At 60.7% G+C, this 225867-nt stretch overlaps 12 protein-coding genes and 1 pseudogene across 28 annotated transcripts; 8 read left to right on the top strand and 5 right to left on the bottom strand.

Annotated features, from left to right (window-relative positions):
• The first annotated feature begins 3393 nt into the window (after positions 1 to 3393).
• On the top strand, positions 3394 to 7596 carry LOC138806062 (GDP-L-fucose synthase). 3 transcript variants are annotated; one of them, XM_069991550.1, is made up of 11 exons: positions 3394 to 3490; positions 3977 to 4127; positions 4419 to 4533; positions 5505 to 5633; positions 5735 to 5808; positions 5996 to 6129; positions 6231 to 6295; positions 6498 to 6564; positions 6768 to 6847; positions 7047 to 7146; positions 7320 to 7596. In XM_069991550.1, the coding sequence occupies exons 2-11, from the start codon at positions 3982 to 3984 to the stop codon at positions 7373 to 7375; spliced, it is 966 nt and encodes a 321-aa protein (XP_069847651.1). In that variant the 5' UTR covers positions 3394 to 3490; positions 3977 to 3981; the 3' UTR covers positions 7376 to 7596. The 3 variants fall into 3 exon arrangements, with proteins under 3 accessions (XP_069847651.1, XP_069847654.1, XP_069847652.1); XM_069991553.1 differs by having other exon boundaries at positions 7298 to 7596; XM_069991551.1 differs by having other exon boundaries at positions 3482 to 3499.
• A 3848-nt stretch (positions 7597 to 11444) lies between these two features.
• On the top strand, positions 11445 to 16876 carry LOC138806061 (pyrroline-5-carboxylate reductase 3). 2 transcript variants are annotated; one of them, XM_069991548.1, is made up of 6 exons: positions 11445 to 11575; positions 12825 to 12889; positions 14573 to 14752; positions 14983 to 15195; positions 15443 to 15535; positions 15651 to 16876. In XM_069991548.1, exons 1-6 carry the CDS (start codon positions 11485 to 11487, stop codon positions 15831 to 15833), a joined length of 825 nt encoding a protein of 274 aa, XP_069847649.1. In that variant the 5' UTR covers positions 11445 to 11484; the 3' UTR covers positions 15834 to 16876. The 2 variants fall into 2 exon arrangements, with proteins under 2 accessions (XP_069847649.1, XP_069847650.1); XM_069991549.1 differs by having other exon boundaries at positions 15426 to 15535.
• A 2653-nt stretch (positions 16877 to 19529) lies between these two features.
• Positions 19530 to 21962, bottom strand: LOC138806060 (tigger transposable element derived 5-like). The gene has a single exon (XM_069991547.1). The coding sequence runs from the start codon at positions 21906 to 21908 to the stop codon at positions 19956 to 19958; it is 1953 nt and encodes a 650-aa protein (XP_069847648.1). The 5' UTR covers positions 21909 to 21962; the 3' UTR covers positions 19530 to 19955.
• Positions 21963 to 22090: 128 nt separating this feature from the next.
• LOC138806057 (elongation factor 1-delta-like) lies at positions 22091 to 35822 on the top strand. Of its 7 annotated transcripts, none has more exons than XM_069991537.1 (10): positions 26091 to 26154; positions 27333 to 28408; positions 30143 to 30263; positions 30598 to 30669; positions 34270 to 34326; positions 34587 to 34686; positions 34765 to 34865; positions 35057 to 35278; positions 35438 to 35632; positions 35724 to 35822. In XM_069991537.1, the coding sequence occupies exons 2-10, from the start codon at positions 27333 to 27335 to the stop codon at positions 35760 to 35762; spliced, it is 1983 nt and encodes a 660-aa protein (XP_069847638.1). In that variant the 5' UTR covers positions 26091 to 26154; the 3' UTR covers positions 35763 to 35822. The 7 variants fall into 7 exon arrangements, with proteins under 7 accessions (XP_069847643.1, XP_069847642.1, XP_069847641.1 ...); XM_069991536.1 differs by having other exon boundaries at positions 30140 to 30263; XM_069991542.1 differs by lacking the exons at positions 26091 to 26154; positions 27333 to 28408 and adding an exon at positions 22091 to 22184 and having other exon boundaries at positions 30140 to 30263.
• Positions 35823 to 36612: 790 nt separating this feature from the next.
• Positions 36613 to 40081, top strand: LOC138806059 (nicotinate phosphoribosyltransferase-like). 3 transcript variants are annotated; one of them, XM_069991546.1, is made up of 13 exons: positions 36613 to 37062; positions 37330 to 37457; positions 37531 to 37613; positions 37750 to 37880; positions 37977 to 38092; positions 38327 to 38523; positions 38593 to 38733; positions 38964 to 39048; positions 39191 to 39274; positions 39358 to 39460; positions 39537 to 39604; positions 39778 to 39885; positions 39970 to 40081. In XM_069991546.1, the coding sequence occupies exons 1-13, from the start codon at positions 36657 to 36659 to the stop codon at positions 40030 to 40032; spliced, it is 1713 nt and encodes a 570-aa protein (XP_069847647.1). In that variant the 5' UTR covers positions 36613 to 36656; the 3' UTR covers positions 40033 to 40081. The 3 variants fall into 3 exon arrangements, with proteins under 3 accessions (XP_069847647.1, XP_069847645.1, XP_069847646.1); XM_069991544.1 differs by having other exon boundaries at positions 36615 to 37062; positions 39537 to 39691; XM_069991545.1 differs by having other exon boundaries at positions 36617 to 37062; positions 39194 to 39274; positions 39537 to 39691.
• Positions 40082 to 41664: 1583 nt separating this feature from the next.
• On the top strand, positions 41665 to 48326 carry LOC138806365 (maestro heat-like repeat-containing protein family member 6). Its single transcript, XM_069991855.1, has 14 exons — positions 41665 to 41958; positions 42520 to 42672; positions 42783 to 42937; positions 43917 to 44034; positions 44288 to 44457; positions 44530 to 44667; positions 44753 to 44867; positions 44972 to 45115; positions 45444 to 45617; positions 46026 to 46193; positions 47224 to 47343; positions 47519 to 47621; positions 47748 to 47813; positions 47948 to 48326. Exons 1-14 carry the CDS (start codon positions 41665 to 41667, stop codon positions 48175 to 48177), a joined length of 2148 nt encoding a protein of 715 aa, XP_069847956.1. The 3' UTR covers positions 48178 to 48326.
• A 2912-nt stretch (positions 48327 to 51238) lies between these two features.
• On the bottom strand, positions 51239 to 55891 carry LOC138806056 (gasdermin-D-like). Of its 2 annotated transcripts, XM_069991535.1 has the most exons (11): positions 55760 to 55891; positions 54961 to 55181; positions 54264 to 54456; positions 53674 to 53842; positions 53365 to 53467; positions 53022 to 53075; positions 52725 to 52793; positions 52451 to 52623; positions 51837 to 51981; positions 51681 to 51754; positions 51239 to 51599 (listed from the first exon to the last, which is right to left on the bottom strand). In XM_069991535.1, exons 2-11 carry the CDS (start codon positions 55175 to 55177, stop codon positions 51357 to 51359), a joined length of 1440 nt encoding a protein of 479 aa, XP_069847636.1. In that variant the 5' UTR covers positions 55178 to 55181; positions 55760 to 55891; the 3' UTR covers positions 51239 to 51356. The 2 variants fall into 2 exon arrangements, with proteins under 2 accessions (XP_069847636.1, XP_069847635.1); XM_069991534.1 differs by lacking the exons at positions 54961 to 55181; positions 55760 to 55891 and adding an exon at positions 54564 to 54932.
• A 9328-nt stretch (positions 55892 to 65219) lies between these two features.
• LOC138806055 (zinc finger CCCH domain-containing protein 3-like) lies at positions 65220 to 143364 on the top strand. The gene is made up of 12 exons (XM_069991533.1): positions 65220 to 65299; positions 66690 to 67977; positions 69258 to 69454; positions 98781 to 98931; positions 123849 to 124033; positions 128722 to 128764; positions 128838 to 128993; positions 129087 to 129156; positions 130705 to 130836; positions 139598 to 139782; positions 140581 to 140888; positions 142908 to 143364. Exons 1-12 carry the CDS (start codon positions 65254 to 65256, stop codon positions 142937 to 142939), a joined length of 2793 nt encoding a protein of 930 aa, XP_069847634.1. The 5' UTR covers positions 65220 to 65253; the 3' UTR covers positions 142940 to 143364.
• LOC138805533 (heme oxygenase 1 pseudogene) lies at positions 82475 to 83225 on the bottom strand (annotated as a pseudogene).
• A 5849-nt stretch (positions 143365 to 149213) lies between the features above and the next one.
• On the top strand, positions 149214 to 150260 carry LOC138806364 (transcription factor MafA-like). The gene has a single exon (XM_069991854.1). The coding sequence runs from the start codon at positions 149214 to 149216 to the stop codon at positions 150258 to 150260; it is 1047 nt and encodes a 348-aa protein (XP_069847955.1).
• A 25661-nt stretch (positions 150261 to 175921) lies between these two features.
• LOC138806054 (rhophilin-1-like) lies at positions 175922 to 185834 on the bottom strand. 3 transcript variants are annotated; one of them, XM_069991531.1, is made up of 15 exons: positions 185780 to 185834; positions 182132 to 182226; positions 181435 to 181563; positions 181240 to 181315; positions 180872 to 180949; positions 180586 to 180710; positions 180344 to 180510; positions 180061 to 180254; positions 179585 to 179741; positions 179406 to 179513; positions 178579 to 178773; positions 178114 to 178190; positions 177787 to 177933; positions 177546 to 177707; positions 175922 to 177226 (listed from the first exon to the last, which is right to left on the bottom strand). In XM_069991531.1, exons 1-15 carry the CDS (start codon positions 185831 to 185833, stop codon positions 177053 to 177055), a joined length of 1938 nt encoding a protein of 645 aa, XP_069847632.1. In that variant the 5' UTR covers position 185834; the 3' UTR covers positions 175922 to 177052. The 3 variants fall into 3 exon arrangements, with proteins under 3 accessions (XP_069847632.1, XP_069847631.1, XP_069847633.1); XM_069991530.1 differs by lacking the exon at positions 185780 to 185834 and adding an exon at positions 184606 to 184754; XM_069991532.1 differs by lacking the exon at positions 185780 to 185834 and adding an exon at positions 184606 to 184754 and having other exon boundaries at positions 179406 to 179510.
• Positions 185835 to 196404: 10570 nt separating this feature from the next.
• On the top strand, positions 196405 to 207122 carry LOC138806053 (DNA topoisomerase I, mitochondrial-like). Of its 2 annotated transcripts, none has more exons than XM_069991527.1 (14): positions 196405 to 196545; positions 197241 to 197353; positions 197439 to 197560; positions 198858 to 198980; positions 199378 to 199565; positions 200713 to 200854; positions 201119 to 201262; positions 201494 to 201676; positions 202219 to 202287; positions 202722 to 202836; positions 203915 to 204042; positions 204351 to 204445; positions 205439 to 205588; positions 205904 to 207122. In XM_069991527.1, exons 1-14 carry the CDS (start codon positions 196439 to 196441, stop codon positions 206025 to 206027), a joined length of 1803 nt encoding a protein of 600 aa, XP_069847628.1. In that variant the 5' UTR covers positions 196405 to 196438; the 3' UTR covers positions 206028 to 207122. The 2 variants fall into 2 exon arrangements, with proteins under 2 accessions (XP_069847628.1, XP_069847629.1); XM_069991528.1 differs by having other exon boundaries at positions 196407 to 196545; positions 205925 to 207122.
• Positions 207123 to 210142: 3020 nt separating this feature from the next.
• On the bottom strand, positions 210143 to 223116 carry LOC138806119 (zinc finger protein 41). 2 transcript variants are annotated; one of them, XM_069991695.1, is made up of 5 exons: positions 222952 to 223116; positions 219083 to 220444; positions 218000 to 218092; positions 215821 to 215901; positions 210143 to 211607 (listed from the first exon to the last, which is right to left on the bottom strand). In XM_069991695.1, the coding sequence occupies exon 2, from the start codon at positions 220245 to 220247 to the stop codon at positions 219654 to 219656; it is 594 nt and encodes a 197-aa protein (XP_069847796.1). In that variant the 5' UTR covers positions 220248 to 220444; positions 222952 to 223116; the 3' UTR covers positions 210143 to 211607; positions 215821 to 215901; positions 218000 to 218092; positions 219083 to 219653. The 2 variants fall into 2 exon arrangements, with proteins under 2 accessions (XP_069847796.1, XP_069847797.1); XM_069991696.1 differs by lacking the exon at positions 222952 to 223116 and adding an exon at positions 221275 to 222462.
• Between the last annotated feature and the right edge of the window lie 2751 nt (positions 223117 to 225867).

The raw sequence follows: 225867 nt of genomic DNA, 5'->3' as shown, positions 1-225867 counted from the left end.
GCTGAGGTCTGAGGATCATGGTTCACAGCCAGCCTGGGCAGGAAAGTCCGTGAGACTCTGATCTCCAATGAACCACCAGAAAACTGGAAGTGGTGCTGTGGCTCAAGTGGTAGAGCGCTAGCCTTGAGCTGAAGAGCTGAGGGACAGCGCCCAGGCTCAGTTCAAACCCTAGGACCAGGAAGTACATATGTCTGTGGTGCTGAGGAATGGAACCCAGGGCCTCATGCATGCAAGGCAAGCACTCCACCACTGAGCCACCTTCCCAGCCCCCATTATTTTTCTTTGCAAATATATTTTGTACCTAGTGTAAGGTTAATTAAATAGGTAGCTGGTGAAGACACCATGTGGTATTCAGGCAGGAGACAGAACTTTGTTTTCCAAACTGCCCAGCCCCAGCCCAGGTGGGAGATTGCCTGTGGCCTAAGTGGAAAGCAGACATCTCTACCTGGTTGTAAGGGGGGGGGGGGGGGGGCGGAGAGAAGGCCTGGCCAGGTGTGGCCACTCTGGCTGCTGATGAGACCTCAGGGCCTGGGACACCAGACAACCAGAGGTGGTCCAGGATGTGACCTCAGAGAAGGGGGAGGGACCTGCTCCAGGTGTGCCAGTTACCTTGGTTAGCACAGGTACTAGGTGGAGACTACCAAGAAGAAGGGAGAGGCTGGCTCACCGGGCTGCCTGCTCTTCCGGGCAGACCTTAGACCTGAGAGTCACTTTTTCAAGTGCTTTTCCCCCTGGATGTATTGTAGCATTGTAATCATCAGGGAAAGTGGACAAATGAGAAAGCTATTTGCTCTTTTTTCTTCTTTTCATGAAATGTTGCAGCTTATGAGGGAATATAAAGCTTAAAGCAAAGAACATAGTATCTATGTTTTTAATCAAGTGATTCATATAGTGTTTGTCTGAATTCCTGTCTGTTGTTTCCCATGTCTCATTTTCTCAGTCCTAATTCACTCCTGCCAATGAACTGGGTACATGGACTCATACCTGCTATGCTAATTAATTAGAAGGCTTAATGAGGGGATTGCAGTTTGAGGCCCGTTTTATGCGTAGGCATAAAGTTATGAGACTTCTGTTTCAATAAAAGTTAGGCATGGTGGTACCTGCCTGTTTGCCTTGCTATGATGGGAATTTTAAACAGGAGAGCCCCAGTCTGGATCAGCCTGGGCAAACAGTGATAGCTATCTCAGAAACCACAGCAAAAACAACTGGCTGAGGGGCTGGGAAGGTGGCTCAGTGGTAGAGCACTTGCCTTGCAGGCATGAGGCCCTGGGTTCAATACTTCAGCACCACATAAGCAGAAAAAACTGTAAGTGGCATTGTAGCTCAAGTGGTAGAGCGCTAGCCTTGAGCTGAAGAGCTGAGGGACAATGCCCAGGCCCAGAGTAAAGGCCCCATGACCAACTCCCCGCCCCCCCCCCCCCAATAAAAGAACTGGCTGAGAGCTAATTAACCAGAAAAATGCTGGTCTGGCTAAAATGCAACTATGAGAAAACAAGCTGAGAGAGGCCCTGAATTCAAATGCCAATACTTTCACAAAAAAGAGGAAGGAGAAGCAAAAATGAACTGGAGTCATGGTTTAAAAGGTAGACCAGCTGCGCACCAGTGGCTCACACCTGTAATCCCAGGTACTCAGGAGGCTGAGATCTGAGGATCTCACTTCAAAGCCAGCCTGGGCAGGAAAGTCCTTGAGACTCTGATTTCCAATAAACCGATAGAAAACTGGAAGTGGCACTGTGGCTCAAGTGGTAGAGCGCTAGCCTTGAGCTGAAGAGCTGAGGGACTGCACCCAGGCCCAGAGTTCAGGCCCTATGACTGGACTCCCCAAAAAAAATTTAAAAAAAAATTCTTGCCTGCCTGCCTTTCTCTCTCTGTAGGTTATGGGGCTTGAACTCAGAGTCAGGGCACTGTCCCTGAGCCTTTTTGCTCAAGGCTACAAGCCACAGCTCTACTCCCAGTTTTGAGTGGTTAATTGGAGACAAGAATCTCCTAGAAGCCGAGCACTGGTGACTCAAGCCTGTAATCCTAGCTACTTAGGAGGCTGAGATCCGAGGATTGCGGTTCAAAGCCAGCCTGGGCAGAAAAGTCCGTGAGACTCTTATCTCCAATAAACCACTAGAAAACTGGAAGTGTTACTGTTGCTCAAGTGATAGAGCACTCATTTTGACCTGGAGAGTGCAGGGACAGTGTCCAAGCCCAGAATGCAAGCCCTACAACTGACCAAAAAAAAAAAAAAAAAAAAAAATCTCATGGAGACTCTTCTGCCGGGACTGGCTTTGAACCATGATCCTGAGATCTCAGCCTCCTGAGTAGCTATAGGCCTGAGCCATGGGCCCCCAGCTTGAATAATCATTATTATTAAGTATGTCCTTAGGTCTAGCTTTCAACTGATACTTTGTGTTGATCTTTTATCCTGAACTTTGTAGTTCTCAAGCTGACATGCCCTACTGGACAGCAAAATGTAACAGATTTAGCAAATAAAACACTTAGATGTAAACAATGTAGACAATAAAATAAGAGACTAGCAAAGTCTAGGAGCAGTTGTGTGGGAGGAGTATATTACAGGATAGGAGGAATAACTTTTTATTGGTTGATTGATTGGTTGTAAGGCTTGAACTCAGGGCCTGGGTACTGTCCCTGAGCTTTTTCCACTCAAGGCTAGCGCTCCACAACTTTGAGCCACACCTCCACTTCCGGTTTTCTGGTGGTTCATTGGAGATAAATCTCACAGACTTTCCTGCCTGGGCTGGCACCCAACTGCAATCCTCTGATCTCAGCCTTCTGAATAGCTGGGATTACAGGCGTGAGCCACATCGCCTGGCAAGAATAACGTCTAGTATCCTATGTTATAGGAGGACATGGGCAAAGTAAATCGTGTATCTTCAAAATAGCTAATAGAGAAGATTCTGAGTATTCTCAATACAAAGAAATACCTTAAGTGACACAAATGTGGTGTCCTGATCTGATCGTTGTACACTGCCCGCCACGTCCACGTGCGGTACTGAATCCCACGTACAATTGCCGTGTGGCAGTTAAAATTAATTGTAACCGTATAATCAGTAATGTGCTGAAGACAAGAAAGCTAGCCTCCTCCCACCAAGGAGGAGGGCGAAGCAAGGTCCTGAGCCTCGAGCGGCGCACCGGGGGGGGGGGGGGGGGGGGGGGCCTCGCCAGGCCTGGGGCGTTGGGCCCGGCCTCATAACTAGTCTTAGCCGCCAGCCCGGTGCTCAGCTAGCGCAGCGCGGACAAGACCACGTTTCCCAGAAGCACCCGCGCCGTGCCATTTCAGGCCAAAGACTTAGTTTTTCCCAGAGTGCTCCGGGTCGGAGGGACTCCGTTTACCAGAGTGCCCTGGGTGGGTGGGACTCCATTTCCCAGAATGCCCCCGGTGCGAGGGACTCCGCTTCCCAGAGTGCCCGGGAGGAAGGGCTCCGCCCCCTCCACCTGGCCCGTGTTGGCTGAAGGCACTCCGCGCCAGCCGCGATCCCCGCAGGTAGCGCAGGTGGGGCCGCCGCGGTCAGCGACGAAACCTGGGGATCCCGAGCGGCGAGCCCGGAGGCCCCGGGCCCCGGGGAGGGCGCCTCGCCTCGGGGATCTCGCGGCTCTCGTGGCCAGGCCACCGCCCGGGTGGGTGGCCGTGGAGGGCGTGGCGGCCCGGCCTCCGTGGGCCCGCGCTCGCTGGTCTGTGGAGCGAGAGCTGGCCGGGAGCAGCGCCCGCAGCCAGCCTGTGTCCGCCCGTCCTGGTCGCCGGGGTAGGGGAGGGAGGTCGAGGGTTGGTACCCCTGCTGTTCCGGACTGCGGCCTCCAGGCGCCGGGTGGAGCCCCAGGCAGAGTCCCTCCGGAGAGCCGCGCCGGGAGGGGCTGTGCCTGCGTCCCGACGCTCACTGCACGCTCGGCACCCCTTCCTGAGGGCCTGGCCACGGGAGCGCGAGGACGGGGCGCGGGGCCCCGCCTCACGCCGTGTGGTCCTCCCGGTCAGCTGACATGGGTGAGCCCCGGGCGCCCACGCGGATCTTGGTGACGGGAGGCTCGGGGCTGGTGGGCAGAGCCGTCCAGAAGGTGGTAGCCGACGGGGCCCGACTACCAGGAGAGGAGTGGGTGTTCGTCTCCTCCAAAGATGCGGATCTCACGTGAGTCGTCCTCCCCAGGGCACCCCACTTTCCCGTGCTCTCTCCAGACCCAAGTGCTGTGGGCTGGGTCTGCTCCTGACTCCGCCAGGTGCCTGGCGCCTGGTGCACTGGCTGTAATGCCAACAGACATCTTCCTGTTCCTTCTGGAAGGCCACGCCCTAACACCTGCTAGGCACTGAATGGGGCTACGTGTCCCTTCCGCCAGCCCTCCTACCGCGGCCCCAGCCCTCCTGCCCCCAGTGCCCCCACTCCTGAGGCCTTTGTGCGCCCCTGACATCCAGCTCCCCCCAGGGATGCAGCGCAGACCCAAGCCCTGTTCCAGAAGGTCCAGCCCACCCACGTCATCCACCTTGCTGCAATGGTGGGAGGCCTGTTCCGGAACATCAAATACAATTTGGACTTCTGGGTAAGTCGGGGCAGCAAGCCCTTGGAGCCGGGAGCTCAGGTCTGGGAACTTCCTGAAGGCTTCTCATGCGCACAGGGTCATGTTCCCACTCCAGGAGGCCCCTGTGGACTAGGCCTCTGGGGGGCAGCCCGTGAGGGCCCCATACCCCACTCTCAGTGTTAGGGGCAGAGGCCCCACAAAGAGGCCTGGAGGTATTTACCCTAGTAGAAGAGCCGTAGAGCTGGCCTGCAGGATTGGGAAGCTGGAAGAAGCCAGTGCTGCGGGGTGGCTAAGGGCCGAGTCCTGCTTTCTAAGACCTCCGAGCTGCCAGGTTCTCGGGCCCCCACTCTGATGCTCACACAGCTCCCCAGCACCAGGCCCACCATGCCCACCAGGGTGTGTAAGGGGCTATGGTGTGTGCTCCGGGCAGAAGGGGCACAAGGTAAGGCCTCTGCCTGTGCTTCCTGTGCCCCTGAGAGTTGGTCTGCCTTCCTCGAGGTAGCCTTGGCCTGGCTTCCCTGTACCAGGTACCAGGCTCCGAGGCTCCCACTAGATCCTGCCCAGGAGTTCTGTCATCTAGACTCCTGAACTGTCCCAGCCTTCCCAGCTCAGCTTCCCACCTCTCCCTTGCCCTGGGGCCAGTTTGAATACCTTGCCCGTTCAAGTCAGTTTAGGGAAGGAAACTGAGCCTGGAGGGGGCCTGCAGGCCACGGGGAAGTAGAGTTGGGCCCAAGTCCTCTGGTGAGTGCTGGGGGGACCCCAGCTCTTCCCCCCGCCCCACCCCGTCTTCTACCACCTGCCTTGTACCTGCGGCCCTGGTCAGGCAGTGGCTTCTGTAAAGGTCAGTACTGAGAGATTCTGCCATTAGGACACACAGCTCCTGCCCATGCCTGAGTGGCCAAGGTATGTCCCCACCACTGTACCTGGAGAGTCAGGAAAGGCCTTGGCTTCTGCCCGGGCCTCCTGACCCCCGTCCCACCCTGCCTCCGCAGAGGAAGAACATGCACATCAATGACAACGTCCTGCACTCGGCCTACGAGGTGGGCGTGCGCAAGGTGGTCTCCTGCCTGTCCACCTGCATCTTCCCCGACAAGACCTCCTACCCCATCGATGAGACTATGGTAAGGGTGCAGGGCATTCTGGGAGGAGGGACCTGACTATACGGGCAGAGCTGGGAACTGGGGGAGGCGGGGGGTGCTCAGTGTACCTCCTTCTCCCCTAGATCCACAGTGGGCCTCCTCACAGCAGCAACTTTGGTTACTCCTACGCCAAGAGGATGATTGACGTGCAGAACAGGTCCGCCCCATGCTCTCCCCCAGGCCCACTGGGAAGGGGCAGAGGGCTCAAGTGCCCTTGGGTAGATGGGGCTGGCCAGGGAAACAGGCTGGCCTGGCTGCTTGGCTTCTGCATCTGGAGGAGGCGGGCAGCGGTGGGGGCAGGCACGTGTCCTGGCATGCGGGCAGGAGACACTGTGCCTCCGCAGGGCCTATTTCCAGCAGCATGGCTGCACCTTCACCGCCGTCATCCCCACCAATGTCTTTGGGCCCCACGACAACTTCAACATCGAGGATGGCCACGTGCTGCCCGGCCTCATCCACAAGGTGCACCTGGCCAAGAGTGAGTGCGGCTGCCCGGCACACCCTGGCCAGGGTCCCGCGCCTAGGGGGAGCTGGCAGCGGCCGGGGTGCTCTGACGCCCACCCCTGCATCTGCCCGCAGACAGCGGCTCGGCACTGACGGTGTGGGGCACGGGGAAGCCGCGGAGGCAGTTCATTTACTCACTGGTGAGAGTGGCTGGGCGGGGCGGCAGGCCAGTCCCTGGTCCTCCAGTGTCTGGGTGAGCGCCTGTCCCGAGAGTCCCCGGGCGCACCTCAGCATGGCAGGGCGCGGGGCTGCCATCCAAGACGCGGGCCCTGGTGCGCCCCGTGGCCTCAAAGGGGCGTTGGGCCATCGCTTGGGGAGTTAACCTGCCCTTCTGCCCTCCAGGACCTGGCCAAGCTCTTCCTCTGGGTCCTGCGGGAATACAATGAAGTGGAGCCCATCATCCTCTCAGGTGGGCCTGCAGTCCCCACCCTGTCCCCACCTCGGGGAGCACCCCTGCAGTACTCACCCCCACCACAGGGAGCACCCCTGCAGTACTCACCCCAACCATGGGGAGCACCCCTGAAGTCCCCACCCTGCCCCACTGTGGGGAGGGAGCAGGAAGACCCTGAGGGTCTCGGTGGAGGCTGACTGGCCGCTGGCTTCTCCTGGCAGTGGGTGAGGAGGATGAAGTCTCCATCAGGGAGGCCGCAGAGGCTGTGGTGGAGGCCATGGACTTCCATGGGGAGGTCACGGTATCCTTTGGCTCTGGGAGGGCGCCGTGGTCTCCTGCTGCCTGAACAAGCATTGCCCAGCTCTCTGGTGGAGCCTGGCCTGGCAGCAGCAGGGTGGGCTGCCGTCCCTCCCGGCCTCAGTGGGCAGAGGGCAGAGGGCCGGGGTGGGGCAGAGGTAGGGTGGTTGTCCTTCTGCAGTGGCCCTGACTAGTGTGCCCAGTTTGATACCACCAAGTCAGATGGGCAGTTTAAGAAGACAGCCAGCAATGGCAAGCTCCGGGCCTACCTGCCAGACTTCCGCTTCACACCCTTCAAGCAGGGTGAGTCCTCACTCCCGCCTTCTGGCCTCACCCCCATGTGGACTCCTTGCTACGGCCTCAGCGTCCCTGCGGGGACCTGGAGAAGTGGCCCTGTGGTGTCATCAGAACACAGAGCAGACGGGAGATTTCCTCATCCCCACCCCCTCACCAGCCCCCCGTGTCTGCCTCCCCAGCCGTGAAGGAGACCTGTGCTTGGTTCACTGAACACTATGAGCAGGCCCGGAAGTGAGGCGCCCGGCAGGAACAGGCAGCCGCCATTCTCAGACCTCACCAGGAGATGAGGGCAGGGCTCAGCGGCCCAGGCCATGCCGGGCCCCTCGGCGGGGGTGCCCCTCGGCGGGGTGCCATGTACGTCTGTCCTCAGGGAACATAAGGCCTGGGCTGGCCCGCACCTCACTCCACTCTGGTCCCACTGTCCCGTCTGGGAACTAATAAAATACATTTCCACCAGCCTGCTCTCCTCAGCTGTCAGCCCCACACCAGCACTGTCTGGCCGCCTGGCTGGGTCCCAGGCACACTGTCCTGCGGGCTGCCCAGAGCCAGCGACCCTGGAAGGAGGCCTAGTGCCGGAAATGTGGGCCCAGGACGTAGGGAGTGAGACCCGGAGTGGACTGTCAGTGGGCTGAGGTGGGGGCAGGTTCCTCCCCACGAATCTGACCCTGGCTGGTCCCAGCCTCTCCACATGTGGCCACATTCAGACTTTGGTGGTGGGAGCTGGTCTGGGCCTCCCTGCCTCCACCCTCACTACCTTGGGCAATCAGGCTGGATCTGAATTTGGACACTCACTGGACACATTAGACCTGCAGGGAACTGGTGCCTGGGTGACCCACACTTCCCTGGGTCTCTAAGAGAGTTGGGCCTGATCTGGGCTGTGCTCTCCTGAGCCCTCAGGACTCTGGCCTGGCCTGTGATAGGTCAGTTCTGGCCACCAGCAAGGTGAGCATCATTGGCCTCCCTATTCTCAGTGGGGAGAAAGCAAAGCCCAGGCCAGGCGTGGTAGCGCAGGGATGCAGACCAGGAATGGTAGGTCTGGGTGTCAGAGGTGCACTGGCCCCCTTGCCTGGTCTCACTGCAGCCCTGGGGCATTGGATTATGGCCCCAACAACGGGTTCTATCACCCCAGATAGCTAGGTGGATGACACAGGGCATCCTTCCACTTGCTACCCCAGTCTGAGGACTGAGCCACTGCTGTCCCTGGAGGCTGAGGAAGAGCACGGAGACGTGATCCCAAGTCTGGAGGGGCTGGAGCACCTGTGGGTGCAGCAGAAACGGCTGCAGGCAGGCAGCGGTGATAGCTGGCCCCTGTGCAAAAGGTTAAGACCCTGGTTCTCCAGGTGCTTTGTTCACAACCTGTAGCCCCACAGCCTAAACTCACATCCAGAAGGGTGCCCCCCAACTGTCCTGTCCCCCAGAAAACCAAGCCCATTAACTTGCATCTTCCTGGATGCTCAGAAGTGTCAACTTCTCAACTCAGCCCTACCTTCCCAGATACTCTTCCTCTCAACCCCAGCAACGTCAAACATGTCCAACTTCTTTCTCAACCCCGACTCAACCTCCTGGACTGGTGGCTGCAGTTGGTAGCCTGATGTCCCCGTCCAGGGGCCTCAGAACAGTCCCCGGCCTCTGCCCTCCATCCGCTGGCATGTCCAGTCTGTGTGGCTCCTCTGGCTCACAGCTCCCACACCCAGACTTCCTGTACACAAATCCTCTGACCAGTCCACCAACCAGAGAGAAATAGGCCTAGGCTTGGAGAACCTTCACTGCCTACCCCCCCCCCCCAAACCTCCCCAGACCTTGGAGAGATTGGCCTGAGCCAGTGGGGCCTCTTCTAGTGATTGTCCGTCCATGATCCCACATTAGGGTCTAAACCTGCCTGAACTGCCCTCCTGTCCTGGAAAATGCTCTGCTGCCTAGCAACCACCAATGCGTTACCTCTTATTGTCATGACAAGGTGGGCACTGACATCTAGGGTCAGAAGTCAGTGTTCCCACCGTCTGCCTCCTAACTGATAATCACTGCCTTGACTCTCCTCTGATCATCAGCTGCCAGTATCTGAACCCAAACCCAGCCTCTAACACGTCCAGGCATTGATGAAAGCACCTGGAAGAAACGCCCAAGTTCCTTGAGCTTCACTCTACCCCAAGCTCTTGCTTGGACATCTCATACCTGTCTGCAGTGAGCTTCTGCAGCTCATTCTGCAACACGATGTTGGTCACTTTGTCACAAAAGTAACAAATACCTAAGAAAATCAACTTCTTATAAACAGGGTGCTGGGGGCTCACGCCTCTAATCCAAGCAACTCTGGAGGCTGAGATTTGAGGATTGCCGCTCGAAGCCAGTCTGGGCGTGAAAAGTCCCTGAGAGACTTTTATCTCCAATAAGCTACTCAAAAAAGCCAGAAATGGCATTGTGCTCCAGCGGTAGAGCGGCAGCCATGAGCACAGGGCTCAGGGCAGCGCCCAGGCCCAAGTTCAAGGTCCAGATTGGGAAAAGGAAGAAAATGAAGAGAGGCTGGTGTGCTTCTGCTCCTGGCCTCCTTCGTGGTGGGAGGCAGCGGTCCCCCGGGAAGGCTGGGCGGGAGGGGGAGGTTGGGGGTCCACGCAGAGGGTTGGGCGGGGAGGCTGGGGGGGGTCCACGCGGAGGGCTGGGGGTCCACGCAGAGGGCTGGGCGGGGCAGGGGGTCCACGCGGAGGGCTGGGGGGGAGGCTGGGGGTTCACGCGGAGGGCTGGCGGGGAGGCTGGGGGCCCACACGGAGGGCTGGGCGGGGAGGCTGGGGGGGTCCACGCGGAGGGCTGGGGGGAGGCTGGGGGTCCACGCGGAGGGCTGGGGGGAAGGCTGGGGGGGTCCACGCGGAGGGCTGGGCGGGGAGGCTGGGGGGGTCCACGCGGAGGGCTGGGCGGGGAGGCTGGGGGGGTCCACGCGGAGGGCTGGGCGGGGAGGCTGGGGGGGTCCACGCGGAGGGCTGGGCGGGGAGGCTGGGGGGGTCCACGCGGAGGGCTGGGCGGGGAGGCTGGGGGGGTCCACGCGGAGGGCTGGGCGGGGAGGCTGGGGGTCCACGCGGAGGCTGGGCGGGGAGGCTGGGGGTCCACGCGGAAGGCTGGGGGGGAGGCTGGGGGTCCACGCGGAGGGCTGGGGGGAGGCTGGGGGTCCACGCGGAGGGCTGGGCGAGGAGGCTGGGGGAGTCCACGCGGAGGGCTGGGCGGGGCAGGGGGTCCACGCGGAGGGCTGGGGGGGAGGCTGGGGGTCCACGCGGAGGGCTGGGGGGAGGCTGGGGGTCCACGCGGAGGCTGGGCGGGGAGGCTGGGGGGGTCCATGCGGAGGGCTGGGCGGGGCAGGGGGTCCATGCGGAGGCTGGGCGGGGAGGCTGGGGGCCCACGCGGAGGGCTGGGCGGGGTCCACGCGGAGGGCTGGGGGGAAGGCTGGGGGGGTCCACGCGGAGGGCTGGGCTGGAAGGCTGGGGGTTCCACGCGGAGGGCTGGGGGGAAGGCTGGGGGGGTCCACGCGGAGGGCTGGGAGGAAGGCTGGGGGTCCACGCGGAGGCTGGGCGGGGAGGCTGGGGGGGTCCACGCGGAGGGCTGGGCGGGGCAGGGGGTCCACGCGGAGGGCTGGGCGGGGAGGCTGGGGGTACACGCGGAGGGCTGGGGGGAGGCTGGGGGTCCACGCGGAGGCTGGGCGGGGAGGCTGGGGGGGTCCATGCGGAGGGCTGGGCGGGGAGGCTGGGGGGGTCCACGCGGAGGGCTGGGCGGGGCAGGGGGTCCACGCGGAGGGCTGGGGGGAAGGCTGGGGGGGTCCACGCGGAGGGCTGGGAGGAAGGCTGGGGGTCCACGCGGAGGCTGGGCGGGGAGGCTGGGGGGGTCCACGCGGAGGGCTGGGCGGCGCGCAGGCGCTCCCTGGGCCGGCTGGGCCGCTCCCGTTGGGCCCCGGTCTAGCGCTGACCGGGGTGGGGCGGCGTTCAACTCGCGGCTCGGCCCCGCGCGTGGGACTCCGGGGCTGCGGCTGTGAGCACCTCCCTGCGGGGGTCCCCTTGCGCCGCTTTGGGGACGACGTTAACCTCGAGTTTCCCGGGGCGAAACAGACGGCGTTCGCAGGACACCTCGCCCGACGCCCGTCCTCCAGAAGATGACGGCCCGGGAACACAGCGGCGCCCGGCGCCCCCGAGCGCGGCGGCACCTCCGGCGCCCGCGGGCTCCGCCCCGCCCCCAGGGGCCACGCCTCCTCCCTTCCGCCAATGGGAGGCGAGGGGTCCTGTGGCTCTTTGTGCCAATGAGCGGCGAGGGGCGGGGCCCAGTGCCTCCGGGGCGCCGGCGGGCGGGCGGGTGCGGCGTGTGGCGCACGCCATGGCGTCCGCGGAATCCCGGTCGCAGCGCGTGGGCTTCGTGGGCGCGGGTCGCATGGCGGAGGCCATCGCGCAGGGCCTCATCCGAGCAGGTGGGGCGGCGGAGCTTGGCCGGGGGGCGGCGGGCTTTCCTGGGCGGGAGGATGCGCGTGTCGGGGCGGCTCGGGCGAGCCCTCGGGGCCCGCTGCGGGGTCCCGGGACCCCCGGCCCGCGTGCAGCCCGCGCGGCCCTAGCCAGAGCCGCTGCTCCCGCTGGCCTCGAGCCGGTCGGAAGCTGCGTGCTTCCCGAGTGTAGGATCGGGGCCTGGCTGTTCGGGGCCCCGGCCTCCGGACCGCCCGCGCGGGACAGGAGCCCCTTTGGACGCACCTTGGCCTGCGCTTCACGCCTCCTTAGTGACCTCCGGAAAGCTCACGGTTCCATCTGCGGCGCCATCGCATTCTCTTGGAAGCGGCGCCTTAGTGCTGTCAGCAGCCAACTTCTTGGCTTCGTGGACTTGGCCAGGTTGACCTTTGGGAGTTTCCGTGTGTGCCCCACACCACCCGTGGAGGTGGACAGCTCTGTGGGACCAGATCATTCACCCTGTGTGTGTAAGAATGGATCTCTACCTGTCCTCTAGGCGCCAAGTGGTAGCCTGCAGTGTTTCTCCAGACACTGCCAGATGTTTCCTGTGTCAGGGTAAGGAGAGGGACAAACGTATCCTGGCCACGGATCATAAGTAAATAGGAGGGGATATTACTGCTGTCCTAACGCCTTTAACGTAGATCGCACATAGAGAGAGCTGGTGACCTTTGGCTCTCTGCTTTCAGCCCTACTTCAAAGTCCAGAGGACTTGCAATCAATCAGAAAATACTTTATTGCAAGTCTCAGGTGTGTAATACTGCAGTTCATCTGAGACTTAGATGCTGAGTGTTGCGTTACTGCCAAGGCGTGTGGCTGACATTGATGTTAACTGTGTTCAGGTGGTGGTGTGCTTCTTTTTACCTTACAGAAGTCAAGCCCAATCTCCTCACCATGTGCTCCATGGAGGCAGATGCTTTCTCCTAAATGGCACTAGCACACAGGCCTCATCCACCATCCCTCCTTAGACCCTTGGGGGTCTGTGTCTTCACTGGACCAGACAAGCCCCTGGCCCCAGCAGCTGGCATAACTGCCAAGTAGACTTTAATGGAACTGATTGCTGGGCCCTGAGTTCCCCAGCATGGCTGCTTTGAGTTCCTGCAGAGCCTCAGGCCAGCCAGCAGGGAGCTAGGAATGGGACGAGCTTTGCCCAGGAAGGGCCAGGCAGGCTCTTCCCTGTCTTCCCACCCCTCACCAATCTTCTGCCTTTGCCTTTCTCTTCAGGCAAAGTAGAAGCTAAGCAAGTGCTGGCTAGTGCACCCACAGACAGGAATCTCTGCCACTTCCGGGTGAGTGAGACTCAGGGCCTTGTCCGAGACAGCTGTCAGGGCCAGGGAAGTGTGGCTCATTAGCTGAAGATCTGAGACTGGGCTAGGTTAGGGGAAGGGAAGCCAGAGGCCAGGTAGAATGTCACGGTTGTGGAAGGCCAGAGCAGACACAGGTATATACCTGTGTGTTCACACAAGGGCTGGGCTGGGGTGGGCACGGATGGGTGTGGGAGAGTAGCATTGGTGGGGTCTCGGGGGGTGTGAGGAGCAGTGTTGGGGGGGTCTCGGGGGTGTGGGGAGCAGTGTTGGTGGGGGTCTCAGGTGTGAGGAGCAGTGTTGGGGGTCTCAGGGTGTGAGGAGCAGTGTTGGGGGTCTCGGGTGTGAGGAGCAGTGTTGGGGGTCTCGGGTGTGAGGAGCAGTGTTGGGGGTCTCGGGTGTGAGGAGCAGTGTTGGGGGTCTCGGGGGTGTGAGGAGCAGTGTTGGGGGTCTTGGGGTGTGAGGAGCAGTGTTGGGGGTCTCAGGGTATGGGGAGCAGTGTTGGGGGTCTCGGGGTGTGAGGCAGTGTTGGGGGTCTCAGGGTGTGAGGAGCAGTGTTGGGGGTCTCAGGGTGTGAGGAGCAGTGTTGGGGGTCTCGGGGGTGTGAGGAGCAGTGTTGGGGGTCTCGGGGTGTGAGGAGCAGTGTTGGGGGTCTCAGGGTATGGGGAGCAGTGTTGGGGGTCTCGGGTGTGAGGAGCAGTGTTGGGGGTCTCGGGGGTGTGAGGAGCAGTGTTGGGGGTCTTGGGGTGTGAGGAGCAGTGTTGGGGGTCTCAGGGTATGGGGAGCAGTGTTGGGGGTCTCGGGGTGTGAGGAGCAGTGTTGGGGGTCTCAGGGTGTGAGGAGCAGTGTTGGGGGTCTCAGGGTGTGAGGAGCAGTGTTGGGGGTCTCGGGGGTGTGAGGAGCAGTGTTGGGGGTCTCGGGGTGTGAGGAGCAGTGTTGGGGGTCTCAGGGTATGGGGAGCAGTGTTGGGGGTCTCGGGGTGTGAGGCAGTGTTGGGGGTCTCAGGGTGTGAGGAGCAGTGTTGGGGGTCTCGGGGGTGTGAGGAGCAGTGTTGGGGGTCTCGGGGGTGTGAGGAGCAGTGTTGGGGGTCTTGGGGGTGTGAGGAGCAGTGTTGGGGGGTCTCGGGGGTATGGGGAGCAGTGTTGGGGGTCTCGGGGTGTGTGGAGCAGTGTTGGGGGTCTTGGGGTGTGTGGAGCAGTGTTGGGGGTCTCGGGGTGTGTGGAGCATTGTTGGGGGGTCTCGGGGGTATGGGGAGCAGTGTTGGGGGTCTCGGGGTGTGTGGAGCAGTGTTGGGGGTCTCAGGGTGTGAGGAGCAGTGTTGGGGGTCTCGGGGGTGTGAGGAGCAGTGTTGGGGGTCTCGGGGGTGTGAGGAGCAGTGTTGGGGGTCTCGGGGGTGTGAGGAGCAGTGTTGGGGGGTCTCGGGGGTATGGGGAGCAGTGTTGGGGGTCTCGGGGTGTGTGGAGCAGTGTTGGGGGTCTCGGGGTGTGTGGAGCATTGTTGGGGGTCTCGGGGTGTGAGGAGCGCGGTGGCGGGGTCTCGAGTGTTTGGAGTGGAGCTAGTGTAGACTGAGGCGGAGGAGGTCAGGGCCATGGGACTCAGGTAACCGTGTATAAAGGCTGTGATGTGGAGCCGCCCCTGCTGTGGCCCCGGTCCTGGTTTCCCTTGCAGGCTCTGGGCTGCCAGACGACCCACTCCAATCAGGAGGTGCTGCAGAGCTGCTCGCTTGTCATCTTTGCCACCAAGCCGCACATCCTGCCCGCTGTCCTGGCAGAGGTGGCCCCCGTAGTCACTCTTGAGCACATCTTGGTGTCTGTGGCTGCTGGGGTCTCTCTGAGCACCATAGAAAAGGTGAGTGGCTGTGAGCTGCAGCGGGGCTAAGGCCTGGACCCTGGCACAGGCCCTCTGACCAGGCTCAGGCAGCAGACGGCCTCCTGGCCAGCTGCCCAGGTGATGGTGTGGTTGCTCTGGGCCAGGCCTCCAGACTCGCTATGCCTGGCCAGCCGGGACAGAGGACGCAGCTGGCTGAGGGCTGCCCGCCGGCCCGTCCCCCGGGCGCCTGACCCCTGTCTCCTGAACAGCTGCTGCCTGCAGGCACGTCAGTGTTCCGCGTCTCACCCAATCTGCCCTGCGTAGTTCAAGAAGGGGCCATGGTGCTAGCCCGGGGCTGCCATGCAAGCAGCGAGGAGGCCAGCCTGCTGCAGAACCTGCTGGAGGCCTGTGGGCAGTGCGAGGAGGTGCCGGAGGCCTACGTGGACATCCACACCGGCCTTAGTGGTAGTGGTGTGGCTTTTGTAAGTATTGTCTTGCCCGCACCCTGACGGGCCAGCCCTCCTCAGCGAGCGGCCCTTCTGCATCCCCAGGCTGGCCGCTTCCTCAGCCCGGTGTGCTGGACCTCAGCCCAGTGCCCCTGCTTTGGTGAGGTTTAAGGACGGCCCCTTGTGAGCCCGGGTTCCAGTCCAGGCACTGGGCATCGGGGCCACGCCCTGAGCTTGGTTCCCAGTGTCCTGCCCGTCTGCTTTAGCCCTCCCTCTGCTGCAGGTGTGTGTATTCGCTGAGGCCCTGGCTGAAGGCGCCATCAAGATGGGCATGCCCAGTGGCCTGGCCCACCGCATTGCTGCCCAGACGCTGCTGGTGAGTGAGCATTCCCCCAGGAGTGTCTGGGCGACTCAGGCCTGCGCTGCTTCCCGCAGGCCGACAGCGTGGCTGTGGGCATCCCCCTGGTCACCATCTAATGCCTTTTCCCCAGGGGACAGCCAAGATGCTACAGCAGGAAGGGAGACACCCGGCCCAGCTGCGGACGGATGTGCTCACACCGGCTGGTACCACCATCTATGGGCTCCACGCCCTGGAGCAGGGTGGCTTGAGAGCGGCTACTATGAGCGCGGTGGAGGCTGCCACCCAACGGGCCAAAGAACTCAGCAGGAAGTAGAGCCGGGCTCCTGATGAGAACACCAGCTGCTTACCTAGCCACAGCTGCCTGGGGCCCCAGGACTCCTCCTTGCTTGCCCCAGCCACCCAAGTCCTCCTTTGCCCTTCCCATAAGGATCATACTCCTCTCTCCATCCCTCATGGGTGTCTCCCCTCGCCCTACACAAGGAAATGCAGCCCCCACCTCTGCAGACCCCCCTTGATAATAGTTCTGCCCCCAGTGAGCCTACCATAATGCAGGTAGTGTTAGTTCTCAGGTCCTGAAAGCTGGTGTCTTGGTCCCGTGCCTACATCTGAGGATGGTTGGAGACCATGAGCAGAGCCACTGGGCCTGGGGCCCTGACCCTTCCCTGGAACTGCAGCCCAGCCCGTTCTTACCCAGCCGGGCACATGGGGTCCGGGATGCCCTCTCACTAAAGCTAGAGGCCTCGCAGTACTGCAGGGCCTCCCCAGGGAGGATGGGAGAGCCCAGGGTCCCCCAGCCTGAGCAGCTAGCAGGTGGTCTGTTCTTCCCCGAGCTGAAGAGGAGCGATACCCAGGAATCTCATGCAACAGAGCCACGCTGGCTGGGTCTCCCACAGCCCTCAGGCAGCAGCACCTGGTGGAGAGACTACCGAGGTCCAGAGGGTGGGCTCTGGTCAGATGGGGATGCCCTTCCCTCCATCCTCCTGTCCCACAGCTCCTGGCAGGCGGGTGGAACCCATGTCCTTCGGTGGGAGTTCACCAGGCGAGGGCGCTGTGCCTCTGGTTCCGCCTCACTGGCCTCTGCAGGTCACCCTCCCAGGCTTTCCCGGGCCTTCTTGCTCCTACCCAGCAGCTTCCTGAGATGGAAAGGGCACCCACTCATCAGTGAGGTTTGGGACAGGGTCGCCTTCTAGCTGGGCAGTAACCAGACTATCCCTCCATCTAGGGCTAGTGGCATATGTGACAGGGACAGATATCCCATACCTTGTCTCCCCTACCTACTGCGTATCCCTTAGCTGTCCACCATGACCGGCTCCGTTTTTCTTGTTTGTGGGATAGGAATAAAGGTGCCATCTTGGAGCACTGAATGTGCTGGCGGGTCAGGCCGGGACCAGGGATGGTGTGGGTGGCAACGGGTTCCATTCACTCAGTACCCACAAGACCACCAGGGCTTCCGTGCACTGGCCTCCCTCCCAGCCATGCTGAGCCTGGGCAGGGTGGGTCCCAGGTCCGGTGCTGTAACCCCTTGTAACCTACGTGAGTGACTGGAAAGTGAGCCATCACCAGCCTCCACAGGGACCAGGCTGGGCTCAGCTTGGGGCGTAGACGACAGTCCTCCGTCACCTTCTGGCCTTCCGTGACTGTCCCAGCCCACTCATGGTGGCTGGGTCAGGGCTGACTGCTGCCAGCCACTTCATGCCACCAGACTAAAGCCACTGCCTTCCAAGATACATGGAGGATATGCCCACGGCACCTTTAAATCAACGCCAGCCCATTTTACACCCCACCCCTAGAACACAGGGTGCTCCAGACTTGTCTTAGGTTGAGTTGCAGAAGTACAACTAAAACAGAGGCATGTTCACCTTTATTACACACATGCTACTGCACTGCCCGGCAGGGCAAGCTCCCTGTCAGCAGGGTGGCACGCTGGGCCCTCCGACAGCACAGCCTGCGGTTCTCTTAAGGAGTGGCCATTGAAGGCTCACCCTTGGGACAGTGCCTGCCAGGCCTCACTCACCAATCTTTCCACGCTGTTTTCTTGTGCCTAGCCCAGGGGCTCTGGCTGGCCCCAGCGTTAAGGGTCACTAGCTGCAGGGACAGCAGTCTGTCACAGGGCCAGTGTGAAGCAGTCGGAACCTCCCGGCTGTAGGGATCCCACACTGGGGATCAAGAATCCCCAGAACGAGAGATCCAGGATTCTGACAATTCCTGGCAGCTATACAGCAGGTGAAAATGGCAGCCCTAAGGAACTGCAGCACTGATTCTGTTCTCCCACACTACCAAGGGTGGCCAGGTAGATATGCAGCCAGGAGCACTCAGCGAGGCCCACATTACTTTACAATGTGCTGAGTGGAGAGGTGGGTGGTTTCAAGCCAGCTGTAGGCGCGAGGTCACGGGACCTTGGCTGGGGCTGCACAGAGCCAGCAGCAAGCCCATCAGCAGGGTGCCGGTGCCTGGCCCTCTGCCTAGGCTATTACTGCATCTCACTCTGCAGAGAAAACTTTTCTGAGGTGCTGGGTATCAAACCCAGGGCCTTCACATGCTAGGCAAAGCACTACCCTGAGCTATACCCCTAGCCCAAGACAATACTAGAGCCAGCATGGGGCTCCCCAGTCCTTCAAATGCCAGTACACAGACTTCTACTTGTCTTGTTTATATGGAAGTTGCGCCTAGGCCTTGTGGGGCCAGAAAGGGCAGCACAGCGATTGTGACCAATGACTCTGCTGACTCCAGCTCCTTTGGGCCCAGGCCCCCAGAATGATGGCACACTCACAGCAGGAGCAGCTGAGAAGCCAAACCGAAGGGCAGCTCCCAGGGTGGCCTAGGTGGACGGGCTTAGGCCTACAGCTCTGCCACAGCCTTTGAGATGGGGCTGTCCTTTGGATCCCTGTAGACATGCCTGCCAGAATTGGGGGGGCAGCTCCTAGAGTGGGTGCCTGGGCCCAAGTGGAGGCTGATGGTGTAAATGCATTATACTTGCTGAAGCCCAGCCCCAGCTGCTTGGGCTTTGTGCTCTCAGCCACCTAGGTGTGCAAGCGTGGAGGGGCTATCCACGGAGGTGGCCGGCTGGGGCGCAGCACACACAGATGGAGGCTGCAGACTGACCTGGCCAGGCAGGCCTTACTCTTCTTGCTCCCAAATCCTCCATACCTCCTCTCAGCTGAGACTGGAAACACACGTTTCTGTAGGGATAGGAAGCAGTTCCAGGGAGCTATGAATGGAAACCACTTTGGGGAAGTGCTTCCTTCAGCTGCCCTGTCACGCCAGTGCATGGCCGTCCCTTCAGTGTGCACACCACCTGCATGCAGGTCCCGAGCACCCTCCCACCCGCTCTTGTGCCCAGGGCTCTGACTTCAGACGTGTGATCTGAGGGAAGAGCAGAGACCCGGGCCCCAGCCCCTTAGGAGGGCCGGGGCAGCAGCATCTCGCCAAAAGCGGTGACCCAACCCCTGCCTAAGGGGCCGCATCTCCGGTACCCGGAGTGGCGGCAGGAACCTGGGTGGAACGTCAGGGTGGAGTGAAATTTAGACAGCCCCCTCTCAGATCGGGCCGCCAGGGCAGCTCTGAAACCACATCCTTGGCAGTGTCAAAAGGTAGGAAAATTGGGGTGGGGGAGTAGGCTGGGAAGAACCCACATGGGGGTGACACTAAGGCACTAAGACCACTAAGGCCAGCAGTGAATGGGCCTGACAAGGTGGTCAGTAGCTGATGGAGCATCAGGAGAGCTTGTCCTGCCGTTGGTCACACCACCAGGGGCCAAACTCAAATACTTGCCAACCCATGGAATACCATCCCAGAATGGAGTTTTGTTCAGGACAAAAGTCTACCTGCTGCTGCAGGGAGAGGTATTTCAGAACTTCATGAAGTACCAGCCTTCATCCTCACACACTGTGACAGATCAGCCTGGGCCAGGGTGATGGCCTAGAACCAAGCCAGAAGCTTCCAGAACAAGGGCAGAAGCAGCTCAGAGGCCACGGCACTCTGCCCAGGTCTCATGGCATCTTCTGAGGAATGTCTTTAAGAGCAGATTTAATGTGCTTAAAAAACAAAAAACAAAAGCCAAGTGGTGTGTCTCCCACTGGGAGGACGGTGGGCACCGGTGGCGGGGTGTAGAAGGGAGCAGCCACCGCCAGTGCACACGGCAGGCCAGGGAGGGATTGGGGGAGCCCCATAGGGGCCAGAACTGCTGACAGGAGCTGTGCCCGTGTGCCCCACCAGCTGTGCAAGGGAACCCCGCTGTGTGCACCTGGGGGGGGGGGGCTATCCCAGGAGCTGAGAAGCAGAGTGACACCTTCCTCCAACAGCTCTCCCTCACCCAGGTTGGGCTTGGACCATGGCAATCTCCTGGGTGAGTGGGCCACCCCAGAGGGAGAGATGACAGAGCAGGTGTCCTTTCCCTCCCAGTGCAGCGGGGAAAACGGGCACTGGGCTGGGATGGTCACACTCCGTTGCTGGGAACCGCGGGGGAGGGCCTGACGCCCCCCAGCCGCCGGGCCATGGTGATGAGCGAGCGCAGCTGCACCAGCCTCAGAGGCCCCACCTCCCTGGGGTCCTGGCTCTCCAGCCACCGCAGAGCTGTTTCCAGCCCCCAGACAGCTTCCCCAGCAGTGGGTACCACCAACGCCCCTCCATGCTCACTGGCAGCTTCCTCCTCCTCCTCCTCCTCTTCCTCCCCCTCTCCACCCCCAATGCTAGAGGGCAGGCTGGCTGGGGATGGGGGGGCAGCGGGAGGCAGCGAAGGAGGCCAGACGGGGCCCCCCTCAGCCACACAGCCCTCAGGGAGGCCCCCGTCATCGTCCAGGTGCAACCACTCTACCACCTCTTCGGGTGCCATACGCTTGTAAGCCAGGGCGGCCAGATGGGTGAGGTCAGCCAGCACCCTGCTGTGCTCAGCCGCCTCCTCAGCCTGGTGGACGGGCTGCTGCCCAGGTTCAAAGGCTGCTCGGAGACTCAACAGCCAGCAGCGCTCTATGCTGCCGGCCTGTACCAGGTCCCAGGAGAGCCCAGCCAGGTACAGCATGTCCTTGAGCATGAAGCTACGCATAAAGTCCAGCGGGGAGCCACCGGCACAGGACACGGCCAGCCGCAGCAGCTCCCTTTTGTAGAGATGCTTGAAGGCCGCTACCACCCCCTGCTCCAGGGGTGCAGGGATGTGCGGCCGGCTGTTTCCCTTGGACAGGAAGAGTACCCTGACGGTGCCGTCGGGGGTCTGTAGCTCCTCCGGGGACCCGAAGGGCTCGGGCCTGCAGGGCCTAGGAGTTTCCGTGCTCTCTTCCCAGGTGGGCATCCCCGGGGCCCACCTTGGACAGGGCGGGTGGGCGACCAGCAGCACGGCCTTCTGCTGCAGGCAGCTCCGACGCAGGTAACGTTTGACGCCGGGAACAAACTCCTCGAAGAACCAGCCGCGAAGCAGCGGGCGGCTCAGCCAGGCGCCGGGGCTGTAGCGGTAGGAGGCGGGGAGCCTGTCCTGACTGTGGCGGCGCAGGCTGGGTGGGTCGGGCATGTGCCCGACGATCAGAGGCTTCAGCTTGTGGCTCCCGGTCAGGTTGGCGGCCAGCAGCACGGTCACCCGGTCGCCAGGCCAGCGCCGGCCGCAGCCCCCCGGCGGGGGCGCGGCCTGCTCGGGGAGCAGCCTCCAGTAGAGGCCGGTGACGTTGGCGTTGTAGATCTGCTCGTCGCCGTAGCCGGCCTCGGAGGGGGGCGGCGCGGCCGGGGCCCGGGCGGGCGGCGGCGGGGCGCCCGGGGGCCGCGCGGGCTCCTCCTTGACCGGCGGGCGGGGCGCGGGGCCCGCGGCCGGGGGCTCGGCCTCGCCGTAGAGGCGCTGGCTGGAGATGCCGTGGCGCTTCTGCCAGCGCCAGAACCAGCCGTGGCTGGCCTTGAAGGTGCAGGCGGGCCCGTGGATCTGGCGCGCGAAGGCCTCGGCCTGCGCCTGGATGGCGGGCCCCGACAGCGGCACGCCGTGCCGGCGCAGCGCGAGGAACCACGCGTACACGGCGCGGTCGATCTCCTCCTCGTTGGCCAGCCGCATCTTCTTGCGCTGCGTGCCCACCTCGCCGCCCAGCTGCTCCAGGAACCAGCGCAGCTTGGGCTCGTCCTTGAGCCAGCCGCGCAGCGTGCCGCCGGGCACGCCGAAGTCCCGGCACACGCTGGCCTGCCGCTCCCCGCCCTTGACGCGCTCGATGGCCTGCAGCTTGTCCTTGATGGAGTAGGCCTTGCGGAAGGCCATCTTCACTGCCACGCGGGCCCGCGGGCCCGGCGCGGGCGTCGGCGGGCGCGCCGCGGCGGGGCCCGGCACGGCGGCGGGGGACCGCGGCGCCTCGATCGGAAGTCCGGACGGGGAAAGGCGGCCGCGGTGCAGGGCAGAGCCAGCCGGGGAGCTCACGGGGTACATGGTGGCGGCGGCGACGGGGACCGCCGGGCGCGCGAGCCCTGCTCCGGCCCGCGCCGGCCTTCGGGGGCGGGGCCAGGGGCGGGACCGCCGGGGTCCCTCCCTTTTGTCCCGCTAGCCGGGCCGGCGCATGCGCGCTGGGCCCGCCCGTCCGCCGCGCCTGCGCAGGGGTCGCAGTTGGTCGGTTTCGCCGTCAGCCCCGCCCCGACTCATCCGGACGGCTCCACTCGGCGGCCGGCGAGGGGGCGGCGGGTGGGCCACGGCCCCGTCCCAAGCTCGGTGAGTCGACCGCTCCAAGGTGGAGCGACCTCCGACGTCTCTGTGACCAGTTCGCCACCTGGGCGCTCACGGCGCGCGAGGCGCCGCGGGGTCCGAGGAGGAGACGGCGCTTGCGCGGAGCCGCGCCTCCCCCCCCCGCGGCTGACGTGGTACGCCCCGCTCCACTTCCGGTGTGCGGGCCCGGCGCACGCCCGTCCTCGGCAGGCCCGCGCTCGCAGTGCCGCGCTCGCTCGTCTCCCCCTCGGCTGGCGTGAGTACCGCGGCCCCCGCCGCTGGGCGCGCACGCGCCCGGGAGGCTCGCGGGCCGCACCCCGGTCGTTAGGGCTGGCGCCGGCGGGGCGGCGCGGGTTCGGGCGGACGGCGGGGCCGCGCGGGGGGCGGGCCGGCTCCCACGTGGGCCGGGGCGCGGGCCGCTTCCCGAGCGAGCGCCGGTCCCCTCGGGGCCGTGGCGGCCGAGGGAGGCCCGGCGTCCTCGCGTTCGTCCCGCACGCGTTTGTTGGGGCTGGGCACGGAGGCGCAGGGCTTGGGAGGAGCGGGGGGACCCGCCGGGAGAAGCGGCGCCCGGGGGCCTCGCGGGCCCCGCCCAGCCCGGCTTCTAGCCGGGATTTCAGGCAGGAGCCCCTGGGCCCCCTTTCCGCCAAGGCTGCTGCTCCTCGGGTGGCGTCCTCCACCCTCTCGAGCCCGGCCTGGCGTTTGCGTGGTGAAGCAGAGATGTTTCCGCACGTGGCAAAGGACAGATGTGACCCCCCACCCCCGTGTCCCTTGAGGACAGACTTGCTCATCACATGCCCGGCGCACAGACTCAGGTCCCGCCATGCTCCTAGCACTGCTAACGCAGGGCTTCCCGGCCCGAAGCGGCAGGCCAGCAGAGACGAGAATCCACCTGGAAGGCAGAGGAAGGAAGGAGCTCCCTTGCCGGGCTGTGTGGTGGCCGACTCCACACGGGCCTCTGGATTCTTTACCTCCGAGTCAGGGGCCAGCAGCGTCTCCTAATGAGCTGGGAAATTTCAGGCAGAGCCCATCTGGCTGGCTGGCTTCCTGTCCCTTGGAGGGCCGGCCCTCCAGTGTTGGCTTTGGGGGAGCTGAAGGCTGGACAAGGTGGCTAGTGTGCTTGACAGCGTTTGGATCCAGAGTAGCTCTGGGTTGGTGTGTGCTAGTGTCAGCCTCTTAGGGGCTGCGGGCAGGGGGTGCTGGCATTGTTCATTGGTCTGCGCTAGCCTCCTAAGGTGAGCTGTGTACGTTGGAAGAGGCAGTGAGACGTTTAGTATTATTTATGGGGCTTTTCCACTTATTTACTTACTTATTTGGTGGTTGTGTATGTGTGTGTTGGCAGGTACCGGGGCTTGAACTTGGCCTGACGCTCTAGCTTGATTTTCTCTGTTGAAGCAGGGGCCCTCCACTTGAGCCACACCACCACTCACTGCTTTTTGCCGTTTAATCGGAGATTAGATTTTTCTACACAGGCTGGAAAAAGCTAGGATGACAGGCCTGAGCCACCAACAGCTCCTACAGTGACACACTTATGTGGACTACCTAAGTGTGTGAAGGAAGAGCAGGCTGTGGGTTTCAGCCCTCCTGGCTTGGTGGCTTTCGGTGGCTCCGACATTTGGAGTCCTGTGAGTGTGAAATGCTCTATTCCGGTCCCCAAGTAGTTGCAAGGTCCAGCACAGGTAAGGAGAAGGGCTGCAGGGGCTTAGGTCGTCAAGCAGGCCAGGCCACCACGGGCCATAACAAAAATAGAATTGATGAGATAGCATTTGAGGTGAGGAGGCTGTTGGGGCTGGCTAGGCCTGCGCCAGAGTGGTTTGGCTAGCCGCAGTGTCCCTTCAGGCCTAGGGCATGTAGACCTGTTCTGCCTAAGACAAGTCCGTAGTTCTGCATAGGGCTGAGGTGTGCGGGAGTCAGGCAGAGCAGCATTGAGTGGGATCTTGAGGCTGTGCAATTTAACCCCTAAAAAGGGTGAAAGCCAGGCACCAGTGGCTCGTGCCTGTAATCTTAGCTACTCGAGGTGAGACTTATCTCCAGTTAGCCATCAGAAACCCAGAAGTGGAGCTGTGGCTCAAGTGCTAACCTTGAGCAAACAATCTCAGAGACTGCACTCAGGCCCTGAGTTCAAGGCCCAGGACTGACACAACAAAACAAAAAGGGTGAAGGATTGGGTGCTGGTTGCTTCCTGACTGTAATCCTAAGAGGAGGGGGATGGGTTTGAAGCCAGTCAGTGCAGAAACATCTGAAATCCTTCGAAACTGTGCATGCCTATTGTCCCAACTGACACCAGAAGCCAAGATTAGGAGGATCAAGATGCTAGGCAGAAAAGTCCAGAAGGCACCTGTCTCTGTGAAAGGGGAGCTGTGCCCTGTGGAACAACCAAAAACCTATAAAACGTAGGTGCCGTGGCTCAGGCGTGTGCCCTGGTGGAGGGTGGGGGCACCGTCAGAGGTAGGTGCCAGCCTAGCCGGCCAAGGAAAGGCAAAAGCATCACACAGCAGCACCGGACAGTGTGGCCGTCCTGAGAAAGCACTTCCTCCGGCATCCTCGGCATTTCAAGTGCCAACATCTGCCCTTTTGGACACCAGACAGAGAGTGTTCTATTGGGTAGCACTGGTTCACAGACTCGGGCGAACACAGAAAGGGGCTGCTGGGTGGGGGTGCATGGAAGCTGAGTTTGCTGGCAGACTGACCCAGTCTCCTGTCCCCCTCACTATTCTACTCCTGTGGGCACAGGCTGCTTGAGGATGTCCAGAGGACAGGTGTCACAGGTAGGGCCTAGGAAGCTGATCATGAAAGCCTTCACCATCTGTCCTGGTGCATGGAGATAACTGGGTTCTAACCACCATGGCCGGCACCTCTGGGGCCCATCACATCTTAGTCTTCCTCAGGACTCAGTCCTCCAGCCAAGCGTGTCCTTGGCAGAGCTTGTGGTTGACAGACCGCAAGAGGTCCTGCCCTTATTTAGGAGGCTGTAGCCAGTCCACAAGCCCCTTCAGCTGGTTCCTCTGAGTGCTACTGGTGCTGTCTCCGGGCTGACCTGGTCAGCACCCCGCCCCCCCTCGCCCTCGGCTCATTTTCTCCCAGAGGGATAAGGGGCCTCCAGAAAGCTCTGTGGCAACTGGCTTTCTTCATTGTACTCCATTCTCTGTTCAAGCTCCTGCCCCTGCCTGGAGAAGCCTGAGGCCAGCTTCACCCCACTGTGCAGGGCTGCGGTAGCCAGGTTGCCCTGCCGGCGTCCCCAGGCTGTTTTGGGAGGCGCTGGGCTTGTACTGGAGTGCCTTCCAGGAGTCCGTGCAGACAGCTTGAAAGCTTTATGGTGCCTTGGACGGGGGCCTGTCACGACTTACCTTGTCCCAGGACAGTTGGGAGAGGGTGGCTCCTGATGGGAACCCAGAGAGCTACATTGCAAGGGGTGAATCTGGTGTGGGGTCCGGACAGCCACCTGAGGTCTGGTAGTGTGGCTCAGCCTCGCACCTGCCTCAGCGATCCCTTCAGTAGATCCCCAAAGGCCCAGCCTGCTCGGGCTGCCTGAGCTGCTTGCTGTCTGGGGAGGCCGACCTTTCCCACCAGTCTAACCTTGGTACTTTCCCTTCATGCTGTCCTAGGAGGCCAAAGCAAAAGTAAGTACACCTTCCTGTTGCCTTGTGGCCCAAGGCAGTTCTGTCCCTTACTGGCCAGCACCTTAGAGGTGGCTTCCTCTCCTTGAGCCCTGGCTCCGGGAGCCTGGGCAGGGGTCACTTAGGCAGTAAAGCACTAGTCCCCGGGGTCATACAAAACCTGGTCTGCTCTGAAAGAGTCGGACCGTTGATGAGCGTCCTAGACCATTGCTCGTGAGCTCGGTGGTCCGTCAAGCCGGCTGTGCTGGGAGCTGCGCCAGGCCAGGCCTCCTGTCCCCTTGGTAACCCTGGGTGATGTCACAGTGCCTTGCCTCCAGGTCTCTTGCCCCTGTCCCTGCCAGTGCCCCTGAAATCTGCCCTTGGTAAGTGAGGGGTGCCCCCTCCCCCATCTTTCCTGGGCCTTAGCAGCCCCTGGCCCTAGGTCCTGGCAGCAGAAGGGGCCTGGCACTTCCCTCTAGGTCCTTAGGGTGGGCTTCAAGCCAGGACCACTTTCCAAATCCTCCTGGTGGGTGGGACTTAGATTTTGTTAGGGGTCGGTGTTAGGAGGGAGCCCTAGACAGAGAGGTAACGGTTTTTCTTCAGCCAAAGACTGCCCTTCAGGTAGGAAGCAGCGGGTGGCCTGTCCGCTTTGCCTTAGGCTGCTCCCTAACACCCTATATGCACCGTGGGGCACAGCACCCCTCGCTCCCAGTCAGCTCTGGGCCTGGTTAGTTGAGTCCCAACAGCTTTTCCTTGGGGGCACACAGGTGCTAACGTAGGTCCTAGGAGAGCTCAGCCTGGGGCCTCTGCTCTGGTGCTGTCGCCGCGGCAGGGGCCGGGCCTCCAGCCTCCTCCCTAGGTCTCCAGTGACTTGACCCTTCAGGTGCGGGCAGTCGGCCTCTGCTCCTGGTCTCCCTCTGCAAGACCAAGCCCACAGTGAGGCAGACCAAGGGCGCCGCTTCAGTGGGCCAGTCGTGTGCTGGTGATGGGCTTGCGGTGGGTGGGCATTCTCAGGTGGCCTCAGATCCCTTCCTGTGGACTAGAAGCACCAGCTGGCTGGCTCCCTGGGAGGTGTCAGGCGCTCAGTACATGGCTACATTTGTTCAGATAAGCTAGGAGTGGTGTCTTAGTGGAAGTAAATCTGGGGTATTTCATTAGATACACTTACCCCAGGAAACTGCTGATTATACTAGCCAGTTCCAGCTGGGCACAAGCTGTGCTTTCTGGAAGCCCCATGCGAGGAGGCTTCTGTGGCACATTTAGAGGTGGTATCTAGTAGGTCCCTTTGCAATCAACTTTTGCGGTAAAAATACATAAACATGTGAAGGCATGTGCCTCCGTTTCAGTTACAGAAGTTCCCGTGTGACTGACTCTGGGCCCTTGCATGTCATCTCATTGCCCACCCTTCCCGGCCCCCTGCTAGCCCCTCCCCGGCCCCCCTCTCCCCGCCTCCCTGCTAGCCCCTCCGGTCAGGCTGAGGCTGAGGAGGTGGTGGGAGGCAGGTGCCTCTGCTATGTTGCAACTGCCTTCTTGTGCTTGCTTTTTAACGCTGTGTCCGAAGATGAGGAGCGGGAAGGCCTCTTGTGCCCTGGAGACCGTCTGGGAGGACAAGCACAAGTATGAGGAAGCTGAGCGGCGCTTCCATGAGCACAGGGCCATGCAGGCTGCCACCTCTGCTCAGCAGCTCCTGGCCAAGGTGCCAGCTGTGAACGGGCCTGGACAGGAGGACACCGAGGACGCCGAGGAGGCCAAGGCCCCCAACACCAGCAGGAGCGATCCCGGGAAGAGCCATGACAGCAAGAAGCCGCTACAGAAGAAGAGGAAGCGCTCCCCCAAGAGCTGGCTTGGCCAGGAGGACCTGGCCCTGGTGGGCCTCTCAGCCGACCACGGGTGGCTGGACAAGCCACTCTTTGACCAGGCAGAAAGCTCCTACCGCCAGAGGCTGGCCGACGCAGCAGCCCAGCAGGCCCCGCAGGGCCCCTGCACACACGGGAGCCAGGTGGCCTGCCACCACGTGACATGGGGGATCTGGGTCAACAAATCCTGCTTTGACCAGGCCGAGTGCGCATTTGTGGAGTGGTCTCAAGCTCTGCTGCTGGCTGCAGAGCAGAGCCAGACGCAGGGGGCTCCCGACACAGGCCAGCAGGTGGCCACCACTGACCCGGCCCTAGCCTCCCAGCCTACCCTGCCGGCCAATGGCCAGCCCCCTCTAGGGAACCTGCAGGCCCTGGTTGGGGAGGTATGGCTGGAGAAGCCTCGGTACGACGCGGCCGAGAGGGTCTTCTATGAGGCCCTGTTTGACGGCCACCCCCCTGGGAAAGTGCGCCTGCAGGAGCGAGCCGGCCAGGCGGAGGGCGCCCGGAGGGGCCGCAGAGACCGGCGGGGCCGCAACGCCATAGGAAGCAAGCGGGCTGGGCCGCGTCGCACTGACGGGGAGGTCCCCTCCGCCTTGCCCTACTGGTACTTCCTGCACAAGGACGCCGAGGCTCCCTGGCTCAGCAAGCCTAGCTACGACAGCGCTGAGTGCCGCCATCATGCTGCTGAAGCCCTGCGCATGGCCTGGCGCCTGGAAGCTGCCTCCCTGGCTCACCGCCCTGGGCCCCGGTCTGGCCCATCCATGTCCGGCCTGAGACCCAAGTAGGAGAAGTGGCAGAGGGTGCCTGGCCTGGCTAGGATTGCAAACACAGGGACAGCTGTCCCCAGGCGGGGCCCCTCTTCCCCGTCCTGTCCCGTCCTGTCCCGTGTAGGGGCTCCCCATACCTGGGCCCTGGCAAGGGGAGTGTTACCCCTTGCGGGGAGTCCTCTGAACTATTGGGATTGGTGGGCGCAGGACAGGGCAAATGAGAAGCCTTTCGGCTGGTCCCTGGGGTGCTCAGGTGAGATGGGGAGCTGTGCAGGGCACCCCAAGCTAGCCTTGTAATGTGTGCCTGCCTCGAGGTGCGGTGGGCGGCAGACCCAGGAGCACATGGTTAGCACGGCCTCTGTTGGAACTTGGTCTGGGGCGAGAGACAATCCCCTTGGGGCCATGCTCCAGGACCCTGGGGAGGGGGCACTGCCCCATCCCCTGCTGCCAGCTAGGCTTCGAAAACATAGGCAGCGTGATTGGGCAGGGAAGGGCCTGGACATGCCGGTGTCCCGCTTGCTCTCCCTGCCTTCCTGCCCTGTGCTCACAGTGGCCTGGCTCCCCAGCAAGTCAGCCATGCGTGGGAGCAGAGTCTCGCTGGACTCTGTCACATGTCACAGGGCAGCAGGAGGTGAGGCTGTGAGTGGTGAGCGGTGCAGGTTGGGGTTGGAACCTGACCCCTGAGAGGTGAGGCCCACGGGCCACATCCCATCTGCTGGACCTGGTCTAGAACAGCAGTTCTCAAACATCTCCATCTTGGTTTGCTCAAGAATTTACTTATAGGGCTGGGAAGGTGGCTCAGTGGCAGAGTGCCTGCCTAGTAAGCCTGAACCCTGGGTTCCTCAGTACCACATACACAGAAAAAGCCAGAGGTGGTGCTGTGTCTCAAGTGGTAGAGTGCTAGCCTTGAGCAAAAGCAGCTCAGGGACAGTGTCCTGGCCCTGAGTTCAAGCAGGACTGGCAAAAAAAAAAAAAATATCTATTGACGTTTGCCAGATTGCAGCTGAGAACTAAGCACTAACTATGTTTCCAGCCTGGGCACCAGCACTCACGCCTGTCATCCCAGCTACTCAGGAGGCTGAGATCTGAGGATCATGGGTCAAAGCCAGCCTGGGCAGGAAAGTCCATGAGACTTATCTCCATTTAGTAACACCTCCCCCCCAAAAAAAAAACAAACAAACCTAGAAGTAGAGCTGTGTGGCTCAAGTGGATTTGAGCTGAAAAAGCTTAAGGATGGTACCCAGCCCCACGACCACCCCGCCTCACTCCATCCCCCCCCCCCCCCAAAGAAAGTAGTGCTTTGAAGGAGAATTAGTTTGTTGGTGTCCATAGCATGTTTTTGTGAAAAATGTCTTTCTGGTGGCAAAAAAAAAAAAAAAATGCAGTGGGCCTAGTAGTAGCCTAATAGTCATATGACGTTGTTGCAAACTTTGTGTCTGGTTTGGTTGATGGCTGGATTCTCCTTTCTGTGCTCAAACAGTTTTTGTGTGGTTCATGTGGTTGGAAGGAAGTCTGCTTTGTGGGTTCCCAGAAGTCCTTGGGCTAACTTGAGGGCTGGTGTGGAGTAGCCTCTGAGGGGCTGCCCAGCGGCTCATCATGCAAGTGAGACCCACTCTGTTCTCCTTGGGCTGCGTGAGCCAGCAGGCTCAGGCTTACAGTTGGCATCTGAGACCGGGAAGGGTATCTTCAGATATCCCCGCACCCCCACCTTCTAGCCATGCTAACCTAACTTCTCCCCCTCCCAGCAGGAAAATGGCTACTAACTTTCTGGTGCATGAGAAGATCTGGTTTGACAAGTTCAAATACGATGATGCTGAAAGGAAATTCTATGAGCAGATGAATGGGCCTGCAGCTGGTGCCTCCCGCCAGGTGAGGGCTGGCTGGGGGCTGGCTGGCCGTGCGGGCAGAGGCATATTAGGGCCAAGTGGCTCTGGAGGCTTGGGGAGAGGGGCATTACTGGCTCCTGATTGTAATGCATAGGACACACACTGCCAGGCAACTAGGGCTGAGCTTCCGAGGTCTGCCTGCAGACCGGCCCTACAGCACAGTGGCCCTGGCCTCCAGCATCACCTGCTCTCTCTGCCCTGCCTGCTTTTATTCTGTGCAATGCTGCTTTGCTCTCTGGGTGAGGATTCTTAGGGTTTTAAGGGGTTTGAGGGTTTTTCTAATTTAACTCGACTGGTTCTTTCTGCATTGTCTGCAGGATAATGGTGCCAGTGTGATCCTCCGTGACATTGCAAGAGCCCGGGAGAACATCCAGAAATCCCTGGCTGGAGTGAGTACCTGCGAGCTCATGCGTGGCCAATAGCATGTCTGATGGGATCCCTTGGGGCTGCCAGCAGCCTTGACCCTTTGGGCCAAATTAGGCTACAGAGCGTGGTGAGGTGTTCTTGAAGGGCATGGGGTGCTGCAGCCTCCAGACCCACACTGGACCTGGACCAGAGCTTGCTGTGTACCCTCTTGTCGGCCGGCGGTCACTCCGGCTACTCCTGCATGCCAGCGTGGTTGCCTGAGCTGCGTGTGTCCTCCTGCACTGTGCACGTGCGGAGGCCTCTTTCTTCCTGCTTGCTGAGTGACTGCTGGACCCTCCATGGGATGGGTGCTGTTTCACTAGGTTTCTTGAGTTCTGGCCATAGAGTCAGCACCATCTTGGCCTTGTGGCCTCTAGGCTCCAGACAGATCAGGAGTGGAGGGGGTCCATGGCTGAGTGGCCTGCTGGGCAGGCTCTTAACCAAAGTGGACCTACTGGGCTGCCTTCCTTACTAAGAGGGTGGGGGCCTCATTCTCCTGGGGTAGTTGGCTGCTGGAACAGATGACCACTAGCTCCCAGCTTACAACAGTGTGAGTTCATCTTACAGTCCTGGATGACAGAAGTCCAAGACGGGTCTTCCCAGCCTAAATCTAAGTGCCATCAGGTTTCAGGAGAAAATCCATTTCCTGCCTTTTTGGGGTTCCTTGGTTTGTGGCCTGTGGCAGGCAGTCTCAACCTTCCAGCCTCTGCTTCCATCTTTGCAGTCCTGACTCTGAGTCCCCTGCCTCCCACCAGCCCAGGGGTTCTGATTGCAGCTGGCCTGTCCAGATAATTTAGGGTTTCCTTACCATCCAAAATAGCAAGTTTGATTATATATTTGCTAATTCCCTTTTACTGTGGAAGGTGACGAGATCGTGGAGGGGATGACCCTATAAGTTCACCCAGAACCACCGTTGAACCCACGCAGGGTCAGTCCGTGTCCTATCTGTCCTATGCCAACATCCCCAAAGCCAGCCTGCCCCCACACACACACAGGTACACACTGTGCCCATCCGTCCTACACCAACACCCTCAGAGTCTTAGTCCGGAGCATGGGTGGTCTGTGCCAAGGCAGAATTCTTCAGGTGTAGACCAGTACACCTAGGGCGTAAGTTACCCCCTGAGTATAGGTATGGGTCAGCTGTGCCAGGTCTCCCTCTTGAAAAGGGGGACGAAAGAGAAAGGGGGCTTCACTGGTCCCAAATAAATTGAGAATCCAGCCAGGCAAGTGCGCGAGGTTTGAAGACAGAGCTAGAAGGCGGGGCTCAGCAGGGAGAGCACTTGTTTGCAGACTGTTTGTCCATCCTCGCCCTGGCAGTACTGACGCTAAATTGTACACAATGCTCAGGAGCTCTGTGAACCTTAGGTAGCCAGAGGCTGTCCCCACCTTTGACAGCTGGTGAAGGAGGGGATCTGCAGGTAGCCACCTGGTCTCAGGTCCTCCGCACTCACCAGGCTGTCCAGCTGCCACTGGCTCTCCATACTTTTCCTTGCCGAGTTTGCGTTCATATCTTCTGCAGTCTGGAGAATGGTTAGTTTTTTTTTTTTTTTTTTTTTCTCGTGCCGGTCCTGTAGTTTGAACTAGGGCCTAGACACAAGGCTAGTGCTCTACCTACCACTTGAGCCACAGCTCCACCTATGACTTTTTGGTGTTTCATTGGCAATAAAGAGTCCCACAGGCTTTGCTGCTTGGGCTGCCTTTGAACCACAATGCTCAGATCTTAGCCTCCTGAGTAGCTACAATTACAGGCAGGTGCCACTGGCGCCCGGCTAAGAGACTAAAAAGTTCTCAGACCATAAAGTCCTGGTTCTTTTCTGCTTAGCAGTTCCGTCCATCTCTCCTCCCATAAGCAGCAAGAAGAAAGTAAGGTGCTTCTTTCACAGTTGGCCTAGAAGTCCCCCTGGCACAATTGAATTAAACTGCCTGTCCACCTCCACCAGTGGCGGGGATAATCTTGTCTCCCCCGACTCCCTCCGCCAAGCCCGTGTGGGCAGCGGCACGAGCACCCGTCGTTAGCCGCGGTCTGCTGTCACCATGTGTGTCCTCCGGGTTGATGTTCATGGCTGTGCTGCTTGCCCTGTCCAGAGCCCCAGGCTGCGTCAGTGAGTAAGTTAGGATTTTTGTCTTGCTCCTTAATTAAACCAGCCGTATCCCCTGGCCATTTTTTTGGGGGGGGGGGTCCGGTTGTGGGGCCTGAACTCTGGGCCTGGGCGCTGTCCCTCAGCTCTTCAGCTCAAGGCTAGTGCTCTACCACTTGAGCAATAGAGCCACTTCCAGCTTTTTTCTTTTTGCTTATGTGGTGCTGAGGAATCGAACCCAGGGCCTCAGGCATGCAAGGCAAGCGCTCCACCACTGAGCCACCTTCCAAGCCCCCCCTGGCCATTTTTAAGGTTTGTTCCAGTGCCTGTGTTCATTTCCACTTGATGTAACCAACCCATGACCTTGTTCTGTCTGTGTACAAGTCCCGCCAGGGCTTCTTACTTGGCCCCTTCTTGGGTTCTGCCTTGGCTTCTACTGACCTCATCCCAACAGCTCAGAGCCCAGCCTGTGGCCCATGCTTGCCTGGGCATGAGCTGGGCTCGGGCCTCGCATGTATAGGGCTGGTGGTAGCATGGACTTCTGAACAACACAGTGACTACTTGGCAGCATGGCCTAAGCAGCCCTGGGGCTCCTGGAACACTTCCTACCTATGCTGTGTGGGATTCACCTCTAGGTCCTAGTAGCTGGGGACAGGAGAAGAGCATACTGTTAGTCTTAGAGACTGGATTGCTAAGACTTGTATCACAAAGCCAGACATCTTACAGCACTGGCTAGTCCCAAGATCAGTGCCAATGTTGGCACAGAGGGATATTCAGCCCATTGCAAGGGTCCAGAAAGGATATTTAGACCAAGTCTCCTGGGAACTGCATGCAGGGTGAGGGGAAAAGTTGAAGTTTTTGCTTAAGAGTATTTCTCCCAAGTCGGTATAGCCTGCCAAGTTCTGAGGGGACTTTTCCTGTGCCCCCAAACTGCCTCTGTGAGGTATGAGCAAGGCCCCCAGTGCCCTGGCCAGATTGCTCCCAAGCTCTGGCTCTGATGGATCTGCTGCCTCTCCAGCCTGACTCCTTGATCAGAGTGCCCGGTCACGGCTCCATCCCGCCCTCCACACATAACCTGCCGCCCCTGGTCTTTGCCACATGGCTGTGCTGTCGGGGACTCCTGGGCTTCCATACCAGCTCTGCCCAGGGCTGCTCTGCGGGAGTCACATACATCAAGTGGTTTATCTGCTCAGTGTCACTCTGGGGCTGGTGCTGCCCGCTGCTCTAAGGAGCAGGTTCTGCTGCACACAGGCCGAGAGCCGAGACCATGCATGAGCCTGAGATGGGGTCTGGCTGGAACTTGCATGCAGCCAGGTGTGCCCTGTCCTTAGAGCCCAGAGCGGATTTGCCCCCTGCCTGTGCACGTGGACCCTGAGGCTAGAGGCCAGAGCCTTCGAAGGCTGTCTTGGGATAAGGCGGTTGCATGGCCTAGTAGGCGATGTGCTGTGCTGACAGCCTCCAGTCCTTTCTTTTGGCCCTTTAACTGCTTTCCCCTCCCCTTTCCAGCTCAAGGCAGTGCTGCCCGGCCCCGCTGAGGCTCTGAGCCAGCTCGCCCCTGGGACTGTAAGTCCTGCTGGACAGTGGCAGTTCTGAACTGCATGCTGCCTCTGTATAGTCCCGTGCCCTCTGTGCGCTGAGAACGCCGCTGTGTTCTGTGCAGCCTCCCTCCTGCGGCCCATGAGGATGGACGGGCCAAGGCGTCTTCATGGTCCTGAGCATAGCAGGGACCCAGTGGGGCTGACGGGACTCTTTCTCTGAGTGGCTGTGAATGAGGGAACCCTAGGACAAGCTGGGGTGCTGAGTCCCAGGCTCCTTCCTTGCAGAGCTCAGGCCCTGGGGTTTCCAGTGGACCTGGTGGAGATCACAGTGAGCTCGTAGTACGGATTGCCAGCCTGGAATTGGAGAACCAGAACCTGCGAGGAGGTGAGTCCCTGGGCCTGGTGGGCTGGGCGGATACAGCCCTCTGCTTCTGTTGTTAAACGAGGATCCCTGTGCCTGCAGTGGTGCAGGGTCTCCAGCAGGCGATCTCCAGGCTGGAGGCGCGGCTGAATGCCCTGGAGAAGAGCTCACCCAGCCACCGCACCACCGCCCCACAGACACAGGTGAGTGCCCTCCTCAACCCTGGGCCTCACTGGCCTGTGGCAGCCCCCGCCCCCCGCAGCTCATCTTCCCTAGGTCTTGGAGTGCATGGAAAACCATCCCAGGCTGACCTCTTGCAGCTGCTTTGCCTTCAGTTAGTGCAGGGGGGAGAGGGGAGGTGGGGCGAGGCTCAGTCTCTGCCTGCCTGTGGCAGCACGTGTCTCCCATGCGCCAAGTGGAGCCTCCAGCCAAGAAGGCGGCCACACCAGCCGAGGACGAGGAGGACAATGACATTGACCTGTTCGGCAGCGATGAGGAGGATGAGGACAAGGAGGCAGCCCGCTTGCGGGAGGAGAGGCTGCGGCAGTATGCAGAGAAGAAAGCCAAGAAGCCTTCGCTAGTGGCCAAGTCATCCATCCTCCTGGATGTCAAACCTGTGAGTGGGAGGAGTGGGGACCTCCCTTGTCCCCTAGGGGCAGAAGTCAACTGTAGAAGTGGAGGGAGAAGAGCAAAAGCCCAGCAGGTGCAGATTGGGATACCCAAAGAGCTGGCAGAATCTCCCCAGATGACTCACTTTTCTCTTCCACTCCCACAGTGGGATGATGAGACAGACATGGCCCAGCTGGAGGCTTGTGTGCGCTCCGTCCAGCTAGATGGGCTGGTTTGGGGGGGCTCCAAGCTGGTGCCTGTGGGCTATGGCATCCGTAAGCTACAGATCCAGTGTGTGGTGGAGGACGACAAGGTGGGCACAGACCTGTTGGAAGAGGAGATCACCAAGTTTGAAGAACATGTGAGCCAGCCACCAGCAGGAGGGTGGGGGGAGGGAGGGTGGGCCTTAGGGAAACCAGCCACCATAAGCCCCGCCCCACCTGTCTCCATAGGTGCAGAGTGTGGATATTGCGGCTTTCAACAAGATCTGAAGCCTGAATGCATGGTTTGTGTGTGTGAGCCTCTGCTGAAATTAAAGACTTGAGACTCTGCACTGTGCCTCCTGTTGTGTCACGTGGGGGGAGGTTTTGCACATGCACACACAGGTGCTGCTCCTTTGATCTGATCACTCACCCTGTGGGTCCTCACATTCCAGTGCAAGGGACAGGTACATCCAAGCTGTTCAGTCAGAGCAGAATCTGTTGGCTCATTGAGCGGGGGAAGCCACATCTCTCCAGACTGCCGCTTCTCCTAACTGGTGCGGGACCCTCCCACCCTCATTGCCCACCCAGTCCTCCCTATTTGGGTTTGAAGGTTCCTGCCCCTTTGCCTGCTGGAGACCTGCAACCTGGTCAAGTGTAATTACATTCTGTCGGGTCTGCCTCCTCACTCCTGGTGGTCAGTGCTGCGTTCTTCGTGGTTCTAGACTGCAGTGTAGTGAAATTGGCCAGAATTGGTGTTTGAGTGTGGCCGCTTCCTGTCAGAACTGGTATCCACAGGGCCCCTAGCCTTGAGGGACAGCGCCTTTCGTCCAGTTTGGAGAACTTCCTGTGGGCCTGCAGTACAGGGCACCGCCAAAACCGCAGTAGCTGCTTTTTGGCTGGGGCGGACAGCCCCTAGCCGCACCCGGGTGCCATTGCTGAAGACGCAGCGAGGCCAGGCCACTGGCCGGGGCTCTGAACCCGAGGGCTGTGCAGCCCAAGGTCGGGGTTGAGGAGAGTGGGAAAGACAAGGGTTAAAGGTCAGCCTGAGGAGGGGTGGGGGGGAAGGCAAGGGTTAAAGGTCTGGGGACCGCGGGAAGCCCCGCCCGCGTTCCGGGAAAGGGAGGGCGCCGCTCCGCCTCCCGGTGCGAGTCTCCGGGTGCCCGCGGCCTGGGCAACTCCAGGATGGCGTCAGAGCGGGGTGCGGAGCCCGTGCCAGAGGCCCGGGCCGCGGCGCGGGACGGGGCAGCGGAGGCCCGGGCCGTGGCGCGGGACCGGGTGGCGGCGGAGGACCGGGCCGTGGCGCGGGACCGGGTGGCGGCGGAGGACCGGGCCGCGGCGCGGGACGGGGCGGCGGTGCAGGACCTGGTGGCGGCGGACCCGGCGGAGGCCGGGGCGGCGGCGCGGCCGCTGCTCACCGACCTCTACCAGGCCACCATGGCGCTGGGCTACTGGCGCGCGGGCCGGGCGCGCGACCACGCCGAGTTCGAGCTCTTCTTCCGCCGCTGCCCGTTCGGCGGCGCTTTCGCCCTGGCCGCCGGCCTGCGGGACTGTCTGCGCTTCCTGCGCACCTTCTGCCTGCGGGACGCGGGTGCGGTGCGGCCTGCTCCGGGAGACCCCGCCCCATTCCCCCCCAGACCACGCCCAGCCCAGGGAGACCCCCTCCCGGGGGAGATCCCTGACATCCCCAGAACTCACTCCCGTGAGACCCTTGTGACCCTGGGGACGTTCCCACAGACTCCGGCCCCCACGACGATCCACTCCGTCCCCAACACCACGCTCCCAGTCCAGGGCGACCCGGACCCCGGACCCCACGGGCCCCGCTGTCCAAATCCCACTGGTGCCTTGTTGTCCCCAGATGTGCAGTTCCTGGCGTCCGTGCTGCCCCCAGATACTGACCCTGCGTTCTTCGAACACCTTCGGACCCTCGACTGCTCGGGGGTGACTCTGCGGGCTCTGCCCGAGGGCTCCCTGGCCTTTCCGGGCGTGAGTTCAGGGCGAGAGGTGGGGGCGGGGAGGGGCGCGCTGGCCGTGCTGGCCTCTGACTGTCCTTTCCCAGGTGCCCCTGCTGCAGGTGTCTGGGCCTCTCCTGCTGGTGCAGTTGCTGGAGACCCCGCTGCTCTGCCTGGTCAGCTACGCCAGGTGGGCCGGGACCGGGGCTCCCAGAGGGGAATGGGGTGTGGGGGAGGGCAAGGGGCTCCTCCAGGAGACAGGACCACACACCACGAGGGCCTGGAGGAGGGCCCGGTGTCCAGTGGCTTCACTCTCACTCCCACAGCCTGGTGGCCACCAACGCAGCTCGGCTTCGCCTGATTGCAGGGCCCAATAAGCGGCTGATGGAGTTCGGCTTGCGCCGGGCTCAGGGCCCCGATGGCGGCCTCACAGCGTCTACCTACAGTTACCTGGGCGGTGAGAGCCTGAGGGCCAGTCCAGGGTGGGGAGGGGACAGAGGGTGGGAGGCCCTCCCTCACCGATCCCACCCAAGCTGGCCTGCCTTCCCTGCAGGGTTCGATAGCAGCAGCAACACGCTGGCTGGGCAGCTGCGGGGTGTGCCGGTGGCGGGCACCCTGGCCCACTCTTTCATCACGTCATTTTTGGGCAGTGAGGTGCCCCCGGACCCGGTCAGTGCCTGTTTGCAAACACCCTGTCTGTACTAGAGAAGTCTGGGACCCAGGCAAGGGGAGCTGGGCCGAGTGTGCGCAGCGGCGGCAGGTGCTCCGATCAGGTGGCCGGGGCCTGAAGGCTGGCATGGGACAGCGCTCACTGCCTTTGCCCTCGGGCCAGGGTATATTGGCCATTCCTGGGTCCCGCGTGGCTCACTCTTGAGTCTATCTTTCCCTGGCCCCATTCCACAGATGTTGGCTCCAGCTATTGGTACAGGCCCGAAGGTGGACCTGACCACCAGTGTGAAGGTGTGGCTAGAGCGCGTGTGTGCCCACCTGGGGCTGGGCATGCAGGAGCCACACCCTGGGGAGCGGGCGGCGTTCGTGGCCTATGCTCTGGCCTTTCCCCGGGCCTTCCAGGGCCTGCTGGACTCCTACAGTGTGCAGAGGTAACCGCAGGCATTCTCCCAGGGGCCCTGGCGGCAGCCGGGGTCTCTCACCTGTGTCTGCACCTGCAGGAGCGGTCTTCCCAACTTCCTGGGCGTGGCCCTGGCCCTGGGGGAGCTGGGCTACCGGGCAGTGGGCGTGAGGCTGGACAGCGGTGACTTACTTCAGCAAGCTCAAGAGATCCGTGCAGTGTTTCGGACCACTGCCACGCGGTGAGCCCCCTCTTCCTCCTAGGGTTCAAGGCTAGAAAGCACAGGCTGAAGCCGGTAGTGGGCAGGGGCAGTGAGCCACAGTGCCCTCAGCACAGCCAGGGCTTTAGGGGCCAAAGGCCAAGCCTGGAAGGAAGTGGGGGCTGAGGCGCCACCAGGGGCTCCAAAGCAAAGGGTTCGGTGTGGGGAGGGGAGGAGGGGACCAAGGCGAATCCAGAGCCCCCTGTGTGCAGGTTCCAGGTGCCCTGGCTGGAGTTCATCCCTATTACTGTCAGCAACAACATTGATGAGGAGGAGCTGGCCCGACTGGCCCAGGAGGTGGTGTGGAGGGGAGGGCAGAGGGAGGGGAGAATGGAGGGGAGGGCAGAGGGGGGTAGGAAGAGGAGAGGGGAGGGGGAGGGGGGTGGAGAGCCCTGGGCCCTGAAGGTCCTGCCTGAGCTTGGTGGCCCTCCTTTCCCAGCAGGGCAGTGAGGTGAACGCCTTTGGCATTGGCACCAGCTTGGTCACCTGTCCCCGGCAGCCTTCCCTGGGCTGTGTCTACAAGGTGAGGACTGAATCTGGACCCCGGTGGGCGGGTCTGGGGTCTGAGGAGGGGCATGGGTCCCCATCCTCCTCCTCCTCCTGCAGCTGGTGTCTGTGGGAGGCCAGCCTCGAATGAAGCTGACAGAAGAGCCTGAGAAGCAGACACTGCCTGGAAGCAAGGCTGCCTTCCGGCTCCTGGACTCTGCGGGTGAGCCCCCTCCTGGCCCTCAGCCTGCGCGAGGCTCCGGGGCTCCCCACGGTGACCTGGCCCTCCACCTCTGCAGGCTTTCTGCTGCTGGACGTGCTGCAGTTGGCAGAAGAGCCCCCGCCCCAGGCTGAGAAGGAGCTAAAGGTTTGGCCTTTAGGGGCCCGAGACCCCTGCACTGTGAAGCCAGCGCGGGTGGAGCCGCTGCTGCGACGCTGGCTGCACAAGGGACAGGTGCCGCTCCGCACCTCCCGCACCTCCAGCCTCAGCTGAGCCTCGGCCCTAACATCCTCCTCACCTCTGCCCCCCTTCTCCCGCAGCTGTGTGAGCCGCCCCCGTCTCTCGCAGAGTCCCGAGCCTTTGCCCAGTGGTCCTTGAGCCGCCTCAGCCCTGCACACAAGCGGCTGCAGAGCCCTACTCCGTACCGGGTAGGCAGAAGACCAGCAGGTGGGCCTGGCCCATGTGCCCGGCATGCCCAGTGTGCCCACTAACCCCAACCTCCTTCTCTGCAGGTTGCACTGTCTGAGCAGCTGCGGGCCCTGGTGGACCGTCTGAGCGCCAGAGGGCCCCCGTGACTGGCAGGGTGGGGACTGGCTGGAAACAAGTCACTCACTGTCCCCACAACTTGTCATGTGTCATTTGTTCGCCTGGGTCCCTGGACTGGAGTCAGGAATACAGCGAAGTAGCCAGGTTCTGGAGGGATCTAGGCTCTGACCACAGGTCTGCCCTGAGCTGGAGAAGCTGGCGGGGGAGGCCTCCCCGCCAGAGCGGGGTGGGTGGAGTAGCAGGCGTGGCCCAGGGGTGACCACTCACGCTGCACCCACCTCTCCCCTCAGCCTGTGCCAACTCTGGGTCCTGCGCAGTCTCTCCTTGCCCTTTACTCTCCTGCAGCAGCGTGAGCCGCTTCCACCTCTGCAGAGCCCAGAGCCTTTGTCTGGTGGTCTTGGAATCTCTCAGACCTTTGCACCGGCAGCTGCAGACATGGGTTCCCACACCTGCTGAGGGAATGGGGGGAGGGGAGGGAGAGAGAGCGCATGCCAGCGGGTCAGCTTGAACTCAGGGCCTGGGCGCTGTCCCTGAGCTTTTTGGCTCAAGGCTAGCACTTTACCACTTGAGCCACAGCTCCACTTAAGGTTTTTAGTGGTTAAATGGAGATAAGAGTCTCATGGCTTTTCCTGCCCAGCTGGCTTTGAACTGTGATCCTCAGATCTCAGCTTCCTGAGTAGCTGGGATGACAGGCGTGAGCCAGCAGCTAGTGAGATATAGTAAGTTTCCCAAACAGCAGAATCGACATGTCCCCTGCCATTGACATTGCGAGGCCTGCGTGACCCCGGCATCTGTCACAGGCCAGCTGGGCCCTGGCCTTGGGCCTCGGCTGCTAAGCTGCTGAGTGGCCATCTAAGGGGGAGGAAGGCTGGGGCTCTGCGAGGGTTGTTCCCAACTCTGTGTAGCAAGCTAGTGACCTTGGACTCCAGAGGGACTGCTCAGGAGGGAGGTGGTAGGTGTGCCAGGCGGCAGTGGGAGCGTGGGGCACGTGTACAGTCGAGCGTGGGGGTGTCCTGTCTGGTGTTTCCCTTCCAGAGCACTTCCGCTGCTCAGATATCCCACCAGACCAGCCTGTCCAGCTCCTCTGGTCCAGGGCTGGGCAGTGCCTGCTGGATGACTGGGTGAGGATGCGGGGTGGGAATTTAGGGCACAGGCCTGGCAGGCCAGCCTGGGGGAGGAGCCTGGAGAGATGCACTCACCTGTGGGACAATTTGGGGGGGGTGACACCAAGTCCCAGGAGGGCCCGCCTCTGCAGTGGGAGAGGCAGCGCTGCCCTCAGCTCCGGGGGTGCCGGGGCACCCAGCCATGCCCCGCGCACAGACGTCCTGCTGTGCTGGAATGCAGGAAGCCAGCTCCGCCCCTGTCCACAGAGGCCCTGGACCCCCAAGCAAAAGGCATCCTCTCACTTTACTCCGCTCTGGTAGGCTCAGGACTTGGGCTGGCCACACAGCTCTGGCAGCGGGGCCTGAGGCCCCAGCCCGAGCCAAGACACCTCTGTGTTTTCTCAGCACTCCTGACACAAGCCCATACACTCATGCACGCCAGCACCCACCCACACACGCACGCCACCACGCTGGTCCACAGGCTCGCCCAGGGCTGGCTTCTAGGTCAGACCTGGATACTACTTCCTGGAGGAGCAGGGCAGGCGCTGGGGCCGCACCATGGCTGGGGGGGTGTGGGCCCGGGGCAGGAGCCGGGGAGCCCCTGTGGGGGCTCTAACCTTGACGGCTCTGGCTGAAGGGATCTGTGCTAGCCGCGGGCATGCCTCTCCACCCACTTCTACGGGCCTTCAGCCCCAGCCTGGGGAGCTTGAACCCCAGGCTGAGCTCCAGGCACAGCCGCCTGCCGGCTCTGGAGATGCGGATGCAGATGCTGCTGTGGCAACCCCCACAGCAGGCAGTGCGCCTTGCTCCCCGCCCAGCGCCCAGGATCCAGCCCCCGAGGGCCCCTACCAGGTGAGCACCGGGACCAGGTGCCGTGGGGACAGGCTGCTCACAGGGACACTAGAAAAATGAGGGGTGCCAGGGCCGGGGGAGGGGTGCCAGGGACAGGGGAGGGGCTGGAGGGGGCTGGGGGGGTACCAGGGCGGGGGGAGGGGCTGGAGGGGGCTGGGGAGAGGGTCAGGGCTAGGGGGAGGGGCTGGAGGGGGCTGGTGGGGGTACCAGGGCTGGAGGAGGGGCTGGGGAGAGGGCCAGGGCTGGGGGGAGGGGCTGGTGGGGGTACCAGGGCTGGGGGGGGTTGAAGGGGGCTGTGGGGGTACCAGGGCCGGGGGAGGGGCTGGAGGGGGCTGGTGAGGGTACCAGGGCCGGGGGAGGGGCTGGAGGGGGCTGGTGGGGTGCCAGGGCTGGGGGAGGGGCTGGAGGGGGCTGGTGGGGTGCCAGGGCTGGAGGAGGGATGGGAGAGTCAATGGGCTGTGAGCAGAGCAGGGACTTGGGGTTTTGCTGTACGGGATGGGAAGGCAGGGGCTGGGGGAGGCAGGCTTGGGGAACCTCATACATCCCCCTATCCTGTCCTAGGCCCCCCAGGGCCCCTGGGAGGAAGGAGCCCTGGCCGACCTCGCAGTCTACACGGCCGCCTGTCTGGAAGAGGCTGGCTTTGCCGGGACCCAGGCAATGGCGCTCAGCCTGACCTCAGTCCTCGAGGCTCATGGGCAGCGACTGGAAGACCAGGTCAGCCGCTGCCCCAACCCTGAGGGTCCCGGCCGGGGGGAAGGCGGGTTTCTGGCCGAGGGCCCCTTGCAGGGCATGGGCCTGGTCACTGATGTCTCCCCCTCCCCCAGGTGCATGTCCTGGTGCGCGGGCTGCTGGCACAAGTGCCCAGCCTGGCAGAGGGGAGGCCCCGGCGCGCAGCCCTGCGGGTGCTGAGTGCACTGGCCCTGGAGCACGCGCGGGATGTGGTGTGCGCGCTGCTGCCGCGCTCGCTGCCCCTGGACTGGTAACCCGCAAGCACGCATGCCATCCAGCCGCTTCCTTCCCCCTTCCCGCTTGGCTGTCAGACCTCAGGCTAGGAGCCACGGAGCCCGATCCCCTCCCCTAGGCCAGCCCCACTCCTCCCCGCCTCCCACCTCACCTTGGGGTTGCCATAGAGACCAGCCTGGGCAGGGCAGGGCAGCTTTGGTGTTGGATGCTTTGGGCTCTGGTTAAATGTCCTAGAAGCTATCTTCGCTTTAATTCTCTATGGTGATTTCCCACCCCCCAATCCTGGGACTTGATCCCAGGGCTTGCTAGTTGGCCGTCAGCTTTTTTGCTCAAGACTAGTGCCCTACGGCTTGAGCCGCAGCACCAGTTCTGGTGTTTTGGTTTTGGTTTCCTGGTGGCTAATTGGAGATAAGAGTTCCACAGACTTTCCTGTCCTGTCTGGCTTTGAACTGGAGCCTCAGATCTCACAGGTGTGAGCCACGGGCTCCCCGCTGATGTTTTTTTTTTTTTTTTTGTCGGTCGTGGGGCTTGAACTCTGGGCCTGGGTGCTGTCCCTCAGCTCTTCAGCTCAAGGCGAGCGCTCTACCACTTGAGCTACAGCGCCACTTCCGGTTTTCTGGTGGTTTATTGGAGATAGGAGTCTCACGGTCTCTCCTGCCCGGGCTGGCTTTGAACCGTGATCCTCAGATCTCAGCCTCCTGAGTAGCTAGGATTACAGGCGTGAGCCACCAGCGCCCGGCTTCGCTGATGTTTTTAATGCCAGTTCTCTGACCGCACTGGGTGCAGAGTGCGTTCCACGCGGCCCCTGCTCTGTATCTGCCACCGCTGCCTCTGGTTTTCTGTGTGACTTGGGCGAGGGAAGCTCACAGTGTGGTTTACCTGTCCTTCTTCCTCTTGTTAGTGTGTAGGGGCGGTCTTGGCTTCTCCCGGGCCCTGCAAGTGCTGTGCCTCTTACGGGGCCTCACGCGGCCTGTGCGTCCCCTCTCTGCCCCCAGGGCGGCTGCTGAGCTGTGGCGCAGCCTAAGCCGCAATCAGCGCGTGAACGGGCCGGTGCTGGTGCAACTTCTGTGGGCGCTGAAGGGCGTGGCAGGGGCGGAGCCTGAGGCACTGGCAGTGAGTGGCGTGGCCTGGGCGTGGCCTGGGCGGGGCGTGGCCTGGGCGGGGCGTGGCCTGGGCGGGGCGTGGCCTGGGCGGGGCGGGGCCTGGGCGGGGCGGGGCCGCCAGGGTGCCGGTGAGTTAGGCCTCAGGTTGGAGATGGCGGGCATGCGCATTAGTCGTGCACACGCGGACTCCATCCCTTCGTTGGCGGCCGCCGTTGCGGTGCCTGAGGCGGCACCAGGCACAGCTTTTTAACACCTGCCCCCAGGCCACGCGTGCCCTCGGGGAGATGCTGGCGGTGTCTGGCTGCGTGGGAGCCACGCGAGGCTTCTACCCACACCTGCTGCTGGCGCTGGTCACGCAGCTGCACGAGCTGGCCCGCGGCGCCCGCTCCCCGGACAGCCCCTGCCGCCGGGGACCGCCCCACAGCCACGCCAGGTGAGAGGCACCCCGGGCCGGCAGGGCTGCCCGGCCCGGCCGCAGGGCTCTGACCCGGCGCCGCCCCTCCAGCTGCACGGTGGAGGCCCTGAAGGCCCTGCTCGCGGGGGACGGGGCCCGCATGGTGATCACCTGCATGGAGCAGGCCGGGGGCTGGCGGAGACTGGCGGGAGCACACACCCACCTGGAGGGCGTCCTGCTGCTGGCCAGGTGAGGGCCGCGAGCCGGGAAGGCCGGGGCGGCGGGGGCCGGGAGCAGCCCTGGGCGGAGCGCGACCTCTCCCTCGCCCACCCAGCGCCATGGTCGCCCACGCGGACCACCACCTTCGCGGCCTCTTCGCGGACCTGCTGCCCCGGCTGCGAAGCCCCGACGGCGCCCAGCGGCTCACAGCCATGGCCTTCTTCACCGGGGTGAGGCCCTCTCCCGGGAGCCGAGCGAGGGGTGTCCGTGTCCGGGACGCTGCGCGGGGCCGGCCTGCGGGGATCGGCGTGCGCTGACTCGGTGTCCCCGCCAGCTGCTGCAGAGCTGGCCTACGGCGCGGCTCCTGCGGGCCGACCTCGTCCTGGAGCGGCTTCGCGCGTGGCAGGGGGACCCGGAGCCCACCGTGCGCTGGCTGGGCCTGCTGGGCCTGGGCCACTTCGCCCTCAACCGCGGGAAGGTGTGGACGGGGTGGGGCGGGGCGGGGGCGGGGCGGAGAGGGCGGGGACAGGGCGGAGAGGGGCGGGGCGGGGCGGGGCGGGGCGGAGAGGGCGGGGACGGGGCGGAGAGGGCGGGGCGGGGCGGGGGCGGGGCGGAGAGGGCGGGGACAGGGCGGAGAGGGGCGGGGCGGAGAGGGGCGGGGGCGGAGAGGGGCGGGGCGGAGAGGGCGGGGGCGGGGCGGAGAGGGCGGGGACAGGGCGGAGAGGGGCGGGGCGGGGCGGAGAGGGCGGGGCGGAGACAGCGGGGCGGGGTCAGCCAGGAGAGGCTGCAAGTCTCTTTCCCCACAGGCGCGGCACCTGAGCGCCCTGCTGCCAGCGCTGCTGGGCGCCCTGGGCGAGGGCGACGCGCGGCTGGTGGGCGCCGCGCTGGGGGCCCTGCGGAGGGTCCTGCTGCAGCCGCGGGCGCCCGTGCGGCTGCTGAGCACCGAGCTGAGGCCGAGGCTCCCGCCGCTGCTGGATGACGTGAGCAGCTGCCCTAACCCCCGTGCCCCTCCCCCCCATGCTCCTTCCCCTCCCCCGCCCTCCTGCCCCCTCCTCCTGCCCCCTCCTCCTGCCCCCGTTCTCCTGCCCCCTCCTCCTGCCCCCGCCCTCCTGCCCCCGTTCTCCTGCCCCCGCCCTCCTGCCCCCTCCTCCTGCTCCATCCTCCTGCTCCATCCTCCTGCCCCTTGCTGCCTCTGGGGAGCTGGTTTTCAGGCGCCCTGTCCCCCTCAGAGCTCTCCCCAGGCTTCTCCGCCTGGTGGGGTCCGGGCTCTATCCTCGGTGGCATCCCTGACCGTGGCACCCCGCGGTCTTGCCCCCTCCCCGGCCGTCCTGCACAGGTGTGCACCTCCCACTCCGCCTCACCGCCTGGTCGTGCCCTCCTTCCCGCAGGCCAGGGACGCGGTCCGCGCCTCGGCGGCCGGGCTCCTGGGCACCCTGGTGCGGCGGGGCCGGAGCGGGCTCCGGCTGGGCCTCCGGGGTCCCCTGCGGAAACTGGTGCTGCAGAGTCTGGTGCCGCTGCTGCTGCGCCTCCACGACCCGAGCCGCGACACTGCCGAGGTCAGCGCCCTGGGACCCCTCCGTCCTACCCCACGAGGCCCCGTCCCTCCGGCCCCGCCCCTCCGGCCTGCCCCACAGGGCCCCGCCCCTCCGGCCCCGCCCCTCCGGCCTACCCCACAGGGCCCCGTCCCTCCGGCCCCTCCCCTCCGGCCTACCCCACGAGGCCCCGTCCCTCCATCCTACCCCACAGGGCCCCGTCCCTCCGGCCCCTCCCCTCCGGCCTACCCCACGAGGCCCCGTCCCTCCGGCCCCTCCCCTCCATCCTACCCCACAGGGCCCCGTCCCTCCGGCCCCTCCCCTCCGGCCTACCCCACAGGGCCCCGCCCCACACGGCCCCGCCCCTCCGGCCTACCCCACAGGGCCCCGTCCCTCCGGCCCCGCCCCCTCTGTCCTACCCCACACGGCCCCGCCCCTCCGGCCTACCCCACACGGCCCCGCCCCACACGGCCCCGCCCCCTCCGGCCCCGCCCCTCCGGCCTACCCCACAGGGCCCCGCCCCACACGGCCCCGCCCCTCCGGCCTACCCCACAGGGCCAGTCCCTCCGGCCTACCCCACAGGGCCCCGCCCCACACGGCCCCGCCCCTCCGTCCTACCCCACATGGCCCCGCCCCTCCATCCTACCCCACGCGGCCCCGCCCCTCCGTCCTACCCCACATGGCCCCGCCCTTCTGTCCTACCCCACGCGGCCCCGCCCCTCCGGCCCCGCCCCTCCGTCCTACCCCATGCGGCCCCGCCGGCCGGCTCCGCCCCTCCGTCCTACCCCACAGGGCCCCGCCCCACAGGGCCCCGCCCCCTCCATCCTACCCCACGCGGCCCCGCCCCTCCGTCCTACCCCACGCGGCCCCGCCCCTCCGGCCCCGCCCCACAGGGCCCCGCCCAGGGACCATGTGGGCTCCCAGGTCCCCGATGCTCCCTTGGGCTGCTGTACACAGCCCTGCCTGGCTGTCCGGTCTTCCCGACCCCAGCCCCCTGCCCCCTCACCACTTGCCACTTCCTGTCCCCCTCACTGTCCTCCCTTCTCCGTGCCAGAGCTCAGAGTGGACCCTGGCCCGCTGTGACCAGGCGCTCGGGTGGGGCCTGCTGGAGGAGGTGGTCACTGTGGCCCACTACGACAGCCCCGAGGCTCTGGGCCGCGTCTGCCACCGCCTGGTGAGCGGAGCGGGGTGGGGGGCTGAGGGGTGGCAGTGGACTCCCCTCCCCCACACCGAGCTCCCGGTCGCCGAACCTGACTGTCACATTCCCTGCAGGCAGGTCCCCCCCTGCAGCCCGCCTCTCCCCCCCCCCAGTCCACCTTTCCACCTAGCATTGGCCCTCCTGTCTCCAGGTCCAGCGATACCCCAGCCACGTGCCCCGCTTTCTGAGCCAGACCCAGGGCTACCTGCGAAGTCCGCAGGGCCCCCTGCGCCGGGCGGCTGCCATGCTCATAGGTGAGGCGGGCCTGGAGTTACCCTCCTGGTGGGAACTGGCCTGGTCCCTCCCAGTGGGGGCCTGGACCCAAGCTCAGCAGAACTCCCCCCCCCACACACACACCCCACCCCGTTTGCCTTGGCCAGGCTTCCTCGTCTATTATGCCAGCCCCCGTGGAGTCCATGGGGATCTGCTGGACTCTCTGTTTCAGGGTAAGGACCAGACCTGCTGGAGCTTGGGGTCCTGGGGAAGAGTGGGTGGGTGGACAAGGGGTGTCCAGGGCGGGTGGACGGAGCAGGGTGTCCAGGGCACCCTCTCACCCGGTCTGAGCCGCCTCTCCCTGAAGACCTAGGGCAGCTGCAAAGGGACCCGGAGCCTGCAGTGGCCACCGCGGCTCAGGTGTCCGCCCAGCAGGTGGCGCTGCTGACCCGGGCGCAGGGACGCGCACACAGGCCCTGCCTCCTCCGCCTCCTGAAGCGGAGTCCGGGCCCAGCCCGCCCCATGCCGCTCTACGCCGACAGTCCCTTCCAGCGACGGAGTCTGGCCAGCCGCTGGAGCTGCCCCCAGCCCCGCTGAACCTGGTGCCGTGACCAAACTCGAGTCATGGCTGGGGCTGTCGGCCCCCACGCATACTGAACCTGCGGAAGAGGGGGACGCCCGAGGGCAGTCGGTGCCTGCTGCTGGACGCCGGCGCTCCCTGCTTGACCCCCTCCACAGGCCCCCACAGGGTGTGGCAGAGGGGCAGCCAGCTCCATTTCCCCTCGAGTTCGTCCTCTTGTCCCCTGCCAGGCGTGTCCCGTACCCCGGCTCGGGCCAGACCTGCTTGGACAGCGTCCATCTTCCAAACAGCTGTGGTGTGGCCCTGGGGAAGTCGGCGCTGCTCTGGGCTGCCTGACCCTCTCTGGGCCTCAGCCTCCTGCCTGGCCCGGCCCTCCCATGACCTCCTTTCTGACCACACTGTCACCCGCTCCCCCTCCGACAGCTGTCCTGCACTGGACCTCTGTGTGTGCAAGGCTCTTTCCTGCCCTTGCCTTCCATCCCCACTAACCCCATCCTCCCCTGCTGGTCACGCACGGACCGCGGCCTTCTCTGAAGGCTGCCTGCCCCACAGCCTGGCCAGGGCCACTGAGCTGAGGCACAGCGCAAACAGTCCACCCCACCACCACCCAGTGCACCGTGCAGGGCAGAGTCGGGACAGATGGGCAGGAAGAGGCCCCCGTGGGCTGCCAAAGCCCTCGGCTCAGCCCTGCGGGTCACCGCCGAGAATGACTGCCCGGACACGCCCTCCCGCCCGCCCTCCTCCCAGCCTCCCACGCACACCGAAGCGTGGGGGCTGTGGGCCACACTGGGGCTCTGTGGGCACAGGAATGGGGTGCCTGGGCCAGGCACCTGACCACGCTTAGGCCGGCTGGGCTGGGCTAACGAGCGGGTACGGCAGTGCGTAGCAGGGCAGTGGGCGGTGTGGAGGCCGCACTGAAGGCCAGGCAGCCCAGGCTGGAGGCTGTGGCCAAGGCCTGGCCAGCTTCACCCTGGGTCAGAGGAGCAGCTGAGGGGCTGAGTCAGGCCATCAGGACCGGCAGGGGCTTTCTGTCGCTGGCTCTCGGGGAAGGTTAGGCTCAGGCCAAGGCTTCCTAGAGGCAGACAGGGATGGGACCGTAGTTTAGAGCCTCTGGAGCAGGTGCCAAAATGGGATCAGCATAGAAGAAATGTATTGAGGAAATGCGGGCGAGGCCAGGCGGCCCCCACGCTGTAGTGAGACAGGGTGGGAGGTAAAGGAGGCACCGTGGACATGCGCGCTGCCCTTCAGTTCTCCAACTGCCCACCGGTCCAAGGCACCCACACACAGGACACGGTCCAGCGCCTCCCCCAGTAGCATTTTCCCAAGAGAGAAGCAAGCTTGTCTCCTCCTCTCAGTCCAGGGGTGAGCAAGGGAAGCCTCCTCTCCCACCAAGCACGGCTCCACTGCACCCCAGAGCAGCTGAATTGTCCAGTGGGGGCGCCCGGGGTTGCTACAGGGCCTACTGCTCCTGACGGGTGCTCGTGTGGGAAGGAGGCGCCCCTGCCACCCCGCCTCCGCACTGCTTGGGAGCAGCACACTCTGTCTTCTGCAGCTGTGCAGAGCCGGGATGCGTGTTGCCCTATGGACCTGCCGCCACAGATAGCAGTCTGCCCTGTCTGCACTGGCCTTGGCCACGCCCCTGGCTGCCAGCCAGGGTGTGAGGTATTCTGCACCGAATTCCAGACGAGTGGCAGGTGGTGCTGAGGCCGGGCCCCTCACAGGAGAGCCGGGGCTGCGGCCTCCAGGCCTTCCTTGTAGGAGGTGCTGTGGTCACACCCTGCTGGTGAAGGGCCTGCACCCCACACACGTTCCCTTCTCCACGTAGGTTCTGCCAGGGAGCCAGCTGCCCTTCCTCCGGCTTCCAATAATCTAACATGGGCTCTGTCCCCCAGGGACCTCAGATCTGAGGACCAACAGGTAGACCTTCCAGCAGGACCTGTCTGTAGCCTCGTGCTGAGGGTCTCGGCCCCAGACCCTGAGCAGCAGTGCCTGCTCACACAGTGCTTTCTGGGACCTGGGCTGTTCCCTTCCATCCCACTCACCCAGGTTTTGCTCACAGGAAGTGCTTACAGAGAACTGTGGGTCTTCACTATGTGAAGAAGTGAAGGTCTAGAAAGGTGCTCCTCCTCCTCTTCATGTTGGTCCTGGGGCTTGAACTCAGGGCCTGGGTGCTGTCCTTGAGAGTTTTTGATCAAAACCTGTTTTCTACCACTTGAGCCACAGCTCCACTTCCAGCTTTGTTGTTGTTGCTGCTGTTATTTATTGGAAATCAGAATTTCATAGACCCTCCTGCCTGGACTAGCTTTGAATTGTGATCCTCAGATCTCGGGCTCCTGGGCAGCGAGGGTGACAGACGCGAGGCACCCGCGCTCGGGCAGGGCCTTTGCTTCTGCCATCCCTTTTCCTAGCGTGTCTGGCAAGCTGCATATCCGGGTTGTGCCCAGACAGCAGGGGGCGCTACTGCTCCCGCCACCTCCCGCCAAGCTGCGTGAGGCTGAGCTGCTCCGTGCAGGCGTACTAGGTCACCACAAAATAAAGACATGCTTCTCCTGTTGCGTCTTCTCCGCACGGTTCGGGCATCCAGAGCATGCTGGCCCATCACGACGCACACCTCGCTCTGGACACGGGTTCCTGGGCGGCTGGACTCACCTGTGCTCTGACACCAGTTGGTTCCCAGGACCGGCCAGTGGGGGGCGGGGCCCCTGCTCGGTGTTTGGGAACAGGCCCAGAGGCCTGCAGGCGCAGGGAGGCCCAGCTTGCCTCTCAAGGGCCGCCATGGGGCCCGCGTGCTCCGAGCCTGCCAGCCACATTTCAGCACACGCTGTGGGCAAGAGTGGCCTGCTCCCTCAGTGCGCTCCTGAGCCTGGTTTGGACTCATCCCCTATGCTGCTCTGTCTTTCTCAGACAGGGGTGCAGGCCATGCCCCAGCTCGCACCAGGCTCCCCTAGGCCTCAGGACCCGAGAGTGAGCAGCAGGGACAGATGCCGGCTCTTGTCCCATGTCTTTCCTGTTCCTGGGGGCACAGTCCCCCTCCACCCTACCCCAGAGGCAGAGGACCCCTCAACACCTCAGCCGCCATTCTTTCCTTTACATATCACATTTATTATGTGTCTTCAGCTCCTGGCCTCATGGTGAGCTGGCCCTGTGGTCGGCCAGACCCTGGCCTTCCTGGACGGGCAGAGTGCCGGGCATGCAGCTAGCTCGGCTTCGGGCTCAGTCTTGACAGCAGTGCCAGGGAGGCGTAGAGGGCGCAGGCAGGGCCCTGGGCCTGCGGCTCCCAGCGCACCTGAGGCGCGGGGACCTGCAGCGCCAGGCCGCAGTCCTCCAGCAAGGCCCAGGCGGGTGCCTCCTCCCCCCAGCCCCTCCCGAGGAGGTCCGGGGGCAGGCTGACCACGCCCGGCATGTGCCACGGGGCACTCTGCTCCAGGACCTGCTCCACCTGCGGGGACAGGGTGTGGGTCATACAGCCCGCCCTCCCCAGAGGCGCCCGGCCCGTCCAGGCCCCGCTGCTCCCCCTCACCAGCCGAAGCTGCTCCGGAAGGGTGTCCGTCTCTAGCACCTCGGCCAGCAGCTGGTGCTGGCTCTCACTCAGCACTGTGGAGGGACAGGGTTCTGGAAAGCCCTGCGGGGGAAGCGCTGCACCCCACCAGTCCCACACTGGTCCCCGGGTTCTCACCCGTCAGAGCCCCGAGCAGGTAGAATATGGGGGTGGCGAGTTCTTGTGCCAGCACTCGGGAAGGGAGTACCAGGTACTCCAGGATAGCACCTGCAGGGCCTTCCAGAGGCTCCACCTGCCCGCCGCAGCACAGGCCCTGGTCCAGCTGGGGTGAGGACAAGGGGTGAGCCCAGGCTGCCCGGTGGGCACGGTGCACCGCTGTGCAGCACTCAGCACCCACCGAGGCCTCCAAGGCTTGTGCAGCACTCAGCACCCAGCACCCACCGAGGCCTGCAAGGCCTGTGCAGCACTCAGCACCCAGCACCCACCAAGGCCTCCAAGGCCTGTGCAGCACTCAGCACCCAGCACCCACCGAGGCCTCCAAGGCCTGTGCACCACTCAGCACCCAGCACCCACCGAGGCCTTCAAGGCCTGTGCAGACTCAGCACTCAGCACCCACCGAGGCCTCCAAGGCCTGTGCACCACTCAGCACCCAGCACCCACCGAGGCCTTCAAGGCCTGTGCAGACTCAGCACTCAGCACCCACCGAGGCCTCCAAGGCCTGTGCAGCACTCAGCACCCAGCACCCACCGAGGCCTCCAAGGCCTGTGCAGCACTCAGCACTCAGCACTCACCGAGGCCTCCAAGGCCTGCAGCGCTGGCTCGTCCCGCAGGACTGCACCCAGCGGCCCCAGCAGCTGCTGCTTCAGCTCGGCCTCCATGTGCTGCAGCTCCTCCGAGACAGCCTCCACCTCCGCCTGGAGACCCTGCAAGTCCTCAGTGACCACCCAGTCTTCAGGGCACCCATCTGTGGGGACAGAGGACTGGCACTGCCTGGAGCCCACAGGCCCCAGCCAGGAAGGGTCTGGAAAGATGAGAAAAGCCCGTGGGTGTTACGAGGGCACTGACCTGTCATGAGTCTGAAGGGGTTGCAGAAGGACATTAGCATGGTGGACAGGCGGCGGGCCCCAGCTTGGCCTGGGCAGCGGTGAGGAGGGGGGAAGGGAGGGAGGGCAGGAAGAGGGCTGAGGTGGCAGGAAGCCCGGCAGGCTGTGTGCCACCTGACCATCGCCTCTCTGTGCGCGTACATGGTGCCCACGCCTCAGGACGCTCCCTGGCCACCTGTGCGCTGAGCCCAGGAGAAGGCCTGGCCAAAAGAGCATGCTCCTCCTCCCGCCTGAGGGCCAGGCTGGGCCTCATCCTCACCTGTGGAGGGTGGTGGGAAGGTCGTCTTCCTCTCATCCGGGAGGAGGAGGATGTCTGACAGCAAGTAGGAGCAGACGGGGAGAGGCAGGTCATCCCCAAACCAGGTGAGGGCCTTCCCCAATCACCTATATGCCAGAGTCTGGAACATTCTACCACCCACCCATCCCCAGAGGTTGTACAGCCCTCCCCCCCCACCCCCGGCCACAGCAGAGCCTGGCCAGTCACAAGGCCTCCTCAGGCCACAAAGTCTGGGCCCCAGAGACATCCCTGGTGCCCCCCATCCTGTCCTGCTCACCCCAGAGCTACTGACCAGTGCCCACCCCCGTCTTGCCCTCCTGCTCACCCCAGTCATGGGTAATGACCAGCTGGGCCACTCGGAAGGCAAGGATGCTTTTTGCAGGGATGGACACAGTGTTCTTCTGGCTCAGGTGGCCCTGGCCCTCACCCTGAGAGATGGATGTGGGCTCAGGGCAGGACTTGGGGTACAGAGACGCATGCAGGGTGTGAAGGTGGGCTGGGTACTGGTGACAAGTTTGCCCTCAGTGGGAGCCAGCCCACTGGCCAAGTGATCCGTGGGCTACTCCCGGGGGGGGGGGTCATGGCAGAGCCCAGCCCTGCCAGTCACTGCCTGGACCCCAGCCTGGCCACCAACCTGAAGGCACATGGCTGCACTCAGTATAAACTGGCCTGATCCCTCCTTCTTGTGAGTGCGGGTGACCTGCACCTCCTCCTGCGTCTGCAGCACCTCCGTCACCACGTACAAGTTGTCCCTGCGGCTCCTCAGTTGCTTCAAGATTTTGTGTTCCGGCTGCCGCAGGCGCCTGAAGGAAGATGACTGGGCCGTGCACGCCACAGCCCTGCTGCCCTCCCCTCTGCCCTGCTAGCCCACGGGCTGAGTGGATGGCACCTCCATGAATCTGTAGGTACCAGGCATGGGCACCCTCCCCGAGCCCACCCAAGGGTGTCTGGGTAGGTATGGAGAAGAGGGATGAGGTTCACCAGGAAGCGGTGGGCAGGGTTACCCGGGGAGACCTCATCGCCTCCTCTCTACTCCCTGCAGCTGTGCCCCGTTCCTAAGCACTTGGACCCTGCCTGTGCCCCTTAGGCCGCAGGGCACAATCCTGCAAACCAAGCCTCATTACAACCTGCTGCCGGTGAGAGGGGCAGAGCCCTGGAGCTCACCAGGTTCTCAGGACTCAGTGGGCACCAGGGCCCTGTGTGCACCTCCCCTTTGGGGCTCACCTCTCCTGGTGCATGGCTTCCCAGATGTTTGGGTCCACACGAAGTGTGCACACATTTATTGAGGTGCTAGAGCTGCCGGACACCGCGGCCCCGCCTGAGATCTTCCCTTGTCCCGGAGCTGCCAGTTCTACACTGCCCTTCAGCTCTCCGTCCACGTCATCGGAGAAGTGGAAGGGGCCACTGCGCTCTAAGTCTGAAGCAGAGACATGAGGTCTGGTCCAACAGCTACATGCCCCGCCCACCTCTGTGGCCGTGGGCCTCTGGAAAGGGCCTTCCCAGTCCAGTGCTGGTGGCTCACACCTGTCATCCGAACTACAGAGGAAGCTGAGATCCGAAGACTGCAGTTCAAAGCCAGACAGGATAGGAAAGTCAGTGAGACTCTTATCTCTTTCAAAAAAAAGATGGAAGTGGAGCTGGAAGGAGAGCACCAGCCTTGAGCAAAGAAGCTAAGCGACAGTTCCCAAGCCCTGAGTTCAAACCCCAACACTGGTACACACGTACACACACACACACACACACACACACACACACACACACACGCCCGCGCGCGCACACACACACACGCGCGCGCGCGCGCACACACACACACACGCACACGGCTCTTCCTCTGGAGACAGGCCTGGTAAGCCACAGCTGGGACTGCTCCCCGCTGCCCCCACCCCATCCTCCCCAGGGGCCTCTGCACCAGGTAGGGTACCTGGCTCAGGCGCATCAGGCTCCAGGATGTCCTTGATGGACAGGTTGACACTTGTGTACCGGGGCTTCCAGAACCAGGACCTGGAGGGCTTCTGGCTCACCAGGCAATAGGGCCGGAAGCTGGTGGAGCTGTGGAGGCTGTCCACGGGGATGAGCTCCCTGCTGTGGTCCAGCTCCCGGACCACACCCCGGACGACCCGCTCGAAGGTGGACGGCATGCTCCTGAGGGGGGCAGATGGCTGCCTTGGCACTCACACCTCGGATACCAGGCAGCCCCTCCCCCCCAAAGTGGCCAGAAACCCTTTGGCCGGCAGAGTTCTTGCCCTGCCCACTTCCCAGCACCCAAGGGAACTCAATGCCCTGGGGCCACGAACTCCCATTCCAAACTGAGGTGGCCAGCAGGGCCCATCATGGCGGCTGTGGCCTCTGGCCAGTGTTGGCCAGTGTTGGGGTCCTGGGCCACACCACCCACCGCGGGGGGCCACCAGGCTCCACCTCCGGGCCTGGTCTGCGGCTCTGAGCCACCGGCCCAGGGCTGAGGCTAAACGAGGCGTAGGGGCCCGGCCCGGCCCGGCCCGGCCCGAGGGAAGGCGGATGGGCCGGGAAGGTACTTGGGGCCTTTGTGCGCCCTGGTTCCTGGAGAGCCCACCTCGGATGGGCGCGGGGCCTCTCCGCAGCAGCCGCAGCCGTCCGGGCCTTCCAGGAAGAGCCCGGTCCTCGCTGGCCGAGGCCGCGGGCCAGGCCGGAGGCGCGGGCGTGCGCTCGGAGGGGGGGACGCAGGGGACGAGGAGGGGGCTCACCGTGACCCTGTGACCGCCGGTGCCCCGACGCCTGGGCGGAAGGGAGCAGGTGCGGCGTCCGCCCAGCCTGTGCGGCGCGCGCGTCCGGTGAGGCCGAGGGCGGCCGGGGACCCAAAAGTGAAACCGGGATCTGACGCAGCACCGCAGCCCGCCCACGCCGCCCTCCCCGGGCCCGCGCCCCGCGCCCGCGCCCGGACCCCGCGCCCTCCCCGCGCCCGCGCCCTCCCTGGCCGCTCCCCGCGCCCGCGCCTGGACCCCGCGCCCGGACCCCGCGCCCTCCCCAGGCTCCTAACCCGGACCCTGCGCGCAGTGCTCTCCCCAGCCCCGCGCTCGGACCCCGCGCCCTCCCAGCCCTGCGCCCCCTCCCGCCCGGACGGCACAGTCTGAGTCTCTGCCGCTTGCTGGCCTGGTCCTTAAAACTGCACGGAAATCTGGTTTGTGTCTTAGACAGATCTTCCCGGCCAGGGCCTCACTGTGGCTCCTCGGCGCGGGGGCTGCTCACAGGCCCGGCCCGGCCCCGGCCCCCGCCCTGGCCACGGGCCGTCCAGGCAGGAGCCAGCCAGAGAACGGAAAGCGAGGTCACACGGTGCGCCAGTGTTTGTCACAATGTTTGTCGTGGTCAAAGGGGAAGAGGAAACATGTTAAATCTGTACCATTCAGTTCTGACCACAAAAACTGGGGTCTCGGGTGGGCTTAGGTAAGAACTCCCTCCGTCCTGAGCTACATTTCCACTGCCAACGGAGTGTTATTGGCCAACTAAGAGAACCAAGCCCTCAGAACACCGCAAGATGCGGATGGTGAATACAACAATTTGGCCGGGCACCGGTGGCTCACAACTGTGACTCACACCTGTGACCCTAGCTACTCAGGAGGCTGAGATCTGAGGATCATCTTTTGAAGCCAGCCTTAGGCAGGAAAATCTGTGAGACTCTATCTTCAGTTAAGCACTAAGAAAAGCTGGAATGAAGCTGTGATTCAAGTAGTAGAGCAATAGCTTGGTGCAAAAAAAGGCCCAGGGACAGTGCCCTGGCCCAGAGTTTGAGCCTGAGGACAGACAAAAAAACAAAAACAAAATTCATAGGACATATCCAGAATAAGCAATTACTTGAGTGGCTTCCAGTTTTCTAGGAGAAGAGAAAATATACAGGGGCTGCTAGTGGATATGGGGTTTCATTTGATAAAAAAGTCCCCCCCCCTTTTTTTTTTTTTGCCAGTTGTGGGGCCTGAACTCTGGGCCTGGGCGCTGTCCCTCAGCTCTTCAGCTTAAGGCGAACATTCTACCACTTGAGCCACAGCACCACTTCCAGCTTTTTCTGCTTATGTGGTGCTGAGGAATCGAACCCAGAGCCTCATGCATGCAAGGCAAGCACCCTACCACTGAGCCACCTTTCCAGCCCTAAAATGTCCCGATTTTGATGAAAATGTTCTAAAATTGATTGTAGCAATGGATGCACATGTCAGAATTGCAAAACCCATGGCATTATGCCCCTATGCTGGACAGATTATATGGTATGTGAATTACATCTCAATAAACTCACTTTTGTTGTTGTCAGTCATGGGGCTTGAACTTGGGGCCTGGGCACCGTTCCTGAGCCCTATTTTGCTCAAGACTAGTGCTCTACCTCTTTGAGTCACAGACTCTACTTCTGGTTTTCTGGTGGTTAACTGGAGATAGTCTCACAGACTTTTCTGTCTGGGCTGGCTTTGAACTGTGATCCTAGATCTCACTAGGATTTTAGGCGTGAGCCACCAGCACCTGGCATCACTTATTTTTAAAAATCTGGAGCCCACTGTCAGGATTGGGTACTGGTGAAAGGACTAAAGAGGGTGAATCTAGTTGAAGTAGATCATTTGCAAGGACAAATACACATCAATGAAACCTGTTGAAATTGTTTTGGGAAGGGAAAGGGCTAGAGGGGGTGAAATTGATTGGAATATATTGAAAATGTGTGGAAATGTAACAATTACTCCCTTCATAGCTAATGTAAGGTAATATAAAAAATATACCTGGCCCTAGCCGGGCGCCAGTGGCTCACGCCTATAATCCTAGCTACTCTTGAGGCTGAGATCTGAGGATCACGGTTCAAAACCAGCCTGGGCAAGAACGTTCGTGAGACTCTTATCTCCAATAAACCACTAGAAAACTGGAAGTAGTGCTGTGGCTCAAGCAGTAGAGCGCTTGCCTTGAGCAGAAGAGCTGAGGAACAGCGCCCAGGCCCAGAGTTCAGGCTCCACCACCGACAAAAAAACAACAATGAAAAAAAAAAAAAAAAACCCCAAAACCGCCTGGCCCTTCCCTGATATGTGAATGTTAAATCCAAAATGCAAGGAGATATGAAAAAGTAAACAGGACTCGAGAAACAAAGGACCTCCATTCATTTTGTCATATCATTACTAAATGTCTTTATGTTCTAGAGCACATATATGGTGTGTGTGTGTGTGTGTGTGTGTGTGTGTGTGTGTGTGTGTGCACACCTGAGGGAAGCTAGAAGGAGGGCACAGAATCAGAGGAAAATGGGAAAAGATCCAACAGAAAATATATAACAATGTTCAGCTGCACTGAACATTGATGAAAATGAACTAAGCCACTCAAAGGCAGTGAGGGGAGGGAGGGAATGAGAGGGAAAGAGGGAACAGCTGACACTACACAAAAGGAGACATGTACATATTATGTGATGTGGAAGAAATAGTTGTATTGTCACAGACATTATAGACCATGATGATGACAATTTGCCTTGTGAAGGTTAAAATGTGTTTGTGACTTTAAGTATCACTATCTCACAATACTGTGAAATTTATGTAATCACTTAATCTCAATAAAAGAATTATTTAAAAAATCTGGCCTGGCACAGGTGGCTCATACCTGTGAGCCTAGCTATTCAGGAGACTACCTCCTACCAAGGCCAGCCTTGGTAGGAAAGATGAGACTCTTCAATTAACCACCAAAAAATTGGAAGCGGAGCTGTGGCTCAAGTGGTAGAGTGCCAGCCTTGAGGAAAAGAAGCTCAGGGACAGTGCCCAGGCAGAGTTCAAGCCCCAGGACTGCCACACAAAGATCTGAAGCCCAGCAGAAACTCTTGGCTGGTCCCAGGCTCCTGGCGCCCTGGTGTGTGTGCTGTGTGTGGATATTCGGTGCCTTGGCATACCCCCCAGGCTTCCCCACAGGCCTGCTCGGGGTGTGGACTGGGCCATCCTGACCTGAGGCCGGGTGCCTGGCTTTGCAAGGGCCCTCCTCTCCAATACCAGCCACTGCAGTCATGGTACGGGAGACTTCAAGACATGTTGCTGGGCAGCATTATCCTCTCTCCTGGGCCCCAGAAAGCAAGGGGCTGCCTGTGAGGGGGTGCACACGACATGCTGGAGACAAGAGTGGTCTGCAGGGCCAAGGCCGGGCGAGCTGGACACACTGGTCCTGGGAGAGCACTGACGCAGGGGCGCCGGGTGCCCTGCCTGGAGTGCAGGCTGAGCTGCCCTCCCGTGGCTTCCGACAGCATGCAGGAGTCCTGGATACGTTTCTAAGAGGCAGACTGCCCATGGGGTGTGTGTGGGGGGGGGAGGAGCGGCTGGTGTGGCAGGTGTGCCACACACAGGCCCCATGGGAAGAAGAGCAGTGGGGCTGTCCAGGCAGGTCAGGAGATCAGGGGGATCTGTCTGGGATGGCCACCATGTCCACCTGGGCCTTGAACTTGGCCTGGATACGAGCCTCTCTGTATGTGAGGCAAGCCCTCTACCACTAAGCTACCTTCCCAGCCCAAACAAGGTAAGGGATTTTATTTTATTTTTTTTTGCCAGCCATGGGACTTGAACTCTGGGCCTGGGCACTGTCCATGAACTCTTCAGCTCAAGGCTGGCGCTCTACCACTTGAGCCACAGAGCCACTTCTCAACTTCTGGCTTTTTCTGAGTAGTTTATTGGAGATAAGAGTCTCATAGACTTTTCCTTCCTGGGCTGGCTTCGAACCTTGATCCTCAGATCTCAGCCTCCTGAGTAGCTGGGATTACAGGTGTGAGCCACCAGCACCTGGCTAGATGGAGTATTCCAGACACAACTCTTGGTTCTTATTTTTAGTTCTTTAGTAGGAACCAAAACCACAAGTGGCTGGGTGCTCTTGATTCCACACTGAAGGCAGTCAGCCTGAGGGCAAAGTGAAGGAGGAGAGAGAGCAGGAGGGGAGGACAGGGTGAGGGAGGGCAGAAGGGCAGGAGGGGAGGGTGGAGTGAGAGAGGGCAGAAGAAAGGGGAGGGCAGGAGGAGAGGGTGGGGTGAGGGAGGGCAGGAGGAGGAGAGGGCAGGAGGGGGCAGGTTGAGAGAGAGGAGGAGGGCAGGGCGGGAGGAAGGCGGGTCCTGCACTGTTGTCAGGCTGGAGGGGGCATGGGCTGTCTGAGGCCCGGCTGGGGCCCTGGCGTTTCTCACAGCACGCTGTGGGGATGGGCCTCGTGGAACCGGGTGCAGCACAACAGGAAGGGTGGGGTGGGCTGAGGAAGCCTTGCGCAGTGGGGCTGGGCGCTGGCTCAGCGCCCGGCCTGCAGGCAGCCGCAGTGAGGCGCCAGCCGGACAAGGGCCGGATGGGCGTCTCAGGAACACAGGTCAGGGCTGGACAATGCAGTCTGGGGCCTGGTCACCCTGGCCTGGCTCAAGGACACTGGCGAGGAAGGGTGTGGTCCTGTGTGGGCGTGGCCCTCCACTGTGGAGGGCCCCTCTGGCCTCTGCCACCCTGTCTGCCCTGGGGCGGCGGCGTGGCTCTACCCCTCCCCCTTCACTCGTGCAGTCTCTGCCCTCTCTGCCCCTAGGATGCTCAGTCCTTCTCTAGAGGCAGCCCTGGTGCCCAGGGCACTGGTGCCCAGCAAGCATGGGCGTGGGGCTCCAGGGTGCTGGAGGGGCTGGAGCTGATGGAAACAGAGCCTGTCACCCCGGAGGCCGAGAGGGTGTGTGCCCCTGCCCCGCCCCACGTCCAGGCGTGCTGCCCTCCAGTCTGATTTTTGGGATCCTTGTCCCACTGAGTGGGTGGAGGGTACGCAATGCTACCTTACCCCAGCTAGGCTGGATTCTCCCCTCTTGGTCCTTGATGGCTTTGCTAGAAAAATCCGTGACTGTCAGAATCCAGACATGACTTTGGGGGTGGGGCAGTTGAGGTCACCCAGGACTTAGTGCTGGCTCATGGAGTAAGATTTTTTTGTTGTTGTTGGTCATGGGGCTTGAACTCTGGGCCTGAACCCTGCCCCTCAGCTCCTCAGCTCAGGGTGAGCGCTCTACCACTTGAGCTACAGCGCCACTTCTGGTTTTCTGGTGGTTTATTGGAGATAAGAGTCTCAGGAACTTTCCTGCCCGGGCTGGCTTTGAATCACAATCCTCAGATCTCAGCCTCCTGAGTAGCTAGGATGACAGGCGTGAGCCACCGGCGCCTGGCTGGAAGATGAGATTCTTCCCATGCACCCACTCCAGCCCCAAGTCTGCTGCAAACACTCCATCCTGGAGGAAATGAGACCAAGGTTATCTGAGAAGGAGGGTCTCCAGAGAACAACGGCACTGTCGGGGAAGCTCTCAGGGGCAAAGGGGGAGACGGCCCTCGGTGGGCTGCTTGGATGCAAGTCCCTTGCCTCAGAGCCCTGAGGCCGGAGCCGGTGGCCACTGTGGGTGGAGGCGGTGGAGGCGCCTTCGCTGTCTGCCCGAGTATCTGGTCTACAATGTGAAAGATGAGATCTGCAAGGGAATTGTGTGTGTCAGGTGTACAAGGCATGAAGTCTGTGTAGACAAGGAATCTCTCCTGTGGCTCTTGGGGAGTCCCTGAGGAATAGGTTTGTCTTAGGAAGGCATAAGCTCTTAGCTGGTTCTGACTTTGCCAAAAAGGATTTCATCTGTGGATCAGCAACATCAACCTGCTGCCCAGAGGCCATGGCCTGGTGTCTCAGGCCGTGCAGTAGGCCGGGAGGGTGGTGGTCTCAGAGGCCATGCAGGGGGCCGGGAGGGTGGTGGTCTCAGAGGCAGGGAGGGTGGTGGTCTCAGAGGCCGTGCAGGGGGCCGGGAGGGTGGTGGTCTCAGGCCATGCAGGGGGCCGGGAGGGTGGTGGTCTCAGAGGCCGTGCAGGGGGCCGGGAGGGTGGTGGTCTCAGAGGCCGTGCAGGGGGCCGGGAGGGATGCAGATGTCTGGGCAGTTCTATCCCACTCACTTCTGTTGTTCTCCATCCAGGATGGAGAAAAAGGGGGGGAGGGCATCTGGGGTGCATGGGCTGGCAGCCTGTGGCCAGGGTGCTAGAACCAGCCTGCATTCTAATTGAACTGGCCCAAATGCCTGCTACTCTGTCAGATCCCTCCTCTCCAAAGCAGGCAGGACACCTGACAGCTGTGACAATTAAATGTAATGGCTGGGCGTGTGGTTTAGTGGTAAAGTGCTTGCCTAGTATGAGCAAAATTCTGGATTCCATGCCCAGTGGTGTAAAAATAAAACAAACAGAAGCATGTTAACACACTGCGAAGGACTAAAAGATGACCCTTTTTTGGTATTCACAAACAATAAGGTCCTTGATGTTTTTGTGCAGAAGTTCTTACATATGCTTTATTTCTTTTCTCAGTGGAAATTCCTAAACATGAAATGCTCAAAAAATATTCGCGGGGCTGGAAGGGTGGCTCTAGTTGCCTCATGCTGCCTAGTAGCACAAGGCCCTGAGTTCCAATTCCAAAAACAAATGGTACATATTCACAATCTGAAAGTTCTAGTAAGATTCTTCCCTGCCTTGTTTCTGAAGGTGGGCTGCCAGTTTGACGGATGTCAGAGTTGTTTTACTGGGGCTTAAACTGAGTTTTGCAATCACTTGATTCCTGGTTCAAGGATGGTTCCCTACTTCTGGCTTTTTTCTTTTTGCTTATGTGGTGCTGAGGAATCGAACCCAGGGCCTCAGGCACGCAAGGCAAGTGCTCTACCACTGAGCCACCTTCCCAGCCCAGGATGGCCCCTTACTACTTGAGCCATTTCTCTAGCCCAGCTTTTTAAAATTTTATTTTAGTTTTTTGTTTTTTATTGTGAAAATACTGTACAGAGGGGTTACAGTTACATGAGTAAGGTAACGAGTACATTTCCTATCGAGCATTGTTACCTCCTTCTTTGTTTTTCCCCTACCATCCCTTCCCTCCCCACCTCCTCATTTCCTCCCCCCCTCCCCCCCTAAGTTGTAAGGTTTGTTTTCAACATAGTGTCTTGTACATCTAGCCCAGCTTTTTGCTGGTTATTTTGGAAACAGTATCACATTTTTCTACCTAGGTTAACTGAGATTTAAAGGATCCTGTATAGCTACGATTACAGGCAACAGCTGCCAGTGCCCAGCTCAGGTGTCCAGAATTTCAAGTGTAACTGCCAAGATCGGCACCTGCGAGTTAACTACAAATGAACTATACAACTTATGGGTGGGACTGAGGAGAAGGAGCCAGGCTGTTCAAAAAGAAATGTACTCATGACCTGACTTACACAGCTGTAAAGAAATGTACTCATGACCTGACTTACACAGCTGTGAAGTCTCTGTATATCAGTTAGAATAATTTAAGAAAATACAAGAAAAGTAAAAATAAAAATGCTGAGTCCTCAAAAAAAAGCATGACATTTAGCCCAGCTGGGTGGGCTGTCCACCGTGCAGATGGAGACACCACGATCCCACCTGTTTGGGTGGTCCCTGGTGGAACTTCAGGGCCAGCACCTGCTGTGATTTTTTTTTTTTTTGGTCGGCTGAGGGGCTTGAACTCTGGGCCTGGGCGCTGTCCCTCAGCTCTTCAGCTCAAGGTGAGCGCTCTACCACTTGAGCCACAGCGCCACTTCCGGTTTTCTGGTGGTTTATTAGAGATAGGAGTCTCACGGTCTCTCCTGCCCGGGCTGGCTTTGAACCGCGATCCTCAGATCTCAGCCTCCTGAGTAGCTAGGATTACAGGCGTGAGCCACCAGCGCCCGGCTCTGCTGTGATATTTTTATGTTGTTGTCCAAAACCAGGAAAATTAAGATACTTTTTGTGTTGTCGGTCGTGGGGCCTCAGCTCTTCAGCTCAAGGCTAGTGCTCTACTACTTGAGCCACAGCACCACTGCTGGCCTTTTCTGCTTATGTGGTGCTGAGGAATCGAACCCAAGGCCTTATGCATGCAAGGCAAATGCTCTACTACTGAGCCACCTTTCCAGCCCCCAAATTAGGTTATTTGTTCACACCTGTAGTTGTGGGGGATAGGGAAGGAAGGGATTGTAGGGGAAAAACAAAGGAGAAGGTAACAATGCTTGATAGGAAATGTACTCATTACCTTACTCATGTAACTCTAACTCCTCTGTATAGTATTTTTACAATAAAAAAGTGTATTAAAAATCACATTCACTCACATCAGTATTACACAACCATGGCCAAACCCACAAACCTTGCCCTTTCAGCAAGTGTCTCGGGCTCTCCTGCCACCTCAGTCATGGAGCTCAGAAATGAAGGCTTGCTTCATCGAGTGAGCTTTAGTGCTAGATCTATGGATCAGTCACAAATCAAGCCCAAACTGAATGGTGTAAAACCTTTACTGTGTTCCTGGGGATGTAGCTGCAGAGCCTTCAAGGCCCTGGGATGATCCCCAGAGGGCTTCACCGCTGCCACACACGCACACAGGGGCTGTGTAGTACAGCATGGGGTGCTGAGCCATCTTGTTTAAACGTGCGTGAACATTTGGGTTGCTCCCATTCGCTGCTGTTTACGAGTGTGAACCGGGCTTTCCCTTTGTTGGGGCGTACACCTGCTCGCCGACTGCAGGGTGGTACCGTCATTGCCGAACTGCCTGGGAATCCTCCGGGGCGGAGCCTCCCCCGCCGGCGCTCTACGCTTACGCCACGCCTCCATCCCACTTTGGTTAGTTCTTTTTTGTCGGTCGTGGGCTTGAACTCGGGGCCTGGGCGCTGTCCCCGCGCTCTTCACAGCGCCACTTCCGGTTTTCTAGTGGTTAACTGGAGATAAGTCTCACGGCTTTCCTGCCCGGGCTGGCTCTGAACCGCGATCCTCAGGTCTCGGCCTCCTGAGGAGCTGGGATGACCGGCTGAGCCACGGCGCCCGGCACTGACGTTAGTTCTGACTCCAGTCTCCAGCGCAAGCCCGTCTTCCTAGACTTCACAGGTCCCTGAACGTCTCCGACTGTCTCTTCGGAGGCAGGCGCGTCCACGGGGTTTTCCGGGTCCGGGACGCCGCAGGCGAACCCGGTCTCCGCAGCGGGGGCTGCGCAGCCGCCGGCGCGCGTCGCCCGGAGAGAGCCGCTACTGCGGGGCCACCACTTCCGGGGGCCACCACTTCCGGGCGACGTCTTCTGACGTCACCGCCGCCGCTCGTTCTGCGCACGCGCGCCACCGCGTTGCCGGGGCGACGCGCGGCCCCGCAGCCCGCGTCTGTGGGAAGCGGTTCGGGCGCCGCCCCGGCTCTCGGCTGTTGCAGCCCCGCCTGCTGGGGGCCGTCGCGCAGTAATGACGTCGCGGGAGCCCGGCCCGGCGCTGCGGACTCCGGAGATGGAGGAGAAGGAGCAGCTGCGGCGGCAGATCCGCCTGCTGCAGGGTGAGGCGGCCGCGGCCCGGGCGCGGGGACGCCGCCCGTCCCCCGCCCTCCCTCCGCCGCCGGCTCTCCCGGCCGCGTCCGTGCCGCTCTCGCTCGCGGCCGCCCGGCCGTGGGCTCCGGCGGGCGTCGGGGCGGCCGGGTGGAGTGGGGCCCGCGGCGTCTGGGGCCCGGCCGGACCCGGGCTCCGGTGGCGACCCCGTCGGCTTTCGGGAGGGGCCGGCGGGCGGGCGGTGCGTCCGCGGGCGCCGGTCCTCGCTCGGCGACGGCGGGGCCCGGCCGGTGCGACCCCGCCGGCCCCGGCGGGCAGTCTCCTCCGACCCCCGGCCGACTCCGGGCTCCGCTTCCCGCTAGTAGTTTTGGGCGCTAAGGACGAGGCAGAAATCCTTGGGAAGTTATTTCCACCGAGAGAAGACTCGGGGACCTGGGACGCGCGCGCGGAGAGCCCCGGGCCCCCGGCCCCGCGGGGTCCTGCCTGCTTACCGGCGTGGAGGCCGGCGCCCGAGGCGCCCCTGTGGGGATGTCAGGCCCCTCCTCTTCTCTTCTGTAGGAGGTGGTGTCATGCCTGGCGTTTCGCCAGCCTGTGTGTAAATTCTTTCTTCTTCGCCACGTGCCAAGTGCCATGGGCGTCAGTTCGTTACACTCGGTGGCGAGTACTGAGGTTCAGTTCTGTGTCCCTCCCAGCAGTGGGCAAGGTAGAAAGGCTCTGTGGCCCACTTGTTCCTCTTGCTCAGACATCACTGGTCTGTGCCTATGGTGTGATACTTGCCCTCGAAGCATTGTGGGCCCAGTACATCCCCAGGTAGAAACTGTCATACCGCAGGGCTGCATCTTCAGGAAAAGCAGAAATAGGATTGGAGTAGGAAGGATGGGGAAAAGGTATCTGGAATCGACAGGCCAAGGGTTTGGGCTGACCTGTCAGTGGTTCCTAGGACTGGAGGCTGCTCTCTGAAGCAAGCAGGGCTCGTGTAGATGCTAGGGTCTGGGTGGGGGTGTCTTGCCAGCTGATGCTCTTCCAGAGGGTTCCTTCAATAGCAGTTGCTGTGTGTGTGCGCGCACGCACGTGAGCGCATACTGTTGCTTAAACTCAGGGTTTTGAGTTTGCTAAGCCAGCGCTCTATCAGTTGTTCCTCAGTCTTGAAGTTAGGGCCGGGATGCTGCCCCTGAGTTTTTTTGTTCAAGCTACACTCTACACACAGATGGGTTTTTGGTGGTTAATTGGAGATAAGAGTCTCAATTTCTTGCCCAGGCTGGCTTCAAATAGAAATCCTCCGATTTTTAGCCTCCTGAATATCAGGTAGGATTACAAGTGTGAGGTAGTGGTGCCTGACTGATTATTGTTATTTTGATTTATACCTTCTGGTTAATGGCACCTGCGATTATGTCTTTTCAGGTCTAATCGATGACTACAAAAACCTCCATGGCAATGTCCCTGCCCCGGGCACCTCAGCGGCCTCCCGGTGGCAACCACCCACTTATCACAGTGGCAGAGCCTTTGGCGCCCGCTATCGTTCAGGTCGGAGGGCCTTCTCCTCCCACAATGGGCCTTCATGGCGCAAGAAATACTCTCTTGTGAACCGGCCCCCTAGAACATCTGACACAGCTGGTGACCATCCTGTGTCCACCCTGCTTGGAGCTGGAGGAAACCAAGGCCCTGACCCCCAGCAGTATGTCTTTGAGAGACAGGTCCAGCTCAATCCAGATCAGAACATGATCATCAAAATCAAGCCACCATCGAAGTCCAGCTCCATGGGTGCTCCAGGAGCCCAGCGGGGCTCTTTGGAAGAGTATTGTGACCTGTCCTGGAGTGACCAAAGACCCCAAGAAGGTGAAGGTGAGCCCCCTGGTGGGCAGCTGCCGACCTCAAGGCCAGGAAAAGCCAGGGGAAGCTACAGTGCAGAGGAACCTCTTCTGGTCTGCCAGAAGGAGCCTGGCAAGAACCGGATAGTGAGGTCTGTGGGCAGCAGGAGTGGCAGTCCCCCGGAGCCCCGGCGGACAGTCAGCGAGAGTGAACTTTCTGTCAAAGGCCATTTCCCATCCTCCACGCTGGCCCACAGGGCAGCTCCTGCCACTGCCGCCGGCAGCTGCGCCATGCGCTCTCTTGATGAGCGGGGAGAGAATTCCAGCCTCCCAGACGAGCCAGCCCCCTCAGGCTCAGTGGGGAGCCTGACAAGACCAGTTTCAGGGGCCAGGCAGGCCCGGGAGGCCTCTCTGCTTGGATCTGGTAGAAGCAACAAGTTCCGGAAAAACAACTACAAATGGGTGGCTGCCTCAGCGAAGAGCCCCAGGGCCACTCGGCGGTCTCTCAGTCCCAGGACAACGGCGGACAGTACGAGCAGGGCTCCCTCTGGTATGGCTGGAAAAGCCGAAAAGCTGCAAGCCAAAGCTGACCCAGAGGCCAGGTCCCGGAAGCTGGCTGTGTCCTCCAAGCCCGGGGCCTCCCATAGCAAGTACAAGTGGAAGGCCTCCAGCCCCTCTGCCACCGCCTCCTCCTCCTTCTGCTGGCAGCCAGAGGGTGGCAGCAAGGACCACACCACCCAGCTTTCCCCAGTCCCATCGAGATCTCCATCAGAAGACAGATCAGCAGGGGGAGCTGGGAGCCTGAAGCCTCTCTTTGGAGATGGCTCGGCATACAAAGTGAAGAGCCGCACTAAGATCATCCGGAGGCGGGGCAGTGCCAGGTGTGCATCTCCATGGCTGTGATGCCCTGTGGGCGTGGGGTGGGCAGGAGCTGCTAAGGTCACTGCCCTGGCGAATGCTCCCGCCTCTGTCTGTGTGCCTCCGTCTGCTGCCCGCCTGGGAGGACAGGAAGGAGCACAGTGACCCTCCCCAGCGCCGCTGGCGGGTTGAGCTAGAAACTTCCGTTATGGTTCACATTTGTAGCAGGAGCGAGGTTAGAGGTACTGTTGTTTTTTTAAAGGTGGTTAAACTGGAGCTCATGGTGGCTTAGAGGCCTGCTCGGGATTCTGGCCGGGCAAGCTGAGGACCCGGGCAGGGCCTTGCTGCAGGGCCGCCCTTCCTCTTGCTGTGGAGAGGCCAGGTCTCGGGCAGTTTTCCTTCTTGGCCTGTGGAGTTAAGGACAGGCGTGCTGGTCCAGACATGGAGGAGCAGCCTGGTGGGTCTTCCCAGCGTGCATCAGGAGGGGGCGGGACTGCCCAGGGCTGCCTGGGCTTTCCTGCACTGCGCTTGGCTCTAGGAGACCCGGCCTTGGGCATCCCACCCTGCTCGGGGGGAAGTTTGCTCTAGTTGTGCTGTGGTGGCCAGTTGTGGTTGGGGCTGGTGCGCTGCGGTCTCCAGGGCTTTCCAGATTTCGGGCTCTGTAGCTACCTTGGAAGAATGCTGGGGTGGCTGGGGGTCACCCTCAGAGCAAGCAGAGTGGTATATCCCAACCTGTGTGGTGGCCAGGTGCTCAGTCCCTCGCTGCCGTAGGAGGGCATGCCACTTTCCTCGCTCTCCACGCCAAGGTTGTGGGTAGCATCGTAGCCCCAGGTTTGGTCATTGCTGAAGGTAGGGCGGCAGCTGCCCTTGCCGGCTGAAGCCCAGCTTCTCCTGCTGTCCTGAGCTGGCCCATTCCCCGGCTGCGAGAGGCCACTTTGCTCTGATAGTGGTGGGGAGCTGGGGAAACAGGCCTGCAGGTGTGGTGCCAGCCCCCTCTCGGGGGCCACACCATCTCCTCCTCTAGCCCGGTGCAGAGGCTCACAGGGATTGGGGAAATAAGAGTGTAGACCCACTGGGAGGGACCCCTCTCCTTGGCTGTCCCTGGGGACAGCAGTGGCTTGCACTGGCTGCAGTGCCGCTGGGATTGCACCCCAGCCCAGCTGTGGAGAGAAAGGAGCTGCAGCCAGCTGACATTGCCGGCAGGATGGGGTTGGGCCCTGCAGGGCCCCGGCTGGCCTCTGGTTGCATTCCCACGCCCTGACCCTCGGGCCTCTTGGTAGCGGCATGTGTTTTGTCTCCATAGCCTTCCTGGGGACAAGAAGAACACCCCCTCGCTTGCCACCACCACCAGGAGCCATTTCAATCTGCGACGGAGACAGGTCCTCCGGGGGAAGACCAGCCCTGTTCTGAAGAAGACCCCCAACAAGGGCCTGTTGCAGGTCACCAAGCACCGGCTGTGCCGCTTGCCGCAGAGCCGGGACCACCTCTCCACCAAGGAAGGTATGCCAGGACGGCTCCCACAGTCTGGAAATGGCCGGCTTGACCCGCTCAGAACTGTGTTTACTGTCTTCTCTGGTCAGAGGGCTCTGGCCCCAGAGGGCTCTGTTGGGCAGCAGGTGGCTGGACTGATGGGTGCAGGCAGAGGCCATATATATTGTCCCATACGTTGGTGGAAGCTGGGTGGCTAGGAAGGTGACTGGTGGCCTCTTCTGTGGCCACTCCTCAGTATGTATCACTGTATGTATCCCACCTTTGGGGGGTGTTGAGGATGGTGGCACCCAGTGCTTCTAGCCCCTCGAGGGCTCCTATCCTGAGCCGGCCTGGGGCCGCAGGACTCCTCTTCCTGTCCTAGGCCGGTCTGTGGGAATTCAGTGGCACTCACCTGAGTGGCCGGACACTTACCTGACGCCCGAGAGCCTGCAGATACGGGTGTGCATGGTCCCTGGTGGCCTGTGCCCCGCCGGCAGGAGCCGGCGCCGGAGCCTGCCCAGGATGGTGTGTTGGGGGATGGCCCTCGTCTGGTGTCGCTGCGGAGAGTGGTTTGTCTGGTGCGTCCAGTCCTGTGGGTCTCCTTGCTCTCCCTTGGCATGCCTGGGCACATGTGGGCAGGTGGAGAGGGACTAGCAGGCCTGGATTTGGACAGTCCTAAGTGGGCGTCGACATTGGCGACTGTGTGCTGGGGGGTGGCGTGTGGGGACTGTTGCTGGGGACAAGACTATCTGGAGAAGACTTAGAGAGGAGCAGCTCTGAGCAGAGCCAAGAGCCTGTATGGGTTTGGCCACAGGAAAGGGGTGTGGAGCCTGGGCAGAGAGCTGGAGGGGCTCTGCAGCTGTGCTTGTGGCCAAGAAGGTGTGAGGAAGTGAGGCTGGAGGTACTGGCTGCCAGGCCACGGGTCTGGCTGTGTGCAGGGGCCAGTGTAGTCTTCCTATGAGACGGAGTATGGGATGCGGAGCAGGGGCCTGGGGTCTGTGGTGAGGGAATGCAGACAGAAGGCTGAGCTGAACAGTGGATCTGTGCCCTGTGGCCAAGGACAGGTGGAGGAGGTCTCTGGCTGCGAATGGCAGAGGTGAGGGCCTGCTGGTGAGGCTGGCAGGGTGAACAGAGAGCTGTGGAGGCCGCTGCTGGATTCTCCCGAGGCTGGCCTGTGTCCTCTGTCGGCCCAGGGCAGGGTGGGGTGCCGGCTGGCTCCCACGGTAGCCCTGAGCCCACAGAGAGCAGCCAGGCAGGCAGCAAGGGGTCCTGACACCACATCTGCCTGCGGGCACTGCATGGCCTTGGGTTGGCTGCCAACCGGGGTGGAAGGAAGGCCTCATAGCCATATGTTGTCCAAGGCCGGCGAAGTGGAGGGGCCAGTGGTGGGCACTAGGGTGTAAGGAGACATGTAAGGAAGAGGGGTTGGCTGTGGTTCTCGGAGGGGCTGGGCCTGTCACTGTTCGGAAGTGTCAGGTGGCAGTAGTGTTGGACCGTGAGTGCCCAGCAGGCCGGAGCAGGCAGCGAATCGGGAGGGCCTGTGCACGAGGTGGTGCTGCTATGGCAAGGCGTGGCCCTTACCCTGCAGCAGGTGGGTGCCTGTGGGAGGTGTGTGAGGCTGTGCCTGTAAAGTCCTCAGGCAGAGCTCCGGGCAGGCAGGGGCCGGGGCAGCCTGGCTGGGGACAAGAAATTCCCTGTACAAGGCTCCATCCTCCCTGCTTGCCCAAGAGCTGAGGCCTGTGAGTCCTGGGTCCTAGTTGGGCTGCTGTGGGTTTGGGGCTGGGATGTGCCAGGGTGCCAAAGTTCTGCCTCCAGGAGGGAGTGGCCTCCGAACACGGGTGGCCGCTAGGTGGTAAGGCTGCCCCTTCATCTATCTGGCTGCAGGGAGCCTTCTCTTACCCCGTGGTTTTGCAGAACATACTTATCTTCAGGTCTAACTCTCCTTTTGGAAGGGTCATCCGTTCCTAGGTATCCAGGGAGGAACCTGGCTGCCAAGTGAGCTCCAGGCTGGGGAGGGCGGGAAAGGGAAGGTAGCCTTGGCCCCTGTGGGACAGCCTCAGTCCTGCTGTTTGGCCCCGCTTCCAGCAGAGGGCACCCTTGTTCCTCTTATTCCTGCATCCACCTTTTTCTGGTAATTGATTGCCTAATTTCCTCTTTATGTGAAAGAAAGCAGATATCTAGTAATTTGCAGCAATAACCTGCTAATGCTGGGCCAGTATCGAAACTCCCCTGTTCATTTCAAGTGGCAGATAAAACACTAATACATAATTATCCTTGCAAATTGGATTGTTTTAAATAACCAAAAGGCTACGGCCAGGAGAAAGCGATCCCATCTCCTCCGAGTTACTCTTGCAGCGTAATTGCCGCGTTCAATCAATTTCCCTGGCATTAGAAATTCCATCACAATCAACATTAAGCTTTATTCATTGTGATGGCTAAGAGCCGGGCCATTTCTCCTCTTTTTCTTAACTGGCAAAATTAATCAGGGAAAAGATTTTAAACATTTACCCGTGCGAAAGAGGTCAGCCCTGCCACTATATTGCTCAGCAGATAAGGGGGCTAATAAAAAGAAAATTGAATTACTAATGATCGCCAGGAACAGAGTATATAAAACCTGGCCATTGCCAGTTCAGGGGAAGGAGAATCAATTTTCTTGGGACAAGGTGCGCTCATTTTTTATTTTGGCGCATATTATCAGCAATTTAATTTGAGAGCACATAAACAGGAGGAAACAGTTAGGGAATAATGAGCCTGGAGGTGTAAAGTGCCGCAGGATATATGCTGTACACAATTTATTTGGCACAACAGATAATCGCTTTAATTGAATTCAAAACTGCATTGTTCAGCAGCCATGGGCTGCTCCCGCCTGGGAACTCAGAGTGCGGGAAAGTTCCCGCCCGAAGCTGCCTTTCCTCCTGTCTAAGGCCCGGCCCGCCAGAGAGTGCTCTGGGGAGAGTCTTCCACCTGGAGTCAGACTTCGGCCGAGGAGCGGGCTGGGGGACCCTTGTGGGTCCTCTCCCTGTTGTGCTGGTGTGTCTTCTCCCCCTTGGGATGGAGGATTGATGGAGGAGGGAGGGCGGGAGGCTGTGCACCCCCGGAGTCTGTCCCCCGTGGAATGAGGCTGGAGCAGGCTTGTGAGCAGCAGAGATGGAGCCTGTAAGGCTCTCAAAAATGGGGTCCCACTTTCTGTCCATGTAATGCCAATGGTCAGCAGTCACAGCGTGACAGCTGCCTGTGGCATTCAGCTCCGGCCTCGTCCCAGGTCCAGTGTGATGCCCACCCCCCAGTCACCACGCTGTGTCCCCGGCCCAGTGCTGAGGTGACGGGCCAGCTCTGCCCAGCTGCGTGCCAGTGCTGTGCCGCGCCCATCAGGCCCACTCTGTGCCGCTGCGCTCGCCCCAAAGCCCCGTTTCCTAGTCAGCAGTCTCCTTGGGAGTGTCTGCTGCCCAGTGCTGGCAGGTCAGCTCCCAGACAGCCTTGGGACGGGAGGCCCCGCGCTTCACCTGCGCAGGCTAAGGGATGTGTGGCTGTTGCCCATCCCCGTGGTAAACCGGGTCCTGCTTGGGAAGTGGCCTTCTGAGAAACGTGGTCATGGGGCCGGGAAGGTGGCTCAGGGGTAGAGCGCTGGCCCTGCATGCACGAAGCCTGGGGTTCAGTTCCTCAGCCCCACATACACAGAAAAGCGGGAGTGGTGCTGTGGCTCTAGTGGTAGAGCGCTTGCTTTGAGCAAAAGGAAGCTCAAGAACAGTGTCCAGGCCCTGAGTTCAAGTGCCAGAATGGCAGACACACACACACGCACACACACACAGTTGTTATTTTGTGTGTGTGTTGGTACTGGGACTTGTACTCGGCCTCTTGTTCTTACTTGGCCCTTCTCACTCAGAGCTGGCACTCTGCTGCTCTACCACTGGAGCCATACCTGTTTTCCCGCTTTTTGCTGGTTAACTGGAGATAAGAGTCTCACAGACTTTGTGCCGAGGCTGGCTCTTCTAAAGTAGATCCTCAGATCTCAGCCTCCTAAGCGGCTAGGATGACAGGTGTGAGCCATTGGGGCCTGGCTAGGGTCCTCCTTTTAGCCATTCAGAGGTTGTGGGGACGTTGCCCTGTTTTTTGGCAGCCCTCCCCCTTCTCCTGCAGAGGGCCCGGCCAGCCCTGGGGGTGGGGGTGCCTCCTCGGCCTCCTGAGGGGGGGGGCAGCGCAGGAGGCGGCCTCAGGCATGGGGGTCTAGCTGGTGCTCCTCCTCCAGCCAAGCTTCGCCCTGAGTGCTCACAGGTGTGCTGGGCACCTGGCACGCGCCGGCCCTTGTGCCTCTCTGTCCTCCATCAGCCCCTCCCATCTTGTGGAAGCCTGTGACTTCCTAGGCCCACCGTCTCTCTGGCCAGGCCTGGCCCTTAAAGTCCTGCTTCTCTCTGAGGGCCTCACCTCTCTGGCCAGATTACCCTGGCCCACCCTCTAAAGGCCCCGCCCCTCTCTGCCAGGCTCCGAAGACCCTTGATTAGGCCCCGCCCCTCTCTGCCAGGCCCCTCCTCTCCTTGATTAGACCCTGCCCCTCTCTGCCAGGCCCCTCCTCTCCTTGATTAGGCTCGCCCCTCTCTGCCAGGCCCCTCCTCTCCCTGATTAAGGCCCTGCCTTCCTGGGCCCCACTTGTGGCAGAGCTGTGTGCTTGTCCACTTGTTAGTGCTGTTCCTCTGCGCGGCCACTCTTCTGTCAGGTGTTGGCTTGTTGCCCTGTTCAGGTCTGTTGGGTGTCTGTGGTCAGCCTCCCTGCTTCTCTCTTCTCGGGTTACCTTCAGGCTGCCCCTCACACCTTGGACAGTCCTACGTACTGCCTCATCTCCTCTTCCCCCTCTTCTTAAAAAGGGTTTGAACTCGGCCTTGTACTTGCCTGGCTAGCTTGCTTGTCTGGAGCTCTACCACTTGATTCTTAACCCTTATCCCCCACTGTTTGCTTTTTGTTTTTTTCTTTCTGTCAGTCATGGGGCCTGAACTCTGGGTCTGGGCGCTGTCCCTCAGCTCTTCAGCTCAAGGTTAGAGCTCTACCACTTGAGCCACAGCACCACTTCTGGCTTTTTCTGCTTATGTGGTGCTGAGAAATTGAACTCAGGGCTTCATTTGTGCAAGGCAAGCGTTCTCCCACTGAGCCACCTTCCCAGCCCTTGCTGTTTTTTTGAGATGGAGTCTCACAGGCTTCAAACTGCCACTGAGCCACTGGTGCCTGCCTGCCTGCTCCCCTCTCTTCCTCCCTCCCTTCCTTCTTTTCTTCCATCTGATAGTACTGGGGTTTGAACTCAGGGCCACCATTTGCTATGCAGGCACTGTACCACTTGAGCCATGCCTCTAGCCCCTGCCTTATTTTTGCTGTGTCTCGCGCACGTGTACTCTTGTATTAGGAAGGTATGGTGGTGAGGGCTCTGTCCCACCCCTGGTATCTGTCTGATCCTGGCACACCCATGTGAGCCTCTCAGTGCCAGACAGCAGCGTCCCACTGCCCACTGGAGGAGGGCCCGCGGGGCAGGGCACGCACAGAGTGTGCTGCAGTTCTGTCTCCACGAGTGGTAAGAGCCAGTCCCGGGCTTCACCACAGAGCTCCTGATGGTGCAAGCTGCACTGTGCCAGGAGCCTGGCCCTGTCTGACTTCTGTGGTGGCCCGTGCGTGGGCGGTGCATGGGGGGGGCACCGCTCACCCAGGAGGCTTGAGGCCGCACACGGTCCAGGATGGTTAGCGTGTCAGCAAGTGGCCTAGGAAGAGAAGAGGCTGAGAGCTGGCCTTCCAGCTGGGATGTTGCTCCTGCTCCTTGCCAGGTGGGCACAGTGGGCAGAACGCCCCCTTCCCGCCCTGGGCTGTAGGTGACAGGCCACTGTGTCTCACCCCGTGTCAGTCACCAGGGGCCTTGGGATGGCTGGTTGCTGAGGGGCGCCAGCCAGGTGCGCCTGAGCTCAGCCTTGGGGCCAGTCCTCTGGCAGGTCCTGTGCTGGACAGCTTCCTGGGAGCTCGCTGCCGGTGCGGCGCCGCACGTGCTCACCGCCCAGGCCGGTGGTGCAGAGGCTCAGGAGTGCCGCCTGGCGAGACTCACCGTCCCTGCCTGGGGCAGGCATGGGCTCTCGGCAGGGGCGCGTGCAGTCCTGCGGGATGGGAGGTGGCCGCGCCTGGTCCTGAGGCGCCGTGGGCAGTGTGCTGACAGGAGAGGCTCGGGCTGGATGCCACCCTTTCCGGTTGGGCGCCTGGTGTGGGGCCTGAGCCTGGCTGGAGGGTGGGCACGCAGCAGCCCTGCCCTCCAGGCTCGGCACCGGGAACTACGCCCTGTGTTCACTTCTTACCTGTCAGGGTTGGGTCTGGACTTGGTGCGCAGGTGGAGCGGGGATGGGGTGGTAGTGGTGGGGGTAGGGGGGTGGGGAGGAGGGGGGTCTTCAGGTATGGCGGCCAGCGTGGCACGCCCACACCCTGCGTGCTGCTGGTGCTGCCGCACGGGAACCCTGCCCAGAGCCCCGGGGCTTCCATCCATCACCGCTCCCCGCCCGTGGCTGGCTGTTCGATTTCACTCCGGTGAGCACCGTTCGTTCGGGGTGTGAGAGCAGTTAAATCAGGAGTCCTGCTTTCATAAGGGAAAAGCAAAGTGCTGAGTTAGGCTCTGGGAAAGGCAGCCGCAGCGATCCTTGGTCTTGCATAAATTAGCGGGCACGCTGGAGGCCTCCGATTTTACGTTTGTCATGGCTGTGCTAATGAATTATTCCGCAAGAACTGGCGTGGGAGTGCACGCGTGTGCCGTTCATGGCCAGGACCCAGCCTTGCCGGGCCTGCACGATTCCTGGCTTGAGAGGTGGCCTGAGTCTGCTCCTCTAGGCGCCCTGGGTCCCCCGGCCCGGGGCAGTTGGCCTCCTCCATTGTCAGAGGACCTGAGATGGTCCTCTGGTCCCTGGTGTTCCCGAGGAATGACACGCGTCCCACGCGCCTCGGCAGCCTGGGTTGGGCTGGCTGAGACTGTTGGGAGTCCAGGCCTGACGCAGGAGCTGGGCTGTAGGTGCAGGCTGTGTGCAGCCATCGCGGGGCATGTGCCGGGGCTCGTGCCGGGGCTCGGGGTGCCCAAGGCTGTTGCAGAGGCCACGGCCCACGGCCCGTGTTCCTTCTGCTCTGCCACCCCAGGACCGCCCTGTGGCCGCGCATGGACATGTGTACGCACTGTCCCTCCGCTCGCTTCCCGGCACTGCCCTTCACCAGCAGGATGTTCTTATCTGGGAAGTGTGTGAGGCTGTGCGGGCTTGGTGGGGGCCGCGTGGTGCGAAGGCTGGTGCCAGTGCGGCTCCAGGTGCCTTTGTGGTCCTGGGAATTGGTCTGCCTCAGGCCTGGGCCCCTCTTTCCTGCGGGGCTGTAGCTTCCCCTCTCTACCTTCTCCCTCTGGAACCCTTGCTGAGGACCCCTCGCGGAGCTGTGGTCCCACCATGCCAGGCCCACTGTGGGCAGGCCCCATGCGGATGTGGTGTCAGCCGGGGGACTCGGTCCGCGTGGTTCCCGTGCGCAGGGCTGCTCATCTTCCCGCTCCTCCCTCTCGCTGCCGGCCCGGCACTGATGACCATGTCATGGCCCGGGGACCATCTGGCGGCCTCTCCGTGTGGGAGGTGGCCCTTGGCTGGGCGTCCTGAGGGCCAGACGGTGCAAGGGTGTTGGCAGCAGCAGGTCACGCTGGCCGTCCTGAGTGAGGGGCGCTGTCGCTGTGCAGGGGTGGGGTGGAGGGGTGGGTGAGCGGGAGCGAGGTCCCGGCCACTCGCGGGGGGTGGGGGGAGGGAGGGAGGGAGGGTCTGCCATCCAGTGCAAGGCAGTCGTCCTCAGGCTGTCCTCACTGAATGCTGGGAAGGCTCCCGCAGTGCTGCGCTGCGCTCCTGGTCCCTCTGCTGCCCAGGTGGAGGGCGGGGGGCAGGTGTTGGGGGGTGTCACCGGGGGTGTTGTAGGAGGGGGCGGTGTCAAGGGGGCGGGTGTCGTGGAGGGGGTAGTATCGTGGGGGGGGCGGGTGTCACGGGGGTGTCATGGGGGGGCAGGCATCTCTCCCCGGGGGATTTCACAGTTGCTGTGCCTCTGCTCTCAGGGCCTCTGCATCTCTGGGCGGCGGCTGAGGGAGGAGCCAGCCGTCCCACAGGTGCTCGGTGTGGGTGGCTGGGGCAGTGCCGTGCTGGGGAAGCTCTCCTGTCCAGTCTGCCTGCAAGCCGCAGCACTCTGCGCCCCTCAGCGTGCTGGGGCGCCTCCCAGGGCCGCCCCCCAGAGCCAGGGCTGTGCTCCTGGCGGGGAGTCCCTCCTGTGGAGGAGTGCTGGGGATGGGAAGGCCAGCGGGCTGGCACAGGGGCACAGTGTCAAAGAGGAACAGGTTTCCTGCTCCTTTGCCAAGCTGCCCTCCTTCGGAGATTTGTCCCAGGTGGTGGGACCTGGCCCGGCCCCCTGTGGCGCAGGGCACGGAGGGAAAGGGTTTGGGGTCCCAGGATCTCCCCATGCTGCAGGGCGAGGACCAGGCTGACTGACGTGTGGGGTGGGGCGCCCGGGAGGCGTCGCCTCCAAGTCTCAATCTGCTCTCTGGGGAGGGGCAGGCACAGCTGCGCCGGCCTGGAGTCTGCCTTGCTGTCACTGCTTCGGGTGTGTGCAGCCCCTGCTGGAGCCTGTGCTGAGGCGGGCTGCGCCACACTTTTGAGCCTCAGCCTGGCCTGAGTGCCCAGCTGTCTGGACTGTCCCTCCCCCTGCCCTGTGCCCTCAACTCAGGATGGGGTAGGATGGGGTAGAGGGCTGTCCTTGCAGCCATTGGGGTGGGCACGCTTGAAAAGCAACTCTGGGCATGCCCTCGGGTCCTTCCCCTTTGGGCCTGGGTCTCCTTTCTCCTTTCCTTTAAAAGGGAAGCGGGTCCAGGTCTGGTTGGGGCTGGTTTTCTGGTTCTGCCTGAGGTTGCTATCCCATGCCCGTCCTACTGTCTCCCTGACATGGTGCTGTTCTCTGGGCGTGGGACAGACGGACACACGCTCTGGGCATCAGGGCTGCTGGCCAGGCCTGAGTAGCCTTGGCTGTCGGGGGAGTGAGGATGGATTGTGCGTGATGTACCTGAGGGACCTCAAGCAGGGGTGGGGGTGGGAGAGGCTCCTGTGAACCCCAGATGCCATGGAGCTAGAGCAAGCATGGAGCTGGACAGATGCTCTGATGATCTGTCTGAAATACGTAGTTTAAGGTTATACACTTTCCTCTAAGTGTAGCTTTAGCTGTGTTCTGCAAGTTAATTGTTTCTGCTTTCTTCTAAAAGATTTTCAAATTTCCATGAAGTTTCTTCTCTGACTCACAAGTTATGTAAGGAGGAGATTTTGAGATTATTTTAACTGATTAATTCTGTATGTGCAAGCCTGATTCCAAACCTTTGATATTACCTGTGGTCAACTTGTGATGGTTTTTCAGTCCATTGTGTGTGCGTTTGGAAAGGACGTGATTTCCAGCTCGGGGTGTGGAGGTGTAAAGTAAGTGGTGTTAATTGTGCTGCAGACAGATTTCGTATGTCGTACAGCTCCTGAGGGAGGAGACAAGTGGCCTTCTGCAGCGCTGCTGGCGTGTGTTAGACGCTCCCGCGTGTCAGTCTGCCATTTAATATCGAGGTCGTTTTGCTGGTGCAAACCAATTTGAAATTGTATCTCTCTGGAGCAGAAATGTCCTCTCTGTCTTTAGTAATGCTTCTTGTACCCTGTTGTCACATTTAAGTTTCTTGGTTGACATTTGTAGTATGTGGGCCTTTGAGGATAAATAGAAAACATAAAGATTTATATATATGGATGTGTATATGACACATTTACTTTCAGCTTTTCTCCTATGTTCCTTTGATTTGTAGCATTTTATTGCTTTTGTTTTTGGCAGTACTGTGGTTTGAACTCAGGGCCTTGTGCTTGCTAGGGAAGTGCTCTGTGACTTGAACCATGTCCCCAGTCCTTTTTGCTTTTATTAATTTTCAGCTAGGGTCTTGGGTTTTCTCCTGGGCTTACCTCAGAACACATTCCTACCATAGCCTTGGGAGTCATCGGTGCACGCCACTGTACCTGGCTTACTAATGGAGATGTCCAGGACAGCCTAGAGCTACGATTCTCCCCATTGCGACCGACCGCCTGTGTACCTGGGACTACACGCGCACCCCTGCACCTGGCCCAAATACTTGGTTTTTAAATGTAGCCTAACAAGATCTTAGCAGGGCTGGGAAGGTGACTCAGTGGTAGAGCGCTTGCCTTGCATGCATGAGGCCCTGGGTTCGATTCCTCAGCACCACATAAGCACAAAGAAAAAAGCCAGAAGTGGCGCTGTGGCTCAAATGGTAGAGTGCTAGCCTTGAGCTGAAGAGCTGAGGGACAGCGCCCAGGCCCAGAGTTCAGGCCCACGACTGGACCCAAAAAAAAAAAAAAAAAAGATCTTAGCATATTTAGTCCTTTTATTCAGGTTTGTTTGTTTGTTTTTTTCTTTCTTTGTTTCTGTTTAAGAGGAGATAATGTTTCTTGGGGATGGGTGCTGGTGGCTCACATTTGTAAGCTACTCAGGAGGCTGAGACCTGAGGATTATGGTTTGAAGCCAGCCCAGGCAGGAAAAGTCTGTGAGACTCTTTGTCTCCAATTAGCCACCAAGAAAAGTTAGAAGTAAAGCCTGGCGCCGGTGGCTCAGGCTTGTAATCCTAGCTACTGAGGAGGCTGAGATCTGAGGATCACAGTTCAAAGCTAGCCTGGGCAGGAACGTCTGTGAGACTCTTATTTCCAATAAACCACTCAGAAAACCAGAAGTGGCACTGTGGCTCAAGTGGTAGAGCACTCGCCTTGAGCTGAAGAGCGCAGGGACAGCGCCCAGGCCCAGAGTTCAAGCCCCACGACAGACTAAAAAAAAAATTACTTCTTGGGGGTTGGAGGTGTGACTCAGTTGGTGGCGTGCTAGCCAGCGAGTGAAAGTGCTGGAAGACACTAAGTTTGAGTTCCAGTCTTGGACTTTAGAAAAGAAAAAGAAAACAATTTATTGGATTTATCTGTCTGGGCTGGCTTCAAACCCTGATCCTCAGCTCTCAGTTTCCTGAGTAGCTAGGATTACAGGCATGAGCTACCAGCACCTGGCTCTTCAGTGTATTAATATACTTGGGCTTAGATTTGCTATTTAAAAAATTACTTGATTTTTATTTTGTGCTGGTACTGGAGTTTGAACTCAGGGCTGGGCACTGTCCCTTCACTTTTTGCACAAGACTGGAACCCTACTGATTTTGAGCCACAGCTCCACCTCAGGCTTTTTGTTTGGTTAATTGGGGATAAAAGTGGCCCAACCTGCGCCTCAGATCTCAACCTGGCAAGTAGGTAGGGTTACAGGCACCCAGCCATTCGTTTATGCTTTTAATGGTTTCCCTCCAGGCTATATGGTGTACCCATCACTGTAGATACAACTGTGGATATAAGCTAGCATGTGAGCATGCTGTGGATAATAGAAGAAGTGTAGAGGGCTTCTTTTGTGTCACATGTTAGAGCTGTCATGATTTAAACTATGTATGTATGTATATGTATGTGTGTATTTTATTTTCTTGGTACTGATATTGGGGCTTGAACTCAGGGTCTGGGTGCTGTCTTAGCTTTTTGCTTAAGGCTAGCTCTCTACTACTTGAGTCACAGCACTACTTCTCACTTTCTGGGTGGTTAATTGGAGATAAGAGTTTCACTGACTTTCTTTCCTGGGCTGTCTTTGAACAATAATCCTCAGATCTCAGCCTGCTGAGTAGCTAGGATTATAGGTGTGAGCCACTGGGGCTGTCTGTCTCTATAATTTAGATATCATAAGACAGTTATACATGATCGAAAGATAATTATACACTAGACATTTACTTAGACTTGCATATTTATTCTTCTGTTTCTCTTTGTTGTGCTGGTATCAGAGCTTAAACTAAGGGCCTTGTGTTCTTACTTGGCTTTTTCATTCCTGGCCCTACCACTTTAGCCATGCCTCCAGTCTGGCATTTTGCTGATTAATTGGAGATAGGTGTCTCATGGACTTTTCTACCTAGGTTGGGTTTGAACTACAGTCTTCAGATCTCAGCCATCTGAGTAGCTAGGATGACAGGCATGAGCCCCCATTGCCCAGCCTTTTATTTCTCTTGATTCCTTTCTCTGCTTATACCTAGAGGAAAAAATACTTTTTTTTTTAAGTTATCAGATAGTGCTGTTTATTATTTCACACCAACATGGAGGCCAAAACTACACTCTTGTTGAACACCTCCCTCCCTCCCCCCTTTTCCTCCTCCAGGAAGATAGCCCAAACTTATCAAAACAACAGAACATAAGACACCACCATACTGTTCAAGCGGAAATAAAAACAAAGAGTGGATTCCACAAAATAAGACAGACACAAGCCAGGTGCTGGTGGCTCACGCCTATAATCCTAGCTACTCAGGAGGCTGAGATCTGAGGATCACGGTTCAAAGCCAGCCTGGGCAGGAAAGTCTGTGAGACTCTTGTCTCCAAGCCACTAGAAAACTGGAAGTGGTGCTCTGGCTCAAGTGGTATAGCGCTTGCCTTGAGTTGAAGAGCTTGAGGGACAGTGCTCAGGCCCAGAGTTCAAGCCCCACGATCAACAACAACAACAAAAAAAGACACAAGACACAACAGCTCTGCTGCCTTCCATGACCCTTGAGAAAGCCGTCATGATTGTGGCCAACGTAGGTACAGGGACCAAGGACAAGGAAGGCTCAGGATAGCTGCTGCTTTCGGCCAGGCCACGTCTTCATGCTCTGCTGCAGGAGCCAGGGCTGCTGGGTTTGGTGGTCCAGGCCACTAGCTGGATGTGCTTTTCATGGCGGAGGTGGGGGGGGCAATGCCACAAGCACCTGCCTTCATTTCCGAGGGATATGATGGGTTCGGAGCCCTGAAAGCTTCCCGTGTCGCAAGGTGAGAAACGAGGCAAACACGCTGTGCCCCTCCAGGGAGTGGTCCTTCCCTGCGCAGTCACGGCCCCCGGGGACGGGCACACATGTTCATATGCATAAAGTCCCACAGCCACTGTTGCCACCAGGAAGCTGCAGGCCAGGACCCATCAGTGCCCCCGTCGGAGGGGTGGTGTCTGGGAGACGGCAGCCGTGGCGTCTTGCCCCTGCTGCTGGCTTGCTGGTGAGCCCAGGAGCTGGTCCTTTGAATCCTGGGTCAGCAGTCCCAGCAACGCCTCAAACAGCTGGATATTGAGTGGGAATGCGGTCTTGGCCTCTCCGATCCCTCTGCCCGGTCTTGGGGTCATCTCCAGCGTGTTCATGTGGGCATGGGAGAGCTGCTTGAACTTGGTGGCACTCTCCATGTTGGGGGAGTTGAAGAAGGCCAGGCCTTCAGAGCTAGGCAGGTCCGGGGCCTTCTGTGGATTTCCTTGAGGACCTGGCCCCCAGACAGGTCACCCCGGTAGCAGGTGTAGGCATGGCCACCAGCAGCTCAGGCTGGGTGACCCCCACCTTGTGGGGTCACTTCACATATGCTGTGTGGCCGGCGTGTTGGTCTCCTGCCAGCAGGGCCTGTACCAGAAGGCCATGTCCTGCTCCAGGGCGGCCTTGCAGCGCAGCTCTTCTGGAAGTAGACGGGGGGAAGACAGGCTTGCCTTGTCATGCTAGACCCCCCCTCCCTCCAAAGCCGCGTAGGTGTGGTACAGGGGTACACCAGCTTAAAGCCTTCTGGGGTCCCCTGGCCCTTCTGAAAGTTCCTCATAAGTGCGGTGTTCTCAGCCTGCACGTGCCCCTCCATGGCGGCCTCCTTTGAGGCTTCCGCAGGCCCTGGGGCGTGCTGTCTTGGTGCTGGTGCTCCATGGCTGAGCTGGGGGGTCAGAGGCGGTGGGCTGGCTGCAGTGTGTGGCTCTGCGGGGGACCGATGCGGGGGACCGATGAGGTCTGGATCCCATCCTCTGTCACCTGCCCAGTGGCTAGGAGTGAGAGGATGTGGTCAAAAAATACTTCTTAAAAAGATTTCTTTCTGGGGCTGGGGAGGTGGCTCAGTGGTGGAGCGCTTGCCTTGCATGCTTGAGGCCCTGGGTTCGATTCCTCAGCACCTCATAAGCAAAAAAAAAAAGCCAGAAGTGGCACTGTGGCTCAAGTGGAAGAGCACTAGCCTTGAGCTGAAGAGCTGAGGGACAGCGCCCAGGCCCAGAGTTCGCCTGAACTCTGGGCCTGGGCGCTGTTTTTTTTTAGTCCGGTCGTGGGGCCTGAACTCTGGGCCTGGGCGCTGTCCCTCAAAAAAAGAAAAAAAAAAAAGAAAGAAATCTTTTTTTTTTTTTTGGGGGGGGGGTATGGTCATGGGGCCTGAACTCTGGGCCTGGGCGCTGTCCCTCAGCTCTTCAGGTCAAGGCTAGCGCTCTACCATTTGAGCCAGAGCGCCACTTCCGGCTTTTTCTTTTTGCTCATGTGGTGCTGAGGAATGGAACCCAGGGCCTCATGCAAGCAAGGCAAGCACTCTACCACTGAGCCGCCTCCCCAGCCAGTTAAAAAGATTTTTTAAATAATGCAGTTCTGTGGACCACTGCCTCCAGTGTTGTATAATATCTTTATTTTTACCTTAGTTTCTGAAGGGTATTTTTGGTGGGTAACACGTTTTAGTGGCAGAGTGTTTTCCTGGTATCTGTGAGGCCCTGGGCTGATCCCCAGCACTGCAAAAAATAAAACAAACCAGTTTTAGAGTGGTTATTTTCTTTCTGTCCTTCCGTGATCTCATTCCATTGCCTTCTGAGTTGGCCGCTGCTATTGAGAAATCAGCTGTCAGGACTTGAAAGTCACACATCTTTCTTTTCTCTCTGTGGTTGCGAAGATTTTTCTCCCTCTTTGGTTTTCAGCAGTTGTGCTATCACATGCTTAGGTGTGCTTTTAATTTATTCTGTCTAGCTTACTTGTCTGCTATTCTGCTCAATATAACTTGCCACTAAGTTCATCCCTTGACTTCAGCTAGTTTTTAAATTCTAAAATTTCTGTTTGTCTTTTTGTATAGTTTCTAAGTCTGCCAGAGTTTTCAATTTTGATTTTTAAGCCTTTGAACGTAATCCTTAGTGTGTGTGTATATATGTGTGTGTGTGTAGGTAGTGTGTGTGTGTGAGAGAGAGGATAGAGAGAGAAAGAGAGAGAGAGAGAAAGGCTCTCACTGTGCTGGTCTGAACTTCACGGTCCTCCTTGGCCTTCTGAGAGCTGGGGTCAAAGGCCCATGCCACCACACCAGGTCTCATATAACCACCTCTTAAAGCTCGCGTCTGGAGAGTAACCTGTTAGCCCTGTTATATATTTTGTTGGTTTGTGGTGGTGTGGATTGATCCAGGTTCTCACAGTATAAGGCAGTCCTCTCTGCCACTGAGCTACAGCCTTAACCCCAGTCCTTTTTGTTGTTTGTTCAAGCTTGGGCTTGAACTCTTGGCCTATCCCTCAGCTTCTTTTGCTCAAGGCTACCACTTGAGCCACAGCACCACCACTTCCAGCCTTTTCTGAGTAGTTTATTGCAGATAAGAGTCTCACGGACTTTCCTGCCTGAGCATGGCTGAACCATGCTCCTCAGATCTCAGCCTCCTGTTTTCTGAGGATAACAGGCGTGAGCTATGTATGTCTGTTAGGTTTAGCTTCTCCATAAGAGCCCAATACTACTTTTATTTTATTTTTTTAAATTTTTTATTGTAAAGATACTATACAGAGGGTTACAGTTACATGAGCAACCAATACTATTTTTAAAGGACACTCAGTTATTAAGATCTGTCCATTGTTGTTTTTCCTCTTAATTTTGAATCAAATCTGGTTTACTCATTTGGTTGTTTTGTGGAGTTGTATGTAAAGTTTTGGAGTCTGGGACTGGTAACGGGACCTGCGGAGTCAAGTCTGTGTGGGGACCGTGCACCCACCAGTGACCCTGTGTGGCTGGCATATGGCGTCCTTCCCAGAGAGGGTCTCTGTACTGGGCAGGCTGTGGCCTGTAGCCCTGTGGGGCCTGGATAGCCTGATGGACACTTGGGAGGCGGGTTCCCGAGAGCCCTAAGCCCTCCCCAAGCTGACTCTGGAGCCATTCTCAAGCCAGGCTGTGACGTCTGCGCCCTTGCCTAGTGTAGATGGGCACAGGCCCGCGGTGCTCCAGCCAGTGCCCTCAGAGCACCTCAGGAGGGTGCTGGGGTCAGGGGTTGGCCCAGGACAAGCTCCAGGAGGCTCCCTGCATGTCCATGACAGCCCCAGCGGGCCTGGGGAGCCCGCTGGGGGGTACAAGCTGTCAGGCGGTAGGATCTCGCTGGCTCCTGGTGAGCGCTGAGGGAGAGCACTCAGCGCTGACCTGGGCCAGCTCCATGCAGGCCCATGCTGCAGGGTATTCACAGAGAGAGGCACTGTGTCCGGGGGTCTCACTTCCTGCTGTACCTACTTCTGGTTCACTGAAAGTGTTGATGTAAGCTTCCAGGTGTGGTGTCTCGTGCCTGTAATCCAGCTACCCAGAGTTCTGCGTGTGAGGCTAGCTCATGCAAAAAGGTAGTGAGACCTTTATCTCAGTTACTAAGCCAAACACGGTGGTCTGCATCTGAAATACCAGCAGTAAGCCTTAGGAAGGAGGATCATGGCCTGAGGCAAAAACTCAAAACACCGTCCAAAAAATAGGGACAGAAATGGCTGGGGGTGTGGCTCAGATAACAGAGCACCTGCCTTCCGAGAGGGAGGCCTCAAATTCAAGTCCTAGTATATTTAAAAAAGAAAAAAGTCTGCGACAAAAAAAGGAGCGACAACTCGATCTCTTGTCCAGAGTAACCCTCCTGCTGTGTGTGAACAGCCTTCGTAGGGTCAGGCTGCAGCCCGCAGGGCATATTTGAGGGCTCCCATCTGGGGCTGTGCTCTCTCTGCCTCGGCAAAGCTCCTCCGAGCCAAGCTGCTGCGGACTCCATGGGGTTCCTAGCTCATCGCACGCATCCTTCTGTGGGCTCTGCTTGTCTGAATTAACTGTGGAGCAGTTGAGTTCCCTCCTCCTGGTACGCTCCAGGCATGGATCTGTGATGGGCTTTGGCAGCTTTCCTCCTAATTGCCCACCGCATCCGCTGTGGCGCGAGTCCGTGGCGGCGTAGCACACATGGGAGTCTGTGCAGCTCCTGCCGCTGCATGGGTCGGGGCTGCCTGCACACGGGTGCGCCCTGGCTGCAGCCACGCCCGCCGGCCAGCGTGAGGAGGAGGCCTTCAGAGGGGCCAGGCCTCATGCACGTCCCACAGGCTGCTCTGCAGGCTGTGTCCCTTGGTAGCTTGAAGTCTGGAAGATGGCAGGAGACAGTAGTCTCCTTTCCCACCCTGTCTTCTGCTGGGAAGTGTTTGGAAGGCCTACTTTCCTCTGGAGTTGCCTTCCAGGGGCACTGGGAGGGTGTAGAGAGGAGACCCCACCCACATGGCGCTCTGGGAGGGCCCAGCGGGGCCCCACCCACATGGAGCACATAGTGGGGGCCCCACCCACATGGGGCACGGGGAGGGCGTAGCGGGGAGCTCCACAGGGCAGAGCTGGGCCTCTCTCATGTGGGTGTCTGGCTTTTCCACAGCTGTGAGCAACCAGCAAACGTGCGAAGCTGTGTGCAGCAAGGTAGACTGGTACGGGTTCTGCTGGCGGAGCCTGGGTTGAGGAGAGGAGCAGCTGCAGTCCCTTGCCACACTTACGTGATTGGAGCTCCCGTTGGGCCACCTCCGGGCAGGGCTCTTGGCCGAGAGGACATTTCTTCTCACCAGCCCCTCTCCGAAGGGCCCTGCCTCGGCCCGGTAGCAGCACCTGTGTAGCCAGTTTTGACCCTGGACTAAGCTGCATTTTGTGTGCTTGAGGGCCTGTGACTGGGCTCATGCTGTACTCAGAAACAGTCTTTTTTTTTTTTTGGTGGTCTCGGGGCTTGAACTCTGGGCCTGGGCGCTGTCCCTCAGCTCTTCAGCTCAAGGCGAGCGCTCTACCGCTTGAGCCACAGCGCCACTTTTGGTTTTCTAGTGGTTCATTGGAGATAATAGTTTCACGGACTTCCCTGCCTGGGCTGGCTTTGAACTGGGACCCTCAGCTCTCAGCCTCCTGAGTAGGATTACAGGCGTGAGCCACTGGCACCTGGCTAGAAACAGTCCATTTTTAATCCACTGGGAAGGTGGCTTAGTGCTAGAGTGCTTTCCCAACATGCATGAAGCCCTGGGTTCGATTCCTCAGCACCACTTCCACAGAAAAAGCCAGAAGTAGCTCTGTGCTGTCAAGCACTAGTCTTGAGCACAGAGAGGCTCAGAGACAGAGCCTAGGCCCTGAATTCACACCCTAGGACTGAAAAAAAATTAATAGATTTATGTAGCTCCTTCATATCTCCTATTGTACCACTGAATTGGAAAGGTGGTTTGTTGAGGGCTCATCTGCTGTTTCGGTTTACTTCTTAGTGCTAACTTGTGAATCTGACCCTTCTGCCATTTATTCAAAATCATTTAAGTTCCCTGACTCCTCATCTCTTTAACCTGCCTCATCTCCCTCCTGCGTAACTTTGGCACCTTTTAATCTTATGAGGGGTACAGTAGGGCAGTGGTCCATCTTCCTGCTGAGGGGGCCTGTTGGCTCTTGGGGGAAGGGACATCGGATGAGGAGGTGGCGTGGAAGGGTCACTGATAGGCGCTGTGATCAGGACAAGAGAGTGACTGGGGTCAGAAGACATCGCGTTATTTTTATAACTATTGCAGGGAAAAGGATTACATCGCCTTTGATGCTGTGGGTAACTGGCTTGTGAGCTTCATAGGTTTGCCAATTTCTGCCCCCAGAGAGTGGATGAAGGGTTCCCTCTGCCTCCCAGTTTCCATACAAATCCTTGAGATGTACTATGCACACAGGAAGTGGATTTGGGGTGTCTCGAAGGTGAAAGTTTTAGCAAGGATTTGTTTTAGTAAAACAGGGTAATAGTTGGGAGAAATAGGAACATTTCCTGTTCCCCATGCAGAAAATGGAGTTCAAGACTCCCCGCCCCCCCCCCCCCCCATCACGTTTTCTGAAGAGGATTCTAGAAGGTGAGGTTAGGGCACACCTGGCTGGTGCACTCCAGGCAGCGGGGCTTGTGTGGCTCCTGGCCCAGGCCTCCCACCTTCTGCAGGAGTCTCCTTAGCTGTCTGCTGCCCTGTCCCCTTCCGGCCTGCGGGAGACCAGAGAGGCCAGCCCAAGCGGCTCTCCTGGGGCTAGAGGGCAGTAACTTTGTGGTGCTGCTGCACCCTTCCCGCCTTCGCCTTAGAGGTCTGGGTGCCGCCGGTTAAGAGGGGAGGGAAGGACCACCCTCTGTAATGTATAGCGACTGTCAGGAAGCCAACTACTCCCATTTCATATCGGCGGGTCAGGTGTCAGTGTGCGATCGATGGCTTGCGTACAATAATTACAGGAACTAGCGGCTTGTGTTGCTTGAGTGACTTTGGGAAGAGTGGGGTCTCAATCTTCCCTCTAATAGGGCTCTGACAGTCTGCGGCGGTGTTGGCGGCCGCTCTGGTGGCGCTGAGTCTTGGTCTGACAGTGTTGTCATTAAACAGCAGGTAGTGTGGAACAGCAGAGAGCATGGGTCCTGCGCGGGGACAGGGCGGCTGACAGCGGGCATTTGTCATCACCGAGCTACCAAACCCCTCACGCTGCCGTGCGATGGCCGCTGAGGGTGACTTATGGGCCTGTCTGGAGCTGCTGTTGTGATTTGATAATCTGTAAATGTTTGTCAAAGGTGGATCCCCCAGGTGATCCAGGCAGGCTGCCCCCAAGCGGCTTCCCACCTCCCCTGGGGAGGCCTGAGCGCCCCTGGCTGGGTCTGGGTCTCCGCGGTCCGTCGCGAGGGTGAGTGTGTGTGACTGACGCTGGTGTGCACTCATCCCGGTGCCCGGGCCAGGGCGCCCCCCTCCGCGCCCGGCTCCCTGTGTGCAGTGGGCCGCCTTCTATGTTTGAAGTGCTGGGAACCATCAAGCCCAGGGAAAGTGGAGTGATTTATTAGACTCATAAAAATTCATACTTTGTGATTCCAGTCATCCCACCACTGAAGCTTGTTAGAGCATGGTCCCTGGCAGCTCCCACCGCGGCAGTGTGGGGGCGGGCCCTCTCCCCACCCCCGCCTTAGCTGCCATCCTGTCTCATTTAGAGAAATAGACGGCCTGGAAGCTCGTGAATGTCAGTTCTCAAAGATGGGATGGGGGTGGGGGCCCGGGCCGCAGGAGGGGCGTTGTCAAAACAACATGGCTGAGTCCTCATAGGCCAGAGCAAGTGGGCTAAACCGAGTCACCACCAAGTTCCGGCAGCAGCCAGGGACAGGAACCTGAGTACGGGTGCTCCCTGTCCTGGCGCGGGTAGGCATGGCGCCAGAGTGTGAGTGCAGGTCTCCACCAGCCCACACAGGGAGCCCTCCGTGGGCTCAGGGGAGGGGGCTGGGCAGGCCGGGGCACGTGTCCTGCAGGTGTCTCCACAGCTGTTCTCTGGCTGGTGACTGTGGAAACCAAGCCCTGGATATCTTTGTGAGGTGCCTGCAGTGACCGCTGGGCCTCATGCCTGCCTGGTGCAGCTTGAGCCTGCGTGCTGGGTGGTGGAGGCCGACTGCTCTCCTGCCCCAGTGTCCCGAGGCTCTGGGCATTACCGAGGGAGGCCTGGAGTGGCTCCCTGTCAGGCCTAGGGAATGTGGCCTGCGGCAGGGCTCCCATCATTCCTGCTTGGATTCTGTTTCCCCTCAGAGCTGCAGCTGTGTGTCCCCGCAGCCTGCAGGGCCGCCAGCCGGGAAGCAGGCGTCATGCATGAGCAGCCTGGGTGGGCTGCGATGCTCACAGCACTAATCACTTCCCTTTGCTGGGCCTGAGGGCCCTCACCGGGATGGAGGGCTGGAGGCAGTGTGTACTCCATTCTTCAATCTGCGTGTCTGGGAGAGAGGAGCAGCCGGAACCTCCTGTTGTGTGTCAGCGAGCAGAAGGCGGGTCCGGTAGGGCAGGGGCTCCGTGGCAGGCTTGGGTCCAGGTGGGGGAGTGGCTAGGGTTGCCTGAGTGTGCAGGGGCAGGAACTAAAAGCGAGAGCGGTAGAGAGGCGCGGGCGGTTCCTGAGCCGGGTCCGGGGCCAGGAGTGCTTCTGGATGGAGCATCATGGGGCTGGTAGGAGCAGCGGCCACACGCTGCCGCTGCTAGCTTGGCTGCAGACGGGCCACACACAGAAGTGGCGGAAGTGCTCCGAGGGATGGAGAGGTGGTTGTCAGGAAGACCAGCTGGGCCAGTGCGGTGGCAAGGAGCGTGTGTGAGGCACGTGGCCTCCGTGGCATGGCAAACCTCCACGTGCTGGCATCAGGAGCGAGGCTGCTGCACTCACAGGTCAGGTGCTGAGCTGCACTCACTGCAGGTCAGGTGCTGAGCGCGGGCTTGAGGGCTGGATCTTCCCTCTGGCTGGCCCAGAGCATGATGCCCCAGCCCTAGCTAGCATGGAGACACAGGCAGCCTGTCCTGGCACAGGGCCAGGGCGGCTGTGGGAGCAGAAGCTCAGGGTGGGGCGTAGGAGGCTTTGGTCCTGTCTCTAGCAGGGATGGGACCCTTTTTTATACAGAGGGCCACTTGGATACTTAGAACGTCACGTGTGGACCCTACACAGCAGTCAGTGCAGGCCGCTGAGGTGGGCAGTAGAGGAGACGCACCTTGTGGGGATGTGGATCTGTTCTGTCATGTACCTGTGATTTTTGCCTGCTGTGTGTGGTTCGATGCTCCCCATCCCTGTGTACGGGAGATGCCAGTCAGTGTGCCTGGAAAGCTGGCAGCTGAGCCGCAGGAGCAGGAAATGACCAGTGTGTCTGCTGCACAGTGGGCCCGATGTTGAGGGTGGCCAGACCTTTGGGGGAGGCCTGGGCAGGGCAAGGGCTCCAGGCTGCGGCATCGCTCTGTTGGAGTCCGGCAGGCATGGGGGAGGAATGGCTCTGCAGTGGCAGCCTCAGGTCGGGTAGTGTAGGTGTGCCAGGGGGAGTTTGGTCTCCTGTGGCCCTCCGTCATGACACATGCACACCAGAGCTCACGCTGTCAGGCCTTCCTCCTAACTGCCTCCTGCAGATGTGGTGCATCCGATGCCCCAGGGGAGTGACCCTAACTGTGGGCTTGGGGTGAGTCCCTCTGGTCAGGGGTGGCTGACACCACAGCGGGGCCCCAGGCCGTGGCCCCAGGCCCCGGCCGGCCCGTGCACCCACACAGGGCTGCTGCCCAGCCCTGACTCCAGGCCTTGTGGGGCAGTGTTGCTGCCCTGGCTGGACAGCCTCCCATCCCATAGCGGCACTTGGCCCACGCTGCCCTTAGTGAGGCCAAATTGTGCTGACACCGCCTGTGCTCCGTGCAGCGGGCCTGTGCTCCCACCAGGCCTGCAGGCTTTGCAAGCAGCTTAGATGTATGTCACGGTTCTAAATGTGGGCAGAGGCCATTTAGAAATGTGTGCTACACGTTCTGTGTAGAATTTTGTGACCATTTTCTCAAAAGTGCAATTCAGCAGTTGTTGGGGGAGGAGGCCGCCTGGCTGGGCCCAGGTTGGCCTGATGGACGGCACGGAGTCTGCAGAGGCCGACCCTGGGGAGGGCCTCCTGTGCCTGCCCCGTGGGCCGTATGCAGCCCACCCGGAGGGCCTGCGTCTCCCAGGGCACCCACTCGACAGGGCAGGGGACAGGGCTTTGAGGGAGTGGTAGCTGGGTGGAGTGGGACAGCGTTGACTGTGTTGTCTCTGGGCTGCTGAGAGTCCTGGCTTGTCCAGCTGAGACCAGCCGAGCCAAGGGTCCCCGCCCCCATCCACTGTCTGACCCAGGCCCTTTAGCACTCTCCTAGCTCTTGTCAGGAGAGTCAGGGCCTTGCCCCTTGGGAGGAGTGTTGGAGCTCGAGTTGAAGCATGGGAAGCGAGGGCCTGGGTTTGGTGCTTGCTGAGAGGCCGGCAGGCACGGGCCGACGAGGCCTGCAGGGTGTTGACCTCACTGTACCACGCTTCCTCCCCTCCTGCCAGAAAGCAACAGCAGGAGAGACAGACCAGGCACTTCTCTGCTCCCTGGAGCCCTGGTCCCTCCTGCTCTTCCCAAGCCAGGCTCAGCGTTGCTCTGGGAGGACGCTCTGGGTCCTGCTTGCGGTGGGCATGTGGCACCATCTAGCACTGAGTATTGTAACCACAACTAGTGTCTGTTGTAACCATGGCTCATTAGGCAATTACTTGTTTTCTTTTTTTGCTGGTACTGGGGCTTGAACTCAGGGCCTTGTGCTCTTGTTTGGCTTTTTTACTCAAGGCTGGTACTCTTGAGCCACAGCTCCACTTTGACTTTTTGGTGATTAATTAGAAATAAGAATCTCATGGATATACCTTCCTGGGCTGGCTTTGAACCAAGAACCTCAAATCTCAGCCTCCCCAGTATCTAGGATTAGGTATGATCCACCAGCACCTGATGCCAGGTGATTACTTATAAGAAGCTTATTCTTCTGGGAGAATGCCTGTGCTTTGGCACCCTTCTGGGCCAGTAGGGAGAGCACCTGAGGTAGAGGTCACCTGGCTCCCCCAGGGTCTCTGCCTTCCTCTACACTCTGTGCCTCCTGCCTACAGAGTATCAGGCATCCTCCACCGCCATCCTGGGCCAGGGGAGGGACAGGCTGGAACCTGCGGTCCATCTTCCTTGCCTCCTGCGCAGGGTGCCTCTCCCAGGCCACCTGGGGCAGTGCTGGCATCTGCTGAGAAACAGTAGTGCTGGGGGGTAAAGGGCCTCTAGACCTCTGTCATGGGAACGCTGCCCTTGACTGGCGGTGCTGTGAGCTGGGACTCCCTGCGCCAGATCCTGAGATAGAGAGGTCCCAGGGGTCCCCGCCAGGTTGGGGCACAGCAGGCCATGGAGAGGGTGCTATTGACAGCAGATGGGCCAGCTGGGGCCTGAGCTGCCCGGGAAGTGAGCGTGGTTTATGGAGCAGGAGAGCGGAAATCAATGTGCCTCTGAAAGGGCTGAGCCGTCTTCGAGCCGTCTTCGGCCAGTGAAGGGTATGGACAGTTTGGAGATATTGAAGAAGTGTCAGGGCAGCTGTTGATAAAGAGCAGATCAGGCAATACATGAGGAAAGTTGAATCATACCAAATGAGGGACAGAGAGCCTGGCTGGGCAGAATGCCATCTCTGCAGCCTGGTCCTTCGTCCTTGGCCTGCAGTAGCTCCAAGGAGTCAGCACCAGACTGCCCCCTGCCTTTGTAGGGGGTGGCATAGTTGAGCCCTCCCCGCAGGGAGCCCCTTGTAGCACCCCCCTCTGGGTGGCCTCTCCGAGAGGCCGGGGGGTGTGGGGGGGAGAAGGTGTGCAGGAGGAACCTGCCCTCCTCCCCCAGGCCAGAAGGAGGTCAGATGTGTTACTTTGTGTGTCTGTAGGACATGCAGTGGTGAAGTTGTCCTGGTGGTGGCACAGGAATGCGTCCCTGGTGGCCTTCCTGTGGACCTGGCCCTGCCCAGCCCGCTCCCCTGGGCCTTTCTTTCATGTCTAGGGCCCAGGCAGGCATAGCACGGGCCAGCCTCTCCTGTCCCACTGGGATGGCTGCTCTGTGTGGCTGACCTGGCACATGTGTATGCAGGTGCCGTCTCTGGCCTTCACTCCAGCTGGCACGAAGGGTATTTTTTTGGGCTAGAGCAGGATAGTGGGCAGCTCCTTCTGTCTTTGTCCTAGCAGCCATACTGAGGCCTGCCCCACCTCTTTGGGAGGACAGGCCTATGCCACCACATGCAGCCTTTTATCTGTGTGTGTGTGTGTGTGGTGTGTGTGTGTGTGTGTGTGTGTACATGCCATCACATGCAGCCTTTTATCTGTGTGTGTGTGTGTACATGCCACCACATGCAGCCTTTTATCTGTGTGTGTGTGTGTACATGCCACCACATGCAGCCTTTTATCTGTGTGTGTGTGTGTGTTTGTGTGTGGTGTGTGTGTGTGTGTGTGTGTGTGTGTGTGTGTGTGTGTGTGTGTGTGTGTGTGTGTGTGTGTACACATGTACATGTCCTGGGGTTTAAAGTCAAGGCTGGGCACTGTTCCTGATTTTTTTTTTTTTTGGTCAGTCATGGAGCTTGAACTCTGGGCCTGGGCACTGTCCCTCAGCTCTTCAGTTCAAGGTTAACTCTCTACCACTTGAGCCACAGTGCCATTTCTGGTTTTCTGAGTGGTTTATTGGAGATAAGAGTCTCACGGAGTTCCTGCCTGGGCTGGCTTTGAACTGTGATCCTCAGATCTCAGCCTCCTGAGTAGCTAGGATTACAGGCGTGAGCCACTGATGCCCAGCCTGTTCCTGATCTTATTGCTTAAGACTGGCTTTCTACCACTTGAGCCACAGCTCTACTTATGGCTGTTTGGTGGTCAATTGGAGATAAGAGTCTCATGGACATTCCTGTCTGGGCTGGCTTTGAACCAAGAGCCTCAGATCTCCGCCTTCTGAGTAGCTAGGGTTACAGGTGTGAGCCGCTAGTGCCTGGCCCATTTTGTTGTTGTTAGTACTGGGGTTTGAACTCAGGATCTCCTTTGTGAGGTGAATACTCTGTCATTGAGCTACCTCCTGTCCTCGCCTGCCTTTCGGTAGGGTCCTGGTGTTCCTCCCCCAGCCCACGGGCGCCAGCCTGGGTCTTCTGTCCAGAAGCCCTGCTTCAGTGTCCTCTGTCGGCTCCCGACGGAGCCCAGGCTGTTCTGCGGGCTGGCCTGTGGCCTTTCCCGCCCCCATTGGTAGCTTCAGGCAGTTCTTTGCTCAAGGAGTAGTTTCAGTCTCATCTTATTCATTAGCCAGTTGTGAAATTAGCAACTCATTTTCTTCATAGTTATTTCTCTTTGAAGTTCCATAAAAATCTGAACTGCCTCTCAACTCCCGCCTGCACTAAAACAGAATGGGAGCATGGTCGCAGCGTACAGCTTGCCATCTGTGGTGAGGTGGGAGGCGGGGGGCCCGCCAGCCAGGCCGGAGGCGGAGGCAGGGCAGGGGTGCCCCGGCTGCCTAGCTTGCCACCGGCCACTGCTCGGGCCCATGGCTGGCGCTGGCCTGCCGCCTGACAGCACGTTGTTAGGGTGATGCTTGGGGTGCAGCCACATTCTTGGGGTGCCCTTGGGTTGCCCCTGGCCGGCTCCCAGCCAAAGCCCAAGGCCCCACACGGAGGGCGCTGAACCTCCGGCAGGAGCCCAGGCCCTGCTGATAGATGGGGCTCATATCCCATTCAAATATGATGCCAGCAGTTTTTTTGTAGTTTGTCTTCCATTGCAGTAGTAAAGTTTTTAATTAGGAAAGCTAATGAGATCGATTAGTCATTAGAAGTGACCTCTGGACGGCGGGCGGAGAGGGCTGCGTGTGTGGGCCTGATAACGCGGCGCGGGCAGCGTTGGCAATAAAAGCACAAGGGGCTTGATTTGAGTGAAGCGTGCCACGGGGGATACATCATGCGGAGAAAAAAAATTACAACCCTGGGAGTCTGTAATGAAGGGAATTAAACCAACATCCTATCTAAATAACATGATTATCTACACAAAACTCCTCAGCCAGCAAGGAGGGTGGACGCCCCCGCCGAGGAGGCCAGCTATTCCTGACTGAGCTGGCTGGCCTCAGCCCCGCTGAGCGGGACCCCGGCCTCTCTCTAACCTGACTTTTCGGGTCCCTGTGTCCGCACACAGCGCTGCCAGCCCCTGGGTCCTGGCTCGTTGGTCCTAGTGTGTCCCGTGCCCCCTGGACCATTGTCGGGTGCATCTGAGGTTCGTTGCTGAGGAAGATAGGGACTGCAAATAGTCTGGGCCAGGCTGAGGGCTACAGCCCCACCGTGGGGGTGGCATCGGGTGAGCTCCCCCCAGTGAGCCCCTTGTCGTACCCCTCTCTGATGAGAAGCTGATCCTGGAGGCTGAGGAGGGTGAAGGTGTGCAGAAGGCACCTGCCCTCCTCCCCCAGGCCAAAAGGAAGTCTGCTGTGTCACTCATGTGTTGTGGAAGGACGTGCGTTGGTGGTGTTGTCCTGTGGTGGGCGTAGGAATGCGTCCCTACTCAGCTCCATAGCAGGCAGGAGTGAGGGCCGCAAGAGGCTGAATCCTGATGGCTGCCACCCAAGTGTAGCCTGCTGAGTGACCTGCCAGGGAGGCGCTTTCTACACCTGAAAGTCCAGTCCTGTGGGCAAGATTGGGCGTTTCTTGGAGAGGTGACATCTACAGGACCAGGAAAAGAGGAAAGGAGGGAAAGCATTCACTCCAAGCTCTGGTGATGGTAACGTTAGCCAAAGGGACGTTTTGCATCTGGAAACAGGAGTAAAGAAAGCCCCTCCAGGTGTGGGGCTCCCTGGGCCAGGCTGCGTGGCCCAGTCCCAGCCCCTGCCGTGCCCTGCTGCGGCAGTCTCCAGGCCTGCCTGGCCATGGAGCTGAGCCGAGCTGAACTGTGTGGCAGAGTGCGTGGCTCTGCGGTCTGTGTCCTGTGACCGCCACATGCTGCCTGGCAGGCCAGCGGCCAGCTCACAAGCGGCTGCGGGGCAGTGAGTGCGGGGCCCGCGGCCTGTGCACATCTGGGAACTCTGGCTGCCAGCGGAGCCCTCTTGCTCTCCACAGGCAGCCCTGGCACCTGTGGGCCGGGTGGGGTGAGGTGGGGGAGGGGGAGGGGACAGGCTGGAGCAGGAAGCCAGCATGCGGCTTCCGGATGGTGAGGCCATGTCAGGGTTATTGATAACGTACTGAGTCTTAGGTTGTTGATAACAACGAATCTCACGTTATTGATAACTTATTGAATCTTCTATTCTGGAGCTCTTAGTTTGAACAAGGTACTATTGATTTTTGTTGATCTTTCCTTGCTTGTAAGACCCTGAAAATTCAATCAGGAAATACTTACTGATGCCTGCCTACTATACGCCAGGCCCCCTCTGTGTCTCAAGTTTGGCAGAGCCGGGGAGTGCTCAGAGCTAAGGGTTCACGCTTGCTTCCTGAGATCCTGCCTTCTTTTTGCCTCTCCCAGCTGCAGAGCAGTGATGAGAGACAGAGACGGGTGGGTTATGATAGCTCAGGTCCGGAACCCCAGCTTCTCAGGAGGATCGCTGGGTGAGGCCAGCCCGGGCAAAAAGTTAACCAAGTCCCCATTTCAGCAGACAAGCCAAGCGTGGTATGTGTCTGTGGCCTCATTTACACAGAAGGCATAGGTAAGAGGGACATGCTATAGTGCTAGCCTGGTACAAAAACACAAGAGCCCGTCTGAAAATACAGGGGACAGGGAGGCAGGTGGGGCGGTCGTGCGTCGAGGGCGAGCCCTGGGCGTGACCCCCGGGCGGGGAGGTGGGAGGCCCTGTGGCTGGCGTGTGCTGTCTGCGGCAGGACCCTCATCCACATGTGGCTGTGGCTTCCCCTTGGTGGCACACATTGTGGAGGCGCCCTCATTCCTGCCACTCAGGGCCTCTGGCCCTGGGCCAAGGTGGGCACGGATAGCCTGCACGCAGCCCACACCCCCTGTGGAGGGCTCGGGGGCTGTTGGGTAGCTTTGACTCTGCACCCCTGGAAGAGGCTGTGGCTCAGACAGGCAGGAGAGGACGCCCAAAGGAAGGGCCTTCGCTGACCTCTGGTGGGCAGCAGCACTCCTGGCTGTGTGGCCAGGGCCATGCTGCCCAGGTCTGCTCCAGGCTCTAGCCTTCCTACCTGTGCAGGTCCCGTGTGGGAATTGGGACCTGTGGGCAGGGAAGCTGTCCTGGGCCAGGGGGAAGCCAGGCCACCTGGGAAGGTTGGGCTGAGGTTCTGCCTGGGGCCCTGTGCCCAGGGCCAGAGGGGAGCAACCATGAGTGGCTGCCGTGTTAGCTTTAATTATCTGGGCAGTTAGAGCTGTACATTATGAAAGCCGGGCAATTAGGCTCGTTCCTCGAAGCTATGGAGAAATTGCCGGCTATCAAGTGGAAGGGAACTCGGGCAAAACAGATCCCTGCTAATTGCAAGAAACATTCAGCAAGAAAAAGCCGTGTGGATATCACCCTGCAGAATGTTATGAAAACAGTGATTAAGTACATAAATCTGTCTGGGCGCAGCGGAGGGGAGTGCTGGAGAGTTGGGGAGCCTCCAGGGCCCTCCTGCGTGTGGAGCCACAGGACCAGCACCCGAGCACTGCCCCCCTCAGCCTCCGAGCCCCCCTGGGGTTGGACTCTGGGGACTTCCTGGAGCGGCCTGACTTTCTGGGTTTGCTTTGTGCAGGGCAGGCACTCGGCACCCACCCTCCCTGCGGACAGAACAGCTGTGAGGCTGCAGTTGCTCCTGCCTGGAGGCCGGCTCCTAAGGCCCTGGCTGCCAGGCCCTCTGTGTGTGTGTGGGGGGGAGCACATGTGTGCCTCGTGGGGTACGGCTGGAGCTAGTGGGGATGGAAAGGCCTCTACTCAGAGGACAGCCTCAGGGCCTGGGGCCTCCACTGACCCACACCTGTGCCTTGGGTTTTCTCTGCAGCGTCCAGCATGCACTTGCGGACCCCACCCACCGGCAAGGTGATCAAGACCCGCTACAGAATCATCAAGAAGGCCTCAGCTTCTCCTCTCAGCATCCCGCCCTTCCCCCTGACTCTGCCCTCTTGGCGGGCCCGGCGTACCTCACTGTCCAGGTAGGAGGGCTTGTCTGGGCTTCTCAGGCCTGGGTATCAAGGGCTGCAGGTTGGGGCCTAAAGGACGTGTACACCAAGCTTGCTTCAGAGAGCTGTGCGGTGCACAGCATGATGGCTGACAGCCTAGTTTTTGTGTTTGCTGAGCAGTTTGTGTACACGCTTTGTAGACAGTCTACTGTAACACATATGTACAAAGACGCACACAAGGGCACGTGCTCTCCAGTGCTGTTGTAAGCCTGCTGCTCCTGGGGCCTCGTACATGACAGAAGTGGCCATCACCAAGACCCTGAGCTTCTCAGAGAGAAGCTGCTGGCGAGAGGCCTGGTCTGGAGGCCGCCGGCGTGTTGTCGGGTGGTGACGTGGGCTTCTGCCCCACCTAGGCCACCTCGGGCCTCGTGCTCTGACCTGCTGTAGCCATGCCCTAGAGCAGTGGGGCAGGGACAGGTAGGTATCAGAGGAGCTTGCTCCTGCCTTCTGGGGCCTCTGGTGGGCTCTGTCGCCCCCTGGTCCAAGGAACAGCTCCTTCCCTTGCTGAAGTGGAAGTGCCCCACGTCCAGGCGTGGGGAGGGGTAGGGGCAGAGCCTGGCCCCAGGGAGCTGAGGTGGCCTGCCACTCTCGGCAGGCCCACGGAGCTGGGTGCAGTATCCAGGGCCTGCCACCGGACACTACCCGGCTGTTTTCCTGCTGCGACCCACAGTATCCCAGACTTAGGTCAACCTGTGTGCTTGGGCTGTGTGGACATACGGGGCTCAGTCTGCCTCCGACCTCGGCCTTTCTCCTATGGCTGCTGCCGACTTTCTGGAGGCACTAGCTGGAAGTATATTTTAAATTAATTTTACTGCACTTTTTGTAATATTTTTGTTTTAAATAGATTTATAAGCATCTTGGGGGCTATTTCTACAAATTTATGAAGATAATTTTTACTCTCTCGATAAGGTTAAATTTACACCTGCTATTTCCATATTAATTCTCATTGCTAAGTGGATCTAATTTTCTTCCGTTCCTCTATCTGGTGAGCATGGCCTTTCCTAATGCAATTTCCCCCTTACTAAATCACTGTGATCAGGAGCCATGATCGAGCTAAATTAACTTAAATTAATTTACTTAATAAGAGCCCCAGATCATTGTGAATGAGGTTCAGATTTATTGATTCTCGGCTCCGAGAGCCTCTCGCTCCTGCGTTCCGCGTTTGCCTGAGGCGCGCCTCTCCCAGGGACGTGGTGAGGGGTTTGAAGTGATTTTCCTTGGGGACTCACCTGGCCTTGCCCTCTAGCCTCTGAGAACCAAAGAGGCCCCAGTTTTGAGCCTCTCTGGGCCCCTTAGGACGGCCCCCAAATAGCCAGGAGGTCAAGGTGGCCTCCTGTGGCATCCAGGAGGCGGAGAGTGGCCAGGCCAGCTGACTCACTCTTTAAAGCTGTGACCTGCAGAGGTGGGTCTGCGGTGAGCGTGGGTGGACAGGAGGTAGGGAAGGCCTAGCCTGTAGGTGGCTCAAGGCCTGTAGCCATAGGCATCCTAATTCAGCCACAGAGCTGACCGGAACGGCGTGGTCACTTGAGGGGAGGTAGGGATGGCTCTTCTGCTCTTCCCTTACCACCTCAGCCTGGTCCTGGCCACATCCTTGCTGGGTACCTGGGCCTCGTAGGGCCATGTCCACTGGCCTTAGGGTGGGAGTAGGTGGAGGAGGGAGGGAGGCCTGGGCCTCCCTTGCCCAAGGTCACCTGTGCTTTGGTTTGGCTGCCTGCTCAGCAGAGTGGCTGCCAGCCAGCTGCCCAGCCTGCTGTCAGCTGTACACGCCTGGGCCTGGCTTGTTGAGGCAGCAGAAAGAGCCTGTCTCTGGAGCCAGGGGCTGGGCTGGCGCCTGCGCCTGAGGTTGGCAGGCCGGCCTGCTGTGGGAGACGCTGGACCATGGGCTGTGGAAGCCTTAGAAGGCTGAGGGACCCCGAGCCTGCTCTTCCTATGGAGCCTCAGTTTCCTGTCCTGTCCTTGTGCCAAAACTTCTTCATGCTGAGATGGCAGACATGAAGCCATGGGCAGACAAGAAGCATGAAGGCTGGGGTTCAAAGACCCAGGAGCGCTGCCTGGAGAGGAGCCTGCTGGCCATATCCTGTCATCAGCCAGGCGCACCTGACGTCTGTTTGGCTCTGTCACATCCCTGTCCTCCTTGGGGCGGGCCACCTGGTTGAGTCTGGCTGGAGACTCAGGCCGGGGGTGGTGTCCTGAGGGCTGGACTTTTGGAGACCGGAGAGGGGACAAGGAGGGGTGGTGCGTGTGGGTGAGCTGGCTCCTCCCGAGGCGCTCTGTGCTGCTTACGGAAGTCCCTGCCCCTGCCCTTCCCCTGTCCCTCCCTTTGTGTCAGTCCTCTCCTGTGTGGCAGAGCCTTCCCAACCCAGTGAGGGCCCTGGAAGCCCTTCACTGTTCTCTGGGGAGTGGGAGCCCCTGGCGCCCAGGCTGTTGGTGCTGCCTCTGTTCTTGGAAGAGCAGGCAGGGTGGCTGCCTGTCCCGGGCGCTGTGTTCCTCTGAGTGGGTTGTACTCTCAGCCTGGTGGGCAGCCGATGGGCATCATAGGCCGTATGGGAGCAGGCAGGCATTTCTCTCCTGCCACTAGTGATCTGCAGGCTGGACGCCGAGGGAGGGTGCGGGTGGTCCCTGCTGGCCTTGGGTTCTCTTTTGTAGTCGCTTCTTGTGCCTGTCTAGGGTGCCCCTGAGCAGAGGGGTCTTTGGGTGTTGGTAGATGAGGTCGTGTTGGCCAGGGACGGAGGCAGGACAGGGCAGTGCCTTCGGGGGTGGTGTCCACAGTGCCGTGGCAGTCCTGGCCTCCGTGGGTGCAGGCGGCAGCTGGCTGGTGGAAGTGCTGGCATGGGTCAGGCTGCTCCGTGGCACCCATCTTGTGCCCTGGAGAGCAAACAGTCTGCACCGCTCACCCGCAGGAACTCTATCCCCCTTTCTGCAAGCTACCCTGCACATCCCCCGGGACTGCACACACTGCTGCATTGGGTGGGGCCTCCTCCCTGGAGAGCCAGGCCCAGAACCTACCCAGGGACCCAGAGGGTCCCTGCGCAGAGCAGAAGGTCAGAGGACGCTCCCCGCGGAGCCCAGGACTGAGTTGCTATCAGGCAGGAATTCTTTTTTTTGTTTTGTGTTCTAAGATTTGTGGATTTGCCTGCGCCCTTCTGGCTTCCAGCAAGTTCATTAATCTGAACTGAAGCTGAAATGTGACTTATATCCCTAAACTGCCTGTCACTTTTTTTCTCTCTCCAAATTCATTTGACATGAAAGTGCGAAATAAACAGAAGCCGCTGTGCTTAAGCAGATGAATCTGGAGGCTTTTCCATCCCCACTACAAATGGCCCTGTCACAGAGCTGCTGCTTGCTGGGCTGCCTTTTTATTTTATTTTATTTTGTGCCCATGCGGTAAATCTTAAGTAATCTCTGTGCAGTTTGACGAGGTTTAGACCAAGATTTTGAAAGGCTCCGAAACACTTCTGCAAAGTGACATCTCATTAAAGAGGATTCAGCTGGGGATGGGAGGCGGCATGCGCTCGGCCCCTGCGCCAGCGCTCTCCCTCCGAGCATCTCCTTAATGAGCAGGTGTGCCTGCCAGCCACCGCCCTGCTCTGCCTCCTGCCCGCTGTCTGGCATGGAGACTGCCTTACTTAGCCAGCAGGCTGCCAGAGCTGCCGCCGCCATAGAGTGTCACCGAGTGTGTGGTGCAACAGCAGGCGCTCACCTCTTGCTCTTCAGCCAGCAGTCTGAGATCAGGGTGCAAACGGTTGGGTGTTTGGCGAGAGCTTGTTCCTGGTTACTGGGGAGTATCTTCTCACTGAGTCTTCACTGGCAGACCGGGGGGGGGGGTGCTGAGAGAGAGTCACACCCTCCCATATTCTCCAGAGCTTCCTGGTGAGGGCTCCGTTCCCGTCCCGAGGGGCCTATCCGCAGGACCTTATCTAACCTCTAATATAATAGTCTCCCAAAGGGCTCACCTCGGTAATGTCTTGCTGGAGCCAGGGGCTTCACTGTGGAGATGCTTTTTTTGTTGTTGTTGTTCGTAGGGTTGAACTCAGGGCCTGGGCGCTGTCCCTGAGCTCTTTCTCTCAAGGCTAATTAGCTCTACCACTTTGAGGTACAGCGCCACTTCTGGCTTTGAACCATGATCCTCAGATCTCAGCCTCCTGAGTAGCTAGGGTTACAGGTGTGAGTCACTGGCGCCTGGCTCAGTGTAGAGATTTTGAGGGCACAAGCATCCAGTCCATGGCAGGGCAGCCAGGATTCTCTTTCCTGATGTCCCCAGAGAGTCTGGTAGTAAAGGGTGTTTGGGGCGACGCTCCCTTCTCTCTATGTTGCTTGTGTCTGATCCACGCCAGGGCTTGTGCTCCCTCTGGGAAGTCCTGAAAGGCCTGACTGTGCCGCCAGCCCTGCCCCCGGCAGCCTGCTCAGTTCTCCTCAGCCCAGCCCAGCCTGGGGCCCTGCTGCAGGCCAGCAGGGTGGGGTCCCAGACACCAAGGGGGATGAGTATGTTGGGCTAGGAATCTGTGGGGACCTGGCCACCTGGGCACTAGGTCTTCCAGCAGGGAGGGGCTTGGGAAGCAGGTGGACCATCGAGGCAGGTGTTTTCACAGGTGGCTACTGCTGGAGCACTGAGGCCCCGACTTCTGCCCAGGGTGGAGGGGTGGTGGGGTGGCAGTCTGGCATCAGAGCCCTCATGGGTGGAAGGGCAGCACGGGTCACGAGTGGGGCCTTTCTATGGCCTAGAGGAGGGTGCAGAACATCAGCTGAGAGGAGAGAGGCCAGGGCTTGGTGCACAGGTGGGACCCGTGGGCCTGCTCTAGCCCATCAGGAGAGAGTCAGGATGGGCTGAGCCCTCCGCAGGACGAGCAGCCTGCCGGGGGCAGCGCTGCGGCAGGGGCTGTGACGCTGCAGCTCTGAGCCATGGTTCAGGGCAGCCCTTTCCTCAGTGGGGACAGGGCTGCAGCTGCCTGCGTTCTGCTGTGTCTTACCTGGCTCTGTCTGGCCCCCAAGGCTTGGAGGAAGGGAGCTCCGTGGTGAGCTCCGAGTGAGTAGCTCCGGCTGCCAGGAGAGCTGGGGACATGCTTAGGAATAGTGGGATTGCGATCCAGCGTTTCGCACGGATCCTGTTCAGAAGTCCCTGCCTGGGGTGCCCTCCTTGCAGCTTCCCCCGAGCACTGGCACCAGTGTTGGGCAGGATATCTGCTGCAGGACCGGTCTGTGGGGCTGTGGCTGTGTGTGGGGTACTGTGCACTTGTGTCACAGCACAGGGGAGGGCTGGCCCAGAGCTGCTCCTCTGCTGGGAAGGCTTTCCGCGTGGGCGTGGTGGTGGCCCTGATGGGTCACGCGCTGCCTCTGTTTGACTTCTGGGCGCCACATGTGACCTCCCAGGCGGTGTGTGTGAGTGTGGGCACTGCTGCCCTGGCCTGCTTTCAGGGCCCCTGGGGAGGCTGCGGCCAGCGATTCTCTGCTCTGTGAAATCTGTGCCTTGACCAATCAGGCCACAAGAGTGCAGCCAGACACAGGAAGCCCTCACGAGGCAGAGGCAGGACCTCCTCCTGAGTGTTGGGCACTTCCCAGAAATGGAGCAGGGCAGGACTCGGTGCCCTGCAGCAGAGGTGTGGGGCTGGCACAGGGCTTCTGCCCCCAGTCCCATTGCCCCCTTGACTTCAGTAAAAAGCGGGCCTTGGGGTCACCTCACAGGCTCTGCAGGTGAGCAGATCCTAGTTGTGGCCGAGGTGAGCACTCACCTCCACCCAAGGCTGAGCTGGGCCTTGACAGCTGCTCTCCCGGCTCAGGCCCCACTCCGGCCTTGGGGCTGATGCCCCATGGTGCTACTGCCAGTAATGCTGTCTGTCCCTGCCTCAGAACTCAGGACTGTCCTGGCTTCCCCTTGGCCTGCTCTGATGAGTCCCTGGTATTTTCCACTTGGTGATAGCCATGCCTGGTGACAGTTCCAACAGGGCGGCCTTGGCTCGGAGGGATGGGGCCAGGGATCCCCTGAGGAGGTCTCAGCGGCTGGAATTGGACCGCAGCTGTCTCCAGACCAGGAACCCCTTTCTCCATCTCCCTTGCGGTCTCCGCCTGCCAGTCTTGCAACTCAGTTCCCTGCCTGGTCCCAACAGCACGCGAGGTCCTTAGGCCTGATGTGACAGCAGGACACGGGGCCTGCAGCCCCAGGAGGGTGGTGCTGTGTCCTCCCAGGGCCATCACCGGGAGCAGAGGTGGAGCATTGCCACCCATCTTGAGGTTCCCCATGGCCTGGGAGTGCCACAGCCTCCCTGGCCCCTTTCCTCACCCTGTTGTTGGCATTGGAGCCGTGAGGCAAGGTCCCTCTGTGAATGGGCATGTGCGGAGGCTGGGAGAATCTGGGTGTGGGTCATCTGACTACACCAGGCTTCTGGCTTGCTCAAGACAGGCGGGCAGGGTGGCCAGCACCGCAGGCTCTGAGGGTCATGGTAGAGGGGTGGTCCTGTGGGGCCCCTCCCATGTTCACGTGTCAGGCTCTAGGTCAGAGCCTGAGAGTAGACCAGTCGTTAGCTCCTGACTGTTCTCCAGGCGTCCCCAGGAGGGTGTCCTCGGCTGGGCACGGGTAGTGATGCCGGTGACCATGTCAGAAGTGGCCTGCAGGCCTGGCATACAGTCCAGGCGGTTGCTCCCTTGTGTCCTTGTGTGTGCTCATCTGTACACTCACCCACCCAGCTCTCGCCTTTGATCCCGTGTGTGTACTCAGAGGTACACTCCCTCAGCGCCTCCGGCTCCCGCCTTCCAGGAAGCTGGCCTGTAGAGACTAGACCTGAGAGGCCTCAGTTCCTGGGTGGAGAGGCCCCAGTGAGACTTGTCTCAGGTCTCCCATTGTGGGAAGTCCTCAGGCGGCCAGGCAGGGACCGGGGCAGAGACTCTGCCGAGGAGGGAGGCCTCAGAGCAGGGGCGTGAGGCTCTAGAGTGGCTGAATAGGCCTGGACGTGGCAACTCAGCTGCCCTGGCCCAGGTCCTGTTGTGGCCAGCTGGTGGGCATAACGTGTGACCTGGCCACTGGCGGCCCAGGGCTCTGTTGGCCAGGGTACAACATCTGTGCCCTGTCTGTCTGATGCCTGCAGACAGACCATTGGGCCCCAAAGGGCTGCAGCTGCAAGGTCCGGGCTGGCTCAGGGCTGCAGGCTGCCTGAGAGTCCCCTGCTCCCTGGCTCTGGCCGCGCGGACTCGGGCTGCCCGTCGCCTCGCTCCGTGTCAGCCGCACCGGCACAGGGGGCAGTTGTGGGGTTCCTGGCTCACCCAACTCGCTTTCCTAACTAGTTCTTTGCATCTAATTTTCTTTAGCAACTGTGTTTGTGCACACGTATGTGTATATGTGTGCCATAGTAGGACTTGAACTCTGGGCTTTTTCACTCAAGGCTGGCACTTACCCGTTGAGCTACTCCTTTAGTTAGAGCTTTTTGCTGGTTAATTGGAGTTAATTGTCTTGTAGACTTTCTACCTGGGCAGGCTTCGAACCATGATCCTTGGATTTCATCCCCCGAGTAGCGAGGATCACGGGCAGTGAGCCACCAGTGCAGTCTCTTTGGTTTGGATACACTTTTGTATTTACAGAAAAGTTACAATAGCACGTCGAGCTCCATATGTTCTGTGCCATTTGTTTCCCCGTTTGCCGCATTACTTTGTGTCTCCCGTGTGGCTGGCAGGGCTGCCCTGCACACATAGTGGTCCTGAGGGCCTCTCTCCGTGTCACGCACCCACCTGCAGGCCCAAGGGCGAATGTGGCCTTGCTCGGCTTGAGATGTGAAGGCCGGTGGGCTGGACGTCCCACTGCGGATGACTCCTTGGAATGAGGCTCACATTCACCATCTTGGCAGGAGAGCTTTGCAGGCGCTGCCCAGTGTTGAAGAAGCTGCTGGCCGACATCTGCAGTGCTCCGTACTCTCAGCTGCGGTGGAGCCATATGAGGACTTGTAGCATCTGGGACCCCACTGAGCGGCCACTCCGTCTTTTCTAGCCTCTCCTTCCTTCTGGATGGCATGGTGGGTTCCCATCCTGGCCTGTGTGCTTGCATGTATTTATAACACTGTGACCCAGGTTTCTTGTTCTGTCTGACTGGCCTGTAGTCAGTTGCTGTCATTAATTTTGGTCCTGAGTTGCTCCCGTCTTCCTGGCTGGCCGAGGTTCTTTCAACACAACAACACAGTTCCTTTGGCATTTCATACTTCCTATGGGTGCTGTGCTTCAGCCCACCCTGGACCCACCTTTCCTGGCCCTTAAATCACCTACTTTTTTTTTTTTTTTTGTGGGTCCTGGGGCCTAAACTCTGGGCCTGGGCGCTGTCCCTCAGCTCTTCAGATCAAGGCTAGTGCTCAACCATTTGAGCCATGGTGCCACTACTGGCTTTTTCTGTTTATGTGATGCTAAGGAATTGAACCCAGGGCTCCATGCATGCTAGGCAAGCAGTCTACCACTGAGCCACCTTCCCAGCCTAGATCGCAGCCTCTTGAGTAGTTTTGATTACAGGTGTGAGGCACCAGCACCCAGCTCTCCAGCCTTTTTTGATGCAGTGAGTCACTTGAATTTTATGCTTGGTCTGGCCTCAAACTGTGATCCTTCCTGTATCAGCCTTCTGGAGTAGCTAGGTGTACAGGCATGAGCTACCATGTGTGGCTGACTCTTCGGTCAACAGTTTCCTTCACATGACAGCATCTCACTGTGTTCTCTGGGGGCCAGTGATGCAGAACACTCATTCGCTGAGTCCCTCCTTCTGGGGCATTTTTCTCTTCCTTTGTGAAAGATCCATTCAGATATTTTATACACGCTTTTTTTTTTTTTTTTTTTTTTGGGTCCGGTTGTGGGGCCTGAACTCTGGGCCTGGGCGCTGTCCCTCAGCATTTCAGCTCAAGGTGAGCACTCTACCACTTGAGCCACAGTGCCACTTCTGGCTTTTTCTGCTTATGTGGTGCTGAGGAATTGAACCCAGGGCCTCATGCATGCAAGGCAAGCGCTCTACCACTGAGCCACTTTCCCAACCCCAAACCCTATATTTTTAAGTTTTTTTTTTTTTTTCTTGAGTCCAGTTGTGGGGCGTGAACTCCGAGCCTGGGCGCTGTCCCTCAGCTTTTCAGCTCAAGGCTAGTGCTCTACCACTTGAGCCACAGCGCCACTTTGGGCTTTTTTCTTTTTGCTTATGTGGTGCTGAGGAATCGAACCCAGGGCCTCATGCATGCAAGGCAAGTGCTCTACCACTGAGCCATCTTCCCAGCCCTTATACTTGCTTTTAAGTGGTGATTTTTTTCTTCATTTCTGACCGGGGGAGGGGGGTACACTTAATCTTAAGGCACCGTGCCCTTCCCTTCCCCTGCTGTGCCAGCCTCATGAGTGGACGGGCTTCTTCCCAGTGAGGAGTCTGGTGGAGTGCGCGGGAGAGCGCAGCCTCGCCTCTCACCTGTGGCAGCCCCGTGGCCCCTGTCACTTGGGGAGCGTCTGTGGCCCGGCCCACCCACCTCAACCTCAGCCTCGGCGCTATGTCCACCGTTCGCCTGCATGTACACTCTTCTCGGCCCCCTTGGCTGCTGTGCCCCAAGCCCGGACTCTCCAGTCCTGCCGAGGGTGTGCTGCATGGCTTCATGCCCCTGCTGGGGTGGGGGGACAGGCCCAGGCTTGTGTCCCAGGTGATTTTTATGGGGTTCCTGTTCCTTTCTTGGTCAGAGATGCCAGGCTGGGTGTGTCTGTCTGGGGCCACCGTCGGTGTCCAGTGCCAGGCCTGATGTCTACTGCCAGACCTGCTCGCTTAGGTTCCATTGGTGCTCTAGGATTGGAGAAAACAGGTCTAGAAAACAAAGTGGGCTGCTTGGCCTGGTGGGGCAGGGCAGCGCGGGGCTAGCCCCCTGTGTGTAGAGGAGCAGGGCAGCCTCCAGTGCAGTCGGCCTCCAGGCAGTGGCCCAGGTCTCACTGTGGGCCTGCGGAGTGACCCCGAGCCCCTCCTTGCCTCCCGACCTGGCCCCCGTGCTCCCCCACGTGGTATCGGAGCAGGTCTCCTCCGGCAGGTTTTTAGACTTTTATTTCATGAGAACAGGCGGTTACAGCTCCCCAAGTGCCGTAAAAGCCGACGTGATGGCCCCCCCGCGCCTGCGCTCATTTTTATAATTTTTTATTTTATGAAACAGGACAGGGAGCTTAGTGACTTATTACTATTCATTTCGTTTCAATGCAGTAAATATTGATTCAGTTGGGGGTTTTCAATTTAAACCGCTCGGCGATTATATAAAATATTACTGGCCTCTGAAATTATGCTTACCGATCCCTTCGGCTGCTCATTAAGGAAGGAGTGCAATTTTTAGATCCCTTTGCCTTCATCATTCTAATAAATGGGCTGAGATAGGTTTTTACACGGAAGGTGCCACAGAAGCTGCTGGCAGGGGCTTGACAGTACGGATGCAACTCTTAATTTGGAAGTCGTTTCAAAGTGCGTCTTATTTATTTATTTATTTACTCATCTCCGTGTGTGAGGCAGGCAGCTGAGGCCTCGGTGGTGCTGGGCACAGGACGGAGCCCGCAGCCTCTTCATTCAGACACCACCTCCACGGTTGGAGTTGGGCAAGCTGAGGCCGAGCCCTCCCTCGGCTGGAGGAGAGCCATCATGCTGGAGGAGGAGACTCAAGTGGTAGAGTGCTTGCCTTGAGCACAGAGAGGCTCAAGGACAGTGCTCAGACCCTGAGTTCAAGCTCTGGGACCAGCAAAAAAAATAAAAAAAGAGGCTGAGATCTGAGGATCAAAGTTCCAAGCCAGCCCAGGCAGGAAGGTCCATGAGACTCCTATCTCCAGTTAATGACTCAAAAAAAGCCGGTGTTGGACCTCCACTCTGGTTGGCGGAGGGTGGGACGCAGCAGGGGCCAGGCCCCGAGGAGGAGGCTACTGGTGCCAGGGCCCAGTTGGTGCCAGTGGCTGAGGTGACTGCAGCCGTCCCATCCCGTGCTGTGCTGACGGGAAGTGACACTGCCACAGAAGCCCTTTTTCGGCCTCAGGAGAGTAAATCAGCTGGGGCTTCTGGGCCTAGGCCTGTTCTTTTGCTCACTGCAACTGCACCTGAGTGGTCAGCTTCTTGTGGGGAACCCCAGACTGGCCTTGTGGCTGGCCAGCATGCCCTGCACTGTCTCTCAGGAGGCTCCTGGGCCTTGCCCTTCCAGGCAGGGGCGAGCTCCAGCAGGAGTGCTCCTGGGCAGGGAGGCGCCTGAGCAAGTGTGCTCCTGGGCAGGAAAAAGCCCGGACTGCCCCCCTGCTGCTCCTAAGGTGGCATCTGGTTCAGAGCAGAGGCCCCCCTCCCACAGGAACACCCACATCAGCTGGCTCCCCCCTTGCCTGGCTGCGCCTCCCTCAGTGGACTCGGGGAGCCACTAGCATGAAGCCGGGAGCTCTGTGGCTCATTGCCATCTAAGGGGTAGCAGAGAGAGGGAACAGGCCAGGCAAAGGGGCCAGGAGCCTGAACAGATAGGATGGGGGTCTCAGGCTTGAAGAGGCCCCGGGAGGTAGAGCAGAGCAGGCATAGATTCCCACGTCCTTCATTGCGGCCTGGGACCTACTCCCAAACCCCATTGCCCCACCCACGGTCTTTGGGTCCCCCACTTTAGAACCTAAGGTAGACAGTTCAGCAGGAGGTGCCGTGGCAGTGAGTGCCCCCCGCCCCCCCCCCGCCGGGGGCTCTGCTCCAGGTCCTTCCCCAGGGGTTCTGTCATCTGCTGGCTTGTCATGTCTACGAGTCCTGGGCCCAGTCTCCATCCTGTGTGCTCCACCTCTACCCCGATCCGTGTGCTTCTGTATCTTCTCTGTCTCTCTTCCCGGTGGCATGCCCCTCTCCTTGCCTGGGGAGCCTCGAGAGTGTCCCTCTGTGTTCTCCCTCGCCCTCATGCCCAGGGGGGTGTCCACAGCTACAGACTGCTTGTCACGTGCAGGCCTGAACCAGGGAGCCCAGGACTGCCCCACCCTCCGCTGTTGCTCTGCCCGCATCCGCCCATGCCTGCCCTCTGGCCAAAGCTCTGCTGCCCAGTGCCTGCCCTGCCTCCTGCCCTGACCGCTGCCCGGTGTCCGCTCTGCCTCCTGCCCTGACCGTCCACTGCATCCTTGCTGCATGTAGATGGATGGGCCTGTTGGGCTAGGGTGGTGGCAGAGGGCCAGGGCATTGGGAGTAAGAGGACTTTCTGTATCCACTGAGGTGCTTGTGGCCCAGATCAGGGCCAGCCTCTGAGGAGCTGGCCTCACACCTGCTCCTGAGCCCCCTGCGCAGCAGAGTCTGATTTGTTTCACGTGAAGGTGACTTCTTTGTGGCCTTTTGCCCCATGGCCTTCAGATAGGCCTGAGGGGAGGATAGTCGTGAAGGACACGGCAGGGACGACCCCTCCGGATCTGTTGTGTAGACATCATCCCTGTTCCGGTTGTAGGTGAGCCTGAGGTGCAGGGCCCCCCTGGGCTCTGGTAGCATACTGCCAAACAAAACCACAGCCTATGGAAGTGGCGCTGTGGCTCAAACGGTAGAGCGCTCGCCTTGAGCTGAAGAGCTGAGGGACAGTGCCCAGGCCCAGAGTTCAAGCCCCACAACCAACCAAAAAAAAAAAAAAAGAACGAAACCACAGCCTACAGCGTGGCCTCTTCTGTTGGTGGGTGAACAGCCCACAGGTGGGCCTGTGGGGGACTGGTGACCCTCAACTCGCCTGAGGACAGTGACGGTCCTTTGAGACATCTCTGTGGACTCTAGAAGACTGTTCTGTGCCTGGGGTTGAGAGTGGGGCTCTCAGACGGGGTGGCTCTAGGAGGGTCACAGCCTGAGGGGGCTTTCAGGGCCCTGTGTGCCGCTGCGATAGTGCCCGACGTAACCCTGACAGGGAGACACAGTGCTCCCTTGTCACCCAGGCCACCTATGTGTCTTACACCATTGGGTACAGGTGTAAATCCCACTTGTACTCTGGTTTTAGAGGTAGTAGTAAAGTACCATTCAGATGATCGATATCATACCTAACTCCTACCATATATCACCTGCTAGCTTTTACCCTAAAACATGCTTTGTCTCTCGGGGTGTGCCCTGGTGGTGGTGGTGGGATGGCTGGCACCGGAACCTGGGGACCATGGTGCTGCTGGGGACACCTCTCCTGGCAGCGGCTGTGTCCCCAGAGTGTGTGCTGGTGTGCAGGACCACAGTCCTGGCTCCCTGACAGTGGCTCACTCAGGGCCCCGCCATGCCATGCTGGGGAGCGGGGTGCATGACCCTAGCAGCTCGGGTCGTCGGCAGAGGGAGAGGAGGCCTTAGGGGGCAGGAGCAGCCAGGGGCACGGGTCCCTTCCTACCACCTGCCTGTCTACCTTCCCTCCAAATTGTCCCCCTAGGGCCTGGGCGGCAGCTCGTTTGCACCTGCAGCCCACAGCGGACAGGCCCGCGTGGCTCCTCTCTCCTTGCACCGGCCTGGGAGGGAGTGAGTCGTGCCCTGCCTCCTGTGGCTTTCCTCCTCCCCCCTTCTTTCTACCTCACGCTAAGGCTATTGGAGGTCTTAGCACTTCAGGTGTCCCCCAGGGCACCATTAATCATGGGGGGGGGGCGAGGGGTGTTTTATTGGAAGTGTTGGCCTGGTGTGCGGCCCGGGCTGCAGCTTGAGAGATCTCTGTGTGGCAGAGCAGGTCCTGGCCCTGGGCGGCCGCTGGTGTCCACCTCCCACTGAACCGCTGCCTGTGTCGGCAGACCCAGACATCGCATTGCTGCTTTCCCTAGTCAGCAGGGTGCCGGGGCTGTCCGCCCCCTCCCCAAAGAGGCACCCCATGTAATTTGCAGTGGGATGTCTGTTAAGATTGCGTCCACTTCCCAAGTCAGCACTTAATTGGCAAGGCACTTGATTTAACAGCGTGGGAGCCTCCACCGGAAAAATGGCTTGAATAAATCTCTGCCTGACGCCAGAAAATAGATATAATCTCAGCATTAACTACATTAATAGTAGCAGGAGCCGAATTAAGAAAGCCATAAAGCATAGGCGGGGAGCATAAATTATGACTCGCTCCTCCCTCCATACTTAAGTTGAGGAGGGTGGGCCCAGGTCTTCCTCCGGTAAGCTGAGTGGGCCGGGCCTGGCCTGGCTCGCTGGCCCCGCTCCACCCACAGGCCCTCAGGTGTGGGGGCCGAGGGAGGCTGCTGTGTGCCAGCTCTCCTCCCTGAGCTCCCTTGTGCTGGGCATGGCTGAGCCCAGCTGGTTGGGCTCTAGCCACTGGTGTCCGCAGGTGCTAGAATAGTCCTGTGTGTCATCAACCTGGGCACCAGGACAGGGCTCTACCAGAGGCCAGATTCCAGGCCCAGCACTGCCCTTCTCTGAGCCTTTTCTGGGGAAGTGCCATCTGGATGCTGGTTGGGCATGTCTATGCTGGGCACCAGCGGGACTGACCTGCAACTCACTTCTCACTCATGCCAAGGCAGGTGCGCCTCTACCGTCACTGCATAGGCCTCGAACAAGGCTGTCACTGGCTTAGGGAGGCTGGTGGATCACTCTTTCCTGACCAGCCTGCTGCCAGAAATAGAGACACCTGAGTACGGTGCCGTCCAGGCTTCACTTCAGCTGGTTCATCATCTGCCAGGTCCACCACTGCTCGTGTTTGCAATTTGCGTTGGTTCTGGCTCATCTGCTTCTCCCAGATTTGTAGATCCTTTCACTGTTTGGGGTGTTACCCTCGTCCTTTTCCTCTGTTTCAGTTTTGCCTTTCACTTTGAGGATTAACTGGCAAAGTTCTTCTCTGTGCTGCAGTCTGTCTCCTCCCTAAGACTTGTGCATCCATCAGCTGGTTTTGAGCAGCCGTCCCTCCCCAGTGGTGTGCCCAAGGCCCGACTGCCACCCCAAGTCCCGCGGACCCTACCAGGGCTACATAAGAGCTGCAGAATCTGGCCGGCACATTTAAGTCTTCTTTTTTTTTACTACTTGTTATGGGTTGGATTGTGTCCCACCAACATTCATAAGCTTAAGGTCCCAGGCCTATGTGACTGTAGTTAAGAGAACGTGTCTCTAGGAGTGATTTAGGCTAATGGGGTTGTATGTGTTCAGCCCTAACCCATTCTGACAGATGCCATATAGGAAGAGAGACACAGATGTTCACACCTGGAGGAAAAGCCAGGTGTGAGCACAGTGAGAAGACACCATATGCAGGCCAGGAAGACAAGCCTGCCATGAGACCAGCCGGCGGCACCTTGATTAGCCTGGTGAGGAAGCACAGTTGTGCGGCTCAGGCACTCCGCTCCGCTGTGGCAGTTTCACGAGCAGCCTGAGCTGGCCCCTGTGCCACTGGTCCTTGGCTTGCCTGTGCACTGTGCGGCAAAGGCTGGGCCGTGCTCAGCATGTCCGTTTTGCTGTTAACTGGAATTTGCACCACTTCTGGCAGCTGCCAACAGCTGCTCCCACCTTTGTTGGCCTGTCTCTGGGGATAGAATAGAGGACCCTCATCTCTGAAGTTGCTTGGGTGGGGAGGGGTGGACGTGGATGCTGAGTATTAGTGAATGGTTTCCCTGGTGGGAAGTGGCCTTGGCCACTTCTCCTGAGCACCTTTCTCCTTGGAGCCATGATGTGATGCATCTCACTGAGGTCTTCATTTGCATGCCCTAGCAAACATTTTTTCCCACATTTGACATCTGCTTCATGCCTATGCTCTTTCAATGTCTTGCATTCTCCTGCTTGCAGGCTCCTTCCTTCCTTCCTTCTTCCCTTCCTCCCCCCCTCCCTCCCTCCCTCCCTCCCTCCTTCTTTTCCTTTTCTTAATTAGCCATGCAGGGAATGAACCCAGGGCCTTGTGCATGAGTGTTCTACCAGTGAGCTACATTCTAAGCCTGGGGCTGGCTTTTTAACGATGTCTGATGATCAGTCTTTTGTGAGTAGTGTTTTTTGTATTCCTTTTAAGAAATATTTAGCCAGGCTCCAATGGCTCATACTTGTAATCCTAGCTATTCAGGAGGCTGAGATCCAAGGATCTCAGTCCAAAGCCAGCCTAGGCAAGAAAGTCCCAGAGACTTTTATCTCCAATAAACTACTCAGAAAAAGCCAGAAACGGCACTGCGGCTCAACTGGTAGAGCACTAGTCTTGAGCGCATAGAGGCTCAGGGACAGGGCCCAAGCCCTGGGGCTGGCACAAAAACAAAGAAGGAAGAAAGAGAAGTTGCAACCTCAAGACCATGGCTTCTTCCAGTAACTTGGAATAGCCACATTTAAACCTATAATTCTTCTTGAGTTAACTTTTTGTTGTTGTTTTCTGTGTTGGTTCCAGGGCTTAAACTCAGGACCTGGGTACTATCTCTGAGCTAGTGGTAGGGTAGTGTTCTTCTGCTTGAGTTACAGCTCTACTTTGGGCTTTTTGGTGGTTAGCTGGAGATAAGAAACTCAGGGACTTTCCTGTCCAGGCTTGCTTTGCACCTCGCTCCTCAGATCTTAGCTTCATGAGTGGATAACATTACAGGTGTGAGCCACTGGCTCCAGACTTGAGTTGATTTTTATTTGTGGCCAGTTGTTTCCCAGGGAAGTAAGGTTATTGGAAGAAGCCCCTTGCATAGCTCAAGTGTAAGGCCATCAGCTGCTGCCTAGGCCGCAGATCCTGGGACTGTTTCTAACCCCCCTGTCCTTGATGGCAGCTTAGGGGCCCGTCTCTCTACCTTAGTTGCTCCTCACATTTGTCCTTCTGGATGACCTTCGCCAGCCTTTCTTCCAGTCCGTCCTCTAAGTCAGAGCCATTGCACGCTATCGCTTTGCGCAGGGCTGGGTGGCCCCGCGTCCCTGCACGGTGGGGACGGCGTCCCCCCCCCCCCGGAAGGCGGGACTTGCTGGCTGAGGTTCGTCAGAGTTTTCATTGCTTTACTGCCTTGTGTGTTCCACCTTGTTTTTGCTGATGTCTTAGAAGGTTATTGATTTTCGTGTGTATTTATTTCATAATTAGCTACCTGTTCCTCTCATTCTAGTGTGCTCTGTTGAGCCTTGCCTGTTCCCTGATGTGATGGACTCACCCTGTTCTGGCTGTGTTTAGATTGTGAGGTCAACCACTCTAGCCAGGGAGCCACTGGCTTGGCTAGACAGCCTGTGTGGGACAGAAGAGGGTGGAGCACACAGCCACCTGAGCGGGCCCTGGCCGAAGCCTGGGAAACCCCGACCGCGCGGGGCAGAGCTCACAGGGCACTGCCCGGGCGTGGAGCAGCAAGGCCCAGCAAGGGCGGCAGCACGGCCGCCAGACCTGGCCTCTGCTGCAGAGCTGAGCTCTGCACTCCAGACTGAGGCCGCCAGGGCCCCACAATACTTGTTTTTTTGCAGCTAACGTACAAAACACCGATAGCTTCAGCTGAAATGGATTTTTAAAAGTGTCATTTTATGGAGAATTTTACTTTCCATCTTGTTGTTTATTAGGCTCTTAAAGGGAAAGCTTGTAATGCATCCATTGATCGAAATACCAATTGAATAGATGTGAGCACATAAAATACATAAAATAGTCCTGGCCCCTCATAATGGAGCGGCAGCATTTGTAATGGAGGCGGTGCGATCAGTATCGCCCAGCACCTCCAGCTGGTTGGCAAGGAGCACCCTGAATCATGGCTACTCATTTCTGGGGCTGGGCAGGGCTGGGTGTGGTCCCTTGGGAAGCTGTAGCCCCCGAAGGGTGCGCGAGCGAGGCAGCAGAGCCCGGCTGGAGCGGCGCCGGGCGGCCCTGCCCCACGGCTGAGCTCGAGGCTCTGGCGAGCTGGCTCCCCTCCACCTCCACCTCCCTCACGCGCAGCACCCGCCTGCACCCTCCAGCTGGCCTGCCGTGCCTGCCGTGCCTGCTGCCGGCCAGGGCATAGACAGGCCGCACCGGCCCTCGGCGACCTCTCCCCGTGCGGCCCAGCCTCACTACAGCACACCAGGCAGGTGGTCCCCCGTACAGATAAAGCTTGGGGCTCGAGCCCAGGATTCTTCTCAGGATACCCCCAAATTTCCAGTGGGGGTCTCAGCCTGTCACCTTCCTGGCTGCCTGCTAGAAGTGTTTCCATTAGGCCAAGATGGTGGCCTGTCTCTGCACACACCCTGTGGGGCATGCTGAGGGAGCGCAGCTGGGGAAAGGGCAGCTCACTGGCCATGGTACCAAGGCCAAGGCAGAAGCCGGGGCCTGCTCGGACCTTGCTTGCTGTGTCCCGCAGTCTGGACATGGAGGCTTGGGGCAAGGTGAGCGTGGTTGCTGAGAAGTCAAATTATATGGGTGGCGAAGGGTCCTTCCAGACCTGCGGCCAGAGAATCTGGCCACTGGGTATCAGGTTTCAGCCTGGGCAATTCAGAGGCCGACTTGGGTTCCTGGGGTTACAGCCCCCCGAAGGACCGCCTCCACCCTAGGGGCCTCAGACGGCGGGGTGCGGGTGCCACTCAGGCTTCGTGGCCGCAGACGGGTGCGGAAGGCTTGGGGCTAGACGAGTGCTGGCCAGGCGTCCGCTGGTCTCTTGCATACACACGCAGGCTCCTGTGCACGCGCCCCCCGGAGCCGAGTGGCAGGGCAGGCTGACGTTTCCGGTGGAAAGCCCCGCTAAGCAGTTTCGTGCCTGTCACGGCGGCTCTGCCTGACCTACTTGGGGACTCGCCGTGCAAGCCGTCTCTTCTGCTGACTGCGCACTCCGCGCTCTGCTCCCGGCTTCAAAGCCATGCTCCATTTCCTGAAAAATGCTTCCCTGGCCCTTTTCTCTGCTCCCCAGCCAGCCTGCCCACCTCCTGCACTGTTACCCCTGACCCCACATACAACCCTCCCTAGATAGCCCGTCACATTGGGGTCACTACCAGGCCCTTGAGGGTCTTAAGTTCACAGCCCCCTCCCTGCGTGCCCTCTGACCCCTGTCCTCCCACCAGCCCCCTTGTCTTGGCCCTGTCACCCCGCCCTGAGCCCCTTTGCCTGAACTTGTTCCCTACAAGTCCAAGCCCACCCGTTCTTCTGCCCCTACCGTTACCTCCACCCCACCCCCCACCCCGAGCCTCCTAATCCTCCTCTGGTCTCTGTCCATCTGACGGGACTTGTGTGTGCCCCAGAGGATCATCTCAGTGCTCTCTCCCCTGCTGCACGCCCAGCACACGTTCCCTCCGCATGAATTCGCAGGGCTGCCCGCCTGCTAGGCACAGCAGCACACCTACCAGACAGCCCCATCCACCCCGAGCCCTCGGCCCCTGGCTGGTGGCTGCGAGGAAGCCATGCACCACAGTCCCCAGGCCAGGGGTCCCACTCATCAGGAATTGGGGAGGACTTCCCTGAAGACATACCTCAGCTTTTGTTTTGTTTTGCCAGCCCTGGGACTTGAACTCAGGGCCTAGGCACTGTCCCTGTGTTTTTTTTTGCTCAAGGCTAGCACTCTAACACTTGAGCCACAGCACCACTTCTAGCTTTTTCTGTGGATATGGTACTGAAGAATTGAACCCAGGGCTTCATGCATGCCAGGCAAGCACTCTACCACTGAGCCACCTTCCCAGCCCGATGCCTTGGCTTTTGCAGACATGGTCAGGGCTCCTGGCGGCACTGAGGGCCTAGCCTTGTGGGCCCCTTGGAACACAGTCCTGAGGGAGAGAGGACCCATTTTAGGCGGTAGGAGACTGGATCAGACGTGCAGTTTCACCCGTGCCAGCTGGGTCTGGGGAGTCTGCAGAGGTTAGCAGCTGAGGCCTGCTTCAGTCAGGTCGAGGCTGAGGGCTGAGCCTGTGGGGAGAGGGTGCGTCCAGGGGTGGTGGTCAGTGCGACAGTGAGGGGACGGTGGACAAGCTGCCGGAAGACCCAGAGCAGGCCAGGGAGCTGCAGGGGGCCTCCTCGGTTTACCTTCTAGGATTCAGTTTCATCTCTTCACTGCACCCTGTGCGGCCTGTGTGCAGAAAAGAAATGAACTTCAGATCTAAGCCCTTGCTCCTCTGTAACGCCCGCACCCCTTCCCCTGGCTGAGCCCCTGTCTTCTGAGCTTGCCTCTGGTGTTGTTCAGAGATGTTATTGAACCTGGAAAGAGTGGGACACAATTGTGTAGCCGTGCCCCGGGCCTCTGGGTCACACCTGATGGTGTCCTTCGAGGTTCCTGGCCCTCGCCATCTGTGCCCGGGTTGTCTTTGCCGCCCTCTTTGGGTCTGGAGACTGGTCCTAGAGGACAAGGGCATCCGTCTCTTGGGTCAGGTCAGTTCCTGCTGGGCCCCATATACAGAGACATCGAGGGGCCAAGGTGCCTAGAATCTGGGCCGGGAGAGAACGGCTGCCGGGAAGATGGGGCTCGCGGAGGGAGGGCAGTGCGTGTCTTGGGGGAGGGCAGTGGGTATCGGGGGAGGGCAGCGGGTTTCTTGTGGGAGGGCTGTGGATATCTCGCAGGAGGGCAGCAGCTATCTTGGGGGAGGGCTGGGCTCGCGGAGGGCTGTGGATATCTCGCGGGAGGGCAGCGGCTATCTTGGGGGAGGGCTGGCTGGGCTTGCGGAGGGCAGCGGGTTTCTTGGGAGGGCTGGGCTCGCGGAGGGCTGTGGATATCTCGCGGAGGGCTGTGGATATCTCGCGGGAGGCTTGCGGGAGGGCAGCAGCTATCTTGGGGGAGGGCTGGGCTCGCGGAGGGCTGTGGATATCTCGTGGAGGGCTGTGGATATCTCGCGGGAGGGCAGCAGCTATCTTGGGGGAGGGCTGGCTGGGCTTGCGGAGGGCAGCGGGTTTCTTGGGAGGGCTGGGCTCACGGAGGGCTGTGGATATCTCGCGGGAGGGCAGGGCTCACAGAGAACTGTCCACCAGCATGTGGACTGTTGCTGCCACTGGGAACAGTGCTGAGGTCTTCTGTCATGCTCAGACCCCTCCAAAGTAGTGATCTGAGACTCAGCCACCTGAGTAACCCACACTGCTCCTCCACTGACCTGGACAGCCTCTGGCCTGGAAGTTTCTGTTGCTCTCATGGTAGTAGACTCATAGCTACATATCTGTCTACCTATTTTGTGGTGTGTGTGTCTTTCTCTCATCACTACTGCTTTTCATGTAAAATGTTATCTTCCCCACCCCTGCCCGTCCTCGGTGCCCCCCCAGGGGAGAGGGGAGGCCCAGCCTCGCCCTGGTGTAGTCAAGGTTATGGCGATAAATCCTGGGGCATTGTCACTTCTATTCGGAGTAAATTGGCTGGCCGCTTTCGGGCTGAAGGAAAGATAATTTGCTGTAGTATTTCAAATGGATTAGAAATGGATTTGAAGGGAAAGTTCATGCCTCCCATTACAAAGGCGAGAAAGAAGACTATCTTAAGGCACTGTTCCCTCCCTGGCCTTCATTATCCACGCTTAATACCTTTCCTATTTTCCAGCGTTAATGAAATTTCCTGGCGGCATGGGCCTGCCGGACGGATGGGAGAAGCCTTTAGATCTGCGGCTCCCATTGCAGAAAAGGAATTACAGAGCCGTACCGTGAGGGCAGGCCCTCGCAGGGGCCTTGGCCCCGCTATTATCTCATTAATTTTATCCCCTCTTCTCTGTACAGTTCGTTTCCAAAGGCTGTCCTCTCCATTAGGGTAACAATTTACTGGAGTGCTGTGACACCCGTGGCAGGGAAAAGCTACAAGGCCTGCCCAGCCTCCTGCGGAAGGTCTTCAAGCTGGCAGCTGGCAGGCCTTGCCTTGAGCCGTGGTGCAGAGGGCCTGACGGGGCCTCCCCAGATTCTCACTCACCACCTACATCAGCACCCCAAGATGCAGATTCTCCTTGTTGGCTGAAGGCCTTGAACTCTGCAGGCATGTGCGTGTGTGTGCATGCATGTGTGCATGTACGTGTACATGTGGCCTGACAGCTGGCTGCTGCACCTCCATCCTGTACAAGTGTACCTACTGATGTCCCATAGCCGCCACCCAAATCCAGTGGGTGGTCTTTAGGGGTAAGAGGAGGTGACACATTGCTCTGTCTGGGAAAGAACTGAAACACAAGCCACGCCTCCCAGCTCTGTTGTCATATCTGAAATGCGGGCCTTAATGAGATGGTTTCACCCAGTGCTGGTGGCTCACGACTGTCATCCTAGCTACTCAGGAGGCTGAGATCTGAGGACCATGGTTCAAAGCCAGCTTGGGTAGGAAAGTCTGAGACTCTCATCTTCAATTAACTGTTACCAAAAAGCAAGAAGTGGAGCTGTGGCTTGGCTCCACTGGCAGAGTACAAGCCTTGAACACAAAAGCTCAGAAATAGTGCACAGGCCCTGAGTTCAAGCCGCAGGACTGGCACCCCCGCCCCCCCCCCCCCCATCCAAAAAAGAAAAAAAGACTTCTACTGGGTGCCACTGGTGTCTCACATTGTACTCTTAACTACTTGGAAGGCCGAGGTTGGTAGGATCATAGTGTAAGGCTGATGTGGGCAGAAGTCTTGGAGACCTCGCCTCAGAGCAGTGAGTGGCATGTGCCTGTAGCCCTAGCTGCCACAGGAGGCCTCGGATAGGATGACTGCAGCGCAGGCACATTCTTGGGCAGGAAGCAAAAATAACCAGTGCAAAAAGAACTGGAGATAGAATGCCTGCCTAACAAATACAAAGCCCCAAGTTCAAGCCCTAGTACCACACACACACATCCCAAAACCAAGCACCCGCACCTGGTGTCTCCCCTGGAGTACCGTGTGCATGCAGGGGGACTTGAGCCCTGACAGCCTACATGCCTTCCAGGTGGGGCCTCAGAATCGGAGATGAGCAGCGCTGGCGACCGGCTGGCCAGCTCTGTGCCTGCCGTGGGTCACTTTAACTTGGCTCTCTTCCAGGAGCGGTGAGGTAGGCATCTCACATCAGCTCCCCAGGACGCTGCAGGAGGGTCGGAGGAGCCTCGGCGAGGCACTCTCTCATCGCTGAGTCCTTGCAGGGCCGGGCCAGGCGGATGGCCAACACGGCCACCGTGCACACTGTCCTTCGGGCTTCTGGATGAGCAGAAGCTGGGAGAGGTGTTGTGAGAGCAACGTCAGCATGGACCCCAGGCAGGGCTCACAAGACTGGGTCAGCCCGGGACGGTGAGGGCCAGGACGGGCCTCCAGTCTCAGTTGGGGTAGCCAGGGATGCAGGGCGGTGCTTTCCAGCCATCAGCACCTCACACTCCCAGTACTGTCCCCAGGCTGGGGGACATAGTTGTGCTGGAGGCGGCAAGGGGTCTGGGCTCAGCCCTGACTGGAGACTTGGGGTCAGGCTGAGTTGCCCCTTAAGGGCCAGGGCCATCTCTGAGTATCGCAGGTGGGTAGGGTCTGCCTTCCATCACATCCGCTCTGCCCAGCTGCCACCAAAGAGCCAAGGCAGGGTCTCGTGAGGCTGCGGAAACCCTGGGGTCCCACGCTCTGCCACGAGCTTGGAGGTCCAAGCCGGGTTGGCTTTCCTGGCACAAGGTGTCAGGATGCCCCTCTCCTACCGAGGTGGTACCCTGTGTGGTACAGGAGCAGGGAGAAGCAGGCTGATCACAGCCCAGACCCCTGGCAGGACTCTTTGCCTTCAAGATTGGTGTTTGTGAACTTGAATTTTAATTAAGAGAAACTGGGTTAAGTGCCTTTTGCGGCCTCCCTGCCGAGCTAGTACTCACGCCGCAGCTTTGGTCCCCCGAGTGCTGGCTTGCTTCGTTCACATTATCTCACTAATGCGCCTCCAAGGCCGCTGGCTGGCAAGTTACCCCACCTTGCAAACGGGGAGACCGAGACCCACAGGGGCTATTGTGCTGCTGCTGGGAACAGTGTGCGGAGCAGGCTCCTCTCCCAGCACCCTGCTTCTGCAGCCCTTGGCAGCAGGGTTGGCTGTGGTGGGCAGCACCGCTGGTGCCATGGCCAGGCACCCATGACACTCCCTGTGCAGACAGGCAAGCAGCTCCTTGCCTGTAGTTGCCGGCAGCCTAGGGCTAGGGGCCCCTCCTTGCCTGTAGTTGCCGGCAGCCTAGGGCTAGGGGGCAGCTCCTTGCCTGTAGTTGCCGGCAGCCTAGGGCTAGGGGCCCGTCCTTGGCCGTGCTGGCTAGCAGCGGCTCCCCTGCAGCTGTGGGCTTCTGGGAGGATACTATTTCCCTAGCCTTGCTTCCCTTGGGAGCCGAGCCATCAGGGCCGGAGAGGACAGAATGGAGGCCCCAGAGGGAGAGGGCATAGCCCTGTACCAGGCTGCATCCGTTGCCCTCTCCTCCCGCTTGAGCAGTTTGGCCAACCTTCCTGACAGTGGGAGTAGTATATGAGGCCGATGGCCAGCAAAGGCTGAGTTAATGTGGAATTAAGCTCAGTTTGCACAAGTAATTTACTACTGAAATGCATCTGAAGGGCTGGCGCTACGCCGAGCCTTCTGGGTTCAGTTGCTTGCTGGGTGCTGAGCTCCCTCCCCAAGGAACGCCTGCTGGGGTCACAGAGGGGCAAGGGCTGCTGGGGGGGATGCATGGCAGAGGGCTTTTCTGTTGCGTGGTGGCTGCAAAGGGGCCTGTCCCTAGCTTACGGTGCAGTTGGGCTTCCACAGGGAGTGTGGGGTATGTGGCAGGATGGTGCCCAAGAAGAGAGAAGGAAGACAGCAGCAAGGGAGCTGCTGGGCTCCAGGCTCACTGCTCCCCTGGCCGCTAACCCGCAGCCACCTCAGTCCTCCTGGCCCTCAGACTTGAGCCAGCCCCAGCATTTCCAGACAGCTGAGTGGAGCCCGGCCTGAGTTAAGGTGCACAGAGGGAGGCCAGGATGATGGTCGCCCCTGGCAATGGCGCAGGGCAGCACTGGGAGAGAGGCCCAAGCCCTGCCCTGCTGCCAGAGGCAGGCATCGGGGCAGCCACCCCGGAGGAGGGAACCAGCCCCTCCCCAGGACCATTTGAGGGCTCGTGAGTTCCTAGCTACTCCTGGGACTCCTTGTCACAGAAGTGTCCCCGCCAGGGAGCAGGGGACCGAGGTCTCCTAGCAAGTGCTCCAGCTGGGCTCTGCGTAGCCAGGCTTCGCCCATCCCTGTCCGCATCTGACGGTTGTTCTGCTGTGTTTGCAGATCCTTGGTGCTGAATCGCCTGCGCCCGGCCCACAGCGGGGGTGGGAAGCCCCCCTCCGGCTCCCCTCGGTGGCGGAGCAGAGGCTACCGCTGCATCGGAGGGGTTCTCTACAAGGTGTCGGCCAACAAGCTCTCCAAGACCTCCGGCCGGCCGGGGGACAGCGGCAGGGGTCTCCTCCGCACAGGTGAGGCCCGGGCCCTGGAGGGCGAGGGGCCCGCTCTGCGGGCATGGCAGCGTCTCACAGCTTCCATGTCCATCCGCATATGCGCAGCGTGGGCAGCTGTCTGTAGTGAGACCTCTGGGGCGCCAGAGCAGCGAGGGAGGGTGCTGGGCCTGCGGCCCGCAGTCCCCTGGGGAGGAATGGCAGTGCGGCCGCTCACATGGCTGAGCAGACCCTGATTTTCCGGGGTGGGGGGTGGGGGGGCTGTGCGTGCGTGTCTGTGTTCTGCTCCTGGACAAAGGATGAGCCAGGTATGGTAAACATGCCCGGGCAAGCAGACACCTGGGACCGCGCTGCTCCTAATCGCGTTGGCAACGCCTCACCGACCACCTCCGAGGTGGCCGCCGCCTCCTGAGCGGAGTCAGGCGAGGGGAAGGAAACGCGTCAGATGTGCCTATTGTACAAATTAACTAGAAAAGGATTTTGGTTTCAGTTCCATTTTATCCTTTTCATTGTCCATCAAACAACACAGCGACACGTGAGATTGCTGGTTATTGTGGGATCATAGGGGTCACGGGGGCGGGGTGCCCAGGTCGGGGCAGGGTCTGGAGGACACCCCTCCCTGGGAGCCGGCCCCTCCACACCCCTGCCTGGCTGTGCTCCCGGGGCTGCTCAGGACTAGGAGTTCCCAGCTAGTGTTTTCTAGGTAGGATGCACCGACACTGGTTTCTGAGTCTCCGCTGGCAGAGTCTGGTGCACCACTTGAGAACCCGAGGCCCTGGACCCGATTCCCTGTCCACTCCACCGTGGTCTCCGTGTGCCCCACACTCCCAGGGCTCAGTGGCCAGTGCCTTGGGTTGGGACGCAGGCTCTCTCTGGTCACTTCCGACCAGAGCCACACCCACAGGAAGTGACCGCCACCATCATGTGACTGTGTGGCTCAGGCTGGTGCAACTTCAGCCAACACTGGGCGGATGTGATTGGTCACCAGGGCTCCTGTTCCGTCCTTCTGTGCCTGGGTCCTGATGCCCACAGGCACTGGCCTGGGCCTGGTGACCCCGTTCCTGCCCCTCCCTCCCTCACATCCAGGAGAGCAGGGCGGGAATCCCAAGGCCCTTGCTACAGCCTTCTCTGCCACCAAATAGAGCGACACCTGCCTGTGTCCTGCTGACCAGCTTTGGTGACTGTGGGTCCGTCCTGGGTCTTGGCCATCCCTTCTGTAGGTGGAGGTGTGGGACACCTGAGCAGGGGTGGAGCTGGCACGGCCACAGCTTGCCTACCAAGGGCAGGAGAAGCAGTAGGTAGCTGGGAGCTCTGCTCCCTGGACACCCCGACTGGTGGTGCTCCCCCCGCCCCCACGGCCCACCCACTGGGCGGGAGCGGCTACATCCCAGTTGTGGACTGCTGCAAGGGCCCACTTAGAGGAATCATAATTAAAAAACGTCCACCCCTAGCCGGGCGCTGGTGGCTCACGCCTGTAATCCTAGCTACTCAGGAGGCTGAGATCTGAGGATCGCGGTTCAAAGCCAGCCCGGGCAGGAGGGACCGAGAGACTCCTATCTCCAATAAACCACCAGAAAACCAGAAGTGGTGCTGTAGCTCAAGTGGTAGAGCGCTTGCCTTGAGCTGAAGAGCTGAGGGACAGCACCCAGGCCCAGAGTTCAAGCCCCATGACCGACCAAAAAACAAAAAAACTTCCACCCCTGGTGTCAGCAAGAAAGCCCTCCCCTCCCCCCCTCCCCCCCCTCCCCCCCCCCGCCCCCGCATGGGTCTCCACCTCTCCCCAATGCCTCTGAGCCCACAAGGACAGTTACATCTCTCCCCCCTCCCCCCTTCACTGGGGAGAACATCAGCAGAGGTGCCAGCCCATGTCCTGCCCTGTGGGAGGCGTGGGGGGTCCTTGTCCGCTGCTCCAGCAGCGCTTCGTCCCTGCTGCCCCTCCCTGAGCTCTCTGCCACTCCTGTGCTGAGCAGTCCAGGGCTTGGAACAGCTCCTCTGACCTGGGAATGGGCCACCCAGGTCAGCTCGGCAGGGCAGGGCTGCACCCCAGACCAAGCCAGGCACTGCCACCCACTGGCTCTGGCTTGGGGGGGTGTGGGGTGTCTGGCTCTGGGAGCCGGGACGCCCCTGGGCCGGGCTGGGGAGCCAGCGTCTACTCTGGGGTGTGGAAGTGCTCTGTGGTGGGGGGAGGGGGGGCTGTTGAGTTGAACTCTTTGCACCTCCAGTTCCTCTTTCCAAGCCAGCTACTTTATGTGCATTTTTAACACTGCAGAGCATTGGGAAAGGCGCCCTCCCCTCCTGTCAGAACTCCCGCCGCGTGCCCCGTGCTGTCAGGTTTTTTTTTTTTTTTAAAGCAGAAAGTGGAAAGAGAAGACTGCCCCCGCCTACCAGGGCTGACAGGCAGCACGTGATGCCCGCGTGCCCCAGCCGGGAGCAGATGGTGCCAGTGTCACCCGCAGCCGGGCGACAGCCGGGGAGCCAGGGCTCATTGACAGGCTATCGCGTTGCGTGTCCGCACTGCAAGGCTGGCAGGTGCAGGGGCACCTGCCACCTGGACAGGGCCTCGCGCAGCCCTCCGGACAGGTGTTCTCAGCTGGGAGCAGAGACCACTCGGACCTCCTTCCTAGATGCCCCCCGCAGGCCCTGTGCCCCTCCCTGCCTCACACTTCCCTCTGTCCTCCCCACCGAGAGGCCCCGTTCCCAGCCCCCTCGTGCTCCCAGGGCCTTGCCACAGAGGCCCCCCTTCCTGCTAGGTGTCCGGCCACTCAGCGCTGGAGCTCCTTTCAAACTTGACACGGGGTTTCAGCCAGGGGCTGCAGAAGGGCAGTGCCAGCCACCCACCCTGCTCAGGTTGGAGAACCCACGGAGTCCACACAGCAGGCCGGCTCTTCCTGATGGGCCTGACCCTGTGCCGGGCCCCATGTTTATAAGGTGCTAAGAGTATAAGTATAGTGCACCCCTGGCCCCTTCCCCTGCCCAGAGGGCATGGGGAGAGGGTGGGAGCTCTCAAGATCAAGTAGCTACCGGACACCTGGGGAGCGGGAGGGCCTGGCCCCGGCCTGTGGGCTCAGAGGTCTGCGTTTGGACAGGCGTGGCCTGCAGAGGAAAGGCCACACAGGCTGAAGGGGGACGAGCCGTGGAGGCCTTAGTGTGAGCTTGGAGTGTTGCTGTAGTAATCCTCCAGCCTACATCAGAGCGCAGGCACAGGAGCCGGGCTGGCTGCACTTTAGAACATCCCTTTTCTAAAGCTGGATGGCTTCATCATGACCTCGGCTCCTTGGAATTTCTGAGTGATGTCATCCCTGCCTCCTAGTGCCCTATCTATTTCAGCAGCTGCTCCGCAGGAAACTGGATCTGGTGTGGGAAGGGTCATATGCGTATTTGAGGAGCCCAGGAAAGCCGTCCTGAGAAGGCGCCTGTGGCCCTGGGGCTAGCCTGCCTTTAAAAGGCGCACCTGTAATCCTAGCTGCTCAGGAGACCAAGGCCTGAGGATTGTAGCTCTAAGCCAGCTGAGGCAGGAAAGCCTGTGAGCCTCTTATCTCCAACTAACCAGCAAAAAGCCTGAAGTAAAGCTGTGTCTCAAGTGGTAGAGTGCTAGCCTTGGGCAAAAAAAAAAACCTCAGGGACAGTGCCCAGCCCCCGAGTTCAAGACCCAGCATGCGCACACCCACACACATGCACACATGCACACGTGCACACACACACACACACACACACACACACACACACACACACACAGTGAACCGGAAGCAGGTAGCTCACACTTACAATCCTAGCCTAGCAGTTCAAGAGGCTGAAATGTAGAGAATCAAAATGTGAAGCCACCAGCCTACTCAGAAAAGTCCTGGAGGCTCCATCTCCAGTTAACCTGCAAAAAGCTGGACTGGAAGCATAGCCCAAGTGGTAGCATGCCAGCTGTGAGCAAGGAAGCCCATCAAGAGCGTGAGGCCCTGAGCTCAAACCAAAGGACTAGGAGGAAAACAAAAAGGCAAGCCTGCTGAGAGCCTGGGACTCCCGTAGGTGCCTTCCTCCCAACCCTGGGAGCCCATCCCGCCTGCCCTCCCCCTCAGGTCTGAATCCCAGGGAGCCCTGGCCTGTGTCCCGGGCTGCGCTCCTGCACCCAGGGCCACAGTCATGGCCAGCGCCGCGCTCGCTCCCACATCTCATCTGGGCTGTCGTTGGTAAGATGTTGTCTTGGTCTTTTTTTCTTTTTTGAACTCGCACCTCTGCCCTCTTGAGTAGCTGGGATTAGGCAGAGCTGCTATACTCAGCTGATGCACAACCGTTCAAAACCGTGAAACCATTCCTCCCACACCGCCAGACCACATGTGGCCACGCTCTCCCTGTTGGGCCTCCCTTGCGCTCTGACAGGGAGAGGGCCACCAGTCGCCTGGTGACTTCCTGGATGGCCAGGCAGAGAACAGAGCCTGGAGCTGTGTCCCCAGGCTGAGGGCCTGTTCCCTGAGCCACCTGGCTGCCAGGGTGGACAGGATCAGTCAGCACCAAGTGTGGTCTTGGGGACCAGCAGGCCACTTCAGCCCTTGGTCCAAGCAGTCCATCCCCTGGTGTGCTGGCTCTGAAGACACCCTGAGTCTGGCCATCCAGAGGGCGTGGCTCTTGAGGGAGGGCCCTGGGGGAGGCCTGAGCTGAGTGCTGGGGATCTCCAGGGCCTTGGAGAGGGGCTGTGGCCTGATGCCTGTCTCTTGCCACAGGCCGCGTGGACACTGCTAGCAGCTGCAGCCGTTCCCTTGCCAGGTGAGTCCCCGGAGGTGGGCGGGTAGAGGCTCCTGGCTTGCCCTCAGGCCCACGAACCTCTCCCCGTGTGCAGCCGGGCTGTCCAGCGCAGCCTGGCCATCATCCGCCAGGCGAAGCAGAAGAAGAAGAAGAGAGAGTACTGCATGTATTACAACCGCTTCGGCAGGTGCAACCGCGGAGAGCACTGCCCCTACATCCACGACCCGGAGAAGGTGGCTGTGTGCACCAGGTACCGCCCCGGCTTCATCCCCCAGCAACTTGGGGGGCTTTGTAGGCCCTCTCCCTTCCCTGCCCGCCTCAAACCCTGTGCCCTGTGCTGCAGGTTTCTCCGTGGCACGTGCAAGAAGACGGATGGGACCTGCCCTTTCTCCCACCACGTGTCCAAGGAGAAGGTGAGGTGGCCCTCCCTGGGCCCCACCCCAGGTCCTACAGGGAGCTGTGACCCTGTGCCCACTCCTCCCCCATGTGGGGGCTGTGCCCTAGCTGTGTCTTCCCTGGCTCCGAGACAGCCCCTAGCTGGGGCACACGTGAGACAGCTCCCTTCCCCAGGCCCTGCAGACAGGCCAGACCCTCTCCACGCCCACTACACACACCAGAGGTGGCCCCGTGGTGCCAGTGGGGTAGGGGTAAGCCTCCCCTGCCTCTCTAGGCACGGGCATCCTGAGAGTCCTGAAGAAGGCCAGAGGCCTCCGTGGGCAGAGGGGGTCAGAGAGGAGAGCTGTGGTGGGGTGGCACTGTCCCCACGGGCTGAGAGAGCACCCCATAGGCCAAGGCCACCTGGAGCCTGGACCAGAGAGCAGGTAGCCCGGCCCCGTGGCCCAGGCCCACCCATGGCCCCGAGGAGCCTCCTGGGGTGCTGGGAAGGGCAGGGTCGGCGTGAGGGGGCACGGGGGAGGCCCGCTGCTGTTCTGACAGCTTTTCCCCTTGAGGAGCTTGGAGAGAATCAGCATTTTTCTCCCTAATCGAGCTTCGAAACTCTGTCGTGAGCAATTTGGAAATTCACGTCGAGTTTCGGGTTCATTAAGCTCCAGCTCCAAAGCGGGCACGCGCTCCAAGCTGTCTAATGTGGGCCGCACCAGCGCCCTGAGTTAATGTTATTGTTATTTGTGTGGACGTGGTGGGGTGCAAACAAGGTTAATTGAAATGAGAACGCAGTTTCCTCTTGGTAACGGCCCCGCGCTGACAGCCAGGAGGAGTGCCGTTTGGTGCAAGAGTTGGCTTTATTATCCCTTTTTATTAGAGCTAATTTGGGCTCTATATCAAAAACCACATTAAGGGAATTGTCTACAGCCGTACCACCGCCAGCCCCAATCGGGCCCCAGCCCTCCTTCCCTCTGCGGCTGCAGTTAAAAGACAATTAAACATAAACTCTTGCTCAGTAAATCACCCTTTGTTTCTTTGATTTCTCCCTCCTTCCCACTCCACGCCAGGGCTACTGCCCTGCTCTTCTTGCCTCAGCTAGGTTCGGCCTTGCCCTCCCCACCCAACCCCAGAACCCGGACTTCTCCATACCTCTCTGGGATGGGGGCTGGACCCGGGGGCCCTTGGGCCCTGGTGTGTTTTTGAGTGTGAGCAGCGCTCAGGGATTGCAGGGAGAAAGAAAGACGTGACCACCTGGAGTCCTGACTCGGGGCCAGTGGGAAGGGCCGCTAGAGGAGGCCCGCAGGGTCCCCGCGGGCAGCGGTGGCACAGCTGGTGGCTGGCTCCCGGGAGGAGTAGGGGAGAGGCTCCCTGGAAGTGTAGAGACACACCCTCTTCTGGGGGCCCCAGGTGCTGTGCCTGGATTCTGCCCTATGCCTAGAACCGGGCAGCAGAGTCTCAGCCTCCAGCCGCTGAGACCACAGGCCTGCACCCAGCCTGGCCAGCTGGCGCTTCCACCTGTAGAGCAGCTGCTGCTGGTGCCGGCCCGGCTCACCCCACCCCCGCCCTGCTCCCCACAGATGCCCGTGTGCTCCTACTTCCTGAAGGGAATCTGCAACAACAGCAACTGCCCCTACAGCCACGTGTACGTGTCCCGCAAGGCCGAGGTCTGCAAGGACTTCCTCAAAGGCTACTGCCCGCTGGGCACCAAGGTGAGCGCCTCAGGTGGCCTGTGACTCCCCTCAGGTGCCCTTAGCCCCTCTGGTGTCTGCTCCTGTGGCCCTTTGCGGGATGGCGTCCACCTCACTGGAGACTCGGGTCCAGCTGCCAACCGCGGGCCCAGTACGGGGGAGGGGGGGTCTGAGATGGTTATTGCTGGGTACCCACCCTGTGCCCTGCTCCAGGCAGGTGAGGTGCCCGACTGGCAGCTAAGGAAGGCCCCCTGCCGGGCGGGGGTGAAACTGCCCTGACTTAGCAAGGTCCCTCCCCCTCACCCCCCTGCACCCTGACCCTCCCACTGTGGGGCCCACCAGGGGGTTCTGTGGCCCGGTAGAGTGGGGCCGAGCCTGAGCTGGGCCCCTCGGCACCCTGAGAAAGCTGTGGCCACTCAGCCTGCGTCCAGCCCACAGTGGCTTTGCCTCCGAGGTGACAGACTGCAGACACCGGGGAGGTGAGCACAGCCAGCGCTCCCCACACAGCCCTCTGGCTCCGCTGGGGGACAGCTGCTGCTGCTGTGTCCTGCCCGCCCCACCGTCCCTCCCGGACACCCCCCCCCCCCCCGCGGCGCAGCCCTCGGCAGTGGGTTGAGCCTGCGGGGTGTCCTGGCCTCCCCTTCCAGCTCTGCCACCCGGGAATGGGGCTGGCCCAGCAGCGCGGCTGCGCGGAGGCTGGCAGTGAGGTCCGACCGGCCGGCCGGGCACTTGGAGGGGCACTGGAGCCTGGCAGGCAGGCACCAACGGGTTGGTGAAGCCTGGCGGGGGCAGTCAGGTGCGGAGCAGGACCCCACTGAGCTGACCAACGATTAGTGTAAAATGTTCCAACTTCAATGAAAATATCAAGGCGATGTTTAAGTCGTGCTTCTATTAGAGAGGAAGTGCTTACTGCGTCCCTTTCGGCGCGCGCGCGGTGTCAGCGGCGTCGCTGGCGCATGATGGATGGCGGCTTGTAATTATATATGGGAAAGCGCTGAGCAGGCCAGATCAGCACGAGGGAGGCAGCAGCCTGGGCCTGCGAGGGTTAATTTTATTCTCTAAATAATATAAAAAGTGCTGAGTCGTCAGCTTGCGCCTGAAGTGGAAGTCCTCAAATGGGCCCCAGAGAGTTTATAATATTCCACTGAATCAAGTGAAATTGTTAACCTTGCTTCATAAAGCCATGGCTTGTTAAAGAGGCGCATTCCCTTTTCTGTTGAATAATTTAGGTTGGGAGTAAATCTCCACTCCTCCCCGGTCTTACCTCTTCCCCACGGTGGCAACTCAGAGGTCAGCGCGGGGCAGGCCGGGCCGGGCGGCCACCCTACCCCTCCTGGGCCTGACTGGGCCTGAGGCCGATGCCAGGCTGGCCAGGTGTTTCCTGGGGATAGTGCTCTCCCTAGGGGTCTCGGGTGGCACTGAGTGTGCACGGATATTGGCCTTCCATGGATCCCTGCGCCCTGTGGGTTGAATGGTGCCGGCCACGCCCTTCCACTCTTCCCCCTCCCTGGCGACACCACTCCATTGGTGCCCGAGTGTGTTCTGCTGTGTTGAAACCTGATGCTCAGCCCCTCCTCTTCCCCTTCCTGTTGCTCAGGCCCCTCCCTACCCTTTCCCAAGAGCTGGGGCCTCCGCCCAGCTCCTGTGTGGCTCTGCCCCTTCCTGCACCCTCCTCGCACGCACGGCCTCTGCCAGGGCCCTTCCTTCAGCCGATGTCCTCGTTTTTGTGGGGTGCACAGTCCTTCCATTGCTCCCGTGGTTGGAGTACTGTGGTCTGTTGCGGGGCTTCCTGTCCACAGAGAGCACCGTGTCGGCTGCTACTGGCTTCACCGGCTGTGGCCGGGGTGCCGAGGTGCCGGCCACCTGCACAGGCCGTGCCAGCACTGGTCTCGGCTTGAGACAGAGGCAGAGCCAGACTGCCCGTCCTCCCCAGGCCAACGCTGAGCGCAGGGCCCGGGGATTCGCACTTCTTCCTGTAGTCAGCCCATTCCCCAGAAGTGCTCCGACCTGTGGCCTGTGCCGTCACCCGCCCGACTCAGGGCTTTGCCCCGACCTGTAACATCGCCCTCCTGTCTCGGGGCTTCGGTGGGTTTTGGCCTCAGTGCTAGAGACTGGGCCTCGGTCTTCACACATTAGAAAGCATTTTATCCTAAGTTACTATTTTTATTTTTACTGTGGGTCAGGCTGAGGACATAGTGGTAGAACACTTTTGTTACTTACTTAACAAAAACTGCATTTTAATCATTTTTATTAGCATATATTCCTTTGATTTCATGACATTCCCACATGTCCCTTGACCTTCAACCCCCATCGCTCTCCCTCACCCCTCTCCCTTCCTTTTTTTTTTTTTTTTTTTTTTTTTTTTTTTTTGCCCGTCCTAGGGCTGGAATTCAGGGCCTGGGCGCTGTCCCTGAGCCTCCCTATGCTCAAGGCTAGCGCTCTACCACTTGAGCCACAGCACCACTTCTGGCCTTTTCTGTGTATGTGGTGCTGAGGAATGGAACCCAGGGCCTCATGCATGCAAGGCGAGCGCTCTACCACGAAGCCACCTTCCCAGCCCCTCTTGGCATCATTTCAACAGGCTTTACCGTTCTTCCAACCATACTCATTCTCTTTCACCTGTGGGCCTAGCTCCCTTTGCCAGCGCTGCCCAGCACAGCCTTCCTCACCTTCCTCTGCTGACCAGTTGCCTTTATTGAAGTTCCTGATGCTGTTTTAAGTGGTCTCAAAATTATTTACCTCCATCTTCCCTTTCCCCTTCTCTTTTTCCTTTTAAGTAGTCCTTTAGCTCTTTATCTATACATATAAAGTATATACATATATAGCTGTATATATATATATATATATATATATATATATATATATGTGTGTGTGTGTGAGATATATATACACACACCTGCACATACATATATGGATAAACATAACAAAATATGCCATTATAGTCGATTGTGTGCTGGTCTTGTAGCTAAAACTCAGGGCCTGGGTGCTTGCTAGCGCTCTACCACTTGAGCCACAGCTCAGAAAGCCATAGCGGTTTACTGGTTAACTGGAGCTAAGAATCTCACAGACTTTTCTGCCTAGGCTGGCTTTACCACAATGTTCAGATCCCAGCCTTTTGAGTAGCTAGTGCTGTGCTGAGTAGAGGTGGCAGAAGAAGCTCTTGTTTTTGTCATTGAGCATCTTAGCTTTGAGGTTTTCATATGTGATGTTCATGTGTTAAAGTTTTTTTTTTGTTTTGTTTTGTTTTTGTCGGTTGTGGGGCTTGAACTCTGGGCCTGGACGCTATCCTTCAGCTCTTCAGCTCAAGGCAAGTGCTCTACCACTTGAGCCACAGTGCTGCTTCCGGTTTTCTGGTGGTTTATTGGAGATAAGAGTCTCACGGACTTTCCTGCCCAGGCTGGCTTTGAACCTCAGATCTCAGCCTCCTGAGTAGCTAGGATGACAGGCATGAGCCACCGGTGCCCAGCTCCTGTCTGTTTCATTAATTTGTCAGTTTTACTGATGTTTTCAAAACAGTTCTTTTGCATTGGTTTTTCTTTTTCTTTTTCTTTTTCTTTTTCAGCTGGTCCTGGAGCTTTAATCTCAGGGCCTGGGTGCTGTCTCTGAGCTTTTTTTTTTCTTTCCCTGCTCAAGTTTAGTGCTCTGCCCCTTGAGCCACAGCTTAAGTGAGCCTAAAGCTTTTTGGTAGTTTATTAAAGGTAAAGAGTCCCACAGACTTTCCTGCCTGTGCTAGCTATGAACTGCACTCCTCGGATCTCAGCCTTCTGAGTAGCTGGAATTACAGACATGGACCACCAGCACCTGCTCTATAGCTTTCTTAATGGTTGCCCTGGATACTACATTATGTATTCATACTTTTTAAAATTGATATTAGCATTTTACCAATTTGATTGAAGTATAGGCATTTGCCTTCCTTTATGTTCACTTAAACCATCAAACATAATTTTAGGAAACAATAAGAGACAAAGTAGTTTATTTGCATGTCTGAAAACAGACCAGTGAAACCTGTGGAGTGGTTTTTAGAAGGGGGAGTAGTGACAGGGGAGGCTTACTGGGAACATTGGGTAGAAACATTCAAGTGAAGCACTTTGTCCACTACTAATGTGTGCTAACAAAGAAATAAAAATAGTCCTTTGCAGATGGCTCACACCTGTCATCCCAGCTACTCAGGAGGCTGAGATCTGAGGATTGCAGTTCAAAGCCAGAACAGGCAGGAAAAGTCCATGAGACTTGTATCTCCAGTAAACCACCAGAAAACCAGAAGTGGCACTGTGGCTCAGGTGGTAGAGCACTTGCCTTGAGCAGAAGAGCTGAGGGACAGCGTCCAGGCCTGGAGTTCAAGCTCCATGCCCAACAAAAAATAATGCTCGACTAAAGGCTTGACTCAAGTGATAGAGTGCCAATGATGAACAAAAAAGCTGAGCAAGAGTGCAAGGCCTTGAGTTCAAGCTCTTGTTCTAGTGTACATGCATGAGCACACACACATATACGCACACACATAATAAAAATGAAAATAAAGCTGGGCACCAATGGCCCACTCCTGTAATCGTAGCTACTCAGGAAACTAAAATTTGAGGCTCATGGTTTGAAGCCAGCCTGGCAGGAAAAGTCTGTGAGACTCTTAGCTCCAATTAACCAGAAAGCCAGAAGTGGCACTGTGGCTCAAGTGGTAGAGCACTCGCCTTGAGCTGAAGAGCTGAGGGACAGCGCCCAGGCCCCCAGTTCAAGCCCCATGACCGACAAAAAACCAAAACACATTTATGATCCTGCTTTAAAGCCATGTCAGGTGACACCAGCACCTGCAATCTTGGTGTTGGTATGTGTTGATTGTCTCTTCATTGTGTTTGAGATGATGAATCATTTTGTATGTATTGTGCCAGTCCTGGGATTTTAATTCAGAGCTTGGTTGCTGTCCCTGAGCTTTTTTTTTTTAGCTAGACCTCTACCACTTGAGCCATATCTCCACTTCTAGCTTTTTTTGTATTAAGCCAGACGTATGGGGTGTTCTCAAGGGGGACCTGCCACCCCCACTTGCCCTCGCTGGCACGGTAGAGGGCTTCCTGGAGATTCCTGTGGGCGTGGAGTCCTCATCTCCCACTAGGCCTCCCCGGCACCTCCCACTCCACCAAGCAGGAGTCCAGGCCATTGGCATCAGGGTGAACGTCCTGGCCTCTCAGCCTTCTGGGGGAGGTATGGCCCGGCCTGACCCCTGGCCAGGGTCAAGTCCAGGCTGCCCTCTCATCCTCTGCTGCCTGGGTGGTTTTCTAGGTGTGTGGCCAGAGCGGAGTGGTCACACACAGGCCGAGGGATTCTGTCTGCTAGTGTTTGCACACTGGGAAGCTCGATGCGGTGGCATGTTTCCAAGCCTGGGACGCAGGAGCAGCGGAGCCCAGGGAGCCCTCACAAGTGCTCCAGGGTCTCTGGTGTCTGCTGGCATTTGCTGCAGTGGGCCCTGCAGGGGACAGGGACAGTGCATCTGCTCCTTCTTCATGGCACGGGAAGTCCCTTCTGTTTATTTTTATGCCAGTCTTGGCTTCCTTTTCCAGAGAGACTGGCCCATGCCTGGTAGGTTTTCAGTGCTGAGTGTGGGTGGCTCTGCCCTGGGCTCTGCCCCCCTCTGTTTAGTCTGGCTCCTTCCCATGGCCTCACCGCCAGTCTTCTCGGCCTTGTCAGGAGCCAGTTTTTGCCATGGCCGACACTATTGTTGGGGATTTCTCGCCTCACCACCCTCTGTCGTTTCCCTCACCGTTTCCTCCTGCCAGGCTTCCCCAAGAAGCGCCTGCCTCCACTCCACAGCCACCTGTCCCAGGAACTCTGAACCCTGCCTGCCTGCTGTCTTTCACTCCCAGGCTGGGCTAGTTGGTAAAAGATTGGGATCAGCCGGGCGCCAGTGGCTCACAACTGTCATCCTAGCCACTCAGGAGGCTGAGACCTGAGGATCGCGGTTCCAAGACAGCCCAGGCAGGAAAGCTCATGAGACTTTTTTTTTTTTTTTTGCCAGTCCTGGGGCTTGAACTCAGGGCCTGGGCACTGTCCCCGAGCTTCTTTTGCTCAAGGCTAACACGCTACCACTTGAGTCACAGCGCCACGTGTGGCTTTTTCTGTGTATGTGGTACTGAGGAATCAAACCCAGGGCTTCATGCATGCTAGGCAAGCACTCTACTACTGAGCCACCTTCCCAGCCCAATGAGACTTTTATCTACTGTTAACCACCAGAAAACAAGAAGTGGTGCTGTGGCTCAAGCGGTAGAGCATTAACCTTGAGCTGAAGAGCTGAGGGACAGCGCCCAGGCCCAGAGTTCAAGCCCCACCACCAACAAAAAAAAAGAAAAAGAAAATGTAGGTTTTCCCCATTTTCTCCGCCTTTGTGCATCTCGCGCCCGTTTCATGTTCACCGAGGCTGTTGTCTCCTTTCTTGTGCTGCAGGGACTCACCCCCAGGCCCCCCACACACACCAGGCAGCGTAGGGACTCACCCCCAGGCTCCCCACACATACCAGGCAGCGTAGGGACTCACCCCCAGGCCCCCCACACACACCAGGCAGCGTAGGGACTCACCCCCAGGCCCCCCACACATACCAGGCAGCGTAGGGACTCACCCCCAGGCCCCCCACACACACCAGGCAGCGTAGGGACTCACCCCCAGGCTCCCCATACATACCAGGCAGCGTAGGGACTCACCCCCAGGCCCCCCACACACACCAGGCAGCGTAGGGACTCACCCCCAGGCTCCCCATACATACCAGGCAGCGTAGGGACTCACCCCCAGGCCCCCCACACACACCAGGCAGCGTAGGGACTCACCCCCAGGCCCCCCACACACACCAGGCAGCGTAGGGACTCACCCCCAGGCCCCCCACACACACCAGGCAGCGTAGGGACTCACCCCCAGGCCCCCCACACACACCAGGCAGCGTAGGGACTCACCCCCAGGCCCCCCACACACACCAGGCAGCGTAGGGACTCACCCCCAGGCTCCCCACATACACCAGGCAGCGTAGGGACTCACCCCCAGGCCCCCCACACACCAGGCAGCGTCCCCTGGAGCGGCTCCTCCACCCGCCATGGAGCCACGCTCCTCGCCCCATGCTGCTTGCCTGTTTATTCTCTCTTCACTTCCTACTCGTTTTAACTGGACAAATTTAGTAGTGTATGTGTGTCTCTGTGTGTGTCTGTGTGTCTGTGCACGCACATGCACGTGCGCGTATGAATGCCAGGACTGGGACTTGAATTTAGAGCCTTGATCCCTTGACTTTTTTTTTTTTTTTTTGCCAGTCCTGAGGCTTGAACTCAGGGACTGGGCACTGTCCCTGAACTTCTTTTGCTTAAGGCTAGCGCTCTGCCACTTGAGTCACAGTGCCACTTCTGGCTTTTTCTGTTTATGAGGTGCTGAGGAATCGAACCCAGGGCCTGATGCAGAGTAGGAGCAGGGTCCTAGTTGGAATAGAATTCCTGTCTCTGTGTTTCCGTTTTCTTTAGTGTTGCTTTTTCTTCATATCTCGTGGATGATTAAAGAAAAGACTTCCCATTCCATCCTAGATTCTCGATTGTTTTCAAAATGGTCAGAGCAGCACTTTGTGGTAGGAGCATGGTGAGCTATGGGTTCGACGCCAGTGGTTCTAGAAGCCATTGTAAAAACCTAAAACAAAAGTCCAGGATGGAGCTCAGTGGCAGACTGCTTGTCTGGCATGCAGGAGAGTTCCTCGCTGGCCTCCACCCCAGCACCGAGGAACCAGCAGAAATGTATTTTACTTAAGCAGCTTAGCACATCAGCATGTCCACACACCATCAGTGGAGAGCTCGCAGTGCTGCCGATCTCAGGCACTCAGCGGCCACCACCGCCATGTTCCCGCAGCACCTGGCAGCGCCTTCCATTCATCTGTTCACACCCACACCCCTGTCCTGGCACTAGGTGGCGCCACTGTGCCTGAGGCAGGGACCACTGGTGCCAACTGGGACTTCAGGTCCTCTGTCACCAGCTGGGCTCAAACTACGTGGGGACAGGGGGTCCTCTGGCCTGAGTCTGCCTCCCAGGGGCACTTGGGGTCAGCCACGTCCCAGGAACAGAGGGGTAATGGCCCTGAACACGAGGCCCCTGGGGCTGGGAACGGGCAGGGGTTCCAGCCGGGTGGGCCTATGGCCTGCGAGGAGGTGGCGTGGAGATGGTGGATGATTCCTAGTTTGAGCGAGTCTTCCCCACGATGGGCACAAGAGCGGCTTTGGCACTGGCTGGCTTGGAGTTTGGGGAGCTGGGGCTCCTGTCACCCAGCCTGATGGGACAGCAGCTGGGGGCCGAGCCCAGCTGCGGGCAGGAGGCGCAGCTCCCCTGGAAGGCCTCCTGTGGGACGGCCGTACAGGACGGGGCACTCTGATGGCACCAGGAAGAGGCTTCTGGAATCCCGTGGCCTGGCAGGCAGAGGTGGGGCCAAGCGCTGCCTGGGACACCTGCCGTCGGACACGGGCCGCGCCTCCTCCCCCTCAGTGGGTATAATTAGCCTCATGACAGGTGCCATGGATCGAGTGCCTGGCCCGGCCTCAGCTGACCCGCTGCACCCACCAGTCCCGCCTCTGGGCCCGAACCCCAATCTACAAGGTCCCCTGAGGCCTCAGGCCCTAATTAACTTCCTCCAAACTCCTGAAACACTTACCAGGATGGATGGGCCATCAGCGCTTCTCTGGCCACAGGTCCCAGGAGCCCCCAGGCCGGCCCACCCCTGCCTCGTGCGTGCCCACAGCAGCCCCAGCGCCCGCCCTGTCCCCAACTGTGTCTCTTCCTCCTCCAGTGCAAGAAGAAGCACACACTGCTGTGCCCAGACTTCGCTCGCAGCGGCGTGTGTCCCCACGGCGCCCAGTGCCAGTTGCTCCACCGGAACCAGAAGCGCCCTGGCCGCCGGGCCACCGCACCCCCTACCCCTGCCCACAGCGACGGCGTCCCAAGGAGCAGGGCCTCGTCCGGCCACGGATCCAGGTGGTGGGGCAGTGGGTGTGCATGGGTGAGCTCGGGCTGGCCATCCCCCAGCACGCCGGGCTTCACGGCTAAAAGGATCCACAGAGGTGAAGGATTTAGCTCGCGGAGGAGCACTGGCCTAGCATAGACGAGGCCCTGAGTTTGGTCCTCAGCACCAAAAAAAAAAAAAAACTGAAAGGAAGGGTTAATTGTACAAGCCTGGCACCAGTGGCTCACACTGTCATACTCAGGAGGCTGAGATCTGAGGATCGCGGTTCAAAGCCAGCTGGGCAGGGCAGGAAAGTCCGTGAAAGTCTTTTCTCCAATAAACCACCAGAAAATGGGAAGTGGTGCTGTGGCTCAAAATAGTAGAGTGCTTGCCTTGAGCACAAAAGCTCAGGGACAATGTCCAGGTTCTGAGTTCAAGCTCCAGGACTGGCAAAAATAAAAAGAAAGTCAGAGGGGGAGATGCCCATCCCTGCCCACTTGCATGCCTGGAGCCAGGTGAGGAGCACCCACAGTCCAAGACTAGCAGAGCCAAGGCATCAGCAACCCATGGAGGGAGGCGGGAGCTTTCCACGGTCCCTTCCCAACAGAGAAGGAAGCCTGGGAGGACTTAAAGAGGCTCCCGGTCCTGGCCGCCCCAGTTCAGCCCCTCAGCCGAAGCTCGGGCCCAGAGCTGGGCTTGGCCTTGGGCAGCGGTGCCTGGGGGCAGGTGGGGGCCAGGGACGCCGTGTGGGACAGATGTCCCCAGCTCCTTGTCCCACAGCCTTCCTGAAGGTCAGCGCCCTCACTTCTGTCCTCTCTGCTTTCCTGCAGGAAGTCCTCCGCTACTCAGCGCCCTGCCAGGCAGACGCCCAGCTCCCCGGCCCCCCGGGCACTGACCCCGGCTTCTAGGGCCCTCGCCTCCGCCTCCCTGTCATCAAAGGCCGCCGCCTCCTCCTCTCCCTCCTCCGGCTCCCCCTCCCTGTCGTTGGGGCCGGAGGAGCCGAGCCTCCTCCAGGAGGAGGCCTCTGCCGTGGGCAGCCTCTGCAGACTGCCTTCCTTCATCTCCCTGCAGTCCTCCCCCAGCCCAGGCGCTCACACCAGGCCTCAGACCCCCAGGAGCCCCGCCGCCAAGGACTCAGGTGAGAGCCGGTCTCCGGCGAGGCCCACCAGCACCACACACGGCTTTACTTCATGTTTTCTCTTTGAGCAGTAGCAGAGTCTGAACTTGGAACCTTGGATTTGCTAAGCAGGCTCTGCTGTTTGAGTCCTCAACTAGTCACTTTCTGCATTGCTTCTTTTCTTTTTTTTTTTTTTAATTTGGTGCCAGTCCTGGGGATTGAACTCAGGGCCTGGGCACTGTCCCTGAACTCTTTTGCTCAAGCCTAGAGCTCTACCACTTGACCACAGCTCCACTTTAGCTCTTCTGGTGATTAGTTAGAGATAAGTCTCACTGACTCTGCTGCCCAGCCTGGCGCTGGGCTGTGCCCCTCAGACCTAGCCTCCCGCGTCGCTAGGATGACGAGCGTGCGCCACCAGCGCCGGCTTGCAGCGGCTATCTCAAAACAAGGTCTCACTTCATACCTGGGCTGGCCTGGACTCTGATCCCAGCCATTGCTGAAATAAAGTCTTGCATACTTTTATGCCCAGGCTGGCCTCAAGCCATGATCCCCTGATTTCCCCTTACAGGCAACTAGGATTATAGGCCTGGCCACTGAGCCCAGACGCAGGAGTCTTTAAATGCCCACCTCAGACCTTCCAAGTAGGGCCTGCAGGTGGCCTGGTGACTCAGGGCACACGTGTGCACACCTGTGAGGGGGGGCGGGCCAGCGAGGGGCACGTGGAGCAGTGGCTGCCGTGCAGACCACCCCAGTGAGGGCTGATTTAATTAGAAAGCACCCATTTCTGTTAATTTGTTCTGGAAGAGCACCGCGCACTCCTGGAGAGAACAGATGTTCCCTCTCCCCGATGAGCGTTTGGGGCTTGGTAAATGGCTCCACTCAGCCTTGTTTAGGAGAGAAAAGAGGATTTTATGGCTGCAAACGACCCTTTCTGTAAACATTTTACAGCTCTCCGCGTGTTTGAGTGACGATAAACCCCACGCAGCTCGGCGGGCTGCAAATTTGCGACCATACGGCTATCATTTTATTGTCATATTTCACGGTCGTAACGTTAATGGAAGATGCTGCAGGGTTCTCTAGCGGCCGCTCTCGATCAGGCGCCGGTTCCGAGGGGCCGCCTCCTGCTGGCAGCCTCCTCCGGGGTGCGGAGCTGCAGCCAGGCCGCACTGGACGGGCTGGACTGGCCGGAGCGCCAGCTCCTCCCATCCAGGCGGATCACAGCAGCTGAGGGCCTGAAGCGCTGCTGTGTGTGGAAGATGAGAAACCCAGCAGCTAGGCCCGGGGCAGAGGTGCACAGAGCGTGCCGTCCCGTGTGGGTGCCCGGCAGCTGGTGAGGCCACTAGAACCGGCGCCGGCCTGGCCAGAGGAGACGAGGGCAGGAAGCCGGGCTGTGTCTTTGTAGGTAGTTCCTGGCACAGAGGAAGGCGTGGGCAGGAACCGGCCAGCCTGGGCCTGGCCTGTCCGGGCAGAGCAGCCCCTTCCCCCTTGGAGGAGGGTCTTACGGGGGAGACGGAGTGGCACCGTGCTGTGCAGCCCCTCTGACGTAGCCGTGCCAGCAGGATGCTGTGGCTCCTGGGAGGGTGGCGGTGGCGGGAAGGGGTCGGGGGGAGGAGGGGGTGTCCCCCTGGGGCCCTGCTCGCCAGGGTCCTGCTCCAGGATCCTCCCCGCCACCCTGCCTGCCTCTGTGCAGCCGCGCCCTGCCGGCCCCCTGCACACACAACCTGCCTCCCAGATGGAGGGCACGGTGCCCCCTCCCGTGCGTCTGGCAGCCTTGCTCCAGGTGTGAGCACCCGCGTGCCCGTGTGCTCCACGCTGCTCCCCTCCCCCATGCCAGCCTTGCTCCCGGTGTGAGCACCCCGCGTGCCCGTGTGCTCCATGCAGGGCTGCGCCCAGGCAGGCCCCAGGCCGCCTGTCCTTTTCCAGGGCCTGGGTGAGGTGGCGCTACAGACAGGCCGCTCTCGGGCCCACAGCCAGGAATGGCCACGGAAGGCCCCGCCCAGCCTGGCGTCCCTGTATCTGACCTCTGCCCTCTCCGTACAGGGAGACCACTGCACATCAAACCACGGCTGTGAGGCCTCGGGACCAGCTTGCACCTACCTCAGACCTTCACGCTGGACAGGACGGAGGCTCTGCCCCCACGGGGGCTGCCCACCCCCGGCTGGGTGCCCACACCAGGCCACAGCACTGCCCACCTGGCTGTCGACCTTCTTTAACCTGTGTGCACCTAGGGCTCTTGCCCTGCCCTGAGCCAGGCTCCCAGCCTCCCAGCCTCCCCTCCCTCTGGGCCTGCGGCTTCACATCCAGGACTTGCTCCCTATCCTGTCCCTTGGGGTGCCAGGCAGGCCTCACCCCAGCCTGTTCTCTGCCATGACTGTGGCATCAGCTGTAAGACAGGTATCCCCAGCCTTCCCCACCCAGGACTCCTGCCAGGAGAGGAGGCCGCCAGCCAGGCCCCTGTGGTGGGCATTTTACATTGAGCAATAAATGTTATCCCGTGTCTGATTGGCCCTTCCTGACCCTCGCCACGCCTCAGGGCCCTGGACCTATGTGGGAGCACAGCCAGCCAGAAGACACGGCCTTCGGCCTTCGGCAGCGCAGGGGCCTGCTCCCCCCGCCATCCCCACGCCGTCGGGGCCGTCGGGGCTGCTCGCGGAGGAATTGGGGCAGGCCAGGGCAGAAGCAGTGGAGGCGTTCGCCGTGAGGGGGAGCTGGACGCCATCATGACCACCACAGGGGGCTCCAGGAGGCGGGGCTGGAGGGCCGTGTCCGCCCAGCCCCTCTCCTCCTGAGGGTAACTGGCCCGAGGCCCGCGGTGGAGCAGGCCAGGAGCCGCCAGCGTCCCCCACAGCGCGTGATGCACAGGGCCGCAGTGGTGCTCACCGCCACCCGAGCCGCCCTCACGGCTGCCCCGTCACCACCGGCCCTCCGCCCGGGCAGGGGAGCGGCGGGCAGGGAGGGGTCCTGTCACCGGCATGGCAGGGTGGCAGCAGGACTGGCCCGCAGGGGCGGCCAGGGCTGTGCGCCGCTTCCTGGGGGCACACGGAGGGGGGAGGCGGGCTTGTTCCCGTGCCAGCCCCGCCGAGTCCTTGCCTCACTCGCGCTATGGCCCTTGGGCTCTCTGTGCCCGCCACGGCCTGAGTCCTCAGGAAGGAGACAGAATCGCGGCCACCCCTTGGCCACCGTCGTCCAGGTGCTCACAGGGAGAGGGCGCCCTGCTGCCGCTCGACGGGAGCTGCCGCTGGCGGAGCTGGGGGCTCAGCCACACCCTGACTTGCTCCTGAGCATGGGACCCTCAGGGCTGGGGCCGTCAGGAGCCCCCTCCCCCACAGCAGACCCTGACCTCTGTGCCCCCCCCACTCCTGTGCCCTAAGCAGAGAGCTTAGCCGCAGGTCCGGTGGCCACATGCTAGGCCCTGGCGGCCCCTGCCCCTGCCCGGCTCCTGATAGCTGTAGCTGCCCCTCCACAGTTGGCCTTGGTTCAGGCTTCCCACGTGGGCCCATCACGCTTGGCGTGGGCGCTTGGCGTGGGTGCTCGGGCGGTGGCGGCTGCAGAGGGCGCAGCCGACTGCCTGCTCCCGGTGCAGCCTCTTCACCAAGCAGCCCACAGCCCCCGGCAGCCTCCGCGCACCGCACCGCGCAACGCGCACCACGAGGGGCGGGGACACGCACAGGCTGGGGACCCCTGGCCAAAGCAGCTAGCAGGCAGGCCCAGGAAGGACTGCACTGCCGTCTAAGAAGCTGCAGAGGACTCCTGGTTCACCATTGCCCGGAACTTGCCGGGTGCCTGATGCAGCCCGGCTCTGCCCGGCGCTGGGTTCTCCCGGCACCCACTCGGGGTTCGCGTGGCAGGGGGCAGCGGGCACTGCTCCGGGCCCCGGGAGTCGTCCATCTCTAGCCCTGCAGGGATCCTGAGGACGTGACAGGCAACCTGGGCCCGTGGAGACCTGAGGTGGGGACTGCCTCTCACCTCCAGGACAGACGTGGGCTGCCGCAGATCACCAGAGCCACGATGGGTGGGCCGAGGGCTGCGCCTCCCAGGAGGGGCCAGCAGGTGGCCAGGCTCCCTGCCCAGGACGGACCGACCGACCGACCGACCGACCGGGCATGCTCCCCCAGCTGATTGCCCACGGGGGTCCTGAGACCCCAGGCAGAAGCAAGCAGGGGCTTGGCGCTTGCTGGAAGCGGGGACTACTGCCTCCCAGAGAGATGGCTACCTGGGGCTGGGGCAGGACAGGGAGGGCCCAGGAAATAGGATTGGGGCGGGGGCTGGATCTTGGGACCTGCGCTCGCCTGGGAGGGGCAGCATCCTGGAGGGCCCTGCCTGCCGGTCTCTAGCCACCCTGTGCAGTCATGCAGACCCCGGCGGAGGTGGCTCAGGGGCCGGAGCCTCACTGGGTCACCAGACTGGCCTCGTGGGACCTTTGGGGAGCCTGGCATCCAGATGGCTCCTAAGTGCTGGGCGGGAGGGGATGGCTGTGGACGCCCGAGCCCAGGGGGCCACCACTTTTTTATTGTTGTTGCTTGTGGGGCTTGCACTAGGGGACTGGACGCTGTCCCTGAGCTCTTTTGCTCAAGGCTAGCGCTCTGCCACTTTGAGCCACAGCGCCACTTTGGTGTTCAAGCAGTTCATTGGAGACAAGAGTCTCACAGGGACTTTTCTGGCTTTACTGTGATCCTCAGATAAGAGTCTCCTGATGAGCTAGTCTGACAGGCCACTGGCACCCAGCCACCGCTGCCTTTTTTGTGTAAACAAGCCCAGGGTGGGTCTGCCTACGAGGGGCGGGGCGCTGGGGCTGGGCAGCCCCCCTCAAGGCAGGCTCCCCCAATCCCTTCCCCTTGCTAAGCCCTGGGTTAGTGTGACTGGACAGCCACAGCCAGCGTGTCTCTGAAATCAAGCGGCAGAAGTGACCCCCGGGGTCCCGGCGCGGAGCTCTGCCTGATGCAGTGTGCAGGGTGATGTTTCTTCTGCCAGACTTCAAGCAGACCATAACTTGTAATACGCCTCTCATCCTAGCTACCCAGGAGGCTGAGATCTGAGGATAGGGGTTCGAAGCCAGCCTCCGACAGGAAAGTCTGAGACTAGGTAAGTTGGGGCTGAGCGGCTCTGCCTCCCACGTGGGTCTCCACTGTGCAGGCAGCAGTTCGGAAATAAACTTTTCCTGCCAGAATACCGCGTGGTGTTCCCTTCATCGGCTACCTAAATGCACACCAATACTGAGTTCAAGGTCCAGGACCCTTGCACACACGACAGAACTGTGGCAGGTCAGTCCGCCTGTGGCCTGGGCCCTGTGCTGGGGCGGCGTCCCTGAGTGCCATCCAGTGGCTGGAGATGCTGAGCTCAGGCCCCAGCGAGCAGCGGCCCAGGGCAGTGAGGAGGAGGGAGAGCACCGTCCTCCCCACAGCCCAGCCCCCCCCCAGCAGAGCACCCCTCCTTCCCGCGGGCTGGTGAGGACTGCACGGGAGGAGAGTGACCTGCTCAGGCCAAGAGCCCTAGAGAGGTCTGAAGCGAGAGCTGACGCTGAGCCTGTTCGCTCACAGAATTTCTAGAAAGCCAGCCGAATCCATTGGCTTTTCGAAGCCAAGTTCAGAGCCAAGGGGAAACAGATCCAAACACTGAGCTGCTTCACCGGGGGCCCCCGGTCCCAGGCTCATCCCACACTGCTGTGGCGAGGAGCCAGAGCCCCAGTGCTCCTCCCCCTGCTCCCCTGCTCCCCCCTGCGCTGGACACCCCGGTCGGTCCTCACTGTCCGCATGGCCGCGGTGCTCTCCCCTCCTTCCCTGACTCTCTCCATGTGCCAGGCAGGCCTGCACCAGCTGCTCCCTCTGCCTGGGGGCTCTTGTGCCAGCACGCACGCGTGTGTGCGCACATGCACACCCACACCCATGTACTGCCGCGGATGCGTGAAGGGTGGCGGCGTCTGACGGGGCTGGGCCCAGTGTGCTCAAACATCCCATTTTACAGCCCTTGGAAGCCTGGAAGCGGGTCCTGGTGGGCTGGGGGGCCACTAGAGGCTGCCCAGCCTCACAGCACATGCTGGGACATCTCCTGCCAAGAAGAGGCACTGAGCCCCCGAGAGCCACCAAGCCTGGGCATAATCTGGGACTGTCCCTTGGCCTGGGGCCAGAAGCTTGGCCCCCCAGGAATGTACTCACTGGTTGAGAGCAGCCGGAAGCTCTTCCAGCCGCCCCCAGCAGCGGCCTAGAAGATAGGTCACACCACACCTGGTGTCCTTCCCAGTGTGCCCAGGCCCCATGGGAACAGGACTGGGGGTCATGCGGGGTCCTCCGGGCCTGTCCCTGAGCTGCTTTTGCTCAAGGCTAGCGCTCTACCACATGAGCCACAGTGCCACTCTGGCCTTTTCTGTGTATGTGGCGCTGAGGAATGGAACCCAGGGCTTCATGCATGTTAGGCAAGCGCTCTACCACTGAGCCACTTCCCAGCCCCTACCAGCCACATCCTTGTACCCAGAGTCCTGAGCCATGTGTTCCACAGTGAAGGCAGGGCCTCAAAGCCCGATGCCAGATAAATTCCAAGCCCAGAAAGTCTGGCCTTCCAGAGCCTCAGGAAGCCCAGAGTTGTGGGAGGGTAAAGGGGTAAGACACTCGGGAGGTGGCTGCCTGACTAATGGCAGATACCTGAATGCTTGGGCTTGCAGGCAGGTGCTCTGCCACTTGAGCCACAACTCCAGCTCATTTTTTGTCGGTTGTGGGGCTTGAACTCTGGGCCTGGGTGCTGTCCCTGCACTCTTCAGCTCAAGATCAGCGCTCTACCACTTGAGCAACTCTGCCACTTCTGGTTTTCTAGTGGTTTATTGGAGATAAGAATCTCACAGACTTTCCTACCTGGGCTGGCTTTGAACTGTGATCCTCAGACCTCAGCCTCCTGAGGAGCTAGGATGACAGGTGTGAGCCACTGGTGCCTGGCTCCGGCTCACTTTATCTTGTGTGTGTGTGTGTGTGTGTGTGTGTGTGTGTGTGTGTGTCACAAGTACTGAGGCTGGAAGTCAAGGCCTGGGCACTGTCCCTTAGCTTTTTCACTCAAGGCTGGCACTGTACCATTTGAGCCAAATCTCCACTTCTGTTTTTATTGTTGTTTAGTTGGAGATGAGACTCTCTTGGATTTGTCTGCCTGGGCTGGCTTCAAATGGAGGTCCTCAGATCTCAGCCTCCAGAGTAGCTGGAATTACAGGCGCGCCGCCAGCGCTTGGTTTGGTTATTTTGCGGGAGGGAGGCTGGGCTGCCGGCCTCCGCCTCGTGCCTCTCGGTGCCACGGACGGCGGGGCGGCAGGTGGCTGCTACACTGCCCAGCCTCTGAGACGTCTCTGGAACCTTCCTTCCCCGGCTGGCTCCAGCCCGCCCTCCCTGCCCCACCTCCGTCTCCCAGGTAGCGGGGATCACAGCTGGAGCCGACCTCGCCCAGGCCCAAAGTTAAACCCATCGCAGTCACGCAGCGTCAGCCCGTGCTCCCCTCCCCGGCCCGGCGCACGGGTCAGGCCGGCCCCGGCGGAGGCGGGCTCGGAGGGCGCCGCGCTGGCCCCGCGCTGGCCCCGCGCTGGCCCGAGGTGCCGGCAACTTCGTGGACGGAATCCCCGCCCCGCCCCGCCGCCGGCTAAAAATAACGCGCCCCGAGGCCCGCGTCCCGCCCTGGCCCCGCCGCGGGCTCGGGACTCCGGAGACGGAGGCGCGCGGCCACCGGGCGGGCTCTGCTCCGGGACCCCGCGCCCGGAGGCCGGCCTGGCGGCGGCGGGGCTCGGTGCAGTCCCCCGCGGCTGCCACCAGGGGGCCCCGACAACTTTGCTCGCCAGCGGCCCTTCCGCACCTCTTCCCACAGCTGTTTCCCGCAGGAGATTGACAGCTGGGCTCCGGGTTGCCATGGGGATAGGCAAATGAGGGCGGCGGGGCTGGGCCTCCGATTGGCCCGGGGGCGCGCACCCCCTCCCGGGGAGGCGGGCTCCGGCGCCGGGCTCTATAAAGGCGTGCGTCCGCTCGGCGCCGGGCCGTGGGAGGCGGGGCCGGCCGGCGGCGCGGGCGGGGCTCGGGGCGGGGCAGGAAAGCCCGAGGCGCGGCCCGGCCGCCACCGGCCGGGCGGGAACGCGGAGAACCCGGACTCGGAGGCGGCGCAGGGGGGAAGGGGGGGGGTGGGGGTCCCGCGCCCGCTGGGAGCGGGCCCGGGGTCGCCCGGGAGGCCCGGCTGGCGGCGGCGCCGCTGTGCCGCCTCGTACTCGGTGGCGCCAAACTTTTGCCGGTGACCCTCGGTCCTGCGCCCGCCCCGGCCCGGCCCGCGGCGCGCGGGGAGCCCGGGGCGGGGGGGAGGCCCGCGACCCCCCTCCCCCCCGCCGCCCGGGCGATGGCCGCGGAGCTGGCGATGGGCGCCGAGCTGCCCGGCAGCCCCCTGGCCATCGAGTACGTGAACGACTTTGACCTGATGAAGTTCGAGGTGAAGAAGGAGCCGCCCGAGGCCGAGCGCTTCTGCCACCGCCTGCCGCCCGGCTCCCTGTCCTCGACGCCGCTCAGCACGCCCTGCTCCTCCGTGCCCTCCTCGCCCAGCTTCTGCGCGCCCAGCCCGGGCACCGGCGCGGGCGGCGGCGGCGGCGCGGCTCCGGCCGGGGGCGCCCCGGGACCGCCGCCCGGGGGCCCCGGCGCCGTCGGGGGCGCCCCGGGGAAGCCGGCGCTGGAGGATCTGTACTGGATGAGCGGGTACCAGCACCCCCTGAACCCCGAGGCGCTCCACCTGACGCCCGAGGACGCGGTGGAGGCGCTCATCGGCAGCGGGCACCACGGCGCGCACCACGGCGCGCACCACCCCGCGGCCGCCGCGGCCTACGAGGCCTTCCGGGGCCCGGGCTTCCCGGGCGGCGGCGGCGGCGGCGGCGCGGACGACGCGGGCGCCGGCCACCACCACGGCGGCGCGCACCACCACCACCACCACCACCACCACCACCACCACGCGGCCGGCCACCACCACGGGCACGGGCACGGGCACGGCGGCGCGGGCGGCGCGGGCCCGCACGTGCGCCTGGAGGAGCGCTTCTCCGACGACCAGCTGGTGTCCATGTCGGTGCGCGAGCTGAACCGGCAGCTCCGCGGCTTCAGCAAGGAGGAGGTGATCCGGCTGAAGCAGAAGCGGCGCACGCTCAAGAACCGCGGCTACGCGCAGTCGTGCCGCTTCAAGCGCGTGCAGCAGCGGCACATCCTGGAGAGCGAGAAGTGCCAGCTGCAGGGCCAGGTGGAGCAGCTGAAGCTGGAGGTGGGGCGCCTGGCCAAGGAGCGGGACCTGTACAAGGAGAAATACGAGAAGCTGGCGGGTCGGGGCGGGCCTGGCTTCCCGCGGGAGGCCTCGCCGCCGCAGGCCGGCCCGGGCGCGGCCAAGGCCACGGCCGACTTCTTCCTGTGAGCGCCGCGGGGCCGGGGCCGGGGCCGCACGCCGCGCCCTCCCCGCGAGCCCCGCCGCGCGGCCCCGCACGCCCCCCGGACGCCCGCGCAGGCCGGGCCGGGCCGGTCCCGCGCGCTCCGGGTCGCCGCCGTCCGGCCGGCCGTCCGCGCGCGCGCTCCGCGCCAGCCCTCACCACTGCACGCGACCGCGGGGACTTACGTCGGGCGGGCGGGTCCGGGGCCGCCGCGGCCCGTCCTTCCCCGCGCTCCAGCTCCCGGTTCGCTCCTTCACTCCCGCTCCTCCCGGGACAGGCGGCCGTGCGCTCGAAACGTTTCTAACGACCGCGCCCTGCGACTGGGAGGGAGGACTGGGGCACGCCGGCGCCCGGCCGGCTCCCCGCCGCATGCGTCGCCCGCCCGCCCGCGCCCGCCCCGCGTCCCCGGGCCCGAGCCGGGCCGTTCCCCGCGAGCGGCCGGCGGGGCGGCGCTGCCCGGCCCGAGCCGCGGTTTCTCCATGCACCAGATCCTGTTTATGACCCCGGGAAAGAGATCTTATTTTAGTCGTCGGGGAGAGGAGCAGTGCACAGTATTTAGACGTGTTCAAAGAGGAGGTTTGGGCCCGCACCTCCTGGCATGGGCGATGGGGAAATGGCTTGAATTGTGTTTCATTCTGTTCGTAGAATTTGTTTTTAAGCGTGGCCCGTCACTTTTTGGACTAGCCGGGAGCACGGTCAGAGGTGAGTGCTGCGCCTCTGAACCCCTCGACCGCTGGCCCGGTGGCTCATCTGGCTTCAGAGGGGTCGGGAAGGGCGCCAGGGACTCGGCCCCCAGTGCTCCCGGCCCCGGCTCTGGCGGGAGACCGAAAGTTTTGTTGTGTTGTTGGTTTTCGTTGCACTGTTTTCATTTGCTACAAGACTGAAGAAAAGGGAAAAAAAACATATTAAAACGAAATAAATCCGTTAAGATGCAAACGTCCCTGGAGCCTGGCTGGTATATCTGCGGCTCTCTGAACCAAGCTGCTGCAGTGGGAAAAACAGGTCCGGTGCTAGGCACGGTGGCATCACCCGGGGCCTCTGCCCTGGGGGCAGCCCCAGCTCAGGTGCGAGACCCCAGCTAGATCTTCTAAGCCTCACCCACACCCAAGGGTGACACTGCCTCTGGCCTCTGAAGGGTGGGGGCATGGAAGGAAATCTCACCCCTGGACGGGCATGGCTGCTTGGCTTTGAGGGGGCCTTCTCTCCTTTGCCAGTGAAGGGGCCACATGTGGGTTTTGTCCACAGCCACTGTCCACCCTCCCTCCTGCGTGCCCGGCCTGCTTTGCTCTGTGGGAACTCGGCAGGTGCCGGCGGAGTTCTGGAGTTTGAGTTTGTTTTATGTTTATGTCTTGATCCCAGGTCTCCAGAAAGCCGTTCTGTGCGCCTCTCAGCTTTCAAAGGAGGCTCCGGGAGACTTTTGCTCTTTGTAGGCTGAGCAAAATCCCAGGATCTTAGCCGGTGGTGAGCCTCTATCTGTGCCAGGAAAAAAGAAACAGTTCAGAGTTGAAGGGACTAATGCTGGGGAGCTTTGCGCAACACGGGCCACCGCATCATTGCAGGGCTTTGCTGCTGGGCCGATGATGCCCCAGAGGGCGGGGTGTGGGCACCTTCCTGGCTGAGGGCTGCTGGCTCCGCTGGCTTTGGCAGCGCCAGTCCTAGTCTAAATCAAAGGGTGGGGGACACGGGACGCCTCAGCCTCTGCCCACTGAGCCTTGACGAGCCTTCCTCCCGGCCCGGCCCGGGGCCATCCCGCTGACTGCACTGTCCTGTGAGTGAGGAAGGGTGGCTGTGAGGCTGCCCGGAGCCTCGGCCAGGCCCCGGGCCGGGCGCTCAGTGCTCTGCCAGGGGCCAGGATCCCCTCACAACTCCTGCCCGCCCCACGCGAGCTTCTCCCAGGGCCCGCTGGGAGGTGCTGGGTTGGCTTTTGCTTTCCCCTTCCCTTTCCCTCCCTCCATCCCTCCTCCTTCCCTTCCTTCTGTTCCCCAGGACACAGGTGGACAATGCGGGTGGGGGGGGACCCTTAGGGGGCAAAAGGGCCCCTGAGGGGAGTCCACACGTAACGCCTTCCTATAAATGATTTTGGGGACCCTGAGACCCTGCGGGGAGACACCCTCTGTGCAAAGCCCTCCTCCTGCCTGAGTGGGACCGCGCCCCTCCCCCCAGCCCTGCCCCCCCCCCAGCAGGCCAGGCTGCATCTGCACCTGGGGGCAGGGGCTTCGCTCCCCGCGTGGCTGGTGGCATGGGGTGTACAGTCCAGTGGTGGCACGGGAGCGCGGTGCTCAGGCCCAACTGGGGACAAGGGCGGGGTCAGGGAGGCCTTCAATGCTGACCTGAACCAGCACAGGACATGGAGGGGGAAAGGGAGCGAGCTGCAGCCAGATGGCCAGGTGTGAGCACGAGGGAATGAGCGAGGGAGTGAGCATGCAGCCAGACGTGGGGATGGGGTACCTGACCAAACTGGGGTGACCCCAGCTCTGCGCAGAAGCGGCAGGGGACAGCGTGAGCTGCAGGACGCTCTGACCCTCACCCCCCACACCATCCCTCCGCGGAGCCCCAGCACTCAAGGCTGGGGGGACTTCCTGATGAGGCTGCCTGGGGCCCACAGGGCCAGCTTGGTCCCCCCCCCCCCGCGCTCAGGTGGCTGTGGTGGTCTTCCAGGAGGGAGGGGGTGGCTGAAGGGGAGCGGCCACTAGAGCTGGGGTGTCCCCAGCAGCTCCCACTGGGCCATCTTGGGGTCAGGACACAGTCAGCTGCCCAAACCCGCTGATGCCAGGCCATAAACTGCAAAAGCCTGAAAGTCTGGATGCAGAGGTGCTGAGCTGAGGCCGGGCTCCCCTCCCCCCCTGTCCTGGAGTACCCCACCCCTTGGCAGTCGGGGCCGCTAGCCTCTCCCCACCAGCTCCGGGACCCCGCAGAGCAGAGTGGGCTCCTGTTTATAGCTGACTCTGAGGTGGGGAGGCAGACGCGCGTGCGAGCGTGGACAGACACCTCTGTGGAGACAAGTGCACAGACCCCACATGTGCAGGGAGACACACCACGCGGGGGCCTGCAGCGCACACCCACACCCACCTGCGCGGGAGGCTGAGATTCTTTTTTGGTTGGTCTGGGCCTGGGCGCTGTCCCTCAGCTCTTCAGCTCAAGGCGAGCGCTCTACCACTTTGAGCCACAGTGTCACTTCATTTTCTGGTGAATTGGAGTTAAGAGTCTCAAAACCTTTCTTGCCCAGGCTGGCTTTGAACCACCATTCTCAGATCTCAGCCTCCCATGAGTAGCTAGGATTGCAGGCGTGAGCCACCGGCGCTCAGCCTTGTAAGACTCATCACTGCCAGCCAATTCTCAAAAGCTGGGTGTGGCACTGTGGATGGAGTGTAAGAGCACTTGCAAAAAAAGAAGGAAAAGGGGCTGGGAAGATGGCTCAGTGGTAGAGTGCTTGCCTCGTATGCATGAGGCCCTGGATTCGATTCCTTACCACCACAGAAGCAGAAAAAGCTGGAAGTGGTGCTGTGGCTCAAGTGGTAGAGCACTCGCCTTGAGCTGAAGACAGCACCCAGGCCCAGAGTTCAGGCCCCACGACCAAAAGAAAAAAGAAAAAAAGAAGGAAAATAAAAGACCTCGTGTCTCCTGCCTGGGGCTCCGGGCTGGGGCAGGCGGGGGGGGGGGGGGGTCAGCGCTCCCTCCTCTCGCCAGTCCCTGTCACCAGGCTCCTGAGGACACAACCAGGACGGGCCAGGGAGGCCCTGCGGGTGCAGCCTGGGCCTTGGGAACCTGCTCTCCGCATTCCAGTCAGACGGCAGGAGGGGAGGCCCCGGGCTCCTTCCCCTCACGCTCTGCCTCTGGGGAGCGGCACCAGAAAGCTCTGATAGGGAGGCGGGAGGGAGGATTTATCTGCGCATCAGCTGAGCACCGCGTGTGCAGGTGGCTCTTGGATGGGGACCTAAGGTCCGAAGGTGTTGATTTGAGCAGGAGCAGCAATGATGGGGTCGGGGAGGGGGTTAGGTCTCATCAGGGTCTGGGCCGGGAGTGAGACCTGGGAAGGACTTCCCCTGGCAGGCACTTCCCGGGAGGAGGGAGCTCAGGGAGGTGGAGGGGGCTGGTGAAGGATGTCCCACCGGTGCCCTGTTCTGCTGGCTGCGTGGGGGGGGGCGTCCAGCGGGGCAGGGGTGCAGCGGGGCAGGGAGCAGGACGGGAGCAGGTGGCAATGCTTGGGGAACCCGAGCCCGGCCCTGGGCCTGTGGGCTGAGCTGGGGAGGAAGGTGGCCGAGGGGCCAGCTGGCGGGACAGGGTTGGGTCCAGCCCAGCCCTGGCGCTTGGGTGTCTTGGGTCTCCCTACAGAGCCTGGAGTGTCTCTAGGGTCTCAGAATGGGTGCAGAGGGGAGGCCGGCGGGCTGTGGGGGGCAGCACAAGTTGGTGGGGCGCTGGGGGAACGGTGTGCAGCTACGGGGAGGGGTTGAGTCCACGGGACTGAGAGAGGGGAAGGAAGGGTTGTGCGCTGGGCCTGGTGGGCACACCGGCGGGCACAGGAGCCCAGGAGCGGCGGCTGCAGGCTCAGCGCCTGCCTAATTCACAGGGACCCGCCCAGCTGCCGGGTCTGGGCCATCACAGCCCCCCCCACAGCCAGGATCAGGAGTTGGTTTCTTCCCCCTCCCCCCAGCAGGATTCCTCAGGCTCTGACGTCACCCCAGGCCCCGTCACGGCAGGGGGGTCATGCCAGCAAACCCTCTCCCGGCACCCGCACGGCCCTCCCTCCCGCTGTCTGCTGTCCCTCCCGCTGTGCTGTCCCCCTTGCTGTCCCGCCCCCCTCCCACCGTCCCCAGCACATCCCTGACCACCTCCCAGGTCGCCTGTGCGACCCCAGGGTCTTTGCCCGCCCAGGACACTCAGCCCAGGCAGCACTGACACCAGCCTTGGCTTCTTCCCCCTGGCCTGGCCTCCAGCTGGGGGGGTGGGAGAAGGGGGCTCACCCCTGCTGCGCATCTGCATCTGCATCTGCTCTCTTCCTTGTTGTCCTGAGCTGGCACCCCTCACCTGTGCCAGCCCCACCTTCCCCTCCCCTTCCTTCCTCCCCTCCCCCACCCCCCAGAGACAACGAAGGGAGCCCAGGGCAGGGCGAGGGGGCCCAGCCCCCTCCACCCAGCGCCACGCAGCCGCAGCCCCTGGGGTACCGAGAGAGCAGCTGATGGCCTGGGCGGGAGAGGAGCCCAGCCTCCGTGGGGGGCGCCCTGGGGGCTGGTCCCCAGGGCACAGCTGCCACCCACTCCCCTCCCTCCCCTCGCCCTAGTCTGTGTGTTGGGGTGCAGCTGCCCAGGAGGGTCCTGTGCTGCTGGGTCCCGGGCTGCACCGGGGCGGGATGGATGGCCCGGGCCCATCGCCCCCACCCCCCAGGGCTAGGCTGGGCTTCACCAGGATGGGGGGGCGCCTGAGCCCCAGGGAAAAGGGGGTGCGGAGAGAGGAAGTGTGGGGGAGGGGCAGAAGGGAGGGGCTGGAAGTGGGACCCGGGAGCCCTTCTGATGAGTTGGCTGGTGGTAGCAAGGACTCCCTGCTCTGTGGGAGGAGGGACAGCTCTGCCAGCCCCTTCTGCCCGGGCCGGGGCCAGGGCCGGGGTCCGCAGCTCCCAGACCTCCGCGAAGCACAGGTGGAGATTTCTAGCACAGGCCTCGCTTTCCTCAGCCTCAGGGGAATGGAAACGTGGAACCCAGGGCTCCTGGGCTGCAGGGCGCAAAGCCCTCCCAGGCCCAGCACGGCCTGGCTCTGCCCTAGCTGTGTGTGTGTGTGTGTGTGTGTGTGTGTGCGTGTGTGCATGTGTGCATGTGTGCGTGCGCGCGCTGTCAACCTCTGCACTCACCTCTGGGTTGTGAAACAGACTGAGTCTGTCCTTGCCCCTCCCTGGCGGGTGCTGTGGGAGCAGGAAGCCGCTGAGTCCTAGGTCTTTCCACAAGGCTGGGGAGGCAGGTGGGGAGCGGGTGGGGCTCTCCTCAGCGGACACCCCTCCTGCACCGTGGGAGCTTGGCTCCTGGTGACCCCCCTCCCCCCCACTCCCCCCCAGCCTGGCTCTGCCCATGGCCCCGCCCCCGGCAAACAGCAGGGAGCCCTTCCTCCCGCTCCCTGCCCCTTGCCCAGCGCACCCCCATCCCCTGTACTTTCTGGGGTGCTGTGCAGGGAGGAGGTTGGAGTCCTGTCCAGGTGAGGGCCCAGGGTTCTACAGAAGTTCACAGGAAGATCCTAGACACCCCAGACCCAGACCTAATGCATCCAGTCCGTGCACAGGTAATAACAACCCACCATGCGGTAGGGGCACCGGCGGTCGTGCGTGCCTACTTGAAAAGATTTTTATAGAAAATTCCAAGCTGGGCTGAGCCGCTGCCGTGGACCCCGATTCTGGGGTTGGTGGGGCAGGAGGTCGAAGCCCCTTCCTGTTGCTCTTATTTTCATCACCTGTATTTTTTACTTTTTTTAAAATGAGCATGCATTGCCTGTGCAAGGGGAAGTTCAGGTTCGTGGTGACATTTCCACTCTGAACACAACCGATTCCAACCGGTCTGCACCGCTCCTAAAGCCGGGCTACAGGTTTCCTTGTCATTCGCATACCAGAACATACTCACCCTCTCTCACCCCTTTAGCCAGTGCCACCCCCAAAGGGCGGCCTCTCCGTCCCCTCTCCAACCTCCTGCAGATCAACAGCTTTCACAGAGATTCTTCATGCACTGCAACCCACTCCTCTGTGTGTGTGTGTGAGTGTGTGTGTGCGTGTGTGCGTGTGTGTGTGTGTGTGTGTGCGTGTGCGTGTGCGCGCACCAGGGCTTGAACTCAGGGCCCTGCATTCTGGCATTGCTTTTTTGCTCAAAGGTGGTGCTTTAACCAATTGAGTCACACTTCCACTTCCAGCTTTTTACTGGTTAATTGGAAATCAGAGTCTCTAGGATTTTCTTCTGACCTGGCTGGCTTTGAACCATGATCTTCAGTTCTCAGCCTCCTGAATAGCAAGGACCACAGGCCTGAGCCACTGGTGCCTGGCCGGATCCCATTTTCTTGAAGACATGAGGGGCAAGGGCTGTGCATCACCAGTGGCTCACACCTGTAATCCTGGCGACTCCGGAGGCAGAGATCAGAGGGTCGTGGTTCAAAGCCAGCTGAGGCAGGAAAATCCCAGAGTCCATCTCTAAAATAACCAACAAAGAGCCAGGCTGGAGGCATCTTGTGTCTGAGGACTGATGGTCTAGGCCCTGGATTCTAGAGCACCTTTGAGGACTACTTTGCCCAGCGCTGTGGGATCCAGGCTCTTCCTGTCTTGGTCTCCACTCCCTAGGTCTTGGAGTTCAAAATTGTTGCTTCAGTTCTAACCATCACACCTGCATCTCAAAGAGAAAGGAGGTGGAGGATAAGAAGAAAGCAACAGAGAGAGTGCCCCTACTCTCTAAGGAGGTCTGGGAGGTTGTCAGAAAATCCCACTTCACCCCCTGCTCAGAACTCCTCCCTGGCTTCACCCAGCTTCGTGGGAGCGCTTTTCCCTCTGAGCTTCCCACCAGCAAATGCAGATTTTCTTCTATCATTTTTTAGGTCCTGGGGCTTGAACTCAGGGCCTGGGTGCTGTCCCTATGCTCTTTTGCTCAAGGCTAGCACGCCACCATTTTGAGCCACAGTTCCACTTCAGGTTTGCTGGTGGTTCATTGGAGATGAGAGTCTCACAGACTCCTGCCCAGGCTGGCTTTGAACCGGGATCCTCAGATGTCAGCTTCCTGAGTGGCTAGGCCTACACTCGGCTCACACACAGATGTTAGCTTCGCAAAGTCCTTGCCAGGTCCTAGGAAGCTGGAAGGATGAGAGGCCTGCGCTCCACACAAGGACTTGGGAGACAAGGCGGGGGGGGGGGCGCCCAGAGGAGAGCGCGAGGCCGGCCACCTGCATGGGGTAGGCTCTCTCCTCCTCCCGCCTTTAGAAAGAGGGGGGTAGAGGGATGGTGGTGGATGGAGGGGGGGTGGATGGTGGTGGATGGAGGGGGTGGATGGATGGTGGTGGACGGAGGGGGTGGTAGGGGTGGATGGAGGGGAGGTGGTAGGGGTGGATGGAGGGGGTGGGTGGATGGTGGTGGACGGAGGGGGTGGTAGGGGTGGATGGAGGGGAGGTGGTAGGGGTGGATGGAGGGGGTGGATGGTGGTGGATGGAGGGGGTGGTAGGGGTGGATGGAGGGGGGTGGTAGGGGTGGATGGAGGGGGTGGTAGGGGTGGATGGAGGGGGTGGATGGTGGTGGATGGAGGGGGGTGGTAGGGGTGGATGGAGGGGGTGGTAGGGGTGGATGGAGGGGGTGGATGGTGGTGGATGGAGGGGGTGGTAGGGGTGGATGGAGGGGGGTGGTAGGGGTGGATGGAGGGGGTGGGTGGATGGTGGTGGATGGAGGGGGTGGTAGGGGTGGATGGAGGGGGGTGGTAGGGGTGGATGGAGGGGGTGGTAGGGGTGGATGGAGGGGGTGGATGGTGGTGGATGGAGGGGGTGGTAGGGGTGGATGGAGGGGGGTGGTAGGGGTGGATGGAGGGGGTGGATGGTGGTGGATGGAGGGGGTGGTAGGGGTGGATGGATAGGTGGGTGGAGGAGGTTGAGTGAATGCAGGGCTGGGAAGCATGGTGATGGGTGGGTGGGTGGCTGGGGAGAGGACGGTGGACACTGCCACAGTTTGGAGTGTTTGTTTAGCTGTCCCAGACAGACGTCGCTCTCTGGTCCCTTTGCTCACCTTCCCCTTGAATTCAGCACGGCGACCCGCCTGCCTCCCGGAGAAGACACTTTGGCGGCTCCTTAATCTGAGGTCTGCACGCTAGCTCCTGCTGCCACCAAAGCTGAGCCTCTGGGGCCTGGCAGGCTCTGCCCTGTGAGGGCCTCTTCCTCAGCCTGGCCTCTGCTCCGTGCTCTCCAGGGGTCCTGACCCGGGGCCAGGCCCAGATGTCTCCACAGCGGGGATCCATCCTCCCTCCCTCCCTCCTTCCCTCCCTCCCTCCCTCCCTCCCTCCCTCCCTCCCTCTCTCCCTCCCTCTCTCCCTCCCTCTCTCCCTTCCTTCCTTCTTTCCTCCTTCCCTCCCTCCCTCTCTCCTTCCCTCCCTCTTTCTCTCCCTTCCTTCCCTCCCTTCCTCTACCACTTGAGCCACTGTGTCACTTCCAGCTTTTTTGAATAATTTATTGGAGAGAGGAGTCTCACAGACTTTCCTGCCCGGGCTGGCTTTGAACCCCAATCTTCAGAGCTCAGCCTCCTGAGTAGCTAGCTTACAGGTGTGAGCCACCAGGGCCCAGCCTTGTCTTTTAATCTTGATGATAAGTATAGTTTGCCACTGAGCTTTCTCCCATTTCTGGTTCTATGATCTCTGTCTGTCTGTCTGTCTGTCTGTCTCTGTACGTGTGTGTCTGTCCATCCTGTTCTTGACCATGAGGTCTCTAAGAATGTGGCCCCTAGGGCTAGCCCTGACCAACCCTGCCTCTGCCACTCTTGTGGTTATGTGGGGTTGATCCCATGGCCTGCTGCGCCTGGTCTCATAATAGTGGACCTACCTCTTGGCGTGTCGGGAGGACTCGCAGGTGTGCCTGGGTGCCCACAAGGCCACAGGTTCTCAGCCAGGTGGGGACTGCAGGCTCTGCACACTTCCCTGTCTGACCCCAGGGCCTTTGCCGTGGCTGGGCACCTTCGGGCCCAGGCGCGGAGCTGCTGTGCTGCGGTGATGGGTGAGACACAGTCTTCCTGCTCCCTGGAGGCGGGCGCGGAGGTCTGGTGGGTTTGGCAGTGCAGCCTTGCCCCCACCCTCTTCCCTGTGGTGGAATCTCCCAGAGGAGGCCCAGCTCTCGCCTGCTGGAGGAGGGGACGGGGCCTGGGGCAGGCCGCCTGCTGGAGGAGGGGACGGGGCCTGGGCTGGGATGGTGCATCTTAGTCGCCTGGTTCGCGGCGCCCTCTGGGGTGTCTGTGAGGGGTTCCGGGACAGTTCATGGTGAGGGTCTACCGGGTCCGCTTGGGCCCTGACAGGCACATCGAGGGGCCTTCCCTAGGAGGCAGTGTGAGGAGGAGGCGGGCTTACGGAAGGAAGGACGTGGCCCTGGGTTGTGGCTCCCGTCCTGGGTGTAAGGCCGGCCACCCTGAGCCCCTGGGAAGAGTGGTTAGGACAACCATGGTGCCCCGCCGCTGCCTGCAGCCTGCGTCCCCATTAAGGGGACAAAGGGAGAATAAGCACTTTTCCTTCTTCATTTCCCCCTGCTGTCTGCTAATATCACACTGATGATAATTTCTCTTTAATGGGCTATTTGCGGTAATTATGATACACTGAGTGAGTAATTGTATCTGACTTGCAGCGCCCACCATGGGCAAGGGAGAGACGCGACCCCTGGCCCTCCTGGCCCCGGGAGCTCTGCCCTCTGCCCGCGCTGGCTGGGCCCTCAGATCCTTGGGGCTGGGCCCCGTTGGCTTTGCTGGGCTCCGGGCTAGTGGCTTCCAGGCTGGGCTGCTGGGGTGTCCTCAGAGCTCCGCCCCAGGATGGCTGCGTGCGGGGACGTGCCAGGCCAGGACCTTGGACAATGAACACAAGATGTCCAGTCCAGGTCCTTGTTCCAGCAATGGTGCAGGAAAGACACCTGGAGGGACTTTCCCTGGGCCCCCTCTGCTAGAGATGAGCTCCCGCCTCCTCGCTCCTCCCCAGGCTCCGGGCCTGGGACACAGCACACACACACACACACACACACACACACACACACACGTGCACACACTCGCACACATACATGCACACACGTGCATACACTTGCACACATGCATGTACACACTTACACACGTGTGCACACTTGCACAGGTACACACCGTTGCACACATGCACACACATTTGTGCATGCGCATGTGCACACACATGCACGTGCACTTGCATACATGCACACACATCTGCACACATGCACACATGCACACACATCTGCACACATACACACATGCACACATGCACACATACCAGTAACGCTGCTCCTCCATGCACTCCAGGTGGGTCCTTCCAGGCCCGACTACAGAAAGGCTCCCGTCGCTGGATGTCCAGTGCCCGCTCCCACAGCCTGGGCAGAACCTAGAGGCGGGCAGCACGCTGCCCGAGCTCCTCTTCCCGGGGCCAGGTCAGGCCGGGTCTGGAGACAGCCACACCCAGCCCCTGGAGTCCTCCTCCACTCCCTTGGGGTTTGACACCGTCCCCAGCCCCGGCTACCAGGGAGGCCCCAAGGCTGGTGAGGTTGTCTCCAGGGAAGGCTGGCAGGGCCGGTGGGCTATACCTTCACCATCTGAGCCCCAGCCACACTGCACGACGAGCCCTTCATCCCTGTCACCATCATCTCCAACCTCCACCACCACCACCACATTCTCAACTATCACCACCGCCACCATCACCACTGGTCCTACCCCCATCTCAGCACCATAACCACCTTCGTCACCATCACCAACAGCATTGTCATCATCTGCATCACCACCATCATCATCCCCTTCATCACCACCAGCACCCCACCACCACCGCCGCTGCTGCCATTGCTTCAGTCTCCAAGAGGGACGCGGCCCAGGCCCAGCCCCTGCCAGAGGAGCGGGGCAGAGGTCCCAGTCTGGGGTGCGAGAGGGCATGCTGGTGCTGCCCTGGCCCAGGGGCTGCAGCCTGGCCACTGCGGGGAAGCCTCAGGCGGGTGGGGACTTTCCAGGTCACTACAGTCTGACTCGAGACCAGACAGGTAGAGCCCAGTGGGTGCTGGACCCGGGTGTGGTCCCAGGCCTCCTGAGACCCTCCCCCCCCCGTCTCCACCGCCCCCCCCCCCGTCTCCACCGCCCCCCCCCCAGCCTCTCCTCCTGTATCTGTTCTGGTCAATAAATGCGCGCGGCTGGGGGCGGGGCGCTGGCGCTGCCCTTCTGTCATAATTAAGCTCATGAAGCCTAATTAATTGAGTGGTCAGGATGCTAATTAGTGTCTTTATTGAGACTGGAGGAGGGTGAAGGGCATCCTTGGATGTGTGCCGCCCCCACAGCTTGCCTGGCCAGCTCTGTTCTCAGCAGCCCTCCCCACCCCAGCCCCTCACCCCAGATCCCCACCCCAGCCCCTCACCCCCACCCCAGATCCCCACCCCCATCCCAGCCCCTCACCCCAGATCCTCACCCTCACCCCAGATCCCCACCCCAGCCCCTCACCCTCACCCCAGACCCTCACTCCAGATCCTCACCCCTCACCCCAGACCCTCACCCTCACCCCAGACCCTCACCCCAGATCCCCACCCCAGCCGCTCACCCCCACCCCAGATCCCCACCCCAGCCCCTCACCCCCACCCCAGATCCCCACCCCAGCCCCTCACCCCCACCCCAGATCCCCACCCCAGCCCCTCACCCCAGATCCCCACCCCAGCCCCTCACCCCCACCCCAGATCCCCACCCCCATCCCAGCCCCTCACCCCAGATCCTCACCCTCACCCCAGATCCCCAACCCAGCCCCTCACCCTCACCCCAGACCCTCGCTCCAGATCCTCACCCCTCACCCCAGACCCTCACCCTCACCCCAGATCCCCACCCCAGCCCCTCACCCCCACCCCAGATCCCCACCCCAGCCCCTCACCCCAGATCCCCACCCCAGCCCCTCACCCCCACCCCAGATCCCCACCCCAGCCCCTCACCCCAGATCCCCACCCCAGCCCCTCACCCTCACCCCAGACCCTCACCCCAGATCCTCACCCTCACCCCAGACCCTCACACTCACCCCAGATCCCCACCCCAGCCCCTCACCCTCACCCCAGACCCTCACTCCAGACCCTCACCCTCACCCCAGACCCTTACCCCAGATCCTCACCCTCACTCCAGACCCTCACCCCCACCCCAGATCCTCACCCCAGACCCTCACCCCCACTCCAGATCCTCACCCAAGATCCTTACCCCAGATCCTCACCCTCACCCCAGATCCCCACCCCAGATCCTCACCCTCACCCCAGACCCTCACACTCACCCCAGATCCTCACCCTCACCCCAGATCCCCACCCCAGACCCTCACCCCAGATCCTCACCTTCACCCCAGATCCCCACCCCAGATCTTCACCCTGACCCCAGACCCTTACCCTCACCCCAGATCCCCACCCCCACTCCAGATCCCCACCCCAGATCCTCACCCCAGATCCTTACCCTCACCCCAGATCCCCACCCCAGATCCTCACCCCAGACCCTCACACTCACCCCAGACCCTCACCCTCACCCCAGATCCTCACCCTCATCCCAGACCCTCACCCCCACCCCAGACCCTTACCCCAGATCCTCACCCCAGATCCTCATGCCAGATCCTCAGCCTCACCCCTGATCCTCACCCCAGATCCCCACCCCAGCCCCTCCCCTCCCTCTCCCCCTCCCCGCAGCCCCTCCCCTCCCCCCTTCTGGCTGCCTCCTTGCTGAGCTTGTCTTTCCCCCTCCCCCAACCCCTCCCCCAGAGCCCTCCCCTCCCCCCCTTGTTCTTCTGGCTGCCTCCTTGCTGAGCTTGTCTGTCTGTGGCGCCCAGGAGCCTTTCCTGGCCGGCCCCTCTGCCTCCAGCTCCCCCGTGCGCCCACGCATTGGGTCCCTTGTTGGCCCTCCCCACGGTAGTGGGGGCTGGAGACCGTTCTGGGTGCCGGCTCTCCTCAGACCAGACCTCCCGCCCACCGAGGCAGGGACAGCGGGGCGCACGTGTCCCCCTCTCCGTCCAGGCAGCCACAGATCAGCAGTGAGCACAGCCAGCCTCAGGGTCTCTGAGTTAGCCCTTCCCCTCGGCTCTTGGGTGAGAGGCAAGAAGTGGGGCTCAGAGACACGGCCCTTATCCAGCATCGGCCCTGGGCTCGCTTCCCGCCAGCCAGCGACCCCCGGGGGCTGGAGGGCGGCCTCCCGCCGGCTCAGTTTCCTCTTCCGTGAGGACAGCCAGCGCCCTGGGGTCTCAGGCGCTGCACGGGGCGGCAGCAGGGCCGGGCGAGCAGCCTCCGCATTCCGGCCCCGGGTGGGGCCTCCGCCCTGCCCTCTCCCGTCCTGGGCCGCATGGCCGCCCGGCTGGCCTGGCGCAGCTCCACGGGCGACAGATGGCGGTGGGCGCAGGCTGGTGGGCGGAGGTGTCAGATGGCACTGCCCCGGGGAAGTGGGGAAGGGGAAGCTGGGGAGCGCCCCCCCCCCGCACATCTGGAGGGGCCGCGTGCCTGTCGGTGGCAGGGGAGGTGCTGCCACCAGGGGTGCCCAGGGCCGCCCCACGCAGGCGGCAGGGGAAGGGAGCACAGTGCCGGCCTGGGGGGAGGGATGGGGCAGGAGATGGGGGAGGAACTGGGGGGAGGGGTCAAGGACAGCGGGCCGGCCTCTCGCTCGGTGTCCCCCGTGCCCTCCACTACCCCGGCCTGCCCCTCACAGCCCCTTCCTCTGCGCACCGCCCTGGGGAGTGAAGATTTGAGTCCACACGCTGGGCACCCAGATGGGGAGACTGACGACAAATGTCGTGGAAGGGCCGCTGGGAAAGGCCGCAAGTGGGGGACGCGGGGGGGGGGCCCCCCCCCGCGCTGGCCCCAGGGGGCGGGGGCCGGGCAGGGCCGCCGGCATGGCAGAGCCCCTGGCCAGAGGCCGCCGGGGAGGGTCAGGACAGCCAGGGAGCGCCAGCCCCAGCCCCGCCATGGTGGGCAGGGCTGGCATCTACTCCTGCTCCAGCTTCAGTGCCAGGGCCACGGGGCTGCTCTGTGCTCTGCCCTCTGTGGGCCCCAGCTCACAGAACAGGGCAGAGCAGCGCCGGCAAGGGCGTGTGGCTGTGGGAGGCATGGTGGAGGCGCGGGAGGAGGGCCGGGGCCTCTGGGGCTGGACAGCAGGGGGAGGTTCTGGTGTCTGAGGCCCTGCAGGCCCTGGGCTCAGAGCCTGGCAGCCACACCTGGCAGTGGTGAGCAGCGCTCCTGCCCATCCCCAAGTCCGTGGTGGGCTCAGGGGCTCTGGGCAGGAGGCTGTGAGGAGCAGCCTGGCGCCCCTTCCCTGGGTTACCATGTGGTGGGATGGAGCTCTCTCCAAGCCCAAGCCGGTCCAGGGCGGCCTTGACTTGCTCTGGGACACAGCCTTGGAACTCAGCGACTCTACTCAAGCCTCATGAACACCAGCATTCAGCGTGTTTCTCCTGGGAAGGTGGCTCAGTGGTAGAGCACTTGCCTTGCATGCTCGAGGCCCTGGGTTCAATTCTTCAGCACCACATAAGAAAAAAGCCGGAAGTGGTGCTGTGGCTCAGGTGGTGGAGTGCTAGCCTTGAGCTGAAGAGCTGAGGGACAGCGCCCAGGCCCAGAGTTCAGGCCCCATGACTGGACCCAAAAAAAAAAAAATCCAAGTGATGAATTTGGGCTCCATTGTTCATGGGATCCAACCCAGTGACATGTGGAGGGATGTGGGGACTAGAGGCGGAAGGCAGATCCCGGCTGAGTGCCGGTGGAACTGCACCCTATTTGGTGTCTCTAACCAGCACGCCAGCTCTGCTTTGTGCTCACTGCTCCACAGGGCTCCTGGGAGCCTGGGAGAGCCCCAGAGGCCAGTCCTGGCCTGGGGGAATTTGGGGGAGTCCCAGAGCCCAGAGCTCGGCCTGGCCTGGCCAATATCAGAAGTGACCTTAGCCCCAGGGCTCCCCAAGAGCTGCGGGAGGGCCTGATGGGCAGAGCTGGGGGGGGGAGCCCCGTGGGGAAGCCCTCCTCCACACAGAGAAAGGGAGCTTCCTTCGTAGGTCCTGAGAGCACCAGCCAGGACCCCTAGCTGTGGTTCCTGCTTTGAGACCTTGATGCCTCCATATGGGCAGAAGGCCAGGCAGAGAGAGCCGAGAGGAGAGGGAGGGGGAGGGGGAGGGGGAGGGGAGGAGGGGGAGAGGGAGAAGGAGGGGGAGGGCATGTCTGACGGAGGACCCATCAGATCTGGGAGGTAGAGGCATGGTGGCAGGAGCAGTGACTGGCTTCCCCAGCAGTAATGGGAAGCGCACAGAGGGGCTGCCGTTCAAGCTGGCCTGGGCTTGAAGTGAGGCTCTGCTCACAGCTAGCCAAGGCAGAAAGGCCCAGAGGCATGGCTCAAGTGATAGAGGCCTGTTATCCTGAACCCCAGTATCACTGGGAAAAAGAAAACGAAACCTGCACCCTGAAACCAGTGTTTCCTTCAGCTGCTCCTCATTAAATGGTAATTTTATTAATTTAATTAAGTAACTTGTTCAGAGACAAGAATCTCATGGACTTTCCTGCCCAGGCTGGCTTTTAACTGCAATCTTCATATCTCAGCCTCCTGAGCAGGATTACAGGTGTGAGCCACTTGCATACAGATGATTCTTTTCTCCTCCTCCTCCTCCTCCTCCTCCTCCTCCTCCTTCTCCTCCTCCTCCTCCTCTTCCTCCTCCTCCTCCTCCTCTTCCTCCTCCTCCTCCTCCTCCTCCTTCTTCTTCTCCTTCTTCTTCTTTTCTTCTTCTTCTTCTCCTTCTTCTTCTTCTTCTTCTTCTTCTTCTTCTTCTTCTTCTTCTTCTTCTTCTTCTTCTCCTTCTCCTTCTCCTTCTCCTCCTCCTCCTCCTCCTCCTCCTCCTCCTCCTCTTCCTCCTCCTTCTCCTTCCTCCTCCTCTTCCTCCTCTTTCTCCTCCTCCTTCTTCTTTTTTCTCTTCCTCTTCTTTTCTTCTTCCTCTTCTTCCTCTTCCTCTCCTCCTCCTCTTCTTCCTCCTCCTCCTCCTGCTCCTCCTCCTCCTGCTCTTCCTCCTCCTTCTTATTAGAGTTAGAGTCTCACTATGTAGTCATGGCTGGTCTTGAACCTGCTACCCTCCTGCCTTAGCCTCCCATAGCACAACTTTAGCTATCGCTGCTCTCCCTGGACAGGGCAGATGGTCCGTCCAGATCACAGAACATAATCCACGAAAAAGAAATGCTCTACAGCGCCAGTGGGAAGCCAGCCTCGGGTGAAGGGGGCAGGGCCGAGGGCCGCAGGCTGTGGGGACAGGCATGCAGCCCCTGTTCTGTGGAGACCCGTGGTGCAGGGAGGCCGTGCGGGTGGGGCCCCCAGGGCGGGTGGGGCCCCTCCGGGAGTAGGCTCCTCGTGTCAGGGATGAGCAGCCGGGTCGTGGGGCCTGGCTGCACGGCCATCCACCTCGCCACAAATCCCGAACTACTTATACTGACAAAACGCTGTGAGTGTGGGGCTGGGAGGATGGAGTGTGTGCCTCGCACGCCTGAGGCCCTGGGTTCAATTCCTCAGCACCACATCAGAAGAAAAGGACAGACGTGGCGTTGTGGCTCAAGTGGTAGAGCGCTCGCCTTGAGCTGAAGAGCTGAGGGACAGCGTCCAGGCCCAGAGTTCAGGCCCCACAACCGACCAAAAAAAAAAAAAAGCTATGAGCATAAAAACAAACAGTAGACGGGGTTGAGGGTCCGGAGCAGCCGGTCCCTGTGGAGGAGGTGATGTTGGTGAGGGGCCTGTCCCTGGGGTCCTCAGGAAGAAGTGGAGACAAAATTGACTGCCTGCCTAAGTCAGCCCCGACCCCTGGCCTCCCTCTGGGCTGCCCGCGGCGCGAGTGCAGAAGGGCGGGGAGAGTAAGTGGGGAGACCCTGGCAGCCTGGAGGAAGCAGGACCCACCTGGAGGTCCTTACACCGCCCTGTCCTCTCCTGCCCCCCACTTTAATCCTCCTTCAAAAGACACCAGAAGCCAGCATGGTGGCTCACACCTGTCATCCTAGCTACTCAGGAGGTAGAGATCAGGATTGAGGTTCAAAGCCAGCCAAGGCAGGAAAGTCCGTGAAACTCTTATCTCCAATGAACCACCAGAAAACTGGAAATGGTGCTGTGGCTCAAGTGGTAGAGTGTTTGCCTTGAGCTGAAGAGCTGAGGGACAGCGCCCAGGCCCAGAGTTCAAGCCCCATGACCGACAACATCACCACCAACAACAAATACCGGGGACTGGGAAAGGGGCTCAGTGGTAGAGCACTTGCCTAGCATGCAGGAAGCCCTGGGTCCCATTCCTCAGGACCACATACATAGAAAAAGCTAGAAGCGGTGCTGTGGCTCAAGTGGTAGAGTGCTAGCCTTGAGCACAGAGAGGCTCAGGGACAGTGCCAGGCCCTGAGCTTAAGTCGCAGGACTGGTAATAAAAGAAAAAAGACACCAGAATGCATCCTTCCCACCTTGAGTGACCCTCTCCTCCCTCCTGCCCTCCCCCTCCTTTCCCCCTCCCCCCTGCTGTGCTCAGCCCCAGTGGGTCACCTGTGCTCACCTGGCCTTCGCCCTCTTGCTCCAGCACACTCTACTGCCCCCCTCAGCCTGGCAGCCTGGGCCACACGGCGGGTCCCGGTCCCATTTCCTCAGTCCCCTGCCCACCCACTCAGACCTAGCCTGTGGAGGACACAGGGGTTGGGGGGCCCCTGCCCCCCTCCGCCGGCCCCTCCCCTGCTGCCCCCTGCAGACAGCCAGGCCAAGGTCGGTGTCTGCAGATCTACAGTGCCCGTCGGCCGTGCCAGGCGGGGCACAGAGCCCAGCTCCGTGCAGCCAACCTGTGAGACAGTAAATCTGACCATTGACCCGCAAGCCGGCACCAGTACATGAATGGTCAGTATAAACACTGCCCTTCCCAATGAGTTGGGTTCGGGGGAGGCAAGGGCACGTGGGAGGTTGAACTATGGGAGGAGGTGGGCAGGACTGCCGCTCCCCCCCTGCCCCGCTGGGGGCTCCTTCCTGCCCCCCGGGGGCACAGAGCCCTGGGGTTCTCTGGAGGCTGGCAGTGGGCCAGCCTGGCAGGGGCCCTGTGCTGGAGGAAGCTGCCCCCAGGTCCCCATGCCAGCAAACAGAACCCCCCAAGAAGCCCAGCGTGGTGGCTCAGGCCTGTATCCCAAGGGTCAGGAAGCTGAGACCCGAGGCCAGCCTGGGCAGAGCAGGAACGTCCCTGATGCTCTCCACTGACCAGAAAAACACCTGGAGCTGGAGCTGTGGCTCAAGTGGTAGAGCGCTGGCCTCGAGCACAGACGCTCAGAGGCTCAGGGACAGCGTCCAGGCCCCGCCCAGAACCCGCACGCAGCAAGAAGAAACTAGAAGACCCAGGAAGAGGCCAGAACTCCCTCTTCCCCGCTCCACTGGGATGCGGCCGGATGCGGCGGAATTCAGTGCTTATGGAAAGTTCTAGAGTGCTTGGAGACTGCTATGAGGGCCCGGGGCTCAGGAGTTCAGGGGTACCCAGTGGGGGGGTGCTGTGGGGCGCCCCTCAGGCCAGCTGGGGAGCTGCTGGGTGAGTGGCAGGGGTCCGTGGGCACAGAGGCCTCTTGCAAGGGAGCAGAGAAGCCCTAGCCTGTGCAGCCGGAGTCAGCCCCGAGGCTGCGGCGGCAGGGGCCCACAGGCTCTGCCCCCAGGGCGCCCCTGGGGCCGGGTCGGGCTGGCCTGTGTAGAGCAGCCTCCCCCTCAGGCCCACAGCAGGGTGGAGGCCGGTGGTTGGGGCGGATCGATGGCGCCCGGGCGGCCAGGGATGGGAAGCAGATGTCAGCACCTAATGGGCCTGTGACAGATGAGGGGGGTGCCTCCGCTGGGGACCTGCCCCCCAGCAGACCCCCAGGGCTGTGGTTCGGGCCTCGGGCAGGGTCTGCGAGCCCTGAGGCACTGCAGGGGGGCCGAGTGTGGGGTGGGCTCCGGTCTTGCCCGGCTGCTGAGCTCAGCACCCGCTGACCCAGGGCTTTAGGGACCATTAAAAACACTCTGGGCGGCCAGCTGCCCAGACATCCATCTGCCCTCCCTCCCCACCCCACCCCTGCCCCCGCCTCTCGCCTCCCTCACCCTTCTTGCCCCGGGTCCCTTTGGACCTCCTGGACCTGGGCGGCACGTGCCACTGGGGGGGGGGCGTGCAGGTCTAGGCAGGGAAGGTGGGGAGCGGGTGCTGGGCAGGGTGGTGTTTAGCGGGTGTGGGAGTCCAGCTGGAAAGATGGAAGGGTGGAAGGCGGGCTGTGTGTGAGGACAACCTCTCCCAGTCCACAGTGCCAGCCCTGCTAGACCTCCCTTCCAATCTCGAGTCCTCTCCCCCTCCCTCCCCCACGCGCCCGCCCGCCCCAGAGTGTTCCATGCTTCATCAGTCAGCCAAGAGAACTCCTAATTGCTCCTCAAAACCTCTTACAAGCAGTGGCTCACACCTGTAATCCTAGCTACTCAGGAGGCTGAGATCTGAGCATCAAGGTTCAAAGCCAGCCTGGGCAGGAAAGTCCGTGAAACTCTGACCTCCAATGAACCACCAGAAAACTGGAAGTGACGCTGTGGCTCAAGTGGTAGAGTGGTCGCCTTAAGCTGAAGCGCTCAGGCCCAGAGTTCAAGCCTCATGACCGACAAAAAAAGAAAAAACTGCAAAGAGGAGATACAATGCAAGGGCAGGTTTGTGGGTTCCATGCTGAGCACAGGCCCCGCAAGGTGGGGTGGGGCATGGTTGCTGGAGCCAGGGACTCCCGCAGAGCCAGGGGTCCAGGTCAGCCATGGAGCTCGGCACTCCAAACCCACCCAGACCAGCCTGGCTTTCTTCCCACTCTGCCCAGCCCAGCCCCGGGACTCCTTGTCCCAGAAGCTGCCTTTGGTGGTCAGCCCCTTCCCAGGAGAGGTGGACACAGCCCTCTGCTACGAGCTATGTCCAGCTGCACCACACTTCTAATGTCTGCGTCCTGAGCTGGGGGGTGAGGGCGGTCAGAATCTGGTCCTGCCCTTGAGCCCTGTGGTCAGAGCAGCCAGAGTCGCCCAGGGAGACAGGCAGGTGGGAGATGGCCACCTGTTCTGTCTGGGGTCAGCGTCCTGGTGTAGCTGTGGGCCAGGAACCCGTTGCTGCGGCCCCCAGGGGCCAAGGCCAACACAGCTCCGGTGACTGGCTGTTGACCAGGTGGAGGACAGCAGGGAGAGGGGCCTGGGTCAGCAGATCCGCTCAGCTCCAGCAGTGCCTGGCCATTGATCTGACTGACGCTGGTCTGACAGGGCCCTTGGGAATAGCCACATGGCGGGGGGGGCTGTGTGTACAGGGCACCCCTGAACTGCTGGCCCAAGGGCAAGAACCCCTGACACAGAACCTGGCCAGAGCTGGGGCGTGGCCTCCGCTGCCAACTCCTCTGAGCCTCCTGGGCCTGCTGGGCTGTGAGCACCCGTTGCCCATGCTCCTGGCTGCCCAGGCGTGGGTCTGGGGGACCTGGCCACCCCTGACAGGCAAGGTATGAGATCAGACCCAGAGTTTGCGGTGGGGGGGGGGGGGAGGACCCTCTGACAACATTGGAAAACCACAGACCAGAGCGGAACACAGGCACAGACCCAGAGGGTAGTGTGGGGGGAAGGACCCCAGAATCACCCTTGAGACCTAGGGACGGACACACACACCAGGGACAGAGTGATGCCAAGACAGACAAGAATGGGGGGGGTGAGAGGGCTGGGAAGTGGGGTGTGGTCTCCCATGGACACCTCCCCCAGGACCCAGCTCGCGGCGCTCTGGCATGGCCGGCCACGCTCTCCCCTCAGCCTGTCTGGTGGCGGTGGTGCCGCTGTCCGCAGATCGATTGGAGGAAGCAGGTGCACGGTGGCCCGCAGCCGGTCAGCCAGGCAGCAGCAGCGGCTCACCCAGAGACCGCGGGCAGGGCCCGGCGGCCCCAGCCTCCCCACTAATGAAGTGGGATTTAATCCATGAGACCTCAGCAGGCAGTGCCTCCGGGGAGCGTGGGGAGGGCTGGGAGCCGGGGCCTGGCCGGCCTGCCCAGAGCCGCGGGATGGGCGGGGGGCCAGCCGTCCCCAGCCCCCAGCCGTCCCTCCTGACAGCCCCACTTCCTGGCCGGTGACCGGGGCCTCTCGTCCTGCCTGAGCCCCTCCGTGGTCTGTCTGCTCATGGAGGCCGGAGGAGGTTGAGCCCCTGGAGCTGTGGCAGCTGCAGGACACAACCACCAGAGAGGCTGCGATTGGAAGACTCGCGGGGCTCGTACCTGGGGAGATAAATGGTCTCTGGGATGTGGACCTATTTGTAAGATGTGGTCAGGCCAGAGGCCAAGAGGCCTTGACCACAGAAGGACGGGGCAAGGGGGAGGCCAGCAGCACTCCCTGCAGGGGGCGCTGTGGGTCAGGAGAGTGGCTGCAAGGTGGGCTGTGCCAGGAAGTCAGGAAGTGCAGCCTAAAGGGGGGGGGGGGGGAGGGAGGGGTGGGCTGGGCCTCCTTCCAGTCGGATGAGGGTGGCTGGTGACAGACACCACCGTCAAGATTCCGGGGAGGGAGAAGAATTTTTTTCCATTTTAATGAGGAATTGATCCAGCCTCCAGCCTGTACCTGCCGACGCTGGGCACAGAGCAAGCTCAACTATTCCTTTCCGGGCTAGTCAGCAAGCAGCTCAGCAGGGAGGGGGGGGTTGCCTCTATGAAGGAGTAGCGGAGGCCTTCCCTCCTGTCCAGTTCTAGGGAGCCATCTTCTCCGGGACAGCTGTCCACTTCCTCAGGGCACTTGACCATCCTGCGGCCACCTTTGTTTGGCCAGGACGCTGTCCCCACGCCTCCCAGCTGTGGGCAGCTCGGCCCCCCGTGCCCAGCAGCATCCTGGGCACCTCCCGCATGGTGGCGCTCATCACAGCCACCCACCTGGGCTGCCACGGCACCTCGCCCACGCTGCCCGCCGGAGCTCCCCCACTGGGCCTCCAGCAGGGAGCTTGGCCCGGGGCTCCCGGAGCTGTACCCTAGGCTGGAGGCCGGGCAGGTGTCTCTCAGCAGTAAGCACCGTGGTGGAATGAATGGTGGGCGGGAGGGGGCAGGGGTGGTGGTATTTAACAGCCAATATCGGATTGTACGGCTCAGCCTGGAACCCGTGCATTATGAAGGCTAATGGATTTTTGAGGCCAGATTGATTTTTCATTAATTTGGTAAAAATCTTTTTCCTCTCCCCCATAATTCTGTCTTAAAACGCTCCCCCTGGCAGCTCGATAAGTCACTCCCGCCTTAATGCACGTCTGGCTCACCGTCTGCGGCCTCCCTGCCAATCACCTCCCAGGTAAATACTGCATTATGCATGGTGTGGAGCCGGGTCACCCCAGGGTGGGCGCCCAGCGCGTCCTCCTGGCCCGGGCTGCCTCCGCCCTCTCCCCGGCCCCAGGGCCCACGGCTCCCAGGACAGCGGTACAACCTGGGCGAGGAGGGGGGACCAGGCAGAAGCCCCTCCCCTCAGGGCAGGGAGCCAACCCTGAGTGACACCTGTCAGGCCTCTTGTCTCGCCTCCCACCCAAGGGGCTGCCCCCTGCCCGCCACCCGGCCTAGCCAGGGGCTGCTCACTCCCGCCAGACCTGCCCGGCCCCTAGCCCTCAGCAGCGCCGGGCCTGCCCTGGCCTGGCACAGCTGCCTCCTCACCGTCCCGCTCTGCCTCCTCCTCTACTCTTTCCAGACCGTCTTCTGTCCCCAGGTTGTCCCCCTCCCCTCCAGCCCCAGGGCTTCAGGTGACCCCAGCCTGCTCCCCTCCCAGCCACGGAGGCACCCAGAAGTCCCGGCTGACCCCTCGGTCCAGTGGGCCCACCCCCTCCCGACCCGCCTTCTTCCAGGACCAGCCAGGCGGTGGAGGTGGTGAGGGGGAGCCGTGGGGATGGGGTGACAGAGAGGAAAGGGGGAGGGGGTAGAGGGGGAGGGTCTGGGTCTGGGGACAGGGGAGGAGGAGAGGGAGCCACTAGTAGAGGGAGCAGTGGAGGGGCCCCGGGGGAGGGCCGGAGGGGTGGACGGCCTCCCCTCTCCTCAGACCTGCTGGAGGCGCCTGCCAGGGCATGGAGTGGCCCCAGAGAACTTTCCCCACCCCAGACCGCGCCCTTGTGCGGGCTGGCCAGGGTCCTCCCCTCTCCAAGCTGGGCTGGGGACCCTTCCTGAGCCAGCCAGCCCCCCCCCGCAGTCCCCCCAGGCCTGCCGCTCCCCACCTCCCCGCGACCCCTCCGCGGGGTGGGCCCAGCATGGGCGCCACCCGCTCAAGGAGCCCAGCCCCCAGCTCACCCCCACTCGCCCAAGCCCAATCAGAGCTCGGGGAGCCCCTCATCCTGCCCCCCTCCCCGCAACACCTAGGCCCCCCACTTAACCCAGCAGCTCCCCAACAGCGGGCCCCGCCCCCAGGCCCCTCACCAGGACAGATGGAGAAGCTGACATGCCCTCCCCTCTCCCCTTCTTCCCATGACCTCCCACCCCAGGAGGGAGACCTGTCCCTCCACCCCTCACCCCATCCCTTGCCCCTGCCTGTCCCTCCTCAGTGGGAGCTCACTCCCGTGAGTCTCTGGGCGCCATCGCCCTCAGGTAGACCCCAAGCCCCCACCCCGCCCCGCCCCTCCTTCCCGCTCCCTCTCCCCACATTAATCTCTGCACCGCTTGCTGCTGACCCAAGCAAAACGGAGTTTTGCCTTTTCCCCTCTCGGCAGTTTTCTGTTGGCAAAGCAGAAAGCATCTCAGCAACGCACCTCGGCGCGCTGCCCGGCGCTCAGGAAACAAAGTGCTGCGTGGGCTCACACCTGAGAGGTGAGCCGGGCTCCCCGCCCCCGCCCCCTGCCCCACCCCCCCCGCCCCCCCCACCGGCCCCTGAGAGGTGAGCCGGGCTCCCCGCCCCCCCGCCCCGCCCCCCCGCCCCCCCCCCGCCCCACAGGCCCCTGAGAGGTGAGCCGGGCTCCCCCCCCCCACCGGCCCCTGAGAGGTGAGCCGGGCTCCCCCCCCCCCACCGGCCCCTGAGAGGTGAGCCGGGCTCCCCCCCCCCCATCCCACAGGCCCCTGAGAGGTGAGCTGGGCTCCCCGCCCCCCCGCCCCGCCCCCCCCCCGCCCCCCCCCGCCCCACCGGCCCCTGAGAGGTGAGCCGGGCTCCCCCCCCCCCACCGGCCCCTGAGAGGTGAGCCGGGCTCCCCCCCCCCCCCGCCCGAGAGGTGAGCCGGGCTCCCGGGCTCGCCGCGCTGTCCTCCAGCCCCGCGCTGCCCTCCCACCGGCCAGCCAGTGGGTCTTCCTGCCTTAACTCCGCACGTGTGCACACACACAGCCTGCGTACGCCACAGCAGGCATTGGTGAACGCCTGTCCCAGGCCCCCGGGCCCTGTGAGAGCCACAGCCACCCAGCTGGCCAGAACGTGAGGGTAGAGCCCGGTTAGGGGCATGAAGCAGCAAGGCCTGCCTGGCCCACTCCAGAAGATTTAGAAGATGCCAGCAGGATGACCAGGAATGGGGGTGCATTCAGGTGGAGGGGACAGAGCCAGAGGGGCGCAGCCCTGCTCACGCGGGATGCAGAGGTGGCCACAGTGGATCCCGGAAGCTGCCGCCCACCTGGCACGGCCCTCCCAGGCACGCCCTCCGGGCAGCTGGGCCCCGTGCCCTGTGCAGGGGGAGGCTCTGGGGCAGGGAGGGTAGGCAGGTTCACGGAGGTCCTCGAGCACCCCGGAGGCTGCAGACTGCCAGGTGGGGCCCGCCTGACGGGACCTGAGGCCTCGGCCCACATGCCACCCAGCCCTGTGGATGGGACCCACCCAGAGCCCCCACCCCAGCACCCAGGGGCCATGGGGCCCAGCCGGTCCACACACTGCCTGCAACCGGCTCACCCCACTGGGGGCGCCACATTGCCCCGGGACCAGGGAGGGCGCCCCTGTGGGCAGGTGGCAGCTTCTGCCGGTGGAGGAGGGGCTGCCGTCTTCCCGCCAGGAGCCCCCACCCTGTCACCCCTAATTACCATGTAATGGCCTCTCTGATGCACAGTTTTATTAATCAAATTAACCAGCGCGTGTGGAGGAGATCTTTGCAACCTTGGGACATTCTGCTGAGTCGGGGATTCTCCCTGGGGGGCAGTGGGGATGGGGGCGGGCCCGGACGCCCCTCCCCCTCCCCTTCCGCACCGCTGTGCCTGGGTCTTCCTGACGCACATGCCCGCCCTGCCCCGCACACCCCACCCAGAGACACGCAGGGCACCCGACTCCAGCGCTGACATGAGCACAGGGTGGACCATCAAAGAAAGCTGGGGTACAGGGAGGACAGCTCCCCCAGGGGACCCTCAGAAGGACTGATGGCAGGGCAAGGGTCTCCAACCACAAGGGGTCCGTCCTGCTTCCCGGCCCCCGGCTTCTGCAGCCTGAGGGCCGGTGGGTGGGCAGCAGCTGCCCTCTGGTGGCCACAGGAACGAAGCCAGCCACTCATTTTCTTTCCCTTTGTAATGGGGAGGATTGAACCCACCCGACAAGTACTCTACTGTTGGGCTACATTTCCAGCTCTTCACCGCCATAGGGAGCAGCCTCTGTCTCCTTGGGAGGCCAGGCCCGGGGCCGGGGCCCGAAGGGAGCAATCCTGCCTCCAGGAACAGTCCGTGTTCTCGGCAGGGCTGCAGCCCCTGGCGGGAAGGGCAGTGGGGGCTGCGGGCAGCCGGCAGCCTCTGGGTGGACTGCAGGGTGTTGAGAGCCGGGATCAAGGAGCAGGGGAGAGGCTGGGCCTGGGGGGTAGGGGGATACCCAGCAGAACTGCACCAGGCAAAACCTGGCCCATACAGGGCTGAGAGCTGAGAGCCACAGCCTAGAGGGGCTGGACCTCCAGGCCACAGCCAAGATGGCAGCAGGGTGGGGGGCCCAGGGAGTGGGCCTGGGGTCAGCAGGGTCTGCCACAGGGGCAGCATCAGCCTACGTGGAACAGTGTCAAGGAGAGCCAGGGAGCCTGGGGTCACTGCCGCCCTCCTCAGGGGCATGGTGAGCTCCCGTGCGCTCGGTGAGCTCCTCCTCTGAGTGTCTTTAGCGGGCGGGGCGGACACTGCCTGACCTTCCCAGCACGAGGGACAGGCAGAAGGAGGGAGTCAGGGGTCGCTGCGGCCGGCCTGGACCGGTGTGCTGGGGCCCAGCTCAGGGGCAGGTGCGGTGGTCCTCGCGGGGCCGGGCCGGGCCGAGGCTGTCCATCTTGCCCAGCTTGGCCTTGCGGCTCCAGCCGAGGAGAGGCCGGGGACCGGTGTGTGCGGCCACTGAGGTCTCGGGGCCTCCCTCTCTCTGGGTCCTCAGAAGAGCTGGCCAGCGCTCCCCCTGCAGGCAGGCCACAGAGCTGCAGCCAGGTGCCACTTCCTGGCCCACACGCGGCCGTCTGGGAGGAGGTGGAAGAGCTCTTGGCGGCCATGCTGCTCACCCCCCCCATGAGGGGGCCTCTGGGGTGAGCCTGGGCTGGAAGTTGCCAATGCAGGGACACAGAGTCCCGACGACTGCCTGAGAGCTGGTGGTGGTCAACTCCCTGAGGGTCCCCCGCAACCCCCTTCTGCTTCCCAAGGCCTTGGGCACCCAGGGGAGCTCAGGGCCAGGACTGGAGGACAAGGCTGGGGGGTTACCTCCCCGGGCCCCCAGGACTCACCCCACTGCGTGACTCAGGGCTGGGCAGCAGTGACACCACCTGCAGGCTCACCCCCGCCTCGCCCCCGCCCTGCAGCTGTGCCACCACCTCCGAGTGTTTCCACCACTTGCACGGCTGTCCGTTCACAGACACGATGTAGTCCCCCTGCTTCAGGCCGGCCGCCTGCGGGGAGGCGGACAGTGAGGTGGAGACAGCCCGCGGCCGGGTGCGGAGGTTCCCCTCAGAGGCCAGGAGGCCTTACCGCAGCCTGGCCGCCAGGAGTGACGGCGGCGATGAGCACGGGCGAGTCTCCCCGGAGTGTGAAGCCGAAGCCGCGCTCCCCACGGGCCAGGTGGACAGGCCCCGCCAGCCGCCACCGGTTCCTGACTGAGAACACCGACAAGGGCCCCTGGGGAAGGCAAGGGTTTGAGGCTGGGCCCGGGGGCTTCAGTCCCTGGCCACCGGCCCCGCCTCGGTCTTGCATCCCTCAGGAGAAGGAGGGCAAATCCCGGCTCTCCCCCCCCCCCCCCCCCCCGGGCCCACTGGGTCTGGTTCCCATCAGAGGCAGGGCGGGCAGAGGCGCGCTCACCACACGGTGGAAGATGTCTGCTGCCTTCCTCTGGGGCAGACTAGGCATCCTCACCTCAGGCTTCTGGTGGGTCTTAGCTAGCCAGACAGGAGGAAAAGGAGAAATCACTCAAGCTGCGGTTCAAGAGATCCCCGCAGGAGTGTGACCCTGCCCGCAGGTGCGTGCTGGCCCTTGCAGGAGCCGCCCAGCCGCCCTGGGTGCCTCCACACTGGCCTCCATCTGCCCCAGGAGCTCCCAAGGTCCTCCCAGAAGTCCCCAGCCCCTCACTATGGGTGTCCCCAGGACCAGAGTTAGTGAAGGAGGCGGGACAGTGGTGGCCAGGCTCTGCTTCTGGCTCAGCCGCAGCTCTGCCTCTTCCAGACTGCTGCCGTCCGCAGGACGGGCCTTGGCGACAGCCTCTCTACCACAGCCGCGGCTCGGGTCCGTCACCTGCCGCCACCCCATCCCCCCGGCTCGGCTGCTTACGCTGGATTTCAGGGGCCTCGGCGGCCTCCAAGAAGTCATCTTCACGCTCCAGCTCCGAGTACCTGGCCAGCGAGTGCCGCAGGGCCCGGGCCACGGCGGCCTGCAGCAGGTCCACCTTGCGAGGGACAGGACATAGCGCGTGCAGCCGCAGGGCCTCCTCCTGGCCCAGGATGGCACGCTTCAGGTGGGCCTTGGCTGCACAGGCACGGGGCGGTCACGTGTGGCACCTGGCCTAGCCAGCCCTGCCGGACTGGGCCAGGGTGCAGCAGGAGTGGGGAATGGCCGCGGGGAAGGATGGGGGTCACCTGGGCCAGGGGGGCTCTTCCAGGAACAGACACAGGGGCCAGGGAAGAGCTGTCCCCCAGCCCCCCCGCCTGCCCCCAGTATACCCCAGCTGCTCCCAGCTTCCCACCTGTCCCAGCTGCCCATTTGTCCCAGTGACCCCCCGCCCCCGCCTGCCCCCAGCGTCCCCACCTGCCGCCAGCGCCCCCCTGCCCCCGCCTGCCTCCAGCGACCCCCTGCCCCCAGCACCCCCCCCGGCCTGCCTCCAGCGCCCCCCCGCCCTGCCCCCAGCGACTCCCCCGCCTGCCCCGGGCCTGCCCCCAGCGCCCCCGGCCTGCCCCCAGCGCCCCCCCGCCCCCACCTGCCGCCAGCGCCCCCCTGCCCCCAGCCTACCCCCAGCGCCCCCGGCCTGCCCCTGGCGCCCCCCCGCCCCAGCGCCCCCACCTGCCCAGCACTCTCTGGCTCCCGCTCAGGCAGAATCCCCCACGCGGGAACGCCCGGTGCCCAGGGGCAGGCGCCGGCCCTGGCTGGCCCAGCTTCCTCACCCAGCTTCCTGCGCTCCTCGGGATGCTGGGGCAGCATGGGGTCTCGAGACTCACAGGGGGCTGGGTGCTGGAAGACCTGCTCGTACTCAGGGAGCTCCCCTGCGGCTGCTGGGGATCAAAGGCCATGAGCCGGGAGCACAGGCCTCCCCAGCCACACAGGCAGACGGGAGGGGACTCACGGGAGCTGCCGCCGAGGGCCGCGGCCGCATGGTAGTGGGCCAGGGCCTGGAAGTGCTCAGCCTTGACGTACACCAGGGTGGTCCAGGAGGCAGGCACGTAGTCTCGGACGGGAGGCTGCGCCATGGCCCCATACACCAGCCTGTACTCCACAGCCACCTGCCGGGGCGTTGGGTACACTGGGACAGGGCTCTGCCCTGGGGGCACAGGCACACAGCTGCAGCTCCTGCAGCTTTAGGCCGAGCCTACTGCCACAGACCTCGACTGGCTGCTCTGGGGCGTCAGGACCCAGCTCCAGCTGACCCTACCCCTGGTCCACACCCAGGGTCTCGTGAACAGGAAAAGCTGGGGGTGGACACAGAGCGCAGAGGGCGGGCCCAGCTCCTCTGCCTGCCCTGGCTCCCCCGACTCCCGGGAGCTCTGTCCCCTTGCGGCCGGGTCCCCACTCGCGGTCCTGAGCAGGGCTTCTGGCCCTTACCTGGGCGGCCTCCTGAGCCAGGCGCAGCTGGGCCCGGCCGTCCCGTGGAGCTGTGGGGCCTGGCAAAGAGAGGCCCTGGAAGACGCACTCCTGGGCCTGGGCAGCCATCAGCTGCTCCAGCGTGGAGAGGGAGGGGGCGCTCATGTCGGGGCTGGGAGCATGGGAGAAGTTCTCCCTCAGGAGTCGGAAGGCCCCTGGGGATGGGTGGGTGCTGTCACCAGCAGAGCCTCTCGGCGGGCCAGGGCTGCCCTCTGATCCCCACCCGCCCCGGCTCTGCCCTCACCAGCAGCCTTCTGGAAGGCCTCCATGGCAGACTTGGCGCCCTCTGCACAGGAGCGGTCCTGGCGCGCCCCGATCTGCGTGTGGAGGGCGCCGATGTTGAACAGCACGCTGCCTTTCTCAAAGGCCAGGGCCCGCTGCTGGGCCGGAACCCCCGTGAGGGAATCGTACCTGTGGGGCGGGTCAGGCTGGCACAGCTCTACGGACAGGGCCTCCCCTCCCGGGCAGCCAGGCCACCAGCCCTACCAGTGGAAGAGCAGCCCCAGGCCCCTCGTGGGGCTGAAGAAGCGCGCGTCTAGGAAGCAGAGCTGGTTGTAGTAGGCAGCCAGCAGCTCCAGGCCCGCCTCGTCCGGGCGGGGGCTCCGTGTGGCCTGCACAGAGTGCCTGTGAGCCCAGCCCTCCCTGCACATGCGCAGGAGGGCGGGGGGGGAGGGGGGAGGGTGGCAAGCGGGCAGGTGGGTAGGCCCGGCTCCCAGATGCCTCCTAGGATTCCCCCTTTGTCTGGGGTCAGGGGAGGGAGAGGCCCACTCACCTGCCGCAGGTCCTCCAGCTCCCTGATCTCGGCCTCATAGGAGGAGCCATCCTCTCCAAAGTGCTGGGAAATCAGCTCCTGACAGAAGGACAAGCGCTGGCAGCCTGCCCTGGGAGGGAAGGCCCAGGCCCTGAACAGGCCAGCTGCTCATGAGGGACCAAGGACCTGGGGCCTGAGTGTAAGCTCTGGAAAAGGGCTTTGGGCCTGGCGTATGGAGGACCCTGGGGGCAGCTGCCCAGACAGGACGCGGAGTCCCTGGTCAGCGGCTCCAGCCCTGGGCAATCCTGGGGCATTCTGGCCCCCACCTAGCAGGGCCGGGGAGCCTCCAGGAGGCCAAGTCCCTCAGGGGCTCACAGGCCTGCACTCACCTTCAAGGGTGTGGCCCAGTCCAGTTCCTTGGTCTCCTTCAGGCCCAGGGGGATCATGGGCACAGTGACCCCTTCACTAGAAGCAGAAGCGTCAGCTTCAGACCTGCTGCTTCTGGGGCCCTGGGCCCCACCTCCCCTGCGCCCAGCTGCACTTCCCCACGTGAGCCTGCGTGCAGACCACCAGGGATCTCGTACCCCTCGGGCTGGTCCACATCAGTGCTGCTGCCCAGCCCCGCCAGCTCCTCCTTCAGCAGTTGCAGGTTGGAGTTGACGTAGCTCAGCTCCAGGGCCACCGTCTCTCTGACCTGATTGTTGCTGGTGGCTCTAGGGAGGCCAGCGGAGGTCAGCATCCCCGGCTTCCGGGAAAGCGCAGGATCCTAGGCCTGCAGCTGCCTCCTGTCGCGCCTGGCTCCAGTCCACCCCAGAAGGGCCCACCACGCCAGGTTTCCTCTCCCTCTCCAACCCCTCCTCCGCCGTGCCCCTTGGGTGTTACACACGTGGGAAGCCCCTGCCCCCCGCGGCCCCAGGCAGCTCCCGGACCATGGGGGAGCCAGCCCCACCCTGAACCTGCACTGGGGGTCTGAGGAGGCCAGGCTCGGAGTGTGGGGCCCGCGGCCCGCCCCGGCAGGGGCTACATGGCTGCAGGAGGGCTGGAGCCCATGACATGTAGTCCGTGTGGATCAGCTGAGGTCCCAGCCCGGGGCTGCCTGCTCACTTGCCTATGTGGCCGCTTCTGAGCCAGTGTGCGGCTGGCAGGGCCCCGGACTGGGAGAAGGTGTGACTGGCTGGCAGGCCTGGGTGGGAACTTGTCATGGCCACCTGTGACAGGTCCCTCTTCCCGCCCCTCCCCCACCCCCGTGGGCCGCCAGCCTCTGCCAGGCCCGGCCCTCACCTGTAGAGGTTCTCTGCGCCAGCACGCATGCGCAGCTCCTTGCTGATCTGCTGGTGGAGCCGGGCCCGGTGGCTCTGCTCCGGGGCGTCGCAGCCCTGTGGGACAGCGGGCGGTCACCACCCCTCCGGGGGCTCTGCTGGAGGACCCTGCTCACCCTTGGGGAGGGAGACTTCACGGTGGGCTCCAGCCTGCGCTGGCTGGCTGGGGACACAGGGGACAGCTCCATGTGCCCCTCCCAGCTTCCTGGGGGCCGCAGACCCAGCCCTGTCCTGCCAGCCGACCGGCTGCATGCCAGAGGCCCGCTTTAGTCTTGACAGGGGCCTGGCCATCTCCCAAGGAGAGGGCAGCAGCCGGAGACTGCCCACAGGAGGGTACCTGGGCTGGAGCCCAAAAGTGAGAGGCTACCAAGTGGTCTGTAGGTGACAGGGAGAGTGATCCGCCACCCACAGATGGGCTGGGATAGGTGGGGAGAACATGGCGGGCCTGCCCCACAGCTGCTGGGGCACTGCTTTCCACGCCTGAGCCTGGGCCGCTGCCCCCCATGCCCACCCGTGTAGGGGTGGAAGCTGAGGCCCGGGGTCTTCCTTCCAGGGCTGAGGCTGAGGCTAGGCCGCCAGAGGTTCCCACCGACGGGCGGCAGCAGGTTCTGAGGCTCGGGTGAGTCCAGTCCATGGCCTTGGCTCAGGCAGATGGCTCTCATCAGCTCCACACTCTGCCCCTGCAGGCCCCAGCCCCAGCCCCATGGCCTCCCTACCCATGGGCTCCCTAAGGAGGCTAAGCCAGCCTCCTGACCCAGCCCAGCTGGCCCTATGGGACCGGGTGGACTCCGGAAGCCAGAGACTCACGCCCAGTTTTCCACACCGGATGGAGGATGTGCCCAGTAGAGAGGGCACAGATGTCGGATGACCGGTTCCCTCCTGGTGCCATTTCCCCAACTCTGGAAACAGAAGCCACCCAGCCCCTCCCTTGTGCCATGACCCCACTGGGAGGCCTCAGGCTCCCCCTGCGAGAGACTGGAGGTCTACAAGGACCCTGGGCAGAGTCTGGCCTTGGCTCCTTGGAAGGGGTGGGGAGCAGAGAGGCAAACCCCTCCCCAGTGCAGAGACCCTGGTGCAGGCCCTGCCAGTGGGCTGTGCCCAGGACTAGCAAGAAGAGGTGATGGCTACCCCTGTGCAGGCCTGGCCGTCTGAAAACAAAGTAGCCCTGCACTCTCCTTCAGTCCCCCAGACAGACTAGCCCTCCGTGCCCAGAGGCAGCCACTTCCCAGCACTAGGCCCCGGTGCCCTCCCTGCCAGGGTCTACCCATCGGATGGAGCTGTGCTTTGCTCTCCTGAGCATGGAGGAGAGAGGATGACTCGGTTCTGCCCTCCAGTGTGTGGCAACAGGGCCCCATGGGCAGCCCACGCGAAGGGTCTCTTGGGACCTGGCATCTGTAGAACACACGTGCACACGCATGTGCTTGTGCACACACACAGCATACACCAGCATGGCCTGTCCACCCTCACGGGGAGGGCAGGCGTGCTCACCACCTGTCTCCTCTTTGATGTCTACTTGGACACCTGGGCGCTGGCCCTGTCCCACCACACTCTAACCCTAACCTAACTGCGGGCACGCCTGGGAATCTGAGTTCGCCACAAGTACCCACAGAGTGCTGGCTGGCACCCACCCAGCAGGGGCGCCTCCAGCTGCCCCCTGCATGCTGAGACCAGGGGAGGGCACAGCCCTCCACAGCCCCCACTCCCGCGCCTGTCCCGGCCCCTCCCGCTGGCCACTGGCTTAGGGTCCACTCTGGTAGGGTGGGACACAAGGTTGTTCTGGGCAGATACGCCAGCTCCCCCAGTGCCGGGTTATCCAAGGATGGGGTGTGCACACGGCGTAAGTCCAGAGAAGCCACTGAACCCCCCTCCCCATTTTGGGGAAGCAGCCAGAAGAGGGCTGAGACAGCGCCGGCCACAGGCCAGAGCCGGACATGTGTCCACGGAGCCTCCCGCACATCTTGTCTGCCCAACCTCCCGAACGTTCCTTCTACCCACGGCCACCCGCGCGGCCTGCGGGCGTGCCCACCCTGAGTGGGTTCACGGAGGGCGAAAGCCACAGCACCTGTCCCGGGGCGGGGAGGGCGCCCGGGGCTGCGGACCTGCTGGATAGAATCAGCGGACGGCGTGCGTCCTGACGCCGCCGGCAGCGCCGCGCTGGGCACCCCGACCCGAGGCCCGCGCGGTGGGCAGGCGCCCGGCCCGGCCAGAACGCCCCGCCGGGCGCGGGCTGACCTGGGAGCAGCGCGGAGGACCCCGCTCCCCGGCGCGGGTCCGCCGAGTGCCCCACCGGACCCCTCTCCTGGGCCCGGCCCCCGGGCCCCCGCGGGGCACCACTCGGCCTCGGGGAGGGAGGTGCCGGCCCAGACCTCGGCGGGCCCCGGGCCCCCGGGCCCCCGGCGGAGGGAACGCCGCGGAGTCCGCTGGCCGGCGCCCCACCTTGCGGACGCTGTCGTCGCCGGCGCCCTGGCCGTCCGGCCGCTCCTCGAGGATCATCGCCGTCCTCCCGGAGGCCGCCCCCGCGGGGCCGCGAACGTAGGGCCCTCGGACGCCGGGAGCGCCCGCGCCGCGCGGCCCTCGCTCCGCCGCGCCAGGTCCGGTCCCGGCGGGCTCCGCAGGCCGGCGCGGCGGCGAGGGACGCTGGCCCCGCCTGCAAAACTTGCTCTGCCCAATCAGCAGCGGCCTCCGCCTCGACAGACAGCAGCAGCCACCAACCAGAGCGCGAGGCAGGTGGGCTCCGGAGGCGGCCCCGCCCCGTCCCGCCGAGCTCGCGGAGCTTGGAATCCGGTAACCCCTGGCAACCGCAGGCCGCTCGCCGGGCGCAGGGCGCATGCGCCGCCGGGCACGTCGGGCTGCGAGGAGCGGAGGGCTGCGGGCGGCGACCCGGCTCCGCCTCCGTGCCGAGCTCGGCCCGCACCTGTCCTCGCCCCCCCCCCCCCCGCCGGGGTGCGTCCCCGAACCGCGCACCCGGCCGGGCCTGGCGCCTCCTCCCGGCGTCCCGGGCGGGCCGGGCGCAGGCCCTTGCGGGGGGGCGGGGGTGCGCGTGACCTCCCGCCGTGCCCCCCCCCCCCCCCCGGCTCGCAGCGCGACTCAGCCGGTGCCGTTGCGCGTCCCTCATCCACGCAAACGCGCCGCCTCCGCCATCTCCACCCGACTCGCCCCTCCCGCACCCCGCAGGCCCGGTCTGAACCGGGAGGAGGGCCCCCCCCCCAGCCCCGGCCCGCACGCCTGCCCGCCTGCACCGCACCTCCAGGAGAGCCCAAGCAGAGCGTTCTAGAAAGTCGCTGCCTGACCGGATGCGGCCAGTCTGGTGACTGTCCCTTCCCCAGTGGTGCTGAAGAATGTGTATGTGTTTGCGCAAAGTATGATATGTGCGCGTGAAGCGTACACGTGTGTGCTTGAAGTACGTATATATGTGTGTAAAAGCGTGTATATACGTGTGTGCACAGGAAGTGTATATATATGCGCGCACACACACAAAGCATTCCCTTGCCCCTGATGTAAAGCCAGCCTTGTGCGACTGGGAGGTGTAGGGCCTTTAGCAGGGGCCCCGGGAGGGCATGAGTGCTTGGGGTGTAGGTCTCTGGCCCTGGAGACCCCGGTCCCTTCTTACCCTTCTTTTTGCTTCCCGAATTGCTGTGAGGTGAGTAGGCTCCTCTCCTGCCATGATGATCTGCTTCAGGGCAGATGCCAGGGCATCGGGGCCGACCGACCAGGGACCAGGGACCAGCTAGCCTGGTGCAGTGTCTCGGTGTGGGGACACAAGATGACTGGATGTGGCCCAGTCTCTGCTCGGGGTGACGCTCTTCCCAGCCCCTCGAGACCACGTGCCACTGTGCCACTGTTTGTTTACTTCTGCATTTTTCCAGGGTGAGGGACAGAGGAGGCTGGCTTTGGAGGCACAGGATTGGCTAAAGCCAAAAAACTTAATTAGTCTTTTATTAGTCCACTGCTGTGGATAGGGGGATGTTGGAGTTTTGGAATGTGACTATATTCAGAAGCAAAATACAACGAAGCCAAGTACTGGCTGGTGGGGCACAGAGAGGGTGTGCTACTGCCCCTGGGCTGTTCTGCCTGGCCGGGAGGGGTGGACAGCTGCTTCTGCCCGGCCACAGGGAAGCTTTAATCAACGGCTGAAACTGGCACCCAGGCCTCATGCGTGGAGCGGAGCGCCCCGGGCGGCAGGGGCGGGAGCAACGGCATGTGAAAAACAAACTGATTATAAATACAATCAACAATTTCGCATTTGGGAGGAACCTGTTCATCACTTTGAAAGCACCTTTAACAAAAGACATGGGGCTGGGAAGGCGGCTCAGTGGTAGAGCGCTTGCCTTGCATGCATGAGGCCCTGGGTTCCATTCCTCAACACCACATAAGCGGGGGGAAAAAAAGCCGGAAGTGGCGCTGTGGCTCAAGTGATAGAGCGCTAGCCTTGAGCTGAAGAGCTGAGGGACAGCGCCCAGGCCCAGAGTTCAGGCCCCAGGACTGGAACCCCCCCCCAAAAAAAAGACACACCTGGCTTCTCAGGGAGACAGGCCAGCCAGCCCTCTGGCTGCCCGTGCAGGCTGGCAGCAGCCCCGACAGCAGACAGGTGTATGTATTCCTGTTGAAGATCAGTTGATACTCACATGTTTAAATGAGTTTTGCTGAGAGCAGCAGTTTGCTGGGGACTCCACAGAGGGCTCCTGAGAGCGCTTCCTGGGGCTGGCGGGGGCAGGGAGAGGCTCTGACACAGCACCCAGCCCGCCGGCCATGTGCCCACGGACAGGAGAAGTTCTGCTCTGAGCAAGAACATGGCTGTCCATAGTGTCTGGGCTGGCACTTTTTCTGGGACATAAAGGGAAAAGGAGGGCTGGGAAGGTGGCTCAGTGGTAGAGTGCTTGCCTTGCATGCCTGAGGCCCTGGGTTCCATTCCTTAGCACCACATAAGCAAAAAGAAAAAAGCCGGAAGTGGCACTGTGGCTCAAGTGGTAGAGCGCTAGCCTTGAGCTGAAGAGCTGAGGGACAGCGCCCAGGCCCAGAGTTCAGGCCCCATGACTGGACCAAAAAAAAAAAAAAAAAAGGGAAAAGGAGATGAGAAATGAGCCAATGATTGTTCTTGGGAGCTGGTCGCAGATGCCTGTCACAGGTACTTTATTATTATTATTATGCTTGAGGGGCCTGTGCTGGCATGTGTTGGGCGTAGGGACTTGCGGGCAGCAGAGGCATCTGCAGACCGCACGTGCTGACGCCACCCCCAGTCCCGGCCCCAGAAAACCCCAGGGCAGGCAGTGCAGACGCGTGGGGAAAGCCGAGGTGTGCTGAGGAGGGGGAGGTGTGAGTGTAAGGCACAGTTTTGGTGGTGTGCCCACCAGAGGGGAGCGTGGGGTAGAGTGTGTGTGCAGGGAGGGGGCGGGACCGTACCAGAGAGACCAGAGAGCTCAGGGCAGTGGTCAGCAGCGTAGGGGTGACCTGGAGTGGGAGGAAGAGGTGGCTGGCACCGCAGGCCTTCACTCCGGGCAGAGCCCGTGACTGATGCCGCCCCCAGGTGCCAGCACTCCGCGGGACAACCATGGGTGCAGAAGACACTGGTGGCACCTGCTGGATGTAGTCTGGGGGTGTGAGAACAAGGTTTTGGGCGTGTGTGTGCGCGCGTGCACATATGCACTGGATCTGGGGCTTGAACTCAAGACCTGGCCGCTGCCCCTGAGCTTTTTCCACCCAAGGCTGACATTCAACCACTTGAGAAACAGCTACACCTCCAACTTTTTAAACTGGAGGTAATAGTCTCATGGACTTTCATGTCCAGTCTGGCACTGAAACTGTGATCCTCAGATCTCAGCTTCCCGAGTGGCTAGGACTACAGGCATGATCCTCAGATCTTGGCCTCCTGAGTGTATAGGATTACAGGAATGATCCTCAGATCTCCCGAGTTATAGGACTTCAGGCATGAGCCCCCAGAATCCGTCAACCAGCCTGTTTTGACTGGGATCAAGTCCACCTGAGGGGAGGATGTAAACTCTGAGAACTGTCGCAGTTCCTGGTTGCGAGGTCAGGGTGGCTGCAGGTTGGGAGCACTCTCAGCTGCTGTGGGGTTTGACCACAGTGGCAGGAGGCGGGGGAGCAGGGCCAGGGCAGGAGGGCGGGGCTGCTGAGGTTGGTCAGGGAGAGCGAGCGGGGTGGGTTGGGAGGGGACTCAGAGGGAGAGGAGCAGGGCCACACTGGGCTGCTCAGAAGGCAGAGGGAGGGAGGGCCCAGGCCAGCCACGCCATGCCACGGCCAGGGTGGGCCAGGCCTCTCTCAGATCCTAAAATGTGTAACAGGGAAACTTCCTGGTGCTGGGAGTGCAGCTCAGAGGGAGAGCACGTGTGTGGCGTGTACAAGGCCAGACTGTCCCCAAAGTCCTAAGTCCAAGTCCTAAGTCTATTCATTCATGACCTAAGCTGAAAGACTTAGCCTGGGTGGAGGTGAGTCTAATGGCCCTACTGCACACTTTTTCTTTTTTGGTGCCAGTCCTAGGGCTTGCACTTAGGGCCTGGGCGCTGTCCCTGTGCTTGCGGCTGGTGCTCTATCACTTGAGCCACAGCTCACCTTTGAGCTTTTTGGTGGGTAGTTGGGCAGAAGAGTCTCACAGACTTTCTTGCCTGGGCTGGCCTCAAATGGAAATCCTCAGATCTCAGCCTGCTGAGTAGCTGGGGTTAGAAGCGTGAGCCATCAGCGCCTGGCTGTGATACCTTTCGTCAGACATTTTGGATACAATTTATGGCATTCTTTTATAGACATGGAGCAGATTAACCAACTGCCAGCGTTTAGACCACCCAGACACAGCTGCCCTGGAGATCTGTCATTGGGAAAGACGTGTCATTTATTTACCAAGCAAAAGAGGACATTATTCAGTGGAGCCAAAGCTGCCTTCCCCCTGAAACCCTGCTTCTATTTTCCACGTCTGACTAATTTTTAATCTCAGTGACTGAGTGGCAACGCTGCTTTTAAGGAGTTCTTGATGCACGCTGCCTTCACAAGATCGTGCTGGAGATTGCTCCGGGATGCTGAGAATTAAATGAGCTCAGCCACCGACCTCGTGGCTCCTTCAACTCCAGGCACAGACGCAGACGTGAAGCTGTCCTCACGGGCATTTCTGCTGCCCAGGGCAAGGCCGGGTCTGTCATCGCCCTCGCCACACAGAAGCTCGGTTATTCGTTAAGGAGGCTGGACGATGATGCCGTGCTTCCTACCGGCCAGGGCAGGGTCAGGCTGGGGATGTCTGCAGTGACCTCTGCTTCTCAGGCAGCTGTGGTTAGGCCGAGCACGGCTGCTCCTCACAGGCCCTGAGTGCTGAGTGTCTGTCCACCGAGGCAGCCTGGAGCCGGGGCGGCCTTCCCCGCCCCACACCCCACCCTTCCCACACGGCTGCTGCCCCCTGCAGGCCCAACCACTCCCCTCCCATGGCCTGCTCTGGGGTGGGGTGGGGGGCCTGGGGTGCCCAGAGCCCCTGGGGGGGGGACCGCCTTGCCTGCCACTGCCCTCACTCCAGTCTTCCTCCTTGAGCTGGCTGGGACCACCTCCCAGACAAGAACGTGTGTGCGGAGGCCCGGCCTCGGGGGCCACGGCCACACTGCCCGCCGCTTCCCCTGGGCTGCGCCCTCTCCCAGCTGGGAGTCCTCCATCTGCTCCACTGCCCTGGCTACACCCACTGGCTGTCTAGACGGAACACCAGGCGGCCTCTCCCATGCTGGCCTTGCTTCTGGCTGGCAGCATAACCTAGATGGAGGGGGAGAGGGGCTGGGCAGGCTGCTGTGGCCTCTTCCCCGAAACCACGATGACCGGCACTCAGTCCCTCCCTCGGATGTCCCCTCCCCCCTCCCTCGGGTGTCTCTTCCCCCCTCCCTCAGGTGTCCTCCCCTCAAGCGTCTCCTCCACCAGCTTCTCTGCGCTGGTCTCCCTGGCCTGCGTGGGCCCCGCCCCGGGGCTGCTCTTGGGGCTGGGATTCCCAGGAATCCCAGGGAGATTCGAACTCTCCAACTGGCTGAACTAATCCTGCCTACAGGCAAAGGCCGCTCTCTCCCCGGTCCTTCCCTGGGTGGAGAGGAGAGGAGAGGGGTATGGAATGGAGAGAAGGCCAGGAAATGGGGTGCGGGGTTGGGGAGACAGGCCGGGCTTTGTCCGGGAGCCTGGCTGCGCTGTGGGATTGGAACCTGTGTTTCTGGTTTGTTAGTCTTTGCTTCACTCAGGCAGGAGTGAAGATCCCTTGGAGGGCAGAACAGGTTGGTAACGCGAGCGGCTCTCCACACAGGAGGAAACCCAATCCCCAGCCGCCCTGCCTCTGTGTGCCTTTTTCTTTCTGTTTTTGAACCCAGGGCCTGGGCGCTGTCCCTGAGCCCCTCTGTGCCAGGCGAGCGCTCTACCACTTGAGCCTCAGCAGCACTTCCAGCCTTTTCTGTGTATGAGGAATGGAATGCAGGGCTTCATGCGTGCTAGGCAAGCGCTCTACCCCTGAGCCACACTCCCAGTCCTGGTTTGATTTATTTTCTTATATTTTTAATTAATTACTTTTCTGCTTCCACTGGGGCTTGAAATCAGGGTATTGGCACTGCCCCTTAGTTTTTTCACTCAAGGCTGGCCCTATACCACTTGAGCCACGGTTCCACTCCGGGCCTTTTGGCAGTTAATGGGAGATTAGAACCTCACAGATTTTGTTGCCTGGGCTGGCTTTGATCCACATCCTCAGATCTCAGCCTCCTGAGTTGCTAGGATGGCAGGTGTGAGCCACCGGCGCCCAGCTTTTGGTTTGGTTTTAAGTAAATGATCCTGCTGGGAGTCATGGTGCCCTTGGTGACAGTCCACACACGCAACTGCCCTAAGCAGAGCTGTCCGCACGGACACAGCAGCCCCACCTCCCCTCACTTCGCGGAGGGCCAGCTCCAGTTTGCTGCTCTCCGGTGTCAGAGAGATTCCAAATAGCTCCCTTTGTCCAGTAGAACAAAGACGCAGGCTTGGTGGGAAAGTTAAGTTCTATAGAGGAATTATTAGCCTGATGGCAACATTTGGGTCTCAGTTCATGCTGAGTGGAATGTGAGCTAGAATCAGTATGAGCTAACTAGTGTTTTAAATAGTCTCCATTTAAGAATGACTCGGTTGGCTTTAGAGTTGTGTAATCGGATGTTTTATCACCTCAAAGCATGCTTGCTAACTTCCCACTGAGGAGATGTGCCATTGCCTTTTATGTCTGCTGCTGCTGGCTGCTTCAGGCCCTTCCTGGTCCCCCGGAGGTCCTGCTGTGAGTCGCTTTTTCCCCAGGAGTGGCCACCTGGGCTAGCAGGCCACACTTCCCAGATCCTGGACTTGTTGAAGCGAAAGCAGGAATTGAAATTTTTACAATGAAATATCCCACGTGTTAAAGGCTGCTGCATGGAGCTGGGAAGGTGGCTCAGTGGTAGAGCACTTGCCTTGCATGCATGAGGCCCTGGGTTCGATTCCTCAGCACCACATAAGCAAAAAAGAAAAAAGCCAGAAGTGGTGTTGTGGCTCAAGTGGTAGAGCGCTAGCCTTGAGTTGAAGAGCTGAGGGACAGCATCCAGGCCCAGAGTTCAGGCCCCACAACTGGACCAAACAAACAAACAAAAAAAGGCTGCTGCATCTGTATAAAGTTCATTGGCTCGTCAAACAAAGACAGGTGCGGGGACTCTAACTCTGGGGTCTGAGCCTGCAGCTTCTCCGTGGACAGAATCCAATGATCCAATGTGGTGTGTGCCTGATGCTCTATTCCAGCTTTTCTTTTTCTTTTGTGGAAGATGTCAGAAGGTTATGGAAATTTTCCGTGTGTGTGTGTGTGTGTGTGTGTGTACACTTTGAATTCTGTTAAAACTTGTAGCTCATACCTATAACCATACCTAGTCAGGAGGCTGAGATCTGAGGATTATGGCTCAAAGCCAGTTGGTACAGGAAAGTCCATGAGACTCTTATCTCCAATTATCTTTCAAAAAGCCAGAAGTGGAGCTGTGGCTCAAGTGGTAGAGTGCTAGCCTTGAGCAAAAAGCTCAGGGACAATGCCCAGGCCCTGAGTTCAAGCCCCAGGACTGGCACGTACATAAAGAAAATCTCCCAAACCCCACATCTGTCCTCCATTTCTCAGCTGTGATTACAGGCATGAGCCACCAGTGCCCTGCCCAGAAGTGTCTAATTTTGATGATTCCAACTTATCTGTTCTCTCTCTCTCTCTCTCTCTCTCTCTCTCTCTCTCTCTCTCTCTCTCTCTCTCTCTCTCTCTCTCTCTTTCTCTCTCTTTCAGTTGTGGGGCTTGAACTCTGGGCCTGGGCGCTGTCCCTCAGCTCTTCAGCTCAAGGCGAGCGCTCTACCACTTGAGCCACAGCGCCACTTTTGGCTTTCTTTTCTGCTTATGTGGTGCGGGTGTCTCATTTCAGAAAAAGTAGTGTAGGACAGCTGTGTGGCACGTGGGTGTGGAAAAGCTCTGGGAGGGGGCTTTGCCTTCTCCCTGGTGACTGGCTTTATCAGCATGCTTCGAGTGTGAACTCTGCCCCTTTCTGTGTTCTGGCACCGTATAATGTATTCTCGTCTATTTCATGAGAGCCTCGCGTGGGTGCTAAACTTTACTACTCAAATGAATGCAAGCCTTCTCTGTATTTTAATTTTAAACAGAGAAAAACTCTGCTGAAGTGCCAGCCAGAGGTGTGGGAGCGCCGCCCGAGGCCTGGCAGCGTGCTGCTGCGTGGGTGTGAGCGACAGCTCGGGGTGTGAGGCTGTGCGGGGGGGGGGCGCCCCCTTGGGTCTGCACAGGAGGACAGGCCTGGAGAGAGCGTGCCAGCTGGTGACACAGTGTGGCTGTGAATCGGTGTTTGGCTTGGTAGCCAGGGCCTGCCGACAAGAGTGCCACGGGCACCGTCGTCCCAAGCTTGGCACGGTCCCACGTCCTGTCAGAGCCGGTGTTGAAGAGGGCAGCATGAGAAAAGCACAGCATCCGGAGCGGTGGTCCTAGTGTGGAAGAGCAGGGCCAGGGTGCGGCAGACAGGACTAAAAGTCCATGAGCCAGTACTGCATGGGGACTCAGCAGAGGGCAGGTGTGAGCCCCACAAATTGGGTCAGAAGGAGGGTGCGTTGTGGTGACTCCACTCAAGCTGGAAGGTACCCGGTTTATCTGCTTGGGACAGGCGGCTCCTGGTGTGATCTGTCCGAGGCTGGGCGGGGGGGGGGGGGGGGGGGGGAGGCCGCAGGGAGGCCGCAGGGAGGCCACAGGGAGGCCGCAGGGAGGCCCTGCAGAGGAGACCAGGGCGACCTTCAGTGGACATGCCATGGCTCAAGTGCCAGAGCACCAGCCTTGAGCACAGAGAGGCTCAGGGACAGCGCCCAGGCCCTGAGTTCAGGCCCCAGGACTGCAAAGAAAAATCAAAGGAAAAGAAAGGAGAGTCAAGAGATGAACAATGAAAGGTTGGGTGGAGCATGAGGTTGAGAGGACAGACGTAGCGGCTTCTAAAACAGAAGAGCAGGCAAGCAGACAGAGAGAAGGGGCCTGGAAAGGGAAACTCCTCCGAGGGCCTGCGAGTCTCCACCCGCCACCCGGGAGCCATGTTCCTTACCAAAGGCTTGAATCTCCCCCCAGGGAGCATGGGCCCCACTGCCGCCCAGGTGCTTCCAGGTTGTTTGGCCTCTTCTGGGCCCCTTGTATATACCACGTCCACAGGGAAAGCTAGCTGAGGGTTTGCTGGGGATGGCTCTGAATTCTTACGTTGGTGGGGCAGCTTAACTACAGGAAGTGGTAACTCTATTTCTTCAGGTAATTTTTCATGCCTTTCAGCTCTGTGTGTGTGTGCATGCATGCGGGCACACGCGCGCATGTGCACACACGCACAGCAGTAATAGGGCTTGAACTCAGGGCCTAGGCACTGGCCCTTGTCACTTAAGGCTTGCACTCTACCGCTTGAGTCATAGCTCTAACTTCTAGCTTTTACTGTTTAAGTAGAGATAAGGGTGTTTCTCAGATTTGTCTGCCTGAGTTGGCTTTGAACTGTGATCCTCAGATTTCAGCCTTCTGAGTAACTAGTATTAAAGGTGTGAGCTATGGGGTTGGGAACGTGGCTCAGTGGTAGAGTGCTTTCCCATGCATGAAGCCCTGAGTTCCATTCCTCAGCATCACATACACAAAAAAAATCTGGAGCTGGCAAACAACAACAACAATAGCAACTTAATATATTTTAAGATTTTATATATACTCTCAAAGGTTCTTCAGGTGAGGTATGTAAATATTGTCTAATGAAAAAGTTTCAATGTTTCAAACCAACAAATTCACAGCATACACTGAGTTTTCAGCCATTAAAGACACAGTATTTTCCTACACTTACTAACACAGTGGAAGTCCAGTCCCAAGGAATGCATGCTGATCTTCCAGGTTGTCATTTGCAGCTGTCTCTTTGCTGCTTTTGGAAGGGAACACACACTGGGTACCAGAAAGGGGGTAGGCTCTCCCCAGCCATCCTTGGGCTTTTGGAACACTGGCTAACACTCACAAGACAGCAAAAAGGAGCACATCCGAACACCTATCAGATTGATCTCAGCAATGTCAACAGTGGGAGGAACCAGAACGATCTTTAAAGGAATGGCAGATTCATTTTAGAGCAGCCTGGATCATGAGCCCTTGCCTTAAACTCTTTCTGAAAGTTTGAAGCCTAAAAAGAAAAATCTAACATGGCACCTGAGCTTGAGTTAAATTGTGTGGTTGGCTAAATTTATTGATAAATTTTTTATTTGACTTTTTGCAATGTTAGATATCAAACCCAGGGCATCGAGCATGCTAGGCAAGTGTTCTACCCCCTGGTAATTTTTTTTTTTTTTGGCCAGTCCTGGGGCTTGAACTCAGGGCCTGGGCTCTATCCCTGAGCTTCTTTTGCTCAAGGCTAGCACTTGACCACTTGAGCCACAGTGCCACTTCTGGCTTTTTTTTATGTTGTACTGAGGAACCCAGGGCTTCGTGCATGCAAGGCAAGCACTGTACCACTAAGCCACATTCCCAACCCCCTGCCTCCGTAATTTTTTTATGTTGGAAATGTGAAAATTTTCTTAATTTTATTTTTTCATTGTATATAGTTGGTCTAGAAATCCAAAACTGGTGATTGTACTTTGATCTGGTACCCTGCATCTTGAATTTCTTTATTTTTCTTTTTTTTTTGTTGGTCTCTGGGCACTGTCCCTGAGCTCTTCAGCTCAAGGTGAGTGCTCTACCACTTAAACCACAGCACCACCTCTGGTTCTCTGAGAGGTTTATTGGAAATAAGACGCTCATGGCCTTTCCTGCCCTCTCTGACTTTGAATCTGGATCCTCAGCTCTCAGCCTCCTGAGCTAGGATTACAGGCATGAGCCACTGGCTCTAGGTCCCTGCTCTATTAGTCTTTGTTTGTTTGTTTTGTCATTTGGCTTGAACTTGGGGGTCTGGGCCCTGTCTCTGTACTCTTTTGCCACTTCTGGTTTTCTGGTGGTTTATTGGAGATGAGTCTCATGGACTTTCCTGCCTGGGCTGGCTTTGAACCGTGATCCTCAGATTTCAGCCTCCTGAGTAGCTAGGATTACAGGTGTGAACCACCGGTGCCTGGTTCTACAAGTTGTTTATTTTGTAACTCTTTGGGATTTTCTAAATACTGGGTGCTATCATCTGCAGATAGAGATGTGCTCTGGCTGGACCGGCCCTCGGGCCACAGCGGGGGGCTGACCGCTGGCCGTCCCTTGTCCACCGCCGCCACCAGCCGCTGTGGGGTGTGGGTGGGGCAGGCCTGGGCTCCGGGGTGAGGCCGTGTCCCCCCACCCTGCCAGGCCCTGGCCTGCCCGGCCCGTCTTTCCCCAGGAGCCCCAAGGCTCCCGCAGGGGGACACGGGCCGGGGCGGGGAGGGGCCTGGGAGCCGGCGAGCGCGGGGCGGGGCCGGGCGGGGCGGGACGGCCGGGATCTGGGGGCCGGCGAGCGCGGGCTGGGGCGGGGCGGGGCGGGGCGGGACGGCCGGGACCTGGGGGCCGGCGAGCGCGGGGCGGGGCCTGAGCGTTGGGCTCCACGGGGCGGAGCCTGGCGTGGGGGCGGAGCCTGATGTAGGGCGGAGCCTGGGCGGGGCCTGGCCATTGGGCTCCGCGGGGCGAGCCCCGAGGTGGGCGGGGCTCATCTGGGGGCGGGGCCAGGGACGTATCGCGGGTGGGCCCTATGGAGGGGCGGGGCCTGTGGCAGGAAGTGGCCTGATCCGGGGCTCCGCGCGGCGCGGCCGCGCGTCCCAGCTCTCCGCGTTGGGTGCGCGGAGCGAGCGGATGCACGCCGAGGCGCTGCTGCGTGTCGGGCGGGCGGCGCGCGCGCGGCTGCTGGGGGTCCCCCGCCTTCCGGCCTCCCGCGGCGCCCCCAAGTCCAGCAGGGCGGGGTAAGGCGGGCGAGCGTAGCCTCTGGAGCGCGCCGCCCTCGTGGTCAGTGCCCGCCGGAGCCGATCCCGGAGCCGGGTCCCGGGGCCACCGGGCCGCGCCCGGGCCGGGAGGCCGACCGCGCCGGTGGCCGCGCCGGGCCTCGGTGGGGAGCCGCTGTGGATCCGAGTTCCCGGATCCCGGGTCGGAGCTGACGCCACGGCCTCCGGCGCGGGCCCGCGGCTCGCGGCTGCCCCGCTCCCGGGCACCGAGGCCGGGGACGTGCGCCCCGCCGCCCGGCGCCCCTAGAGAGGTCGGGAGAGGCGACACCGGGGGCTCGCTGTGCGGGAGTTGCCTGCGCATCCCAGCGCTTCCCTGCCCTGGCCTCCCCCACTCCCCTGCTCCCCTAGGCCAGCAGGTGACCCATCTGCGCTGGCCCTGCCCTTCTCCCCTCAACTCCCACCTCCAAGGCCCCCGCTGTCAGGAATAGCCAGACTGAGGGGGGCGCTGTGGGGTCTAGAGTCTCTGAACCTTGCCCCTCCCTCTGCTGGGATCCCCAGTCTGTCTCAGCAGCACCTGTGCCAGGTAGGGCGGTGTGGGCAGGTGCATGCCTGGGCTCCGTCCATGCTCTGAGCGAGGCGGAGCGTGGACGAGGCTGATCCCAGGCCTGGCCGGTGGCTGTGCTGTGCAGCACAGTGCTCCACCCGTGTCTTTCCAGGTGGGAAGAGAAGAGCCAGAGCAGAGCGAAGTGGAGGCAGCTGGAGCACAGAGGCCCGCTCTTCGCCCCTGCCTACGAGCCGCTTCCTGCCGGAGTGCGCCTCTTCTACGATGGTGAGGGTGGGCGGGCTCTGGGTGCCGCCTCCCGGCCGCCGCGGCCCTGGGGATGCCTCAGCCGCGAGCCTCCGGATGCCCGCAGGAAGGCCTGTGCCGCTGAGCTTGGCAGCTGAGGAGGTGGCCACTTTCTACGGGAAGATGTTGCATCATGAATATACAACAAAGGAAGTTTTCCGAAATAACTTCTTCAAGGACTGGAGAAAGGTAGGTGTGGGGGGGGGGGGGGGGCGCGGCTGCCCCAGGCCGGCTGGTGCGCTGTGAGGCAGTGGTGCCCAGCCAGCTGCCATCCCTGCACCTTTCCAGCCCGCAGTGGCCATGAGTGTGTGCAGCATGGGCTGTGCCAGGGCTGGCAGAGGGAGCAGAGCCGTGTCTCCTGTGGCCTCTCATCTCCACAGCACGTCCAGGACAGGCCAGCTCTTGAGGAGGAATGTTGGAGGAGGCCAGAGGCATTTTTTCTTTTTTTAGTATCTTCAATTGACTTGTCCGTGTATGTGTGCCGTGCATCTTGGTCCATTCCGTTCTTCCCCTGCCCGACGATCTGAACCCCACCTGTCTCCTAAAGTGTCCCAGTTCCAACTTCACGCATGCGCAGTGAGAGTCAGGACTGGCCTTGCTTGCCCTTCCTCTCCATTGCTCTGCACCTCTCTCCTCGACTCCCTTCCTCCTGAGTCTAGCCGTGCTGCGCTTCCATCTGGTACCTGTTCCAGGGGTTGCACCATGACTCTTTCTCCTCAGAGACCGTAACGCCGTCTGATTGTGTGCACATGGCCTATCTGCTTTTTCACACTTTTTTTTTTTTTTTTTTGCCAGTCCTGGGGCTTAAACTCAGGGCCTGGGCCTGAGCCTTTCTGCGCTGTTAGCCTCCCTACCTCACCCACCCTGATCCCTCTGGTCAGGAAGAAGGGGCGCAGACTTGATTAGTGCCAGCTGAGTTCTGGGAGGTTGGGTTCACTGTCAGAGGGTTGGTGCTCTGCCAATGGGGTCTTCAGTGGGAGTGGGGATACGGGTTCTCAGGCTGTGGGGGCTCTGTTGTGTGGTCCTGTGCGTCTGGTATGTGTGCTGGAGCCTCACCTGAGGCGGGGCAGGGTGGGGGTTGGGTTCTGAGGAGGGGCAGGACCGGGCACCCTCTTGGAAGTAGCATTTGGAATGCCACAGGTCTGGGTTGCTTCCTGCAGGAGCAAGGCTCAGAGACCACGTGTCAGTCCTGAAATCCGGGCTGTGCCGCGTGCACGCTGTTCCCTACACAATCCTGGTAGTGGTGTATGCCGTGTGCACACCTGCATTGCGTGCGGCCCCTGGGGGAGCTGCTCCCAGCAGAGGTCATGTGCGTGTGGCCTGTGCCAGCGCCCCGTCCACCGGGCCCTGCTCCCACAGCTTCTGGAGGCCCAGTCGCCTGACCTCCTCCTGCTCCTGGATGCTGTGAGGTGCCTGGGCAGTGGCCCTGTGGGGTGCCTGCAGGGGTGAGTGTGCGCGGGAGGGGCTGAGCATGTCTCCGGCCCAGGAGATGACCCCGGAGGAGCGGCTGCTCATCACACACCTGGACAAGTGTGACTTCACGGAGATCCACAGACACTTCGTGGACAAAGCTGCAGCCCGGAAAGCCCTGCCCAAGGAGGAGAAGCAGGTGGGGCACCTGGCACGCAAAGCTGCCCTCCACCCAGCCTGAGGCCTGAGGACCTCTGGCAGGCCCCCGAACTGCACTCCACCTTCACACCTTTAAATGCGATCAGATGCAGTTCCATTTTCTTGGAGTACATCTGAAAGAAGTGGGCAGGCGAGGGGTCTGAGGCAGAGGTGTGGGGGTGTCGGGCGCTTCCTGGCTTACTGACCCTCTCAGGGCTGTGAGGGACTCGCTCCCTTGAGTGGCACCATGTTCCCTCTGATGGGATGCGCAGCAGAGGCGGGGGGGGGGGGGGGGAGGGGGGAGGGGCCCCCCTGCCCCCAGCCTCCCTGAGAGCCAGGGCTGAGTGATCTAGCTGACCTTCTCATACTGACCTCCACATACTGTTTTCTTAAACCAGAAACTAAAAGAAGAGGCAGCAAAGCTTCAGCAGGAGTTTGGCTACTGTATTCTTGACGGCCACAGGGAGAAAATTGGCAATTTCAAGATGGAGCCTCCTGGGTTGTTCTGCGGCCGTGGTGAGCACCCCAAGATAGGCATGGTGAAGAGGAGGGTCCTGCCCGAGGACGTGGTCATCAACTGCAGCAGGTAGGGGCGCCGTGGGCCAGGCTGGACCTTGGTCACCTCATCTTGCTCTTCTCCTTTGCTCTCGCACCCGGTCCCCTGCATCTCAGCACCATGGGGCTCTGGGGCCAGTGCTGTGCCCGTCAGCACAGCCCGGGCGTGGCGCCGGTTACACTCCTCGGGGCCTGGTGCTGCCCTCAGCTCTTCAGCTTAAGGCTCAGAGCTCTACCACTTGAGCCACAGCGCAACTTCCAGTTTTCTGGTAGTTAAGTGGAGGTAAGAGTCTCATGGATTTTCTTGCCCTGGCTGGCTTCAAATCACGATCTTCAGATCTCAGGCTCTTGAGTATGTAGGATTACAGGTGTGAGCCACCAGTGCCCAGCTCCCATCAGAATTCTTGAGCTGGGGACTGGGATGTAGCTCAGTGGCAAAGAGCTTGCCTAGCAATGCAACATTCTAGGTTCCATCCCCAGTGCCAGAAAAAAAAAGACAAAAAGAAAAAGTTAAAAAAAAATTTCTTGAGTTGGTGCCGGTGGCTCATGCCTGGGATCCCGAGAGACTGAGATCTCAACTCGAGGCTGGAAGACAGCCCCGGCAGAGTCTACGAGACCTTTATCTCCAATTAACCAGGGAGAAAACCAAACAAGTGGAGTTGTGGTTCGATTGCTAGAGCACCAGCCTTGAGCAAAAAAGCTAAAGGAGAGTAACTTGGTCCTGAGTTTAAACCCAGACCCCCACAAAAAAGAAAAAGAAACTTGTTCATTTTGCTGGCTGTGGGGCTCTTCCTCCAGGGGCTCCCTATGTTGTCAGTGCACCGCGCTTTGGGGGTGCGGTGCTGCTGCTTCTTAAGGCTGTGCAAACCCGCTCCCAGATGCCGGCCCCACAGCCCCGGGGTCAGGGTTGGTGGTGGAGCTGAAGCCGCAGAGCTCCCTGCAGAGCTGGTGGTGATGCTGTCGCTGCTGGTCACGTGTGCACGTACGCTTGTGTGTGTGTGTGTGCGTGTGTGTGCGTGCTCACGAGTGCGTGTGCGTTTGCCTGTGGAGATTTTTCTGAGCAGCGGGGTGCTTGCCTTGAGGCCAGGCCACATGGAGCCCTGCCATAGGCCACAGCCACGGCCACGGCAAGTGTGCAGATGCTCACTCTGCATGTACTACTTGTCACTGTCCTGCAGGGACGCTGTCCCCAGGCCCCCAGTGGGCCACCAGTGGAGAGAGGTGTGCTCAGACACCACAGTGACGTGGCTGGCGGCGTGGACGGAGAACGTGCAGAACCGCACCAAGTACATCGCTCTGAACCCCAGCTCCAAGCTGAAGGTGAGGCTGGGGGCCTTCCGGAAGCCCCGCTCCAAGAGCCTGCACGCTCCTGGGTCGTCCTTTCCAGAGAGGCCGGCGGAGGGTGCTGCCTCCCACACGGTCCAGCCAGGCTCGGCCCCGGGCCCAGCCGCCACACGTCTGCTACGGAAGCCCGGGCCGTCCGTCCTCGTCACTGTCCATCCCCTGTGCCTGGACTCTGCTGTGTGGCTGCCCACCGGTGCGGCCGCCAGGGACGAGAGTTCCCTCCTTCTTCCTTTGGCTTAGGGGGAAAAAGACCGACAAAAATATGAGGTCGCGCGCCGCCTTGGGGGGCTTGTGGATGAGATCCGCGCTCAGTACCGGGCCGCCTGGGGATCCCCAGAGGTGAAGACAAGGCAGCGGGCAGTGGCCCTGTATTTCATCGACAAGGTAGGGGTGTACTGAACCACTGGGGGTTTCTGCAGTGTGTGTGTGTATACACGTGCGTGTGAGTGCATACATGCGTGTGTGTGATGGTTCTTCCTGTGTAGGTGTATGAGTGCATGCATGTGTGTGCATGTGTGTGCCACCACTTGGATGGTTCTTCCCGTGCATGTGTGTACATGTGTGTGTGCATGTGTGCACGTGTGTGCCACCGCTCTGATGGCTCTTCCCACCCAGCTGGCACTTCGAGCAGGACACGAGAAGGAGGACAAGACGGCGGACACGGTGGGCTGCTGCTCCCTCCGCGTGGAGCACGTGCGGCTGCATGCGCGGGCTGCCGGCCGCGAGCATGTGGTGGAGCTGGATTTCCTGGGAAAGGACTCTGTCCGCTACCATCAGCTCGTGTCAGTGGAGGAGCCGGTGAGCGCCCTGCCCCGTGACCTCGAACACATGGGTGTTCAGCGCAGTGTCTCAGTTGGGAGGGAAGAGCCAAGTGAGAGCCGTCTTGGGAAGTCATGGGTCAAAGTGGAGGAGGCCACGCAGCGGTGCTTGCCCGGGGTTTGGGCTGGTGGGGAGGACGGCGCGCGCTCCCGGAGGGGACGGGAGGAGGGAACCTGGCACAGCCCCGATGGATCTCGTGTGGCTCGCCTGGTCACAGGCAGGGCTCAGACCGACAGAGTTGGTGGCAGAGGTTGGCTGGGGCAGGCTGCCCAGCGGGTCCGTGGGGCTCAGGAGCCACGCTCCAGCCTGGACCACACGGCCCCTGGATGCATCAGCGGGGCCAGGCGGGGTGGGAAAGATGGCAGTGCCACAGGCTCTGGTGTGGGCCTGGCAGCTGAGGTACACAGCTCTTTCTGGGCCTGGTCTGTGTCTTTTCCTGTCTCCAGGAGACCTGTCCCTCTCGGTGACTTCAGCTTCAGATGTCTTCTTGTGGCTGCAGGTTAATCTCTCCTGTGTCTCAGGTGTTCAGGAACCTGCAGCTGTTCATGAAGAACAAGAAGCCCAGGGACAGCCTCTTCGACAGATTGACCGTAAGACTGTGTGTGTGTGTGTGTGTGTGTCTGTGTGTCTGTCTGTCTGTGTGCCAGTAGTGGGTCTTGAACTCAGGGCTTAGATACTGTCTCTGCACTTCTTCACTCAAGCCTAGCACTCTTACCACTTGAGCTGCAGCTCCACTCCCAGCTTTTTGGTGTTTAGTTGGAGCTAAGAGTCTTTCTTGCTTTGGGTGGCATTGAAAGGTGATCCTCAGATCTCAGCCTCCAGCATAGTTAGGATTGCAGGCGTGAGCACCGGCGTCCCCCGGCTGCCTGTTGTGCAGGACAGAGCCCCTGTGGGGGGAGGAGCTGTGCTCTAGACAGAAGCAGTTTCCTCACTTCGCCTGTCCCCTCCCCGCCCCCCAGGCCGGGAGTGGCCCGGGAACTGTCCCCAAGGAACCCTGTTGATGATCCCCTGTCTGCGTCCCCAGACCTCCAGTCTGAACAAGCACCTGCAGCATTTGATGCATGGGCTGACGGCGAAGGTGTTCCGGACGTACAACGCCTCTGTCACGCTGCAGGAGCAGCTGGGGGTGCTGACCCGTGGTGAGCAGAGCCCGCCCTGGGCATCCCGATGCCAGGCCAGGCTGGTCCCTGGGAGTCACTGAGACGCAAGGCCTGGACTGGGCATGCGTGGAGCTGGAGCTGGGTGCCTGGCCATGTAGGTGGTGGAAGGATGCTTGAAGGCCTGTGCCAAGTTCTGGGAGGGCGGGCGGACGGGCCGGAGGCACTGGCCCGGCAGGGCGGTCCAGGGTGTGAGCTGCCCAACCCCTCTTCCCGCACTCTTAGGGCCCTCAGCAGATTCCACCCTGCCTCCTGCAGGCTGGTCCCTCTCCGCTCCTTGGCTCTTGCCTCTGCCCCTTCCCCCCTGCCAGTGGCGCCCCAGCCCCCTGACTTCTTTTTCTTCCCTAATTTAGAAGTGCAGTGGGGCAAAGAAGTTTCCAGAGTGTGCCTTTTCCCTTCACCCGGCACAGCAAAGCCATTCCCCAGCCCCCGCTCCCAGGCATCCTGTCCTCAGGCAGCACGGGCCCTGGGGCGTGGGGTGCAGTCGGTGCCGCGGGTGGATGGCTGGCCGAGGCCAGTGTGCTGTGAGCCGAGGCTGGCCGTGGGGTTGGGTTGGATCCGGGGGCTCCTGACAAGGCCCTTAGGGGGCCAGGGACCCCACAGCCGGAGGAAAGATGGGGGCAGAGGAGCCCGCTTCCCCACACTGCCATGCAGCTGGTGGGGTGCGGCTGCTGGGGTCTGGGGCGCCCTGCTGGGCGTCCACCTGCGGTGTGTGTCTCAGGAGGGACTTGGATGTCCCCAGCCCATTTCCTGGTGGCATGTGTGGGAGGATGTCACCAGTGAGGCCAGGCCCTGGGGTCTGGGTGGTGACGAGGGGCTTGTGTTAGGGTCCCCAGACCCTCCAGGGCCCTCACTGCTGCCCCGCCTGCCCTCTGCCCCCATCTCCGGCTCCTGCTAGCTCCCCACCCCGTGCCCCGCTGGTGATGGGGTCTACTGGGTGCCCCGCTCTTGCCAGTGTCCTGGCCTGTGACTGTCAGAAAGATGGGCCAGGCCGGGTGCAGCTCAAACAAAACGCAGGCCAGGTGAGCAGACAGAGCAACTGACAGTTGCTGTCTTTCAGCTACAGACAGCCAGGCCGACAAGGTCCTGGCCCACAGCCGGGCGAACCGGGCGGCCGCCGTCCTCTGCAACCACCGGCGTGCCACTCCCAGGAGCTTTGAAACTTCCATGCAGGCGCTCCGCAGGAAGGTGTGGAACGCAGGCTACACTGCGCCTCTTGCCCGGCCCCTGGGGCAGGGGGGCCTGGAAGGGGGCAGTGGGGGCGCCTCCTGGGGCAGGGGGACTTGGAAGGGGGCAGAGGTGCTCCCGGGAATCAGAGCTGCCTGGGGGGTTGGGGGCAGCTCAGGTGTAGCCAACCCCTCCCTGCGCAGGTGGCCAGGATGCAGAAAGGGGTGGAGTGTTTGCAGGGCAGGTCCGGTTGGGACCCGTGGAGGCTGCCCCTTGTGGCGGGTCTGGGTGGTACAGGAGAGGCCCTGCCTAGACCCGTTTCTTCTCAGATCGAGGCAAAGGAGGCCCAGGTGGCTGAGGCCCGGGAGGAGCTGCAGAGGGCCATGGCCGACCCCAGGACCGGAGGGGACAGCTCGTCCAGGAGGTGCGTGGGGGCAGTGCCTTGACCCCGGAGCCCCAGCGTTGCGGGGCGGGGGGCCAGCCTTCCTTTGCAGCGGTTTTGTTTCCAGCTATCGTTCTGTGGCTCTTAAGGGCACAAGCTGTTCCTACTGTGGACAGAAACGGCAGGGAGCCCTGGGCAGCCCTGGCCTCCCGCGGGCTGCGCAGGCGGGCTGCTCCCTGTGTGTGGCATGGCCTTCTGGCACCTCATCACCAGAGGTGTGGCCACCGTTGTCTGTTCTCAGAAAAGCAAGCCCGCGTCCATTGGGCTGTGGTTGAATCTTTGGAGCAGGTTCGCTTGGTACAGGTCTGTCCGGGTTCTCGCTGTTCTTCCACTGTGGACTGTGACCTGTGGGTGTGGAGGAGGTGCTGGGCGGGTGGATCACAGTAGGCGGTCAGCTCCGGCCTCCAGTGTGGGTGCCGAGAAGTACCCTGTGTGTCTCCGGTGCTCTGTCTCCCTGCAAGTGGGCATAAGTCTGATGTTTGTCTCGGATCCTGGTGTTGGTTCGTGTCAGCCCTGGAGCTGAGGCTCATATGAGCAAAGCCCCTGCAGGTGTCTGCACAGGACCCCGGCCTGGGTCCCAGTGTGTCATCCGATGTGGCTGTCGGCAGGGTGGCTTGGCGGAGGCAAAGGGTTAAAGGAGTACCTGTTTACAGAATGCAGCTTTGCATTAAAAAGCAGGAAGGAGCCTGCGCTGCTGCACTTAGTAGAAAGAGGGCTGAGCATGTCCTCAGGCCCTCGGCCACAGGCCCTGGCCCCACTCTCTGTCCTGGTCTGCTGCATCCCCAGTGCCCCCTCCCTGGCAGCCGCCCCTCCCACCCTGCAGCCCCGAGGGTGCAGGCAGCTGTGCCGTGCGTCTGATGTGGCTGCTGGTTCAGGACTGCTGGGCTTCGATCTGTGGCCTCCTGCCTCTGCACTGGGCAGCTGTGGCCGGGCGGGGAGGTCGGTGCAGGTCTTGGGCCTCCTGTCTTCCGCCAGGTTGTTGCAGCAGCGGCAGCAGCGGCTGCAGCGGCTGAGCGGACAGCTGGCGCGGGCGCGGGCCCAGGCCACGGCTAAGGACGAGAACAAGCAGGTGGCGCTGGGCACGTCCAAGCTCAACTACCTGGACCCCCGGATCAGCATTGCCTGGTGCGTGGGCCTCAGGCCACAGTGCCTGGTGTGGTCTGGCTTTTCCAAGAGGACCTGGTTTGGGCCCCAGGACGTGCCGTCCCGGGTGCAGAGGCCCGTGTCTTCCCTTCCCTGAGCTTTAGGATGGTTTGGGGTGGGGCGGGCAGAGCTGGGGACATGGGGTCACCCCGTACCCACTGGGAGTGGGGGCGGCCGGCCTGAGGATGCCCGGGCTGTGGCCTCGGTGCCAGCGGGCTGGGTGTGCTGGTGGGTGCTCGGGGTCGCTGGTCCCCTGCACAGGGGCTGCTGTCTTTCCTGGCTTTGGCCTTCACGCAGGATGTGGCTGATGTCCTGCAGGTGTAGGAGGTTCGGGGTGCCTGTGGAGAAGGTCTACAGCAGGGCGCAGCGGGAAAGGTTTGCCTGGGCCCTGGAGGAGGGGGACGAGCACTTCCAGTTCTAAGCGAGCTCTGTCACTACTGAAGCAGCGCCGGAGGCTGGGCAGGCAGATACGTTGCGCAGGTGCACCGATGCAGAGCCGGACCCTGGCCCATCCTAGGCAGTGCCCAGCACTCGCAGCTGAACCGGCCGTGGGCGCAGGGCGGCTGCAGGTCTGCCTCGCCCAGGCCCGGTGGAGCCCAGGCCTCCCGCCAGCAGTCTTCTCTAGCTGCAGTCCCGCACCGGCCGCCAGGCTCGGGATCCGATGGAAGCTTGGTGTGGGCCACACCTGCTGTGACTGTGCAGCCTCTGTGATCCTGGCTGAAGGTCTGGCTGCACTTGGCACATGTGTGGTTGCTCTCGCCATGTTGAGTCCTCAGGTGCCCAAAGCCCGGAGTAGTGGATGAAGGCCCTGCCACACTTGCTGCGGGCCCGGGATGCTGGGCCCAGTGACTGCTGGCTTAAGGCCTTGCTCCTCTGTAGCAGCCTCCTGCTTCTCAAGTGCCTTCCTGTAGCCTCAGCCTGGCACAGGCTGCCTGCCCCGCCGCCTGCTGCTGGCCTCGGGGGCTAGTCTGAGGACAGCCGCACAGCCCAGACACGGATGGCCTCAGACGCAAGAAGGCATGTGAGTCCGAGAAGGCGCCGGCACTCGGGTGGAGACCGAGCAGCCGCGCAGTGGGTGCCGATATTCCTGTCCAGCCCCCCACCCCTGCATCCTCCCGACACCCAGGACCATGGCACGGGTGAGGGATGGGTCTGAGGGGACGTCTGCGGTGGCCAGGAGTGGGCTGAGCTCCGGTCTTCACCTGCCCCCTTGGGGCTGACACAGCCTGGGAAGCACTGGCTGAGCCGCGCGAAGCAGAGCGGGAGGCACACCGATGAAGGTGACCGCCAGGGGGCGTGTCCCAGTGCCAGCTGCTTTTTGGGCTTGGACAGGGCAGCCTGCCTTACCTGCTCCCAAACCCCTCAGCAGAGCATTTTTGGGGTGCACAGGAGGCCTTGCTTAGGTAGCCAGTACTGAGAACTGCCCGGCGTCCCCCAGGGCTTGTGGGCTGAGCACCAACGGTCTTTGATACCAGGATGGACCATGTGGCCACTTAAATAAAGATGTCAGATGCTACACGTTACCTGCACTCTTTCCTGAGGCCTGGAGCTCCAGCAGGGGGTGGCACGGGGCAACAGGCCACCCAGTGGGCACGCCAGCCTAAGGAGCCCTCTGGTACCCTCTAGGCACTCCCATGAGAGGAGGGAGGATGTGGGAGGAATTGGTCTGTGGGTGGGCCGTGGCAGGGCAGTAGGCCCAGGTATAGATAGGGAGGGCAAGGCTGGGCATGGTGCTCAGAACAAGTTTCCTGAGGCCCACTCCCTGGCACTGTTTGGCAGACCTGAAAGCTAAGCAACCTGCTATGAAGAAAGCTGGTCAGAACTGCCGAGGGGCGTCTGAAGGAGCAGCCTGGGTGCTGAGGCCGCGGCCTCCTGATGGAACCCAGGCCACTCTGGGGGGAGGGGTGTGTGTCCCCACCGGAGGAATGAACTTCCTAAGCCAGGCGCGCAGGCCCAGAGGCCCAACCCAGGTCGAAGCAGCCTGCGGGACCAGGCGGGAGGACCACGCTCCTGCTCGATGGTGGATGGTGGCGCGTTGGCGGGGTAGGGGGTTTGGGCCCAGTGGGCTGTAGGGAGAACCCCGCGGATAAGTCCGGTGTTTGGGGGCTGGAGGGCGGCGCGCACTGGCCAGTGCCCTCACGGGGGACCGAGCGACCTTAGAGCGAGAGAGGAACTCATCCCGCTCACGGGGGCCATTACAGGACCCCTCTTCCTTCCTCGTCCAGAGGACCCGGCTGTTCCGGTTTCCTAGGTTGGATGGAGCCCAGCATCTCCCTCCTCCCCGGCTGAGTTGGGAGTGCTGGGCCATCTGGGGTTCCCAGGGCGGAGGGGGCAGGGCAGCGCCGCGTGGCTGTCCCTGGAGGTGAAGCTGTGCCACCGGCGTCCCAGGGGCTGAGACCGAGGGGGACGGGCAGGAGGGGCCTCCGCCGCCGCCGGGGCGGCTGAGGGGCGTGGGGCGCCGCAGGACGTGGGAAGGGGCCAGTGCGGCTAATCACTCGGCCAGACCCATTTCTGGGCCGGGCGGTGCGCGCTGCCCTGGGGAGCTGCGCCAGGGCTCGGCGCTGGCGGAGGGGGGCTCGGCGCTGGCGGAGGGGGGCTCGGCGCTGGCGGAGGGGGGCTGCCCCAGGGCTCGGCGCGGCTGGCGACGTCGTCCGCGCACACCGCGAGCGCAGGAGCCCGGCCGGAAGTGCCCTCCCGCCGCCCCGCCTCGCGCTTCCGGGACCCTCTGGGCGCTGGAGGACTGGAGGACCTCGCCTCGGTGGCCGGCGGCCCCGTCTCGGGCCCCGCGCGGCCTGTCCCCCTCCCGGAACCCGTCCGACCGCTGCCTGGGCTCTGCGTCCTCGGGCTGTCAGCCCCGAGCTCGCTCACACTACGGCCCCGGCCCCGGGCGTGGTGGAGAGGCAGGCCCTGGCTCCCGGAGGCCGCGGCTAGCACGGCCTCGGGGCTCGGTGCGTGGCCCAGGCCGAGCGGGAGCCAGGCTGGCGCAGACCCGGCTGGGCACGGGAGGCCCTGGCCCGACCGGCCGCCCCACGCAGAGCTCCACCCAGGCCCCGTGCGGAGGCCCGCGCACCTGACCCGGCGCCCGCCTTGGGGCTGCTGTGCACGCCCTCGAAGCCTGGCGCTCCGTCCACATGCTGGCCTGAGCTGGCTCTTACTACTCATGCCAGCCAGGAACTCATTTGAATCCTGTGAGGTCTGCACAGGGACACCTCCCTCCCTCTTGGCTAAGTCTCCACCCAGTATCTGTTACCTGGGCACCTGGCCGACCTGGAAGCAGTCGCCTCCCCCTCCTGCTAGGTCACATCCTGGGCCACCTCTGGTCACATGCCTCCCATCTGACCTTAGGAGGTCACATTCAGATCCAGTGTGGCCACATCTTTTCCTGTCTCTGGCCTAGATAAGTCCTGGCCCAGGAGTGGGTCCCCCCCCCTCCTTTTTAGCTATGCTTCTCCACCATGCATGGCGGGGGCAGCAGTTTGGTAAATAAGCTTCTTTTCCTGCCTGAATAGTGCGTGGTGTTCTCTTCGACTACCTAATGAAACCTATTTAATATACCATACAAATCCTAGCTGCCCGAGAGGCTGATTGGAGATCAGTTCACAGTCAGCCTGGGCAGACAAATCCATGAGACCCTTATCTCCAACTAACCAGCAAAAAGCTAGGTATGAAGGTGTGGTTCAAGTGGTAGAACCCTAGCCTTGAGCAAAAAAGCCAAGCACGCATGAGGCCTTGAATTCTAGCCTCAGCACTGGCACATAGGAAAAAGGAGGGGTCCGAGTTGGCCATCAGGACCCAGGAAGCTGGGGGTCCGTGGAGCTGCCTGTGGCTGCCCCCTATCAGCTGCAGAGCCCTCCACTTCGGGGGCACTGTGCTCCAATCCTCAGCCTGGCTGCTCACGTAGGTGGAGAAGGGATCATGTGATTACAGAAGAGACCCCCATTAGGGAGGTGCAAGGTGGCAGGAAGGGCCCTGGGACTGAGGAGTGCATTACTGACAAGGGGTTGGGCCTGGTTACCTCCCTGACTTAGTGGACTTAAGAGTGACCCAGGCCCGTGGCTTGGCTTCTTCTTGGTAGTGTGGAAAAGGATTTAAGATTAGAACATTAGAGCACAGTTTGCCCATTTGGCACACTACACAGCCTGGTCTGCTCCTGCCTGCCCCTGGGCAGGCATGGGCACACAGCACCTACATCCCCCAGTAATCACCTGAACCTAAGTTCCCCAAGCAGCTTGAGCTACACTGCAAGTACCTTGTGTGTGTGCGCGCATGCACGCGTGCACACGTGTCACTGGAGTGGGGTCCCTCCTATGTTGTCCCTGGTGTGCCCCGCAGCTATTATTTCTGACATGCTGAGCTCTTCTGAACTTGTTTAACCGGGAGGATCCAAGTGACACGGAGCAGTCCATGCGCTGCTGGGACCCTGCTCCTGGGACTGGGGACCCGAGATAGACCCACAGTTCCCTGCGGAGTGAGTCAGTGTTCAACTTGGGGAAATCGCATGACCCCAAACCACAGGGGGCTCAGAGGAACACAGCACACGCTGGAAAGAGATGTTTATGAGAAAATATATCTCCTCAGTCGGTGGGAAAGGCAGGCGGTGTACAGCAATGGAACTGTGGTGAGGCTGGAAGGCAGTATGGAGACTAGAGAGGCTGTCAGGGGCAGTAAGCACACGAGCAGAAAACACAAGGCCCACCCCAGTGCGCACAGTGTGTAAGGAGCTGAGGCTACAACAAGAAACACTAGACAAGACAGTATCTGTCACAACACGAAGCCAACGTTGCGGCTGATTTGGGGGGTGCACAGGACACAGCAGTCACTGCTGTTTGTCACAAGGGCAGGAAGCATGGCCTGGGCATTTGGACAGCTAGGTGTCCCTGCACCAGGAGCCAGACACAGGGAAGCAGCTCGGGCACTGAGACGCCAGCTCGTCTGTGTGGCTGAGGTACAGTGTGGAAAGTGCCAGGATCCTGCAGGCTGCAGGGCAGCAACCTCAGGCAGGCTGGCAGGAGTCTTGGGAGTTTTGTCTGCAGGGCTCGGAGGAGGAACCAGAACACAAATCCCAAGCTCTGGAGGCCAAAGGCAGAGGCGTGGAGCTGCGTACTGGCCTGCAGCCAAGTGTGGCTCAGCCTGGAGCCTGCCCATCCTGAACACCGCCTCTCACCTTCCTCTGCAGCGTCTACCGGCTCAGCTCCTCGCACAGCAACTACCACCTGTTGGTGCCCAAACTGGGGCAGGCCCAAATTGCTAGGAATGAAGTCCAGGCACAGCCTGACGCCACAGCTTGTCAGGAATGGGGGTGGAACAGGCCAGCCAGTCAGCCCCACCTGCCCCTGCACAGAAGGGAGGGGCCCAGCCCAGGTCCTTCCCAGTCCTGCTGGGCCTCCACATCCCACCCAGTGTGGGGACAGAGAGGGCGCAGCCACAGAGTGCTCACTGGACATGCACGACCACGTCTGTGGTCGGTGTTGAGAGGCCCGGCTGCAGCCTCTGGTTGTCTTCCTGTAGGCCGAGGCCCCGGTGGGCAGTGATGCTGGACACGGTAGTAGGGGAGGGCAGTACCACGACACCTTGTACTCCCAAGAAGGCCCTGGCTTTTGCTGAATACTTTCCTGCTATGAGTATGCTGATGCTTGGCTGGGTCTCAGATTTTCCCCCAGGATACTGCTCAGATGTCCAGAAGGTTCTGAACACCCAGGTGGTCCACCAAAGGCCTTGATGAGGCAGTCAGGGCAGGGGCCTCTCCAGTGGGTAGCAGCTGACAGTGAGGACTGATGGCCACTTGTGAGAAGCTGCCCAATGGGGTCCTCTTGGCACTCGAGGATGGAAACAGATCACCTGCTGCAGCGTGGTTCTCCTGTGCAAAGCAGCTCTGGGCAAGGCCTCTCTGCCACTCTCTAGGGGTACAAGAGCCCCAGCTAGGCTGGCCCCACTGGGCTCTGTGTCCATGTGGAGCTCCTTTCTCCTCAAGGGCTTCTGTTGGCGTGATCCGCGTTAGCACCTGGAAATGATGAGAAACAGCCTTGAGTAACCGAGGAAGCATCGTTCCTCCTGTTTCTTGGCTGGGAGAAGCAGCTAGCCCGGCTCACGTGCAGCTGGTCCTGCTGGTGAGCCTGGCCAAGGCCTGAGGGCAGGGCTGGGGCCTCAGCTGTGGACCCCCACAGTGGGCCCAGATTTGGTCGCTGTGAGAGCGCGCATGCACACACACATGCACGAGCATGCGTGTGTGTGCAGGGTGCACTTGCTACATCTGAAACCTTGAGGTGGTGCAGCCTCGTGGATTGGGTGAAGCAGATCTGACACTGCCAACCCGTCCTGCACGGCATGATGCACACAGCCCAACTCAGTTCTGCCCAGTTCTGCCAGGTTTGAACTTGGCTCAGGCTTTCTGCTCAGTGGGCTGTACCATGTGCTGCCTCCCCTCCGCACAGGCTGGGGCTCACTGTGGCAGGATGGACACCCCCCTCCAGCCCTCTGACACAGCAGCACGCTGTACCGTAAGGGCCCTGGGTGGATGCACACGTTTCTCTGGGGTGAAGTGTGTGGTACAGTAGGGAATGCAAACCTTCAACTTGCAGAGGGTGTTCACCACAAGACCCTGGAGCAGTGTGGACATGGGTCTGAGGCTCCTCCCTGCATGATTAGATGTGCACATTTCACCACATTCTTCGATAAAAAGTTGTATCTCATTTTTATTCACTTACTTTTATTTTTTGTTGGTTGTGGAACTTGAACTCTGGGCCTGGGAGCTGTCCCTGAGCTCTTCAGCTCAAGACTAGCGCTCTATCACTTTGAGCCACAGCACCACTTCCGGTTTTCTGGTGGTTAGTTGGAAATAGTCTTATGGACTTTCCTGCCTGGGCTGGCTTTGAACCTTGATCCTCAGATCTCAGCCTCCTGATTAGCTAAAATTATAGGTGTGAGCCACTGGTGCCTCGCTCATTTTTAATTTTAGTGATAGTACTGGGCTTGAACTCTGGGCTTTTGCTCTCGTTTTGCTTTTCTGTTCACAGCTGCCATCCTATCACTTGAACCACACCTCCAGTATAGCATTTTGCTAGTTAACTTGAAGTAGTGTCTGGGGCTTTTCCGTCCAGGCTGGCTCAGAACTGCAGTCCTCATATCTCCGCTGCCTGAGTAGATAGGATTACAGGCATGAGGCACTGGCACTGGCACCTGGCTTGTACCTTTTTTTTTTTTTTTTTTTTGTATTGGTACTGAGGCTTAAACTAAGGCCCTGGGTGCTGACAGTCCACTTCTGGCTTTTCAGTGCTTAATTGGAGATAAGTCTCATGGCCTTTCCTGCCTGAGGTTGGCTTTAAACAGGCAGCCTAAGATCTCAGCCTCCTGAATGGCTAGGATTACAGCGTGAGCCACCAGTGCCCAGCTTGTACCTCATCTGTTTTCACTTGACTCAATAATGGAGATTAAGCATCTTTCCATATACTTACAAGCCATTCACACTTTAATGTGTAAAATGCCTGACTTTGGCTCATCTTTCTGTTTGGAGTCTTCAGAGTCTGTAGATTGGGAATGATAGCCACTTGCTACAGTAGCGAGGGTAAGTATCTGAAGCAATTTCATGACCCTAAAGCATGCAATACTGACACAGCCAGCTCTGGGTTGTAGCATCATCTCCTACTGACCACCTGTATGTGTCTGTGCATGTGTGCGCGCGTGTATATGTGTATGTGTGTGCCATTCCTGGGGCTTCATTCAACTCAGGGCCTCATGCTCTGGCTGGGCTTTTTCTAAAAAGCTCATGGCTGGTACTCTACCACTTGGGCCATGACTCCATTTCCAGCTTTTTACTGGTTAATTGGAAATAATGGTCTCTTGGAGTTATTTGCTCTGGGTGGCTTCAAAGGGAGATCTCAGATCTCAACCTCTCGATTAGTTAGGATTCTAGTAAAAGGCACAAGCGCCCAGCTTGGCTATCCACATTTTTGTTGTTATTGTCATTAGTCATGGATTTTGAACTCAGGGTTTGGGCACTGTCTCTGAGGGTTTTTTAGTTGTTGATTTTTCTCAAGGCTAATGCTCTACCACCTTGAGCCACAGCTCCACTTTCAGTTTTCTGGTGGTTAATTGGAGATAAGTGTTGTTTGGACTTTCCTACCTGGTCTGGCTTCAAACTGTGATCCTCAGAGCTCAGTCTCCTGAATAGCTAGGATTACAGGTGTGGGCCACGGGCACCTGGTGGCTACCCACATTTTAATATAATTAAAATCACGATTGTTTTCCTTTGTGATCTGGTGAAGAATAGCCTTTCTAACAGAAAGAAGAGCTATTTATCAATTGTCTGTGATCTGGTCCTTTTTCTGAATGTGAATTCCTCTGAGCAGGAAGAAGACTGGCAACAGGAGGTAACAGTCAACAAGGAGGTAACAGTCGTCAACAAGGAGGTAACAATCAACAAAGAGGTAACAGACATCAACAAGGAGGTAACAGACATCAACAAGGAGGTAACAGTCATCAACAAGGAGGTAACAGTCAACAAGGAGGTAACAGTCATTAACAAGGAGATAACAGTCATCAACAAGGAGGTAACAGTTATCAAGGAGGCAACAGTCATCAACAAGGAGGTAACCGTCAACAAGGAGGTAACAGTCATCAACAAGGAGGTAACAGTCATCAACAAGGAGGTAACAGTCAACAAGGAGGTAACAGTCATCAACAAGGAGGTAACAGTCATCAACAAGGAGGTAACAGTCAACAACAAGGAGGTAACAGTCATCAACAAGGAGGTAACAGTCAACAACAAGGAGGCAACAGTCAACAACAAGGAGGCAACAGTCAACAGGAGGTAACAGTCATCAACAAGGAAGTTAACAGTCGTCAACAAGGAAGTTAACAGTTATCAACAAGGAGGTAACAGTCAACAGGAGGTAACAGTCATCAACAAGGAGGTAACAGTCATCAACAAGGAGGTAACAGTCATCAACAAGGAGGTAACAGTCAACAGGAGGTAACAGTCATCAACAAGGAAGTTAACAGTCGTCAACAAGGAAGTTAACAGTTGTCAACAAGGAGGTAACAGTCAACAGGAGGTAACAGTCATCAACAAGGAGGTAACAGTCAACAAGGAGGTAACAGTCATTAACAAGGAGGTAACAGTCATCAACAAGGAGGTAACAGTTATCAAGGAGGCAACAGTCATCAACAAGGAGGTAACCGTCAACAAGGAGGTAACAGTCATCAACAAGGAGGTAACAGTCATCAACAAGGAGGTAACAGTCAACAAGGAGGTAACAGTCATCAACAAGGAGGTAACAGTCATCAACAAGGAGGTAACAGTCAACAACAAGGAGGTAACAGTCATCAACAAGGAGGTAACAGTCAACAACAAGGAGGCAACAGTCAACAACAAGGAGGCAACAGTCAACAGGAGGTAACAGTCATCAACAAGGAAGTTAACAGTCGTCAACAAGGAAGTTAACAGTTATCAACAAGGAGGTAACAGTCAACAGGAGGTAACAGTCATCAACAAGGAGGTAACAGTCATCAACAAGGAGGTAACAGTCATCAACAAGGAGGTAACAGTCAACAGGAGGTAACAGTCATCAACAAGGAAGTTAACAGTCGTCAACAAGGAAGTTAACAGTTGTCAACAAGGAGGTAACAGTCAACAGGAGGTAACAGTCATCAACAAGGAGGTAACAGTCATCAACAAGGAAGTTAACAGTTGTCAACAAGGAGGTAACAGTCAACAGGAGGTAACAGTCATCAACAAGGAGGTAACAGTCATCAACAAGGAGGTAACAGTCATCAACAAGGAGGTAACAGTCATCAACAAGGAGGTAACAGTCAACAAGGAGGTAAAAGTCATCAATAAGGAGGTAACAGTCAACAAGGCTAGTTCTCAACTCTCACAGAGAGCCAGCACCTTTTCCCCAAAGCAGGTAAATGGGGAAGTTTGTTGTCTCATGAGAAACGTCCTGGAGGCAGTGTAGGAGCTCAGGGTTGGGGTAAATCTGGGCCTCCTCCCCAGTATGGCCTGGGTCGGGGCATGAGGCCTGGAAACCGCCTTGAGCTTCCTGCCTGAGCCACACGCTTTACAGGAAAGGTGCAATGGGAAGGAGAGGCCAAGAAAACCTCAGGAGAGAGCCCGGCTCCCAGCATCAGCCCCAGGTTGTTCTACCACCACACTGCTGCCTATGGTTCACATTCTACTGGTGTTGCCTAGGAGCTCATTGGTTTACCAAGTTTCTCACCTTATACACTACCCGGCAGTGGGTGAGTTTATGATCCACGAGACTTGAGTGGGATTTGAAGATGTGCAGCGATTCTGTTATCTGTGAAGGACATTTGTATAACCAAGGACGTTTTAATCAGTGATGTGACACACCTTCCTCACTATGCAGATACTTAATGTCTATGAGGAAAATTAAAAAATATCTACATGTATTGTACATTTCTGTTCCTAAAATAATGGAACCTTTTTATAAATTGTTCTTAAAGCCAGGTGGCAGTGGTTCCTGCCTGTAACCCTAGCTATTCTGGAGGCTGAGATCTGAGGATTGAATTTTTTTTTTTTTTAATTTTTTTCCAGGGCTGAGGACCGAACCCAGGGCCTTGCGCACGCCAGGCGGGTGCCCTTCCGCTCGGCTAAACCCCCAGCCCGGAGGACTGAGTTTTAAAGCCAGCCTGGGAAGACAAAACAGTGAGATCCCATCTCCCAAATAACTAGCAAAAAAAGCTGGTCTGGAGGAATGGTTCAAGTGGTGAGTGCCAACTGAATAAACAAGCTGAGCAAGCAGGAAGTCTTGAGCTCAAACCCCCCAAAAGATAGGTCTATCCTTGGTGTTTGGGCATCAGGATGGTGGCATTCAACCCATCTGCTAGTGCCAAAGGACAGGTAAAGGGGATGCAGACTGACTCAGTCTGCTCGGGCATCTTTTTTTCCATGAAGTATGTACTACTATTTTTTTTTGGGGTCTGGTCATGGGGCCTGAACTCTGGGCCTGGGCACTGTCCCTCAGCTCTTCAGCTCAAGGCTAGTGCTCTACCACTTGAGCCACAGCACCACTTCCGGCTTTTTCTGCTTATGTGCTGCTGAGGAATCAAACCCAGGGCCTCAGGCATGCAAGGCAAGCGCTCTACCACTGAGCCACCTTCCCAGCCTTTTTTTTTTTTTTTGGTCGTTGGGCTTGAACTCTGGGCTTGGGCGCTGTCCTTGTGCTCTACCACTTGAGCCACAGCACCACTTCTGGTTTTCTAGTGGTTTACTGGAGATAAGAGTCATACAGACTTTCCTGCCTAGGATGGCTTTGAACTGTGATTCTCAGATCTCAGCCTCCTGAATAGCTAGGACTACAGGCGTGAGCCACCAGCTCCCAGCAGTCTTAAACTGTTTCCCATGCTGGTTTTTGCTGGGAGCAGTGTCCAGGGTGCTGGGTGACAGTGCCCTGCAGTATGAGCAGTACCATCTAGTCGCACTGGGACGCTGACACAGCACAAGGTCGTACTGTGAAACCACGGCATTAGCCTGCAGCATACTTTACCTTCACCCACCCAGCAATCTCAGGTTCTCAGCAATCTAGTGGGGTCAAGCATTGCCAGTGGGAAACTGAGGCCTAAGGCAGTCAGCAATGTGTCTTTCAGCTCTGAAGGCCTGTCCTCTCTATCACCTGCTTCCTCCCCAGGAAGCAAGGATATCCTGTTAAACCATGTCTCTTCTCTGCTGGGCGCTAGTGGCTCACACTTGTAATCCTAGCTACTCAGGAGGCTGAGATCTGAGGATTGCAGTTTGAAGCCTGCCTAGGCAGTTAAATCCACAAGACTCTTATCTCTATTTAATCAGCAAAATGCTGGAAGTAGATCTGTGGTTCAAGTGGCAGAGCACCAGCTAAGGGACAGTGTCCAAGCTCTGAGTTCAAGCCATAGTACCAGCACAAAAGAAACAAAATATGCGGGGCGCTGGTGGCTCAAGCCTGTAATCCTAGCTACTCAGGAGGCTGAGATCTGAGGATCAGGGTTCAAAGCCAGCCTGGGCAGGCTGAGATCTGAGGATCAGGGTTCAAAGCCAGCCTGGGCAGGAAGTCCGTGAGACTCTTATCTCCAGTAAACCACCAGAAAACCAGAAGTGGCACTGTGGCTCAAGCAGCAGAGCACTTGCCTTGTGCTGAAGAGCTGAGGGACAGTGCCCAGGCCCAGAGTTCAAGCCCCATGACTGACCAAAAAAAAAAAAAAAGATATATCTCTGCAGGAGAATCTGCAAGCCTAAAAGCCTAAGAACCCAGGGCTGGGCCTGTAGTTTTGTGGAAGTCTGCTAAGATAACCTGAGGCCCTGGGCTTTATCGGTGGTACCACAAAACCAAACAAAACACCCCAAAGCCCCTAAAACAAAGCCAAACCCAAGCAAACAAAAACAAAACAGAAGGAAGAACATACCTTCCTGCTGCTGGCAGAGGTGCAACCCTGCTATCTGGCACAGCCCAAGCTGGGGGCAGGCGTGCGGCAGCATGGCCCTCAGCATCTGGGGTCCTAAGGGTGGAGAAGCTGTTTGTCACTGTGGGTCCAATAGGCTCCTTTCCCAGCCAGCACCGCGCCCATGTGGCGCTGGCAGTAAGTAATAGGCCTCCCCCCCTTTACCTTGAGATGATTCTCCACTGGGGCAGTTACAAGGTAACAGGACCTTCTGTCTGGGCAGCTGCAGCCCCTTATCTACTACTTGGGCAGCTGCCACAATCCTCACCCGCCACGATGAAGTCCCAGCCTCCAAGCCCCTCAGGTTACGAAGGTCACCTCAGACACTCACTGGGCTTCTTCTCCCACGTGAGGAGGGTCTTGCTGGCAATAAACCTTTCTTTGTTCTATGGGCCTGGGTGTCTGTGTGGCTCTCCGGCAGGGCCCAGTGGCCGCATCCTCACTGATACCCTACACGGGAAGCAGCCTCGGTGGCTGGGTCTGCCCCTTTCCTAGGTAACAGAATGCTGTGCCCTAGACGACAGCAAGGCCTCCCAGGGGAAAGAGTGATTACAATCCCAGAGTAACTCAAACCAAACCCAGTGTGGGCACCCCGAGGGCGTGTGGGTGCCGGCACCAGCACAGACCTGCGTGTTCAAGCCCGCACAGCACAGCGAAGGATTCGCTCTCAGAGGCTTCCCGCCACGCCGCAGCTCCGGCCTATTCCAGGGCTCCTGCCAACCTCCAGGCCAGGACTTTAACTGCTGGTATATAGGAGGCGGGGCAACTGCTGAACTGATCACATGACACAGCCAGGAACACTGTGGCCTTTGCAGACTCTCTGCCTTACGGCTCACTCAGCAGCACACAGGTGCCTCTTGCTATCACTTTCTTTTATACTCAGTAAGTATTTGAGGGCAGGCTACCAGCATGAAGCCAGAGCCAGGAGGCTGCAGGGCACAAGGCACCGATCTTGCCCTGCCATCTGGCGGACAGTTTCATTCAGGCTTCAAACATCCCAGCAAAGCGCAGCCCCATCCTGAGTGTGCCTGACACACGTGTCCTCACCTGCCTCTGCACTGTCTCAGCAGATCTCCACTGCTGGGTCACGAGGCTTCTTCCCCTCGGACGGTGTGAGGCCAGCCAGCTGCGGCGACCCCCCGAGGATACCTGCACAGGGAGAGGTCAGCAAGAATGCCCTGCCCTGGGGAGCACTGGCTGGACACAGGGCACACAGTGTGGCCTGGTTTCCAGGACAGGGCTGACCTGGGGAACTCCTGCGTCAGTCCACCAAGAGGGAAGCTACATTGTGCCACTGAGGCCAGCTGTGGGAGAGAGGGGGGCCTTGTCCCCAGAGGGCCCCTGCCCTGCTCAGGCCCCGGCTCCTGCCAGGCTGCTCAGGGATTCCTCAGAAGGAGAGGCATGGACCTGGCCAGTAGAGCCTCTTCTGCTGGGAGCTCTGTGTCCAAGTCTGTCCCCCAGACAGCTGTTAGTGTTCCTGCAGCCGAGCCTGGAGGCTTGGAGCAGCGCGGAACAGGGCTGTGGCTGGAGGTTGCCCTGTGGTGGCGTGGGCTCCTGGGTCTGATGGCAGAGGCTCTGGGGCCCTGCACGCAGCTGGGCCCCACGTGGCATGGTGTGCTCAGTGCTTCTTCCGTGGGTGGCGCCTGCGGTGGCGGATGAGACAGGAGCTGTAGGCGAAGGCTTTCCCACACACCTCGCACTCATAGGGCTTCTCGCCCGTGTGCGTCTTCTGGTGTTTCAGGAGGTTGGAGCCGCAGTTGAAGGCCTTCCCACACTGGCTGCACTTGAAGGGCTTCTCGCCGGTGTGCACCCGCTGGTGCTTGGTGACATCGGAGCTGTGGCGGAAGGCCTTCCCGCACGCCTCACACTTGAAGGGTTTCTCCCCGGTGTGCACGCGCTGGTGGCGGATGTGATCTGTCTTGTGTTTAAAGATGCGCCCGCACTCGCCGCACTCATAGGGCTTCTTCCTCTGAAAAGGAACGAACACAGGGACGCCCTCGAAGTCATCTTTAAACGAGGCGTCAAAGGCGTCGAAGAGATGCGCCTCGTCCTCGGGGCTCAGGACCGCCTCCTTGCCCTGCTTCCTGCTCGCTGCTGGTCTCTTTTTGGACCTTTTTCCCCTAGAAGCACTCTCTCCTTTCGCAGTAGCCTTCGGCACAGCTGCCTCCTCTTTGGGGGCCTGTGTCTTCTTCCGGCCTGCGGGCTTTTCCATCCCTGCTCCGGGAAAGTCCCCGGAGGCCAGGGAGGGGTTGAGGGTTCACAGCCAGCAACTTCTGCACCCTCTGTGCTTCAGTTCCTCAGAAACAACTTGCCCTGTGCCACTGGACCTCTGCACCAACATGACGGAGCCACATCCTCCTGGGCTGTGGAAGGCAGACGGTGAGCCCAGATCACAAACATCCTCCCGAGCTGCAGAAGACCAACCGTGAGTGTCAGATCACACACCCCCTTCCACGCGTTCCCACCCGGACAGCCCAATTCATCTAACCCGACCCCAGTTTCCAGTCACTCAGCAGCTGGCCAGAAGTTCCTCTGCCTGTGTGCTGTGTTCTTTTCCTTCCTTCCTTCCCTCCCTCTCTCTCTCTCTTTCTTTCTTTGCAGTTGTACAGAGATTACAGTTCCCTAAGTCGGGTTATGAGTAGTGTCTTCACCAATGTCACCCCTTCCTGGATCCTCCCAACAGGGCCTTTCTCTGCTCTTCCTGACTCCTGCTCCATCGGCCTCCACTGGGACTGGTTGGCAAGTTCTGAGCATGGACTATGCCCGTATTGCCCACAGCTTAGTTCTGAGCTGGGGGAAACTTGGGGAAATCCCTCACTATCCCCAACAGCCAGCAAATCCTACCACCCCCTGCCAAAGACTCCATCTCATTCTGGCACGCATTCGACAGCCCCAGCCCTTCCCCGGGTTTCTCCCCTTCTCAACCTGGCTGGCTTTGGTTCCAAAAGCACAAGCAGCATTCCTGCTACTTCCACAGGCCTGCACAGGGCTCAACTCCCGGCCCCGTAGACCAGTCTCCTCGGCCCCTCCTCAGAGCTCTACACCTTCTCCCTTGGCCTGCTCTGCCTTTTCACCTTGCTTATACGCCTAAGTGAGCACGGTTTCTTGTGCTTGTACTCGCTCTCTGTTTTGTGACAGCTCTGGCACTTGGATCATGAAGTTATTTGTTGGGTAACTAAAAAGCTAAAACAGTAACCATTACTTTGCGACCATCTACTCCAGGCATGACACCCACGTACCTCACTTCACCAGCCTCCCACAGGGCCAGTGGCAGACTTGGTCCTGCTCTGGTGACTGGATATAGGGTGGAAGCACAGGTAACCATCAACTTGGTTTCTGCTCCTGTGGTCTAAAAGTTATCCTGTGTAGCGGGGTCTCTCGTGGGGGCTATGATGGGAGAAAGGGAGGCATGTTCCCTGTCCGGAAGTCCTTCAACACAACTAGTTCCCACAGGCATGTGACAAGGCTGGCTCAGGGAGCTGTAGAAGCAGCTGCATAGTTCATGTTCCATTTGTTAGGAATCCTGTACTACAGGATAATCTTGCTCAGAGGCTGTGAGCTCAACTCCCAGCACTGCAACAAGAGAACATGCTCTACTTTTTTTTTTGGGGGGGGGGTCTGGTCATGGGGCCTGAACTCTGGGCCTGGGCACTGTCCCTCAGCTCTTCAGCGCAAGGCTAGCGCTCTACCACTTGAGCCACAATGTCACTTCCGGTTTTCTGGTTGTCAATTGGAGACTCACAGACTTTCCTGCCCAGGCTGGCTTCGAATCTTAATCCTTAGATCTCAGCCTCATGAGTAGGTAGGATTACAGGTGTGAGCCGCCGGTGGCTGGCGCTGGCACGTTCTACTTCTTTACTGTATTATTTCTGAGTTTCCTTTAACTGCCTCTCTAATAGCTAATAAGTGGAGTTCTCATAAGGTCTTGAAAACCCTCAGGCCCTTTTAACTGCATATAAACCTCACCCCTGCCCCCATCAGCACCCTCCCCCTTGCAGCCCTCAGGAGCAGACAATGGTTGCCCGCTACCAGGTACCAGGTATGGTGTCCCAAGCAGCCACATTCATCTAGTGTGGCTCTAGGTCGGTCAGGTTGGAGTGAGGCTGCCACCTAGTGTCCAAACTGTTCAGTTCTTAGAGAGAGGCTGCTCGGCCTTCCCTCTTCTCTCCCACACGGGGATCTTTCCTGTAAAATGACAACAGATTTGCTGTCTCACAGGAGCCGAGTCTAGCCTTCCTACAGGAGCATGTTTAGGTAAACCTGATCTGGCTTCAGGCCAACATGGCTGAGGAATCAACCAGAAGCTGGTCTGGAAGGCGGCTCTCAGGATCATGGGGGCGGCAGACACGGGGGCTGCAGTGCTGCGCAGCCGGGGGCAGAGGCTCACCCAAGAACCCTACACCAGGGCTGTCCAGTCTCCGGCCTCGGGGGGGGGGGGCCGAGCTGCCCAGGGCAGGGGCTGCGAAGTCTCCTGGAATCAACTCAGACCCCGGCGGCGAGGGCGCTGCGCCGGACACCTGCAGGCTCGGCGCCGCGGGGTCGCCAGGCCCGGTCACCGGAGCGCCCGGCCCCGTGCGCCGCTCTCCCTCAGGTGGCCTGGCTCACGTCCCTCCGCGCCACCCCGGCGGCGGCCCCCGCCCGCCAGGCGCACGCAAAGCTGGAGCAACCGTCAGAGAGCGGGCCGCGGGCGGCCCCGGCCCTGCCGCTGCGCCGGCGCCGGCTGGCAGGGCCGCTCGCGGGCGGCTCGTCCCCGCCGCCCCGGTGCCTCGCCTCCGCCCCCCGAGCCTGGTACCGCCGGGACCGGCCGCCACGCGCCCAGGCCCTCGCCCGGGCCCCCGACGCCGGCGCCCGGCTCGGAGGGCCTCCTCCGGCCGGACCCGCCATGCCCGGGAGCCGAGCGCGAACGCACGAGGTACCTGTGGAGGCGAGGGGTCGCGAGCGCTCCCCTCCGCGGCGCAGACGCCTGGCGGGGCCCGGCGGGGGCAGGGCGGGCGCGAGAACCCGCGGCCTCCGCGGCTCCCGCGCCGGGAGGCGCCCACTGGAAGCCGCGACCTCCCCTGCCGCTGTAGGACTCGCCTCCCCTCCCCTCGGTGGAGCGGCGCCGCGCCGGCCCCGCCCCGCGCCGGCCCCGCCCGCGCCGGCCCCGCCCCGCGCCGGCCCCGCCCCGCGCCGCCGGGCACGCTCCTTCCGGTGCCGCTCTAGGGCCCGTCTCCCTTCCTCTCGGTGGTGCGACGCCCCGCCCCGCCCCGCGCCGGCCCCGCCCACGCCGGCCCCGCCCACGCCGGCCCCGCCCACGCCGCCGGGCACGCTCCTTCCGGTGCCGCTCTAGGCCCGCCGCCCGGCCTCTCGGTGGTGCGACGCCCCGCCCCGCGCCGGCCCCGCCCACGCCGGCCCCGCCCACGCCGGCCCCGCCCCGCCCACGCCGGCCCCGCCCACGCCGGCCCCGCCCCGCGCCGCCGGGCACGCTCCTTCCGGTGCCGCTCTAGGGCCCGTCTCCCTTCCTCTCGGTGGTGCGACGCCCCGCCCCGCCCCGCGCCGGCCCCGCCCGCGCCGGCCCCGCCCACGCCGGCCCCGCCCACGCCGGGCATGCCCACGCCGGCCCCGCCCACGCCGCCGGGCACGCTCCTTCCGGTGCCGCTCTAGGCCCGCCGCCCGGCCTCTCGGTGGTGCTGCTAGTTCGGCGTCCGCAGGCTGCGCTTCCATCCGGCCTTCGCCGGGCGGCGGGTGGCCGAGGGCCGTGAAGGATGGCGGAGGGCCACGGCGGGCCACGGCGGCTCTCGGGCCCCTCGGCGGCCGGGCCCGCCCCGGTGGCCCCCCTCCCCCGGTCACCTCCCCTCGCCTCCCTCCTGGGACTTGAAACCTGGGCCTCGTCTTCCGGCTCCTCGGGCCGGGCCGTCTCCAGGCGCGCGTGCCCGTGCCTGCGCGCGGCGGACCGCAGCCTCGGCCATGCGTCGGGCTCCCGGGCCTCGGCCTAAGCCTGAGGTGTGAGGAAGCCCTCGGGGGTGCGCTGGGGGGGCACGGACAGGGGGTGCGGGGGGGCACGGACAGGGGGAGCGGGGGGGCACGGACAGGGGGAGCGGGGGGGCACGGACAGGGGGTGCGGGGGGAGGGGGCACGGACAGGGGGAGCGGGGGGGCACGGACAGGGGGAGCGGGGGGAGGGGGGCACGGACAGGGGGTGCAGGGGGGCACGGACAGGGGGTGCGGGGGGAGGGGGGCACGGACAGGGGGAGCGGGGGGAGGGGGGAACGGACAGGGGGAGCGGGGGGAGGGAGGCACGGACAGGGGGAGCGGGGGGGGGAGGGAGGCACGGACAGGGGGAGCGGGGGGGAGGGGGCCACGGACAGGGGGGGAGCGGGGGAGGCACGGACGGGGGAGCGGGGGAGGCACGGACGGGGGAGCGGGGGGAGGGGGGCACGGGCGGGGGGAGGGGGGGCACGGACAGGGGGAGGGGGGAGGGGGCACGGACAGGGGGAGGGGAGAGGGGGCACGGACCGGGGGAGCAGGGGGAGGGGGGAGGGGGCACCTGCCCGCCCCAGGGCTGCCCGCCCGCCTCTCCTCTGCAGCTGGCTTTTTGAAGCTGGCCGGCTGCGACTCACGCCTTCAGGCACAGACACAGGTGGACAAAAGAAGTTTACAGTGGAAAGGGGCTGTGACTACCGGGTCCTCACACCCCGAACCCGGAGCAGCCTCCGCCTCCAAGCCTCCACGCCTCCCGTGGGCGCCCACCCCCGACCGTTATTAGTCGGTCTGCGAACCTCCAACTCTCCCAAAGGGAGGCTTTTCCCTCTTCCCCTCTCCACCGTCCACAGGCCTGCCCCCGCAAGCGTCCCCCTGCCGCCCTCCCTGCCTGACCCCGGGTTTTTCCCTCTCAGGACTCAGTCTCCTCCGGACTTTTTCCCCACTGCCATTCATGTTCCTCCCGGAGCTGCCACTGTCCAATCACTTCCTGACAGCTCGCCATGTGGGGCTCGGCCCCACCCCCTCTAGCAGCACGCCCCGCCCCCTTCGGTGGCGTGCCCCCCCACCTCCGGCCTGCGGCCCAGCCCCGTGGGGCGGGCCTGCGGATGCCCCGCCCCCTCCAGCAGCCCGGCCACGGGCCAGCCGGGCTCCACGGGTATTACAGTCCTAGCTACTCAGGAGGCTGAGATCTGATCACGGTTCACAGCCAGCCTGGGCAGGAAAGTCCGTGAGACTGATCTCCAGTGAACCACCAGAAACCTGGAAGTGGCACTGTGGCCCAAGCGGTAGAGTGCTAGCCTTGAGCTGAAGAGCGCAGGGACAGCGCCCAGGCCCAGAGTTCAAGCCCCACCACCAACAATAACAAAAGAGTATACCCGTGGGCTGGGAATGTGGCTTATGGTAGAATGCTTGGGTAGCTCTCGTGAAGCCTTGGGTGCAAGCCAGCACCGTGACTCAAGTAGTACAGCACCAGCCTTGAGCACAGCGGGGCTCATGGACAGCACCCAGGCCCTGAGTCCAAAAAGAAAAGTATACTCTTTACCTGACTTATGTAAGGTAACCTCTCTATGTTGCTTTTACAGCAATAATGAATGAATTTTAAAGAGCCATGTATGCTCTGCCTAGTTTTCTCATCTCAACCACAGTACAATGTTGCAGACTCCTGCCCCCAGGAGGGGCATCCCAGGAACCTGCCAGATGCGGGTCTGTTCTACTTGACAGTCAAATGCTAAACAACTGATACCACCCAGTGTGCCACTGGTAGAGCTTGCCCTTTTTTTTTGTTGTTGGTGATGGGGCTTGAACTCTGGGCCTGGGCCTGCCCCTCAGCTCTTCAGCTCAAGGCGAGCGCTCTACCGCTTGAGCCACAGC

This window comes from Dipodomys merriami, unplaced genomic scaffold (genome assembly GCF_024711535.1).
Source record: "Dipodomys merriami isolate MVZ:Mamm:240054 unplaced genomic scaffold, mDipMer1.0.p SCAF_4, whole genome shotgun sequence".
In the NCBI taxonomy this organism is placed as follows: Eukaryota; Metazoa; Chordata; class Mammalia; order Rodentia; family Heteromyidae; genus Dipodomys; species Dipodomys merriami.
Note: the sequence above shows the minus strand (reverse complement) of the source record. Positions and strands in the feature narration are given on the sequence as shown.

What these genes read in the sequence shown, in the direction of transcription:
- LOC138806062 (XM_069991550.1), top strand. Translation starts at nt 3,982, where the DNA reads ATGGGTGAGCCCCGGGCGCCCACGCGGATCTTGGTGACGGGAGGCTCG. An exon ending in TCCAAAGATGCGGATCTCAC is followed by an intron (nt 4,128 to 4,418) that starts GTGAGTCGTCCT and finishes AGCTCCCCCCAG; the next exon opens with GGATGCAGCGCAGACCCAAG. An exon ending in ACTTCCATGGGGAGGTCACG is followed by an intron (nt 6,848 to 7,046) that starts GTATCCTTTGGC and finishes TAGTGTGCCCAG; the next exon opens with TTTGATACCACCAAGTCAGA.
- LOC138806061 (XM_069991548.1), top strand. Translation starts at nt 11,485, where the DNA reads ATGGCGTCCGCGGAATCCCGGTCGCAGCGCGTGGGCTTCGTGGGCGCG. An exon ending in GCAGGGCCTCATCCGAGCAG is followed by an intron (nt 11,576 to 12,824) that starts GTGGGGCGGCGG and finishes CTTTCTCTTCAG; the next exon opens with GCAAAGTAGAAGCTAAGCAA. An exon ending in CTCTGAGCACCATAGAAAAG is followed by an intron (nt 14,753 to 14,982) that starts GTGAGTGGCTGT and finishes TCTCCTGAACAG; the next exon opens with CTGCTGCCTGCAGGCACGTC.
- LOC138806060 (XM_069991547.1), bottom strand. Translation starts at nt 21,908, where the DNA reads ATGTACCCCGTGAGCTCCCCGGCTGGCTCTGCCCTGCACCGCGGCCGC.
- LOC138806057 (XM_069991536.1), top strand. Translation starts at nt 27,333, where the DNA reads ATGAGGAGCGGGAAGGCCTCTTGTGCCCTGGAGACCGTCTGGGAGGAC. An exon ending in CAGCTGGTGCCTCCCGCCAG is followed by an intron (nt 30,264 to 30,597) that starts GTGAGGGCTGGC and finishes CATTGTCTGCAG; the next exon opens with GATAATGGTGCCAGTGTGAT. An exon ending in CCACCGCCCCACAGACACAG is followed by an intron (nt 34,866 to 35,056) that starts GTGAGTGCCCTC and finishes TGCCTGTGGCAG; the next exon opens with CACGTGTCTCCCATGCGCCA.
- LOC138806059 (XM_069991544.1), top strand. Translation starts at nt 36,657, where the DNA reads ATGGCGTCAGAGCGGGGTGCGGAGCCCGTGCCAGAGGCCCGGGCCGCG. An exon ending in TGCCTGGTCAGCTACGCCAG is followed by an intron (nt 37,614 to 37,749) that starts GTGGGCCGGGAC and finishes TCACTCCCACAG; the next exon opens with CCTGGTGGCCACCAACGCAG. An exon ending in TGGCCCGACTGGCCCAGGAG is followed by an intron (nt 39,049 to 39,190) that starts GTGGTGTGGAGG and finishes CTCCTTTCCCAG; the next exon opens with CAGGGCAGTGAGGTGAACGC.
- LOC138806365 (XM_069991855.1), top strand. Translation starts at nt 41,665, where the DNA reads ATGGCTGGGGGGGTGTGGGCCCGGGGCAGGAGCCGGGGAGCCCCTGTG. An exon ending in TCCCGCCGCTGCTGGATGAC is followed by an intron (nt 45,618 to 46,025) that starts GTGAGCAGCTGC and finishes TCCTTCCCGCAG; the next exon opens with GCCAGGGACGCGGTCCGCGC. An exon ending in CGAGCCGCGACACTGCCGAG is followed by an intron (nt 46,194 to 47,223) that starts GTCAGCGCCCTG and finishes TCTCCGTGCCAG; the next exon opens with AGCTCAGAGTGGACCCTGGC.
- LOC138806056 (XM_069991534.1), bottom strand. Translation starts at nt 54,927, where the DNA reads ATGGGGTGGGGGCAGCGGGGAGCAGTCCCAGCTGTGGCTTACCAGGCC. An exon ending in CCTGCTCGGGGCTCTGACGG is followed by an intron (nt 51,755 to 51,836) that starts GTGAGAACCCGG and finishes GTCCCTCCACAG; the next exon opens with TGCTGAGTGAGAGCCAGCAC. An exon ending in TTCCGGAGCAGCTTCGGCTG is followed by an intron (nt 51,600 to 51,680) that starts GTGAGGGGGAGC and finishes CTGTCCCCGCAG; the next exon opens with GTGGAGCAGGTCCTGGAGCA.
- LOC138806055 (XM_069991533.1), top strand. Translation starts at nt 65,254, where the DNA reads ATGGAGGAGAAGGAGCAGCTGCGGCGGCAGATCCGCCTGCTGCAGG. An exon ending in CCACCTCTCCACCAAGGAAG is followed by an intron (nt 69,455 to 98,780) that starts GTATGCCAGGAC and finishes TTTTCTCTGCAG; the next exon opens with CGTCCAGCATGCACTTGCGG. An exon ending in CCCCGCCGCCAAGGACTCAG is followed by an intron (nt 140,889 to 142,907) that starts GTGAGAGCCGGT and finishes CTCTCCGTACAG; the next exon opens with GGAGACCACTGCACATCAAA.
- LOC138806364 (XM_069991854.1), top strand. Translation starts at nt 149,214, where the DNA reads ATGGCCGCGGAGCTGGCGATGGGCGCCGAGCTGCCCGGCAGCCCCCTG.
- LOC138806054 (XM_069991530.1), bottom strand. Translation starts at nt 184,662, where the DNA reads ATGATCCTCGAGGAGCGGCCGGACGGCCAGGGCGCCGGCGACGACAGC. An exon ending in AGCTGGAGGACCTGCGGCAG is followed by an intron (nt 180,711 to 180,871) that starts GTGAGTGGGCCT and finishes CACTCTGTGCAG; the next exon opens with GCCACACGGAGCCCCCGCCC. An exon ending in GCCCTGAGTCACGCAGTGGG is followed by an intron (nt 177,227 to 177,545) that starts GTGAGTCCTGGG and finishes GCCTGCCTGCAG; the next exon opens with GGGGAGCGCTGGCCAGCTCT.
- LOC138806053 (XM_069991527.1), top strand. Translation starts at nt 196,439, where the DNA reads ATGCACGCCGAGGCGCTGCTGCGTGTCGGGCGGGCGGCGCGCGCGCGG. An exon ending in AGTGCGCCTCTTCTACGATG is followed by an intron (nt 197,354 to 197,438) that starts GTGAGGGTGGGC and finishes GGATGCCCGCAG; the next exon opens with GAAGGCCTGTGCCGCTGAGC. An exon ending in TCGTGTCAGTGGAGGAGCCG is followed by an intron (nt 201,677 to 202,218) that starts GTGAGCGCCCTG and finishes CCTGTGTCTCAG; the next exon opens with GTGTTCAGGAACCTGCAGCT.
- LOC138806119 (XM_069991695.1), bottom strand. Translation starts at nt 220,247, where the DNA reads ATGGAAAAGCCCGCAGGCCGGAAGAAGACACAGGCCCCCAAAGAGGAG.